Genomic DNA, 212,548 nt, shown 5'->3' with positions numbered 1-212,548 from the left:
TCATCCTTGCTCAAATTAAGGGTTTCACCCATATCTATCTATCTATCTGTGTGTATGTATATGTATATACATACACAAATATTTCAAAGTTTTGTTATCACGTTTACTGGGTATTTTAAAATATTTAAAACAATTGCTTTCAGTTTTTTGTTTATATATATATATATATATATGTCTATATATAAAGAAGATATATTTTTTAGATGGAGTCTTTAATACTTAATAGCTTTGCTATAATTACAAAAGGATCTGTTTTTTTTTTTTCCTTTTATAATATTACTTTTATTTACAAATAACAGAATTACCAATTCCTCACTCTTTTAAATTTTATTATTATTAATTTGAGAAAAATTAATTAATGGAAAATTCGTATTTACAATAAATATATAATAACTTAATTAATTATTTTTATATAAATATATTTTCAATTTGTAAATGGAAAAAAAGAAGAAAAAAAAAATACTGATCCCACAGAGCTGGTAACTAGTGGGTCATCTTCTTCCCCTGTTAAAACAACAGTCATGGCTACTCCCAGAACAATTCTTCAACTTTATAAACAACAAACGTCTTGTCTCATCTATGACCCTCTACAGTCCCACAACAATTCTTCAACTTCCTCCTTTTCCACTCTTGTTCTCCAAGCTCCAAAATGTCCGCCCCTAAACTCCTCCTCCTCCTTATCTTCTTCTTCTTCCTCCACACCTGCAACAGGGTCTCGGTTTTAGCCCTGGATTCTGTCAAAACCGGCAACATTGATGTCGTGGTCAGAAGGGCTCGTACCCAATCCATCGAAGATTGCCTGGCGAAAACCGAGCCGGAAATGGACTCCGAGACCAGCCGGAGAGTTTTGTTGATGCAGAAGAAGTACATCAGCTACGAGACGCTGAAGAGAGACATGGTTCCTTGCATTAGGCCGGGTGCCTCTTACTATGACTGTCAGGCTGGGGTAGCAAACCCTTATAACAGAGGGTGTGAGATGATTACGAGGTGTGCAAGAGGTATTAAGGACATCAAGAATTGAAATTGGATGGAAATGGGTAATGAGTCTTTTGCCTTTTATGGATTTGGTATCTTTTTGGGGGTTTATGTAAGTGTATGTAAGATCCATGTTTATACTTCCTATATATACATACATGCATGCTTATTTGGTATTTGCAGAGATCTGGATTTCTTATTTTAGGAGTATTTAGTTCCCTCATTAGAATACAAAACTTTTCTTTTTCAAAAGCGTGATAAGCACCATTGAAAAATTGTTTCCAGAAAACAAGATCTTGATGATGACATTGCCTAAAAATTGTAACTTGTTCTTAAATTTTTGTGCTTCTTTCCAAGTTGGTGTTGGTCATGACAGTTTTAGAAACTTCAAGGTGATCTCAGCTATTTCGTTTTCTTTTTCCCATTCCACTAACCAAGAATTCTATGGTGACCCGGAGGCATCATGTCTCTGTCATATTTCTAAAGTTGCAGAGTGTAGTTATCAAATCACTAGCCAAATTTTCTAAATTACTGCAAATATCCAAATCTATTAAGTTACCGTGAAATGTTGGAGAATTTCTGAAGATATATTTTGCTTTTAGGCACCCAAGTAGCCCCTCCAACTTGCAACCAAGTTTCATTTTTCTGCTTTAATGGTGCTGAAAATCTTCCTGTTAGCAAGAGATGTTTTTAAAGTGGAGAACAGAAGGATCGCATAACTGGATAAGATAATTTTACTGGCAAGTGGGATGCCTTTTTTTAATATCAACTAGACTTTAAGGATATTTCAGCAGTTCTCTGCTGTGTCAAACCTCACCTGCCTCCTGGTTTGAAGGAACTCCTCTTTAGCCAAATGCTTCAGCGGGGATCCGTTGTTCAAATCCTATTTGATGATACTAATCACTGAGTCCAATCTCAGATGATTGACAGGATATCTTCGTTTTCGGAGGGGGGTCACATCTGATTCATAATCCGAGGGGAAACTAGCATAGTTAGCAGTGTAGGTTAGTGTGTTCTGATGCATCTATCTGCTGCTATTTAGCCTTGTTATGCACTCTGCTCTTATCTTAATATCAGAGTTGCTTTTTATACAAAGGAAAACAATCCCTTTCCATAATTTGAAGAAAAAATTCATCTGAGAATAGATATATCTTGCTATCAGTCCTAGAAAAGTGATGAAGTTTCAGTTTTTTGATCTTCACATATTTTTCTTTTTCATAAGCTTAGAACTGAACTGATTCACTTTTACATGAACGGTCTCCATTTTATAGGAGGTATATTAACTATCTTACTTTTTAGGCGTTAACGTAGAAATAATACATTGAGTTGTTTCTTATCAGCTTAACGATTTAGAATAATTGGTCTTCAGTAATTATTATAATCAATTATTTCACATGGTATTAAAGTCAAAGATCTAAAGTTTAAATCTTTAACTGTTAATCTATTTTCACGAGCTAGTTTGTAAATAATATCTATTCCTTTAACTGTTAATTTAAAGTTAAAGGAAGCCCTCTAGAAGATTATCATATCTTTACTGTTGGTCACAGCTTGTCATTATCAAACCTGGTTGTCCTAGCTTGAGACTGGATCATAGATGTTTTCGCTATTATTTATCGACTCGTCTTGTTAACATAGCTCTTTATGTATATAGCTTAATCACCTTTTGGTTTGCCAACAGGTTTCTTGTCACTGACAGATTAGTAGAAAATACCTCTATAATGCATCAGGAAAGCAGGCAAACAGCTGTTTCTTTCGAGCTTGGCCTGCATCCGATTGATATCTTTCTTAAATCTTACTTGCACGGTGACAATTTGCCATTGATGAATTATGCTTTCTAAATTACTATATAAATATTGTGTTTTTGAAGTTTGATTTTAGACTGTCTGCTTTCGATGTTAAAAGGCTTAGGTTAAACAACTAGAGGCATCATACACCTATGGACTAGTGATCTTACGACTCCCGGCAAGACAATCCCCAAGTTATTCATTCTTTCGTACACCATGTCCAACTTGAAACCCATTTTGTAGGACAGCTTAAAAAAGCTCAACCTAATTTTTAAAAGCCCATATAATAGGCCCATTTAAAAAGCCCAGCCTAATTTTAAAGGCCCATTTAATTTACCAATTTAAAAAGCCCAACATAATTTTAAAAGCCCATATACTAGGCCAATTTAATAAGCCCATCCTAATTTTAAAAGCCCATATAATAGGCAAGTTGATGTAATAGGCCCATCTAAAAAACCCATTTAGTAGTCAATTTAAAAGCCCGTGTAATAGGCCCATTTAAAACGTCCAACTTGATTTTAGAAAAGCCCATTTAGTAGGCCAATTTAAAAGGCTCATATGTTAGGCCCACTTAAAGAGACACCTAATTCTTAAAAGCCCATTTGATAGGTCAGACTAAAAAGCCATGTAATAGGCTCATTTTAAAAGCCCAACATAATTTTACGAGCCCATATGATGTGCCCATTTAAAAAGGCCCGCTTAGAAAGCTCAACCTAATTTAAAAGCCCGTATAATAGGCCCATCAAAAAGCACATATAATAGGCCCATTTTAAAAGCCCATATAATAGTCGCACTTAGAAAGCCCAACCTATTTTTAAAAAATCATATAATAGCCCATGTAAAAAGCCCAACGTAATTTTGAATGGCCCATTTAGTAGGACAATTTTAAAAGCCCATGTAACAGGCATATTTTAAAAAGTTCATATAATTGGGCCCGTTTACAAAGCCCAACCTAATTTTAAAAGCCCATATAACTTGCCCGCTTAGAAAGCCCATCCTAATTTTAAAGCCATATAATAGGCCCATCAAAAGCACACATAATAGGCCCATTTTAACAGGCTCGTGTAATAGGCCCGCTTACGAAGCCCAACTTAATTTTAGAAGGCCCAATAAAGTCCATACAGAAGGCCTATTTAAAAAGCCCATTTAGTATGACAATTTTAAAAGCCCATGTAACAGGCCCCTTTGAAAAAGCCATATAATAGGCTCGTTTAAAATGGCCAACCTAATTTTAGAAGCCCGTATAATAGGCCCGTTCACCAAAGCCGAACTAATCTTAAAAGCCCATCATCAAAAAATCATATTAAAAATTGTAATGATATTAAAAATGATATCAAGTTGAGATGTTTAAAAGTACTGATATTAAAAGTGTATAACCTTTGCTCTCTTCTTCAAATTTAGGGCGGAGGAGAATTCCCAATTAAGTCGGGTAAATTGTTCAGAGAAAAATATCGGTGTACATATTGCATTTTCATGAAGATAATACGAAGAAAATAGCTTTACAAAAACTCAAGCAGAAATAAATCTAAGTTTTTTTTCTTTTTCAGTATAAATGATAAAGGCTTACGCACCAAAGGGTCCCTATTTTGATTTATATGATGTTTGGCCCAACTTTAGTCCAGTTAAAGAATCCATTGGTTGGGTTAAAGGCCCAAAAGAATGTCCAGTTAAAGAATCCATTTTTGACTATTTTTGTAAAGTGACCTCATTCTCATCTTCTTAAAATCACCAATTTATCGGTTTTTGCAGATTCTACCAAGAAAATATAATTCATTTGAGAAAATCTTTTTCTTTTTTTCCTTTTTCAAGAATTAAAATCCGATACAGACGCAGGCAATACACGCCCGCATGCATCAGTTTATAAATTATCCACACAGCCACAACCCAAACATTATTTAAAACCAACTGGTCTTCTTTCACCACATACCTTCTCTCATTTCCCCTCCTCCCCAAACTTTCCCCCCACCCAAAACACCCCTACAAGAATCATAAACCCTAATCCTCTACCAGAATAACCATTCTTGGAAATATCAAAAACAAACAATCAAGTCCTTTTTTTTTTTTTGTTCTCTCTCTCAAAATATAGCACCTTCTCTCGCCCTCAGTACCTGTAGTGAGCAGGCTTGTATGGACCCTCAACTGGCACGCTGATGTAGTCAGCTTGGTCCTTGCTGAGCTTCGTCAGCTTGGCTCCAAGCTTCCCTAGATGAAGAGCAGCAACCTTCTCATCAAGGTGCTTGGGCAGAACGTACACCTTCTTCTCGTACTTGCCAGTTGCCTTCTCCTTCCAGAGCTCCAGCTGGGCAATCACCTGGTTTGTGAATGAGCAGGACATCACAAAGCTAGGGTGTCCGGTGGCACAACCCAAGTTCATGAGCCGACCCTCAGCCAACACAATGATGCCAGTGTTGGTTTCCGGGAAAACCCATCTGTCAGTTTGGGGCTTGATGGTGATGCGCTTGACACCCGGATAGGTTTCAAGTCCGTGCATATCAATTTCATTGTCAAAGTGACCAATGTTGCAGACAATGGCATTGTTCTTCATCTTCTTCATGTGGCTAACCATTATAATGTCCTTGTTACCAGTGGTGGTGACAAAGATGTCGGCCTCGGAGACAACATCTTCCAGGGTTAAAACTTGGAGACCCTCCATCAGAGCCTGGAGAGCGCAAATGGGATCAATCTCAGTAACAATGACTCTGGCACCAGCCTGCTTCAAAGCTGCGGCACAGCCCTTGCCAACATCACCATAACCGCAAACAACAGCAACCTTTCCAGCAATCATGACATCAGTTGCCCTCATCAGACCGTCAGGGAGAGAGTGGCGGCATCCGTACAAGTTATCAAACTGTTGTCACATAGCCGGTTGTAACCATTGTTAGATGAGAAAAGAACACGAGCAAACATGTAATATCATAACATTCTAATCTGAAGGATTTCTCCTCCAATTTGAATATCATGCTTAATTTACAATCTGAATTCGTTAAGAATACCTGATTCTGTTTCATGCAAAGAAACTCTTACTCCAACTAATTAGTCAAATATTTCAAATTGTACTAGTATTTATTTCCTGCAATTCATTTCTGCTGAATATAATGTTGGTAAATGTAAAGCAATAAATCATAGTATGACAAAGCACGTAAACATCAGATCTAGGACTTGCAATTCCAACTTCAACATCAGCATCAATTTGGTTTCAATAATTAACTAACTACGAGATTTAACAAAGAAAACGGGACCATTTCGACAGATCAGATATGAAGATAAAAACCTAGATCCGACCTAAAATTAACCAGATCTAATAGATCTGGACCAATTAAAAAGGCAGAACACGATTTGAAAATGAAGATTCAGTACCTTGCTCTTAGTGACTGAGTCATTGACATTGATGGCTGGGAACAACAGAGTTCCATTAGCCTGCATCTGGTAGAGTCGCTTAACTCCGGTGGTAGTCTCCTCAGAGACACCAACCAATCTTTCCTTCATCTTGTGGTACCTCTTGGGATCAGTCTTGAGGCTGTCCTTAATGATAGTGAGCACGATCTGGAACTCGGCATTATCGGTAGAGTTTGGATCGGGCAACTGACCGGTCTTCTCGAAGATCTCCTCAGCCTTCACACCCTCGTGGATCAAGAGAGTGGCATCACCACCATCGTCAACAATAAGATCAGGGCCACCGGATGGACCCCAGTCGAGAGCGCGCTCGGTGCACCACCAGTACTCCTGCAGAGTCTCACCCTTCCATGCGAAGACAGCGGCGGAATCCCTAGCGATTGCGGCAGCGGCGTGGTCCTGAGTGGAGAAGATGTTGCAGGAGCACCAACGGACCTCGGCACCGAGAGCGGTGAGGGTCTCGATGAGGACGGCGGTTTGGATTGTCATGTGGAGAGATCCGGTGATCTTGGCGCCCTTGAAGGGTTGTGAAGGTCCGAACTCAGCACGACAGGCCATGAGACCGGGCATTTCGACCTCGGCAAGCTCGATCTCAAGACGGCCAAAGTCGGCCTGAGACATATCCTTTACCTTGTACTCGCGGCCGCTGCTGGTTTTCTCAACGAGCAAAGCCATGGCTGCAAGGAGATAGAAAGAACAAGGAGATCAAGATAAGATTAGAAGAACACACACAACTCTCTCGCTCTAGGATTTTGTAAGATGGAGAGCGAAGGAAGTGTATGGGAGCGACGATTAAGGATGGAGATGAGAGGATGTATAAATAGGGATTAGGGTTGGTGGTGGATCTGGTAAACATGTTCTTTTCCGTGAAAAATCGATTACGTAGGAAGCGGAAATGATTCAGGAAATGAACGGTGATCCAGAAAGCCATGTCATCCTGGGCCCACTTTAGCCACGTGTCTTTCTCTCCTTGGTCTAAATTACACACAGAGCTTAGACAAGGCTTGTCGCACCTAATCCACTCCCTTATTGCCCACTTGCCGCAGCCTCAAGTTTGGCCTTATACAGCCCAAAAACATCCTCCACCTAAAAATAACTTGCCATTTTTACATTACCAAATTTGGGAATTACATTCTGTATATATATTTCATAATCCTCTCTATTTATTAAATAATCGAACCCTAATTATTACTATAGTTTGTCATTTTTCAAATATTATTAACAAAATAATCAACTTAATTACCCAGTACATTTAATTTAATATTCAATGTATGTTATAATAATGTAATAGTAATAACTAATTTTCTAATTATTGATTTTTATAATTAATTATTTGTAAAAAATAATTATTAGAGACATGTTGGGCATACTGTTGACAACCGACATGGCATCACCTAAAATCCATAACGCAGCAAAAATGAATATATATTTTATTAAAAAAATAATTCGATGTTATGTTAATTTAACATAAATTTTGATTTAAAATATAAGTTACACTATAATAAAATAAAATTTAGCAAATTACTTAATTAGTCTCCAAAATTAACATTTATTATAGTTTCGTATATTTAATAACATTTTCTATTTATTTTAAACAACTAGTTTCAATTAATTTTATAATTAAACAAGTTAAAATTTTTAGTTTATATTTAAATGTTTTAAAAATAGTTTAAAAAATCATTCAAACATAATTTAATAATTTTATTTTTTTCTTTTATGAAGTAAAATAAAATAAATAAGGTCAAAAATAAATTATAAAAAGTTCTAGAGACTAATTAATAATTTATTTTAAATATTTTGTATCATAATTTGTTGTTGAGAGAAAAAATCAATTAATCAGGATGGGAAGTGCGTGGGACCTCATGTTCTGACAAAGTGAGTAGTAGTGAGCCAGATCTTTGACAACACACATGATTTAGTGGGACCCACGCCTGGGTAGGGACGGTCACGATTGCATCCGTCGGTGGCAAAAATACAAATAAATAAATAAATAAATGAGATATTTTTGTTTTAGATCTGAAAACTAATTATAACACTTTAAAAATATTCAAGTCGAGGAGGGGGAGAATTTCGCCGGGGGGAATATTAACACGTGCTTTTGTAGGGTAGTCGGTTGCACGACCACCGGAATATTAAATCTCCTTAATTATAATTTTTAATTAATCTTAATAAATTATTACATGTATATATATATATATATATATTCTTTGGTTACAAGAAATTTAAAACAACTCCATTTTGTTGACAAACATGGTTGAGAGTTGGACCAAAACTCCTCCCTAGTTGGTTGGTGTGTGGGGTTGGTGATAATTTATTTTTAATTAAAAAATTATTTATTTTCCACATGCAAAACTATGTAATTAATTTTGCAAATTAATTATTTTTTGTTTGCTAAAATGTAAATAATGTTTTTGTTTGGTAAGAAATGCATCACTTGCAAGGGGGGGTTGGTGTGGGTGAAAAGACCAAAATGCCATTCAACAACCCATAAAAGACATAAATTAATATAATAGTCCTCCAACTTTTTAGGTTACCAAATTTAAGCCACTTTTTTTTTTTTTTTAAATAACCTACCAACCCCCGAGGATGACGACATTATGCGTCATTATTAGTCCATACTCTTAACACGGTAATTCACAAAATTATTTCCTTCACAAATTAAAATTAATTTCGTAATTTTTATGATATTCTTCCTCATTTCTATAACAACGCATATTTAAATCAAACAATATTGTATGTATGTTTCTTTATAAAATTAATTCCGTTATTTTTTTATTATAAAATTAATTATATTATTATTGGCAAATTAATGGAATTTTATTATTAAAATTTATAATTTTTTATTAAATAATAAAAAAATATATTACAAAATACAAGAATTTTGTGAAAATATAATAAGGTTATGTTATTGTTTAAGTTTTTGAGTACATAATTTTTTAGAGAGAATGTATAATAAGGTTATGTACACGTATTAGTTATATAACGAAAATCATTTTAAAATAATAATAGATACAAAAATTAAAATTTATGATATTTTATAAATAAAATAATATATTAATTACTTAATTAAACAGTAATTGATGTATTTTACATTAATCAATCAACAAATTGTGGTAATTATATCCGTGACATACATACATATCATTTGTAGCATTAATACTTAATCTCATTAATTTATTTTTGACTCCATTTAATACATTGTTTAATCATGAATAATTTTGCAAATAAATTATCGAAAGAAATTTATTATTTTCGTTATTATAATTATTTTACCGATTTACCGTTGTAAAAACTATCGTAAAATTTAAAAAAAGAAAAAATGTAACTTGCGAAAAAATCCACTCTCACCCACCATACAAAAAGAAATAAAATAAAAAATGAAAAGTAAAAAGACTAAATTGGAACAACAACACACGCTTAACCAAACCAGATTATGGAGGGTAAAATCGTACTTTCAAATATCTGCAAACTCTTTTAAACCCCAACATTTTCTCCAGCATCATTCATCACGACCCTCGTGTCTCTCCCATCTGTCTCTCTGCGAACCCTCCCTCCTTCAATCGCCAGAAATGGATCCAGTCGACGTATGGGGCAATAGCTCCCTCGATACAGTGGACCCGGAAATCCATGATCTAATCGAGAAGGAGAAACGCAGGCAATGCCGTGGGATCGAGCTCATCGCCTCCGAGAACTTCACCTCCTTCGCCGTCATCGAGGCCCTCGGTAGCGCCCTCACCAACAAATACTCGGAGGGCATGCCCGGAAATCGCTACTATGGCGGAAACGAGTTCATCGATGAGATCGAGAACCTCTGCCGTTCCCGCGCTCTTCAGGCCTTCCATCTCGACCCTGCAAAGTGGGGTGTCAATGTGCAGCCTTACTCTGGTTCTCCCGCCAACTTCGCTGCCTACACCGCCGTGCTCCAGCCTCACGACCGCATCATGGGTCTGGACCTTCCTTCCGGTGGCCACCTTACGCATGGGTATTACACTTCCGGCGGGAAGAAGATATCGGCGACCTCCATTTACTTTGAGAGTTTGCCTTACAAGGTGAACTCTTCTACTGGTTACATTGACTACGACAGGTTGGAGGAGAAGGCTTTGGATTTCAGGCCAAGGCTGATTATCTGCGGTGGCAGTGCGTACCCGAGGGATTGGGATTACGCCAGGTTTCGGGCTATAGCTGATAAGTGCGGTGCGCTTTTGCTATGTGACATGGCTCATATCAGTGGCCTCGTTGCTGCTCAGGTATTTTCTTGCCTTCGTTTTCTGTAGATCTGTGCTTAATTCTGTCTGATTCTGGTTTCTTGTCGGAGATCGAATGCTGGGAGATTGGATCTGGGTTCTATGTGATTTAGCGTCTTTTTCTCGAAATCTGGATCAATGTTTTCCTGTACTCATTTATTTATTGAATATGTTGCATAGATCTGCGTATCCAGTAATGGGAATCTTTGGGCTTTTTTGTCTGTTTTTTCTTCTACTCTGTACTTATCCTTACTATGTAAAGGAAATGGTAGCTAACTTGCTTGTCATTCTCCTTCCTCCTTTTTCTTCCAGACCAAATATTGGAATCTCCCGTTAGAACAATTCTACTATCTGATTCACTATCTTTAAATGCATTATCTTCATACAAGTCATACTTTCACAAGCAGTGCGTTAATGTCTCATTGTTCCTTAGATCTTTGGTGTTGGATCTTGAATGAGCACAGGAGTACTGTAAGCAACAAACTGGAAATAGAAGCAGAGTAATAGGTTTTGTTTTACAAAATGGGGCTTCTTTCCTGGATTTAGTGGTATAATGTGACACTTTTTTTTAACATTTCTTATGGCAGGGATTTTGAATCTTGATAAGTTTAATACGATTCAATATTTGAGCATATGCTAGATCAGTACTATTCCACTTAATTCAATCAGAAGATGGTGGATTTGTATTCTCCCTTGTTATGGGAGAAATTTTGAAAAACCGAACTTTAATTGGAACTTAGAATTACAATGCTATTATCTTTCAGATATTGATTTAATTTCTTCTGTTTTCCCGTTTCTTTTAGATAGAATTACATTTTGAGCTAAACTCAAACCTTATTATTTTGTTGAAATTGTTGTATATAGGAAGCTGCAAATCCTTTTGAGTTCTGTGACATTGTCACAACAACTACCCACAAGAGCTTGAGAGGTCCGAGGGCTGGTATGATCTTCTACAGGAAGGGATCTAAACCTCCTAAAAAGGGCCAGCCAGAGGATGCAGTCTATGACTTCGAGGACAAAATCAACTTTGCCGTTTTCCCCTCCCTTCAGGGTGGCCCCCACAATCACCAGATTGGTGCTCTGGCTGTTGCCTTGAAACAGAGCATGGCCCCTGGGTTCAAAGCGTATGCTAAACAAGTCAAGGCCAATGCTGTTGCCCTCGGAAACTACTTGATGAGCAAGGGGTACAAGCTTGTTACTGGTGGAACTGAGAACCACCTTGTTCTCTGGGATCTACGGCCTCTTGGGTTGACAGGTAAACAAAAGAATACTCTTTTTCTCGCTTTTGGAGTTGGGAACATTTATGTTATGGATGCAATTCTAATATTCTTGTGGTTCTTTGCAGGTAACAAGGTTGAGAAGCTTTGTGACCTGTGCAACATTACTGTGAACAAGAATGCTGTGTTTGGTGACAGCAGTGCTCTGGCCCCCGGAGGAGTAAGAATTGGTAAGATCTGCTCATTAACAGCAAAGCAAAACTATGATTCTGGTGTAACTGTATTTAACTGAGAAAACTTGTAGATTTATGCTGAAAAGTGAAAACTTGCAGATTTATGGCTGTATTTTCCTTGATACTTCTGTTTTTAAATGCTCTATCATCATGGTGGCACCTAGTATATTGGTGTCAGACTGATATGGAATGGATTGTCGGTGGTAAATAGTATAAATATATGAATGCATATAGCCGCTGCATCCATCTCTACCTCAAAATATAGGAAAACTATGATTCCACATAAGATCATGTCTTTTTTGTTTAATAGTTCAGCATCATTTGGTTTGTTTGTCTTTTTAGATAAATTTATTAGTATTTTAATGGTACTATTTTGAATTTCTTTGTTGTGTTCTCTATAATTTTAATTTGTTTAGCAGTCTAGATGCTTATAGATATCCTTTAAAAAAAATTAACAGATTGATGTAAATGATAAAAAATCAAATTATAATGTACTGGAAAAAACAGAGTTTGAATAGTTTATCAAATAGATAGTAGAGGAAAACGAAACTGCCATATCCTTTATTGGTATTAAAGTCACGTTTTGTCGGCACAGGTACCCCTGCCATGACTTCAAGAGGTTTGGTGGAGAAGGACTTTGAGCAGATTGGAGAATTCCTCCACCGAGCAGTGACAATAACATTGAGCATCCAGAAGGAGCGCGGGAAGCTCTTGAAGGACTTCAACAAAGGGTTGGTGAACAATAAAGACATCGAGGCACTCAAAGCTGATGTCGAGAAGTTTGCTTCCTCATTCGACATGCCCGGCTTCAAAATGTCTGAAATGAAGTACAAGGATTAGTTCCAAGACAATCATATCATCTGCATTTCTCATCAACTTCTGGTTTTATGAAAAGGTTACCTCATTTTTATAGTTTATAGGATTTGCCAGCAACATTTGATTTCTGTTTTTATTTGCATCCTCCGACAAAGGGTTCTTGCAATAACTTGATGTATTCTCCTCGATTAAACATGTTCTTTACATATGAAAATTGGTTTTTCATATACAAATTTACAGTTTGCTGGCTGATTATGGAAATTGAAGTATTTTGGCAATGAGAATGCAATGAACAAAGAAAAACATAACTTTCCAACTGAAAACTGGAGAAACATATTTATTTGGGTCAGAAATTACAAAATTATTTTCATGAACTTGGACTTCAAATCCACGTTTTTGTCCAATAAGTTTGGGCTAATAATGGGCAAGTGACAACTTGCACACAAGAACTGTGCCATGGGAAGACAGGAATGCTGCTACTTGAGCGCTTCAAAGACATTCGGAGATATATATATCATTAAATTACAATACTATGTTAATTTTCAAAAAAATTAACGTGGAGACATAATGCACCCGAAGAACCATAGAATTGGCAAAATATAGCCAAACAAGGACTGCCCAGAGGCAAGGCAAATTAGAAAATAAGGCTAAATATGCATAACAACTTCTTTTACTACAAAACTTTACAGTTTATATAGAAAACATATTGAATTCTCTACAAGTGACCATCTCAAATGTGCATCCTCTGACGTGTTGTGCTGTGCTGCGATGTCTCATTTTCATCAGACACTTTGTGCATCTACTAGAACTCATTGCAGATGGATAACTTCAATCAAATATCTCCTGGGATTCAATTATACTATGCTGACTGCAACATACACCAAACACATTAGTCTGGAAAAGGAACCAAATAACAGAGGAAATTTGGATGCCTATGGGGGAAAAAGAACAAAAAAAAAGACATTGAGCCTTACTGATCATCTTTTGATACGCGATAATATCGTTCCGCATGCTGTCGTTGACCAATTAGTTGAGCAAAACGCTCGTCATGTGTAATTACTATCAGCTGAAAATTCTCCTGCCCCTTTCTATCCTCCATAATTCTACAGAAAGATTGAAAACAAGAACATGGATAATTGCAACCAACTATCCTGCAGAAACCAAGTTTAAATCTGCTCTTACCTAAGGAGAGCTGCGGCAAGACTTTCTACATTCGGGCCATCTAAGTTGGTAGTAGGCTCGTCTAGAGCTAATATTCCACAGTTAAGGCAGAATGTCTCAGCTAGAGCTAATCGTATGATTAGAGAAGCAAGGACCTAAAACAAAACCAAAAGATTTTTAAGTTTAAAAAGCTTGCAGATAATACACTTGTTTCTATATCATTTTTTTTTTTCAAAAAAAGAGTGGCCTTTCTTTATTTCCCTTCCTTTACAGGCTACTCACCTTCTGACCAGCACTACATCTTCCTCTCATCTCTAGCTCTGCATCACCAGTTTGCATCAAGACCTGTGTAAAACGCAACATGACAGTACAAATTCAAAGTTTGAAGTAAACAGCACAAAAAAGTAAAGGAGATGGAAAACAAGAAGTTCCCGCACCCTGTAGCTATAGGATCGAGTCCCGGCACCTTCAGAATCTGAATGGATACTTATGTAATCTATGTCCTGTCCTCTGTAAGTCTGCTGCCACAATTCTCTTATAATTTTATTTATCTCCTCCATTTTCATTGTGTGGAAGCGCATTAATGCTCTAACAAAAATTGAACCAAAAAAAGGAGCAAGATACCAATGACAAACTGCAGCCAAGCCAAGGATCATGAAACAGATGACTATTCCTCTCATATATATATGCAAAATGACAGACAGAAACAAACTAATAAAAAGAGAAAGTAAAATGAACAAATCATGCTATTCAGCAGAGTGAAATTTAAACTAACATCAAGTATGATAGAAACATGTTAAAAGCCTGTTGACCCAGTACGGAGACAAACAAAATAGTGACCAGAATCTCCCGGTATAGTATCTTTTATTTCCAGCAAGTGTAATAGACTTTCATTCATGAAAATCAAAATCCTATTTAACAATGCAAAGAAAAGCTTCAATCAAGAAAGAGCACAAGATCTTCAAAAGGTTGTGAGATTGTACAACCATATCTTTTCTTCATTATATCTCTTGTTAGTGAAATTTGAAATATTCACAAGACAGATGAGATTGATGCACGGTGAAGACCATGATGTTAATGGAGTAGCTTACTTGTCAAGTGCATTGTAGTATCTATCTAGGTCCTTGTTTGCCATTTCAGTCGTCTGCCACAGAAGGTTAAACTTATTAAATTAATAAAGTGATATGTATAAAAATGAGGATATCCTAAGCAGCTTAAAGATGTTTCCCACCTTGAGTTGGATTAGTTGGTCAAAGTACCGCTTATCAATGTCCTTATATTGTGCATGTTTGAGATCAATTTTGTTCTTTGAAATATTGCTCTGGTAAACAGACATAGTTCCCCGGCACTGGTTCAACTGTGGGGAAAAAATCAGGGGTTAATGTTTTGAAGTAAACAAAGATAGTGGCCTCAATACCCAAACTTGACATATAAACAAGACACCTGAACTATCAGCCTAACATGAGATCCTCTTCCATGATCAAAAGAAAACCAAAACAATTCATATCTTATAGATCTTCCAGCAGGTCAAGACATTCTAGGGCTTTTTCAGCAATTAAACTTCACTTTATACTAGATTAGACCTCACAACACCACCAACTCCTCTTGATTTCTGAAACAATTTATCCTTTTCCTACCATGCTACTTGAGACTTAAGGTAGGAAATAAATAACAGCAAAATGCATGCATTTGAAAATTCTGCAAAACTCCCATGCTAGCATGAAGTTTTAAGAATAAAAAAATGTAACAAATTGAGAAAATAACAGGAAGAAACTGACCAAAACAAGTAGACTATAGACTTCTAGACCACAAAGGTTCTGTTAGGCCCTCCCACCCAGTTTTTGACACTGTAATGTGTCACTTGTCAGAACAATTTTGAACTAAAACACTTCCAGGACAATTTTGACACTGTACATGTGTCCCTCCTTTACAATTTGGGATAAGAAAAGAGATGCAAAATAAAAGAGTTAAATGATTATTGATTAAAAGATAAGTGTATTAAACAAGCAATAATTCACTTCAATGCAAAGATAGGAATCTTGAATTATAGATAAAAGTAAGAGACAAGAGCCAGGATTTTTTTTCGGAAATAAGACGAGCAAGAAAAATATGATCAGCTGGATGAAGTTCTATCCAATAAGAAATTATACAGTACCAAATGTCATCAATATCCTCAGTTTGAAACAAAGCACTCAAGAACCTAATTAAATGAATAGTTGAAGATAGAAACCTTCTATATACCTCCGATAGAAGTCTCTCCCTTTCTTGTGATAACTTCCTCAGTTCGGCTTCAACTGTAGAAACCCCACCAATCTTCATTATTCTTTCTTCTAGTGATTCGATGTCGCGAGTCAGTTCATCTACTTCAGCCTTTGTTTTCCTGTAATTCAAATTGTCCTCAATATTTCGTCTTAATTGATCCTGATTTCGCATTAAGTCTTTACTTTTGTTTAGCTCAGCTAAAATTTCCTGCTTTCTTGTTTCACAACCCTCAAATTGAGATTCTGATACACGTTGCTTTTCTTGCAGTTCGCTTAACCTCTCTCCTTTCTTCATATCATAATACCTAAAAGGAAAAAAACATATAAATGGGCTAATGCCAGACAAGAACCTTATATATACTGTTCTTTGCTTCAGAAGAAATACTCTTTAATCTTAGCTGTTATCTTCAGTAGTGTCTCAACTTCCTGTTGATAATTTCTCTTTCCTTCAGCCTGCTCTTCATATTCATGGCTAAGTTTAACTTTCAAATCATTGTAGTCACCCAGTAATTTTTCTTTCTCCTTAGATAAGGGGCCAAGGGCCTCCTTCAAGTGCTGAAAGAACAAAGAAAAAAATAAGCATTTTTAAGGAAATGGCATGTCAGGAAAATAAATCTAGAAGTCTTGGTTAATGTTACCAGAAATGATTTAAATTTACTGTCAGTCAAGTCCTGATAACTGCTTATCAATTTTCCAAATCACCCACAAATAATAAGCCTCATGTAATTTTATCTTAATAAAATAAATTATTATATCTTAACAAAATTTCAGGCTCAAATGCCAAAGTGCTAACAGTTTAGTACAAGTCAATAACTTGGGCCGTCTTTTCTTTTAAGGTTACCGTCTTCATGACAGAAAGGAGCATTGGGACCTTCTAGAAGTTTGACTAATTACTTGTTTGTAAATGCCTGACATTATTGTCTTATGACAAATGAGCTTCATAGGCAAACTCTATTCGACAATAGGGAAATAAATTTTCTACCTAGTTCTACTTAATTGCATGAAACCAGAAAAATCTTAGGAATGCAGTTGTAAAAGAAATCTTTTCTATTCATGTTTCGCTTTACCTTTTCTTAAAAAAACAATAGAAAATTTCAGAAATAAACGACTAAAAATGCTTTCAGAGAGAAAAGATACACTAGACCAGAAAGGATGTTTATATCCTTTTAAGCGGAAAACAAGGAAAACTATTATCTTTTAGTTTATATGGAAAGCATGGAAACTTTTTCTTTCAAGTTTTTATTTTGACTTGATGGAAAACAGTTTCTAAGATCAAGTTCTGATTTTCTAACAACTAACATTGATTTACCAGGTTTTTTGTTCTTTCTGAAAATTTTCTAGAAAATTTTCACAATTTTGTCACGACTAAATGCACCCTTAAATGCTAGGCTTCTGCCTTAAGGAGAAAACAACTGACTAAGATGAATTATCCCAGGAATTAAAGAACTATGAAGTATAAAAATTTACTAACAGAAGTAATATCAACAAATCTTGGAACAATAGGCAACCTTTTCGTCTAAATCAACTTGGCTTTTCTCCTCAGCCAGACGCTCCAATTCTTCTTCTGCCTTCTTAACATCACGTAATGTGTTGGCTGCTTTAACTTTCTCCTCCCTTAATGTGTGCCACCTTATTTGAATATTTGATAAATCATTCTCCATGTATCTTTGTTCATCTCTTAATTTCTCCAGTTCATTCTGCAAAGTGTCCCTGTTTGCAAGAGGAAGATAAAACACATAGAAAAGAAAGACAAATCAAACCAAAATCAGTAAAAATCAGAATAGCAACAAGAATTCAATAATTAGATACTGAAAAAGAAAGAAACTTAGCACCCGAGCAAACTGGAAGAATACATATTAAAGGAGATTTATCCTAATCCAGGTTGCATAGATTTACTAATATCTTGAAATGCCAAGAGAACAAAGAAAAATATACTATTTACAGTTATAACCTACGGATAAGTTTCTCTAGAAAATAATCCATGGATAAGCTGAAGTAACTCACTTTGTGGTCTGTAATCCATTTAGCTCCAACTGAATTTCTTCCATGGTTCTAACACCTTGCCCTCGAAAATCAAGCTTGTACTCCAAATCATCAACTTGCTTTTGCCAAGTTTGGATTTCTTGGAAAAGCCTATCAGCTGTTTCAACAGGCAGTACCAAGGCCTCTACTGAGTCCTTGTCAGCTTTTATTTGTGCTAAAATACCTAAAACCTACATGCAAAAGTATTTTTCTCATGGTTTAACTAAATAACCAGGTTCCAAAACTGAAAGATATCTTATTCCCACATTAGAAATTAAAATTAAATGATTTTTTCTATAAAGAATAAATTTTTATTAAATGTAGTGCCAAGCAAATCTCAATTCCTGAAGCATTTTCAAGGTTTCATTGGCATTCAGAGGGACATTGCCAGCAACAGTCCATCAAATGAAAGGATACAAATAATTTGGTACACATTATCTCCTAGTCACTAAGTACATGTATGCAAGAATCTGCTAATCCAACCAATGAGCTGTGGCTCAGTGGTTATAACCTCCCCACTTACACTTGGGTAAGGGGCTGGTTTGGGTTCACTCCCCAGTTTACTCAGTGGCTTGACCACTAAATAAAAAAAAATTATCTGCTAATGCTTTATATCAAAACATTATGGGATGCCCCAAATAATCAATCCATGAAGTACTCACTCAAGAAGGCTCCTCTGTGAAATGACCTCACATATCAAGAGGATTTGCCAGTATAAAACTCTTTTTCTTTAAACACTTTCAATTTTACTTTTATTATATTTGGGTGGCACTCCCTATTCCTTCCTAAATGAAAGAAGAAACGTTATTGGAAATAGAGAGGGGGGAGAGAAAGAGAAATATTTGCCACCCTCACAAAACAAGAAAAAATGAGAAAAATAAAAGAACAGCTGAACACAAATGAAAGGTCATGTCAATACAATAATTCCTAGAAAGAAAACGAAGTTATCCTACATGACCATCAATGCTCAATAGTGGGTACCTGATTTTCTGACACCATGCAATCCACATTCGGATATCAAGTAAATAAGTCCTTTCTTATTTTAAAATCAATTGGAAGGTTTAATAATAGCGAATAGAGTTCATTCAGTCACTTTCATTTGGAAGAGGGGCATGTTGTGGAGTAAGAACAATAAATTTAGTGAACTAAAACCAAGATCTCCTAAAGCAAAATATAATATGCTTACGTCATCAAGGGCCTGAGATTTACAATCTAGTTCTTCATTAAGCTCTTGCAAATTTTTCTCAGAAAGAGGGATTGTTTCTTTGCCAAGTTTAATATATTCTTCGTAAACCATACGAAGCTTGTCCAACTGCTGGAAGAATGAGTCAGCATTCAATGATTCTGATGCTAAGACTTTCATATGCTCGGCAGAACTTGCAGCCTTAACTCTTTGCTGTTATTTACAAAAACGAAAAAAAGATCCTCGGTTAAGTGCAAGTTACCCCAGTTTGAAGGGCCTTATGCTATCTGAGTTAATGAAAGCCCAGATGGCAGGTGATATTGCCCAAATTTTCCCCCAAGCAACATATAACATCCTAAAGATTAATTACAAAATATACCAACTTTTTTAACAAATTCATCTTCCTCTTCGGCAGAGAAAGAGCGCTCACAGCAAGGGCAAATATGATGAGCGCGGGCAACTCTTTCAAAAGGATCAAACATTTGTCGCATACCATCTGCAATATTGTATTTGCTGCAAATAATGCACCAGATGCAGCATTAGGAAGTTCATAAAACCAAAATGTCATATCAATTCAACCGTAAAGGTAATCTATATCAAGCATGGGAAGAAAGAAACTACCTTTTCTGGACATCTCTTTTCTCCTTAGCAGTCTCCAACACTTTCAGATAAGTATCAATGCCTAAGGATTGCTGATCCATGGAGTGGAGTTTGGATTCAATAAATCTCTTTCTTGCTGCAGTAGAATTAATTAATCAATTATGTAGAAATTCAGAGAAAAACCATTTTACTTAGATGACTTTTTCCTCCATTCAGTCTCCACATTTGGGTCATGAATTACTTCTGGATAGTTACTAGGTCTGACTCTTCAACATAGCCAAAAGCATGAGTGTGTAACAACAATGGTAAGCACCTAAATTACATTACCTGTGCCATTTAGTATCCAAATTTGGGTTGGGTCATGAATTACTTCTGTACAGTTACTAGATCTCAGACCCTTTAACATAGCAGAACAAGAATGACATGTAACCTCAAGAATGCTAACTATGACATCAGCCCTAATTTAATTAAAACAGTGATGCAAAACATACATTCCATATCCTTCTGATGTTTGAACAGGTTATTGTTAACTTCTTGCATCTTCATCTGCAGCATATTTACCTCCTTCTCAGCTTCACGGGATTTACTGCTCAAGTCATCAAATTCCTTTTCAAGTGTCCTTTACAAAGAGCAAAATCAACTTAGAACAAAGTCCTGATGTTTATCGAAGAGAGGAAATATAGTTCTTAAAGAAAGAAGAAGATAACAAAAAGAAACAAGATACAAAATGCATTTAATTAATTTCTCTTCTGACTAACTACATGCATACACAAAGTTAACAAAAGGAAAGAAGAACCTGAGGACTTGAGCAATTTCCTTCTTCAAATCTTTGTCAGATGGAAGCCTGCCCTTCAGCACTCCCCTAATTCTATCCTTGTACTCGTCAATTCTAGGGAAACAAAAATCAAAGAGAAACCCACACTCAAATTGCTAAAAGGTTTCGTAAAAATATAAAAGAGTAATTCTGATGAAACAACAAAACTAGCCTCACATCTTTTTATGTTTCTTCTTATGATTATCCAACTCTGCCTTCTTCAAAGCCAGTTTCACTCTATCCTCAGAATCACCAGCCATGATATCTTTCTCCCGATTAAGAGCCTTAATCTTCTGCTCTAAACTATACAGCTCACTCTGTTTTTGCCGTATATTTGATTCAAATTCTCTTTCAGCAAGTTGGTTTGTCTTTCTTTCAACTTCAAGTCGCTGCCGAAGAGAGAATGAGGATTCGCATTACTTAAATATCATACTTTCCAAAAGGAAAGTAAGTTTGCAAACCTGAGCAAGGGCATAGAGAGGCCATCCTCACCATATTCTTTTCTCTTTCATCAATGTGAGAAAGATCGACGTTAGATATCTGAATTTCAAATGAATCCCGCTCTTTTTCTTTTTCTTTTATGCGTTTAATGATGCCACTCTGCATGGAATGTAACAGAAAATTAAATCTGTGGAACATTAATGAGCTGGTACTTGAGAAAGTTGCATTACACCTGTTCCTAGAGATGCACCTTAATCTCAGCCTTAGCTTGCTTCTGAGCCTCCATGCTTTTCCAACGATCACTTGCATCCATGTACTGATCCCAAGCTGTTTTAAGAGCTATTTCGTTCAATTGCTGAAATGAAATCAAATTGCCCCAGATAAATTAAGTCAATATTTAACATCCTAATAAGATGGATCGAATACAAACATAATTTATATATGGGTTGGCAACCCCTTCGTGCCAGTTATCAATGATACATTTTACTTATTTCGGAAAAAAAAAAAAAAAAAATCAACGATATTTTCTACACTTTTTATTTTTTTAAAAAAAAGACAAATTGAATACAGATCAAAATATATGATTACAAACACAATAGAAAGATAAACAGGCAATAGAAGAGGAAAAAAAATACCTTTTTATCTTGCAAATCTTTCTCAAGATCTGTTAACCTTGATTTTATTCGATTTGTGAGGTTCAAAACAACATCAGTACTGAAGGGGGCATTTGGAAGAAACCCCAAATTATGCTTTGCATATAGTTTCTGGATAGTTGAATCTCGTTCATTCTTCAAGGAAACATGAGCCTAGGGAAAAATCCAACGAGTAAATTGGAAGTCAAATTATGGAATACTAGAAAGGTTCTAATTATGAAATTCTGCACAATCATTGACATTACTTCAGCTTCAGTCTGCAGCTTGCTGATCTCCAAGATATAATCGTTTATAGTCCGCTTCAGGAAAGAACTTTTTGTTTCTGTGTCATTCATTTCTCTCTCCAACTTGCTAATTTTAATCTCCAAAATTCCAATCCTTTCTTCAAACTTGGTTTTCCATTCCTTCAACTCTTCATCAGTATCTGATTAGTATAGTATTAAAATAAAGATTAGAAGTAACATTGAGGATCCAGACGGCAGCATCCACATACTCCCTATAGCAATAAAAAGCACAAAACAAAAGGTGGACCAACTAGAGGAAAATATCAGAACCTAAAGGAACACAAGAAGTTTCTTCTTTATTTGCCAACAAACCTTCATTTTCCTCAGCAAGGGCAGCATATTGTTTCTGCTGCTCTTTAAACAAAGTGCTCCTTTGTGCAGTCTTTATTGATATCTGGTCCTGTAATTTCCGTAAATCTTTCAATGTTGCTTCAGTATGGTGAATATTACCATCCACATTCTGAATGCTGTTTTCCAAGTCCTGCATTTGACCTTTCAAAGATTCTGTTTTTTCTTGGTCCTGAGAAATGCTTTCCCGAAGCTGTAGGAGGACAACTTCAATCAATAAAAAGCAGTCCCTAGAAGTAAAAGTTAACAAGAATATAAAAACATCAATGCATAGTTCTAGTAGCAAAACCCAGTCAATAACAGAGTGCATGAACAGAACAAAGAAGAGAAGAATACAACTGGCAAGTACATCAGACAAAATACAATGGATAAGTAGCATTGCACCTACAATTCACAATATTTTATTATCCATGATGTGTTTTAAAATAAATCAACATAATAAAATCTTCATTTTTTTTTTAATTTCAAAAAAAATCTAAAGGAAAATCTTTATATTTACTTTTTGTTGTCCAAATTTTGGACAAACGTATGCGTGTGACTGTGTTTATGCATATATAGCAATTTAAGTAACGTAGACAAATATACCATGTGTTTGTACTGAACATCTGCAATGGTTGCTTATGGTTTTTAATGATATTGAAGAAAACTTATAAGCGAAATTACTGATAAGAGTAGAAGAAATAAATATCATAAAATTATTTTAATAAAAAAATTGGAAGAATATTTTCAAATAAAAATGACAATTATACTTTAAGGACATCATTAAATAATAAAATAATTTAAATTAAGTAGAGTAGAAAGTTATCATGTTTGTTTGAGCACAAAAGTCCATTGGAAAAGCCCAAACATATGTCACAGCATGACTATGGGACAAATCAACCAGGCACCCAAAATAGAAGGAAACACAAAGACCAGTAATAGGAGAAAACAAAAAGATATCAGTTTAGGTATATTCTTCTTTTTGAGGAAGGTTAGATTAGGGTAATAACATTTGCTGCCTTAAATTGATCCTAGAAAGATATTTAACTTCTTGTGTAATTCTATTACAGTTTCCATATTGGGGAAAAAAACAAAATGATGAATATTATAAAATTAGAAGTGTCTGAGAGTCTCAATTTTCTGGTGGACTTTAGATACTTCATATTTAAACAGATTCTAGACTTCTGAGTTCCAAGTGAATGCTAAATAGCACTAGATTTTTTGATTTGTGATGCATTAGGTGGTCATTGTTATTGGAATGAGGATTCATCTAAGCCTTTAGTGCTTTAATGTTTATTCACGGCGTCTAATTGAGACAGCAGCATTCGTGAAGAAAAAACTACGTGAGTAACATTTGTAATCTTGAATATTGTACATATACAAGAAATATTGCTCATTGAATATTCACCTATTCATAACTGTGGTTAATTATGCAAATTGCACTTTTCCTTTTTGAGACCCAAAACAATATATATACAATATTTTTTAACAAGTTATGAATAGGACAAATAACAAGTTAGTTAACTGTAGTTAGTTAAGCAAAGAAAAAAAAATTTGACAAGTTTTCTTCACTATTTTTTTCTGCTTCAACTAGGATAATTATCAATGAAGATTTACCAACCTTATATGCAGCATCTTTCAAGGTCTGAAGATTCTCCAACTTCAGCTTATAACTTTTTATCTCTTGAGCCTGATCCTTGTGAAGTTTCTTAATAACCTCCAATGCCTTTGTATACCTGTTCCAAATTGCAGATAAAAGTACATCAATAACTTGAACCACTAATAACTATAACTTCAGCAAAAATACCAGAGAATAATAAACTCGTGTGCAAATCCTAAATGGCTGTGAATGCATTTAAGGATAGTCAAATAGACACGAAAGAATAATAAACTTATGTGCAAATCCTAAATGGCTGTGAATAGATTTAGAGATAGTAAGACCAGACAAATGCAGATGTGCATGCAAGTGTTTGATTCCTCTAGACGAGCATATGCACACATGGACACACAGTGAGAAGGTTTAGTTCAATTAATACTTCTATCTAGGAAGATAGGTATAAATAAAGAGGTTCCTGATCTCATAAATCTAATCTGAGATCGGACATATCCATATGGCACAAATAATACTATTCATATCTAAGAAAACATGCATAAATAAAGAGGCTACATCTCATAAACTTTATCTACGACCAGATGTATCCATATGGCAAAAGCAATACAATACTTAACATTTTTAAGAACGTCCAGGTAATACAGGATAAGATTAGGATATAATCCAAGGGACATGCTAGCTAAAGTGATTAGCAATTTTCTATGAACAATTCAATTTTAAGATCTTCAAGAAGGTTTTGACTATCAAGTAATACAGAAAATAACTATCAAACAATCCAATTTCTTCATAATTCATCAAATATTCAGTTCAGTAATTGGATGGACACATTATAAGTGAGATAAGATGTATAATTGGAAAGTGAGGGAAAGTCAAAAGGATGAAAAAGAGGTAATGATATCTCATGGACAATATATCCCCTTGAAATCGGAAACCTGGAGGAAAGTAACTACTGACAAGGAAGAATGCCATTTTGCACCACTTACTGGTTCATCTTGCTTAATAGGGAAAAGGCTTTTCCTTTCTTCCATAGACTCCTTGCTAAAGTAAACAATAGATGGAGAGACATCCTCAAGCTAATTTTCATTTTCACCACCAATCTTTCTCCACCACCTATCCATCATTCTCACATAACAGTACGTTGCTGGGAAACATCTCGGCACTAACTATACCCGTCAAACAAAATCATGCGCTATCTTAAAAGTTTGGTTATACAGCAAGTGAATGAGAAGCCTAATACGCACAAGGGAACAACTAGGATCAAACTTTCCTTCCCTAAGGGTCTATGACCAGGTTATGTAGTCCACGTGACATTAAAAGCTTCCTGTCAAGTCCTTATACTGTTAACTACTGTAACTAAAAAATATCAACTTTCCTCGTAAATTTTCCAATAGATATTATGCAGCAGTGTTTGCAAGGTGAAGAGTACAGGAGTAGCAAATGCATAGTCACATAGGCAAAGAGAAAGGGAACATTAACTGTGTACATGAGATACAACAAAAAGGAAGGCAGAAAGAAATCAAACATATACCTGGTAGCCGAAAAGATATCATCAAACTTCTTTTTCAGTGTAGAAGGATCCTGCAATGGCCAGTTGGCTTCATCTTGGTGTACAAATATAACATTTTCTAAAATGGCTTTAGAAACACCCATTAAAGCAGGTATTTCCCTATCCATATCAGCGCATCTATAGCTCAGGCAAACTTTCTGCAGTTTGGAAATAGAGATAAAAAATTAGAAGCAAAGTTTGTTTCAAATTTATGCAGAATTATGTAGATATGATATATAATGCGATAACAGCCTTTTCAATTCCAACCCTAAGAGTAATAGATGGAACACATTAACAAGATGAGAAACTAAGAGGGATGCACCACTTCAATTTTAATAACTAAAAATGATAAAGATCCTCTTAAGTCCAGATGAAATCGTTTACAGATCATTCAATTTCATAATTCACTGAAAATAAATTACAATTTGAAGAGCCCTTCCATACTGTAAATCCACCTTAAATGTTTCAGTGGAACAAAACATATCCTCGAGAATAACTTTTTCATATTGTACCTTTTCGAGTTTGTTTTTCACATCTTCTTCAATCTATTTTGCAGCACCACACCTTGACGTACAACAATGAAAAATGTGGCTAAACATAATGCTATTACCAGTGCTTCAGAAATAACCATGAATCCTTATAATCTACAATTGGAATGGCCAAATTTTTAATGCAAAAAAATCAAACTGAGATAACCGAAATAAGGTCCTCAATACATGCAATGTCTTTCTGATATTAATACACAAATTAAAAGAACAAAGGTTCATAACCTCTCCAGTGTGAGGATTTATTGTTTGCAGCACACTCTCAATTGCTTTATACTCCATCTTTGATGCCTTTTGGGTCAGTTGAAAAGACCTTATGCATACAACATCCTTGCCTGCAGCTGTCTTGAACCGGAGCTTAATTTGCCCCTTTGTCTCCGTCTCTCCTGCAACCTACAAGCACAGAAGAAAAATTTGTAATTCAATTTTGCCAGAGATCCAACAAGGTTAATTAAGCTCCATGTAGTGGAAGAAAAGAAAAACTAATGAAAACTAAAATACACCAAGGTTCCATTGGTTTGATTCTCATTCCACTTCATTTCCACACTCAATTTTCATATTAATGCTGATATGTACAACATACATGTATACATATATGATAAAATTCGAGGTAAATCTTCAATTTGGGGGTACAGCTGCAGTGGACATTCATGAAGTTTTTCATATTACATGTACATAACTACTGGGCAGGGAAATTCATTTCTATAAATTTGAGAAAGCTAATAAACGGAAAGCAATATGGACGCACGCAACCCTAAGTTACTACAACATGAAAGCGACATCAGTAAATCAAGTACCGGTCAACAAAAGAAAGAGAGAAAAAAAAAAGCAGGAGGAGCAAACCTTGGGATCATGAACGAAGCTATGACCAGACCTGGCATTTGGGGGCAATTCTCCAGTACAAGAAAGCTTCAAGCACTCTATAATGGTCTGTACAATCAACCAAACAACACAAATATAACTACCAAACGTATATGAATCCAAACATAAGCACGAATGAATATCGAGCACGAGGAAATTACAGTTTTGCCGGCGCCATTTGGGCCGACGATTAAGGTTAAAGGCTTGAAGAAAGTGATGACGTGCTTGTTCTCGGGGTCGAAGCTCCGGATTCCTTTGATTAACATCTTGTCCACCGTGCTCATCTTTTCCCTTTTAAAAATTTGAAAATTACAAAAAAAAAAAAAGCAGGGAGTCTATTAACTCAGACTGATATGAAAAGTCATAAAAAAAAAAAATGGTGCGCGGAGAAAGAAGAGGTAGGCTGGTTGATTCGCAAATGGCGGGAAACAGTGTTTTTACAACCAGTTCTTCTGGTTATTGGACTCTGATTACATGAGACGAAAGAGAGGAAGTGGAGGAGGAGGGTTCTGGGTTTATTGCTGTTCCTCTTTTTTCAGTCGATGGAAAATGAGAAGAAAAAGGGCGGGTTTTATGTTAAGCTTATTTCATTTTTCGCGTTTATTATTATTTTAAAAAAAAAATCATTTTATAAAATTTATATATATATATATATATATCTATGAAATATATTTTAAATATATTATATTTTTCAATTGATATCATTATAATATTTAATTTATATGTAATATATTTGGGGGCATACGTAGTAATTGAGGAAGTCAAATATCGAGAAGCGAACTATTATTAATAGAAATCTTTGGACTACGTTTGCAATAAATTTAAATTTTTATATAATTTATGTATAAATTTATATTTAATTCAATTAAAAAACACTAAATTATTTAAAAATAATAAAGTAATCAAATGTTACATTTTATATATATATTTGGAACAGTACATTTTAAATTATTAATTTATATTGTTACACTTTAATATAAATTTATATATATGATCTTTTATCCTTATACTATGAAAAATGTTGAATCATTCATTAAAAGAAAAATTAGACAAAAAATTGAAATGTATCATGAGACAAAAAGAAAAAAACTACATTGAAGAGAAACAAACAAAAGATGTAGTAATTGAATATTAGATTTTTTAAAAAAATTATATTTATATATATGTGTGTGTGTGTTAATAATAATAAGATATAAACATAAATATAGGGTTGGGGAGAGGAGGAGGAAACAGTGTCGTTTGGAGAATAATAAGAGGGAGTGGATGGCTAGGATGAGATGAGATGGACGGGCATAATGAGGGGTAGGTAGAATATAAATAGGAAAAGAAAAAAAAAAGAAAAGAAAAACAGAGAGGAGGAGACGGGGAAGAGAAGGCTCGAGAGAGAAAGAAGCCGAAGCGGGAAGGAACGAGAAGATAGAACATGAGAAGGAAGACGGTGACGGTGCGAGCCATGGAAGTGCATAAAGATGGAGATCGAAGGTACGATAAAATTTAAGTTTCAAGCGTAGGATGAGGATGAATGTGAAGTTGTGACTGTAAGTTTTGATGAAATATATGAATCGCTTAGGAAATTGAGTAGGAAACTATGATATATGGAATAAGAGAGTGGAGAGAGACGGTGAATCATTGGAAATGTGAAATTGAACTGTGAGTAGAGGTAAATTGAGGAAGCTGCGGGATGAGAGATTGAGGAATTCGGTGAGTGAGTGAGTTACCGTTAGAGGGAGGAATATGGTGATTAAAAAAGTGTAAGGGAGATCGTAGGGAGGTGAGGTAATTTGGAGTGACTGGGGATGGGCAGAACGCGCACGGATTGAAGCTGAGGTAAACGAAGGGGAGGTAAGAGAGGTATAGAGATAGGAACGGTTAGGGGCAGAAAGAGTATAGGAGGGTAGTAGGGGAGGAGCTAGAAGAGGAGGATAGGGAGATGTAGTGTGCTGTGAGAGATTGATACCGCTAGGAGGAAAAAGACGGGAAGCCGAGATAAACAAGGAGAAGTGAAGGAAGGGATAGAGAGTGAATTGAGTACTATCAGGGAGTATAGGCATGTAGGGGTGAAGTGTGAGTATTTTAGAAATTAGGGAGCAGGAAATGTAGGCCTGTAGCGGGTGTGTGTGTGTGGGGGATTAGAATAGAGGTGTATTGGTGTAAATGTGTTGTGTGTGGGTGTGCGTTGCATGTGAATATAGGCTGGTGTAGTTGTTGTAAATTTAGGAATTGAATAGGTGAGCACTAGGTATAGGGGTATACTGGTGTATATGTGCTAAGTGTGAGTGTGTGTTGTATGGGAAGGTGTGTGTATGTTCTGTACATATGTTAAAGAATTAGAAAATTTCAGGACAATGTTGTTGGTGTAGGAACAATTTAGATTGGCATACTCGTAGTGGGGATTAAGTATGCGAGTTTATTGGACATCTTGACTAAGAACGGGGTGAAATTGTATTTGAGGTGGTTGAGATGAGGGACGACGATATTGGTTGTCGCTATCTAGAAAGAGTAAGTCGATCGCTGATAGTGGTGATATTTGGGAGTTTCCGACGAGTAAGATGTTGAGTTGCCGATGTTGGTGACAGAAGAAAACAATACTGGTGTGTGCGAGTGGCCAACTAGGGGTCGAGTGATAGGAGGGTAATTGATGATCGTCGATACTGATAATGGATGAGAATAATTGTGTGGTTGAGTGGTCTAGTCAGGGTCGAGGGGTGATGTTGGGGGGACGATCACACCTAATATGAGTAACAATTAAAATACTATGGATATGTATTAATACTCTAGAGTTAAAGAGTAGTAAGAAAGTATGACTTAGGCAACGGAAGGGAAAACATAAAAATTGGGTTTTAATTTAGTTTGTATGTTATACTTGTAACTTAATTTTTAATGTACTGAGTTATATGTACTCACTCTTTATTATTTACAGATGAAGTAGGGATGAAGTCGGGATTGGAGTTGCCGATTTCCAAATATAGCATATAGAGGGAACAGAGCAGAGATTTCTATCGGTAGAATTGAGTGTGTAAATAGTTGATAGTAATATAGATTGTGTATCAACTGAGGATGTATGAATTTGTCTCTCACTGTAATAATGCATTTATGGTTAAAGGTTCATATTTGACATTGAGCAATAGGTTGTAGTAGTTTTATTTTTGTGTGTGCGACTGATTTGGAATGAAATTTTAGTATTCAGCCCATTGAACTTTTTGAGACTACGCCGCTAGAAAAAAAAAAGGGCGTTACAAAAGGTATTCATAAAATATCGTAAAAATAAAATATAACTCTAACATTAGAATTAAGTTAATTGTATTTTATTTTGTGATATTTTAATATCATATGATTTTGTATATTACTATACAAATTAATTATTATTTTAATTATATTCTTAGGGATTTTTAGATAATCATATATAAATTAAAACTGAAAAATTAACATTAGTAAAAAGAAACTACAAGTTAATAACCTAAAAACTTAAACAATTTTATGATTAATGAAAAAAGAAAATTTGTAGAATGATTAAAAAAAATGAAGAGACTGATATTATTAAACCAAACAAATAGGGTAAAACAGTAATTATGTTATACTTTTTCATCAAAAAGAACTTGTTTCGTATTTCCTCAAATACAAACGCAATCAATCTCCAAACGATGGGAATGGAAGTTTCAAATTCTTCAGTTTCTCCCAACCAGGATGCTGGCACACCATTCGCCTGGGACGAAGACGAACCTTTCACTGAGCAGCAACTCAATGCCATTGACGCCATCGAAGCTTCATATCGATCTCCACAAACGTCGTCGTTTTCTTCTTCTTCTTCTTCTTATTCTTCGCGCTTAAACAAGCGCATGTCAAGCCCCGACAGTGCCCGGGAAGCTAAGAAATCTAAGATGCGTAGGCGATTGCCAGATTCTGTTAGTTCCCTTTCTTATTCAAAGTCACCTCTCTCTCCCTCTCAAGGTATTCTTATTATTTTCTGCTTTTATTAGTTAATGCTTACTGTTGATTATGCTTCTTGTTTTTAAAATTGTTAAGGTTCTAGTGTTCTGATCTATTGATTATTGCCAATAAGTAAAGCTTCTAATTGATCCTATTGTTAGCGAATTGGCCTTAATAAATCAAATTCTGAATGTTACCATAGACGTTACCTAGCGTTGGATTCTATCACTTGATATACTGATAAACTTCACCGATCAGCATCAGCATTTACACTTTAATACAAAAGTTTAAAAAGATAACAATGTGCGGTCTTTTTATTGTGTATAGCATATCATCAACAAAATGAAGTAAATAATTTCCGAAAACCTATTTGAGATGAAAAATCTCGATTCTGAATAACCTTTTAAATGAACCAGCTGATTTTCTGAATAACTTAAGGTGCGTAGGCGATTGCCAGATTCTGTTAGTTCCCTTTCTTATTCAAAGTCACCTGCTCTCTCTCCCTCTCAAGGTATTCTTTGTTATTTTATGCTTTTATTAGTTAATGCTTACTGTTGATTACGTTTTTTCTTTTCAAATTTGTTAAGGTTCTAGAGTTCTGATCTATTGATTTATTGTCAATAAGTAAAGCTTCTAGTTGATCCTATTGTTAGCGAATTGCCGTTAGTTACTCAAATTCCGAATGTTATCATGGACGTTACCTAGTGTTGGATTCTATCACTTGGTATACTGATAAACTCCACCGGTCAGCATCAACATTTACACTTTAACACAAAAGTTGAAAAGATAACGATGTGCAGTCTCTTTATTGTGTATAGCATATCACCAACGAAAAGAAGTTAAATAATTTCCGAAACCTATTCGAGATGGAAAATCTTGAATCCGAATAACCTTTTAAATGGACCAGCTGATTTTCTTGAGAATCTCAGATGTATCAGACGTTTTTTGTCTTTTGGAGACACTTCGTGTTGCGGCAAAAGGGGCTTTTCGTAGTATGTTGAATTCTGTTGCTGTTCCTGTTACAGGCAGTTTTAGGATGAGGTATCCTCCATTGAGGTTTGTAGGTCGAATTTTGTATAGTAGAACTGCATTGGAGGCAGAGAAAGCAGCAGCCAAGCTCCTACAGATTCTTCAAGCCAAGAAAAAACAAAGAGGGCAAGTTGCAATTGGATTTGATATTGAATGGCGACCCACTTTTAGGAAAGGTTGGTTCAGTAACTTCCCTTGGTTCTCCCCCCTTTCCGTTTGGAATATCTCCAGTTTCATTTGTTTTTTTTTTTTGGGTGTAAACTCTGCATGTTAGTGAGTCTATTTTATGAATCATAGTTCTTTAAATCATTTAGGAAGATCCTTGTTTAGCAGCATAATCAAAATGAGAAACTTGAATGATGTTGTAATCCACCCCCCCCCCAAGCCTTAAACATTCAGATTTCTTATTAGGTATTTATAATATTTTCTGGTATTCTTATTAAACTCCACATGCAGAATCCTCTACAGGAATGGGAAAATTTTCTTAATAGACGAATGTGTTAGATTAGACTTTTATGAACGAATCACTACTTTTGTCCGGAACCTAATTTAAACTTTATGGATAAATCATCAATTTTGGGTGAAATCCTTCTTTTCAGGTGCTTCGCCTCACAAGGCAGCTGTTATGCAATTATGCGCTGATAGTTTTCACTGTCATGTGATGCACATCATTCATTCTGGAATTCCTCCTAGTTTGCAGCTTCTTCTTGAGGATTCTACATTTTTAAAAGTTTGTAAAATCTCTTACATATGGTTCTTATTTCCTACACTTCCTAACTAAATGGATTATTTTATGTGTGTTATCTTTTGTCAGAAGAAGCAATATTGATATATATCTTAATACAATTACTACTCATGCACAGGTTGGAGTGGGTATTTGTGGTGATGCTAGTAAGGTTTATAGAGATTATAATGTATGTATTAAAGGCATGGACGATCTTTCTGATTTAGCAAACAAAAAAATTGGTGGAGACAAGTGGGGTCTTGCATCATTATCTGAGGCCCTTGTTTGCAAAGAGGTATCTGTCAGTTTTAGTGTGCTGGCAATTTTGAATTTTTAGCTAAATCTTATGTATCTAATCTATTAGTGGTATTGACAAACAGGTTTTCTTTTTTTGGATTTTCTTTTAAGCAAGTAATTGTTGGTCTCTCTTATTCTTATTATTTATCATAAGTTTTATCTTTGCAGTGTCATGACCTAATAAGCTCTCAACCATGTCTTACAAGTCGTTGGATTCTAATATTTCTCGTGTTTCATCAATGATAAACCTCCAGAGTATATGTTCTAGCGTAGATGCATGTTGAGATAGAATGTTCTATGACTAGTGTAATAACGTTGTTGCACGGTATATTGTAAAAGTGCAGAAGTTTGTTTCTGCTATGTGGCTTGCACAACCTTAAATTGATAACAAAAAACATCCTCTTCTCAAGGTTTAGACTCCTACAAACTTTGCTTAAAAGATAGTTTCTTGCTATTCTTTTTTTCTTTTTCTTCTGGCTTAAGCCTTTAAAGTAAAAAGGATTCAAAACCTAGGAATCCCACATGAAGATGCCACATAGAACTGCTTGGGCTTTGGGATCGAAGACCCGATTAGAAAGTTTATCATAAAAGAATAAATATTAGCAGGAGAGAGGAAAAAGATTACAAACTACAGGAGAGGAGAAGCTATTCTCAAAAAAAAAAAAGTAAAGGCTTTATTAAGACAAGGTAGCAAGCCAATCCCTTCATAGCATGGACAAAGAAGTTCCTCTGAAGAATCATGGCTTTTAGTCCAAATAGCGAAGGAAATATTCTCTCCCAGATGCCATCAAATGGTTGAGATCTTTACTTAAGGATCTTGCAGTCCTCCTCAACCAAAAGACCCATAACCCCACAAAAATAGCCCCTCTTGTCAAGCATATTATGATCCTTACTTCACCCAAAATCAGATAGAGTTGGAGATGAAGATCACCAAATTGGGAGAACACGCTCAAAAAGTGGAAAAAGTAAAGTAATCTAATTCAGTCAGATTATTGTATTCTTAACTATGGCAGCACATCAAACAAATTTTAGGTTTTTGAGGTATACAGATCTGAAGCAAGTTATTAGTGTTGGTCCTATCTAAAACCATCGTCCACACAACTCAGCTTGGAGGGAATTTTACTCTCCAAAAAGAGGAAGAGAAGTCTAAATTTTGTCTGGTAGGACTGTGGGTAAGAAGCAGAAAAGAAATGACTATCATGGTGGTTTAAGAAGAAATTGTTGTGACATTGTGTCTTGTGTCTCTGAAGCCATAGAAATCATGAAATGAGCAGTGTTTGCCCCACTTAATGATTTTTCCAAAAAGAGATGGGACTTGTCCCCAAACCTAACTGAATTAAAGAGTGAAAGGAATCATATAGATGTTCTATATATTTTCAGGGGACAGTGGTTCCAGCTTTGGTATCCAATCATTTTGGTGCAACTCTTTCTTGTTCTTCACCACCTTATGCCACAATGAACCAAGTTCTAGCAGAAACTGCCATAAGCACTTAGCTCTCATAGTAAGATTTTTGGACACTGCATTCCCAACACCTAATCCCCTTTCCTTCCTTGAAAGAAAATACACCTAGTTTATCATCATTTTAATTCCACGGGGATTGGTCTAAACTAGATGATTTTATTTTTTGGAGAGCCAGTAATACAAGAATAATCACATTAATTTATTGTCTTAGAAATTCACAGCTAATTTTGCTATTAATTTCTAATGTATTCTCCTTCATGTTATTTGAGGAAATGAGTTTTCCTCATTCTCTCAATCTTGCAGATATTCATTCTTAATCGTCTCCCATTTTTACTTTGAAAATTTTAAAATCTTTGAAGCTTCAGAAGCCTAAGAAGATCAGACTAGGAAATTGGGAGGTTAAAGTTTTATCAAAGGAGCAACTACAGTATGCTGCAACCGATGCTTTTGCTTCATGGCACGTGTATGAGGTAATGGATGACTACCAATTCTTCTTCTATTAATTATAAGAAGGGTTTCAATGGCTCATATTACTTTTGTTCAGTATTCTGATTGTCACCATTGCCATTTATGACAATAATTTGAAAATGATCTATTGCTTCATTATTCTTGCCATTGTTGTTGACAATATTGTTTTTTTTCTTCTATTTAGGTTCTAAATAACCTTCCAGATATAATCCAAGGTGTGATGGACAAAAAAAATGAAGAACTAGAAAGCATTGCAGTATAATGCCCTTTGCAGAAATAATCAAATATGGAAACTGTCCACTTTCAGAAAATGAACTTATGCATCTAAATTATCCAGTTTTGCTGACAATTCATTACTTGTATGCCGTGCAAGGTTCATTGGTACCAGTTATTTTTGCAGATGGTGCCGCTTATATATTGTTCCAATGCATACTGAGGTTGAGCATATAAAGCGTTCTTGTAAAAGTTGATAGCTTCTGGATTCAACTTAAGATTTACTTCTTTTAAAATGCAAATTTTAATGGCCTACTTTTCAAGTAACCTCACTTTACATATCAAGACTCTTCCTTTTGTCCATTATATATCAGAACTGTATTTGTTATAAATCTTGAATGCATACTCATTTTGTTGATTTGGTCCTTGGGTGTGCATCTTTCCTTTGTCTGCAGAAGCCATTTCATTTTTCATCTGTCTCATGTTTTCTTGAACATGCATATTTTTTATTGCTTGAGTTGATATTTTTCTCAGTGTCTTTCCTATTAAAAAGAGCATTGGCTTAGTGACATTTAGATGTTTGTTACCTTCTCACTTCCATATCCCAATCCTGACCGAAACTTATTATTTATTGATTGCTCTATGTAGTTTTTGATTCCTGAACTTCTTATGAGTGATTTAGTCAATGCTGGTTTCACTTTCTATCAGTTCCATGTCCTTTCAGTTGTCCCCTTCTGGTGGTGGGACGATAAGACCACTATCTGGCATCCAAGTGTGAAGGAGAGGTATTATTAATCTATATGTAATAAATTTGTGAATTGTGAGTTTTACTGCTAGTCTGCTGCTACACAATAAGTTTTATATGATATAAGAAAACTTTACTGTAAAAGAAAATGAGAATATATGGATACAGAGAGACAAAAACAAGAGATCAAAGAATAGGAGGTTAAAAGAATATACTTCTTTCCCAGTTGCCTTCTATGGTATGTGAATGGGAAAACCTGCTCACTTATTTTGCCTTTTTATTTTAGTATTAGGAGGAAAGAAAATGCTTGGAACAAGTAGAGGTTTCATTTTGTATAGTAGGTGAGGTTTAAGTATATATTCATATGAGACCTTGATCACTATCAAATTTACCATTTTGAATTTTCTGGGAATTGTTTGCAGCTGGAGAATAATTTATTATACAGGTAAATTTTTTGATTTAGTTTCTTTAATTGAGAGACATGTATGGTGGATCCCATTTGAAAGGAAAAAAAATGTAGAGCATATATGGGGAATCCCCATACTCATGTCAGATGTCATATTCTGACTGAGATGGAAAAATCATGCAAGTGCTGAGCTTCTCTGCATGTGTGTGGGCCTGCCATCAACATGTTATCTAACTCCACCTCTTATCTCTCTCCATCTCCTCCTCAGACTATGGTGACCTTGTGGTGACATCACGATTTCCCGTTTGTCTTCTGTGATTTCAAAGGCTTAAATGATTACTGCTAAGCAAATAATGGTTGTTCATGTATGTAAATTGAAATTTGTCTGTTTTAGCGAAAAGAAAAGTGTTATATGTCTTGTAGTTTTTTGTTGAATTCCAGCCAATCTCATTCCCCTATAGTTGGTGAGGGTGCCTTTTAACAAGTTGGGAGGTATCAATTCCAACTAAATCTATTTTTCCTTTTCTCTGGAGTAAATGAAGCTCATCGGATTAATTACACAACGAAAGGTAACTCTCTTTTCTCTATTTTAACTCGTGGTTTTCTTTGTTGTTTTATTTTTTCAGTTTTAACTTTTGTGCAATCTATATCTTACATATAATGAAAGTCACGGTGGTATGTTTTGCTAACTGATGCCTAGCAGGTTTCTGTATTAGTCTCCTTTGTGCAAAACATATGCCATTTTATTATCTTATGAAAATGATCATATAGAGTTGTGACTTTCTGTTGTTAACAGTTGGGTTTAATATGGTAGCGCAAATATGGTGATTCAGAGATACTATGATATTTAATGTTCATAGCATTTTGTATTAATTTAGTAATTCTGTACAATAATTAACATTATACAGATCATAGAGAAGTATTTAACATTAGATTACTATTATTTTATAAAGGTACTAGATTACTGTAAAAGTTAAAGATTATCAGGATGGCTAGGGTCAGATAAAGTTTTCATTGATATGAAACTAGTGTTTAGTGGGTTCAAGTGATTTTTCCTTCTTGACAATGGTATGATTTGAAGGGAACATTATGTGAAAACTGAAAACCACTAGGCCCATTTTTCTTCTTGGAAGATATTCGTAACACATAGATTTACTTACTGTGTTGTTCCTTTTGTCTCTCTTTCCTGTGGGGTTAAAATTCATTTCTTTAAAAGATAAACAGGACAGGACCTCAAGATGGAAATAATTTGACCTATCATTTTTATATACAAACAAGGCTCCTGCATATATCTATATTAACACATACTAAACATTTAGAGAGTTGGGTCGGAAAATTGTTCGTTGAAAAATTAGGTGATTCGTAAGCAACTAAATTTAACTGAAGTCCCAACAAAAAAAAAAAAAAAAAAAAAATGTTTATGCAAAGTGATGTGATATCATTTGCATCTGAGCCATTACTGTTACCGTTGTCATGCCACTCTCTGTCTTACGATACCAAAAATAATAACTTTCTGAAAATCATATATTATTAAACTTTTACTTTTTATATAGGTAGGTATATAAGACAATGTCAAGGTATAAATTCATGCGTGCTGCATGCACTAATCAATGCAAATCCATGTTGTTGTATTATGGCTGTGACATAACATGATTCCCTTCGGTAAAGTTTTCATTCGACTAATTTCAATCATTAATTTTCATAAAATTCTCAAATACATACATATATTATGATATATGATTATATATATGCGTGTAATGTTTGAATTCTTTTCATCTCACTTCAAAATTTTTATCAGTCCTGAAAATTTAATAGAGGGTTGAAAGCAGCTTAGATATAAAAAATTAATGTTATAAATAATACATACTAGAATATCATATAATCAAAAGGCTAACCATGCTAAAAACATTTACTTTTTTCTATAAGAAATTGTATTTTAGTTTGAAGATTATTTTTATTATGTTGTGATAAACGTATGCATTTGTTATTATTGAAAAGGACTACCTGTACTAAATACTTTTAATTTTTTCTAGTCGATGAATCATAACAAATATTTAAAGATTTAGAAAGGAATAAATTAGAAAATGCACGAGATACACAAGTTTATAACTTTATGAACGCAGACACGTGTCACATATAAATACTCTTAAGTGGACGAGAAGCCAAAATGAAGTAAATCAAAGGAGATATTATTAGTATTTTTTTTGTTTTGAAAAATAAATTAATTAAACAAGAAGACAAGGTTATTTTGTATTTAAAATGTCGATTGCAGATTTAGATGAGAAGAAGTCTTTGGACTGTTTCGTAAAACTCTTTTAACATTTGATATTTCAATCATTTAAAGCTTGAAATTTTTTTAATTCACTTCCTTTCCTTATCATGTTTGCTCAAAATATTAATTGACGACAAATTGCCCGTCTTAATTATGTTATTTAAATTGAATTCTTGTTGTATTATCATGTAATTAATTTTGTTTTAATTAAACGATAATGATAACGACAACCATAATAAACTTTTTTCATACAAAGTTGTATCGATGATGTTAGCGACTGAGACGAAGACATATCACAATAGTTATTCCATTTTCGTAATCGATAAAGCACGGAATTTTAACCCATCTAGAAAAAAAAAAAATCCAATTATTCTACATGATTTCTAAGTAATTTATTGTTCGCGATAGTTGAGTGTAATTTTCTTTTGTTTTAATGATTTTTTAAAAAATGAAATTAATTAATTACAAAAATAATTATTACGACGTTGATTAAATTTTGTTTATAAAATTAAACACGAGGGTGCCCAAAAGGCATAGGGGCAGAGGCAGAGGCAGTCTGCCGACAACACGGAGAGATAGGATTGGGAGGCGTCTCTTTCAAGGCTCTTTATTGATAGAAAACGACCTTAAAATTTAGATCAGCATGGGAAAATAGTGTAAAAGAACTGGGGCCACGTTACTCATAAGATCTCCTCCAAGCTACAGCTTCGGCTTCAAACTTATTATATAAAAGAAACCATTTGCAAAATACACAATTCAATTACTCCCCTTTCGTTTTATTATAAATTTTGTATCGTAGAGAATTTAGATGGAAAATATTTTTTTATTGTGACAATTAAGTACTGATGTTGGGTATCCTTTACATATTCTTAAGAGTTTTGTGAAGTAATCCATATCCAAGCTGGTGCGTTAAATTCAGGCTGTGTCACCATCCAATTTGCCACCTCCCATGTGTCCCCGCGCATTAGTTTATATATTCTTTTTAAGAACATAAATTACCGAAAGCCTAAACAAAATCAGTCAGTCGGACTGCTAGTTTCTCTACTCATGTACGAGGCTGCTATTTTGAAGGCTGTGTATTTCTGGTTTGGGAACAAATGTGGTATAGCTTGGCCACCTAGATTAAGCCTGAATTCATTTTTATTTTTATTTTTTTAATAAAATCAATCGATCAATCAATTTTTATAGAAAAACAAGAAGAAAAATTAAAATTGACATATTATATGGTACAATATTTATAGGTGAAATTATCTCAAAAGTCATTGTAGAGCATGTGCATGAAACCCATTTCTTGGACTCTATTTACTCTTCTATGGTTTCCCCACCACCCACTACCGTGTATTTTGGCCTCATTGTACTCCTTTTTCCCATTCCCCTCGCTAATTTTCTAAATTTATGTTATAATTGATTCACAATTAATAAAATACATTAATTTTCATAATAAAATAATGTGGGATAGTAATAAATACTCATTTTAGTATTTTATAAACTCATTTATTAGTGAAAACTTGTTAATTAAATTTGGGATGGGATGAAATAATTTACTCTATCGAGAGAGAGAGAGATGGAGTGATAATTAAGCTTATTAAATTAACTAATACATATCTAATCTCCATAAAGTGGGGGAGGAGGTTGGGCCACCATAGGCTAAAAATCATACACAATTATTGGTTCATTTCAATTAATTCAATAAAATTATATCAAACATTTAAGCATTTATTGGTGGCCTAAATTCCATCTTACACCTAGTAATTATTGCTTTAGCCTTGTTTAGATTTACAAATTAAGTCACCACCCTCTTATGCATACATATATATAATGAATATAATCTATTTTATTTTATAACCCATAAATTAAAATAATTAATTTTATTTTTATTAGAAAGTACAAAAAAAAAAACAATTGAGCATTTGAAATAAATATAAATTTTGGTAAATAAATTGTAATAAAAAAAAATTATGGATCAAAATATAACAAGTGATAATTATAATAACTAATTTGATAATTTATCTAAGACTTTTAAAATATGTATTTAAATAATAATTACTAATTTTCAAATATTATGTATCTAAAAAATTGTGGTCACTCATTTAATTTTCAATTTAAAAATGGCCCACTTTTGTTTAGAATAATTAAATACACATGGGCCCTAACATAGACCAAATAAATACAAACACCCAATAAAAATAGTACAAGTATTTCTAACTTACCATAATCATTCTAGTACAAAATGATATATATATATATATTGACTTTATCTTTTGGATGTCACACTTTCCTATTTTACATCCATGTAAAACAAATTCTATAGTACATATTATGTGGGATTTTATGAATTTAAAAGGACAATATATATATATATATATGAAAAAAAAATACTAGTCCAAATATAAAATATTTGAATGTATTAAATATGTTCATATACGTTATGTGTATATATATATTAAAAAAAAAATAGAAAAATTGAAGGCTACTTAAAACAAAATTACAAGTACAAAAGTAGTTGTAATATTTAATGTTATAATTCTTTTTTTAAGTACTAAAATTAGGCTTCCCTTACCATATCCACTTTGTTCTATCCATTATAAGACATACTACTAAATATGGACTCCTATATATATATGTGTATATAAACTTAATAAATTTTGGTCATGTAATTATTTGACTAATAATTTAAGATAAAAAATTTTAATTTCGACTATTACTTGCTTGAAGTAAAATCAATATATATTACCATGTACTAAAAACATATACATATAAGTATACGTACACATGTAAGTATGCGAGTATATTTTTTTTTATCAATCTACTTCTTCCCATGTGAACGTGATAAAGAAACGTACTTGAAGTTCTCGTGGAAATTAATGGTGGAAAAATTAGGGTTTGCCTCCCTAAAGAGCCTTCCTTTTTATATTTCCCCCACATCGAGTATAAATATATACATATACATACGTACATACATACATACATACATATGTAAAAGGCTAAAGCGACGGATGAGGACCCATTGCGGCCAAAACCTCTCCGTCACAGTCATTGTTTTCACATTTCTTTTTTTGTCGTCAAATCATAAAATCCCATGAACTTATCCAAACCTACATTTTTTTTTTTTTTAACCGCACGTTGATTCTAAGATTTTTTCCATTTAAAATGTAAATTATGTGTTTAATCATCATACTTGTATTAATTCATTAAATTTATATTTAATTATATATTTTCTATTATTTTTTGAAAAATTAATTAATGATAGATGACTAATAATACATATATTTTTTAAAATTTCCTGAAATTGGAATTTTATTATATGTCCAATTACTCAAAGTATTTGTTTATATATATATATATATAATAAACCAACAAATTTGAGAAATAAAATGGCAGTAGAAATTAGAGATCTGCCAAATTAATGACGACAAATTTTAATTAATGTAGCATATTTATTTTTGGTAATTAATTTTCATAATAAAAAAAAAGCCCAAATAAAACAAAAAAATAAAAGTAAAAGTCGATCAGAAATAGAGGCTTCTTCGTATTACTTATAGCACTCAATCCAGACAACAAGAATTACAAAATTCCAACTCACAGCTCATGCTTTTGACTGACCATTCGGATCACCGACGCGGCAATTGCATATGTACCCACCCACACACATACATATATTTATATATATATATATAATAATACATATTTAATAAGTAAATGTTTAAAACTTAAATTAATAATCAAATAAACAGCACGAGTCAAAGCCGGTTGATTATATTATGCACTGGAGGGTACATTAACCACGGGACGTGAAATATACTCGCATTAAATCTTGTTTGAAGAAATTAATTTTGTTATATAATAATGTTTTTATAAGCCTAACTAACCTCCACTGGGTAATAGAGTTCATTAATTACAGTTAAAAAAATGTATACATATAGATTTAGTTTTACAGGGTCAACTGTATGGGAAATGTAGTGGACTGCCCACAACTTTCAAACGAGTTGTATTTTTAGAATAATAATAATTTGAATCTTAATTTGTTTATAATGGGTGGAAGACTTTGAATCTTAATTTTTTAAAATAAGTTTGAAGAATTTTATGGTGTTAAATTATAATATGTTTTCTTATCAATTATAATTTTGAGCGTGTTTGTATAGTTCTTTTTTTTTTTTTTTTTTTTTTTTTTGAAGAGAGGAAAAAAGCTGGCAATTTCCCACTAGATAATGTAAGGATAAAATTGTAATTATAGTGAAAATTAAGGGCATTTTATGAATTTAACTCCTCCCAATATTGATTACCCCAACTTTACATCTGGAAGCTAGTGAAGAAGAAGCGAATTAAAAAGAGCAAATAAGGAAAAGTGGCCTCCAACCAACACCTACCTTCTTCTCCTTCTGCTTCCTCCCTCCTTTATATTTCTCATTCCCTTCTCATTTCAGCTTCAGGGCTCAAGAGTACCTCAAGTACCCACATTGAGTCCTTCATCGTACTCTCCTTCTTCTTCCTCTCCCGTTTTCCTCTTTTATTGGCTCGATCTGACTGTCGATACCCAGAACTGTACAGAAATCGACAAGTAAAGCAAAATTAAACGATGCCGCCGCCGCCGGACACTAGCAAAACCTTAAAGCTTGAGCGGTATAACAGTTACATCCGCAGGATTCACAGTACCAAGCTCTTAAATGCTTCGTCGAAGCTTCTATTTCGTGTTACTCTGCTCATTGCTCTTGTATTGATCTTATTCTTCACTATTAACTACCCGCCGCTCTCCGATAATCCCGGCCATCACCACCACCATGCCCACCCTCACAGCTTCTTATCCACCGCTCTTTTTTCTTCATCCCTCGGTGGTGCCGCTTGGGAGAAGCGGGTCCGTCACTCGTCTACACCTCGCCGGCCCAACGGGTTCTCGGTTTTAGTCACCGGCGCCGGCGGATTCGTCGGGTCTCACTGCTCCTTGGCGCTGAAGAAGCGTGGGGATGGTGTTTTGGGGCTTGATAACTTCAACGACTACTATGACCCGTCGCTGAAACGGGCTAGACAGAAGCTTCTCGCCAAGCACCAAATCTTCATCGTTGAAGGGGACTTAAACGACGCCGCTTTGCTCACAAAACTTTTCGACGTGGTGCCTTTCACCCACGTGCTCCACCTGGCGGCGCAGGCCGGCGTTCGTTACGCCATGCAGAACCCACAGTCGTACGTGAGCTCCAACGTGGCGGGATTCGTCAGTCTGCTTGAAGTAGCGAAATCGGCTAATCCTCAGCCGTCGATCGTGTGGGCCTCTTCCAGCTCCGTTTACGGCCTAAACACAGAGAATCCTTTCTCCGAGCTTCACAGAACCGATCAACCGGCGAGCCTCTACGCCGCCACGAAGAAAGCTGGCGAAGAAATCGCCCATACTTACAACCATATTTACGGGCTTGCCCTAACCGGACTCAGATTCTTCACCGTCTACGGCCCTTGGGGTAGACCCGACATGGCTTACTTCTTCTTCACCAAAGATATCCTACAAGGCAAATCGATTGATGTCTACCAGACCCATGACCAGAAGGAGGTGGCGCGTGACTTCACCTACATTGACGACGTCGTGAAAGGGTGCCTCGGAGCGCTGGACACGGCGGAGAAAAGCACCGGAAGCGGCGGCAAGAAAAGAGGACCCGCTCAGCTCAGAATCTACAATCTCGGCAACACTGCGCCGGTTCCGGTGGGAAGACTGGTATCTATCCTCGAAGGTTTGTTGAACACGAAGGCGAAGCGCCACGTAATCACCATGCCCCGAAACGGCGACGTTCCGTACACGCACGCCAATGTGAGCTTGGCGTTCAGAGATTTCGGATACAAACCGACCACCGATTTGGCGTCCGGGTTAAGAAAATTCGTCAAGTGGTACGTTAGTTATTACGGGATTCATCCGAGGGTAAAAAAGGAAATTGACAACACCGACGATTCCGCCTAGATGCCAGAACATCACCACAACCATTCACCACCATCATCACATGCTGGTTTTTATTTTTATTTCCTTTTTTTTTTTTTTTTCTTTTTTCTCTTCGATATAATTTTAATTTTAATTTCTCTTGAATTTGATTGGGTATCTAATACTAGAGTTGTTGATGGCCGTTGGATCAAATTGTATCAGCAGCTGTTATTTGAAGATTGTAGCATATAGAAATAGATTTGGGTATAGAAGATAAAACTGTGAAGAGAGAAGTGTTAAGGGAAGATGAAAAGTGAAAGTGTAGATCTGTGAGATTGGAGGCCTAATAATGTGGTGGGGTCTGCCGGAAAGGATGTAGATCTCTGCCGTTGGATTAATGTCAAAATGAAAAAAAAATAAAAATAAAAATAAAAAGTAAAACATTGTGATTTGATCATCAATCATGGCATCAAGAATCTTCTTTCCCCTTTGTCTTTATTTAATTATTTTTCCTTATTTTATAATTTGTTATTTTGTTTCCTTTCGCACTCCCTGCTTAATCATAATTAGTCATTAATTATTTAATTTTTCTCAAGCCATTTAATTATGACTTCTATGATGATATATACATATACATATATATATATATCTTGTATATAATTAAAAGATTTATCTCTTCAAATAGTGATTTGGGCATGAAGTAAAAAAAGGAAAATCATTATTGATATATAATCACTACAAGTTATATATATATTTTTTAATTTTATTTTTAAAAATGGGAAAAAGATTACACAGACGTTTACCTAAATAAATACTTCTGAAATACTTTTCATTGGATTCCTTGGATATATGAAATTTTTTCTTTTAAAATATATAGTAATTAGAATAAATACACCATCAATAATGAAATTATAATTTACACTTAAATACACTACAAATTAATAATATGTTACAACCCTAATCCCGTTTTAATCTAATTTAAATCTTAAAATAATTAAACATTAATCACTTTAATTAATTAAATTATTGGCACTACAATATGCCAATAGATATCTGCCTTTTAACTTCTAATATGTTTTTCTACGTTTAAAATTATCGTCCTTCATTACTCTCATCCATTTCTATTTTTTACTTCCCCATATATAAATTATATGTTATTACGAGCATACGCTATTTATAGTATTAATTTTTTATTAAATATTTAGCAAAAATTAACGGGCAGATAATATTCATAAAATAAAATTTTCTTAATATAAATAAACAAAAAATCAGTAACATAAATAAAATAATACATCAACACGCACATACATATAAAATATTTTTATATCTATTTAGAATATGGAGTTTGGATGATCCTAAAGTAACTTAATGTGGTTTCAAAGATCATGCTATAATTATATAATTTTGTATCAAAATATTTTTTATCAGAGAGTTCGAATTGAATGGATTATGCAATCTCACCATAGCCTTGTGTGTATTGTGTATGCCTACATGCATGGATTATTATTTTTCATGATATAGAGAAAAATTCATGTATATATATAAATATATACCGAGTCTTTGTCCATTTATATAAATTTTTTTTCTATTAATAAAGTAAGTTCGAGATAGAAAAGAAAACCCTATTAGGGTTTCTCGAATCGGGACATTTCTCCATATTTTTTGCTTTGTTTTAGCAAAATTTTGCATTTTATACAATAATTTTTGTAAGTATTATATTTTTTTATCAATAGATTAAAGAGATTTCGAAATCCAGCTTCCTAATTTATATAAATTGGATTAGGTTTTTTATGAGTAAAAAATTAAAATTCAAAATTGATTAAAAAATAACAATAATGTCGGGTAAAATAGGGAAAAACATAATGCCTTCCTATCAAATCAAAAGAAAAAAAAAAAAAAAAAAGACCAGTTTAATTGATGAATGTCTTGTTGTTTCATGCAATTGTGCATGATAATGTGTATATTATACATACATATATACGTAGATGTATATGTACATGTTCTATGAATGTACACCATCACATGGGTGGCAACATGTTGTGTAGTACGTTTTTTGGTAGAAAATTTAATTCAGTATTATTTAATTTTTTTAAAAAAATATATACTTTGATTTATAAATAATATTAAATTACTAATTTATCAGTTTTTCTTTTGATTTTCTTCCATTTATTTCCAAAAAATAAAAGCCGGTGCAATGAATATTCCAATATTCAACTTACATAATGGGGTTCACATTCATTCAAATTAATTATACATGTATATATATATATATCAGTAGTGCCATTCTGTTTGTTGACTTTTAAAAAAAATAAATAAAAAATATTAAGTTATATTTTTAAATCGTCATGATTATTATAAATAATGTAATCTAATTACTATAAAACATTATTTTTGTTTAAAAATATAATAAAATAAATTATTAATTTTATTAAATTAAACATTGTGTAACCCTACTAATCTGGGTGTTGACTTAACAACGGAGTTACATATGCCTTTGATATATCATACACACAGTATATATAATATTATCATGCGTGAATGCATGCATGTCGTAGCATTAACTGTTGACTTATAGAAGTCAGAGCTTTTATTCTTAAAATGTTAATACCTTATTATTTTTAAATAAAGGCCGATAATTAATTTATTTTTATCCCAATAACCAACCAGAATAATCCATTCTAACATATGTTTCATAATCAATGGTAAAATAATATATTATATAAATCAAATTATCTTAAATTTCTTTGTAAATTCATATATAATATAATTATTTTTAATAATTTTTTCATTTGAGGATTTACCCTATATACGTATATGTTTAAGTGTGTTTGTGTGTGTATATATATATTTAGAGGGAGAGCTCTACAAATGCTAAAGTGAGGGGTCATATAGTCTCACAACTATACATAAAGTATATGCATATAGTGTGTGTGTGTGTGTGTGTATATATATATATATATGTAGACTATATGTAATGCAATATTAAAGTAGGAGCACAATTATTAAGTAGAACGTGATGTGTTGTTAGTAGAGGATTAGCGCAAACTTTAACGAGACATAAACCTTTTGAGTATCACTCAAGAAAATGACACTACAAAAAACCTATGCTATTCTTCTACCCACCCACCTCTTTGAAGAGACTCCTTGCCTCTTTTTTTTTTAAAGAGACAATTATATGCAAGCAATATATACAGACATACATACACGGAGATCCCGGTCCTATATGTATATACTCCAGTCATACTTCTTTTATAGTTTAGTTGTTAATTTTAATTACACTAATATTCAATCATTCTTAAAATTAGGTAGTTGATTTATTATTAATAATTAACAGTTAATGTGGTTTAGAGTTAAGACGTGTGCTTTGATGTATTATTATTGATAAATAAATGTAATATAATTTTTTATTTAGAAAAATATTGTAATACCATGGTCAAAAAGACGAACGGGATTTGGTCCAATTCTTATTATATTTACTTCCTCGGCACGCAAAACTTTGTGCTGCTTCTTTTAGCGACAAATCTTAGGTGAAGGGACGTGGAATCTGCTAGAGATAACCATCCCAAGTTTGAAACTACAACAATCTAAGTTGGTACTACTGATTTATAATTAGACAGGCCAATTAATATAGATGTTTTGTAGTTAATATTCTATTATTATTAAAAAATAAAATCATGGTATTTAGAGGAAGGTATTATCGAAACAGGGAAAAACAAAATTAAACTTCAATTACCGTAATACATTGATTGATTCGTTGAACTTCATGAAATAAACCATCAATTCCAATCTTTGAACGTTTTGATTCAAAAATTCCATGTTAGCTAGATGATATATTTGAAACAAACTTCATTGATAAATTTATTTAGAAAATCTTTCCGGACACAAAAATTTCTTAATCGTATAAATTAAGTTTTTTTAAGTAATTTCTGCAAAACTGAATCAATAAATTATAAACTTACTAACTTCGGCGTGAATGTAATTCTAATGTTGACCCAAAATGTGGCCTGCAAAGTAAGCCTCTGAACTCAGTATTTAAACAGAAACTCTATCAAACTTTTAATAAAAGATGCTTTTTATCATCCAAAGACACTGTTACGCGATGGGCTGAGTTTATTTCTAACTCATACTGGATTTCGCTTTGAATTGAGCGTTTGCCCAACCAATCACTATCGCTCATCCGCCTGGGCATTATCTATTTTGAGAGTGCCATAAATCATGACATGGTCAGCGGAAGAAAAAACTTCAGCTACACAACATCTTCAAAACCAAAATGCTTAAGCAACTACACCTCATATCAAGCAGCACCTGGATTTTCGGAATCAAGAACCAAAAATACCAAAAAGGATTCCAATTTGGGAACGTCAAGGTTCCAGTTGCTATCAAGTTCCGTAACCCAAATGCAGTTTTCCTTTCGGAACTGCCTGATTACTAAAGAAATAATGGGGGAATGAAGAGAACTGACTCTCACATAAGACAGAAAGCATACGAAAATAAAAATAGATGACCTAGATAACAAACCTAGTTTGCCAAAACAATTATAAGTTTACCCAACACAAACCAAAAAAAAAAGAAAGGCCACCAGAATAAAAGTGTGTTTTCTGGACAGAATCTACCCCTCATATAAGTCGTACAGGAGCAGAAATAGCCTGCATGCACCTCAATATGACATGACTTTTAAGGAATGAATAACCCATTTACAGTCAACAGCCATTATCATACAGCTTGGCCACACAACCCGCTGTTTACCTGCAGTAAATCATACCAGTCAATACATTTGATTATGGTTCGATGTCACAACAATGGGAAATGCAAAACTTAGTTATAACCAGCTAAAGACTTAACCCTGCAAGCCAAACATATACATAAATTATTAACTGGCTCAAACACTAACCAAAAAGGGCATTGCATATAGTTCTCCTTAGGTTCAGCAACCAATTTGAGATTTAGTAAACAGAGAAAATTGAATTAAAATTGCTGAGACCAAGCTATGGGGAAACATAAGATAATAGGGAAAGAAAACAACTTCTTAATAACCAAAGCCTCTGTCTCCATTACGATCATCACTGAAAGTTCGAGGCCCACTACGACTAGTTCTTTCAGTAGCATAACTCACGCGTATATTCCGCCCATTTAGCTCCTGAAATTTCAGTAGGCAACAGTCAATAAAAATCACGGCACATGGATAGCAAATTCCAAAAATTAAATCTCATGCAAACCTGGCCATCCATGGCTGACAGGGCTGAGCTTGCAGAATCCTGACTATCAAAGGTGACAAATCCGAAACCCCTGGACCTTCCAGTGTCTCTATCAAGAATAACCTTTGCTGCAGATAGAAATATCCATAAAGAATAAGTATGCTAGCCACTAGCAGCCATGGAAAATAATAATAACGAGTTATTGGACGACTTAGAAGAGTAATTGATATAAACTTCTTCAAACATATACATCCTACATTGAGGAACAAAAAAGGTGACCGATGAGAAGATAAATGAGCTCAAGTTAGGAAGCAATAGTATCATTTCCAGCTTATGTATTGCATACTCGGACATCAACCAAATTATAGATAAACTAACTTCATCATGAAATCCTGGTACAGTTGCCTGTGGCCTAAACTTGGCAATGTATTAATGTAATGAAAAGGTGATAGTGACTTCAAAATTACAAGCTTCAAAAACATGAAGATTGATTCAGCAGGCATGCTAATAATGTCATAAATTCCAGCAGCTAATATACAGACCCACCTTCAGTCACATCACCAAAACCAGAAAATGCATCCTTTAGAGAGTGGTCGTCAGTTCCATATGAAAGACCTGATATGACACGTATAACATGAATCAAAGACCAAAAAATGGTACGAGTATCATAAGCAGCGTTCAGTCTTTAAACAATATAAGTAAATACCTCCAATAAAAAGTTTTGAGGATGAAAAACAACGAATGGAGTTAAGTAATGATGCCACTGGAACTTGCCCATTCTGGGAAATGCTCTGCTTCACAAGATTTCCAAGTTTGTTGCAGAAGGCCATCTGATTCCTGCAGACATACTCTCATGTTATCCACCACAGACAAAAGGGGGGGGGGGGAGTTGAAACCAATCCATGATGGCAAGATGAAGAAAAAAGGATTTTTCAGGGAAAAAAAAAGAGAACCAAAAGGGGCAATTAGTTACAAACATACAACTATTCACCCAAAAAAAAATCAATTTATTGTGCCAGTTGCAGTTAAAAATTCCAAAAAAAAAAATATGAGCAAAAGAGATAACAAGCAGTAAGGAAAGACACAGTCGGAAACCTACAGATCAAGCATGCCTGATTTTCTGGTAATCATTTTATCCTAGTACCACAACATATGTCCTCCCACACACTTAACTCAATCATAGGAAAACGTTCCAGTCTCAAACAGCAAAAACAACTACTCAGAAAATTAGAAAGCGGTTATTGTTTAAATTGGTCAAGACACTTTACAACAGACATATAATAAATCAGACCATCTCAGCGAGAGAATAGGTCTACAAGTAGCATGGAGTTTATACATCTAAACTCACCAAGACTATACTACAATTATAAATGATCAACAACCGCTAAAAATAACCTTTAACACCAAAAACAATACTCTAATATCAGATAAAAAAATTTGTAAACACGCAAAATTTAAAACATTAAACTCTAACATAGTTAAAAAGAGACAATAATATCCAAAAAACAGGGTTCAAATTTTAACTAATCAAGAAAACTTACTGAAATATTACCGATTTGACATAAAATTTATGTCGAAGAAAGGCCAAAATTCCAACAGAGAGCAATTATCCGTTCTTAAACTAGATAACATAACTCGTGTATAATGTTAACGTTTCAACAAGCCGTTGCTGAAAATGTAAAGGTAAGAAAACAAGCTTTCACACTTGATACTACTCTCTATTTCATATTCATCATCGCTATAATACGTTAACCCTGCGGAGCCAAACGGATCGCCAGAAAACACAGTAGACATAACGATGAGAACAGCATATGAACACATTTAACCTGTGAACCACGCGCAAGATACACAGTACGTATGGACTTCAACAACACTGTACATTATGTATAAAAGCACAGCATATGTAAACAACCGTATAACTTAAGGAGAGCCATGGGAATACCTCTGTGTTAAGAAGTGTGTATTAGGGTTTAGCGAGTGAACTAGACGACCAACGAAGAAGAGAGAGCACGGAGGCTGCTAGGGTTTAAAGTTCGCTTTGATGAGTGCGGAGGAAAATATCTTCGCTCTTATAAGCGTGGAAATGTGTAAATGGGGGCCCACGTAACTTGCCAAGTTCCGAATTTGTGCAGCTCTAGGTTGTACATTTGAGATTTGGTTGACTTTGGCTTTAAGTACTGTATGACCTGCATGAGTACTTTGAGTTTACCATAGATTTGGTTGTAGAGGAATTTATTTCGATTAAAGTGGCAATAGGCTACTGGATTCTGACGTCAGAAAAGAATCTTCGTAGACGATATGCTGTTCGGTTAGCTGGTGGTCCAAAGGCCCATTACTTGTTGGGCTGGGGCCTTATGCTGGCCGATAATAAAAAAAAATTATTATTTTTAAATTAATTTAATTTATATTAAACACGTATTTAATTAATATAATTTAATAGATTTAATGATATATTATTAATTTAATTATTCATGTATACCAAATTAATTAGTTAGTATATACGTTAAATATTTTATATATATATTTGATTAATATAATATTAATTTAATTTTTTTATGTGCACTAATTGAATTAACATATACATAGTGTATTACATATATTTAATTAATATATAATCAACTTACTTACTATATTGTACATTATTATTTTAATTATTATAAGATTAGCAATTATTAAAATAAATTGTTTCATTGAATAAATATATATTTTAAGAATTTAAAATAAAATAAAATTATATTTAATATAATTATATTAGTTATAAATTAGTAAACAAACAAAAGTAGTATGCATATACATATATATATCTATATATTAGTGTATGTTATAAGATTGTTGTCATGATTAACACAATGTTATTACGGATGAAACACATTCAATTATACAATAAAGTTAAATTAGGAATTTGAGTCAAATAATTAACTTTTAGCTTGACCAAAAATAACAGGGAGACTAAATTTACGATTATACCCCGGATGGACAAAATATTCCCATGCATGTACAAGAAGCTTTAAGTACGTCACAAAGTCAATAATCGGTTTGGGAGGAGTATTGGAGAGACACGTGTAAGGACAGAAGGTAAGAGTGATTGGTCGGGGGGAATGCCACGTGGCGACGACAGAATGGCGGGGAACCTAATCGCATGTGCTTCGGCCATATGGCTTCCTGTTGAGTTTGAGTGTTGTTTACTTTTTTTCTAACAAGACTGGTGAGTACCCTCGAGTCGTTCACTCAATTATTTTATTATTTTATAATAATATTTCTATAAAAAATATTAATAATAAAAATAATAAATAATGTAATTTTTAACCGAGAAGCTGTCTTTTCAGTATGGGTTTGTAAAATATTTATTTCCCAATTTAATTTATATTTTTACCAAAACTTTAATTACATAATATATTCTCATTTTTATTATATTAAATTGGAATTTAACCAAACTCAACATTTCGTTGACTTGAGAATATCTTAATTACGGATATAAATACGAAAAGTACCATAATTTTATTAATTTTTATTTTAGATTTACATTTAAAAAATATTTATTTTTTATTAACAATTTATCACAAAAAAAATGTTTAACATAAAATAATTAGATTCAAAACCTAAAAAACGATCAAAAATTAAATTATATAAAAAAAAAAGATATTCAAACTATCATCATGAATTATCATATATAAATTCTATAATCATAATTTTAACTTTTATAATTGTACGATATTAGCTCGCTGTAATAAGTATTTTATTTTAATAAAAAATTATTTATATTTTGTACGATAAATAATAAATTATAAAATTAAAAATATTGTTTGATATTTTAATTAGTCATATGACTTAGGTAGTTATATATATTTTAGTTATTTACTAATTTATAAATATTTTGTATTACTACTATGTATATTAAATGACTGGATAGTAAAAATAATATTGCAACACGATAATTATTTTATTATTTTTGTTAGTTTGTATTGATTATTTATTGTAATAGTAGTAAAAATTGTGACAGTGTTAACAATAATTGTAATGACAAATAATAATAATAGAGATTACGATAAATGCAACAATAATAATGACGACAACAATAATAATAAACACGAGTTAGTGATAATAGCAATCGTAACACTAACGACAATAACGAAAATCATAGTAATATAACAAATACGAGTATGAATGTTATAAAGTTGTAGTAAAATAATTGCAACAACACATAGACAATTGATGTTGATAGGAAAATAAGGTGACAACTATGGTGGGAGAATGTGTATAGTGACGGTGGAATAGTAACAATGCACGAGTGAAATAATAATAGAGTAGCAATGAAAATAGTAATAATAACAATTGTAGTAAACGTTAGTTTAAATATAATATTAATGAGTTAGTGATATAGTAACAATAGTCGTGAACACGATAATAATAAAATGACAAGATCAATTGGTGATAACAAATATTTAATAACACAACTAATGGCGGCGATATTTATAACGATGATAAAAATTTAACAATATACATGTGATAATTATAGTATTATTTGTGTGATTTCAAACAATTTATTTAAGGTACATTTATTTTTACTATATATGTGGATTTCAATAGTATAAATAATTAAGTTCGGTGAGTTAACTGTGTATCAACTTTACTAGATTATCAATTTGTGTATCAATAATATTACTAAAATTTTTATAATTATACAATATAAGATTTAATGTCTCATAGTACTTTAAATAAATCGGCAAATCTATCGTAAAAAAGATAAATAAGACTAAAAAATAAATAACATTCTTATATTATAATAAATACGTTGTTACTACGTGCAATTTTACTACTAGGCAAGTGACTGGATAAAAACGATTCACACACGGAATACAAAGTGGTTACAAAATGCAATTCCGAAGTGTGTGACTTTGAGAAGAATCAAATCGAGGGTTTTGAGACTCTATCGACTCACTCACTCATTCACTCGGGACGAGACGAGAAAACGAGACTTCAGGTCCTCATTTTCTCATATCCTCAGCTAGCCAGGCCCAGCGTCTCACAAATTGGGCTTCTTTTTCTAATTTTATTTAAAAACATTTTATCGCGTGCAAACTCCGAACAAAAAAAAAAAGAAAAAAAAGAAAAGAAAGAAAGAAGTACTAATAGAGCACAAGCGCTCTCCTTTCTCTCTCTCTGTTTATACACTCGCAAACATCTGCGCATAGAGACCACAACAAAGAGAGAGAGAGAGAGAGAGAGAGAGAGAGAGAGAGAGAGAGAGAGAGAGAGAGAGAGAAACAAAGAGACCAGAATCAGAGGGGGAAAAAAAAAACCTAAGACGAAGAGTTTATGCAGAGAAAAAAACTTTCAATTTTCCTATTCATCTAACGAGAGAGATCTTGTCTTGTCCATCTACAATGCCCTCTTTGTAGCGGACAAGGTAATCTCACTCCCAGGATTATCTCCTTTTTGTTTTCTATGGGTTTGAGTTTTTCTCTCCAAATTTCCTGAAAATTAATGGTTTTTCTTTTTAATTTTCACCTTGTGCTTTGAATCGAACTTATTTTTATCGCTTTTCATCGATACCCATTTAAAATGGGTTACTGAAGAAAGTGTTATTCCTCCTGATCTACAAGTTGTTTCTTTTTTTGGATTTTTTTCTGTGGCTCAGAATTACGTACTTGTTTGTTTGATTTTTGACGACTGGAATTAAGGGTTTTTCTTTAATGGGTATTGGATATTTGCTTAGCAAGCTTCTGGATATTTTTTTGTGCTTTCTAGGGTTTCATCGGATCGTAAGTGGGTGCTGCTCAAATTTGGAAATCTTTGGACTGGTTAGGGTTTGATCAGAGGCGTAGTCTGCTGAAGATCATGTAGAATGGCCCCAGCTTTGGTATTGGAGTTGTGAAATTTTAACTGGCTTTGGAATTTGAGTTTCTGAGCTTCGAGATTGCAGAGTGTGATGGTGATTGGACATTTTTGGTTTGGGCATGGAAGAGGACTGCACTTACTGAATTTGGTAGACACTGATCGGATTTTGGATAAAGGTTTTCTGGTTTCGTTGTCTTTCTGTGCTTGATTCGATGATTTTGTTATTGGCATTTGGTTACAAGCAGGAGGTGATGATTCTTTACTGGCCCAGGAATTGTAGTGGACCATTTTCATTTCTCAAGAAACCTTTTGGATTGACATAGGCTGAGTGGAATTCTTGAGCAAAGTGGTTTTCTTTCAGTTTTAAGTTAATCTTCGATCTGACTGTGACTGTAGGGTGTTTTGAGTTATTTAGTCTAAGACTGCTATAGATTTGATTAAGAGGAGAAGTTCTGGACTTCTATTTCTGAATTTATTTTCTCCACTAACATCTGCCTGACCTTAGTATAGACTTGCAGAGAGGATAAGTAAGATTGGTGTTCTTGGAGTTTTTGACTAGTGGATTGACAAAACCATTAATGGAATACTGAAACTGGAAATGAATGTGCAGATATGGTGCATGGCATAGTTTCTGGTCATTTCCCTTTTTGGAACAGTGACTCAAGCACTTTGTTTTGTGGAAGGCATTTTTGAGTTGTATTCTGAGATTCCGTGCAATGTCGCGTTGCTTTCCGTTCCCACCTCCAGGATATGAAAAGAAGGCTAGGACGGACGACGTGGACTTGCTGAAAAAGGTTGATATACTTTCCCTGCAATCTTATAATAATTACAGCTTCAATTAGGTTCATGCAGAAATGGACTCTTGCAGACTGAAAGATGTGAAAATTATGCATCCTTATTGTTGCTTTATTGTTTTTATCTGTTTACCTTTAGTGCCAGGAGTTGTAGGAATTTGTTTTGGCTTTAGGTATGTGAACTATGAAGATATTAATGATCATTGTCATTCTAATATGGGAAAGTAGATCTTTAAACCATTAGGCACGTAGTCCTGTTGATTCACTGTCCATATTCGGTAAAAGAATATCTGCAAGATGTGTATGACTTAATAGTCTTGGAACATTAAGAGACATTCCTTTTTAGTCGGTGTGCTCTGATATGTCAACTAAATCACTTTGCTGGGTGGAGATTGAGAATTAAATTACTGGGATTTTGAAATAAACTATGGTCACCAACGCCATGCTGACTTTTTTGTACCTTTACAGATAAAAGTTCCTCTAACGAATTTTCTATTGTAGGGGATATTTAAAACTCTTCACCTTTTCAGTTACATGTTTTATCGAGCTCTTATTTGTTCTTGTTTCGCTTTCATATAATTATTATTAGAGGTAAAATATAAGCTAACTTTTTAGTAAGGAAACACCAGCTAAGATGAACTTAAAAAACAATATATGATTGCAATGGACGTATGTGTTTCAAAGACTAAAGGGAAACAGGCAGATATATATTCCTATCTTGGGCGTAAAATTAGTCGATGTTTATTTACTTTTTATTAATTCATAAATGAAAACAGTATGAGCTTCAAACAGGTAGTTGATGAATATAATGAACTTGAAATATTTGTTAAGATCCCTTTATTTTAATTTTTTTTTCAGTGGAAGATCCATTTAATTTAGGTAGTTAACAAAGACGAAAGAGCAAGTTCATTGTTTCTAAAACCTGCTTGAACTAGTCTCCTGTTCATTTTGCTTCTAGAGGGTGAGGGGTCTTTAAAGAGATTTTGTGGCCATAATTTGTGATATGACTGAAAGCTGGGGAGCCTCTTTTTTTATCCTTACGGATTTTCTTTTTCTCTTTGATGTCCTTTTTTTCCCTTCTTAATTTAGTGTGGTTGCCGAGTAAAAAGTAGAACAAGAATTTGTCAAAATTTGTGATGGTCAAAATATGAGTAAAGAGTAACTTAATGGAGAATGTTTGATATGCAGTTGGTGTTTACTTCTTCATTTCTTATAAGGTTACAGGAAGTTTAAGTGATAGAAACTTTTCACGCTTCCACCTTCTTTTGGATTTAGGGTCTTATAACACGGGATGGTTTATAACCATGTTGTATCTCACTAGTTTCGCATTAAAAGACTGCCTTTTGGTTTTCTTCTATAGGAGAAGAAAAATTTTGCAAGAGAGATGTCATTCAAGATGGGTGATGTGGTAACCTTTCCCCTCTTTACTAGGAAAACTGAACATAAAACCAATAGAGCTAGCTATTGGTTGCTTTTTTAGATGAGTGTTTATGGTTTTGGTGTATGTCTAGCTTGGTAATAGTATGAAGAATTTTATTAGATTGAGTTATTGTTCTCATTGTAGTCATGACAATCACTCAACCACCCTGGAATTTGCATACTAAATATTTTGAACTGGTTTGTGGTATTGGTTTGCTTGGGTTTATTTGGTTCTCTACCTGGATATGTGAGAACTACAGACCCTTAATTAAGAAGTGTTGGGACAAGTTGGTAGAGTAGGAACTAAAGATAGTGAGAGGAAAAGGTACGGACAAAGAGAGCCAAGAGTTTATGGTCTGACAAACTTTCTATCAAAGCTGAGATTTTATTGCTCAAATTGAAGAGCTAGGTGTCCAAATAAAGAGCAAATCTGTTGAACAACGTTTTTTTGTTGGAACTTAAAATATATTAAATATCTTCTTTAAAAATCTGTAATACACTAACTCAGTTTTTTAGAAATTTGTACTGATATTCTTGCTGTCGCTACAAAAAGGACTTGAATCTAGATCTCTTCTCATATAAAAAGAACAAGAATTATTAGAGCAAAATGGGCTATTAAACCGTTTCATAGGATATAGATCATGAATTTAAGGTGGTTTTGTGTTCTGATGCATTCGACATTCCTTGGATGTCTCCTCAGAATGTGGAGGTGGAGGTTTTCTTTGTGGGGCATTGATGTGCCCAAGGATGAGGAAGGAGTGTAAGCTCCTTGATGTTGGGCTGTCTTTGTTGGTTTGTGACTGATTTGGCTAGAGCAGAATGTTAGAATCTTTCAGAATGATGATTTACCTTTTTTTTTTTAATTTAAAAAAGAATTATGATTCACCTTTTTTCATCCTTCAGGATGAAGTTTGCTTTTTGGCTTCTGTTTTGGCCAAGGATAATGTTCACTTTACGGATATTTTTTTACCTGTTACACGTAGAGATTGGCCAGCTATTCTTTCTCATGATTAATTAATCTCTCTCTCTTTCTCTCTTTTTGTTGTGATTTTTAAGGAGGATGCGTAATCATCCCTATTTGTATCTTATTCCTTCCATTAATATATCTTCTTTTTCTATAGAAAATGTTCAGACTAGGCCTGAACCCCCCAAAACCTAAATTTAGCAACTATTGTATTTCGTACCCACACTTATTTGCAAGTAAAACAATCAAAATATGCCATGTCTTAGGTAACTACAGTCTCCACTAAGATTTTCTTGGAAAACAAAAAGAATTACCTGGGGAAAGGTATATCTCCTCCGTATTAGTAAGAAACTCCCATAAATGATTTATCTGGAAAGTCATCACCTTGTTATAGAGCGACAGCAGGCAAATTTTGGGAGCAAAGTAACTACTGATATACTGATATTATTGGGAATAATCTTTCGAGTTTTCTTTTATACAGTTTGATATTTGAGCTTATGGATAAATACCCTGTTAGTTTGTGCAATGCCATCATACTGGTAACTAAAATTTCAAATGCTACCTGTTAGAGTATCTGACATTTTGGCTAATTTTTTGTGATTGGCTTTTCTAGGCTCTATCCAACTCTCCCCCTTGTTGCAGTAAGCTAAATAGGTCTTTTTTATTGCTATTGTCTCCCCAAGGTGTTGTATGAGATTCTGTTTCTTTTTTTTTTGTTCACTACTTTGTGATGCCAAATTCTTGGGTGAACCATTTTGAAACCTTCTCTTAAAGGGACCCTTGGTTGTGTCGTATTGACCCTTTTATGTGTGTGTTTTTCTTGTGTTCTATATCTAAGTGGATCTTATTAAACACATTCTTTTCTTGGACATGGTTGATTCATTATGTAGTGTTGTTTCAAGATTCTTCACCAACCATGTAGAGCCACACCTAGTTATGAAAGTACAAGGACTCTAAGTTCTTCCCACCCTTCCCATTCAGTATTAAATGTTGCATGGATATGGATCCCTAGATGATGTTGTGGGTAAGTGCATACATCTGAATCATGGAAAATTGAGAACTGTGGGAGAAGGTGAGTGGTGCATATTTAGTTTCTTTGAAACATGTTGTTCACTAGTAAAGAAATGGTTTTGGTATTCCATATTTGTTGCTTAGTCTAATATTCAGTCTTGTAAAGAGCTGACAGGGGGATATTTAGTTTCCCTCTTTATGCAGCTAATGGATAGGATCTTTCTCTTGTTTTTTGTTTTCAATCTGTTTGATTGTGTATGTTGTTGTCTTCTGGAGTTCTAATTTGAATTGCTAGTTGTTTGAGCTGCAGTGGTCATCTATCTGACAATTTCCCAAGCTTCATCTATGGTGTGTGGTTTTAGATGTCTCTGGTGGCTGTAGGGCTCCTGTGCTATTTACTCTTGTATTCCTGGTTTTAGAAGTTGGCCACGATTATCAAGTGCTTCATCACTTCTTTTCTTTGTTCTTAGTTTTGGTCTGTACTTACCATGATAATTTGGGAGGGGGCAATCAGGAGGTTTTACTTGATGGTTTTGGTTCATTTCTGGGATTCTTTGCTGTAATCATTTTGTTTTTGGTTTTTCCCCTTGTTAGGAGTTTTTGAGTTATTAATATGGCAAAGAGTTTGCCAGGATGGTAATACAAGGAGAAGTTCTTGGAAAAAAAAAAGAAGATGGATAGTCTTATAGGACCCAGTTTCTATGAAGATGCTCAGATTGAAACCTTATGGTTGAGACTTTGAGGCCAGTTGGATCAGCCTTTTAAAAATAAATTTTCTAAAAATCTCTTATGCTGGTTTAGGGAGAAGTGACCTTGTAAAAGAGGCCTGTTGATTGACAGAATATAATGGTTCTTTGGTTAAGTTGGCTTATGATTTAGAATGTACGAGCTATAGAAAAGCTACCATGAAGAGCTTAACATGAGGCTTAATAAAACATTTACATGGTCTGTTTTGTCTCAAAAATGCTGTAAGCTAAAACCAAAAAGCTAATCCAAATGACATTTTCATGGTTACTTCAATTAGTTGCTTTTCTTTTTTTTTTTTTTTGTGAATTTTAATCTGGTGGTCCTTCTTCCTGTTTGGCTGTGGAAGTTCAGTAGATAGCCCATCCTTGTCTTTGCCTCTTATTCATCTTCTAGAGCATTAGACGTGCTAGTTTTGTTACTGGATGGTATATATGAACCGTATTTTTCCATATAGTTGGCATTCGAGCATGTGTGATAGGCAGGGCATTTGTTTTAGTCTTGTTCTTGGAGAGATTGCTCTGCAAACTCATGATTTTTGTGATTTTCAGGAGAAGCACAAGGAGAAGAAACATAAAAAAGAAAAGAAGGACAGAGAGAAGAAAGAAAGCAAGGAAAGAAGAGAGAAAGATAGAGGTGATGGAAAACATAGGGAAAAGAAGGACAAGAAGGAAAAACAAAGAGACAAAAAGAAAGAGAAGGACAGGGAGAAAGATAAAGATAAAAATAATAAATTGGAGGAGAAGAGGATTCCAATGCAATTTGAAGGGTACAATGGAGACAAGGTCTCAGATGAGAAAAGACTTCCTGGGAAACATGAGGGTCACACAGTGGAGAAGTTCATCCAGAAGGAGAAGGAAAGGGACAAAGATAGGAGTGGTATGTCTGGTGAAAAGAAGTATACTGGGCAATTTTCTGGTTACAATGGAGAGAGGGTCAGTCAGAATAACCATCTGGCCGAGGAATCCAAAGATTATAGATTTGTGCAGGAATTGGAAAAGAGGGTAAGAGATGAAGGCGCTGGTAGTCAGTTGGTTGACAACTTTACCATCACAGATCGGACACGGAATGAGGGGATGGTTAAATTGGTGCCGAAGACTGCTGGAACTTCTATTGGAGCAAAGGAAAAGACCAAAGATAAAACAGTTGATGATAGGAAGTTAGAGGGGCAAGGGATCAGAGATGAAGCAAGAGTTATTGGAAATTCTGTGGTTCAGAACCTTGTTGGAATTGCCCAGCCTAAGGTTGAAGGAATTGCCAGAAAATTGGAGAAAGATTTCCAGAAGATGGTGGAAGGAAAAGAAAAGATCAAAGAGAAAGAGGGTGATAGCCACGGGGATAAGCATGGTAAGGAGAAGAAAAAAAGCCATGGCAAGGATAAAGACAGGGATATAGAGAAGAAAAAGGACGACAAAACCAAAGAGAGATCTGAACAGAAGAATGGGGAACCGGGTAAGCTAAGGGAAAACAAGGACGGTATTGTTGGTGGCAATAACATAAATAATTTCCATCTACCTAAGGAGCGCAGCAAAAGTGCTCTTACTAATGAAAGTATCAGGAAACGGAAAGACGTTGAAACAAATGGGTTTTTGCACGGTGAGTACCATTTCAATAGTAACATTTATATTGCAGTAAATATGTTGCTATTTGTGTCGTCTCCTCTGATGCTTCTGTAAAACACCCAATTGAATGCTCTTGAAACCAAAAGAGAAAGAGGGAAGGTGGTGTTATATTGGCTTAGCAAAAGAAGTAAAAAAAGAGATCTTTGATTTAACACTGGATGCCTGTATCTTCATAGTGCTTAGGAAGGTTTAATGCGAGGAACCTCCTGATAATTCGATAGAATTATGAGCATTATCTCAGAAATAAAAATTTGTTGTGCAGACCATGAGTCTATATAACCTTTTTTCTAGCTAACAGTTGTACTTTGAATTCTTTCTTGTTACAGCTAATAATGTGAAGCCCAATAAGTTGCCCAAACTCCCTTCTTCTCATCCATTTCCTGAGAATGGAAGGTTATTGGAATTGGGCCAAGCTTCGTCCTTATCTACTTCAGATAGACCAGGGAGTGCGAGTAATAAAGTAGATAGCAAAGAACGGAAAGTAAATGGCATGATTGAAGGTCAACCGTTGACTGTGTCCTCATTAAAACCACCTCTGGCTACATCCACTGCACGAGCTGAAGGTCAATCGTTGTCTGTCTCCTCGTTAAAACCTCACGCCATGGTAACTCCAAAAACTGTTCAAAATGCTGAGGTGCCTAAGAAGCCTCCCCATCCAGATTTGAAGTATTTAAACGAGATTCTTACAGTACCTAAAATGGAAGAATGGTCTGATTTTGACGACCAAGAATGGCTCTTCCGCAAGAGTGAACTCCAACCAAGGAGGCAAAGGATGGAATACTCTGAGGTTGATGAGACACCAAAAGTTTGGGCAGAATCTATGCAGATTGACTCAGTTGACATAGTTGCTCTGCCATACGTCATACCTTACTGATTTGATTTGATATAACACAGGCCGGGTTCACCCTACTACATCTGTCTCGGACGATCTTCTCTGAAGAACCACACTGGAGAAGAGTTCACAGGTTGGAATGTCTATTTGGCATTCATACTGCAAGCACACAGTCACCTGCAATGGTAATTTTATTTTTTCTGATTGATTGTCTTGGTGTGAGTGCGTGCATGCCTGGAACGGGGATGCTATTGAATCGTGGGATTTGGAGCCACCACAACCACGACTGCCGATTCATCATCAAAGGCGGTGGAACACAGACACAGACAGAGTTGATCCCCATGAGAGGGGGGGAACATGATGAGGTTGCTTAGAGAGGACTGAGAAAGGATATTTTGTAAGCTTGTGAAAAGTTAGAGATGCTGGTGTTTCTGATGATGAGAGTGTAAGAGAAACTAGCTGTGGTCTTGTTGCAACCCCACCACAATTTTGATTTGTAACATAAAACACATCTTATTTACGAGAAGAAGAAGAAGAAGAAGAAGGAAGAAAAAAAAAAAAAGTATAAGATAGAGGGAAAGGGAAAGTATTCTCATTCATTTATTCACGCCTTCTGGTAACTCTTGTTTATAGTTTTGGTTTTTCTTCTTCTTCCCACATGATTCTCTTGTTTTCATCTCAATCTACTTTTTATAAAATTTGGAGAGAATTTATACATTTAAAACAGAGGTTTTTAAGCTCTAAAATTAAATTAAATTAAAATAAAATAAACTATAATCAATATTAAAAATTATAAAATAAGAACATAAAAGTTGATAAATTCAGAGAAAATAACAATCGGAAGTCACAGAAGGTTTATTGATTTTTAATATTTAACAAAATGAAGTCATAAAAAAATGTAAAATTATAATTAAAAAAGTCCAAATGACTGATTTGCCCTTACTGAGAAAATTACGGAAGGCGGCGTCTCTTTTCTGGGCCATTTACCCCAACCCCCAGACACCGCCACTCTTTCCCATATCAAAATCCTCCCTACCGGATCTTTCTTTCCTTTGTTTCTGAGTCTCGTCTGCTCCGGAGAAAGGAACTTTGTGACGCTTTCTGAGCAACCAAACACTAGAAATGGCTACGATAAGCTTGCGTAAGGGCAACACTCGTCTTCCACCGGAGGTGAACCGCGTGCTGTACGTGAGGAATCTGCCGTTCAACATCTCGAGCGAGGAGATGTATGATATCTTCGGCAAGTACGGGGCGATTCGCCAGATCCGAATCGGCACCAACAAGGACACGCGTGGTACCGCCTTCGTGGTTTACGAGGACATTTACGATGCAAAGACCGCCGTCGATCACCTCTCTGGTTTCAACGTCGCCAACAGGTATCTTATTGTTCTCTATTACCAGCAAGCGAAGATGAGCAAAAAGTTTGATCAGAAGAAGAAGGAAGACGAGCTGGCAAAGATGCAGGAGAAATACGGAGTTTCTACCAAAGACAAGTAAACAACCTCTTCTAATCTCTCGAATTCTCCGGTGTCTGCTGTGTACTTGTATTGAGCTTTATGACTGCTGTATACTGTGTATGCAGTGACTAGAGGTTTTATTGTCTACAGTTATTGCTTATCGACGGATTTATCTGTTCTACATGCCTAGCCTTGGGTTTCATACGGCGATGTTTAATTTGCTGACACAGAAATTTGCTAATCCTTTATGCAGACTCTTGGTCTAGGGTTTATATCAGATTGTGGATTATATATGCCTTTATGTTTAATTGAGCATCTCAAGCCATAAATATTGTGGATAGTCTATGTGTTTCAACCAGTTTGCTTTAAAATTGGGAGTTTTGCTGTGTTATTTGTGAATTTAATTCAATGACATAACCAGGTTGAGTGAAAAATAATCTGATATATCAATTATCTGGATTTGTAATCCCTGAGTTTTGGGATTACCATTTTCCTTTTTCATATTTGTATGAGTTTTATATTAAATATTTATTCTGATGGTAGAAGAAAAAAATATAATTGAAAAAGAAGAGATAAGAATTAAGAGGGTCAGTGCCTCACATAAATCAAGAGGATTAGGTCTCCTCCAGCAGAGAAAGAAAAAAAAAAAAAGAGAAAAGAAAAAGACTAACTTGAACGTTGGGAACAATAGTCAGCCAATCTCTGCGCAAAACTGATACAGACATATCCTTAGATCATCTATTGGCCTTAGCCCAAGCATCTGCCCCCCAACAAAAGAAATCTTTACCCAAGATAATCATGAAAAGTGACTTGTAGTTCTGAAAGATTCTTGCATTCTTATCCAGCCGACTCACCAACAATCTGGAAACGATTGCCCCAACCCACAGAGAGCTGAACTTTCTCTTTCACTGCCAGACCTATCAGAACTGAAGGCAGGAAGGACTAAATAAATAATCAGAGGGATAACCCGAGAAAAGGCAGAAATCTTGAAAACGCGATTCCAAACTGTCTAAGGCATAGAACGATGCAGGAAGAGGTGGTTGTGAGTCTTGCCAGTTCTGTAGCACTAAACGAACCCCGCAAGCCACGATTCGGTTTGAATTGTGCAATATTTGTTTTATCTTAGATGTGTTTTTGCAATATAAGATTTTTCTAAAGAATACGCGGGAGAATAGATGAAGGATGGCGAACGCATTTTTCTCGGGCTTGTTGGGTCTAAAGCTATATGAAGGTTCAAATTTTGTCTGCTTGGTTGACGTGGATGCAAAGAGGAGGGCTTCAATTTTTCTCTTATCTCAAAAAAAAGAAGGGGTGGGCTTCAGTATTTTTCCTATTAAGGCTAGGGGATGTTGGAGGTACAATTCTAAAGAAATTCTTGAGTAATGTAATTTGAATTTCTTTGATTTGTAACCGGTGTTCAGTTTGCCGCATTTCAATCCTTTAGAAAATTAGTCTGATGGAACGATAGGATCCTTTTCTCACTGAAACTCTACATGAGGGAGTATGTGCTACATGTGTTACCGGAGATTGGTGAACTGATCAATGTCCTCTCTTTGATTCATTTGTTTGAGAAGCAATATTTTGTTATCATTTTGATGGTTATTTTTATTATTGTAGCTATTGTTTGTTGCAATCGACTTTATACAACGTGTTGATGGTCAAAATGATAATCAAAATGGTAATGAAGTACAAAAGTTTACAAGGTTGGTATCAGTTGTAGTAGAAAAATCCTTGGTTGAGGGGATAACTAGAGGTTTTTGGTCTTCTCCAGATTTGCAAGTATAGACAAGAATGTATAACTGGAGCATGGATGGATTATGTGCTGGGTATTCATTGGCATCACTTCTAAGTTGGTTATTTTTTAGCTTATGGTATTTATAACTTTTAACATGCCTTTGCTAGCCTTTGTTACGTTAGCTTGTCTTCACGAGCCTTGAACCGGACAAGAATGCATTCGAAAATACAGGCCCCATGAAAGTGCTCCTTTCAGGAGTGGTAAAATAACTCTTGCTGTTTTTGACTTTCTTTTCGGTTCCCCATTTGTTCCTAGCTTGTATGCTATTAGATGTTCCGAGTTGTAAGTTGTTGATGGTATTTGTCTGGTGCATCCAGTGGTGGTTCTCATGGGATTAAGAATTCATGTCATGATTTTGGTAGCATAGTCATTATCACAGGAGTTGCCATGATGAGTTATGGATTTTGTGAACAAACTAGATGTTAGGACTTGGAAATTATTTTGCCTTGCCTTCGTTTGAAGCCTCGCACTTGTGGTTTGATTCAAACATCGGTTGTCCTGAGGAATTTTGGTGCTTAGGCTATATCTAGAACAAATAAACTGTGTTTGCAGAATTCGTCTTAAACGATTTGGAACTGTGGAATTCATTGGAAATCTACATTTATTTGAACTAAGAAGATCCATGTATGCTAATGATTATTCCCAAAGTCATTGGATTTGTGTTTGACCACATGAGGAATTATTTATAAATCCTAAATCTATTTTAATTAGAAAAAAATACAAATTTTATTTTGGAGTTTGGCAATTAGATATGGAATTCTACATGACTTAATCTAGCTGAAAAGTTGGGATCAATTGTCAAATGCTCGTAGCGAAAAATAAGAGTAGATTTTACAAATGAGTTTGGACAGAAATTTTTAGCTAAAAAATTAAAGTTCTTAAATTGATTTCAAATTCAATTGTGATAATATGATTGTTTCGATTTTATTAAGAGTTTAATTTTTACGAGAAATTTCATTCTCTCTTATAGTAAAAAAAAAAATAAGCATAGGCTTTTAACTAAGATTTTCAAATAAAATACATTTATTGCTAGCACAGTTATGGTTGCATAATTTAGGCCACAAGTACTTTTTAGATGTATCACACTTCGTTTTCACATGGTATGTGCATATAGTTTATTGATTAATTAACAAAATTCAGGTCAAGAATAAAAATAATTGAAGGTAGCTTTTATATCGACATATATATAGTATGATGATACTACTAAATCATATAATTAAAAGAGCCCACATGGTTTGTTTTAGTAAAGTCTCTCAAAACTCTTGAAGGCATGAATACGAAATATCATATGTGAATTTACATCCTCTTAAAATTAGAAACCCATTATAGGAATTTTTGTTTTCTGTTTAATAAAGTCTTCTATTTAAGATTGAATCCTATTGAAAATTCAACAGTTTAGGCATGCTACTAAATATTCAATTCTTAATTAGAATGTTGTAAACTGTTGATACACACACACACAATATTATACTGCTAATTTTCTATAAGTTAAAAAGTCTCATATGAACTCTGTATTTTAATAAAATTTTTGATTTATTGGACATATGGATGGATCCATTAATTAAGATAATTACAAATTAGAGATCTTAATTAATCTGATTGATATTTATTATCCCTTGAATGATTTGAAGTCCTTGTGCTTCAACCACCGTGGAATAGCAGTATTTGTACGTACACATATAACGGTAACATTAATTTAATTAATTACTCAATTAAAGTATTCTGTACTTAAAAAAAAAAGAAAATTACAAAAATAAATAATAAATCAAACGCATTGTATTTATTAAATACGGTTTAATGATGTAGAAGTTTCCGCATTCAAGCTTAATTAATTTATCAGCTTTAGATGACTAATCTCTATTGTTATTATTATATCAAATTTAAGCTTTAACACACGACTTAAAATTTGTGTATTAGTTACAAATTTTAACCGATAATTCTCTCTTAATTTTCCATTATTTTTATAGAATTTGGGTTAATTAAAAAGTAAATTACACCGTGTAACATTTTTGGGGGTTGCAACGGGAAGACTTCACCTACATATCACGTGCTTCGATCTAACCCCCGGGTTGCTAAACTATCTAATCAGTATTAATTACTCATAAAATAAATGATTAATTTACTTTTTGTTTGTAGATATGTGTGTGTATACGTATATTTTTATAGTATATAGTTACATCTTTCGTTACGACTTACACCAACCCATTAATGGCTGCACTGAATGTGTTCCTTCTTCGGGAGATTGCCATTGCCGTTCTTCTCTTCTTCATCACCCGTTATTGTTTCCGTAAGATATTAAACCATCCGTCCCATGGCCGGCGTCTGCCGCCCGGACCCAAAGGGTGGCCCGTGATCGGCGCGCTTCCCCACCTCGGCTCCATGCCTCACGTGTCCTTGGCCAAGATGGCCAAGACATACGGCCCAATCATGCACCTCAAAATAGGCACGTTCGACATGGTGGTGGCTTCAACGCCGGACGCCGCCCGAACATTCCTCAAAACTCTCGACGCCAACTTCTCGAACCGACCGCCTAATGCCGGCGCCACCCACTTGGCTTACGACTCTCAAGACATGGTGTTCGCCGACTACGGCGCCAAGTGGCGGCTACTGCGCAAACTGAGTAACCTCCATATGATGGGTGGCAAAGCGCTTGATGACTGGTCGAAGGTCCGGTCGGTGGAGCTCGGTTACATGCTCGCCGCCATGGTTGAGTCGAGCCAGAAGAACGAGCCGGTTGTTGTGGCTGAGTTGTTGACGTACGGCTTGGCTAACATGATAGGTCAGGTCATACTAGGCCGGCGCGTGTTTGTGACAAAAGGGTCGGAATCTAACGAGTTTAAAGACATGGTGGTGGAGCTGATGACGACTGCTGGGTATTTCAATATCGGTGATTTCATTCCTTCTATAGCTTGGATGGATTTGCAGGGGATCGTTCGAGGAATGAAGAAGTTGCATAAGAGATTCGATGCACTGTTGACGAGGATGATAGAGGAGCATACGACTTCGTCTCATGAACGTAAAGAGAAGCCTGATTTCCTCGATGTTCTCATGGCTTACAGAGACAACTCAGAGGGGGAGTCACTAACCATCACCAACATCAAAGCCCTTCTCTTGGTTCCCTACTTCTCTCAAGCTTTGTCTCTCTGGTTAATTTTTATTAAAAAATTAATTAATTACTAACCAGTACATTTATTAATCTGGTTTTTCCAGAACTTGTTTACAGCCGGGACAGACACATCGTCGAGCATAATGGAATGGGCATTAGCCGAAATGTTGAAAAACAAAAGCATTATGAAACGAGCACATGACGAAATGGACAAAGTCATCGGCCGGAGCCGTCGGCTGGAAGAACACGACATACAGAAACTTCCATACTTTCAGGCCATATGCAAAGAAACGTTTCGAAAGCACCCATCAACACCTCTGAACCTGCCGCGAGTCTCGTCGGAGCCATGCGTGGTGAACGGCTACTACATTCCCAAAAATTCCCGGCTAAGCGTCAACATCTGGGCAATCGGTCGCGACCCAGATGTATGGGAGAACCCGGAGGAGTTCAACCCAGATAGGTTTATGGACCCGAAGAACGCGAAGATGGAGCCAAGAGGGAACGATTTCGAGCTGATCCCGTTTGGGGCAGGAAGAAGAATATGCGCAGGGACGAGAATGGGGATTGTGTTGGTTGAGTACGTGTTGGGGACTCTGGTTCATTCGTTTGAGTGGGAATTGGAGGACGAAGGTGAGGAGGTGAACATGGAGGAAGTTTTTGGTCTGGCTCTGCAGAAGAAGGTGGCGCTTTCAGCTAAGGTTCGGCCACGCCTTCATCCTTCTGTTTACGTTTCTTAATTAGCCATGCATGGCAATTCTGTGTGTTTCAAATTCATGCATGTTAAATTAGTTTGTAATAGATTGTTGGTCTTCTTGTATTTTTTCTTTTTGGAGTGAGTTGGACTTGTTAAACTTTTCTCTTGTATTATAATATATATATATATACATATATTGAAGAAAAAATTTCAACGGGTCCAGATTAATTAATGTATAGTTGGGTTGATTTATATATGCTTTATTCAAATTATAAAATTATATATATGAATAAATATTAACTTTAATATGTCTAGATTATTACTATAAAATTTAATATATATGTCTATGTACATTGGAATATATTAAAGTTTTAGACCTTCTAATTTTTTTTTTAAAGGTAATATATGAATATTTCATAAATAATTCAAACCAGTGATAGTTATTATAAAAATAAATTAGAAGCGACTATTTTAATAATTATTTAATTGAATAATTCCCACATTATTACCGATATTATATATATATATATATATATATATATATATGGATGTGACCGTCAAAAAAGTATCTCCATACATTAATTTTACATGACCATTAGTGGTGAAACATCAATTAAATTATTTGTAAGTTGGAAATTTCTTTTTAAAGTTACTTTAATTTATGGTAATATTAATTATAGTTTCGTGTTAAATATTGCAACTATAAATTAAACAAGAATAGTATAAATAATAATGATAATTCATACCTAATTAGCACAAAATTACGAATCAATGTTTATACCCAAATTTAAATTTTAAAAAATATGGCAACAACCAAAATGCTTAATTTTTTACCTTCTAAAATAATTTGTATACTTTTTACTATTCAAAAAATTAAAATTTCTATCAATACTAATTTTAACATGATTCTAATTTTTAAATCTTAACTTATAAAAGATTTAAATATCAAAATACAATATGTTTACTAACTACTTAATAAATTAAGATTTACCGAATATTATAAGAGAGAATTTCATTAGAGTATTTCTCCGTGCGATTGCGCTTGTTTCTTCCCCTTTGTAACAAAAAGAAAAAAAGATTGAAATTTGGATTTTATTACCATAAATATGGTAAACATATTAATCCTATGAACAATTAATATTATAACTATATATATACACACACTTTCCCAAAGAAACTCTGTGTGTGTGTGTGTATATATATATATATATATAAACGGGTTAATCCCAGATCAGATTGACACTGTGATAAAATCCAAATTGACAATATTTGTTTTTGTTATATTTGGTAATTAAAGATCGCCGCGTTTTTCCCTTTACGAAATATTATTCTTCCCCTCTCCTTTTTCTATTATATATATATATATATACACTCTTTGTTTTTGCTATCCCCAATCTACAATGTCGGAAGGGTTTTTCTCCTCCAACGTCTCTGCAACCACCACGTCAAACCGCAACGTGCTACAGCAACAACAACAGCAAACGGTGAAGCTATTCGGATCCGTCTTAGGCCATTATCAGAACCCTAAAACGAACATGACCCTTAACGGCGGCAGGAGGCCTCTGTTGCTCAATGAACCGTCGGGTTTATGGGCTAATCGGACGATGTCTTTGACGGGTGCAGCCACAGGCGGCTATGGCTATAGACATGGACAGAACTTCCATGGCGGGAGTCAAACCGGTCATGTGCCTGTATTCCTAGTGGGTAATGAGAGAGTGATGACGGTGCACGGAGGTGTCTTTATCCCTGCACGGCAAAACTTTGGAAATACCGGCAGTGTCCCCGGTAGTCAAAGAGAAGCTATTGACTTTTTTCCATGCCAGTTTACTCAAAGAGGAGATGATAATCGCTGTAACTCTTCTGCAACTGATCTCGTAAAAGAACTTTCTGGGGATGAAGGAAGAGGGAAATGTGAAACTCATGAAGAGCTTGATTTAACACTCAGGCTTTGATTATTGCTGCCATTGTTGTTAGAATTTGTTTGTTATTTATGTGAAGTTGTTCTTCAAGTAAAGTGGTTTGCATGTAGAATTTAGGGTTAATTCAAATGAGAACGAGGATCTGATATCTAGCTTTGATCATTTGTATTTAATTGTTGTAATTAGCGTTTGAGAAATAAAATTTTGAATTTATTACAAAATTTAGTCCTTGGTTTGGCCACATATTATTTCATTATTAAATCTTGACCTAAAAGATTGATTTTTTTTTTTGTAAATTATTATTTAAACTATGAAAAAAATAACCTAATTTGAAAATATAATAGAAATTAAAGATAAATTGTTATTTTAATTTTTGAAGTATTATTTGGTTTAAAAAATTTAATTCAAAATGGTTTATTATTATTTTTTTAAAAACAATAAAACGTAAATATGTATAGACACGTAAAATAAAAAGATTAAAGAAACGAAATCTAATGAATCGTCTTTTGTTTTTAGAATAGTTCCGGGTCAAGTAGCAATGATCCGAAGAAATTTTAAGAATAATAAGATCTCATAATTTGTTTAAATTTAAGCAAATCAAACATAAATATGGAATAAAATATTTACATCTTATTTTGAGTTCATTTAATTCTTATTTTATAAGCAATATTCATTATATATAGAAACCCAATATTCGATCTTTTCTTTTTTTTTTAAAAAAAAATAAGGTATTGAGAAACATTTTGTATTATATATATATATATATATATTCATTTTCATTATTAATATGATCAACCCAATTTTTTTTTTCTCTTTCCACTAATAATAATAATAAAAAATACTATATCAACTTATAATATTGCAAAAAAAAAAAAAAAAATCTTGAAATAATATTAAGTTTGAAAAATTTGTTACTCAAATAAGTTAATAATTTAATTGTATGAATAAAACATTAATGTCATGAATTGTCCAAACTTACAATTCTATTCATATATAATTTTTAAATATATGATATTCTTGGCGCATGATACACACATATATACACTATAGCACCTTGATTAGAAGCACACATGCATATATATATATATATATATATATATATATATATACATACCAAAAAACTTAAAATTAAAGAAATGCAGATACAAGAACAAAGTCTTCTGTACTGTCAGTTAATTATAAAAGAATAGTAATTAGCACATACCTAAAATTGGGAAGATCACTCAATAAATACAACAAGAAACACCCAATTCACAATCCTAAATCATTAGTGAGCCAAACCAACTCTTAATTCTGTACTGATTTTTTACCATTTCAAATGGGAGAAGAGAGAAAACTTGCCCAAGAAAAAGGTAAAAAAAAAAAAAAAACCAAGAAAAAAAAAAAGTCAATCATCAAATTTTCACAACCCTCAATTCTCACGTTAGTAATTTTTCTGATCATAATTCTTGAGCAAAGATCTCTTCGTGATGCATCCCAAATATACTCTCATCCCCAATCTGCACTTCTCTCTTATGTATATATATATATATGTGCATGTGTGTGTGTAATGTACATGTGATCATAAGATGCTCCTGACATCTGCACAAACATTGGAGCTAATGCATTTATCAGACCATACCAGGGTCATATTAGATGATGATTTTCTTCCTTTCTTTCTTTCTGTTTTCTTTTTTTTTTTTCCCTTTCAATATATTTTCCCGTCCTTTGATCATTGAAAACAATTCTTCATCGTTAAACAAATACATCACGCCGCTTCTTCGGATTAGCTTCTGGATTCCCTTTTTTCATCATTGCCACGAACTCATCGTAGTTGATCCTACCGTCCTGCAAATTTTTTCATATGAAAAGCTTGTTTTAGTAAGGCCTGATTCTTTTTAGTGTTTTGAAAAAAAAAAAAATATATCAAAGTTGGTTTCTGGTTTCATTTACATTATCAGAATCAACTTCAGAGATGATTTCCTTGATGTTCCCATCTTGCATTCCGAATTCACGAAGAGCTTGCTCTAACTCTTCAGTCGTGATATATCTACGTACATAGTACAACAATAATAATAATAACAAATAAGATCATGGGTTTAAAATGATTGATAGGGTAATCGAGGATTGTTAATTACCCGCTATTGTCTTTGTCGAAGTGTTGGAAGGCAGTGTATAGATGCTCTTCTCTATCCATTCTGTTCATATGCATTGTGGCTGTGATGAATTCGTCATAATCTATTGTCCCATTGCCATCTGCATCAGCCTGTAAGTTTTATAGCAGAAGATATTCATATTCATTTGCTGTTCACCATGATTACGAATTGTTTATGAAGATTGTAGAGATGAAATTAAAGAAATTGACTTACAGCTTCCATTAATTGTTTGACTTCATATTCAGATAGTCTTGTTCCTTGTTTGGCAAGTCCTTGCTTCAGCTCCTCAAGGGTTATGGTTCCACTATTGTCAGTATCCATGCCTTTGAACATCTCCTTTAATCCCATGATTTCTTCTTCGGATAGGCACCCTGCAATAACCTGTCGAACTCGAAAAAGAATGTCGATTAAAAGATGGGATTAATCAAATTTAACTTAGTTTTGGAAAGGGGAAAAATGATCAATTACACGGAGTGCAACTTTCTTGAAATTGTTCATGGCCTTGAACTGCTTGAGCCGTGTCAATACTGCATTGTCAAGAGGAGTGTCAGGTGCTTCTCCATCCTCCTTGATCCACGGATGCCCTGGTAATGATCATATACAACATTGATTCAAAAATCTTCATATGGGTTTGCTGTAGAAAGAAGGAAAACAAAATCTGAATTGAGTGTATAAAAGCTTACATACCAAGAACTTGGACGGCTGTCAACCTCTGTTTGGGGTCTGAATTTAGCATCTTTCTGACAAGATCCTTGGCTTGAGGTGAGATTGAAGGCCATGGATCGCTTGTAAAGTCGATGTGACCACGTAGGATCGCGTTGAATATTCCATGTTCCGATTCTGTCAAGAATAATCATCTTCCTTAAAAACACATTTGTTAAACCAAGAATTTCTCTATTTCATCTTCATATTGCTTTAAAAAGAAGAGCTCTAAAATATAATAATTATGTAAATATTCTGTGTATATCTTGAAGAATATTTTAGAGAAAAACTCTGGTATTATATAGACATTATTGATGTGTACTTTCATTTTAATATAATGAATTTTTTTTTTTTTGTAATTTTATCTGTGAATATAAGCATATATATATTGAACCACTTTAAATTTTGTATTTTTTCTTATTTTACTCTTTACTTGTATTTTTTTTTTTTATTTACTCTTTGCTTTATGTGATCGTGTGCATATTGAGAATTTATTTTTTCAACAGAATCCTTATGCGAAATGAAAAAAAAAAAATAAAAGGAAGGAAGAGAAGAAGAAGAAATGGAAGTATACCCGCCCAAAACGGTGGAACACCAGATAAGAGAATATACAACATGACTCCAATACTCCAAATATCAGCCTCCGGTCCATATCTCCTCTTCAAGACTTCTGGCGCGATGTAATACGCGCTGCCGACAATGTCTTTGAACACTTCTCCTGTTAGAAAGCAAAAACCAAGTATGTTAAAGAAATCAACAATGGCGGAAGCGGACAAACATAAATACAGAAGAAAAGATGAGACAGGAAACCTGGCTTGTAAAACACAGAGAGGCCAAAGTCTGTAGCCTTGAGAGGAGAATTCTCATCTTTGTTAAGGAGAAGGAAATTTTCAGGCTTGAGATCTCTATGAATAACACCCATGGAATGACAGGTATGAACAATCTGCACAATGGTTCTCAACAAGGAAGCAGCAGCTCGCTCTGTGTAATGTCCCTTGGCGATGATCCTGTCAAAAAGCTCTCCTCCGGCACATAACTCCATAACCAAATGGACAGAATGCTTGTCCTCGTAAGCTCCCTTGAGCTCCACAATATTGGGTTGACCAGTCAAATGGTGCATGATCTGAACCTCCCTTCTCACATCTTCAATATCCTCCTTGTTCACCAGTTTCCGTTTGGCAATGGTCTTACAGGCGAACTGTTCGCCGGTGGATTTAAGGGTGCAGAGATGAGTTATGCCAAACTGGCCTCTACCAAGTTCTTTTCCAATGGTGTAGAGGGACTTGACATCCTCCATGGGACGGCCAAGGACATTGCCGATTGGAGCAGCCTTGGATGGTTTTGAGGAGGCGCCGGGGGAAGTGGAAGGTTGTTTGGGAGGAGTGGTGGAGCTGTCAGGGGCTGAATGGGGATTGTCGGTGCCATTTTCAGGTGTGGTTTCTCCCTTTTCACTGTTGGGGGCATCCGCAGAGTTGCCCTGTGAGCAACAATTGCCCATTTGACAGAAGGGAGAGACACACAAGGGAGGGGGAAAAGAGAGCCCTTGGGAGAAGAAGACCAGAAAAGGAAAAGTACGAAATTTTCTTGGGAGATATTTTTTGAAGAAGAAGGTGGGTGATTTAGGCAGAGAAAGACATGTGAGAAAAGAAAGGAGGGAGGAATGGAAGGATGGTAGCGAACAAGGTTTGGTGTTCTTTTTTTTTTTTTTTTTTTTTTGGGTTTGGAAAAACTAAGGGGATTGATAGTGAGAAATTTTAGGTGGTTTCTCTGGTTGTCTTTGAATCTGTTTAGGGGTAATCAGGGCTGAGAGAATTTTCCGGGAAAATTCTCTCATTTTCTCTCTGTTCTTTTACGTAGTTTACAGCTACTCACTTTTCTTTTACTTTCTTCCTCTTCCATCTAGTTGAGAGGAGCTGTTAACAACTCAACAAGAAATCAAATCCTATCTATACCAACAGTTTTCAATTCGCCCTTTTTTTCTTTTTTCTGGTTTTGAAACTTCTTTTTAACCAAACCCTTGAATTTGTCTCATTTAGCTGCAAGGTACACGTACATTTTCTGTTCTGTTATTTGATCCTACTGTAATTTTTATGATAACTCATTTTTTGTTATTCTTCTATTTGAATTGCGCAGTAAATGATAAATTTTTTTTTTTTTTTTGACTGATTGAATTGTCTGGAGAAAATCCCAGAAAATTTGAATTGTAATAAAGTCGATCAAGAAATAATTTATCTTGTAAAATACGTTTTAGTAGTTAAAATAATATAACTTTTGTATCTGTAATATTGATTTGGCAAACACAATGACTTAAATCAAATCAACCATTATAAAGAAGCTCAGATTGGAACTTAGTGGGAACCATGCTTTGCTACCAGTTGACATAATAGAGTTCTGATTTAGTGCACATCACATACCAAGAAATATTCTATTCAGCTTGACAGAATAAAAGTAATAAGAAAACAAAATTTCACTGACCGTCCGAAAATACTTATAATAAATGAAATAAAATATAGTTTCAATATTCAAATACTTCTATTCTCTTACTTGATTATAGTTGAATAAACAAAAATAATGATAATGGTCCCATTTGGGGGAAGAAAAAAATCCTCTCAGTAAGTAGGGATTGATGGATCAGCCTTCAGAGCGTATGCATGTATTCCCCCAGCTACATTAAACACTCTCTTAAACCCCTGGACAGTCGTTAAGCCAATCAGCAAAGGAACAACAGTCTCAAGATCATGGAAGAAGAAACCAAATGATAATGACGACGACGACGATGATGATGGTGAAGGGTTAAGCGAAAATAAGGGGATATAGCATTTCGTTATAAAAGAGGAAAATACGATTTATAGGAAATGTATACAGTACAAATATCAAAGTATGCAGTAAGAGATAATAGAGAAAGACTAACACAGACGAGAACAAGTTTACTTCCACCCACCAACTCTGACCTTCCTGCAGCTCAAAGCCAACAATAAATTTTTTTTTTTTTTTTAATTTTGACAGTTTAATGCTCTATAGTTTAATTTATTAATATTTTATGTAATATATAGTTAGTCTTTTAGAGAATATGCACTTGCCTGAATTCTTAAACAAGAACCAGGAAAAATTTGAAGTCAGAAAAAATTACAAGTGAAGAAAAAAACTACTGATATAATATTTAAGTAGAATGACAAAAACTCAAACCGTACGTATAAGCTATGGGCAGTATATTGCAATAAATCCAAACCAATATATATAACTACTATGCCCTAATATAAATTCAGCAAGAGGTGTAAACTAAAAATGTTTGATAAAAATATTTAGCTTCATGATGATGCTGAGGAAACAGCAAGGAAGTTCATTACAAACTGAAACAACTCTGCACAGCACTAGCTGCTTTTTATCTCCCTGTTTGTTCAATTCAATAATTATTCTTAAATGCTATATAGGTATGGTTTAACTATACTTATAACTAGATTCTGTTTATAATTAAATTGCAGCATACCACCTTGCAGTCGTTACAATATGAACCTTTCTGTTTTTTTTTCTTTTCCTTCTCAAGTACCAGAAAAGTTCTATCAAAGTAACAAGTTATCTGCCTTCATCCATACTACATTGAAGATATGAATATGTTTCATGCATCTAGATATTTTACACTGGTTAATGTCAATGGACAGTCTACCCCAAAAATCATCTATTAGGTTAAAGCATCTTTATCTTCTGTAAGCATTTTTCCACCTGAATCTGTTTTCCTCCAAGCATTAGAATGCCAGCAAATCACTCGTGTACATAAATTTTTTATATGTTGGCCAAAATTTCCTAACCAGAAACTGTTTTTCATTAACGTGTTCATATATACTCAAAGCAAATCATTCAGATCAATAAATGAACAAAATGCAATATATATATATATATATATAAAGAGACTTGTACAGAGAAAGGATTTACCTGACTCTGCAACCACTTGGCAACCTGTAATGACCGAACACCATGATGACACTGCAAAGCAACTCTTATTACTTTTTAAGAAAAAAAAGGACTGATTTAATGAAGAAAAGAAGATGAGGACATAGACTCTAAAAGCACTGTTGAGAACATGGAAGAACCATCTATAGGACACCTCTTCATTGTTACCGATGCACTTGTCAACATGAACAAGAACCATCGAATTGACAGATGAAACAATTTAGTATCAAATGAAAAGGAAAAATATAGAGGGAAAATGAAAAAAAAAAAAAAACAAACCTCAGAATATGGACAGGTGAAATTAAAGCAATGGGGAGAGATGAACAAATTGATAATTAACATTCTTTTTACACTAAAACCGATAGTTAAGACTTCCTGATAACATTTTTTTCATTCCAAAGACAAAAAGAGAAATAGACCATACAAATGTAGAGATCATTAGTACCATCAAAATCCCCACTTTAATCAGGAAAATGCATCCAATGGACCATTAAAACTAAAATGCAGTCAAACACAGAACAGAAATTATCAAATGTATGCTAATAGAACAGCTCCAGATCTTCAATAGATGTTATTCCATTCTCATTGCTGTTAAAAAGGGGAGAGGCGGGAAGCATTTATCACCAGTTGAGGAATTACATACCATGACATATATATCCTTCTCAGGATCAAACTTCCCTGGCATTTCTGGTCCCCAGGTTCCAAATTGGCGAAGGGGAAACACTTGGAAAGCCGGCAGGGAAGCTAAGGCTCTGGGAGCAAAAATACAAGTGAAAAAATAAAAATAAAATGCAGCAAATTTTTCTGGCATGCAAAAAGCTGTATTGATGTACTCACAAATCATTCACAAGTTAAAACACCATTCCCAAATACCGCAGAGGTGAAGACCTTAAAATTTTAAGCTGATTAACTTATATAGTTTACAGATAAGCAAAAAGAAACATGAGCAATGCATCTTCCATCCTAGAAATACCATTGCTGTTGGGCACAATCATTGTGCAAAAATTACAATTCAAAGACGTAACAAATCATTAAAATAAGCATTCTGCTCTAGCTTTGCTTTATCCTCAGCCAATATAAATCTTTGACATTTCTCGAGTTATTCCACTATTTTATGTGGACCATAATTGTCACCAAAGGCTCTCTAGCTTTTCATTTACCAGTTGATTCGCTGATTCTCAATGTATATTTCATCTCATTTTACAGTTCTTGTATCTAGTAATATTGATAATGTGTAATATTTTTATTTTGTAGAAATTTTACAGAGTTTCTCAGTTGGTTTAGTTTTTTTTTAATCTAAAACAGATGCTTTTACAGGCTCTTAAAATTATTTTTAAGAAACCAAAAAAAAAAGAAAGCATACATTTCATCAGGTTCTCGAACATCAATCAACTGAGCCTCTTCAAGGAATTTAGGGTCCTGCATTTTCACATGAAGCTCATCAACCTGAATCTCTTGAAGTCCTTCCCTGGTAATATAATTGCAGATCCAGAACAATGGAAAGAGTTAGAACCAGTATTCTTTTATCAAGTCTTATACTCAGTTGTACATAGGTTTCTAAAACATACCTCTCAGACAGAACCTGCAATAAATGCCAACCAGATTTACTTTTGCACCTTATAACTTTGGTTAAAGGTGCACTAAATGCAGCCTCCTCAAATTCTGGTACCTGCAATATGTTCATAAAGAGAAAACTATTAAAAGCATACTACTTCTAGGAATAATTTAGCCTTGCATCTTGTTCAACTAATACGGCTTAAAGCATATAGTGACTTCTTAATATTTAATTATACTTGTTGAACAAAAAGAAACTATCACATTTTCACCTTTTCTTTCAATGAACCAGTAGTAAGTTACAGTACCATAAAAAGGATAAGGCCGAGCCAGCAGAAAAGATGTTGGCAATTATAGACATTCTAAATTACATTACTACTACCACTAATAATAATAAGAACAAAATGATTTGCATGATAAATGTAACAGTGACCGTGTTGTAAATACCAATTGCCCCTGTTTCACCCACCCAAGCATTCCTCCCCTTTCCTTGGATTGACAGATTGAATACTCCACAGCAAGATCACTCATATCCTCTCCTACGCGAAACAATGTAGAAAAAGAATAGTTTATTAACACAAGATTTACCGTTAGAATCAATAAATTTTCACGTGAAACCACGGTATTTACAGTTAAATACAAACAGAAAACATGATTTCGGATAATATGATAACAAAACCCGATATCTACATTATTAAATACAGCAATTTTCCGAAAAGATTATAAAGAAAAAAAAAAATCTATAAAACTGGCCGACCATCTGCAATTCTCTTCTCAAGCTCCAGCAAAAGCTTAAGATCGTCTTCCTTAACAAGCAAGTGCTGCACCATTATCTCTCTGATACTACCGGAGTCACTCCCGCCACTAAGCGAAACTGAAGACACCAAAGCAAAACACTCGTCAGGCAAGCAATATTTGACAATCGCAATCAGATTAACGACCCTTTTCGCAGTATCATTTCTTATTCTCTCTCTAAGACGAGGTGAAAATACATGAAGATTGAGTTGAAACAAGCAATTCCCACCATAACACATTTGAAAATCAATTCAAAGGAGAGTGGAAAACAAGAGTCAATCACTAACCCGTTGCTCTGGGGAAATGGCGAGCACCGAGCAGAGAAGGAACCCGCCGGAAGGTCGAGGAAGGAAGGTGAGCATGTGGAGCGGGTCGGAGGGAACTGGGAAGAGATGAGAGAGACGAAGAAACAAACGGGGAGAGGGTGTAAAGGCGGGAAAGGGAAGAGAGGATGGGAGCAGGAAGCAAAGGCTGTCTAATAACAGAGAGCTTTGGTGATGCTACTGGGAAAAGATGATGAGTAGCTCTCAACATCGTTCGTTCGTCTTCTTCTCTCGGTTTCTTTGAATCAATCTGCAATTTCGAAATCTTAGGGCTCTTTCTTTTGAATTTTAAGCAGTGTTGACGAATAAGTAACAGAGAGGCAGGCTGGATAGCGATAATCCAAACATTACATACAAATTTTGAAATTCCTTCTTTAGGAAATTTCTGGTTTTCTAGGGAAAATATTTGGAATATATCTCTTGTTTAAAAAATAATATAATAAATGTATAAATGAAATAGAATGATTAACTTTATACTTTCTTTGAGAGAAAAATAAATGCCAACTTTTTAATTGAGTAATAGTTAATAAATTTATTGTAGATACAAAAACATTTAACTTAAGAAAATAATTAAAAAATTTTAAAATAATGATGTATTTTTTACTTTAATTTTTTAAATAAATTTTATTTGTGATTAATTATTTTATAAATATACATTTAATTTTTAAGTTTAATGTTATTTAGTGGTATCTTAATTATTTTAAAAAAAATAAAATAAACTGGCCGCAGACCAGTTGAATCGACAAATTATTTGGTGTAATCTAAATTTATTCAAATTTTATCTATATCTAGAAGGATCATAGTTCGACTAAATTTAAAATATAATTAAAATTTTAAGAAAATAATTTAAAATAACAAAATAATGACAAGTGAAATTCAAACTTAAAATTCTTTTAAAGCCAATTTTTATTTTAGTCATTTTCCAAAACTTCAGATTTATTTCATGTTTGAAATAAATGAATTTTATTTGTGAAGTTTACATTTACTTTATTGTTTTGGTACACTATAAATTTCTTCACAGGAACAAAATTCCAATTTCCTAGCAACACAGCTATTTCCAATAGGAAAAAATGATTCTCTAAACAGCCAAGTTTCCACACCCTGGGAACCATGGAGAAGGCTAGTGGCTACCAAGGGAGTAGCCATCTTGCCCTTTCAATGTTGGAACAAGAAAGACATACAAACTGCCTCAGAAAAGAAACAGATAAACGAACTACGAAATGATACAATATTCTTCATCTTCCTTCTTCTCTTCACTCAAAATACTCTGTGCAGCGCCAGCTTTTGATGACCACATGCACATGGTGATGAAAAGCTTCGTCGGAGTTCAGGGGAGAAAATGGCAAAGCCAACTGCGAGATGAGGATTTTCTACTTAGGTGGCGACGACAGTGAGGGGCAAGCAGGAGTAGTTGACGGTGTCCAAGCATATAAAAGCAATCCTAGAACAAGGATGATTGCCCCTGCAACAAAGCCGGTGGGTAGAGAGGATCCAGCGCCAAGGTATGGTAGCGGAAATGTGAAGACATATACAGCTATTGGCACTGCCAATGTGGTATTTCATTACAAGAGGAGATCAAATGAGAAAACAGTAAAAATGTAGGCTCAAGTTCGCTAGAGTTCAATTAATTTTCTACAAAGGTAACAACCTATAATTTGTTAGCAACTGAATTCTTTTAATGTTTAAACAATAACACATCGGTGATCATTAGCTACAATCAATTATTTTACATGGTATCAAAATTAAAGGCATAGAGTTCAGACTTTGGTTATCGTAATCTGTTAATTGAATTTTAAAATATACAGGTATATGCTCGATTCATGCTTTCAATTTAATGAATTAACACATGAAAAGTTGTGTTAATCTATAAATAATAGAACTGCTCATTTCCTATTAGTTTTAAATTTTCGAATTAATATGTTCATCTTTCTTTATGCTATTGTTTCCTTGTTTGACTTGAGTAAAAAAGTCTAGTTAGTTGTTGAAATGATGCTAAGAGCCCTAGACACAACCCCATCAAGGTAGCAACTCTTGTGGGCTACCCATGCTTGATGAGCAACGACTGCTTTATGTCATATGATTTATTTTGGTGGAAATCCCTTTAAAGCAAGGCAAACATTTTATGAAAGAAGTGAATACCTGAAAATGTGGATGCCAGTGAAGATACCACAGCAGAAGAGATCTTGATGAGATGTAGCAATGATATGTTAAAGCCCATGTTTACAATTACAAACAACAAAGGAAGAAGGGGTGCACCATCACATCCTGTTGCAAGCCAAATCCCAAAACCAAATCAAACACTTGATTCATTCAGAAGGATTTCATCAAAGTGGCATGTTATTAGAGCAGAAACAGAAAGCTTAATCTTGACAGTTAGCCAATTCTACAATTAACACTATGAATTCTTTAGGTAATTCTACAATTAACACTATGAATTCTACTATTCTTTTCCTCTATATGACAATGATATCTTTTCTTTTTTGTAGAACACCGGGTGTTTGTATCTGGTTTCCAAGTGTTCAGTTTTTTTCAGCCTGCTTCGGAAAAATAGTTTACTGCAAATCGGCTATGATTGCTATTATCAACAAACAATTATCTGGATATTCGCGTCATCCTTAAACTTTATGTATCTTCTTACTTGGTATTTCTATCAGACATGTGTCTTCCCTTACTGCAGCTTGCTTTATACCCAAATTTAATCTAGAAGTTGACTTATAATTGGACACTTTAAAGCTCTTTCTCGTGGGAGAAAAAAAAAAGGAAAAAACAAGAAAAATCCAAGTTCTTAAAGATGATTTTAACTAATATCCTTTTAACCTGCTAAATGTGAAGATAGCTGGGTTTCCAACTTTAGTTCAAATTGAGATTGCATCGTGCCAAAACAAGCTTCAACAAAGCATCTCCTTTACTAGCATGAAGGAAAACCAATTATTGAAACAAGAAACCAATGTAGAATATGAGGTATACGTGTTTGTTTGCACCAACTTGCAACAGACAATGGCTTTGCTTGACTTTAATGGGATAAAAGGCATTCTTGATCCCATTGCATAAAATAAAATTAACAAAAATGAAAACCTACCACTTGATAAACTACCAATGTTCAGGAAGCAAGCCGCTCCATCTCTAAGATAGTTAGGGAGTTGACTAAATGGAATGCCCCATAATTTTGACAGAAAAGGTAGAAGCACGCAAATAAACAGTGCCTGCATTCAACAGACACAGAAGCACATAAGCATCCAATTCAACTTCATATATCAAACTGTAAAAAGGTAAAACAAAAGTTGGGTCATGATATATTGAGAAGAATATTACATACTTGGAAAGCAGAGCCGTATGAATTTACAACAAAAAGATCAATGGATCCTCCCTGTAACAGATGCAACAGGATCACCTCAACAAAGAAGTAAGATTTTCAACTGTGACTTCATCCAATCAAAAATAAATAAATAAACAATGAGAATGATAATAAGCAGAAAAGAAGGAAAAAAAAGAAATATTGAGGGAAACTAAAGCAACTCAATTTTCGAAGGATGCACATTCCATATATTGAGTCCCCAATGACAATGTTATTCCTTTTTTTTTAATGGAAAATATAAAATATGTCCATCTTATTTCACACTCAAGCATGCAAATGTCACACAAGATATTATATTACTCTCTTTTAATCACCATTTCTTGGCCATTTTATTATTCTAGCAATCTTTTCCCCAATGAACTCCCAGCTAAAAAATGGGAAGGCTAGAATTCCAGAAAAAATTTACTAAGTTGCTTCCATATAAATATTACAGCTAAATAAAAGATTAGATTTTAGAAAGTGGCTTCCCTGCCTGACTCATTCAACAAGGGTAAAAACCCAAACTTAAAAGATAAATTGAACTTGATTATAAGTTCATGCAGCTAGTGAACCAACCTGGGTAACGCATCACATATTTCATATATCTCAAATGAAGTATCTAAGTGTCTAATTTAGTGTTCTATTTTTAAATAAAACTTGCTAGATAAATACTTCATTTTAATTCAATATCGGATCAATTCTTCACAAGTTGGATTAGACCAAACATTTAGTTCTGAATTAATTGTCAAGCCAAAATCAAGCACCCGTTTTGTTTAAGCTTAGCCAATAACACAAGTGCTGAACTCATTTTGGGGATTGTTTCTAGCTTTAAATACCAACTAGAACACGACCTTCATAAATAAGAAATTCATTGTCAATAGAAACCATTAAGCGTACCTTTAACCTCTGAGCAGCATTCAAAAAGATTGTTTCCTACAATTTAAAATTTCCCTGTTATACGAAGTAACATGAGGAAAAAAATGGAAAAACTATAGTTTTACTTGGGGATTTGACAACCTTCAGAACTGTATCAGCAGCTTGGAAAAGAAAGGAAACTATCATTAAAAGACTCCAAAATATACCAGCTTCCTTAAATGAATGACCAGCACCACTTCCACTGCAGGTTTATAGATGTGACAAGAATCCAGATGTTAATGTCACAGTTGAATTTTTTCCACATAAATGTAATATGAATTATCTTAAAAAAATGAATATGTAATATGAAATCAGCAGATATATTTTGATCAGAAATAAGATAAATCATACTTGTTCACATTATCACATAACAGGAGAGATTTACTCCCAATCATGTCTGCAGAATAGCTCTGACAGAAGGTTCCACAATCCACTATGGAACGCCCAGAAAACAGATTACAAATGCCTCGTATTATCTATTAGCAAAAGAAAGACCAAATATGACCCACTGACATCCAATGGCCACAGAGACCCATGAAGGAAAAGAATAAGCTAATCAATGAGTTCAATTGCATTTCGATCCATCCATCTGCGTTTAGTGGTTATTATGGGCAAAGGACTAAAATATTAATGTTGAGCCACTGAGTAAAGTTTTCAGTTTGCTCAACCATGCAAGAGACAATGAGGGTCTACAGTAAAGAGATTTTGAATTATTGATTAGAAACTGAGCTAATTAATATAAGCTACAGATTTAAGAATAACTAACCTTGCAACAGTTATGATTACACCAATTGCTACAAGAGAGCAACCTAGTAGTTGATTTAATCTATATCTCCTCCCAAGAAAAATAGTAGACAGGAGAATTTGCCAGACAAGAAAAGTCTGCGAAAGTAAAAAAATGACCAATCAACTTTTCAAGTTCCAGATTTGATGTCAACCATCAAACAGTAACAAATAATGAGCTAGAGGACATATCTACAAGCAAGACAAAACACTAGAAAAACATGCACTGAATTTATTTCACATTGGATGAACTAAAATCGTGTTCTTAGTTATATAGTTTATACTGCTTGCCAATTACCTTCTATTTAAGATTCTGAATTGTATTATGCTTGGGCCAGTCCAGTTATTGTCCTTTATAAAGTCCTCAAGTTGTGATAAATGACCTGACCAATCAACCTCATAGGAGATCAAAATAGCAAATTCCCTAGTTTACAGTCGGCCTGGCACATCTTACTTCTTTGTATGACCTATTATATGTTAAAGTAATGATTGTATTATGTTTATGTATGCACCTCAAATTATTAGCTCAATGTGATATTAGTGTGGACATTATACATCTCCTTAGAAATCTTTCAACCCTTTCAATTTTGTTTTCATTTTAAAAAATGCTTTTCAAAGGAAAAACAGAATACCGGAAGTGCAAAGTAACCAGAGTGCTATTTTGACCAAAGTTCTACTGTTTAAATGATAAATGCATCTACCTGAGATAAAATCGGAATTGATGCTCCAGAAAGAATTGCTGAACCAATGAAAGGGAAAATAAACAAACAAAGTGAGAATTTGGAGTAGTCATATATTAAAGTATCATAATTATTTAATAGTAAGGGACTATACAACTCGGGAGGAAAAAGTGTTTGCATTTCAAAATAAATCTCTAATCCATGAAGAATTGTGAAGCAACTATATGATTTAAATGGAAATTATAAAAAAAAAACCAATCACTAAACTGTATAGAAACAACCTTAAGTCCAGCAATTAATACATTTTGCAGCAAGCATTTGAAAAATGAGAAAATAACATCTCAAATTATTCAGATAAGAAACAAGGATACAAAAGAGTCGCTTAAGAAAATGAGAGACCCAAATATAACAAATTAAAAGTCCCAGAGCATACTCATTACAAAATAAATATTTCATTACAGAATAAATATTGTCCTTTTGAACAACTTTCTGTTTTGTTTAAGAGTCAACTATTGGGGAGAATGTGATTCTTATTTCTAATCTTTAATTATTCAGAAGAAAGAATCGTTTATTTTTCATCATTTGAATTGATTTCAAATAACATTTACTTGTAATCCGGGCAAGATCGGAAACATAGAATAATGAGCCAAAAAAATTAGGAAGTTCAATGCAATTGGCCTCAGATGCGTATCGGCAGAGCAAATACTAAAACTCCAGAAGCTGGATTGAAAAATTAGATTTAACAAATAATAGTTGAAAAAGGGGCGAAGATTTTAAGAATACAGGAGAAATAATTTAAGAGAAACATTAAAAAAATTAAGCAAATCAGGTAAAATATGAGAAAATAATGAGAAAACATTACTTGCTGCAGCCATCCCAGTTGCAGCACCAAGAGCCTCCAAAAGGCCAACAGCCAGAAATGGTGCTTTTGGCACCGAAAGCATCTCACTCGTAACAATTCCAGCATGATGGCGCAGATATAAGATCGAAAAGTAAACAACTATATACCTACGAAATAAAGAGGAAAAAGTCTCTGAGTCAGCACTCAGATCTAGAGTTGCAGATGTGTGTCTTCGTTAAAAAATGTGGAGTGTTCAATGGTAAAACTGCCGAAGTGATAGTAGTAGGCAACGGAGGTCTAAAATAAAAGGAAATAGAAGACAAAGAAGTGGAGAAAATTTACATAGGTTTAAATGTGTATGACCTATAAAAGTGTGCAAACGAGTGATTTCTATTACATTGAATTGTCATCATGACTCGACAGGCCCTGCAATGCACATATTAATGCTCTATCCATAATATTTGTTTGTTATCAACAAAACCGACGATCTGGTAGAAGTTTGACTTTCAAACTAGAACTTTTGAGTCTTTGCGTACTGATAGATATCTGATTACAGAGAGCACAACGAGTTTATACTGCATGCATGAACTTCGAGAAATCAACAGAAAGGAGTCAATGCCAATGGGGGCAGAAAGAAAGGTCACAACACCTTCTAAAAACTATAAAATTCACTGCTGATGCACAAAAGAAAAAGATGATTATAGACAAACTTAGCCTGTAATATGGTCTGTAAGGTTCATGTTCATCCTTAACCGACGGACAAATGCAGTTGCTAATTGCTACCAATGTCCAATAAACCAATTGGCTTTTAACTTCCTTCGTTGTCAAACAACTCAGAATTTATCATCATAATGCAAGTGATATTGCCCTACATGGCTAGAAAACAAATCAAGCCCCAGGGTTAACGGTCTTTATGCACCAGAAGTGGAAGTAAAATTCTTGAAGGGGGACCGCTAGTATCATAGAAACTTTACGAAAGTGAATAATATATATGCAATAGAGCAGTTTCCAAAAGCAAAGTCAAAGGCATCAATTCATCTCCGTTGCAGACCACAAACGAGGAAAAGAGAAAAAAAACAAAAGATTGGCTGAGACGACAAACGACCACATAATGATGAAAGCACCCACTTAGCCCACAACAATCATAGTGGTAATCTCACTGCTATCGTTGATATCAAATTGTTTCTTCAAGAACATGATGACAACCTAAGTGGTGTTGGAAAAAGGTTCAGAATAACTTTCTTTTTCAATGAACTTTAGAACCTGAATAGCTGCTTTTGCTACATAATCTTCATATTTATGGATATCATTCAACTTTAGGCCCACCCCTGGATATCACCGTTCCTGTCTCATTCTTCTTAGGTGACAAAAAAAAATCTCTGCCACTACTCGTTTTTAACCCAAAATATCTATTTCGTATAGTTTACCAATAAGAATATTTTTAAGAGCCCAATAGATAACCAAATATTACAATGCAACTAAAGTTTCCATAAGGATAGTGATAACATCCGAAATTTTTTTTTAATAACCTAGATTTGATATTTTAATCAGTTCAGAAAGCATCTCTTCATCAACCACCTAGCAAGAAATTACTATTGGACATCAATGTAAAAGATGTATCAAATCCCTCAAAACAGAAGAGTGTGAAAATTTTAAATCCAGGTCCTAAAACGAACCGGCAAAAAAAAAATCAGCTTTCAGCATATCAATAAGTATATTAACCCATGAAAAAATAGTAAGTACATATTCTATTTAATATTTGAATCAGTAAGTTAATAGATACTGAATTAATTTTAGTTTCCTAACTCGATCAATCCCATAAATGATAGTTAATTTTTTTCCATCAAAACTGGAATAGGTTAACATGGCAGAAATCTGGTGAAATATTAAAGTTTACACTATATAAATATGAAAACAAAGAGAGAGAAATAATTTATGGAATAATTCAATGAATACTAAATTCATTTATAACATCAATCACTCACAAATAAATCGACTAACTCGAAAATCAACATACCCTGTTATCTTCCAAAAAATAAAAGAAGAGTTCCAATTGACATTTCTAACCCGGAGGGAGAGAAGCAGGGATCCAACCGGTGAAAGAACAATTAAGACGTGCGACACATTATTCTAACATTTTCTGCCACTTGGTAGGTGGACAAAGCAAAACTCCCATCTACCATATATAAAATATAAATTCCCATCTACCATATATAAAATATTCTTTCTCTATCTTACGAAATTCTCCTCGTGTTTCAAATCATTAGCTCGAAAAATTTTTTAAAATAGGAGAACTCCGAACAGAAAAAAAAATATCATAAGATCAAAAACGCCAAACAGAGAAAAAAAAAATTAACTCAAAAAAATTGCGCAATAAGCATCCGGAAATTACTCGAGGAATCAGAAAATTAAAATTTCACGAATTGGACAGTAAATTATTTTTTTGTAGAAGACACAAAGACATTTTACTAAATTGTTAAGAAAAATAAATTACTATATTAACGCATACAGTTGGGCCGGAAATCGTGTAAAACTGAAATTAAAGCCTTATTTTAATTTTTTAATGCGCTCGGTTAAATCAATGTTATGGTAAAGTCTATTATTGAGAAGACAGTAATCAGATACGTGCATTAACTAATGTATGACTTGTGAGACTGTGACTGGGAAGGCGCTGAATATGACCTAGAATAAAAAACGCTTTCGTTTCGCTGGGCGCGGGGAGTGGAAGTAGAAAAACAGAGACTGGCAGCAGTGAAAACTGAAAAATGCACACATAACGATGACATAGATAGTTCAGAGAGGGAGAGAGAGAGAGAGAGTGAGACAGTATGTACCCGAAAGTGGCGAGCTGAGCGAGGAAGAATGGATAGCGGTTGAGGGGAACGAGAGCTAGCTTATAGAGCACTCGGTTGCCTACACCTAACACTACAGTAGCCGCAAATGCAACCATGACATCCACCGTTCGATAGCTGCTCCTCCTCTCAACCGCGACCGTCCGATCGCCGCCGCAACCACTCCCGCTCTTCTCCACCAAATCACCGAATCTTACGTCATCCACGGCGTAAGAGCAGGGGCCTGCATTCTCCACCGCATCTCCGCCGTCTGGCGTTGAATCCCAGGCTCCACCTCGCACCACCGTCCTGACTACCACCGATCTTGGCTGGTCTAGAGATCGTGGACCGATCCTCAGCCGTTGATTCGCGTGATTTCGAGCGATCAGAGACACCAGAATCGTCGGTTTTGGATTGTTCGATCGAATCATTCTGTGCGGTGACATGACGCCGAGGTTTGACCGATGGAAACGTGACGTCATATTTAGATTTTTGTATTAGAATATGAACAGGTAATGGAGAAATCTAAAGCTCCAATGTTAGGCAGTGGGTGGGAGTACAGAGGAAAGAGATTTCCGGAGGGAGGGAAGGCGAAGCAGTCAAGGCTTAATTTATATATAAACATACTTGAATGTATATATATATATGTATATATGTATAGTGATGGTGATGTTTGTCACCAGCCTGGCCTACCATTTTCGAATTAAGACTGCGTTTGGAATAAATTTTATAACGCTTTTTGGATGAATATTCCAAAATTAGCTTAAGTATATTTTAGAGAAAACAATATACTTTTATGAAATCACCATAACTATCCTTGCATTTGTTACTCATCCATTTTTTTTTCACAATTTTTCAAATTAATCCTCAAAATTTTCTACTTATTTCAATTTAACTATGTAACACCCCATTTTTTATTTTTTCAGCGATGTTGTTTCAAATATATTAGTATATCGAACACCCGTATTTCATTTCAAATCAATCATGTACATAAGAAAAAGTAGTACAACCAATTACTTAATTTCTATTATAAATTCTCGACCGTAGACGTATCAATATAATAACTTACGAATTTCATAAATTCATATTTTTACATATGATTTATATTATTACAAAATACATAATTATCTCGTTCTACTAATAGTAAATTATGCTCTATTTCCTCTATACGCTAGTTTCTAAAAGCTGCAACTCCGATCCAATCTTCAGTCCTACTTCATTTGTAATTAATAGAGAATGAACACATACAACTCAGTATACTTAATTTAAATCACAAATATAGCATGAAAACCCAATTAAAAGCATATTCTTATATATTTTCCCTTTTCGTTACCTTGGTCATACTTTTTTTCCTACCCACAACCCCCACTACTATTCATCTAACTCTACTGTAATTATCACGTCTCTTCGATAATCAGTTGTCAATAATACTAGGTGTGGTCACCCCCTGATATCATCCCCTCGGTCACTCACCCACACTGTTATCCCCATCCGTCACCAGTATCGGCGATCACTCTTTCATTTTCCATCACTCGACCCCTAACTAGCCACCTACACACACATCGTTACTATTTTCTTTTGTCACCAACATCGACGACTCAACTTGTTACCAATCTATTAACCCCCATACATTACCAATATCGGCGATCAACTTACATTTTATAAGTAACGACAACCAATATCGGCGTCCCCACCTCAACCACCACTAATGCAACCTCACCCGTCCCTACTCAATATGCCCCACATACATGCATACTTGACCCACACACCAGTCATTCCAACTTCAGTTATTACCAAACAACCAATATTGTCATGCAGTTCTTAATTTTACAAGCATATTTACATAATATATACCAATAACACACCCACACAAACACACATCCACACAAAATACTCACACACATAACCCCTACATGTATATGCTCACTGTTCCCTAACCTTCATCTCAATCCCCTTTCTCTTCCACTCACTTCACCCCTCATCACACTTGCCACTGTCACTCTTTCCAACCGTTCCCACTCTCAGTCCCTCTCTTCCCTCCTTTTTGTGTTTTTTTTTTCGGCTTCCAGCACTATTCTCTCTCATTATCAATCTCTCTAAGCATTTCACCTATCTCTCACTTAGCATTTTGCCTCCCATTCTCCCGTACGTGTTATGCTTCTCCCAACTCACCCTTATTGTACCAGTTCACCTCTTATCCCCACGGATTCTCTTGCACCTATTCACTCGCTGTCCTCATTCCTCTAACCGTAACCGAAACCTTTCCTTCACTCTCCCATTCCTTACTTCCTCTACTTCCTTTTCTAGATCCTCACACTGTCTAGACAACACATTTCTGTACCTATCGACCTCTCATCCCACGGCTTCCTCCACTTCTCTTCATTCATAACCCCAACCGAACTGTTCTGCTAGTCACGGTCTCTCTCTGCTCTCCTATTCCATCAATCAACCATTTCCTATTTCCATTTCTTTTACTGTTTATACATTCTTTCAACATTTGCAGAAACAAAGCTACAGTTTATCATCATCCTACATTCAAATTTTAAATTCACCATATCTCCAGTCTTCATCTTTTTTTCGCACCTCCGTAGCTCGCACCATCACCTTTCTCATTCTCCCGTTCTCTCTTCCCGTTCCTTCCCTCTTCGACTTCTCTCTCACTCGAATCTTTTATCACCCATTTCCTCATTCCCTTTCCCATTATCCATTTTTCTTTCCTCTTCAGATTTTTCCCTTTTCTCTTTTTTTTTTCTTTTTCTTCTTACTATTTATACTCCACCTACTACATATCCTGGCCGTCCATCCCATCTTCCCATCTACACGCATCCATCCCATCTCACCATCTACACTCCTCCGTCCATCCCATCTCACCATCTACACTCCTCTTAAACGACACCATTCACTCATCTCCCTCTCCCATATATATATTTATATATTATTACTATTATTATTATTATTATCATGTATATATATATAAAGACATTTTTTTCACCCAATAGTTGCTACAAACTTATAATATTTTTATAATTTATTTATTTATATTTATTTATTAATTTTAAATATTTAAATATTTTTATAATTTTAACTAAATAAATATATAATACTTGAATGTTTCAAAAAAAAATAGTTAAATATACATTATGATTTTCCAAGCATAAAACTATTCAATTTCATAAGATATTTTTGATTGAATAATAGTACTATTTAAAATTAAATCATCGATGATCAATTATGAAAATTGTGTAATTTAATTTAATATGTATTTTTTAAATAAAAATTTAAATTCAAATCATCAACTTTTTAATTTTAATAAAAATTATTAGTTAAATTTGTACATTATAATATGCAATAACTAAATAAATAGTATATTTTAAATTTAATTCGGGAACATCTTAGTTTAAGCACGTGGCATGTTCTAATTACCAAAACTACTTAAATTGTTGAAAGAGTCGAATGAAGCTTGTCCACCCAATGGGCTATATGTGACGAATAAGTGGCAATTATGTATGTATACATGTATACATGTGTGTATGTATAGGTGTATTAGATTAATAATAATGATTGTTGTGAAGTAAATATGGTTATTTTATGAGATATATAAATATTTTGTTTTAATTCTCTCAAATTATTTTTTATTTTCAAACTCCACGAGTCATCTCTGCTAATTATTGCTCTACGTGTTTTTTTAGTGTCTCATTAATATTTTTCTTAATTATTTATATATATATATTATGTCAATATAAGAATATTTGACGTAAATATTATTTTTTATTAAATTTAACATGTTTTAAGATAATAAAAAATAATATATACATTCTCTTTATTTAATTATTATACATAAAATTTTTAAAATTTTAATCGATGAAAAACTAACATAAAAAGAAAATGTATATATTTTTTTTATATATAGATAAAATAAGAAGTTAAAACACATTGTTAGTAATTAAATATGTTGATAATAATTTATGTTATTATGTTTTAATTTTTATAAAATATAATAATTATATAATTTATTTTAAAATTATCAATTTAATCAATATTTTTTTTTCTTTATAACGATTTTATCTGTTATTTTATATATCATTTCAGTTGACTTTTACCATTATAATAAGATTAGTAAATCATTTATTTAATTACTGTAATTAACACACAAATATTTATCGAAATAAAGTTACTTCATTTCATGCGAAGATGTGAAAACCACAATCATAAAATTAATAATATATTAAATTGGATTTTTTAATTTAACAGAGAAAGTGAATGTTCCATTTTCCTCTTACATTTAAGCCCATTTGTAATATTCAGTCCAGTCCAACATTTATTAATGTGGTGGCTTAATGCAATTTTGACTTTGACTTTTTTTTTTTGTTGGATTTAAAATACACTTTTATAATCATTAATAACAATATATTTATAATAAATAATTATTTTTAAATTTATGGTAAAAATTACATATCATCTCAAAATAAATCTCCCTAAATCTAGTCAATAAGTAAAATTAATTGTTGTCGGTGATTCATTTTTATTGGTTTTGGTAAATCTTAAAACGATTTAATTGGCTTTTCACCATTTTTTAACAAAATTTGTCAGAACTTCTAATTTACAATGTTATGATAAATCCAAACCCACTCCCAACAAAAAATTAATGTTGTCATGTGTGTTAAATGAAACTATATAAGTTATATTTTTATACTATCATTTTTCAATATCTATTGAAATGAAAAATAAAAACTTTATAGTAAATGGTAAAATCCGTTTATTAATAAATGAAATTAAATATTTATTACAAATGAGAAAAAAAAAACCCAATAATTTTGTTAGGGTAAAATGAAATAGAAACTTTTCTTCTATTGGAATATAAATATTTGTTTTAGATTCCGTATAAATCAAATTAATTGTAATTTTTTGATACTTCATTATGTTTGTAAAAAATTGTGACGAGATTAAAGAATCTCCAGTTATAATGTATTATAAAATTTATTATTATCAATTCACTTATTTTAATACGAAAAATATTTATATTTAATAAAAACATATATAATAAATATATATTTTAAATTTTTAAAACTACTATACTAAAATTTATAACATATAGATAATATGATTGGTTTATTTCTAAAGTTTTAAGTTATTTAAAAAAAAATAATAAAACTTAATTCGTTGCAAATTAAATTTGTAAGTAATATTATTATTTTGAATTTTACAAGTAATTTAATTATTTTATGAGTTACAACATTAATTATAGTATGTTATTTTCTACATAAAAAGATAGTTAGATGAATACAAATTATATTCTTATATGGCATATAAATAACCAAAAAATTATTTGATTAATTATAATCTAAGTAGATAACACAAAATTATAATAGTAATAAGGCCTTTTTCCTGTTTTGGTGAATGTGTTAATTGCAAATCAAGCATGTTTTGTCGCCGTCGTGGCACGTTTTCACTGGCTAAAGACGAGGAATTGACTAGACCTGACTGCACGTGACTCTTACTCTTCTCCTTCACTGGTTAAACATCCGCTGTCTCTCTACAGCAACAGGTGAAGTAGGTGAAAAGCAAAGTCTATCTTTCTCTCTCGCTGTCCCTTTGTCTCTCTGTCTCTCTCTCTCTCTCTCTGAGATTACCAAATTACCACGATAATCACTGCTGCTCTCTCTCTACCTAATCCATTAACAAAGACAACAAATTCAAAGAGAGAAAAAAAAATTTCGAGAATGTAAATCATCTAGCCGAGAAAGAGCGAGAAAATAAGCTAGAAAGTGAGAGAAAATATATCACCATTACTCTTTATGCATTTTATTTAAATATATTGACGGAGTGGTAGCATCGGTTGGTGATTCTTATTTACATCCATCAAACCAAAAAGCAAACCCTAAGAGAGTTCCTCCCCCGGATATTAGCTGTCTCAACTTGTAGATCTCACCGAGTATTTTTTTCAAGTGTTACTCTCCGATCTGCCGCGTGCCGCCGGATTAACTCGATGGAGGAGCTTGGGCCGATTCACGGGGTCGAAAGGTGTAGCGGTTTCAACAAATTTTCTCGGTTCGTCAGTTGCTTTTAATGTTAGTTATCTCCGCAAATGTCGGCTTCATTAGCAGCTTTTGAGCGGCCACGAGGTGGAGTTTCGAATACGGTACGGGAGACTTTTTTTGGTTGCTGAGAAAATTGAACGGAGTGGAGAGAGAAAACGTTGGATCTTCTGTTTATACATTGTAGTGTTTTAGTTTTGAGTAGGAAGGAATTGAAAGCAAGGATGAAAATCTTTATCTCCTCTATACTAGATGAGACCGTTAGCTTTTGGTTTTGCTTATTTAGAAAAATCATTGACAATGATAGTCACGAATGCTTGGAAATTTTGATGATAAATTACCATTGTTAGTGCGAGTGGAGTTAGAAAATTTAATGTTTTAGAGATTTGGTTTCTCAGTGTTAGTTTAGAAACATTTCCAGTTCAAAGATGAAACTTCAACTGGTGGCTCTGGTGTTTATTGGGTCTCAAGTAGAATTTATGAAAATTCTAGGAGTGTGGTTTTACTTCTCATATTTCCCCTTTTGATGACCTTAGTATCTTTCTTCAGCAAGCAATTTGATTTGTAATCAAACAAAGTATTTAATTATCCTTGTAATTTGAGGCTTAAGCTGAACAGTTAGGGTTTCGTGATTCAGTGTTGGAATTAGTGATAATGATTTAATTGGAACCTAAACTTTGCCGAAGTTTTTATCCCATTGGAATGCTTAATCTAGACACAAAGTTCCCAAAAATTATATATTTTTAGCTATTTAGGACTTATATTTATGAATGATTGAATGACAAATCAATATTTGATTTTATCTATTCTACATACAAGTAAAATTCACATACATAGAAAACAATATAAAAGTAGCACCCCTCCATCCCTATTTTTTATTACTCTAAATTATTATTATTCTCTGTCGATTATTTTTGGATATTTCATTTCAAGAATAGAAAGAACTATCAAAGTACTCTAGGGCCCTTCTACTCTTAGCAGACTCCATTGAAGTTTTGGGATTTTGCCTTCCATAACTTTTTGAAGATGAATGATAAAATTTTCTCAAGCTCATCATCAAGCAGGCATCTATATATCTACAAACATCAATAGTGAGAAGGAAAACTTTTGTAGTTCAGTGTAATTATTATAAGGAAGATCTTAAGGTTTCAAAAATTGCACAATACATTTTAGCTCTGAATTAGATTATTGTAATAAGAGTTGCTGGCTAGGTTTAACTGCATATGTGCTAACATCTGCCATACTAGAGGTGTTTAAGAGTTTGATGCACTTGTCCTTGGATTTTGGGCTTTATGTTTGACTAATTGGAGAAATTTGGTTGCTGGAGTTCTACAAAGAAATTAGACAATTTGACGTGACGTAGGACTTGTTTTATAAAGGACTTCATTGACAATTTTATGCTTGTAGCTCATCCTGTTTTTATTCCATGGTTATTATGGTCCTTTTGGTCAATTCTTATTATATATCTTTATTTAAGTTCTATAATATTCTTGATATGTAGAACTAGATCATAATTTTTGTATTGAATTAATTCTACTCTTGCCTTGATTTCTTGATTCCTGCTTGGCTAGGTAGGGGGAATTGATTAAAACCCAAAGATTGTTATTCAATTTTACATCTAAAAATATATTGGAACTAAGAAAAGGAATAATGTAGAAACTGAATATCAATTGATCCAAATGGACTGTTAGTGCATGAAGTTATGAATTACTTTCTCATCTGCTCTTGGCAGATGGCAACCAAGTTGTGGCTTATGAAAATGCAATAATTTTGACAGGTTTTCAAGAGTGGCCCGCTTTTCATATCCTCGAAAGGTTAGTGAGAGTTTCTTTTTTCCTGCTAAATTTGTCCCACTCCATGGATTTATGTAATTTTCCTCATGTATAGTTCAATTAATAGACATGATTGTCATGGGAATTGCTTCCTAATATGGTCACATCTTTGAAAATCTTTCTTGCTTTCCCGAGTATATTATGTGTGGTTCATTTAATTTAAAACCTTTGATGTGTGATTCGTTTCCTTGTGAGATGGTGGTAACACCAATTTGAGAATCCTGACATGTCTAGATTTTTTTGAATTTATTGTGAGGAAGAAAATCTTAATTTGTTATTCCATTTGATCCATGTTGAAATTGAGAGAAATATGACTTTTTCTCCTTTTTTTCCTTCTTCACTAAACAATTTCGAAAACCTCTATTTATGCTGTACCCACGTACAATGATGTTGAATTTGCTGCAGGAATAGGTTGGAAATCGTGGAAGAAGCGTTGGTTTATTCTGACACGCACTTCGTTGGTTTTCTTTAAAAATGATCCTGTTAGTATTAGTTCTCTTCTTCTCTTTTTTTTTTTTACCATGCAATAGTTTATTCATTCTTATTTTTAATATTCCACTTCATTTTTTCCATATAATAGTTTATTTACTTACAAGTTGCAAATGGTCTTTGTTGAGGTTCCTGGTCTACTAAAATGACAATGAGTGTCCTTATCTGTATTGGCAACTGGACTGGGCATCACAAAGCTTGTTAGAGGAGGGTGCCATTGAACTTGAATTAATGCCTGCTTCAATTTTTTTCTTGTATTGCAGAGAAAAAAAAAGTTAAATAGAACAGTCAATTACAGCTAAATGTAGAATCTATGTAGTGAAATTTCTCATATTGCATGTCACTCTAACATGCACAAACAGAGGCATAGATACACACACACAGAAGTATATTTTTCACTTCCAAGCCTCAGCAGAAATTACTTTTTATTATGAGTTCTTGTCTTTCCAAACATTTCCGTCAGATTTATAAATAGTTGGAGGAAAGAACTTTGTTCTTTCAAGTTTGCGTTACTTTTCTTCTCATTATATGATGGATCTTTAGTCTCCTCGCACGGTGTGAGCTTGCAAATTCAACTAGGAATGATGTTTGTTCGTTATGCCTGGTGCCTTGTTGGGACTATTGTGTCTTGATGATCTTACTTATCATTTCTCCATGTCAAGTAAAGAAGTTGAACCTTATCTAATTTGTTAGATATAATTTATTGAATTAAATGCTTATTAATTTGGTGATCATGCAGAGTGCGCTACCGCAAAAAGGTGGTGAAGTTAATCTTACTTTGGGTGGCATTGACTTGAACAACTCTGGGAGGTATTAAAGTGTGATTGGGTCTTGCTTACAACAATGTTCCAAGTAATCTGGCTTATAATTGACCAACTCTTTTTGCAGCGTGGTTGTTAGAGAAGATAAAAAATTGTTGACTGTGTTGTTTCCTGATGGACGTGATGGGCGAGCTTTCACCCTTAAGGTGCTTCATTTGATAATTGAATATTTTTAAAATTGTTCTCTTTCTGGTGTTGATTTTGCTTTTTTGGAGGGTCTGTATTGTAGACAATGGTTTTTGTTATCTCTGCTCCTGGTGGTCCTGTATGACAAACTAATTATTGATAAGGGTCTTTTTTGCTTCTCGCTATGTTTTACTTTTGAGTCAACCAGGCTGAGACATCAGATGATTTGTATGAGTGGAAGACAGCCCTTGAACATGCCCTTGCCCAAGCACCTAGTGCTGCTCTTGTCATGGGCCACAATGGGATTTTTCGGAATGATACCAATGATGCAATTGAAGGATCTTTCCATCACTGTTTGTTCTTGTTCATTTCTACTACTTCAATGTTCATTCTAGAGCTTCATTCAATTACTGCCAATTCCTCACCTTTTCTCCATAATTAATACCCGCTAGAACTTTCTCACTCAGGGAGGGATAAGCGTCCTGTTAAATCTTTGGTTGTTGGAAGACCAATTTTGCTTGCTCTTGAAGATATTGACGGAGGTCCATCATTCCTTGAGAAAGCTCTTCGATTTCTTGAGAAATTTGGTAAGCAATGATTTAAAATTGTTGCTGAGCTGCTTAGCTCTTCTGATGTATACACCTGCACATATGTGATATATCTTTTTTTTTTGATATTGTGGAAACTAGAGCCTTTTTCCAATATAATTCCTATTCACTTCATGGTTTGTTGAGCTCTTGAATCTCTTATCAAAAGGAACAGGTAATTTCAATAGGAAAACGACCCAGTTTTTCTTTGTTTTATCATCCTTCGATCTCGTTTCATGTCAGATTTGGATATTACATGAAGTTCATGATGATTTATAAAATTAAACCAAATTATTATCAATTGACACATTATTATGGTTTTGTAAAAAATGCTTACATTTAACTTATTAAATATAATTGGTTTAAATACATTTAATAGTCTAAAATTTATATTATGCTAATTTGAGCGCTATCCCTTATGGTTTTAAGTTATATAGAATGAAAAGAAAGCATTGTGTTCTTTTGGAACTAAAGCTTTTACCCTCCCATTTCTATAGTAGTGTTTTCAAGTTATCAACTAAAGACTTTGTTTTTCTTTTCTTTTTTTTTTTGGAACAGAAGTTAGGAAGTTGAACTGACTATATGAGGATAGATACAAGGGAAAATGAAATTTAATTAATAATTTTTTTGGGCTAATTGAACTTAAATTCCCAATAGGAACAAAGGTTGAAGGGATTTTACGACAGTCGGCGGGTGTTGAGGAAGTTGAGCGCAGAGTTCAAGAATATGAGCAAGGTATCTATCCTATTAAATTGCTTTGTTCTTTTTGAATTCCCTCTCTGGGTAATGGGGAACTTAATTAAGGATAATGCGGTTTCTTTATATATTCACCTGTCTTTAGAATTTGATGTGTAAACTTCGCCTAACTGAGGCTATAGGCAATAGCTTATGTATCTTTCCTTCTGATTATTCTAGGCAAGATTGAATTTGAGTCTGATGAGGATGCTCATGTTGTTGGAGATTGTGTTAAGGTATTTGGCTATCCAACTGTTGCATTTATGGTTTTCAGTTCAACAAATTACTTCAATATTTAGCTAATAAGTTAGAACTGCAGCATGTTCTGAGGGAATTACCCTCATCTCCTGTACCAGCATCCTGCTGCACTGCTCTGTTGGAGGCTTACAGTAAGTTCAACCTTGTCTTAAATTTGTTTTTTCCAGGTAGACTTTTCCCAGATGTACTTTCTATTTCTTAAGATATAAAACAGTAGACATGTTTTCAGAATCCAGTTTTGTTTTGTTGGATCCAGTATCACATATTTTAGTACCATTATGATCTTTATATTCTGGTTCATGATTTTAAATGTGTTGGCGTCCTTTGAGTTCCCAATCTCCTCAACTGTTGTCATTGCTCGGTTGTTTTGGAATTGATTTAAGATGGATGCTCTACCAGGTTTTATGTAGATAATACATCCCAAATAAATAAGAAGCATTTTGGATAAATGAATTTTAAATTTTTGTTTCAGTTTCAACTTATGTTCATTTTCATAGGTTTCTGTTGGAGTTACAGCCTTCTTTTCTCTATTTATGGGGCCAAGTTCACTCCTAAAGTGTTATGTCCAGTCAGCTGTGATAAGTAACCAATATTCATAATGTATGAAACATGGATTCTTGTATTTGAGAAGTTTTTCGCTCCAAACTATTTTTTTAGTATTCAAGATTTGTGCCATTTCCATTTGTGGATTATTCTGTGCATGCATGGTTTAAGGTTGATCCTTTTTATTTTCTAATTTCTTTGGTAAGAAATTGATCGGATGGAAGCTCGGATAAGTGCAATGCGCTCAGCAATACTGGAAACATTTCCTGAACCAAACAGGCGTTTGTTACAGAGGTAATTGTCTTCCATATTTCTCTTTCCTGATAGTAGATATCCTGCTTGTCTGTTATAAAGAGACATGTCATTAAGGAATATTGTATGCTTGGCATGAATAATCAGTTAAATTGACTGGTGCTTTTGCACTTGGTAGTAGTTTTTTGTTTGTAACAAGTTTGAATGTCACTGCAATCTGCTTATTTCATGAATCAAAATTGTTTAAAATCTTTTAGCAAGTTTGATCCAGATCCATTCTAGGCATGGTTAAGCCTAATAATTTTACTTGGCTTCCAATTTTGCAGAATTCTGAAGATGATGCATACTATCTCATCACATGCTCATGAAAATCGAATGACTCCATCTGCTGTAGCTGTTTGCATGGCACCTTTACTTTTACGCCCGCTGTTAGCTGGGGAATGTGAATTGGAAGATGACTTTGATGTTAATGGAGACAATTCTGCTCAGCTTCTTGCTGCTGCAAATGCTGCTAATAATGCTCAAGCCATTATAACAATTCTTTTGGAGGAGTATGACAATATTTTCGATGTGAGAGACGGTGTTTTACCTTTGATTAAATATATTCTGGCTTCATATCTTTGATAATATTTTTCAATCCTGGAGATAATATACTCCATTCCTTATGAACATATAAAATGATGTCTTTAACTTGAACTTCATACCTGGGTTGGTTAGTCTAATAGCCTAACGAGGAATCAGTTATGTCCCATATAGAAAGAAGTTATTCAGATATTCCTTTTCGTTTGAAGTATGAGCCTAAATATAGTTGAATTATCTAAACAGATAAATACAAAGTCCCGTTTTTAGGATCAGGTTATGGTTGGGATATGTGGAATTAAGATTTATGGTTCATTAGAAAGAACCCGCTGATGTTTAGAGTTAACATACGGTACAACGATTCTCTGATTCTTTTATTTTTGCAGTCTGATTGCATGTTTATAGGAGAGCTCTGGACTAGGTTTACCTATTTTAACAGATGTAAAAACTTCCTAAATATATAAAAGTTTCCTAATCATAGGAATTTTTAGTTTATCATTTTGACATCCTAATTAATAAAATTATTAAGCTTCTAAACTGTAAATTTCTGACCTGTATAAAATTTGTTTCAAACTTCTGTCCTAAGTATTGTTTTTCCCTAATTAAAAATAACTAAAAAAAGCTTAATGGAGATCAGCCATGATTTCCTATCTCTTTTGTGAGGCCTTTACTGCCATTTCTTTTCCTTCTGCTTTCTTTTTTTTCTTAGCCAATTATCGGGGCATGACAGTGTAACTTTAGGATTCAGATCTTGTAAAATCTGTCGGTGTTTGTATCTTAGGGAGATTATTATATTTCTTTCTATAGTTATAGTTGTGGGCTTAGCTGTTCTGTATGTAATTTCAGGATGAAAATCTACATAGATGCTCTATTTCAGCAGATTCTCACATTGAAAATAGTGAGAGTGAAGAGTCAACTGATGATGAAAATTTGGATGTGAAAGACAATGGCTACCATGATGCTGAAAATGAAGTAGATCCAGAAACAGATGATGATCCTGAGCGTGTACTTAGTGGCAAATTGAGTGAAAGTAGTGGTTATGCTGGCAGCGATCTGTATGACTATAAGGTTCCTCTTCTTTATCTTTATCCATGGACATCCAGATAACTGTTCATGAAAATATACTTCAAAATTATGTATAATATCTACTATGTCAAAATAACATGATAATGATTAATGGTTAGATAGACTCTTCCTAGAATCTCTTCAAGAATTGAATCTTAATCAGTTACATGTGCAGAGGGTATCACATATTGGTCTTAGATGTGCTGCAGAGGGCAGGAGATTAGCTTCTATTTATTGCTATGTTCCTAATCTCTTCATACATGTGGCTAAGACAAACAGTGATATAGTGACATATAACTAACTTATTTAAACTTTAGAAGAGAATGGGACCTTTTATACATTATGAAGTCATAAGTTTATTATTAAATAAATGACAGATAATATTAATGACTTAAGTTTGTACTGATTTAATTTTCTCGTCCTTCACTTTTGTTTGATATGAATACTTGGTCTTTGTTCAGGCATTTGGGATTGATGATTCAGATGTTGGATCCAGAGACAATCCTGCTCTTGCGGAGAGTTCAAACTTGTCTGTTGATACTCTACATGCTGCAGATCCTAGTATTCAGATGATGGAGCAGCATGGCAAACAAAAGAAAGCAAATGAAAATTCAACTAACGACATAGAAGTTTCAAATGTCTTACCTGCTGGTGAGTCGTATAGGTCAATGGGGGAGATTCTGTCATCAATGGATCGTGGTAATCCACCACCTGGATCCATAGTTGAATCTTCTGCTGAGAAGCCAGCGGGTAAAGTCACAGGCTCCACTCTTAATGTGAAGCGATCAACATTCTGGGGAAGAAGCAATGTGAGTTATTAATTTTTTATGCATTGTTATCTTAGATGTTGGAAACTGTATACTACTACCAGCAGATTATAGGATACAAAAATTTGAGAACGGCAGTTTGGGGTCTTTTAATGTGCCTAATAGTTTCATGTAAGATCCATTTCTTAGTCAGCACTCCGTTCCTAAAGCCATGAAAAATTGCTTATAAAGCATTTACGTAATTCTTTTAGCAGACCTCTTTGTGCTTCTTTCTTGCTGTCGTGTGAGTTATTAGTTTTGGGTGCTTCTTTCTCAAACTTTGATTATATAGATAATGAAATCTTATTGTTTCAACCATTTAAAGCCACCCTCTGCTGAGTTATATGTCACGAACGAACTGTTGACCACTATTCTCAAAAAAAAAAGAAAGAAAGAAAAAAGAACTGTTGGACATGAAATTTGCAATAATCAATGGCATGGGCACCCAGGTGGTTTCTGAAACTATTGATATACTTAAAATCCATGCACCTTAAATTTACTGTTTATTGGTTAGTGCAATTTTGTTTCGGTTCTTATGATATGGAAGTAAATGTTAGATGTCATAGTCAAATTCTGCAGTTTTGTGCCTCTTCAAATGATAAGCACTTGATAATCTTGTTTTTTTTTTCCGGTATAGGCAAGGAAGACACCCTCACTTGACTCAATTGATTCTTCTGGGGAAGAAGAGTAAGATACTACACGCATTAGCTTTTTGCTCTACCATATATTCCTATGGAACACACAAGTGCTTGCATGAATGCTTCATCACATGAGCATGTTATTTCTTTTGTGCTTATTTACTGATGGTGTTCATTTGAAAATTTCGTTAAGTCTCTTATATCTGAAACATGAGCATGTTATTTCTTTTGAGCTTATTAACTGATGGTGTTCATTTGAAAATTTCGTTAAGTCTCTTATATCTGAAACAGCATTGCTTTATTTTCAGAAGCTGATTTTTGTAAATTTATTCATTGGTAATGGTTTCAGAATTGATGTTGTTAGTGAGACAGTTCTCCCCCATTCAGTTCTTTTTTTCCATTTTAAAATTGTCTAATCTTAAAGAGAAAATGTTAGGAAAATGGAGTTGAAGTAGATTTCTGAAGCTGAACAATTTTTACCATCAAGTTGCATTATCTAAAGCTAAGAGATGCTCTATAATTGAACATTGCAGACCATAAATTGCATCATTAAAACACAGAGGTAACTGTGCTAATCTTGACATCTATTTGAGTGGCAGAAGTACTATTGTTTGCTCATTTGAAATAGGTGCTCGGTTTCCAAAACTCTTCTCATGAGTTATATTTGAATAAAAATAGAAAAAGAAATCTTTCAATTGTTTTTTTCTGTTAGGGGGTCACTTCCTTGGTGCCTGTTAATGATATTCCTTTTTGTCTCAGAAGTACGAAAAAAATCTTTAGTGATCATTTCTTTTGTCCTCTGAAATGAAACAAGCTATTCAAAGAGAGGATAAGCTATCCTTTAGTAAAAAGAAAAATAGAAGTAACAGTGAAATAAGATCTAGACAAAATTGTAATCTGATCTTTTGCATCGGAGATAAGGGAACGCCCTTAAAAAACTGTGTGCCTTCACCCAGACAGAAGCTAATTTCCATTACCATCACTTGGACATGTTGCTGTTTGAATGTTCATTTGCCCTAAGATCAACACAGGTTGCTTCAAACATCTGTTGACCTTCTATGATTTGATGCACTGAGATTTCCTTCCAGGAAAATCTTTTTGTGACAATACTAGCCTGTACTTAGTGCTTTCATGATATTCAGACTTGAGTATCAGGTGTTGGTAACTGTTTTATCTTCAAATTCATCTAGTTCATAGGTTTTCTATAAATTCGGAGTATCTGGTGGGCATACCTTGCCTGTGTCATGTCATGCTGGTCTGAGTAATTAAAGTTTAGAGTTTGAATAACACAGGCTTAAAAGAAAAGATATTGTAGAAGTAAAGACATGAAAGTTGGAGGTAGTATGATGTTCAGTTTTCTTGCCAGTTATTTAACAGTGAACCCTTAGCCCATATAATATTTAAATGTATGCAATTTCTTGTCAACTCATTGTCTTATGTTGGAAAAAATTCTGAGTTTTCTCATATTTTGATGTTATGAATGCTAAAAGCTCAGAAAAAGAGGTGGTTGACAAACTTCTTTTATTTCAGCTTTATTTCCTTTATAAGAAACTTTCATGAAGTTGCTCTATACTGGTATCTAGCATATCTAACAGATTAGTTAATTGAAATGCGTGTAGGCTTGCTATACAGAGGCTTGAGATTACAAAAAATGACTTGCGACATCGAATTGCAAAGGAGGTAAACTATTTCTGAAACCATTCTATACAAAGTTCATTAGTTGGTGTTGTTGCTGACAGGACAGAACCACATCTGTTGTAGGCTCGAGGAAATGCAATTCTGCAAGCTAGCTTGGAGAGAAGGAAGCAAGCATTGCATGAACGTCGTTTGGCACTTGAACAAGATGTATGTTTTTCTTCCTCATTAGATAGAGCTTGTTACTTTTTCATATTTAGGAGTTTGATGTGGAGTTTAACCTTTGAAATTCTCTTTTAATTTGTTCATGCCCTTGTAGATATGTTTCGCTCTATTTCTTCCTCTCTCTTGGTTCATGTAGTTTAACTTACATATCTCTTTAACATACAGTTCATACTTTAGGACTTGTTGCTAATTTTATTCGTGCTCTTTGGTAGACTTGCTACTTTCTCTTTCGTGAAATAATCAAGAATTAATAGATGGAACTAGTTGCTTACTTTTAACGAAGCTTGCATTATCTTTGTAAAGGAGCTTGAAACTTTTACATTGCCTTCACAAAACCTGCACTTAGCTCCTCAAGTTCCAGTTACCAAAATTAAGGTTCTTTATTTCTCATCTATGTTGGAAAAGTAAACACCAATTACCCTCTCATACCAAGCAAGTTCCAAAAGTTTACTTGTTTTTTCACATCTTGGCACAGTTTTAGGTAGTTACATGACAGCTGTACATAGTAAATATCTCATTATCTTGCGGAGAAAATAGAGTGCTGTATCCTTCTAGTGCATCTAATTTGACGTGTTAAATTATTGTGCATAGGTCTCAAGACTTCAAGAGCAGCTGCAAGCTGAGAGAGATCTTAGAGCTGCACTAGAAGTTGGTTTAAGCATGTCTTCTGGACAATTCGTCAGTTCACGTGGAATGGATTCAAAGGTTTGTATAAACTTTAGAGACTATCCTATTTTTCTTCTCCTTTTAAAGAAGAAAATTAATTGTGATTGTTACCTGGTCTTATGGCTTAACTAATATGAAGACAAGGGCTGAGCTCGAGGAGATTGCTCTTGCTGAAGCAGATGTTGCACGATTAAAGCAGAAAGTTGCAGAACTTCACCATCAGCTTAATCAGCAACGTCAACATCACTATGGTGTCCTCTCAGATGCATGCGACCGCTATCAACATGTCCAAAATCATAATTCTCAACAGTGAGTATGCAAAATCATATTATAATCTTTATTTCTCAGCTTACTGTACCGACATATTGCATGCAGCATTTACTTGATGCAATGACATGCTTCCTCAAAAGCATCTATAATTCATGTTCCTGGTTTATGCTTCAAATTGGATGTTCACGTAAACCTCTTCTAAATTTGCTTCTCGAAAAGAAAAGAGGTTATCTATTTCAGAAAAAGAAAAGAAAAGAGCTCATCTCCATGTTTTGAGTAAATCTGTTAATTCACTTTTGGTTGGTGCACAGGCGATCAAGTTTATCTCTAGGATTCTGAAAATCCAACCATGTTATATTAGTTTAACAAATGAATGCATGTTGGGCAACCACCAGCACGTACCTTCCGAAAGGTGTACCGAGAATGGCCTTAGTATGATTAAGATATTTGGTGAAAGCTTCCTTTCTACTAAAAAAAATCCAAAATTACTTTATATAGTTCATAGAGTTTCTACTTGCTATAATGCTTCTACCTTGATGGTACCCCCTGGGTGCCTTATGATGAATGTTTTTCTTTTCTCTTTTTCTTTAAAAATTTTATAGCCTTATAAATGTACTTGATGTCTCCAGGAAGTTTCTTCAGCAAGACTTTGATACAACTCTTGCTTTCTGTAATAATGAGAGGAAACAAAGAACTGAGGTATGTCGTAAAAACTTATTGGCCTTTTCCATCTCATTTTGTTGAAACATATTTCTGGATATCGACTCAAAGTGATTCGTTTTTTGCTTGGTCATCATTCACTTTCCTCTTTTTCACAATCATTTCATTATTAACCGTCTCCAACTTCAAGTCCGGGCGATGCCATTAGTTTGGATAATTTATATTCAAAATCTGTTTTTATTTCAAAAAGATATTTCATTGTTAACCATTCATTCGGTCCCCACATTCTTGTTCTTCCTTTTTTTTTTTGAAAGAAAAAATATAATATTTGTATTAGCAAGGTACCAAAGAAGAGGAAGTACCACCTTTTTACAAAACATTTACAAATTTGTTAGTGAGTCAATGAGATCCCCAAAATCCTTAACCTTAATGATATCATACCCCAACACAAAACAATCGAAGTAGTTAAACCATCTCTCTCTTACTTTACTAGTATTATTCATAATCCCGTTAAACGCTTTTAAATTTCTTTCCTTCCAAATAACCCAAAAAACAGACAAGGGAATGAGTCTTGCAATTTCAGTTTTCAGCCCTGGCCCACCCCAGGCCCAAATCTCCTTCTCAATCGAACCAGCCTGTACCCAGCAGATTCCTACCAAGCCATACACCAAGCTCCAGAGTTCATAGGCAGTAGGGCACCTAAGCAGAAGATGACGACAGTCTTCCTCATTTCTCAGAAGGTGACGTTCTTGTTCTTCTTACCTCCTGTTATGAGCTAAATGCTCTTTGTTTGGTCATCATTCATTTTCCTCTTTTTCACAATCAGCTCATTGTTAACCATTTTTATTTAGTATTCACTTTCTTGTTCTTCCCACCTTTTGTTATAAGCTACATGCCTACCGGCAATTAATGACAAATAGCTGCTAGAGTGAGTGATACATGACTGTAGGGATGCCACATGGCTGATAGAATGGAATTTTATTATTTGATTTAAAGTTTTATTTTATGATATAATTAGTTATTAGGATTAGTGTGAAGGTAGTCAACCCTTGGTGCCTTTCCTAAACAACTCGATTTCTCTTCACTGTTTCTTATGGCAACAAGTTGTTGGCTTCCCTCCTTTTCTAAGGAGTGCCTTGCCATGTCATCCATTGTTAAAATATTGGCGTTCTAAATAGATTATGACTTTGTTTTGCTGTTGTACATTTCTTGAAAGCAATGTATCGGTTATGTATTTAGAGCACCTTGTTACCCTTCTAGATGCCACGTTACCAAGTGGCAGCTATCTAGTTGTGGCCTGGTTTGTTTCTGGATAGAGACCTCATTTTACTAGAAAACTCTGTGGTAGCCACCATATGAATTCCAAGTTATATAACTTTCTGGGGTGTCGTAAAAGGATCACTTTCCTTAACAAGCATGTGGAATATCACTCTACTCCATGATCTCTGTTCGGCCAGAAAGTCTTTTTTGCCTCTATATAAATGTGTATGTATATTTTTTAAATAGCCAATATATAAATATATAAGTCAAACTATGGTGCTGCAGGAGAATTTGCTTGGGACAGATTGGAGGAATATTAGAGGACAGGGATTGGCAGCTGGCAGTAGTAGCAGGCAGCCGACTCGAAAGCAATCTGCGGACCCAACAAGCTTGAGTGACGCTAAAAGCACGGAGGCATCCGTAAGTATGTATATGGATGACCTCTGTGCTGCTGAATCTGCTTCTGTTCCATCCACTTCAAGAGCAGTAGAGGTAGAACCTTGTGTGTTACATTATGCCTGTCCTTAACATATAATTGTCTCTGTTATATTCTTTGCATGATTCTAAAATGCAACAGGATAAGTGAAGTTGATATACTATCAACTTACAGATGTTTGGGTAATTTGCATATTTTATGTAAATTTATGAACCTTTTTGGTTGTCTTTTTTCTTGCATGACTTTGCATTTAAGTTTTGTTCCTTGTTGCAGATGAGTGATTATCCAAGACACCAATCAGCAGCATCTTCTGCATTGGTCGAGTTAACCACACGGCTGGATTTCTTTAAGGAAAGACGTTCTCAGCTAATGGAACAGCTCCACAACCTGGATCTAAACTACGGAACATCTTCACAAGATTTCATCTACAGACCGTCATCTCCCCCATGGAACTAATCAATGACAATGCTCACAACTCAAGGAGAAGAATGGCGGTGTTGTTCTTGTACATTCAAGAAGAATGTTGTTCTTGTGCATATAGTTGTATTTCTTTAGCCCTTGTCACTCCCCAATGTTTTTCCATTTTATTGAATTTTCTCTTTTCTTTTCTTCTCTGTCTTTTCCTTAGTGAGAATGTGATTGAATTCGCCATGGTGGTGTGCCCTTCCTCCCTGACTCTGATCCATTTTTGTCACCGAACCTGTAAGCAAAGTGCTATTATTGTGTCTATAGTAGTTGTTGGATGGAGGTATGTGTTGTACAATCATCTTTCGAGGGACATAATAACCTCAATTCTTTCTGACGAGTCAATCTTGTAAGTAATTTGTGCTGGTCAGCTTGCATGAACTTTTTGTATCCATTTGTTTGCCTGCTAATATTTCAACACAAATCAGACATGAGTTTATGGGTTTTGTAAATATGATTTCTGAATTCTGATTAGGTATTTGATTCTGGCATTGATCCTTTAGGCCCTTTTTTGGAGATCTTATTCGTAAATTTATATTAAGATTTTAATCAAAAAAATGTTCAAATTTTTATATTTAAGATCTTAAATATAAATTTTTATGTTGAAATCTATCACGATTTTCTTAAAAAATATATTTTATTTTATTCGTTTGATTATAAAGTTACTTTTAAAACATACAAATGAAATTCAAAATTTATTCCCTAAATTTTATACAAAATTAACGGAGATGAATACCGAGACAACTTATGTAAAAATATTAAAGAAGATAAATTTTATATATTTGATTGAAAAATATAATTTACAAAAATAGTTGTAGATTGATTAATTATAAGATATCATTTAGAATTTTTATTTTATAGCAAGAAAATAAGAAGAAAAAAGAACATCATATAATTTTTAATTTATTTGTAGCAGCTAAGTACTACTCTTATAAATAATGAAATATGCACATTCCATATATGTTTTATCTTTTATTGAGATTACGTTCTCAAAATTTTATGGTTATATTTTAAATAAATTCAAAATTTGTGCGAAATTTACTCGAAAATTTATTATTATCAATAATTTTATAAAAATTCCTATTCAAATTTTATTAATAAATAATCAAATTTTTTAACAGTAATATTGCATACGTATATTTATAACATTTTAAATTATATATTAGTTATTTACTTTTTATAAAACTGTAAAGTAGGAGGATTGTTTGCCAGTTGTTACAAGAAGACGGATTCTCAAGTTTCCTTTTTTGTGTGGAGAGATGGATTCTCAAGTTTCCTAAATAGAGATAAACACTCGGCTAAGATGAGCCACTGGCTCAAGCCCTGGACGGGAAGAGCGTGGTGTCTACATCACCCAAAACGCGTGAATTAGGGCACGGAAAATTAGAGAAAAAAGGTAATTGGAGGTTGGAATACAAAACGGCGTCACTTCATTCCAGAGTCGCCGCCTGAAACCAAAAACCAAAAGAAAAGGAGAAAGGAGAAAACACGTTGAACTTTCGCAAGCCTATCTCATATCGGAATAAAACTCCTCTCCTTCTCTCTTTATATTTCCTTCTCTCACCCCTACCAAACAAACCCTAATTTTCCTACTCTTTCCATTCTTTGTTTCTCCGATGATCTGATCCGACGATTCCTTTGTAGATCTGCTTAGACAGGTGAGTCTCCTTCAAATTCCTTTGATTCTTGATCTTTGCTTATTGTTCCACAAGTCTGCCGGCCTTCGTTAATTTTTCGGTCCTTTTCTTTTCGTTGTTAAAAATTGGCTGGGGCTGTTTTGGTTTGGTTGATCTAATGATCGAATCTATTATTTTTATTTCGTGTTTGTCCTTCAGTTCTTTTAAACTATAAATAACTGTATATGTGATTTTTTTTATTTATTTAAATTTCATCATGTTTAATTTTCCCGAATTTTGTTGCCTTGTTAGTTTTTGGTTAATTGGCAAGAATGATGTTAGAAGGAATTAAAGAATGTTTTATTTGGGTTTTGACGAAACCAAGTTGAGCTGAATACGCGTTTTATCGGATTGCCGCTGTCGGGGGAAAAAAAGATAAGATTAGTGCTTTTTTCTGATAGTAGCAAGAGGGTTTTTGTATGATCGGCTGGATTCGGAGGTGCTTTTTGTTTCGTGTGTTTGTTTCCAATTTTTTCATGATAAAAGTATTTACCTTTTATAAATTGTTAAGGTATTTTTCAGTATGTTCTTCTGGTTTCTGCTTGTCCAAAATGTCATATTACAGTTCTGTTAATTCTATAAGCTTTCTGATTTTATTGGATTGTTAGATTTAGCATCAAACCCGTATAAATAAGTAATAAATGCATATCTTTTGTCTGAAATTTACAAAATTTGTTTTTATTTTTATTTTTAATTTTGTTAAATGTTGTTTCCGTGTCTTTTCTTGTGGTGGTTTGTGCTTATGCTGTAATGACGATGGGATACGTAAGTTCTGAAAAAGGTTTTCCGTTTGTATTTGAAGCATGCATTATGGGGTGATGGTTCTTTAATTCGAGGAATCATGTTGCAGAAAAAATTTATTAAGTGATCACTATAAAACTTAGCATGGTTATGCCATAACAAGATTATGGTTTTGAGTGGGAAGAACTGACATTTCTCAGGTAGGTAACATTTGGCTTGTAAAATATATTGTAAGGTTTCTCTTAAAATAAAGGTGACCTTGTGCAAGTGGTATTGATTAAAATGTGCAAGTGTGAGTTTAATTAGCGCAAGTGTGAGTTTAATTAGCTTTCTATATATTTTTACTTGGATAATCTTGGGCATCCTTAAACTAATGAGCAGTTACATCTCATTTTGATGGTAGTTTTTGACAGATTAGGAGTGGCTTAGAACTTGTTCAGTTTGGAGTACTTAGTGGACTCCTTTGCTATTGTCTTGCAGATTTCTGTGTTTCTTATTTGTTTTCTGATAATAATTTAGTGCCACTTTTTTGGGAAGATTGATGAAACTTGAAGCTTGTCCAATATATTGGATGGATGATGATTGTGCAGATGGATAAGATGTCTGCTCCTTCTTTACAGGAGCGCGTGCAACGTCTCTATAAGAAGGTATCTCCTTTTTCTGTTATTTGGAGATTCTCGTATCTGAAGTGATATAAGACAAACATCGTTTGGTTGAAAATGCTTTTATCTCCTTTTTCTGTTATTTGGAGATTCTCGTATCTGAAGTGATAAAGACAAACATCGTTTGGTTGAAAATGCTTTTATCTCCTTTTTCTGTTATTTGGAGATTATCGTATCTGAAGTGATAAAGACAAACATCATTTGGTTGAAAATGCTTTCTTAGAACTAAGTTTAAGATAATTTTCCCATGCCCTTTTTGACACTTGACCTTTATATAGGCTATTGAGTTGGAAAATAAGCGTCGGAAGTCGGCCCAGGCACGCATTCCATCAGATCCTAGTGCCTGGCAACAAATACGTGAGAATTATGAAGCAATAATTCTTGAAGATCATGCTTTTTCTGAGCAGCACAACATTGAATATGCTTTGTGGCAGTTGCATTACAAGCGAATTGAGGAATTTCGAACACACTATAGTGCTGCTTTATCTTCCACTGGCTCAACTGCAACTCAGAGTGCGAAAGGCCCTGCACGACCTGAGCAAGTTACTAAAATACGAATGCAGTTTAAAACCTTCCTCTCGGAAGCTACTGGATTTTATCATGATCTGATTCTGAAAATCAGGGCGAAGTATGGCCTTCCTCTGGGCTATTTTTCTGAGGACTCAGAGACTCAAATTGTCATGGACAAAGATGGGAAGAAATCCACTGAGGTGAAGAAAGGTTTGGTATCTTGTCATCGCTGCTTGATATACTTGGGTGATCTAGCACGGTATAAAGGATTATACGGGGAGGGGGATTCCAAAACCCGTGAATATGCTGCAGCCTCAAGCTACTATTTGCAAGCAGCCTCACTTTGGCCATCAAGTGGCAACCCTCATCACCAGGTTTGTTGTTCTTGTCCTTTTTCTCACCCTCCCTTAGTGACATTCAAATCCCATCATTATGTACATTTGCATGTTTTGCCTTCGGTTTGAAGAGATTTTCTTGTTTCAGCTTGCAATACTGGCTTCATATTCGGGGGATGAACTGGTGGCTGTCTATCGCTACTTTCGAAGTTTGGCAGTGGAGAGCCCATTCTCAACTGCTCGCGATAATCTAATTGTCGCATTTGAAAAGGTTCCGTTTCTCTGATTACCTTCCCTTACCTGCATGGCTTATGCTGAAATTTACTTTTTCTTATGTTCTACTGGCTGTGCTACTAATTTGTTGTTTTTTTTTTTTTGGGCTTTTTATTAGACTTGTTTTGCTCTTCATGACACCCAAGAGTAATTTTTTTCATGTTTACTAGAGATTGGCAGATGTAACTGCTTTTAATTACAAGTTTTCTCTTTTCATTAAAAAAAGAAAAAAGAAAAACAAGTTTAAGGCAGTAGTCATGTGGAGAGAGCATGTCTGTTAATATATCTATCTTTTGTTACTCCATTCAAATAACTGACATCTTTTAGCTTCATCCAGGTGTATTCTAGAAGTAATTATGAGTATATAATGACTGCCTTTTCCTCAGAATAATGAGCATATAATTGAAGTGAATTGAGCTATTTGGAAACAAAAAATCTATGAGTGCCTGGTTGTCTATGTCCAATATTAGTGTTTATTATACTACAGGAGTCATTTTCTTCTAGCTTTGAGAACATGTTCGGTTAATCTTTTGCTTTTTTTTTTTCCCCCGCAGAACCGTCAGAGTTACTCTCAGCTGCCTGGGGAAAGTAAGGCTTCTATAATTAAGGAGTCACCTGTGAGATTCACTAGTAAAGGAAGGGGGAAAGGGGAAGTAAAACTTGTATCAAAAGATGCCAACAAGGAAACTGGTCTTGAGAAGGAAACAGCATCTAATGCACCTGAGATGTACAAAACGTTTTGCATTAGATTTGTCAGACTAAATGGCATTCTTTTTACACGTACAAGGTATCTTATTGATTTTATGAACTAAATTTGTTAGATCATATGGATGACATCGTGTGACGCAACTAACATAAAATTTCTTTTTCAGCCTAGAGACATTTTCTGAAGTTCTTACTTCAGTTAGCAGTGGCTTGAGTGAGTTTCTTTCTTCAGGGCCAGAGGAAGAGCTGAATTTTGGTGCTGATACTGTTGAGAGTTCAGTTGCAATTGTTAGGCTTGTGTCCATACTTATATTTACAGTTCATAATTCAAAAAGGGAGACTGAAGGTCAGACATATGCAGAAATTGTGCAGCGTGCCGTTCTTCTTCAGAATGCATTCACTGCAATTTTTGAGTTGATGGGGCATATAATAAACAGATGTGTTCAGCTGCATGATCCTTCTTCAAGTTATCTGCTACCTGGAATTCTAGTTTTTGTCGAATGGTTGGCTTGTTGTCCAGATGTTGTAGCAGGCAGTGATGCTGATGAGAAACAAGCTGCTGTTAGATCAAGTTTTTGGAATTATTGCATAGCTTTCTTGAACAAGATTTTATCAACTGGACATGGATTTGTTGAAGATGATGAAGATGAGAGTTGCTTTTTCCACATGAGCAGGTATGAAGAGGGGGAAACAGAAAATCGTCTTGCATTATCAGAAGACTTTGAATTAAGAGGGTTTTTGCCGCTCCTTCCTGCGCAGACCATATTGGATTTCTCAAGGAAGCATTCCTTTGGCAATGATGGAAACAAGGAAAAGAAGGCTCGTATCAAAAGGATTCTCGCAGCAGGGAAAGCTTTAGCCAATGTGATAAAGATTGATTGTAAAACTGTGTGTTTTGATTCGAGGTTAAAGAAATTCGTAGTTGGTGTTGAGTCTCTGGAGGACATCGAGGTTAATGCCCATTCGAGTCGATTAGAAGCAAATGGCACAATGCAGGAGACCCAGACCAAGAAGACCATGAATTTGGGACTTGTACAACAAAATCTACTGCCTTACTTGGATGGGGAAGATGAGGACGAGGTGATTGTTTTTAAGCCAATAGTGACTGAGAAGAGAAACGAAGCATTTAGTCCAAAACATGCACCTTATGACAGCTTGAAGAAGCTTGACCATAGTATTTCTGCAGGCGATCCACAATGTTATAGTAGCTCTCTGCCAGCTCCTCTTGAAAATCTCCATCAGCACCCACAGGTTTCTTTGGATGTAAGTCATGCAACTACGCAAATACCTTTATCAGTTGGCAATGTTCTTCCCCAGAATTTGCATCCAGTTAAATCACCACATCCTTTAAAATGGTTACCGGAAGAAGAAATTTCTCTTTCAACTAGTTTGACAGGTCTAAAGCTCATGGAGAATGGACATGTAGCTAAGCACGAGATGCCAGGAAACATGGGCATTTCCCATCTTCCTGCACGCTCAATCTCCACCCACCAATCCTTCAGTACTAATACTAGTGGCTTGTTATATGGTCATTCAAGAGTTCCTGAAGCTGTGATACCATCTAAAATTGATGCAGTTGCCTCTTTGGGAGTTATTGCAGAGAACTTGGCTGTAAAGAATTCATCAGCATTGTCAACAGGCTCCCGAAAAAGTCCAGTTAGTCGACCCGGTAGACACCTTGGTCCTCCTCCTGGTTTCAACCCTGTTCCGCCAAAACAAGTTACTGAGCCTATTTCTGGTTCAGATCTGATGAGTGATAATCCACTTATGGATGATTATAGTTGGTTGGATGGGTATCAGCCCTCATCAATGAAGGGCTCTGGGTTCACTACTTCCCTCGGTTATCCATATATTGCCAATCCTCAGTTTGTTGGTAATAACAATGGCTTAAATGGGACAGTCAACTTTCCCTTTCCTGGGAAACAAGTTCCACCCATGCAGCTTCAAGCAGAAATGCAGAAAGGATGGCAGGATTATCAGAATCTTGAGCATCTAAAACTACAGCGTGAGCAGCAGCAGCTGCAGCAAAAGCAAAAGCAACTCATCAATGAAAACCAGCAGTTTGCGACAATGCCAGAGCAATATCAGGGACAGTCTATTTGGACTGGTCGGTATTTCGTGTGAGGTCAGTGAAAGAATGGAAGGTATGATAATTATTTGGGTCTATGAAATTTTAATGGTTCTGATTTCTTTCCTTGGAAAAAGTCTGAAATTAGCCTTTTCTGTTCATTTAGGTTCTTGAGAATGATCTGGTGAATGTACTGATCCTTTTGCTACCTAATTCAAACTCCAACTATGAAGCCTTATTCTTTGTTGAGTCTTTGTTGGAGCATGGGTGGCACTGGCTTCCTGCAGGCACTTGCTACTGAACGAGTATCTTTCGACTCTCTTTCTTGTGTGTATTAGTATATATATTTGCCCATGCATCTGTGTCTGCATTCATTCACATGTCAATTTATATATATATGTATTATTTTTATATTTATCCTTCAGCCTTTCCCTTTACCAACAAAAGGCAGTGATCTCTGTAGTCATAGAACAACTATGCTGCAAAGTATTAATCTAATCAGTTTGTTTTCCTTGGTGCTTGTGTGATTGTTGGATCAATTGACTGATCATTGATGGTCAGATTGAGGTTTATACAGTGATGGACGTTCTTAATATTGTGGTAATTTCTTTGGCTATTTTGATTTGTAGGGTTGATGTAGGATCAGTTCGTCTTTTTGTGAGAAAATATTTTAATTGGAATTGGGATGTCTTCCTAAAGTAAGTGTTATAAAACTTATTAGTATAGGGTTGTTTTGTTTTATTATTTTATTGTTTTGGCAAGAGTCTTATATTGTTATTGTTTTGGTATATAAGAATAATGGTCATATTAGGCCTATTTTAGACGCCCTATAAATACTTTTTTGTTTTATCATTACTAATTAGGCTGCTTATAAATAAAATTATTGATTTTCTCTCATCAATTTGAGTGTCCAACAATCTTGTGATTGTGATTATGAAAATCTTATCATTGTGGTTGTTGCTGATCTTTGTGATTGTGGACTAGATTTATCTTTTATTTTCTCTGTTTTTCTTATCTCCCTAAACTATAACATGCTGTGCTACATCAGTTTGTCTGTATCTCCTAGTTGAAATTGGTTGATATTATTGTAGCTGATATTTCTTCTTTCATTGTGAATCTTATGTGTGAAAGGGATGCTATCTCAAGGCTGTAGATGACAAATTTATGAAATTATATAGATGACAAGGTGATATGAAAAATATTTTATCAGGGGTCCTATATTGCTTCAGTTACATGCATTTCATGTTTTTTTATTGTTTATTTAACTGTTAGATGCATTTGTAGTGAACAGTACTTATGTTGGGTCTCATCTTATATAGATTTTGCTGAGGTGGCCTGCCAGTGGAAAGGATGTTGCCACAATGTCTGAAGTGAAATTTGTGAGGGAGTAATGCCTTATCTGCTTACTTGAATGGAGATAGAAGTTGTTAATAAGATCATCAGTTGGTCTTTGAGGCTTATGTCTCGAGGAATTGGTGGAATAAAGGGTGGTGTACTCGCTGTGCTACTTAAAAAAAAAACTTCACATAATCTAGCTGTTGGAATTGCTGTTACCTGGTATCAGTTAGGAGCTGATAAAAAAAATATTTGGTGTTCTCAGCCAGTTCTCTGCCACAGCTTCAGGGCTCGGGAGGAAGGTTGATAGGCGTTGTCCGGTTTACCTGATTATTATATAGAAATGGTGGGTTCTAGTGTCATTTCGGAGTCACAAGTTTGTGTATGGTTTTGTTGTCTGGGTCTAAAGGCTGGTTATGTTAATCTTTTCTTATTCAGTATGTTGGGTGATGTTATTGGACATGAAAACTAATCGTATTTCCAAGTGTTGTAAGTCTGGATAGACTTAAAAACCTTAGACAAAGTGTCATGAAATAATTTGGAAATACAGTTTTTCTATTGGAAATGTCATCTTTTGGATAATTACACCATTGCAATTATCTATCTGGGTTGGGTATATTGTTATTTCTGATTTAGTTGGACAGGTTTATTCTCATTGTGTTTCTGGTATGTTACAAAAAAGGAATTGATTGCGGAAGGATAATCCAAATAAATGAAGCTTACATATTGTGGTGTTCTATCTTGCGTCAAGGACCACGGATTTAGGGTTTGGATTCTTTTACGGGTCTCGATCGATAGAGTAGATGGTTTTCGAGGTACCCTGATCTTTTGGCTCTGAATGTTGATTTGTATAATAAAGGGAAAAGAATTTCACAGCAACATTCAAGAGTTGGGATGTCAATTTATTCTGATGGGTGAATTCCTACTCTGGTCTGGATTTAATAACATTGGTTATTGATGTCGTAGTTTTACCGATAAAAATTCTTTAAGTACTTACTAAATTACTCGATAAACGTCACCGTTTCGTTCTGTCGACGTTTAAAGTCATAATCTCAGCAAGTGATTTTCAGATTAAGAAAGAAAAATTCCAGTTTTGTAAAAGAAAGGGATCCCTCAGTTGTCTCTTCAAATCTTAAATTATTTATTTCTTTTCTAATCCATTCAGATTTGGGATTAAATGGAGAAAAATTAGGATCCTAATGGAATATTCTACCCGATTGCATCACAACTTTGTTATCAGAAGATCATCTCCAATCATTGTTTTCTTTCTTTTCCTTCTTCTCCTCTCCTTTCTTCATTTACAAGCATTCATTCATCCATACATATAGAATTATCCGTAATTATATACGCACGCACATTCACACCCCTATACGTATGCGTGTGTGTATATATATATATATATATATATTTGTAACTTCACTCAAAAAAAAAAAAAAAAAAAAGGGTAATATAAATTTATAACGAACCCACTTGCTAATCCAATAATTGATTGGCAACTTCGACTACGCGTGTACACAACCAACCACACACTAACTTGGCGTCACTAGCCAAAATATATGGCTACAATTACGTATAACACCAACAGTATAAGCAAAGCTATTTCCCATAGTAATGATTTTATTTTCCAAACTAAAGAGATAATTAGGTCAAAAGAAAAAGCGGGGGAGTGCATATCAAAAGCCTTCTAAATGGTTTGTAAAAATTAATTTAAGTTGATTTTTAATTAATTAAATTTGCTGTAATGGTTTGATTGCAATTGATAGTTTAGTTTGTAACTGATAAAATTGAGCAACAACTCACTTCTCCTTAATGATTTTAATTATATATCTTTTATTTTATTTTTTTAAACTGGTTATACATATGTATGTATATGTATGTATGTGTGTGTGTATATATATATTGAATTAGCGAGCAAGCTGAGGGTGTGAAATGAAGAAATGAAGAAATGGGTCTCCCAGTCAACAGAAACTGACTTTGCCACTAATCATACATTCATTTAATTATCACCGGAGACATTGTTAAATAATTGAGTTAAATTAAAAATTATATAAAAATTCATAATATATAATTTATTATGTATTTTTAATAGAAATAAATTATAATTAATTGTCGAAAAATATATTTAAAGGATACAGAAAAAGTTATGGGTGGTCCATAAATGTAAGTGGCAGAAAAAGACGAGTCGCACCCGGTTTTGCAAGTAATGGTGTATGCCTCTATATATATATATATATATATATATATCACATACATGTATATACACATATAACACGCAGATATCTTTTTATATATATCCATATATATACATGCTCTAAAAGAGCAAGAAAACGCAGCAGAAGAGCACACGAGCAAAACCCCCCCCCGGCACAAACCAATGCGTCGTCACCAGCAGCTCACCGCCACCATTTTCTTCCTCCTCCTGGTTCTCCTCCACCACTACGACGGAGCCAATGCAAGTCCGATCAAAACCGTGGTGGTTCTGGTGATGGAAAACCGGTCGTTCGATCACATGTTGGGGTGGATGAAAAAGCTAAACCCGGAAATCAACGGCGTCGATGGCTCCGAATTCAACACGTTGTCGGCAGGGGATCCTTCCTCCCGAAAGTTCTTCTTCAAGGACCAGTCACACTATGTAGACCCGGATCCGGGTCACTCGTTCCAGGCAATCAGAGAGCAGATATTCGGATCCAACGACACCTCTGCTGATCCTCCGCCCATGAACGGGTTCGCCCAACAGGCTTACTCAATGGACCCTTCGTTTAACATGTCGGAGGACGTCATGAATGGCTTCCATCCTCAAATGGTCCCTGTCTATCAGACTCTTGTCTCTGAATTCGCTGTCTTTGATAGGTACTCCCTTCTTCTTCTTCTTCTTCTTCTTCGTTCTTTTATTTTTTATTTTTCTCATATAAAATAATTTTATTTTCATTTAATTATAAATATAAATATATAATTTTCTTTATTAATTAAATCATTTTTTTTTTTATAAATATATAGCTCTAAAAATATATTTTTCTGTTAATATCAAGATAGTCATTGTACATCTTTTTGTTGGATATTTTTCTAATAATTGAATCCAATTATTTTTTTCCATTTATATATATATATATAAGACATTGTGTGTCTGTCAATTGAAAAGACTATAAAATATCTATATACTTTTTTTTTTTAATTTTCATTATTAACTATGTGATTTATTATTTTATATTATTTCCCAAAAAATATCTTTAATAGTGAAATTCACATGAAAAATTAAAAAAATAATAATAATAATTTTACTCAAGTAAAATGTTAATTTTTTTTTTACGTGTGAGTTTCTATTATTTTCCGAGTAATAAAATAATTACTGCCATGCATTTCTAGATGGTTTGCTTCTGTGCCGTCGTCCACCCAACCGAATCGTCTCTTTGTACACTCGGGAACATCCGCCGGAGCGACGAGCAACATTCCCGCACTGCTGGCCAAGGGATATCCTCAGAGAACGATCTTCGATAACCTCTACGATGCCGGAATCTCCTTCGGAATATACTGGCAGAATATTCCGGCGACTCTGTTTTACAGGAACCTAAGGAAGCTCAAGTACTTCAACAAATTCCATTTCTATAGTACGTTTAAGAAGCACGCGGAACAGGGGAAGCTGCCGGGCTATGTTGTGGTGGAGCAGCGGTACACGGACTCCAAACAGGAGCCGGCGAACGACGATCACCCGTCGCACGATGTGTACCAGGGACAGATGTTCGTGAAGGAGGTGTACGAGACGCTGAGAGCGAGTCCGCAATGGAACCAGACGTTGTTCATTATCACGTACGACGAGCACGGCGGATTCTACGATCACGTGCCGACACCGGTCCATGAGGTTCCCAGCCCGGATGGAATTGTCGGACCGGAACCGTTCCTGTTCAAGTTTGATCGATTGGGGGTTAGGGTTCCTACCATCGCGGTTTCCCCTTGGATTGAGAAAGGAACAGGTAAGTAACTAAATTAATTTAAATTTTTTTAAATTAAACTTATTGAATCAGCTCCACCATCTCCATTGAAGTATGCATATGCTATTGCATGTGCATTCTGGATCAACATGAAACACTACTGAAAGAAGATAGCAATACAATTTTTTTGATAATTGATTTACATTTTAAAAAATATCTATTTTTTTTTTTGTCAAATTAAGAATTTTTATAAAATTTATTTATTTATCTTAGTTTAAATTTTGAGATCTGTGATAATCTGCTAAGAGTTTTTCATGGATTTTTTAATTAAATTAAGTTTAATTTTCAGAACAAAATTCTTTCTAGTTTATTCCAACTTGGGTTTTAGATTGATTGAAATATGGTTGCCATTTCATTTATTTGGAAATTAATAGATTCATTAATGGCAAGGATGGAGAAGTCATCTCTTCCTCTACCCAAAAGGGTGAAGGAGAAGAAGACAAGACCGACAAAAACCCCACCTCCCCTCCACAAAATTTTGTCTGGTTTCTCGATTTTCAAAAGGAAAGGAAAGGAAGCCAATGGTACTTACTTTAATGGACAAGGAAGTCAGCAAGAGGTGGCAATATGCCTCTTGAGTTATTATTTTTCTCAACCGACATTTGAGAAAATTAAAAGAGTCTGGTTGGGGATATGGTAATTTACATGGCTCACTGTCCTTCCAAAGGGTCATCATGTGCCATTAAAAGTTCAGCTTACCTGGTGTCTTATGAATGGTTACAAGATAACCAGAAAAGTGAGTTCTGGGGAGTCTATCAAAAAGTTGAAACAGAAATAAAGAGATAGGACAAAAAAAAAAAAAAACTTTCTTTCCAACTTCCCTTAACACAAGTCACAAAATACTAGAATTGAAATGTGGGAACTTTTTCTCTTTTTCAAAAATTAACCTGCACTTTTTATTCACTTAATTTGATAAAGTTTAGATTTCTGTTATGGACAAAGAAAAGGGATCTCTTCTACTTTCCCCTTTCTGACAAAAATGATGGTCACTAAGTCAATATCTTTGAAGTTCTGAACTACAGTTGGTCTTCTTTCTTTCTTCCAGGAAAAACTTCTTTGAATATAATGCATGTATTTACCATATGATTCCTTCCCTTTTATTGTAAAATCCACAAACAGAACCTCACAGTGTGTTGTAATGTTGCAGTTGTCCATGGAACTAATGGGTCGCCATTTCCAACATCGGAATATGAGCACTCATCAATTCCGGCAACAGTGAAAAAGCTCTACAACCTGCCAACCTTCCTCACAAAGAGAGATGAATGGGCTGGCACATTCGAAGGCATTGTGCAAACCAGGACTGAACCCAGAACTGATTGTCCAGGTCGCTTCCCTTAAACTTAATTCATTTATCAGGAAAGATCTGTCTAAAATTTCATTTTCCAGAAAATCTATATACAGGGTTTCTTTCATCGCTGAGTTAACTTGGATATGTTTATAATGAACAGTGCAACTTCCAGAGCCTGTAAGGATCAGGAAGACAGAGGCCAATGAAGATGCCAAGCTCACAGAATTTCAGCAGGAGCTACTGCAGCTGGCAGCGGTAATGAAAGGAGAAAATATCCTGACGACTTATGCGGCAAACTTGGGGAAGGATATGACTGTCAGGGAAGGGAAAGCTTACATGAAAGATGCAGTGAAACGCTTCTTTGATGCTGCACTTTATGCTCAGAGAATGGGAGTTGACGGAGAACAGATTGTTCAAATGAGACCTTCTCTGACTACAAGACCCTCGAAAACTACAACTATCCATCCATGAGAAGGAAGATACCTAATGGATTAGTTAATTGGTGCATGTTTTAGAGACATACGAGGTGTATATGTTGCAACTAGTAAGGTTTCGATGGAAATCAAAGAAAGAAATAGAAAGTTGAATGAAAATCAAAGAAAGAAATAGAAAGTTGAATGAAAATTATTATGACGTAAACATATTAAGCTGCAGGGCTATATTGATTAAGCAAATATAATAGTCATATGGTTGATTTTAAAACTTCAAAAGGTTTGGACTTCCTTTGGACATATTGCAATACCGATTAAGATGAATGTTACTCAAACTCATCATCACAATATTACTTGTAAGCATTGGTTACTAAAACATTTCATCTTTTTACTTGACCCAAAATCAAGCATAGCATAAAAGAATATTCATATAAGAGTTTTACACTTCCAAGCATAGCATAAAAGAATTATTCATATAAGAGTTGTGTGCTCTTAGATATCAAACAATCACTTCATCAAAAGCATATATGGGAAAATTTGTTTACTTCCTGAGTTGTGATCTCAGATAGGGAAAAAATCATATATAGCAAAGGCGAACGGCGTCAAATGCTTACATTTGGCAACTCAAGTAGGTCAACAATACAAGGAAGCTTTTGGCAAAAATTATTTCCTGATCAGAAAGAATACTTAAAAGCCGTGGCAACAATGGATTTTGATTTACAGGTCCAAAATATGAACCAGAAAATCTTTAACTATATACTCCAAATGTAAGAGATAGATATACATGTAAAAAAATTTAGAGAAACTCAATACTTTATGAAGTTATGAAAATCGAAGCATCTCTTATCTGACCTGTGAAGAAGACCTTTGATTCTATATCTATACCGCTCTTTGATTACATGTGACAATTATTGGTAACACTCCATGAATGAGGCTGCTGGAGCAGCATTCCAATTAACAAAAGCATCTGTGACTAATATTCTTACTTCCAATCTCAGCCATGGTTCAGCGTGTCCCACCTGGGTATATTAGCTGTCGCTTCGTTCACCATTGTCACAAGTCTCACCTATAAGCAATTTCAGTGCAGTTACCAACTTGAAAGAAGACTCCACTAAATTTCTTTCTCAACCATAGCCATAACAAATTGAAAAGACCGGTAACAGTAAGAATGACACGTAATGAAGACATTAATAATCTTCCCATTCATTTACACGCACAGTCCCCATCACATTGACAAGTTATGAAGTAGTTGAAGATGACTCAAGTACTTTAATCAAGTATACTAACAATGAATCCAGTGGGAGAAGTCAAGACTCTGAACTGATTTTGATATGCCTTGAGAGGAGACAAGCCACAATAACTTAGGATACTATATACAACTCGCACTAATCAATACAAAATCATAGGATCCACAGTTGCAGAATAAATATAACTTTGAAGAGCTCATTCAAAAGTAATATGACTTTCAAGAGAATTTCCAACTCAGCACCCTATATATGCACATCAAATCCATGGCCACAAAGGTTAAACGATTCTATGCGAAATTCAATCTTGTAGAGACATTTCCTACTAAAATGTTAGAGATGACATGAACTGAACTGGTATACAGAACCAATGAATATGCCAAAAAGACTGTTTCTATGTTAGACTGAAAACCAAGTAATTTAATATCCCCAAGTGAGGAAGATGACCAGAATAATGCAATCAAGCCTTTCAATGCATGAAGAATTACATGAAATTTCATTTCATTTGTAAATAATTGAAATTCAAAATATGTTACGGAATTCAATTGAATCAGTCCTCTGTATTCAGAAAGACAGAGACAATAGTGGAAACAAAAGCCTATTTACTGACTAGAGACAAACCCTGAAGTTCATTTTCAAATTCTGTGAAATTCCACAGGGCTGAAATAAAGCTACTCACTTCCATATGAAATTCAGTTCAAGATCAGTTCTTTACCTTGGAACAATTTAGAAATAAGAGAATGTTGATTTGCAAATGAATTTAACATTTCTTTTGTGAAACTATTTACTTCAAGCATAGTGTTAGCATCTTTCTCAAACGAAAAAACATAGTGTTACTTCAAGTTCACTCCCATCAATGCTTTCATAATGGACTCTGGACAAATGAAGCCAAATCAATGGACATACCACACTTTCAGGAACTCCTGGTGGAGGTAGAGAGAGGTTTCTTGGTGGAGGTCCACTAAGATAAGATCTCTTATCAAAACGCCATTCTCCAATCTTCCCATATGTCAATTCTGCCTGTGTTATCATAATTTAAGAACATAAAAGCTGTTAATACAACTTATTCAAGAAACACACTTCTGAGTAAATCATATCATATAAACTATATTTTTTTCAGGATAATAAAAAACCAAATTAATAACATAAAATTAGATCATTAAAAGAGAAACTTTACCTTGACAAATAAAATAAACATTGAAATGAGAGAGAGAGAGAGAGAGAGAGAGAGAGAGAGAGAGAGAGAGAGAGAGAGAGAGAGAGAGAGAGAGAGAGAGAGAGAGAGGAGAAAGATCATTTTACCTTTAAATTGTAATCACATCCATATGTGTAATGGATGATAAACTTTTTCCCTACTTCTAGATCCCATGGTGGCTGAAACATGGAAAAAGATGCATAGAATATATCAATTTGCAAACGAAGTTCACTGTAAAGGTTAGAAAAGATCCATCATTGCGGAAACCTGTAACATGAAGTCTTTACGAAGTGTATGCTGCACCCCGTGTAATGCTGATGCTACAGCATATGCATACCTGAGTTGAACAGACATTTTAGAAAAGTTAAAAGCACACATCAGCCAGCTGAAAATCCAAAGTAATTAGCCAAAACCAAAGTAATTAACCATTCCTTCTTACATTTCTAGCACCCATCCAAATGCCTTGTCAGTTGCTGGGTCATCTTTCATTCTTAAAGAAATATTCAACCATGTAGGTGAAATGTCCATCAGAATGGACTGAAATAGAGAACAATTATGAGAGCTCAGCCAAAGAGTGAACACTAAAATCATTGCAAAGACAAGAAGAGAGGAGGTTACAAAGAACTAAAAACCTCTTAGGTTCCATTTTCTAATAGAGATTATATTTTCAACTGGATTGGTTTATGCATGCTACCATAAGAACACATTAGTACCTTTTTTATAATTACAGGAGAATTTCCAATAGGGTCTATGTCTGTGACAGGACCCCTCTCCTCAGGATAAAACTTCCTAATAATTTGCTCATGTTCAGCTGGTTTAATGTAGAAAAATGGAAATCCTGCTGGACGATTCCCCTGTGCCAAGTTAGGCAATGGGTTTACAAATATGTGGTCAGGCTCTGCCATTAGAATGTATCTGCATCAGCCATTAGCAATAAGTTTCAGACTGCATGACAGAAAGAGTGTAAACAAGTTAGATCTGGTAGAAAGAACTCACTCTTCCTCAATGGTTGCTTTTTCCAACCACTGCACAAAAGCCCATGGTCTGTTTAACACAATATAGCCCTGATAACACAAAAAAAATCTGAATGATAAATGTCAAGGTTCTGGAAAACAATAAACTTCAGTATAAATGAGCAAAAACTGAAGTGATTTTATACAGCAACACCTGTCTGTTATCAATTACAAAGATTCAATATAAGAATATGGATAAATAGTTGTTAGCGGGTTGTGATTCAGCTTAAGTGAGCAGAGAACTAGTTTACAAAAGTATTTAAGGTGGCCCAAGCGTGCAGATCAGTTTCACCGTACTCCTTGTAAGTGGATAACACATTTCAGAAATCAAATAAATGTAATGAAACGATGTTTCTCATTTTTTTCCCAAATCCTTCAAAAGTCAAAACTATAGCTTATTAACTTCAAATTCAGCATGGAAAATTCCCCCTACTGAAAATGGTATCATTTGCTTCCCCAAGCTCTTTGCTTGTGTCCTTCCTATTCAAACTAGTAACAAGTAAACAAACCGCTTTGTACAAGTCATCTATCATATTCTATACAAACACAACAGTTCCTTAATGATGCTTTTTTTGGATCCTTAATAGACTTTTCAACACAAGCTCTACAGAGTATGGCCGAAATCGTTACCAAAAAAGTCTAATACAATATATGAACGTACAAATAAACTCAAGACTGAAAGCAACAACAGATTAACATGAATAGAAAACTCATCAACAACTAATAACGCAATAGCCATTTTTACGAGGTTAAAGTCTTATAAAAACACCACCTAGCTTTAAATTGAGAAACACGCATGTGAGAACTGGAACAAAAAACTTAATAGGTAAAGGAAGAGGATGTTTACCCGATCTAGACCTTCAGGAAGCGGATCGACAACAAAGGTTGGAATCTCCTCCATTAAATTGTCAGGATTTCCTGAATGTAGAACTCGTGTAAACTTTCCCATCTCTGACCCGGGCATATCTCTTACCTTCTTATACCAATAGTACATAATCCTACACTGCCACTGGCTATAAGGAGCATCAGTAGCAGTAAGAGCAACATGAAACTTTGAATTTGAGTTCCCAAGTGTCCTCTCCCCAGCCATTTGGTCAGATAATTCTGCATCATCTACTGCCCACCTTGCCGAATTGAATGCCTTGTTGTGCATTATCATGGTCAACAAATTATATGTTGCAAAGGAAAATCCAAGTGCCAGAAGCACCAAAAGTAGCGGCGAAACCCGCCCCATGTTTTTCCTCCCAATCATGTTCTCAGTCCCAATAACATAAGCCAAAGTGAATTTCAAGTCCTTACAGTCATAGCAGACGATCAACTGTATCTATACTCTATATAACAGCATTACCATAAAACAATAACGAATAGAGATGAAAAGAACACTCCCACCACCTTAAACCCCCAAAGTGTACAGCTCCAACACAGAGTTCTTCAGATAACACTGAACCACCCTCGCTGAAAATTCACGGTCAAATCACAAAATTCCGGAAACTCAAAACAGAAATCTGCATTTCAAGCACAGGGAAGCATTGATTAAGTCAGTCTCGTATTAACATAACCCACAAACAACGATGTAACCAAGCGTCATTGAGTCAATTCAAGATGAGATTAAAAGTGAAAAAAATGATTTTCATCAGAAATAAGAATTCATCTTCACACGACATGCACAGATCTGAGCTTCTACCCCAAAAATAACGAGATGAATACTGGTGAAAGGTCATAATGCGGAGACAATAATCCGAGAAAATGTCAAACAAAAGGGACCGAGAGAGAAGTTCGAATAAAAAAATTAAAAAAAAAAAAAAAAACACAGATCAGAAAATAAGCTGACATGAAGGTGGAAGCAGAGTGTCTTATAGATTGCAGGAAGAAATGAGAAAAGCAAAGTACCTGGAAAGAGTGGGATGAAAGGAATTAGTCGAGAGAGATTTAGAAGAGACTTTGAGTGTTCTTTATTTATTTAGTTTTTTGGGCAAGAAACAGAGGTTTGACCATGGCAATGAAGAGTATCATCAACGTGTGACTTGGTGGAGGCAGCTGATGTGTTCACTCTTGTTCCCGTACGAATTGAAATATTCTTTTTTTTCCGTTTCTGTGAAGTAATTTGCCTGATCAATTTATGTTAATTTATTTAATTTTTATGATGGTACGAACGCAGTAATTAAATTAAGTTTAAATGTATTAATTAAAAATAATTATAACGAATTAAAAAGACTTAATTACAAAACACCAAGTAAATCTTTTGAATTTTAATTTTTCTTTGACTAAGCCGGAACATCAGTTTCAATAATTTTAGACTGTGAATTTAATTTATTTAATAAGGAAGTCACATTTTGAGTTCGAATTTAGAGACGTTTAAATTATATAAAATCAAACTCATTTAGCACACTATTAACTAATTTAATTTACATTTTTATAAATATATATATATAATTACTTACTTATATTGTTTTCAAAATAATGAATATTTTCTATTAAAAAAAAAAAAAAATTATACACATTCTATCTAGTGTTGTTGACATGTTTACTTTCAACTGGTATATGGTTATTGGAATTAATTTAAAATATTTTCGTTTTTACTGTTATAATCTATCTTTTCTCTACTACCGTTGTTGCCGACTCGGGTACCGCCATTGTATCATTGCTACTACTATGATCGGCATCTCCCACAGTTGCCACCAATACTCTAATATTAGTATGAATTTCTTAAAAGTATATATAATTTGTATTGTGTCACTAATTTCTTTATCTAATCATCACAAAATATAGACTAGAATAAAAACTGTACCCAGAAGAAATCATTCTCGTAATGAACTGAAAAAACCCAGGAAACCATGAGTTGCAAGAATTTCGACCTGCACCGAAAAGATGATCACTATCAAAACATAGTAATTCAATCTTCAAATAATATTACTTGCTTTTGACTGTACCGAGATCTCCATGCTCTATCTCGATGACCAAAAAACTTGTGAACGACGGGACTATTTCAAGACTTACAACAAACAATTGACCATATGTAAACACTATTTGCATGAAAATAAAGGAGGAAAAATCTCTGCAGTGAGTGACTTACAAGATTTTTCACCAACCACTGACTTAAAATAATCATATCAAGCTTCACCGCAGAGAAGACAAGCAAGATGAGAAGAGGATTTTTATGTGATGGTAGTGTTACCGCCTTCCACTACAGATAAGAAAAAAAGAAGATAGTTTTTACCAAATCATGGGTGTGAACATTTTAATTTTATACTATCATACAACCTCATTTCTCTGAAACCATTTGCATAATAATTGTCCAAATCCCCCCCAGCTCCCCACAAGCTACGATCCCATCCATCTTCCCTGCTAGATGCTCCATTGCCACCATTAGCAGCAGGCTCACTAGGGGAAGGGCCTGCTGTTTTCTAAGATTATGTTTGGAACAAACAGTTTTAGAAAATTCACTAGAAATTCATACGTAATTAAAATATGAAAATTCTAATAAAAATGACCTTGCAAATGAACTTAAATCAGTAGAAGCAATGGAGCAAAAATGAAGTGTATATATATATCTGTATTATGTATATAAATATATATATATATATATAGAGAGAGAGAGAGAGAGAGAGAGAGAGAAAAGAGTATTACTTTTAGCAGAGTTAGAGACAGAACTGAGAGCAGTATAGCCTTCTCATTCCACAGAAAATACTTAAGAATAAACATAAGTGAGTTCAGCTTCTCATCTCATCTGCTTCATCAACATGCGAGGCCAATACAACTTTCTATTACTCGGTGAATTGAAAGCTGCTCCTGTAAAAGTTCGCATAACCCTTAACTAGGTCACAGATACATCAATGCAATATGCATATGACTAGATATCTTTCTTACTCTGTTAAGTTCAGGAACTGGAACATAAAGGAATACCTGTAAGCCACTTCCAATAGTCAGTTGGCAAATAGCTCTTCCAACCCTCAAGATGAAAATTTATACCGAAACATTATTGTGCTGGTTATATTTGTATGTTCAGTTTTCTTTCAAAGAGGGAAATAGTTATAATTTCAGTATAAAGTAATTCCCAAAGGGGAATCAAGTAGACTGCGAAATGGAGATTTTCAGAAATAACAAAGACAAGAGCAACACAGGTAATCCCAATGACCCCATTGAGGGACAATCCATCTACCTTCTGAAACAAGACAAACACCTCCAGGTCGCAGAGAATGGCAAGAAGGGAAAAAAACAAGAAATCTAGTTTGATGAACTTCAATGCTAAACATAAGGGCACATTCTTTGCTGTGATAGTACTGGTGAATGAAAGGGTGCATCCATGGATCAAATCAATCATATATGAAATGTTTGGTTGTTCTAAGTTGTCACTCAATTGAAATGTCACATTTTTGGACTATTATATAAGCATCATAATTGATGGATCGTCAAGGATTCAAAAGTTTAGTATTTCTTGTCAAGATAATTGCAATGAAAGACCAGATTCCATAAATATAAACAGTCAGCAGAGTCCTCAGATATATAATTATGAAACCAATGCTAAACACTCATACTGAGGCAGTACCTATTTACATCTGATGACTTCTGGAGAGATATTAGATAAGCATTTAGATACATTTCTATGGAGCAACCACTATCCTAAACAGCTTCAAAATTGTGGCAGGAAAGCTTCAGCAGAAATGGAACATAAAGTGAGAGAAAGAATACTCCTTCAAGAACCATCTCTTCCAATTCCAAATTGGGGTACACAAGAAACACTGTCCTTCACTCTTTCCAGAACTCATCTTCCACTTTTAAGTTTTCTGAAAATTCCAAGTTCTCCTTTTCACAGTACTCAGCCATGCAAAATCCATTAAAGGTTGCCCAGATTGCAACTTCAGAAGGTGCCTTCTATATGGTATTAATACGTTCTTGAGACCTGCCATTCGGAAAAATAAACAAAGAGACAAAACTTATAACAATCCTCATTTCACCTAGGAACAGAAATGATTGGAAAAAGAAAAAAAAATCTACTAAGGTAGTGAATTATAGGCATACCTGCTATGCACATTGTCTTATAAACATGAGCAACATGAGTATCTCCTTTTGTGCTCATATGTGGCCGCTCCAAGCACTCAAGAAATGCCAAGTCAGCTTTGAGCAGCTCCGCCTGATCATGAGTGTCATAACCAATATCATGACAATAACAGCAAAAGTCTAACCAGTCAGTTGGTCTCCTGTCCCAAAGTAGAGACCCACGATCCTTCCCACTAGACCAATTAGGTCCACAATAGTGCCCATATCGTGGAAATAACTGAGAAAGAACAGCTCTTGCGCCAGTATGCCATGGGACCTTCGACACATATGGTCTAAAGCGCACTGAGGAGCCCATATCACCAGACTCTGCTATATACTGTGACTGGGCATGCCTTTTCAACCGTCTGTTTATGGTGGTTGGCCTTCGAATTTTATCTTTAGCATTGATGGCCCAAGGAACAAGTGAAAGGAGGGACCATGTCCATATCTTGATGCCAAAACCACCTTTTTGCACTTCTGGTTGTTCGATAACAGTTCCACTGGATACAATGGTTGCTCCCATTGCTAAATTCTTCCTTGAATGACTACCGAACCATGGACAGCTGAGAAGCCCAAAGTTCATATTTAAGCAATACAAGATGTAAACATATTTAAAGAGGCTAGCCACCCAAGAATCACTTGTTTAAACCTGCCATCATCAATGTGACATAACTACTTCATTCTTCACATATGACGAATACAAGCTGCAGTTATCCACATCCAATAACAACTAGCTTGACAAGTTCCCCAGTGATCATCCATTAGTATCCCCAATAAATTGGATGTTAAAACTTAAGGCAAATAATAAATTTATTTGAACGAAACGAAAGTTAATTCATGTAACCATTAAAAGCATAATATCCTTACAAAGTTTATATTTCCCTAAATTTTTTTATTTTAAACCACAGGCTTCAGCATCATAGGTAATAACCCCAACTGGATACAATACTGAATTAAAAAAAAAATGCTGATATAGCTTAAAACCTAGTTAGGTTTCTGAGAAATAGCTATAATACTTCCAGAGAAATTAAAATTACAATAAAATTTTAGTAAGTATAAGGTTCAAAACATGTAAAATATATAAATCCCCTTCCAGTTCCATAGGAAATTTGAAATCCAGGATTCGCGAACACAGTGGAAAAACTTGCAATGCTTTGTTAATCTCCTCTTTCAGATATCAGCCTTAATTTGCTCCATGAAGGACCAATCAAGATCGGAAAAGCTCATAATAAAGAGAAGCGTATAAATAAAAAGACAGTAGACAAATGCTTACTTCTTGCCGTCAATCAACACACCAGCTGCAACACGAATCGACGATACAAGAAGGAAATTTCCGAGAAAATTTTTCTCGATAAAATTTATGCTGACACTTTTGGGCTCTCACGCTGTGCGTGTTGGGTCTTTAATCCAGCGATTGAGCCTGCGCTGATTGTAGCAACAATCTCCGTTCTCTAATCAAAAACGACGGGACCACTTTTGTCTCAAAATTTTGCTTCCACCTGTCCCAATTCTAATGGATGATGTATTACCAAAGTTCTAATAAACAGATCAAAGGATTGCGTCACAAAATATATATATACATACACACACACACACACACGTGCGTGTGTATATATATATATATATATAGATGAGGGAATTGAGTCATTTTAGCATTATTTTTCTCATAAAAATTAAAAAATATGTACTTTGGATTTTTGTAGCTGTGTTTTCCCGGTTAATAATGGTGTTAAAATTCTTTTATAGTACTAATAATTACTAGTTAAAATAATTATATTTTAATTTAAAGTTATAAATTTTAATTCTTTAATTTATGAATGTATTATAAATTAATAATATTTAATAAATAATATATTTATGTATTATATGTGTCATTTAAATTATTTTTTAATATTATCTTATTATGAACTACGATTTAAAAATAGATAATATATTTATGTTTTTCACATCCAATAATAACTCAACCCAACAAATAACCTAAGCCCAAAATTTCAAAATTTGTTCAAATTATAATTCTATTCACCGATGTAATATTTTTTTTTATAAAAAATAATTTGTTTGATTATATTTTTATTTAAAAATTATTTATATTTATTATGATTGATGTATATATATATTACATAATTAATAAATTTAATAATTTTATCGTAAAAATTAAATTTATTGACCCATTCTGACGTCAATATCTTCTCAGCAGGCTGTCATTTTGCATGTAATTTACATTCTTGTGAATACGAACATAAGATTTTTATAAGGTTGTGGATGGGTAATCTACATACATAATTCCGTACTGTTATATTGTTGTTCTCGAAACGTTTCGAGCAAGAATGACCCAACAGAGAACCCGGTAGAACACGAAGAAACCAAACATGATCCCAACATTCATCCACCTATTATCCCTGTCTAATCCTCTGCTCTTCAAAACGTCGTTTCCCGTCAGCAAACACCTCGAATCCCGCCATGAAAAGCACTCATCTTTCAAGCTCCAGTACTCATTGGTGATCAAACACTCCAATGGGTACCTGTAAAGCGAGACGTAGTACATGAAAAGCCAGTGCTTGGGTATGTTCTCCTTGGGGATGAAGTAGCCGGAGAAGAGGAAGAAGGCGCCGAGAACTGTGCATATAAGAGAATTTCCAGAAATGAAGTCTGGAGATACTGCACTCAAGAAGAGGACAACAGAGCTTGCCATCATCACGATGAGCCAGACGACGAAGGTGAAAAAGAGGAAAGCGGAGATTGAAGGGTTGAGCCCGACGATCCAGTAGACTGGAAGGGCGAAGAGGACGGCAACGACGAAGAGGAAGGGGAGGAAGATGAGGGTGTTGGCGATTATGTAAGATGATATTCTGTAGGCTCCTCTTGAGGCTTCTTTCATTAAGACACGACGCTCTTGGAGGTAGATTGGTAGAGCTTCGACTGTGGAAGAGAGGAGGAAGCTGAGACTGAATGCGAACAGACCTAATCTCTCTGCAACTCCTGCTTCGTCTTTCTTTACTTTTATGTAAACGCTTCCTAACCCGAAGCCGCCGACGAGTGCTTGCATCGTTCTTGCCAGGAAAAGCTGCTTTGTTCGGTAAATTATCTTCCAAAATCTTGAACAGAGGAATATTATCTCAACTAGGCTTAAAATCCATGAACTGCACACCAGGTGTTTATTAATATTACTCTGTTCTTTTTCTCGTTGAAGTTGTAGTCCATGGAATCCTTCTTCTGGCCAAGTCAATGAGGAATCTTCTTCTTTTATGCTAGAGATGTGATTTTGGGGTTTTGAATTATCCAGTGAGCCTATAATTTCCATGGCGAACTCTAGTGCATTCAGTTGCTGTGGAATCTGAAAACCCAGATTACAAATAGTTTCTTCAAGCAACTCAAGGCTACCATTAAAGACAACTGACCCGCCAGACAGAATCAAGAATTCAGAGATATAACCAAGAATTCTATAGCTTGGTTGGTGAATAGATAACACTACAGTTGTTTGCTTTGTTTTTGCCATTGAAGCTAATAGCTCAATCACCTGAAGTGCAGAGGTGCTGTCAAGGCCTGAAGTTGGTTCATCCAAGACTAACAATGGAGGTTCCTGAATCATATCAATGGCAATGGAAACCCTTTTCTTTTCTCCACCTGAGATGCCTCTGTTCTCTTCATCTCCAACAAAGCTATCAGCAACATGGGTAAGGCCAAGCTCTTGTATCAATCTCTCTACTCTCTCTTCTTTCTCTTTTGAGCTGATTTCTTTGAGCCTGAACTTTGCACCATACATCAGAGTTTCCTTCACAGTGAGCAAAGGAAGTAAGTCATCTTCTTGTGCTACAAATCCACATATCTTTCTCAAATGAGCAGGACTTGTCACCTTATGACGATTGATGGAGATAGCACTGGCATCGAATTCGCTGTCTTTTACTCTGCCGGAGATTATCCTGAGAAGACTTGATTTTCCTGTGCCACTCGGGCCAACAACGGCCAAGATTTCAGAGCTTCTGGCAACGAAAGAGACTGATCTGAGAACGTTGACAGGCTTAGGCTTGCGCGGCAACTGAAAAAATGATGTGGGAGGAGGGTGAATTGTGTAGGAGAGACCTGTAACAGTGAGCACGTAAGATGGTTTTGAAGGGTTATTTGAATGTCGTGGGGAGTGGCGGAAGGAAGAAGAAGAAGAAGAAGAAAAAGAAGAAGAAGAATGAGTGGCGGATTCTTGATCAGGGGAATTGGAGTTGGAGAAGAGAAGTACAGTGTCATCTTCCATTTTTGTTTGAGCTTAATTTGATCTCTTGTTAACCCAGTGGATATTCTGCAGAGGTGGGATTGATTAATACCATGGAAGAAACGGAGGTTGGAACAACCCAGTTGATTGTACGAGAAAGTTGTGCAATGCCGGTAAGGGTGGTGAAGGGTTGGTGTACTGACTGACAAAGTATGATTATTTAGATGCATAATCTGTAGATTAAAATAAAAACATCTTAATCTCTATATATAATCTATAATTTATTGCATTAATCATCTCCACCCTTCAATTTCTCTCAGTAGTGAAAAAAAATTCAATCACAATTTCAAAAATTAGAAATTAAATTATCACTGTTAAGGAGTTTAAGGTGTAATAACTACAGTCTTATATAATGTATGATAAGATTAGAATTTACTATATATTTTTTTTTAAAAAAAAAAAAAACAATTTCCAAATAACATAAATTTAATTATTTTATTTAAACATTACCGATTATGGTCTATGGAAGGCAGCAAAAGTATTGTTTGGTATATAATTTTGAAAATTGGATGAAGAAAATCAATAAAGATTTTGTGCTTTCATTTTCTAGCTTTTTGACTCTTAATTCATTAGGTAACCAAACAGCGGGCAAGAGAGAAAAGAAAAACATTAATTTTTTTATATATATTATTAATAATTACTAAATTATAATTAAAAATTAATTATTATCATTAAGTTCTTTTAATTATGAGTCGACATAATTTTTTTTACTATATAAAAAAAAAAAAAGCATCAATAATGCATTATGGAAATATCAACAAATTAATTCGTCAATAAAATATTATATACATGCAGAAAGCAACCTCTGCTTATAAATGTCAGTCAAATATCAATAATTAAGCACGCACACACACACACTATATATATATATATATATATATGCATATATTTGTATATGAGGTGTTTAATTTGTGTCTAAGAAAAATATATTGGTAATTAACAAATATAATCTAAAAATATACATACATGTTTAAATGTTTTATCTTAAGTATATTATGTGGTCGACTTCTAACTTTAATTGCAAATAGATTCATTTCAAAGATAGATTTATTTTCAATGACAAAAATTAAAATAAATTCCATAATATTATACGGAATTTATTTTTTAAAATATAAGTATTTTATTATTATCTATTACAAATTTAAAAAAATAAAAAAAAAGAATTATAATGATTAAATTCGAATAATTTTTTATTTTATTGATAATTTTTTATAAATTTATGTACATAAAATTATATTTTTATTATCATTTTAAAATTACGGGTTGAAATATATATATATATTTAAAATAATTAAAATAAAATTAACTGTACTTTCATGTCAACCTAAACCACTAATTTTGAAGTTTATTATTTAACATAAATGAAATAATATGGACTTGGTCGCACGCTTTAAAAATGGGCATACAATCTACATATATATATATATATTATATATGTATATGTGTGTGTGTGTGTATGTACATATATGTTTACAGGTAGAGCAGTAGGTAGATATTGGTAGGTAGTAGCCATGTCTCGCCACAGACGCCAAGCCTCCCGAGTCCTGCCGCCGGACCTACTGGGGTTGGAGGATCCGCCGCCACCGAGACCACCGGCAGAGAGCAGCCAAGAAACAGCCGGTGGGGCTGGTGCAGCGTCCACCTCGGCCGCTCTCAGAACTCATCAGCCACCAGCTAGCAATCCAGGCGGCAGCAGCACCACCCAGCCGTTGGCTCCTCATTTTGGGGCAGCTCCTCCGGAGAAGTTGCCTCCTGCAAGCAAAGCTTCTTGACGATGAAATCAGAAGACCGATTAGATCTCGTCATGGGAGATTATTTCATGGTCCGTCCGGCGTCGTTTTGTCTTGAAGTAGTTGCCGGAAGTTTTAGTTTAGTTGCAGGTTGGCGTAATTTCCTCCAAGTAATTCCAGTACTTCACTTTTTCTAATTCTACTATGCGTTTTGTTCAGTTTTTTGGTTCAGTTTTTGCGTTTTGTTGCAGTAGTCGTCTTCTTCCTCAATAAATTAACGTTTGATCTCTTTCTACAAATTAACACCGGTAGAACTCCGTCATTATTATTATTGTTTTTATACACACACACACGATTACATTCATAACAAAGTTTCTCTTTCCGTGGAGCATGTATATTATTTATACATACAAACATAGAATTTATGTTCAAGGCTCCATTCTTTTTACATTCAAGGTTACAGGCGATCTGGAATCCCATACATATGTACACACATACATATACAAATATATATATATATGTATGTATGTGTGTAAGAAACATACATGAAAAAAGTGACTCGATTGATGGGATTTGAAAGACTGCGATGATATGTTCATCCGTCTTAATATTTTTTTATTTTTAAATGAAATTTTATTAATTAGGTTAATTTTTTAAATGAATTTTAATAATAATTTTCTTCCCTTGTTATTTTTAAGTACTTTTTTTTAGGCATAATGTTAAAGACATATTTTTTATATAAAAGTTCAAATTTTATATGTTTAAATTATTATTTACAACAATAAAAAACCTAAATATTTATCAAATATGATTAATTTAATTTTTTTAAAAATAAATTCCCATAATTCCATATAAAAATAATTAATCGAAAATGATTTTTTTTTTTTTAAAAAAAAGAAAAATTTATGGAAATTGATGTGAAAGAAACCCAATTTTCGTCCTGAGAAAATGAAAATAAATAGTGTAGATATAATATAATATAATATAAATATATATATAATTGTGTGGTGGGTGCATGTTTCATATGAGATATTAGGTTGTTTGACTGGTCGGGTCGTGGGATGTTATTTGCCCACTTGAACCACGACATTTGTCCTATGGAACCAAAATTCTGACTACATGACGTGACCTTCTTATTTATTACTGAAATCGACTTCTCTCTAGCCACTACATGTATTTTCGGACACATCATTACTTTTTTTTTTTTTACCCCATAAGTAAATGTTTTTAACCCAATTAAGTAAAAAATATATTTCAATTTTACCATGTCGCATTTGGGATTTCTTAATTTAAAATTTTGTGGGTTTTTTCTTTATAATAAAATTATATATTATACATTTGTACGTACAAATTTAATATATGTTATTTGATCCCTCGTGAATTTTTGACGTAATAAATAAATGTACAAATTTATGTATTTATTTATTGAATTCCTACTCGGTCCAAAGTATATAGCGGCCCGGCTCCTAGTGGGTCCTTTTGGGCCGTGTCTAAGACTATGAAATTGTAATGTAATTCATTGGGTAAATTAATCTAAAGCCTAAATTGCATGGCCTACTTATGGCACCCCTTTAAAACCTAAGTTATAAAATAGTTGAATTTTATTTCATTTTCATTTTTTAATACGAAAAAAATATAAATATAATAAAATTTTAAATAAAAATAGTTGTTATAATTTTAACTCGGTTTATCATCTAATTTGAATTAATTTTTATTGATATATTACAATATAAACTTATCTTTGTGAAATTAAAACTATAAATTTATTTGATTTATTGTACATTCAAATGTACAAATTATGATTAATTCTTATATATTGAATAATTAAGATTGATAAATTGAATTAGAATATAAAAGATTTAAATTAGACCTAGAAACTGTATGGACTATATGACTAAGTTAAAATTATATAGAACGAAATATATTTAATTGAAAAATTAATTGATCGTAACTAAACATTACACTTAAAATTAACATTAATTAAGCAGAAATATCATATTAAAATTTTTATCTTATAATTAATAAAAAAAAAATTATGAAAATTATAATCTACATATATGAGGATAAAAATCTAATTTCCTGCCAATCTTGGAAAAAAAATTCTTATAGGGGAAGTCGTAGGAGGTCGCGGGGCCCATATTCCGGTAAACTGACTTCTACAAGGAGGAGAGTTTCTGTTCCACACCTATTTCTCCTGCACACGTTCATCGTCCACTGTAGTGATACGAGACGGTGGGTCCACACGTGGGACCCACCGGTCAAAACTCAGACTTATAATGGAAAAACCCTTAAAAAAACAACTTCTTACTGTTACTCTTTGTTATCTCCCTCTCCTTCTCTGCGGCAGATTATAGAGTTGAATAAATCGTGCTTGTCTTCTAGGCCTTTGAAGCTACTGTACGCTCCCAGCAATGGCGGATTTTGGTACGTCTATCTCCCTCTACAAACTTCAACAAACCTCCGATGACTCCTCGTCTGAACACAGTCCACCGACTCTTCCCACCCTCTCCACTGGCTGCGCCAGCGGCAGTGGTTCGTCGTTTTCCCGGCCAGGCGACCTCACCCTCACCGTCCCTGACCACCCACTGCCACCGCAAATTCAGCCGGCCACAACCGACGCTGCTCGCAAACCGAGAGGAAGGCCACCCGGGTCGAAAAATAAACCCAAGCTACCCGTCATCATAACCCGTGACGGTGACGTGGCTCTCAGCCCCATCGTGCTCGAGATCTCTGTCGGTTCCGACATCATCGAGACCATCACATCCTTCGCTCGCAGACATCAAATCGCGGGCTTTAGCGTACTGAGCGCGTCCGGGTCCGTCTCCAACATCACGATTCGCCACCCAGTGTCTCACGCGCCAACAATTTCTCTCCGTGGACCATTCAGCATCCTCTCGCTCACTGGATCAGTTCTCGGTTCTGTTGTCACTTCGTCGGAGTCCGGAAGTACTGCGATGATGCCAATGGCTTCTTCTTCCCAGCCTTCCGAGTCGTCGTTTGGGTTAACAATCGCTGGTGCTCAAGGTCAGGTATTCGGCGGAATAGTGGTCGGCAACCTCACTGCTGCTAGTAAGGTAACGGTTGTTGCCGCCACCTTCCAATCCTGTCCTTACCAGAAGCTGCAATTGGAGACAGCAACTTCCGGGCGGGGTGATTATATTGAAGCCAATCATTATTATCATCAAGACGCTAACCCTAGTAGCGGTGTTCATCATGGCGGCGGCGGTCTTGCTGGGGTTGGCGGTGAGTCGAGCTCGCATACTGGATCGGCTTATGGTGCGGCGGCGAGCCCTAGCACGTTAAACTGCCAGCTGCCGGCTCTGGATGTTATGTCTTGGTGCCCAACATCCCGTTCTCCTTACTAAGATCGATAAGGAAAGAATATTACGTGTGCAGATTATCCATACCTAATCACCTTCACTTTTTCCCTTTTAATTAGGTTCATATTATCGGATCGTTTTTTTAGTGAGAATGGAGTTTTAGAAAGCAAAAATCATTATGCGTTTTTAATTTTTTCTTTCTTGTGTTCTCTTTTCAATATTATAAAGAATACTTCCCTTCTGATATCTATATATATAAATTTATATATATATATGCGTATAATTGCTTTTTCCTTCGCCAATGGCTGAATCATGAATGGTTGGGTAGATTAAAACTTGTTCAATTCAAAAGCTTTTTCTTGGTTCTTCGTCAATGAAAAGACGAGAGGAGTGCCAGTTATTTTGTTCAGATGAGATTGAATGTCAGGGTGAGCTACCCTCGGGAAGGACCCATTACCATCTCCGATGCAATGGTGGTCTGACTGATTGAAACTGTCTATCGATCATGGAAGACTAGAGCCTCTGCTAGCTGTCTGCTGTTTCGTGTACTGGCTACTGACCTATCTTGTCCGTGTTCAACACAGATAGCTTCTCTTGCCTTGTTTGAACTCACTAGTGGCTTCCAATCTGTTCTTGAACTTCCAAGTAAAAGTCAGCGCGCATGCAGTGATTGAGGATGCTTTTTTTTTTTTTTTTCTTTTTCTTGTAAATATATATATGTATGTATCTGCACATACTGCAATCATAAGTACCATTAAAAACACATTGTTATTCCACAATTTTTTGAAAGTACAAAAATTGAAGATTTATAACAAAATATTTTTTAAAATTAAAAAAAAAACATAGGTGGGTTTTAAGATATGTTATGCCCTGTAGGAATAAATAATTAATTTCTGAATTCCTCTTAATCAAGTATAATATATCCTTACTGTTCTTTTAGAACAATAAATTGTGGCATTTCAAAAATTATACGAATCGAGAATGTTCAAACTTGTAATCCTTTAAGCGAAATGAGAATTTAACCACTAAACTGGTGGTGATGAATTCTCTCCTACTGCTTGCTTCATGTATGATATAACATTGAAACTGGGATTATACGTGTATATATATATATATAAAACCTTGCTTGATTTAGAACCTGGAATGTTATACAATGTTGTGAGGGATAGATAGAGTAATATTTTATTGATATGGAATGCCATGTCGAACTATATATAGATACTTAGCGGGGGGAGAGGACACATGACGTGATCATAATCCAGTAAACAGATGAGTATTATAGATATATATATATATATTATATATATGAACTAATAAATGAAAAGAAAATCTTTCAAGAAAGAAACAGTTAAGTACTAGGGTTTATTCGAAAGATATTGCGGAGAGTATTTTTTTATTTTTAATTAGTCAAGAACACGTAGAAGTTCGCCCAAGATTCAGTCAAAGAACTCTGCTCAGGTTGTAAAATGATGAGTTTTACTGTGGGGGGAAAAAAAAAAGGAGACCTGCAAGAGAAGAAAAAAGAAACACCGTTCATGGTGTTTGAGAATCGAGGGTGTATGATCTACTACGAGTCTGCAATCTGCAACAATAACTGAGTAGGTGTGAGGCAAGTGGACGCACGCGCGTCAGGGACAGGGACGACTGACCAGGTCTGGAAGTGGAGACGTGTCGTCTTCTCATTGGCTATCCTATCTCACGATATTTAGTGCGAGTCTTATTTTCTTTATTTTTTGGGTAAAGCACATTTTTTTTGTTTTTTGCATTTGTACGTGGTCAATTTTTAGAGATAAAATCATCCGGTAATTTTTTTTTTTTTACCGCAATTAATAATATAATAATCTTCAAAATGTGTGGATAAATTCCAATTTATCTTTTGGACATCAAGTTTTAATTACTACATGCAACTAAATGTTAGAATCAAATTAAAGCAAAATAAATAGTAAATAAATTTAAGTAACGAAAATAATACTTAAATTAACATAAAATAAATATTTTAAATTAATACGTAATATTTTTAAGTTTTTACACTCTCTCAATTTTTGATAATAAAATATCATAATTAAAAAATCTTATATGTAATTTTAGAATCATAACCATCTATTTATAAATAAATTCTGCTTTAAATTTTTTTTATAATTTTAATTTAATCATTCACAAAATTAAAAATTACGAATTTAATTTTTACACATAAAATAAGTATTAGAATTTAATATATCGTTAACCGTATTGGATTCGATTAATTTTATAATTTTTTTTATGTAGAGTAATTTATAGATATAAATTTATATAATAAATTTAAAATCAAACACTAAATTCGATTAATCCAGATAAATAATAGTAATTAATTTGAGAGGGTTAAAACTGTACAGTAATTTGGGGTTTGGTCAAAGGTAAAAAAAAAAAAAAGAACACAAGAATTTACCGTGTCTGACTGAAAGGGCATGTTTTGCTCATGCAGCAGTCTTTCTTGGCAAAGTCAGAGAGATGCGTTGGGAAATGGCATGGTTATTAATTTAGTTGGGCGTTTAATTCGGTTGTGTAAAAGGTTAAAATTTTTGAACTGAATTAAAACCTAAACATTAATAAAGTAATTAAAGGAAGGCTGGACCAAAAATAAAATATGTTTTATATAATGTGAAAATATTTGTAAATAAATTCTTATATTTAGAAAAAATTGTGAGTTTTAATTTTCAGAATTAAATTAATTTCTGATGTTATTAAATATTTAAATTACTTTTCAATGTATGCATTCCTTAAACTGTCATAATTTATTTTTAAATTTAATAACTTAAACTTTTACATGAAATTCATAATTTAAATTAATAATAAATTTCAAATTAGTGTAATATAAAATGTGAAGATAAAGAGCGGGAAACCCAAATAAAAATTAATGAACGGTACCGAATCCACAGGGACGGGAGACGGGAGATGGTCAAAGAGAGAGCTTGGGAGAGTTAATGGTGCGGGAAGAGGAGCTGACTCGTGCTTAGCAGTTCAAAATATATGGATTCTTTTGCTCGGAATTACAGGTGAGTCTCACCATGGATAGGATTCTATCGCGATGATTCTTTTACTCGGGAGTCTCACCGTGGATAGAATTCTCTTTCTCCTGTGTTCTCTAAGTTGTTTAGGATTAGGTTTTAGTCAAAAGATTTCAGTTCTTTTTGGATATGGAAACGTCCTTTCTCTTCGGGTTTTCCAATTGGCTCGTAACTGTCTTCTTTCAATCGGAATCTGTGGTGAAATTTAGTGTTTAAAACCTAGCTTTGTGTTTCGTATCGTTATTCTTTTGGGTTTTTGATGGAAAATTGCGCCGTTGGTTCTTGTTTAAGGTAACTTTGGGTATGATCCTGAACCTTTTCCTTGGAAACTTCATTGCTTGTTGAAGTTTCTAATAGGACTCTGGGCAACTTGTTTAGCTGGCACGATAAGGTCGGAAAAGAAAACCAGACAGAGATGTGCAAGAATTCTTGTAGTACAATAACGTATTGAGACAAATACAAATGAATTATTGAGATTTCAGTTAGAGTTGCCATTTCAAGTTTTGAAATGGTTGGGGAAAAGGAGAAGGAGAGCAGAGAGAGTCATGGAGAGAAAATGCTGTGGGTGAGGTAAGGGAAACTTGGAAAATATTGCTTCCTCCTAGACATATAAATCGTTTCTGTTTACTTTCTGGGAGAATAAAACAGTTCAGTCTCAAAAAGATACAATTGAAAATAAATATTCACGAGACACTAGCTAAAATACAAGTTACTTTCGTGTAATTTTCCCGGAAAATATTATGAGTTCAATATGGTAGAGTTCATCATGTTTTTATTCTTAAAGAGTTGTTTAAACATAGATGATGGTCTCAGCAGCCTACTCACTTTGAAAGCTCTTTCTTCTTCAATGCTTTGAACACTTCCTGATACCATCAAAAAAGAGATTCATGCTTCTATTGAATGTCTATCTATTCGTAAAGATCTATAATTTAAGAGTACGTACCACTAATCAACTGGTTCAATACCAGCTCTCTGATCAGTCACTGAAACCATCTAATTCTCTTCACTCCCTAATAATGCTAGAAGGAATGCTTTGTAGTCCCCTGAAGTGTCTCTGGCCACTGCTTGCTCAAGACTTATATTGTTTCTCTTCAAGTACAGCTCCATGATGTCCTTCAGATCTTTCTCAGCACGTGTGACAATCACGCGACTGAGAGCATCCTCATCGGTCCCCACTGTATTAATTGCATTGCGCAAAACCTATGAAAAAGATAGCATATTCATGTTTCTAGTAAAAATGATGCTGATTATTATATTAACTGATCAAATATTCAGGTTATATTATGAAATAAATCTAGAAATTTAGGAGAAATGTAGTTATAAATTTGCACTTAATTCAACTAAGGATGTTGAACATGTTCATAAAGTCATAAAAATTGATTTCGTATACAATATCTTACCTATTTGGAAAAGTTCTTATGGAATTTCATATGTAGTGTCTGAATTCCCATTTGAATTTTGTAAGGTTATTTTTTTGTCTTGTAATAGAATTTACCTATTCTTTTAACTAAGTTAAGTGCAATTTTTAAATCATTGATAATTTCTAGATGACCATCTTCATACGCATGATGTTTAGAATTAGACATGCTAGTCGAGTGTGGGACAAAAATCATAAAATAACATTAATGTCATGTTGTGTCTGAAACAGGGTATATAACGCTAAAAATAAGGAGTTCCAGCAACATAGATCATACCTTTGCGAAATATTTCTTTGAATTTTTAATGCATCTGATAACAGTACGTAACACAGCTAGATATTCATTGCCAGGATCACCCAACAAATTCTACAAGTGATCCAACATGTGAAGGGATCAATGACAAGAATTGTAATATAATTTTGTGTGTTGTAATTCTAGATTAGATGTTTCTTTTATATATATATATATACCTTAGTGATGGAAGTGCCATAGATATCTTTATAAATGTTGAAAGTTGCATTAAGCTGGGCTTTGCTTCTTGTGCCTAGGACTCTGATAATCTCTTCATGTTTCAAGGGGTTCCTCTGGATTTCATCATGAAGCGTAATAGCTTCTGCATGGGCCACAGCTTCATCAACTTCACTGCCATCATACCTGTAAGCACTTGTTACTGCAACCAAAAGCTGCATCCAAACACGAGAATTGCAGCACCGGTATGAGCTCATGAACCATAGACTTCATAATGTTTGGTTAGTGTACTATTCCAATTTTGCTATAATCCTGTTCAGTACTGAAAAAGTTTAACTACTGGATAAATGTTTGTGCTGAAACCAGCAAAAATAAATTTTAACCATTAGAAGTTGGGATAGAATTTTATAATCTGGCAAAATAAAACTTATATCTTGTACTTTGTGCATTAAACGAAATAGAATGTAATATTTACTTCTACATCATTCTCTTGTTGTACGAATCCTATACTGTAATGTTGCTACAGGCTGCATTCATATATTAACAGGTTGTTGCCTGCGGGTGCTAATTAGATTGGCTATTAGTTGATACGTTTAATACATTTAGTGTATTGGAATTGGGCTTAAGTCTCATTGTCACCTGTATTAGAAAACTAGGAAAGAAATACATACTGTTCGAATATCAGCTGTGGTGTAAGAGGCCACATCTTCTTCCAGGGAGCGCTTGTAGCGAGATCTGTAAGCTCGTTTCACTGCCAGGAGATCATCCGGTGATGCAATACAAGTAATTTCGACGATCACCTTATAATCAGGGACTGGTTTCTGTAATGCCAGATTGGCTAATACTGCATCTCGATCAGCAGGATCCAAGGTCCAGTGGCATATTGCTCTCTGTTTTTTTCCCTCAATTGAATAAATAGCTGATCAAGTTTATTCCTTTTTTTTTTCTTTTCCTTACATGTATTATTATTTCTTATTTCAAAGAAATATCAAACCAAATTTAACCTTAACGTACCTCAAAATCACCAGAAAGTTCTGACTTGAGTTGCTGGATCAGATCCTCTTGATAAATCTCTTGATAAGCTAGCCTAAGAAGCTTCCTCTGGAATACATTTCGATGTCCTAGTATTGAGATTATAGCCCTTTCGTCGGTTCCCCATCCTGAAATATATGTACAATGCATAAGATTTGGATAGACACGCGCGCACACACACACACACACACGTCCTGCTGAATGATTTGGACAGACAAAATTAAGCATGATAAGGAAGAAGTGAAACCTAGACAAGCTTTCTTGATGTTTTCTGCATCTTCAACAGGAGAAAACTGCTTGGGAGCAACGAGAGAAGCCATAACTTCGATTTGCAGTATGTTTTTTTTGTTTTAAATTCAATTTTATATGCACCGTGAACTGTTTCAGGAGCAAATCAAAAGAGCAAGGAGAATCTGAGTCAAAACTCTTGTGATCGTAATAGTTTATTAATGAAGTTATAAATTGAATAGATATTAAACGGAAGTGGAATTAAATTTAAGTTCGTAACATTAAAATTTTTCATTTCGAGGAGTTTTCATTTCATTTATGGATGTCTGAAAGCCTAGAGATCAAAAGAATTATAAATGGGTAATTTTTGGAGTGTCATTAATATATTTATGACATAAATTATCGTTAGATGGATGATTAAATACGTTCTTTCATATCTCTTTTCTTAAAGTTTTGAGTTTCGAATTGCAGAATATATAATTTATGAGAAAAATTTGTTTATTGCGATAAGATGGGATGTTGTAGAATATATTTTACAAATTATTAGGAGAAACTTTAATTTACAATCTAAATTGAATGAAATACTCTTTCCATTGTGGGTGCAGTAGGTATATAATGTTATATTTTTATTAGTTTTGAATAAAAGTTTAAATTCATCAATAAAATTAATTAATCAAATAATTTTACTATTATTTCTAGAAAGAAAAAAAGGATTAAAAATTTTAATTACGCAAAGCCTATATTAATTACCTCTTAAACAAAATGTTACCCTTTTTATTGTTTAAGTTATTCTCTCTCTCCATGAAATTTATAAAGCAAAAAATAAAATTAAAATAACAAAACGACGCAGTTTTGTTCAAAATTTTATACAAACTCTGAAACTGGAAGCGAAGCCGCCTCTTCCTTCCTCCCTCCCTCCCTCCCTCCCTCCCTTCCATATGCCTCTCAACGGCGTATTGTTTTTGGACTATGTACAGTCTACTCTGTAGCCTGGGAGCAGCTCAACGTTTCTCGTCTCCGATTCTCAAGAGGTGAAACAGAAACAATCGACTTTCATCGACTTATCAATTGTCATGATTGTATTTCTGCGATTTCATCTTTTACTCTTTTCTAGATTAAATACTTATGATATCAATGTACATGGTATATTTCTTCGATCTTTTCTGCCGTTCGTTGTAGGATCTCTAGATGAAGGTATCTTACCGAAATTTAGGTTGAACGGTGCATTAATCTGCTTTTCTGTTTAATTAATTGGGTCTTTAGTAAGATTGCACGCGCTGGTTTTTTTGCTTTAGGGTTTAAAAATTTCATAAAAACTAGTTAGATATCTTGTATTCGGATTTTATTTGTGTACGGGTCTTTTCTCGTTGTTAAATTGCCCGAGGATAGTGTTGTTTACTCTGATTCCTGCTGATAGGAAACGATATCACCATTTTCTGTGATTAACCATTCTTGGAGTTAGAATTAAGTTAATAATAATGCCAGTATTTAGCCTGATAGCCATGATTATGGGGATGAAAATGGCTCTTTGCTCTCCATGTAATGGAGACTTGTGGTAATTGGTTATTGTGAGATTTTTCTCTATGTTTACCTGCGTCTGAACTGGTGGTTTTTTGTTGTTGCTGGGAAATTTTTATGGCTTTGAGCAGCTTTCTTTTGCTATATCAGTTTTACTGATTGTTATGTGAATTCTTTAGATGGTCAATGATCGTGCAATTCTTGATTGTTTTTGACAGATGGATAATTAATAACTGAAGTTACTTGTTTTTTTTTATTGGAATTGCAGTGAAGCCTTTTTCTTCAGTAAATAATTATTTGCAGACAATAATCTTGCTGCTGCAAGTTTTAGCACTCGGTGTCTCTGGAACAAGAGAAGGCAACAATGGCAAACCTGGTCCCTCAGGGGCAGATGATTTCTCAAAATGAAAATTTCGGTGTTCCTCCCAAAAGTATTGTCCTTTGCCTCTTTTATAAGGCCTAATTTTCCTCAAGGGAGTGTGGGGTATGGTTATAAGTAGTCACTGTAAAGGGCAGTTAGTGAGGAAAAGACTTTCAAAGTGAAAACACTGGTGTCCATGGATTGCAATGTACAAAATGAAATGAACAGTTTGAAGCTGTTTTCTTACTTGCACATTCAACTAATAAACTGTTGGTAAATTTGGTAATTTCTCTTTTGCAGAGATTGGTTTGGACGGGACCAACAGAAGCTCTAAAGCAGCCACAAAGAAAGACGGACAGAGTCTTCGAAATCGTAAAGCTCTCAATGATATTACAAACAAATCATGCCTTGGTCATGAAACAGGAAATGTTTCAAGAAAACAGAAGTCTACAAAGGAAAAGTTTAATGCAGCTGAGGAAGTATTTTTACATGATCACAGAAAGTGCACTGAGGAACGTCAAATTTCTAAGAATGCCTTCTTGGACATTGTTCTTCCAGGACATGGTAATACATATACACACTTGGAACTAAACGTCAAATTATGCTTACATGGGCACACACACAGATACATACACGTCTTTCCTATATGAGTAATATTTAACCCAATACACGTACACATCCCTGTGCGTGCATGCGTGGAAGAAACTCTTACTTTTCCCACTTAATTAATTTTGCTCAAGGATTGTCATTTCTTTTAAAAATCAAGTTTGTCATTGGCTGAAAGGGAGAAATTCAGTCTATATCTCTAGGTTCCAGAATTGGGAACATTCTTTGACCTTTTCTATGAGGTTTACTGCTCTTTTTATTTTATGTCTTTTTCATCAGAATTTCATTTGTTCATCTAAGAGGAACCGCAAAAGCTGGAAAGATATTTTCCTGTTTAACATGGATAGAAGGGAACTGTTATAGGAACAAACCCTTACCTTGACAGCCTTCTCACTCCTCAATACTCAAATCACCTTTGGAGCTTGAAGGATTCATTTTCACTGGCTATGTTCTTAAGGTTTCCTTAAGAAATGCAAAAGAAAAGTAAATAGAAATTCCTTGGATCTGTCTAAAGAAAACATGCAAGATTTTGCTAGTTAAAGAAAACATGAGGTTGCTGGAATTTTAGTTATGGGAGATGGATAGGTAAAGATCAGTTACAAAATCCCATTTGTCAAAATGTTTCAGAAGCTACTTCTTAATCTTATATTTTGATGCATCTTTCTCATGTGTGATTAACTGCTGCTAATTTGTTTGATTCTGCAACTTCTATCACATGCCCTATTTGTTGGATCAGTTTTTATGCGTTCTTTTTTTTTTTCTTCTGCACAGATTCACATCCCAAGCCTGTGGAGGAAAAGGTAGTTCCTTGCTCTCTCATTCTGCTGAAATAGTTTAACTGAGTGGAAACCTTTGTTGGAAGAAAGCTGATCATTGTCCAAGTCTGATGGTTTAATTTAAATGTTTCGACTGAATGGAAAATCTTGTTGAACAAAACTGATAATTATAAACTTGTATCACTACGGTTTACTTTTCTCTTGGACGAAAAAAGGTAGCTTCAGAGCCTGAACATTTTTCATTGAAATAATATATCGGTTCCCTTTATGCAGTATGACTACATTGTTGATGAACCAGAAGAACTTTCCATGTCTGAGTTTTCTGATTGGCTTTGCTCAACTCGGTGGAGTTCTCCGCCACATTCTCCATTACATTGGGATCTGTCATTCTCTCCTTCCGCAATGCAGCTAGAGACAGTTGAATTCAAACTAAAGGATGAAGGTTACTCTTGATGGTGACTTGTAGCCTTCTGCATTTCTTCTTCCATGAAAAATTACATTTCTTAGATGTTCATTTTGACTCGTGAGCTGCAAGACTGATTTAGATAGGATGTGATTTTCTCATGTATGAACTTGTGACCTCTTAGAATTGCCACTTATTCATAAGTACGAGTTGTTGAGTTGGTTTGCCACGGCTTTAGATTTTTATTGCGGTATATAGATATGATATAAACAATTAATTTTAACTTTCAAAATTAAGCCAATGAAAAAAATTGAAAATTTAAGTTTTTAATTGCATATTCTCAGAAGTGGTTGATGAAACTTTTTGTTTATGGTTATCGCCGAAGATCTGAAATGTAATTAAGCTGATTATTTTACATCAATCAATAAATCATGTAAACGTATAAAGCAACCCTTATGAGCATAGGCAAGATTGTAGATTGAGCAAGACAAATTTATTTATCTCTTCAATTTTTTTTCTTCAAAAATACAATTTCCTTATTTTCCCCAAACTAAGATTGTTACCAATACATATATATATGTGTGTATATAATTAAAAATATCACAGTTGCAAGATTTGTCACTTGAAATCCCTGTGGATCCCGTGATAAATAATACTCTCCCTTCAATTTATCAAATATTCACCACATAAAATCAAGATATCCGCACTATTACCTTATTCTTCTTGCCTGCGGATAGTAGTAGAACTTTTCCATCTACAATGTCTTCCGCATCTATTTTCTTACTTTCATTATCCACTCTGCTATTGTTCAAGTATATGCCCCCTTGTTTTAACATCCGCCGAGCAGCTGATTTGCTCGTAAACAAACCAGCAGAAACCGAAAGATCAACCACCAAAGCATTCAACACCTGATCGTAAGACAAAGAGCAGGAAGGGATGTCCTCAGCTATCCCCTCGATAGTACTCCAATCCAACTTCGTCTCAGAACCAGGCCTCAATGCTTCTGTTGCCTTGAGAGCTTCGTTAAGCCCATCTTCCCCGTGGACAAAACGAGTAACTTCTTCAGCAAGTCTTCGCTGGGCAGTATTTGGTACATATACAGGACTTTTCATTTTATTCTCCAACTCATTTATTTCTTCCATGTCCAGAAACGTAAGGATTTTGAGAAATCTCACTACATCTGCATCTGGAACAGAGAAGAAATACTGATAGAACTTGTAAGGGGATAACATAGAAGGAGAAAGCCAAATTGCACCATCTTCTGATTTCCCAAACTTTGTACCGTCACTTTTCAGGAGAAGACGGAATGTCAAGCCATACACACCTTCCGCTTGTAAAATTTTTCTAATTAATTCAGTTCCAGCAGTAATATTACCCCATTGATCGCTCCCACCAATTTGAACATTAACCCCTTGATTCTGAAACAAGTGTAGAAAGTCATAGCCTTGGAGTAGCTGGTAAGTAAACTCAGTATAGCTCATTCCTTGCTCTGATTCCAACCTCTTTTTCACACTCTCCTTTGCAATCATGGTCCCCACCCTTGCAAACCGACCGACATCTTTTAGGAAATCCAGCAAACGAACTTCTTTCCACCAGTCATAATTGTTCAAAATTGCAAAAGAATCATTAGAAGAACCCGCATTCTGATCTAAACTCGCGTTTTGACTAAGAATTTTAGTTATGATACTTTTAATCCCAACAATATTCTTCTCCAGTGTACTGGCATCAAGCTCAGGCCTTTCCTGGCTCTTCCCAGATGGATCTCCTATACGACCAGTGGCTCCACCAATTAAAGCAACTGCTTTGTGGCCACATCTTTGAAACCAAGATAGTACAATGATGCCAAGAAGATTGCCCAAATGTAGGCTCTCTGCGGTAGGATCAAAACCACAATAAACCTTGAGTTGGCCTAAGTTAGGGTCAGAACATGCAGACCTAAGATTCTCATTAGTGACAGAATCAAGCAATCCCCTTTCTTCAAGAATTTCAACCACGTTTGGTTGGACAGCCACGTGGTATTGTTGTTGAAGAGTTGGCTGAGCAGATTGTACAGAACACCTGATGGAAGAGAAAAATAGATTTGTATGGGAGTTGGTGAAAGCGGAGGCAGATTTCTTCGGAAAAGTAAAAGAAAAATTTTGGGGAAACAAGAAGAGCTTTTTGTGGTGGAAACAGAAGAAGGTCCTTGAAGCAATTGACATGCCTGCTACGTATGCCATGAATTGATGCAGTTGAAGCCTTGTTCTGGCTTTTTCCGGTTGCCAATATTGCTGCGGTTGTATTTATAGTTATCCTGCTACCATGGGAGGGGAAAAATCTATTGACTAACTAATATATAACCAGGCATTTTGATTGATAACTAATATGATAGCTCAACACTGCAAAATTAAGAAATACTAAACCTTGATCCAGAAAATATGATATGATTCTCAGTTCCAACTAAAGTTGACTCAACATCAATGAAGACTAAGAATCTCAAAAGGGTTGTCAAGATTAAAACAAAAAGCACTTTATATATAGTGTATATATGGGTAAAAAAAAATTGTACATGGGCGGTATCCCCTTAGTACCTTTATGAATAACATTTCTCATCTGATATTTCAAAAAAATATATATGCGTAAAAAAATTAGCATGATCAAACACTGTAATAATCAAAATATGCAAAATTTTTACAATTTTGCCTCTCTAATAATGCAAACTTAACCAGAAACATTCATAAAATGATGAAATGTAGGAGATAGATCCATTCTTTCTATTACAACTCAGCTCTATTTGTTTAATCTAGTGAAGGAGGCACAGATATTCAACATCATTTCTTCCTAGCACTATTTTCGAGATTCATGCTTGGTAGGCATGCTGTAAAGACAATCAGCATAGTGAATTGTCAACCAGCATTCACCATTCCTACTTAACAGGATGGAAGTTACTAAACCCTATCTACTACTTCACAGCCTAGCTTCAATGATCTCCTCTATTACCACCATTGACAGATTACTGCCTCTTCTACAAAAGGGAAATGCACCTATTACCTTGCTCCTCCATTCAATAAGATTATATGCAAAACCAATAGAAAAGATCCATCAACTAAAGAACCTTAACTTCCTTCAAGGTCAAGACGAAGGTCCTTTTGGCGTCATTGGACCACCGAACCACTAACCAGGCACCAGAAGACTAATCAAAAGCTGCTACTTCACCAGTTACTACACCAACCTTTTTTTTAACTAGACACTCAACGAGTCGTGAATCGGGCAGCATAGAACAACTAAGTAAGCTAAGGAAGGAGGAAAACAAAAGGGCGTAGGGTGGGCAAGATACATCAAGTATGGTGTCAAATAAAGCCTACTAGAGATAAAAACAGTAGACATAGAAGCCTAAAACCAAGTTTGGGATCGAGAAAGTCAGCCAAAACCGTCAATTTGTTTAGGCTACAAGAAAATTAGAAGCAAATTATCTACTGTAGTAAAATGCTCGAAGGTTGAAAGGTTCAATTACAGGATTTGAAAAACAAAATACGTAAAACACATCAAGGATTGTCTCCATAGAAATGTGTATACAAAGCTATGAAGTGGAGAAAAATAGAGAAAGAGAGAGAGAGAGGGCTTACCTGTATCTTCGATACCAGAGAAGAGGACGTCAAGAAGCATAGACAAAGATGGAGGAGAAGCAGTTTAAACTTTTAATCAAGAGACGAGACCTTCAGTCTGCTCCAGGTAATAGTGATAGGGTTTTTTTTTTGTTTTTTGGGTTTCAATATTTTGTAATATTTGCAATTGCATTCCTAACGGTAAGATAATTGGTCGTTGCTTTTGTTTTTTTTTTTTTTGAAGGTATTTTTTTCTTAAACAAAAAAAATAAAAAGTTTTCTTTTTACAGAAATGCCCGAACTGAAAATTAAATGCAGGATGATTCTTTTAATCTGATTATTTGAAGTTCTACATTCTTTAGAATTATGTTTTAGCGTAGACAGGGCTTGCGTCATATTTAGATAACTTATTATTATATAGTAAAATATTTATTCAGATACTAACTACCTTAAATTTTTCAAAGACCTAAATCCAATTAACGTTTTTTAAATTGAACATAACTTAGCCAATTTTTTGTTGGCACTGGAGATTAATTTCCTAATGGGTGCACTCACCCACTCTTCCTACACTCTTCTATATCTACTTGGTACTAATTAACATTAATTAACAAGAAATTGAGTTCAAATAATAGGGTAGATATATCACTCTTACCAAATGAACTAAACCTAGTGAATTTCTCATAACTGGAAAACAGACCACTTTACCTTGCACGTTAGTAAATCTACATCTACCAACAACAAAAAAAACTCAAAAAAAAAAAAGACATGCCAACAAATAATTATAAGGATTTACAGACCAAATAGCCTTTTTTCAATAGGAATGAGACTAGGTGGCCTTCAGACAACATATGAAGAAGAAACTCATTCTCCTCTGTGCACAACATAAATGGTTTTCTTGGAACCTTTTTCTTGAGGAGCAACACAACAGCTACTTTCAACATGGCTGAACTGGACTTGTATGAACCAGAGGAAAAAGCAAAATTCAGTAGAGGCATTCATTTATGAGTTTACGTGGCAGCTGCTCCCTGAAAGGAGAAAAGAAGAAAGAGTAGAAAATTCTGCAGATGCATTCATTTATGAATTTACATGGCAGCTGCATCCAACATGAACCAGCAACCTACTATGAATTTACATTTCCAACCTTCAATCTCCCACCACACAAGGTACATATAGGGAAAAAAATGGAAGGTAAAATCAAGGTTAAAAAAAATTTACCAAAGAGGGCCAAGAACCAAAAAGCACAACAACAATCAAACCCCCTAATTCTCCCTCTTTCTCTCTCTCTCTCTCCTCTTATACCAATTTTTCCACCCTAAATCCTTTTATATAAAGAAAAAAAAAAGATGGAAGCCAACGCTAGTTGATTAATAAAACCTCCTATATCTGGAAAAGGCAATCGCATATGTCATTTACAAATGGTTCCTTTCAAATGTTAATGAGCCAAGTCTTCACTTCCAACACCCACACTTGACTTGTCAATTGTTCGAACATTGTATTGTTCATATACTCTTGCTCTATTCTCTGCCCACCATTGCTCTGCTTGTTTCTCACTAAACCGCTTTCGACTGCAATCAAAAAGGGGAGAAAATTCGTTATATCAATTTCCAGATATCACCGATTATTGCTTACTAGTCCAAATTAATTCTTACAGGCAGACAGGGTCGATTTAGTTGAGCAATGACAAACCAAATTTTTTCGGGTGCAATATATTTATTGACATTTAAAAATCCTAAGAGGCCAAGTCAGTAGATAGTCAAACATTTTCATAACTCTCGACCATGTAGAATATCATATGTTTGTCAATCTCTAACTTTAAATGGATTTAAGACTGCTTCTCGGTCTGGCTATGATAAAACTTATGTTTTTCTAGACCATGATCAAACCTCAGAAACACCAAGATAACATCTGAAAACAAGTTCCCAGACCGAGAGGTTGGCACAACTTGACATAAGCATTATGATCAAAAGATATTTTGACTATAACTATGAATTTGCAGTCAACCTTAACTCACTTGCATATGGATTCTACATAAACCATAAAATATGAAGTATTATTTCAATGAATGTTGGCCAAAGACAACAAACCTGAAGCGAACTCGCTTGAGATCCTTGGCACCTCCAGGCAAGGATGTAAGCGTAATATATACACCAGGCTCATCTTGCTCAACCCATTCATTATCATTACGAGATTCACCTTCTTTTGTTCTACTCCCATTTCTAGTTGTTGCTTCTGTATGTCCTTGTTTGCTCTGAACTGAACGGTTACCGCCATTGACGGTTCCATTAGGGAGTGAATGGTTGTTTGATCCATTTGACACTGGTTCTTGGCATGCTGTTTGGTTTTGGTCATTTAGCCGGTCCAGAGTGGCAAGAGGAACATCGTTGGAACCGGGACTGGAGCCAAATGAAGTGAAGGAAGGAGACTTGATATTCCGTGCTGCTCCAACGGGCAACCTTTCAGCCATATCCTTCAACTACAAAGCACCAGAAAGAAAAGGAGAAAGTATTTGTTCAGCACAAATAACTGATCCGAGCATGGGAAATTCAGTCACTGAAATATTAGTTGTCCAATAATTCTACTAATTGAATTCTATGATTGACAACAATTTCTTCAACACACGGATGAAATAAAAAATAATTCATCCCTACCCAGATTAGAACCATGTGTTTATCTTGGAATAGAAAAAAAGAAAAGCAAAATCTCTATCCAAAGTAACAGAGTTATTATGTTCACTCACAATGCCAAGACAACTCCAAAATGGATAAAATCTTTTCTTCAAGAGGATCTACGTACATGAACAAGACTGAAGAAGTGGAAGAAGGATTCAAAAAGCAAGGCATAGCTATACAGAACAGAGTGGAGAAACTTCATCCCATGGCATTGAAAAAGTCAAGCAGTATCAAAGTAACATAAACGTCCATCTTACTTGGGCAGTAAGTGATTTGATAACTTCCTTTGCTGCTTTGCATTTTGCAGTCTCTTCTCCAGCAATTGCTATTGCCTCTTTTAGCTGTTTAGTTGTTCTTTCAAGTTCAACTTCTTGAAGCTGGGCTTTACGGGTAAGATTCTCCACCTGAGAGAGAACATTGATCATCAACGATGAAAAAGATAAACAAGCATGCAGAATACATACAACCTTAGGCCTTTAGGACCAGAATCAAACAATATACCTGCACAACATTCAAAAGAAATCAAATATTAACCATTTCCAATTTGAGTAAGTACAACCAAATATGAGTTTGTTGAGGACGATCCAGGGAAGCTTATAGATATTTTTTTTTATAGTGCAAATTGCAAAAGCTTTATTTGGTTGGCATTCGTTTGGTGCCTTCTCAATATTATTACTTCTTTTTCCACTCCAAAGAAAAAATTGTTGAAAGTATTTGAATTTTCAAATATCTAACATGATATATAAAATATTCAGTTCAGCATGCTAATCCATTTCCACAAACTCAAATCTGCAATATCAATCAAGGAATTTCCTAGAAACAGTAAAATTTATTTGTGCTCGAGACTGTTTAAATAGTCCTTATAGCAATGTTTTAACTAATGCATATCATCCTCCTTTTCATCAAATTAAGTAACAGGAGAACAGAATAGAGAACATCATGATTCAGCATTTGCAACTCCAAATTTTTCAGCAAGTTAGCCTGCTGATTGATGTTCATTGCTTAATCTGCAGAGATGGGGACTTGCAATGCATAAATCCGCAATCACAAGTGCCCTACCCCAGTCTGATTGACCATATAGCAAATAACCTAATCATCTTTCCATCATTTTAAATCAACCTCTAGAAAATTCTTCAGAAATTGTGAGGACTTCAAGTTTACAACTTCCTTGTTGAATTTCCTTGAGGGCATTTGATCAAGTCATAACAAAAAAGTATGGTTTTTGCAATAAGGAGTTTCTAGCTTGACTCTAACTCACATTTCATCCTCACTTCAACTAAAGTAATAGAAATGTGCTGAATATATTATCAAGTCTTTCACAATTCTCATGCAGCCAAGTCAAGAATTTTGGATATTACAGAAATAGCCAGATATTCTAATATAGGCTAAGATATCATAGAAGTTGTAGATTATGTGCACAGAATTCATTTGAATACTAAAAAGCCAATTGAACATATTCTGACTGATTTGGGCTTAGAGAAAAGGAGATAAGTTCCAAATGCATCCTTATGTTCATTGCAACTAAGTTAAAAAGAGGTCATAGATGCTTAACATTTCAATGTCAATGAAATTCTGTCACAAAAAGTTTACAAGAAAACTTAGTGACTATGCTGCCTTCACCTTGGTGTCCTAGTTCAACAAACCTACTCACATTTACTTCTGCAGAGAACTGAAAATGAAAATAATGCATACCTGAAATAAATTGGCCAAAGTAAGGACATACCTGTGCTCTTAATTTAATAACCTCTTGACTAAGGTTATCATTGGTTCTCTTGGCATCATCCACAACAACCTTCGGTGATGTTAGTCCTCCCAGAGTTGGAGTTGGAGTCGTTGAACGAGGTGGGCTTGGCCGCCTTGATATTGGTGATGTTGCTCGAGAAACAATTCTAGATCCAGGAACAGAAGCTGAGAAAAATTTCTTGGATGATCCAAAAACTGGATTAAAAGATTTAGATATGTTCAGTGCACCCCATTGGGAACCTCCATTTGGTACCGGAGAGACACGACTGCTATTAAATTCTAGTTTCTTATTTCTCTTAGACCGGCCTTCTACTTGCTTCAAGGATTCCCTTGAAGAAAATCTGGCAAGCTGTCCTTGAGATCTGGAATCAAACTTCTCATCTTTCTCAATAAAGTCATTAGCCCCCTGATTGATGCTTCCTCTTCTACTCACAGAAGCATGGGATGAGGCATCAATTTCAATGGCTTTTCTGAGTTTATTGAAACAATTATCACAGACGCGATAAGGTTTGTTGGGATTTGGTGCCATAGAAGCCTTAAGAGACTTTTTACTGCTGCATGAATGGCAAAAAACTAGCCCACAATTGTAGCAATTATGACGCTTTCTTTTAAAATTAAATGGCAGGCGGCAACCAGAACACATGGATTGATCAACTCCAGAAACCCACTTGTGAAGACAGATAGCTGCTGTAAAGTTGGTACCGCAAGCAATACTCTTGACTTGCTTGTCTTTTAGAGCTTCGACTAGTGTTGGGGAATTTCTATCATCTATATCCCCATGACCTAAACGACCATTTGCTCCCTTTCCCCAAGTGTATACTTCGGTTCTTGAAGTTAGAACTGCAACATGATAAGCACCACAAGCTATCTCCTCCACGAAACTCTTGGAAAGCTTACCTTCAACTTGGGCAGGAAGCTTTCCATCTGCATGTGGGTTTCCAAGTTGGCCATAAACGGGACTGCCCATTGTATAGACATGGCCTGCTGTAGTAAGTGCAACTGTCAGGCTATGACCACAGGCAACTTGACAAAAATTGGGCTCAACAAGAGCAGCAACACAAGTAGGCACAAGTTTTGCTTCCTTGTCACCATGGCCTAGTCGACCCTTATCTCCATCACCCCATGTAAACAATTTCCCTGAAGAGCAGTTACTGGAACTGGAATTCCCAACCATGACTTCTACAACTGCAGCAGTATGCCACACACCACAAGCAGCTCGGACAGTGCGGAGCCCCCTTAAGGATTCCACTTCCCTTGGCAGTGAAACACTTTTCCGATCTCCATGGCCCAGAACACCAAAGGTTCCATCCCCAAAAGTAAATAACTGCCCAGAAGAGGTTACAACAGCTGTATGCCAAGGTCCACAAGAGATAGATGAGACATGTATGCCTTCCAAGGGCCCATTTACTCTTTTTGAGACCCAATGACTTACATCATTTCCATGCCCAAGAAGTCCAAAATTATAGGTGCCATCACCCCATGTGTATAGATCACCAGAAAGTGTAACAGCACAAGTATGGTACTCACCACATGCGACAAGTTCAATATTGGTGTTACTTAGTGCATCAATAAGTTTTGGATGCTGAACATCAGAGTCAACACCATGACCAAGCCTGCCTCCAGATTCCTCACCCCAGGAAAAAATCTCACCTTGCTTTGTCACCAAGGCAGCATGCCGTCCCCCACAGGCAATATTTTGGACATCAAGTACCACAGCAGATTCCAAAGCTTTTGGTAGTAAGGAGTCCATTTTGATGCCAAAATAATTTCCAACTTTATGAGTTCCACCACCCAAAACACCATCCCCTGTGCCTTCTCCCCAGATGAAAACATCCCCCAAGGCATCACCATCATCATGACCAGAACCTTGGCTTGAGGAGCTAACAGCACTGGATAGACTGACTCTAAAAGCATCCATAGGCATACCCTTCATGTGACCATGCACACTATCAGAGCCCCCTGATGACAAAGAATGCACTGATGCACTGGCAGAATCAGAAGGGAAAAATCCCTTGGGAGGAACAGCATATGATATTACATCTGAAAATGCCTTATCCAGGCCATTCTTTGGGGGACTTTCATATGGACTATGAATGCGAAGGTGATCAGCACTGTCCTGAATTGCAGTTAGAAGACCTGTTAATTTACAATCATCCTCTAGGAGTAGATAGGTAAGGTAAATACTGGTACCTTTTGCAAGCTATCATTACTACCAAATGGAGAATTTAAAGGAGAGCTCCTCCGTGTATATGTCCTAGGGCTATTTGCTTCAGATGGAATCCCATCACTTCTCGATTCTGTTCTCCCTTTCTGATGATGACTACGGGAAATCAATGCTTTTAAGCCACTAAACCACACCTCAGCTTCATCTTTGTCCTTGCAGATCTAACAATTCAAAGTCTTGCTATCAGACAAACAATTTCTAATTTTCATGCATAAGAGAGCAAAATATATAACAGAGAGATTATGCCAGCATACAAAACCATACAAAAAAAAAGCAGTAGAAAAGACTGACTACTACCAGCAATTCTTACCAAATCAAGTGATCTGTCATTATAGATAAGTGAGAATGACTGATACTCCTTTTCAGGTCGTGGATACCTTTGAAAGATAGGCTGGAAAGAAAAATTTATCACTGCCTTCAATGAGAGCATAGAAAGTAAATGTAACACTATCAAGTCATCAGACACTGCAAGACATAAGGAAGTATCAAACTTATTTATTCTAGAACTTATAAATGTATACATGTGAACATGCAGACAGACAAAAATAACAGACCAAATTCTGAATGGATGAAACAAGCAAGCTAGGTGGAAAATACATCAAGAGGTACGAGTGCCAGAATAAGATCAATGGCTGCTGGAGACAGCCTAAAGGTTTTGAGAGTTGATATAGGTCCATCATATGCAAATCTGATAAAGGTTATAACCACATCTCAGATCATGCCACAAGGATCCTTGTTCTGCAGGATAGCAATATAGCCATTTCAGGCCTAACAGTCAAGAAGGTGAGATGCAGTTTTAGGTAGGGATAAAGAAAATTGATAACAGAGACAGTCATTTAAGATAAAGAAGATTTTAGGTTTGAGTAAACCAACATTTATAGACATTCCTTGTCATCTCAGGCAAGATTTAGATAATAACCCTGAAGCCACAGAATAGAAAGAAAGAACGGAAGAAACAAATAAAACAGATATTTTGTCAAGGATAGCAATGAAAGCACCACCACAATCATATATTAGCTGGGTAAGATGTGCTTGACCCACATGTAGATACTTACAGTTCGTTGCCCAGATATGATCCTAGATACATGGCTCAGTTTAAGATGTTTCTCTTCTTTCCCCGAGAACCATATCAAAACAGATTCATCCTGAAAGAGAAAAAAAACACAATCATTTTGTAGAAATTCTATTGGGAAACTCATTTAATGTCCAGCTACATGAGATTAAACAATAACAATTCGAATACCATAAATAAGTGAAAACTGGAACACGTCTTAATGCATGAAATGGTTAAAGTGAAACAATCATATGCATGTGAATTTTTCTAAAAGAAAATGAGAAAAAATTCATCACATATTTATAGATGAGAGATTTACAATATAAAGATCCATCAAATAAGTGAAAATGGTATTCGTGGAGACTTCATTGAACCAAGTGTTAAAATATCAGAAATATTTACTTCCAATTTTAAATATACAGTATCAGAGCAAGATTCAAGTCTACATTCTCAACCCTCAGTTTTTGCATTATTTCCACAAAATTATGGTATTATGAATTCTTGTGTTCACAATCAGGAAGCAGAAACCACTTCAAGCACACAAATAGCTTAGCCATAAAAGAAGCATCCACATAGGAAGCAAGAAGCCAAATTATGGACTTCAGAACAGTGGAATTATTTTCATCAACTTCTTGCATTATTCTACAAACTGATGCCCTTATAAATTCTCCTGTCACAATCAGGAAGCATAAACCACTTCAGGCACACTAATCGGTTAGCCATAAAAGAAACATCCACTTAGGTAGCAAGAAGGCAAAAGTACAGAGTTCAGAAAATAGAATCATTTTCTATAAACTAGAAAGGGTTTATGGTGGTTGTTTATGCTATTGGAATGTTGCTGCATCAGTTCAATTTTCCTCGTTTACACACTTCACTGAGTCCAATAGTTTATAATGTTTTCTATATTCATAAAACAGCTTGTATTCTGGTGTGTGGACCCTGTTTCCTCAGTATACAAATATTGGTATCTTATATCTTTTGTTTGTGGTCTCCTTCCAGACTCCCAATTTCACTAAATTCCTATTTAAGATAAGTATTGTAATAAAAGAACCTAAAAGCCTTTTTACTTATGGAATTAGAGTTGACAATTTAAGTTCTCTGCTTGATTTTATTGAGAACTTCGATTGTGTTGATCTAGTATCTCTGTTCTACTTCTCTTTCTTCCTCTCTAAGTGCACACATTTCTCAGGTTAGTCCACAACCAATATGGATAACCTTTATACTTCTCTTTCCCAACCCTGCTGATATAATTATACAACTCTCCTCTATTTCACCCCATCATAAACTGTAATCTCTATATAAATTCCTGTCTTACCTCACAAATCCACCTTCTATTGCTGCTTGGATTTCTAGCAAGCTGTCTTCTCAGTTCCAGCGTCTTTCTTTGGCGTCAAAGCACCAATAATCTGAATCTAAGGGTTCTACAAACTTCTTAAGTCTTTCATATAAGTAACTCATCGTAAAGCCATTTAGACAGACAGCCTAAGGCAAAGTACACACTGATTTGGATCCGCTAAATGCCACTCAATCAACTTCCAACCTAGTTTGAAGTCTAGAATTTCTTTATATAATTTGAATTATATTATCTGGAGAACTTCGATGATGAGAAGCTACTCTAACATGCTTTAGAGATTATCATTGAAATGTCAAATCATATGTTACACATATATCCACATATCTAATGCGTGTTCGTTACTAGCTTTTTTCAGAAAAAAGAAAAAAAAGGACCCTAGATTATACATAAAGCATAAATGCTGAAAGGCACACTCCCTATACATTTCTTTAGCAACGAAAGAAAACCAGTATGTATGTGTATGTGTACATGTGTGTGTTGTCTGTATATATCATGCTTCATGCAATTGATGTATTAGGCAGTCAGGTTCATATAAACAATATTTATTAGTCTATCTCTCGAGCCATAGACATACATACACACACCCACATATTTGAGCCATAGACATACATACACACACCCACATATACTGATACTTAGAAGCCAAAGCCATAAGCTAAGATAAGCTAGATATGCAAAAGAAAATTACAACTCTGTGGGACACAATTGAACTTACATTTGAAAGGCGGAATGGACAAAACTTGGGTTTTCCCCTTCTTCCATATTTGAGCAGGTAAGCCCCTTTCTTTAGAGCGGTAATGGCCTGTCCCAAAAAAAAAAAACCAACAACCTAACTGAAAATTTACCAATCAGAAGATGCCCATGGAGAGTAATGTCACATGCCCAAACAGCAAGAGAGTCAACACTCCCTTAATACCGTGATTAACAATACAGTTTTTTCTTTCAAAACAATCTAGTAGGCTAGAACACTTTGAACCAAAAAAAAATTAGCTGTGTGTCAACAAGAAGTTGAATCCTATGCATCTAGCAAAAAGCCAAGAAGAACATAAAGTGGTTCTAGAGATTTCAGACAAAGGAACAACTCTAATGACTGCAATTCCAGAGTTTAAATATCATACCAACAAATAGAAAGCAGGTAAGATTCACTGCCAGAAACTCAAGAAAAGATTGGTTAAGTCTCTCTGAACAAAGCCTACAGATCATCAACCTTTGGGATTGATAAGAAAGTGGTACCTACAAATACTAGAGAGACATATACAGACAGACTCCAACCTAATCTTTGAGAGGTTTAGATCAGTCGCACTTCCTCACACTCGGTACAAAATTTTCTGCCAAGATCAATTCCATATACATAATCAGGCCTTCTCTCCCCTTATAAAGATAATAATGATAATAACAAAGTCACTCAATAAATAATAACGACAACAACAAATGAAAAGAATTAAAATATTAAAATAAGGAAGCCAATATTTTCAGTATGTTCTACGACTTAGACTAAAAATAAAAAAATGCTAAATCATATATATCACTTTGTCTACTTGTGTAGCTACCCAGTGGTACCTATCACTTTAGTTAATACAGCAATTCTAACCATCCGACCGACCTGAAGTTAGCAATGAAATACATTAAACCAGCATCTCATGATAAAATCAGATTTTCAATTCACTTTAGACACTGTACTATCCACACAATTTATCTAACACTGAATCTGATACACTCATTATAGCAAACAAACCGTTCAAAAACTAAATTAAAAGCAATAAACAGAAATTTCAAGAGCAATGCAAGTGAATACGAATCTAAGTACCTGCTCAATATCCCTCTCAACGGGGCCCGTTCGGCTAAGATCCGAAGCCATCCTATCGGTCCTCAACATTACGAAGATACAAAAACCCCACCTTAAATTCTGAAAACTACGAAATCTTTACCTCATCCATTCTCAAAACCAAAACCTTCCATTCACTAACTCATCCAAGAACCTAACACGGCAACTAAACCCTAAAGCCACGCAATGAAGCAACCGCGAATCTCCGCGAAACCTCAATTCTACCATCACGATCACAAAGTTATACTCCAATTCCTTCGGATGCAGCACTTCAATTACACTGTTCCCCTCCCACAGCTCAAGCTTTCACTCAATCGAGAAGAGCTCCTCTAGTGAAGTAAACTTCAAGAAGAGTAGCTACCGGATTTTGTGGAGGAGAAATCGTAGGAAAATGAAGTGAAACGCGACTGATTTGGATGATCGAAGCAATTCTAGGCTAGCGAAGTTCGGGTTGGGATAAAAATATGAAGCGAGAAAGTGAGAGAAACTCCAGGAAAATAGCACGATCTTGTAATCAGTTGGCAGCGGAGAGAGAAACAGAAAGAGCTTTTAGAGAGGGAGGGAGAGAGAACTACTGAAATTGCAAAATAAAAAAATAAATATTTATATAAATTTGCCGTCGTCTGTGGCCTGAGAAGAAGAGTGGAATAAAGAGCAGGAAAAAAAAAAAAGAGAGAGAAAAAGCGGAGGTGTGTAGGATAATACCCCTGCATTTGTTCATAATTACCGTTTTGACACTCTCACTCGTTCTTCCTGCGCTGTTTTCTTTTTTTTTTTTTTTTTTCAATATTCTCTTTCTTTTTACCCGGTAGAATTTCCGTTATTTGACGAATGTGAAATAAAGGAGGTAAAACCCGGTAAATAACTGAAATGAAGTAGTTAAATTTTAACTCCGTTGACTTCGTTCACAACAGCGATAAATAATATACTTTTTCATATTATTTACATTTCTTAAATGAGCAAAGAAATACATTAAGCCAATTGGAATTTATAATTATACAACAAGGAAATTGAATTTTTATTAATTCACCTACATTTTTTTATTATTTATTATTTTATAAAATTTTATTGAGAATTTCAATAAAAAAATTACTTATTATATTTATAAATAAAATGTTGTATTTTTTTTATTAATGTCAGATATAATTCAAATACAAAATTATGTTAAACAATTTTAAAAAAAAAATTGATTTTATTGGATCAAGTCACTAATTACACGTTATTTTTATTTTAATTTCTAATAAGTAATCAATCTTTTAAATATATGGTGCATGAATATTATTTATACGTAGGGATCTTATGTGGGTAAGATTATGGCTAGTGAAAAGGAGAATAATTTGTGTGCCAGATAACGGAATAATGATGAGAGTTGGCCAGTTAAATCAAATTACGTGACAAAGAACTAATGTAGTATTTGTGAAATTGTGAACTGTTAAAAATCCTAAGGGCCCATTTGGTTTATTTCTTCCTTTTTTTTTTTTTTTGGTATTGTTTATAACATAATATTTTAATAATTAAAATTTACGTGTTTTATTTAAAAATTACGAATTTAAATTTAAATAAAGACGTGTAACTCACTCTTTTGTAGATGAATATGAATCAACAATAATCATCTTATAATATTTAAACATTAAAATCAAAAACTAAGTTTACAAGTGTGTTAACAGTATTATAACGATCAAATTATGTTAAATCTCAAAGAAATTTATTATGTTTTTGGCCGAAATGAACATCCTTTAATAATTTAATTAAAATTTGATTAAATTTTTTTGTTACGTACATTTAAAAAAAGTACATTATGTTATAATAATTTAATAAAAATTAGATTAAAATTATTATTTTATATATTTAAAAGGAATTTCATAGCCAATTATATTTGATATAATCTCGTAGAATTTCATCTATTCATTTTTTTTTTTTTCGAGTTAATATCGAAATTTAATGATTAAAAAGTGGAAGTGTGAGATATGATGGAGAAGTAACCATGCGCAAAAGTATGAAAACGAAGGTGAGAAGAGGGCACTTTAAAATAGTCTTTCCAGCCCCAATTGATGGGATGGGATGGGGTGGGGTGCACTTTTTGTTTTTGGGCAAAAGCAAAACCCTAATTCTGGTCCCCCTCCCCACACAAAATTGCAAATCATATGATCTAAATGTACGTTTTGTAGGAACCCACCTTGCCCAACCTTTGAACCACCATCACATGTGCCAAACCCTCTCCATTTATCAACTAATGGGTCACCACTTAAATAATAATGTATTTTATGTAACCTCAAACTCGCAATAAATGTTATCCATCAAAATATTCGTATACTTATTCTGATTATATAACTATCTTAGTTAAAAAAATGTAATCGCTATAAAATGTTTTTTTTTTCTCAAAATCATAATACTTTATTAGACGATATTTAATTTGATTATCGTGTTGTAGACTGATAAATTAAATTTTAAAATTATAAAAATTAAATCAGTCACAATCTGACCACAATAGTATACTTATAGAGTGAAAACATTATACTTTTAATAATGTTTAAATTTGTGATTTTCAATTAAATATTATGATTTTAATCATTAGAACACTACGTTAGTGATAAATTTATAATAAGAATTTAATTTATAAAATTAAATAATTCTAGGATTTTTTTTAAAAAAAAATATATATGCTATATGTATGTATTTTTATTATTAAAGAAAATTATGTAACTTAGCCAACCCATTAGGTTCCAAACAACCCAAACCAAAATGCTACTTTAAGACAACTAAACAAAGATGAATCTAAAGCCAAACTAATTATTCATTCTAAATTCAACTATAGACAAATTCGGATTAGAAATTTTTCTTTCTGCTAGTTACAACTAAATTATACTTAAGAACAATATAAAATACTTAAAAAATTAAAATGAAAATTTTAAATTAATTTTATAAATTTTCCAATTTGAGAGTTCTTGCGTGAAATACTCAAATCCTAATCAACTAGAAGCTATGTTGTTGCCCAAACCTTTTTCCATTAATGAGAAGACCAAACCCAAAGCCAATTTTCCTGAAAGATAAGTTGTCAACTTTGGAAGATTGAGATAGATTTGTGATGTTTCAAAGTGATGACCACATATGCATTTTACTTTCCTTCTTAGCTTCATTAACTTCTTGAGTGGTGGAACCCTCACTAGAAAGAGACGGTGACTTAATTTTAGGTCTAAAGAATTTCATCCAATACCTAAATTTTTCATTCACAAGTTATACATTTGAAAAATTATAATAAAAACACGCATAACATGCATAATCTAAATGAAACCAACGTATTTATATAAATTAATGTAAGTATTGACCAAATAATCAGTAGATAATTGAGAGTCACAAATTACGCTTTAATTTTCATGAATAATTATATATATATATTTATAACATTGATAGCATTTTTGAGTCAATAAACTTAAATAAGTTATTTTTTAAATGAGCTTAAGGGTTTATTTTTTTTTTCATATCGAAATAATATATTTAAAATTATAATACTAAACTTAATATTAATATTTCATTCATTAAATTTTAATATTTAAATAATATTAATTTTTAAAATTTACAATCTAGCAATAAAAATAATAATTTTCATGATTAATATTGCTGGTCCGGACCTACAGTAATAATACTCTTATTTATTTCGTTACTTGAAACATTAGAATGTTATATGTTTAACTTTTGTCTCAATTGAAAAAAAATTATTTTTATTTTTTAATATAAATAATTAATGATTTGTACGTAATATAACATCTCACGTGAAACAAATAAAATCTTCAAAATCTTAACAAAATTTTTGAACTATTCGTTTTTATGAAGATCTTATCGTAATAATTGAATTGAGTCAATAACAAATCTCTTGAAGCTAAAATATTATGTTTTTTTTTTCTCGTATTAATGATAAATCAAACTTCGACATCTCACATGATATACACAAATTTTTTTTAATCTAATAAATAAAATTATGAGATATTATTTGGGTTGTATTTTGTAATAATTTAATTAGATTAATTTATTTATTATCAATATTGTTGAAATAAAAATTATAATTTTTAATATAATTTAGTATATATATATATATATAAATCTTATGTCAAACAAAAGTCTAATTGTAAATTAAAATTTTCAATAATATTTAATTACTATATATACATAAACTTTAGATCACGTGGGATTAAGCGCGAGTATTATTATTACAGTATTACTTCTTTCCACGTATCCGGTGGGCGGTGATAGTTTCACCAGGCTTGTTGACCGAGTCAAATGAGCCACCAACCGCCATGGAAATTTCCACACCACATCCTTCTCGAAGTCGGAATCCCATGACCTCTCACTTAAAATCGCCCAAACTTGATCAAACCTATATAATCATCTCTGGTTTTCGCAAAACAAAGAGTTGCAGAGAAGAGAAGAGAAGAGAAGAAAACGAAACACAGTAATTTCGATTTTGAATTTTTCCGATCAGTAAAGTTATGGAGGCTTCCGATATAGCGAGGTTGAAGGCGGACTGGCTCGATCGGAGCGTCAACTGGAGCAAATACTCCACCTACGACGGCTCCTACGATCCCCGGACTTTCAGCGGGAAGCTCGACGATCACGAGATGGAACTAGTGAAGATCGACATGATGACATACAGGCTAGCCAGGTTGCGCGCGGAGACCACGAATCGTGACTTCTGTGAGGTTCGACTGGAGGTGGAGATGGAAGTGATGGTCGAGCTCGCAAGGATTCTGGCGGACACTATCGAGCCGGCGTACAGCGGGTCGCTGGCGACGGTGGTGGAGGAAGAAGCGGTGGTGTGCGCGGTGTGTCAGGATGAGATGAAGAAGGGGGAAGAAGCGAGAGCGATGGGATGCAAGCACTTTTTTCATCCGCTCTGTATTATCGAGTGGCTGAGAAGGAAGGAGACTTGTCCTCTGTGCAGGTACCAGATGAAGCCTAAAGAATTTGATGTGACAAAGATGCGAGATTGATTGAAGATTTGAAACCGTGGAGAATTAGGGTTTTCCCTTCATTAGTTTTAGACCGATAGATTGAGAGAAGCGATACATACGCGCAGAGACGGAGGTCAACAATCATAGTCCTTGGCGGTTGACTTTCTTGACAAATTTTCTTGCATGCATGGCGGTAAACTTACAACACAAAAACTCACAGTCAATAATATCCGTATTAGTCCTTATTTCTTAAAATACAAACACTGTAAATGTGTTATACATGACATGATGTCTAAAAAATAAAATATCTTTACATGTTAAATATTACATAATACTTAATATTCTGATGATGATGATGATGATATTTAATGGCCATGAACTAATACAAATTTTTAAAAGTTCAGAGATAAAAAAATAAGACCAAAATCAAAACTCAGGGAAATAAAACTATAGTTTTAAGTCCTTCAGTAATACATCCAGGATAGCAACCTGTGAATTCACAATCAAAATTCAACAGTTTGTTTTTCCTCTATAAACATCTTCAACACCATTAAAATAGAATTTTTACACCTGGGCACATCAATGGCAAAGGAAATCCATTGCCACAACTAACACAAAACAAAAACTCTTCTCACAAACTTACACCTTTCTACCAGCACTGAAATTTTGTTCACTCCAACAGGTTCCTATTATCAACTGTACAACCCCATGACACCCAGTTGGTTCCTATCATCAACTGTACAACCCCATGAACCTGGCTAGGCCACTATGGTGTCTGATCCCCTTCCTGCCCGCCTCTCAAGGATGTGATTGTGAGGATTATACTGGATTCCTCAATCCAGGGAAGAACTAGTCTCTGCAGTTTCATCCTCGCTGAAACTAGATGGCATTTCCGCAGCAGATCTGACCAGTAAAAAATGCAGTCAGAAAGTTGATAGACCTTTTGGATAACTGGGCAACAATATTTGAAATAAGATTAAGGATTAGCGAATGATGCAATGATAATTGGAAAACCAAAATAAGAAGGAAAGATTTCAGTTATGCTAATGATTTGGTGAAGGGGAGTCACCAAACCTTTAATAGAGATGGATCTCTGACTTGAACACAGCACACATCTCTAATGATTGAATCAAACTAAGTAACCCGAGTAAAGTTAGAACCTGCTTCTTATATATGCAATGCACTCAAAAGTCTAATGATTGAAGCAAACATTTAGTTGCAGAAAACTGTTTTGATCCTTATTTCCTCCTTCCTTCCCAGTGGATGGATCTTAGTCGGGCATTTGCCCCCCTACTGTTAGTGTTTTTTGGATCTTCGTGATAGTAGGAGAACCACTACAAACTTAATAATATAAAACTACCAATGAAAACTTTATTTGGCAAGTCTTAATGATAAAAAACGCAAAAGCCAGATAGGTATCTGAAAGATGAGACTAAATTGTCAGTTCAATTCTATGTAGGAAAAGGAAATTAAAAAAAAATCCATACAACTTGATGTAGGAGACTAAATTGTCAGTTGAATTTTGAAGAAATACATGTTTCCATATGCACGGCACAGAGAACACAATTGAGAGGGAAAAGATATACTGACCCCTTAATATGATGTTTTGGTGGCGAAATATCACCATATGATAATTCTGTCACTTGATCTTGCCCAGAGAACTCAATTCCGCCTCGTTTTACAGCCTTGTAAAGTTAAAGTATTAGAAAAAACAAAGCAGAACTTGTTATCAAAACATGTCTGTTTATGCATGCGCATGTGTGTGAGCATGTGGTATATGTGCATATCAGCATATCTGTCCTGTGTCCCTATTATGTATATATGCCTGATGTATATAAATACATATTTTTCAAAAATAGAATAGCAGCTCAAACACACCCTCATTCCATTCGTTGGATGCATTTTTAATAAATTTCGATCTCCACATTCCTTTATCGATTTCCTTCCTCCATACAGTTTCTCCATCTGTAACCATGCAAGAAACAGTTTCAAATTTCTGTAGGACAACAGGGCATAAACTGAAAAGGGTTGAGCTAGTACAGAAACCTTTTCTATTCCAGTAGATATTCCTCTCTCCTTTATGTCTGGAGATTTGCTAAATCCAAGTACCAAATTTGAAGGTCTAGAGAAATATTCACCTTTCTGAACAAACTTAGAGCAAACTTTATCAACATCATGAAGCAATGGCCTACTTTGCTCACCAGAAACAATTCCACCATATGGACTATGATGTCTAGACAAAGGATCTGATCTCATTACTTCAGGGTCATGCTTGGATCTTATCCTATTCCTACTTCTCTTGCTATTACAAAGAGTAGTTTCCTGAGCAGATTCTTCATACAAATCCAAAGAAGTCTTCTGGCCAGCATAAGAACTGGAATAGATAAGAGGAGACCTTGGTTTCAATTGCCGATGAGATTTCCTGTCTTGAAAACCAGATCCAGGCATGGTGTTATGATTTGCACCCTCAAGATCTGGATCCTGAGAACTCATTTTGGAATTATATGCTTCAAATCTCTACAAGGGCATTAAACATAGAGCGTTAGTCACAAAAATAGGTTTGATATAGACAGTATTAGCAGTGTATAAAATGTGATTTGAAACTAGGGATATTTTTTGAACACTTATCAACAATGTTCTCATGAGTCATATATTGGAATAGAAATTCTTTATTTCTTTTCACTGGATTTACTCTCTCCTACACTCCATGCACTCCCCATTGCAGTGTGACAAAAGTAGGTTTAGGGCAAAAGCCTAACAGCAGAACTTAAAGCAACAGCCATGAACCAAGTAATATATCCCCCAAAAGTTCTTCTATGAAGCAAAAGCAAAGGAAGTTGATCCACAAAAGCTTTTAGAAAACCATTGACTTTCACACCCCAGCTATGACCAATCATTATATTCCAGTTGAACCACAAGATCCATATGCAAGCCTAATGAATTGGAAAAATTACCTTCTTTAATTTATATCTATTCCAATTTGACTGGAGATTACCTTCAAAATTACTTTAACAAAGACATAACGTATTTCCCTTCGTTTCTAAGATGTGTGTTCGAATTGGACTGTTCGAGCCCTGTATTATGATTGATTTGTATGTGTTTTCTACTGAATATAATATATGTATTTTCACTGAAAGAAAAAGTTAAATGCAGACTACAGAGCAAAATAATAGGATTTTTCAATTTATCAATATGAAGATGAGATGACTCTACTGGATGTACAAAAATCTACATATCTAGTTTTTACCCTTGTTTCTAGTTCAGCTATCTTTTTTATATTAATCCTTTTCACCTTCTCTTTAAAATATATACTTTGTTATATACATTTCTCTCATGTGCCAGTTTACACCTTGGCAGGAAGATTGTTATTGCACTTCGGGTGCTAAATGGTGGTACTAATCCCAAACTTTAGGGGAGTAATAAGGTAAAAGTGCCTTAGCAATAACAGCAGCAAATAGTTATAGTGAGGCAAAGGAAATCCAGTTGCCACTCTTTATTGTTGGAACAGGGCAGCAGCACCAAAAAATTCTAGCCAAAAACTTCTTGTCACATTGTCTCAACTCAACTTTTGAAGCAGCAATGAAAAGCTTCACATCTGACTATCAATGACATCTTGAAAGAAAAGTATAAAAGACCTTAACCCCCTTGCAATATGCAGAGGGTGCCTTCCTGTTTTGGAGATCAGAAAAAGTTTCTAACATCCATCAATGGTCATGACTAGTTTTATCTCTTTTGAATTAGAGAAAGCTCAGTAACTTCGGATTTGATTAACAATTCTACATCATCTCCTAAAGTTACCATATTTGATCAAGCCCCTTTGAGCTTCCAATGAATCCACCATTATGTTAGAATAATGCATAAAAAATTCCACTTACTGGGTCCAAACTGGGATACTTTGTAAATCCAGAAACGTCAGGAGACTGGGTTCGTCTTGAGTTCCTGTTATAAATTGCTGCTGCCAAAGCATTTAATGGAGTATATGATTGTTACTACTTGAAATATGGGAAAGAAATTCAAAACAAAAACAATTAGATTCATGTGAACAAACACACACCATTGTACACCGAACAAAAAAATGCAACATCTGCAAAATTAACCAAAGTAACCACAGACAAAAAGACACACAAATTTATCAATGGGCAACAAAACAAAAAACAAACCCTGACTAAATATAAAGTCAAAATAAAACTGATGATCAATATACACTAACATGAACTCAAAGAGATCCAAAATATGAATAATATGCTGTACAAGACAAAGCATGGTAGACCATCTAGAGAAATGTATATGATGTAAGTTTTGCATCATTGTGAACAGATTTAAGAAGTGAACTGGCCATTTGTGATGCTCACTATGTGTTTAGCACTATTTTGCACATGCAACTTAAAAGAATCAAATAAAAATAAATTCACAGGAGCCCAAACAGCAAAAATATATCAGTTCAAAGTAGGTAATTTCACATGGCAAAAGAGGTTATGCAGAAAAATAGAAATGTGTACTGAGATTTACAATTGACTGGATCAGTATTTAGGGATTCAAATGCACCACGAGGAAGTGGATCAAATTCAACACCCAAAAGTGGACCATCCTCTTGATAATGTCTTCCCAGTTGTCTCTTAACAGCAGTGATAGCAGCATTCTCAATCTCACCCTTCACTTTTAAATACCCTGATGGCTTGTATCCCGTACTATTCGTACGTGTCATATCCATAATAGCTTTATTCTCTTTTACATATCCAGAATCATAAGGACCCTCCTTTTGATAAAGAAATCTATCTTGTAATGATGAGCTACTTTCTGAAGATGTACTATCCATGCCACCAACATTTCCTGTACATGGACTCCTATGCTCATAGCTGACATCTCCAGCGAAAATATCATGGCCATAAAGTCTACGACTCTCCACCTCCCTTAGATCAGCATTTCTGTAATCCCCCTGCTTAGTGCTACCACAGGAATCCTGCCAGAGGCCGCTTCCACGATCCTGAATCACACCACTTGAACGGTCTTGTCGTCCGAAGGCATATGCTTCATCTCTCAACAACCTTTTGTCTTTTAACCTTCTGTGGCAAAACCATCCGGAGACTTGCTTTTCAGTCAATCCTATTTGCTCCGCAAGTTTTAATTTCATTTCCTCTGTGGGATATTTGTGCTCTGGGGCAGAGCAAAAAATTTTCAGTTGACAATATGTATCTTAGGTTTGAGGAAGGATCCAAACAAAATGAGTATGCAAACATAAATACCATTATAGAAGTTCTCCAGTGCAGTGACCTGGGCTGGTGTCTTGAGCCTTCTTTTCTTATTATTTTCTTGAGAAACTTTATTTCCTTCAGATTGTGCTTCACCAGAATCTACAAATTTATGATAAAAAAGTTAAAAAGATAAAATAAATTAGATTGAAAAGTGCATAATTTGAAATGTGGGTCCATCATTCTTCAAACTTAAATTAAAAAGATAATTGGTTAGTACATGGCCTTAGGCACAAAGTGCTGGAAAATAAGTAAACAAGCCAACCAAACCCACAACAGTTTTTGAGACCTTCAAACAAGGGGTATTGACCTGTTGTACTAGATTAGAACAGAGAGTATGTTCACCCTCATAATCAACCTTTTCCTTTTCCAGCTATCTTATTTCAATATCTTCTCAATTACAAAACGGACAATCTGACAATGAGATCATTCCTCAAAATATCGTCCTTGAGCGAACATATCCTTCAAAATGTTATATTTCCTACGGTTACAGCAAATATAGGTTCCACAACCAGAATTCAAAGCCATGTACTACTGGGTGAATTATCATTACTGATACTGTACTGTCATTGATGCAGTTTAACAACACATTCCACAAGAATCAGACAATATTTCTTGTGGAATTACCATATAAGTTTTGTCATTGAACATCGCAAAATAATTGGCCAAACTTAGACTGAGGAAACCAGCTCACCAACAAAACCTTTCAATCCAAAACATATACCCATTTATGGCAGGGCCTGCACGACCATCATAAGGCGATCCACAAGAGAAGCCAAATGAACACCACAAGAGAAAGATATTACAGTAGTTCACCATGGAAACAGCACATAATTCAGCCTACAAAATCTAAGAACACTGTTGATACTGATCTATATATTGACTATATAAGCAACATTCATCCAACCAATGCTTAATAATCCCACTCTATAAACTTCCAGATAACAATGAGAGACAAGAAAACCTGTGACTCAGCAATCTCAAACTGAAACACCATCCTTGTTGCCACCCATAAAAGCACAAAATCAAAAACCAAAAAAGAGAGCAAGAACCAAATTTTTTTTAAGACAATGTAGGATAATAATATTTAACAATTAAATAAATAAAAAGAGAAGAATTCAACCACAACTCTTTCTATTTTTCATATTTGGGCCCTTGCACCTCACTCCTCAGAAACCCTTCATATTCTTTTCAGATAAAGTACTTTAAATTCCAACTGCAGAGGATTTTCCCCAGTTTTTGCAGCAGATCTCCTCCTCCACTCTCCTCCACCCAAAACAAAATAAATAAATCAGACCAAAGATAATCCCAAATGCTTCCTTTTCCTTACTAATTCACACATGCAAACAAAAACCAATTGCAAAACAAGACAACTATCAAAGGCCAACCTAACTTCAAATCAAACGTACATTTCAACGCGAGAGAAGGGAATTACAGACAAATCGAACCAACATAAACCGAACAAATTTTTTTTTTTTTTTTTTAAAAACAATATCCAGAATGATCTGAGTTTAGGAGAAAGAATATGTCTATTCACCTTCCATCTTGATAATGCTAATTTCTTCTGAGAATGCCCCTTCTTTCTTCTTCTCTTTATCTGGGTAGCTTCAGAAGGGGACCCCAGTGGACCATGGAGATTGAACCAAATCACAAAATGTAATATCAGGTTGCATCATGGGCGTCGATCAAAGTTATTTTTTTTTTTGTAAAATTGTTGTCTCTGTTTACATCTTAATTAGCTGAAAATTGCAGAGAAAGAGAGAGAAAGGAAGGAATTAATTAAGGAAGAAGGTAGACAGACACGCAAGAAGGAATTGTTTTTGTCTTTGTAGTCCATTTGCTTTGTTGGTTTCATCAGCTTTTTTAACAGTCGGGTTTCTGGTTTTGTTTAATTAAAATCCAATTTTTGGCTCTTTGCTTCGTATTTATCCCTTTTTATTTATTTTTTGTAAAATCCAATTTTTTATCACTTTATATAATATTTTTATTTCTCATTTTTAGAATAAATGTGTAAGGAAATAATTTTATTGCAAAACTAATTATGATATTTTATGTTTTAAATTTCTGCAACTTTTTTTGTCTTATTACAATTAAATTACCCAATTAATTTTTACCTATTAAAATAAATAGATTTAAACATGCTATCATTACATAATAGCTATGTCATAAAAACTTAATCGCAATATTTAAAAATTTAATAAACAAATTAAAAAAATAAATGGGTAGGAAATCATTCTTGCAATTATAATTCCCACAAAGAAATTTGATTTTTATTCTAAATATCCTGTCCTTAATATTAATGTGGCAAATTAGATTAAATTTAAAATCAAATGAAGTAGTTTTTTTTATAATAAAAAATGCAACAATTTAATTTTTTTTCTATTTTAATTGTAAATAAAGTAAAAAGTGTGGGAAAGCCAAGTAGATTATTTGTTTTATTGTATTTATTTGGAGATGAACCATAGGCAGAGAATTGGTTCGGCTTGAAAAAGGAAACCCATAAATAGTACTAAACTTCAAAAACACGGCATAGTAGAGATACATCAATATGTATAAATATATATATATATATATGTACGTACGTATATAAAACTTGGGGAAGTGAATTAGCAAAATGGGTAAAAATTAAACAAAGCATTTTTTGCTTTTCCGCAAAACCCTTTTGATAAAATTTAACTTTTAAATCTTTTAGCAAATACACAAGATATCTTTTAAGCATTTGTTGGTTTGCTTCCACAGATGCCTCAGATATCGGGCTACCAAATATAATTACAAGGTTCTAAATTGAAAACAAATAAATAAATACTTCGAAATGAAAACAAGAATATGTCTAACACAATCTCATTATAAGGGGGAGGCTAAATAATATTCCTTGCTAAATTCAAAAAATCTGTTACAATGGTGCATGAGTTTGCACTTGCCTTGAGTGAGCCAATGTTGTAATCCAGAAAACCAAAAAGAGAAAAAAAAAAAAAAAAGAAAAGAAATTTCTGGCTCCACATTTAAAACAACAGTTTCTGCTTCAGCTAAATAGATTGGTGTTTGAAAAGGTAAGTTTAACAAATAGATTCAGTATGCCAGCCTATTCTTTTTCTGACTTTGTTTTCAATCACTCTGTTTTCTTGTCTGATGTTTTCTCGTCTGATGTTTTCTCGCTACCATCTTGAGATGAAATTGAAGTCTTGGACTCATCAAACTCCATTAACTGCAGACAGTGTTAATAGAGAAACCATATTAGTAAACCAAGTAATGGATATATGATAGAGAATCTGCCAAGGTTTCATCATATTGCACTACACCAGAGTCTCCAACATAAGACTGAGAAAGGCATCCAATAGTAAGTCATTAGTAATGGAGGGTTTAGGCCATATCTAACGGAGGACAAACCTTCAGGACAAAGGAGAATTACGGGTTTGAACCTGCCTAATTTGGCTCTTTCAAGAACACATGGATTAAGTTGAACACTACACACGAGTCCAATATATGTGCTGTTTGGCAATGATACCAAAGCCATTTGCCCATTTTTTCGCTCGCTTTTGGCTAACTCAGGGAGTCAAAAACAATCTCATAAACATACATGCTCTGGCATCCCATTATGAGGGCCAAACACTGGAAGTAGCATATATCACATTAACTATATGTATAATGGAGTGCAGGTCATGTTTGTCCTTCCAAAAAGAGTGAGAATCATGCAAAAGCATAAGCAAATATTCCATAAGGTTATTAAACCAACCGGTTTAACGTCTCCATTCAATAGGCAATGAGCGGCCAAAAAGCCTATAACAGCCGGTACAATATACAAAAGTGCAGGCTGAAAAGGAGACAGCACAAATAATTAGATTAACTAGTACAATATGACTACTAAGGAAAAAAGTCTGAAGCAAAATCCTTAAAATACTTAGACTAACCTGTGCAGCTTGGAACCAATTCATAACAACAATAGTAAGGACAACGCCGAATGCATAGCCAAAAAATGCACTCTTAAAATACTGGCTGTCTTTGCCTCTGGAAACATCAAACCGTAATGCCAATGCCACAAAAATACCTGGAAACAGAAAAGAAGCAACAACCAATCTTAGAAACAAGGAATGGATATACTTTTAACTTTTCTTTTGCACGCATATTAATATCTCGTGAACTAGTCAGGCATGACTACCACTTACAAGTTTTTTTTTCCTGAACGCAAACCACTTGCAGGTTTTAACCAAATAAATTCGCTACCAACAAGTGGACCCAGAAAATTTTGATATAAATGACTGAAAGATTCATATGCAGTCCTTAAAAAAGGTTTCGTATTTGCTGCCAAAGAATATTAGCTCAAAATAATATGATACTATTTGGAAAATAGTTTTCATGATATCCATAATATCAGCAGATGTTCTTTTGGTAAATACATCAAAGATAATAGTTTTCATGATACAAACCCGGTGTCACAATATCTTTTCCAAACCATAAGGGATCTTACCATAATCACTTAAGCTGTAGCCAAACTGATAATGATTGCAAAGTAAGATTTATAACCTAATCCTTACGAGATTAAAAGAACATGCATTACTGCTGATCAATAAGCTCATTTGAATAACTCAAGAAAAAAAAACAATAAACTATGATACCCCACATTGCACCAGTGTTTCCTGTTATTTTGCTTGGCAATATTTCATTATATTAAAGAATAATAGAAATAGTAATGGAAAGGACCTATTAAAACACAAAGCATAATCTTTCAATAAATCAAAATAATTGCAGTCTACTCCAGCAAAACCCAGGAAAACCAAAAAAAAAAAAAGCAGATGCTTGATTAACAGCATACCAGGGATTACAATGTCCCCAAGTCCAAGCATAGAAAATGGGCGTGCAGAATCTGCTGTTGGGAACAACAGCTGCAACAAAATATACAATGATTCCACTTAGAATAATAAACTGTTCAGGTTTTTTAATTTTACCATATGAATATTTCAATCAAGCTGGAGCGCTTACCTTTATAGGAGCATCAAAAGACTTTGCAACACTAACCATCACAGGAGTGAAGAAAACCCAGAAAATGTCGTATACAAATAAACCAGCCTGCGTTATGCAAAAGAAGAAAATGTTGCTACACAGAGGACATAACTAAAATAACACAAATCTCAAAGAATTGTCAATCTGTTAAGAGCCCTGATGCCAGAAAATTACTCGCCAAATTGAAAACAAAATGACTAAAAGGTAATAGCTTAAGAACCATATTTACATTAAACCAAGCTACATTAAACCAAGCCACTTTTAGTAGCAGTTAGTTTGTTTGTCTACAAAACACAGTGATCTTCAGAAAACTCATGTTAAAAGAAATGCACCCCCCAACACTTAGACCAGTGTGAATCAATTATCTGAAAGGAATGACTATTCTGGAACTCCGAAAAAATTGTAATAAACTTTAGACAATTAGTAGAGGCCCAAGATACATTAACAAATGGAGAGAGAGAAACCATGACAGATTTCATATCTCGATCAAATATGTTCTTGGTATATTGAGAAGCACAGAACCTGATCTTAAGGCCATAATCCTTTAAGCATAAGACCTCTAGGGCCCAGTTAGAAAAGTAGCAACCCAGATTCATTGCACACTGGAGATATGGAGATATGAGTCCTATTGTGATGCAGCAATCAGATCGATTGGGGCTGCAATTCTGATGGTTTGACGCTTCCAAGAAAGCTTGGGTTGATTGGTACAAGGTTCTGACCCTTTACATGCGCAAAATGAGGCGATGTTTTGGGTTAAAAAATGGCCGTCTTTCAGTAGTATTAAGCATTTCATGGTGAAGAGTGATTCTCAATTGACAATACATCCCCTTTGTCATTAGGCTGTAATTCAACTGTGACATTGAAAAGATTGTAGAAAAATGCAAGATTCTCTCCTCTTTTGGCTCTCATAAATTTTAGTGAGTCAAAAGAGCAAGTAAAACAGAATCCCTATTTTCATTCTGAACGGGCTTCCAGGACTCATTTTTCTCGTCTCATCACTGAAGGAAACTTCTCATTTATTGTATCTCATTATATTGCTACATAATAAATCTACTTTTGTACATTTAAAAAAAATGCATAGAAATACCTAAATTCTCCTACGAGTAACAAAAAGAAAAAAAAAATGCCTTCAGATCAATAACCATATGCCCACAACTTACCAAAAGAATGGCACCAGTCTTAAAAGATCCAAGAGACAGCATCTCAATTCCCTGCCAGTGACAAAAAATATGTGCTCTATTCAATAAGGAGAAAGATCTTTTTTTTAATTAAATCAACAGGGAGAAAATAACCACACCTTACATCTCAGAAGACAATAATTCACACACATATAGGAACAACAAAGGCAATATGCATTATCAATAGAAATAAAGATGATATTTTTTCCAGAATCAAGAACCAAAAAAGGAGCTAGCACCATTCAGAAACAAATAAAAGGATAACAAAAATGAGAGCAACCAACTACGCACAAGAGAGAAAGAGGGGGAGAAGACAATGGAGAACATAAAACTTTGAATTACTTTGTGGTTAAACTTTCACTTGATTGATGCTAAAGATTGATGAAAATACAAGATGGAGAAGAAAATTGTAGCATCGAGTTAATGCATTTCCAGAAGTTACAGGTAATCCAAATATCATATAAAGAACAAAATAGCACATTTTAAAAAATGCCTGCAGACTCGTTGCTTAAAATGACAAATGGATATCTGATAAGCATTGTTTGGATGAAATGAATTATTTCCCATGCACTAGCAATTAACAAGTAGAATACCTCACCTAAATAATTCAGAATGCCGGACAAAAATGGGTAGGGGAAATTTTGGCATATTCTTCTTTTATGGAACAACAAATTGCAGTGTACAGTTTTATTTGGCTAAGACAAAAAAGAAAACGTATTTTTTAAAATAGGGCTAACAAACCTGAATGCAGAATGCAAGGCCCAAAATGTTATTAGCCAACCAATGCTTTTTCCATGCATACCATGCACAGAAAAAGGTTCCAGGGATTGCTGCAATGACCTGCGACCTTGTGAACTCTATCTCCAAAGCTGTGTAAGAAAGGTGTAAGGAAAAACATCATTCTGCATAATAAAAGCCAGATAATGTCAACTAGATCAAATGAAAGTCCTAAGATTCAGTAAGTAGCATATATCAGATGACAAAAGCCACTTAAGATTCAATATTTGGTGTCTCACTAAAAGATCAGCTCAAAAAGGAAGTTCATATTAGTTTTAGCAGCAGAAACTTATTTGATTTTCAAGGTTGAGACGTATTCCTATGGTGAACAAATTTTTTCATCGAAACACAAATTTTCCAGAACCCATCATGACAGATATCAATGCCATTGTTCTTTCACAAATATCCAAGTGTATAAACAGCAGATAGTTTTACTTTACCCCGTCTTGAATCTTGAAAAGCCTGCAGTCCCAATAATAAAAATAATGGAAGTGGAGAAGTTGGGAAGGGAGAAAGAAAAATCAGGATTGGGAAAAAATTCAGGCAAGCTAACTATGTGAATATTTTGAGCTAAATTTAATTGAATAGTATAAGGCTTCATTTCAACTTGACTAAAATTCCTGTGATGTTTGTAATTGAATGATATGAAAATTTATAAGGTTATAATCCCGCTCGTCTACGCTTTGTAAGATATCATGTGTACGTGTGTATGTGTTAACACATGTACATATATGTACGTAAAAATATTTATAAAAACTAACATATAAATATGCATCAATATGATTAAATTTGTTCGCAAGCTCTCAAACTAAATACTTATGTATTAGTTGTCAGCTAATTAGATTGAACAAGTCTAAATACAACCTTGAATCCAGTTCTAATCTCTGTCAAATCAAGATCCAACTGAGCCTTGAAAAAACCAAACCGATGAACTTGGTTAAATGCCAATCCTAGGAAATAAGGAAAGTAATTTCTTTTTTGCATGAAGAAAGAATTTTCACATGTTCACCAAGAAAAACTCAAAGAACATAAATGGGAATGGCAATAAAAGCTCTTACGATAACAATCAAATGCAAAGAGCTTGCATATACAAGGTAAAACTCCCAAGACAAAAGAATGTTTTTTTTGTCTTCCAATCCAAAATGAGTGATGATTATGTTATTAGAAGTAGTAAAACACTTATTTCAAAAACAAAAAAAATTAGTAGTAAAACACAACATAGACAAAGAACTGATAGAGATTGCACTTAGGAAACATCTGCATCAAATCATCAACTAAAACAAGAATTGTGCAACTGGTCATGCCATCAACTATGGACTCCACAGATACAAACCCAAAAAATAAAAGATAGATGGGATTCAAAAGGGAAAAGACGTGGAAGATGTTAGAGAAAACCACATACAACGGAAGTATGGAAAACGCCAAACAATAGCATCATCATTCCAATGTTTCGGCAAGAATCGTTTGATAGCAGGTAACAAGGTTGCCCTGCAAAGATGGGTAGAATACATGAGACAGTGATACCAACATACTGATATTACTTCAGTTGTAGTCACACAAGTATATCTCATCTAATAATAAATCCACATGGAAGGAACTTTAAGAAAGCTATATTCCAAGAAACATACGAAAGGGCTACGATTCCCAGAACAAAGAAATAGCAGGTTAACACAGCATTAACCAAATCTTTGGATAGGAACTTGAACAGTAAGAAAAGTGATAACAACATTGCGCTTCCAACAAACGGAAAGCGCATAGCATGTTCATTAGACATTGTTTCCTGCACAGTGCAAACAAGTATGTTTTAGTCAAATTTATTTTTGGATTGAGAAACAAAACAAGAAGGTGCTACACATGAAGGGTTTGGGTACTTACTGAAGGGGGAGTTGGCTTCACAGAACGATAACAACCCACATAAACTGTTAGGCATGCAGTCAAAATAACATTTAAGTTTGGATCTACCTTGACGACAAGCGGCGCCAACGATAAACCTGCAACCAAAATTGCATTCACATGGCTAAAGATGACTAAGGCCCTCAAACCCGTGCACAGACAAGAAGTGATGCAATATCAGTATGTTATGCATTAATTGAGTAATTGTTACAAGATCACTACTATGTCAAAAATCATGCATGCTTTAAATGGTTTCATGGTTTCTTGGTTTCAAGTTGCTTCAGAGCTAATCATCATACCGAAGTCAGAATGTTCCAATATTTGCTATTCAACCAAAAAAAAAAAAGGAAAATAACTAATTTTTTTTTTGGTTTACATCCAATCACCCCTACAAAGTGTATAAAAAGAGGGGTAACACAAACATAGAAAATGCAGAAAACTAAGGGAATAATATGAAAGTAAAACACAAGTTAACAAGTTTAACAGAGTAGAGCGAGATTTCTACTTTCTAGAAGATTTTGACATACCTAGAACTGATATTTCACATTTCCTATCAGCATAAACAGAGGGGAAAAAACCGAAAACATACCGAGAAAAAAGTGGAACATTAACATATCAGAAGAGAATTTACTAGATCAATCTCATTCCCATGCCCATTTATGGCAAATTTATGTCTCTTTTACTAAATCTGATCATGAAAAAAATTCAGAGTTAATTTCTTCACAAATTAACTAACTAGACTTAAACACAAGTTAATATATCAGAAGAGAATTTACTATATCAATCTCATTCCCATGCCCATTTATGGCAAATTTTATGTCTCTTTTACTAAATTTGATCATGAAAAAAATTCAGAGTTAATTTCTCCACAGATTAACTAGCTAGACTTAAAAATTAACACAAGTTAAGTCTATTATAAGAGATATGGGATAATCTCATTCATGCCTTACTAAAACAAGCAACTGAAATACCCCCACATCATATTGTTAACACTGCCGCTGTAAGTACACTTCCATCAGAACGAACCTCGAATAACTTTTGAGGCATTCAGTACATTATAAAACCTTAATGAATGCTCAAGAAGGAAAATGTAAAGCCAGTTCCTGCAGTCTGAAAGATACTATTGGATCACTCTTCTGCACAAATGAAAACATAAGAAACTTATGCACTTGTGCTTACTCAGCAGTAGAACTTTATGGAGGCACCCAATGAAATCATCAACATAACACATGGGCTGCATTTGAAATCTCACCCTTAGCCAATATGAAATATAAGGTTTTGTTCTAAACCTTGCCTTATCAGAGGGAGAGTTAGAAAACGGTTTCACACTTTCATCATTCGTGAGGAGAAACAAGTAATGGATAATCATGCAGGAAACATATTCAAGAAACTCATGGATGGAGATGATCACATTCATTCAATATGCATTAAGCTTTGAGGAATTGAAAGGAAAGTAATACATTTGAATGTGCGTGTGGGGCAGCACAAAGGTAAGCCAAGTATCTAGATATTCTTAGATAAGGAAACCAAACCTGCTAAGGCAAAATTTGCGATCCTCTCACAGTTCTTCATTATTATATATTCCAGACAAACACTCCGCAGCAATTGCAGTGCCTGAGTAGCGGCCAAGTTGAAGTGAGATCCCCAATGGTAAATCAAATATACTTCAAAATGGCCTAGTTTGCAATCAGAAACCTATTATAAAGCAAATCCAAACATCTTCAGTAACCACACCGAAATTCAAAATGAAAAAGAGAAAATAACGTAACCGAAGTTTCATTTCTTTAAACTCCAAATTAAACTGAAAGACAAATAATTATAGCAGCACACGACTTAATTCCAAAACAAATTAACCATCAGCACACTATCGTTAGGAGACCCACTCAAAGTGCTCTTGATTTCGGTTTAATTTCTTCAAATAATAGCGAAGCAACAAATTCCAACTTCAAGTTCGTTTTATTTCACTCAATTTTCTTCCCTACCAAACACGATTAGGGTTTCCAAAATCCAACATAAATAACGAACAGATCAAAAATTAACCCGTCCACACAACAAACGCAAACCTATACATACACGTGTACATTACCAAACATATGAATACCTAAACGTACACGCCCAGAGAGAGGCGGTACCTTAACGAAGAGAGAGAGAGCAGAGGATTGTTCTCTCTTTCTCTCTCTAAAAAGCGCTAGACATACGGATCCGGGAGCCCCAAGAAGACGAGAAATAGAGAGAGAAGTATTAGATATTTTTTCTTGAGAAATAAAATTCAAGATTTTGATATTTCAGAAATAGATAGGGTTTTTGCCAAGCAGGTCAAGGTGGGGGTAGAATTAAATTTTCAGATTTTTGACCGCTCTCCGCATCACGCACCTGTCACCTATCTTTCTGTCACCGCCAATAATAAAGCAAATACATTTTAGAATGAGTTGCGTGGCAAAATCTTACTGGTTTGTCATTTAAATTTTATGCTACAACACTAGTCGTGCATGCACATTTCAATCAATTAATTTTGGTAAGTGTATCCGGGAAAATGAACAGCATCAGATCCCATGGAAGGTCGCATATTTAGCTCTTAGTAAGTAAGCCACGTATAGCGAGGTATTTAAACCAATTAGATTATGACATGTCAGCATCTAAAAATATCTGTCTCCTCTTACTCAAATGAATTGAAAATATAACGCATCATGCAAAATGTTACAAGACAACACCTCTTAATTCATCCGCTACATATGAAATGAATATTACCATTAAAGTTAAAATACATTATTAAACTCGTTATTATTTTAAAATATTTAAATATCAATCCGGAAATTTTTTAAATTGATAATATATTTCTAAAATTCTACGATGTTATGGAGTATTTGTATAATCTTATGTGGCTGTTGATGTGGTTATGTAAATTTTTTTAATAGACATTAATACAATATTATGTAACTATTACGAGATATATAATATATAAAATATAATTTTTTTATAAATAATATTTAAATTATATAAAGTAATATATATATATAATATCAATATTTATATTTTATAAATAAAAATAAAAATTATTTAATCATATTAATAACATTGTAATATTAATATAAATAATATTTAATTTTACTTATTAATATAGATTAATTTCAATAGATTTGAAAACGAAAATCAATTATTATTATTTAATGATCATATTCTTTAATAATATTTAAAATAATTTATTTAATTAATAATATATTAATTCAAATTATATATTTATTAATTTTTATAAAAAATTAATTTTATAGTAATTAATATATATCGTATATCATATTTTAATCTATTTACATTATAATTGATACTATTTTAATTTATAATAATTAATACTCAATAAACATAATTTTTTTAAAATTTTTTTATATAATATATTTCTGAAATAAAAGAATAGAAAAATAAATATATTTATTTTATATTTATTTTAAATTTCAACCAACCAAACACAATTTTAGTTTTTGTCAAAATTTTCAAACATGTTTATTAGCAGCATGTAATAAGTTTTCCCGGCTCCAGCGTCCCTCCGCCCCGCCCCGTCCCGTCCCGTCGATCCCTCCCTCGTCTCTACTCTCAGTCTTATTTCTCCCACAACCTCCAACTGGTATACTCTCCGTCAGGAGAAAAGTGCCGCCGCCACCGGCGAGCAGCAACAGCTCGTTATCTTCCATCTCTTTCGCGCCTGTCGTCTGATTTGCTTCTCCTCTCGGTTTTCAACAAAGCAGACGGCAACCAAGCAGCCACTGAGGCTGAACTCGATCAGGGCTCGGAAGCAGCCTTTCTCCGTTTATTTTTTGCGGGCTTCCTCCGTGTATTTCTTTCACGGTCACAGTCCAGTCGGCTTTCACGAGTCATACATAGTTAGGTTTTTGTTCTAAAAGTTCAGCCGTAGGCTTTGAGCAATAGAACTTTGTTTTTATCAGTCAATGATAATCAGGACGATTTTAAAATTTATTTTTTGAATTGTTTGCTGAAATTAGAGCATATTGAGAAAACTGAATTTTGTTTTCTAATGTTACGGTCGTCGCCACCCGAAACTTAGAAGAAGAAGGAGATACAAATTTGAACCAGCCACGAACTATTTGCACCGAAAATTCATTGAGAATCGTGGCTCCTACTAGTAACCGGAGCAATCGCTGTTCGTAAAAGCCTCTGCGCTGCGGCTGTATATTCGGGATGACGATTCAACGGCTAGTGCCTCAAAAGCAAACTCTCAGAATCTTCACCGCGCGCATAACGCCGATTTCTCTCGTTCCTCTCGCACTTACCCCTAACCATTTCCTCACTGCTGTGAAAACTATAGCAACTTCTTCATATCAGATCGAGGAAGAGGTGCTATCGCCAACTCCAGCATCGGATACTTTCTTCGTAGAGAAGATTGTATTGAGTTTAAAGCAAGGTAAACCGACTTCTTTGCAAAAATATCAGTTTCTCTTAAACTCAACGACTGTAGTTGAGGTTCTTTATCGATGTCGTGATAATTTGCATTTGGGCCAGAGATTTATTGACTATATTATGTTAAATTGTTCAAATTTTAAGCATTCATTGATGTCTTTGAGTGCAATGATTCACATTTTGGTGAGGAGTAGGAGATTATCTGATGCACAAGCTTTGATGCTTAGGATGATCAGGAAGAGAGGCGTCTCACGGGCCGGGATTGTTGAATCCTTGCTTTTGACTTATACTAGTTGTAATTCGAATATTTTGGTTTTTGATTTGTTGGTTAGGACGTATGTGCAAGCTAGGAAGTTAAGAGAAGGATGTGAGGTGTTTCAGGTGTTAAGAAGTAAAGGATGTTGTCTTTCAATCAATTCTTGCAACAGTCTTCTTGGTGGGTTGGTGAAGATTGGATGGGTGGATTTGGCCTGGAAAGTCTATGAGGAGGTTGTAAAAAGTGGGATTGAGGTGAATGTTTATACTCTAAATATTATGGTTAATGCATTGTGTAAAGATGGCAAAGTTGGTGTTGTTAGCTTGTTTTTATCAGAGATGAAAGACAAGGGTGTTTATGCAGATATGGTAACATATAATACCTTAATAAATGCATATTGTCGTGAAGGGTTAATGCAAAAAGCTTTTGAGGTAATGAATTCAATGTCAGGTAAGGGGTTGAAACCGGGAATCTTTACTTATAACGCGATTATAAATGGCTTGTGTAAGAAGGGAGAATACGAGACGGCTAAGAAAGTTTTGGAGGAGATGTTGAGGATTGGGTTGATTCCTGATACTACTACTTATAACACGCTGCTTGTTGAGGTTTGCAGAAATGATAACTTTTTGGAGGCCAAGCGGATTTTCAATGAGATGTCATGTCATAGAGTCCTTCCTGATTTAATTAGCTTTAGTGCAATAATAGGGGCATTCTCCAGGAATGGGCTTCTGGATCAGGCATTAGAATATTTTAGAAGTATGAAGAATATTGGCTTGTATCCAGACACTGTTGTTTATACTATTCTCATTGATGGATATTGCAGACATCGCATGATGTTGGAGGCGTTGAAGATCCGAGATGAAATGCTAGAGCAGGGTCTTGTTATGGATGTGGTTACATACAATGCTATTTTGAATGGGTTATGTAAACAGAAGATGTTCCATGAGGTGGATAATCTATTCAAGGAGATGGTTGAAAGGGGCGTGTTGCCTGATTTTTACACTTTCACAACAATCATTAACGCCCATTGTAAGGATGGGAAGATCAACAAAGCACTAAACTTACTTGAGACAATGACTCAAAGGGGTATTAAGCCGGATGTTGTGACATACAACACATTAATTGATGGGTTTTGCAAAGTACATGAAATGGAGAAAGCTAATGAGTTATGGAACGGTATGATATCTAGAATGATTTTTCCAAATCACATTTCATATGGCATTCTAATAAATGGATGTTGCAGTATGGGACATGTTTCTGAGGGATTGAGGTTGTGGGATGAGATGGTAGAAAAAAATATTAAGCCCAATCTTGTAACTTGTAATACCATTATAAAGGGTTATTGTCGGTCAGGTGATGCATCAAAGGCAGATGATTTTTTTAGCAAGATGACTTCAAAAGGAATTGTTCCCGATAGCTTCACTTATAATACTCTCATTAATGGTTTTGTTAGAGAAGAAAATATGGATAAAGCTTTTGTTTTAGTTAACAAGATGGAGAATCAGGGGCTCTTGGCTGACATTATTACATACAATGTAATTGTTGATGGGTTCTGTAAACAAGGTAGAATGCATGAAGCTGAGTTAATGTTAAGGAAGATGATTGAGAAAGGTGTACATCCTGATAGGGCTACATACACATCATTGATAAATGGACATGTCACTTTGGACAACTTAAAGGAGGCATTTCGTTTCCATGATGAAATGCTACAGATGGGGTTTATTCCAGATGATAAATTCTGATGTCTTGTTTTCTTGGCAAATTGGATTCCTTTTGCTGCATATCCTCACTATATGTTTAAGGTTGTATATTGACTCTGCAAATTCTTAATTTTAACTTTATGATTTCATATTCGATAAGCTGTGTAATTAAACTATTTTGATATTGGGAGCATATTTCCTCCTAGAAGCACATGGAGATGAGTAAAGCAGAGATATTATCTATTATTTTAAGGCCTGATGAATGATGATGAGGCGAGAAGCATCCGGGGATAATGAAGCAGAGACTTAAATTTTTTATATTGGGGCCTGAAAATGAAGGTGAATTTGTTCGTATGCTAAATAAGTTCTTATGATTTTTTTGATACTCCTCTTTGAACTAGTGAAGTATGAAACTTGTTATTTTGCATTCAGGTATTTTCCTATCTGGTATGGTGAACCATTGAGGTTCTTACTCATGCTCAGTTCAAGCAGAAATTAAAGATTACAGGAGAACCCATAGGTAAGATTTTGATGCACGATGCCAGTTCTTCTACTGATATGGGGTTTTTATATTTAAAAGATCTACTCCCATTTTATTCATTTTGATCCATAATGCAGTTAATGCCATGGTTTTAAATTGATAAATTTATAGGCTCCTCCTATAGATTAATTGTTTGAATTTAATTGCAAGTATTTGGCAATTGGCAGTATGGCTTCTTCTGCTAAATGCTGCTTGGTGGATCTTGACAGATCTTTTTTCTCTCTTTTTATGTGTCCATATTATATACTTAATTTTCATTCTTGTTCAGGAGCTTTGTTTTAGCCTTGTAAAATGTTCATAAAAAATACTCAGTTAGTTTCACCTGTTTCTCGTTGTCCTGCTTCACTGAGTACATGATTATAATTCTGGGGAAGTAAAAGTTCTGGTGTGGATTTGATTGGACTGATAATTTTTTTGTTAGAAAATATGACTATTATTACTTTAGTAGGAAGCTCATTGTTCCCATTCTGCTGTCTATCTTTCCTTTTGTTGTTTGTTTAAGACTCTGCTCTTTCTTTTGGGAGGATGATTTTACGGCAGTCGCCAGACATTTGATTAACTTGTAACTCCTTTTGTGCGCAAGTACCTCCTCCTTGCAACCTTCCATGTAACATACAAATGTTTCTTCTACGTCTTTCTGTATGTGTTCTGATTCTGGTTATTAGGGATACCCAGAGTTTTATGAGACATTATAAAACTTCTTCGTGCAGAAGCAGTTGATAATACTTTATTTTAATTCAAATTATCTATTTTTCAGATGTATATTAATTGAGGAAGGATACTTTTCTTGTATGTAATTTGTAAGCTTCTCTTAGTAAGCTGAATCATTGGTTCTCTTCTTTCATACTGAAATTTGAGAAGAAGAATTCTCTCTCTCCCTCTCTTCTCTCTCTCATATGTATATAGTCTGTGTGCCTAATTATGATGGAAAATGAGGTTAGACCTGATTCACGAATTTCAAGAATTGTGGCCGTGGGTAAATTCTTGGCCACCCTTTGCATTTTCCCGTTCTATATATTTGAGTTTTGTTATGTGCCTGATGGTGAAAATGGAAATGATGATGAACCTGATGCATATTTGTGGGAGTTAGGATCCAGGCTGAGTTCATGGCTTCTTTTCGTCAGATGATTATCATATCTGGTAACCTTTTCATGCTTTGAGAAATATGTTAACATCATGGTGAGGTGATTATAGATAATAAAACATGCTTTGAAACTATACACTCAGTAACTTTGCACCTACATCCTATGTAAGGGTTTTGCTTGGACAGAGTTAAAGTTGGTTTTCAACTGATTTTCTTCCTCAAACAGGTTATGTAATTTGCTTCCGTATTTGAGTACTCCGGTCCCTGATTCTAGTCTTCCTTCTCTTGATTATTTTTTCTTTTCTTCCCAAGTGGAAGGTAAGCCGAAAAGAATGGCCCACGTGCCTGTCGATAACCAAAGATCTCTGGAGTCTTGCAGTCTGTTAAGCATAGATGCTCGTGGTTGCATTGCTACCAGTGATTGCTGAATCTGACGGCTGAGTAGATAGTGAACATTGGTTTTGTTTCTGGGAACATTCCAGACCGTAGGAAAATACGAGATAGATGGAAGTGCAGGTAACTCTTTGGTTCTTTCTTTCTTTCTCTTTCTATTTTCTTTTCTCTGTTAAATGATTGCTCTTAAAGAGCATGTTCTATTGCTAGATCTGAGCCCAGGGAAGGACACTGTGGTGAACAGGCCAATTGATTATTGCACCTCCATTTCTTGGTTCTATATGTTGGCATAGGCCATAAGGTACTCAAGTACCAAATTAAGTTTTTATGGCTGAATATTGATTGCATATTTTTTATATCGCTTTAATAATAGAATTATGCATGAATTATTGAATAAAATTTTTTCAGAAAGGGAAAAACTGTAATGTGCAACGGCATAGTATTGTTTTGGTGCTCCGGGGCACATAACTATACTTTTTATTTAAAATAATAATAATCAATCAAAGCAACTATAGAAAAATAATACAAATTATGAATGTCTTTTTTAAAAAAAATATACAAATGGAGAAACATTAAAAGGAGCTCATTAGTTGCCGAGCCCAGACCATGTTACATGTCTTGAGATACAAGTGAAATTTTAAGTTCTTTGGCAGCCAATGGAGCTTGACCGTACACATTGGGTAATGATAGGGCCAACTTGCCATCTGCACGTGTATCTCCCAATCTCTTTGTGGATTTGTGCAATGTGTATCTCCCAATCTCCATGAAGTTAATCGCATATCTTGAAATTCAATGCGAGTGACTCTCAAGTTGAGATAAAAGTGTATTTACCATTTGGAATCAATTTCAGCTATGAGCATTTTAATTCTTTCTTCTCAAGCAATTCTCAGACCTTATAGAACACCTACCCTGGATATGTATTTCTATGGGTTTCATCGGACTGAAATTGGACAGGATTCTCGTGGGCCGCTGTCCCCGGTTATCTTTAATTGCATTGCTAGAATCATCTTTTACTAAACTATTTGTGTTGAATTTGAACCGTGACAGGGCTCTCCAATCAATCCACGGCTATTGACTTGCATCATCTAAATTCATCGTTGGATTGGAGGTCTTGGAACATCAAGGTGGTCGATATTATGGCGTTGCTCCATGGGACGAGTGCACTCTCAGGTTTGTTATGAATGAACTCGTTTGTTTTCTCCGATAAGCTTCCGGCCGGCCCTCTAGCTTGCAATTCTATGGCCACTCACATTGAATTAGAGATTACAGAGGCATTTGATTTTTCCTCTAGAAATAATTAACACCATGATATGAAGCACTAGGATGTATGGACACTTATTTATGAGCCAAAGCTCAAAATTATTGAAGATTTTTAAACCAAGCAAAAAAAATAAAGTAGAAATAAAAATAGAAATGAAAATATTCTTTAAATATCTTTTTTTTAAATAAAATTTTAATATTCTCTATGAATTAAAGGATGTGTGTATAGTTATTGTTTACCAATGTTTTGCATAATATTTAATTTAAATTATAATTTTTATTCCCGAGCAATTATGTTAGTATGATTTTAATAAACTATTAGCAAAAAAAAAATTAATTAGTTTTCATTATTAGAATTTTGTAACTTAATATTTAAAATATTGGTTATACATAATATTTTATTTCATTTGTCTTAAAATTCTATTAACTTCAACTGAAAACATTCTGTAACTTGAAAGCAAATAAATTTATAAATTTAATGCGAAAGTGTATAATAACGGGAATGTTTACCAATGTTTACCAATGTTTTGCATAATATTTAATTTAAATTATAATTTTTATTCCCGAGCAATTATGTTAGTATGATTTTAATAAACTATTAGCAAAAAAAAAATTAATTAGTTTTCATTATTAGAATTTTGTAACTTAATATTTAAAATATTGGTTATACATAATATTTTATTTCATTTGTCTTAAAATTCTATTAACTTCAACTGAAAACATTCTGTAACTTGAAAGCAAATAAATTTATAAATTTAATGCGAAAGTGTATAATAACGGGAATGTTTACATTCTTTATATATAAATGTAAATATTTAATAGGAGTACGGAATGTACTTTTTATAACAGTGCATAAAAAAACGAAATAAACATATGAAAATAGTAGATAAATGTTGTGAGGATATTAACCTTTACCAGTTCTTGATAGTATCTGGAGGGGGGGGGGGGGGGGCTCAATCTTTGATTTTCTTGATCTGAAATGGTTAATAGGGGCGAACTATATTAATTCAATAAAAATATCACATTATTTATCGATTCAAAAACTGAAAATTGTTAAAAAAAAATCATAAAACAATTAATACAGTTTTTAATTTAAGTAAATTTATTTATCACTATAAAAAATTCATTTATTGCATACTTATTGTTATGAAATTTTTAAAATCACACTACAGAATTAACGCATTATATTAAAAAAAAAATTACCCAAAAAAATAGTTTAATAGTTTGTGATGAAAATAACACTTCTAGGTGGTTACAATGAAATTATATTTAAATATAGTAACGATAAATCTATGCAGCCAAACTTTGAAAATGTAGTAGTTGAAAGCTGACACAATTTATATTTGGGCTGTTCAACTAATTGCCACAACGTTCTAAATATCCCGACCTAATGGTTCTAACATTCTAGGCTATTTGAAAACCAACCTGGTTGAATTATTTAAGCAAAACCAAGGGGACAGAAATCTTATTAAATCAATCAAGGGGATATTATTTCGGCTCAAATCATATAATTTTTTTATAAAAAAAAGAAAAATAATTTACTGGGAATATAAGACGGCGGGATAAGATTTACATTATTTTCCTACTCCTGCAACTTGTTTCCCGTGACCAATTCTAATGGTCCTTTGTTTCAATTTTATGATATGTGACCAATTGATATTATACTATATGTTTATTTATTATGTCTTGATGTTAATATATGTAAAAAGGTATGGATAAGGATTGTTTTTGTCGACACTGATGATGCCGAAAGAAGATTTGGACTCTGAGTTCTCACGTCATTGATTTAATCTTCCAACTTTACTTTTGTAACAAATTTATGTAAGCTTATATATATATATATATATATTTATAGATGATGATATGAATTTATTTGATAGAATATTTATTTATTAATTATTTCATGATCATACGAGATGAGATCAATTAAATGAGTCATAAAATACGATAAATTCATTTATACACGATGATAACAACAAAAAATAAATTTTTGTAATACGATAAATTAATTATATGTACATAGTATAAGCGCATGTATATTTTTTAGGTATTCACCGGTCTAATAACATAGAACCATATACATGTAAGTATATGGATAAAGAAATTCCAATATTGGAAGCCCCCACAAATGGAATATATATATATATATATATATGTATATGAAGTCGTATGGTAATGACGATTGTTGTAACACCCATATGCATATCTATTAAAAAAACTAAAAAGCACGTTTTTGTCATGCTAAATAACTATATTTTTTTTTAAATTATGTTTTGATATGTATTTCCATTAGATGCATACAGCCTATATACGCACCTCGAGTATTTTAAAAAGTCAATATTATGTTCGTTGGCATAATATAATATATACATATATATGATATAAAAAATAAACTGATGACCCTTATAATCCCCAGAAATAAAATTAGAAGCAAGAATTAAAATAATATGTCAAAACCAGGAAATGATATTTCGTACACACCAGCCCGCTGCTTTTTTTATATTTGCAAAACCAAGCACTGGGTCCTATATATATATATATATATATATGTGCGTTACAATTTTGGCTGCTCTATGTTATTCTAATCGTAATGATTAGGTTACATACATGTCCCTAGAAATATGGTCATATTATATGTATGTATAGGCGAAGAATAGGAAAGAAGAAAACATATATAATTAGGTCAAGTAAGCACAAACTACCATAATAACTTTATGTATGATCCCATTTACAAAATAATTAATAACATTTTTTAACACGTCATTTAGCAACTTTAGGGTGTTAGATTTTGTCTTTCCCCATTTCTCTCCCCCTTTAGAAAAAAAGAAATATATATATATACATATATTTATATGATGAAGAAGGAGACAAAGAAAGAAGAAGATTTGGATCTGTCTCCTCAAATTTTTTTTTTTTTTTTTTTCCAATTGGGTCTAAACAAATTTTTTATCTTTAATTAATAAACAAATATATATATATATATATTTATATGTATATAACCAATATAGTACCAAGAGGGATTGGCTGATAGAATTAATTTTTTAACAATTTATTTACTAAAAATTTACTTAAGTAGTATAATAGTGAGATCATAATCATTAAATTGAATTAAGTTTTAGTAAATTTATTATATTTATAAAATATATATTTTGTATTGATTAAATTATTTTAATCAAAATAATTATAATAAATTAAAATTTTAAATTAATTTTTTTTAAAGATATATATATATATTTATAATTATTCAAAATGGTCAATGTTCATAACTTGGTATGCGGAGACTGCATGGCCACAGCCAAATTGAAATTGAGATTATTAGTAACCACCCACTTAATTTATTTTTTCAGAGAGAGGTTAGTGCCCTAATAATTATAAGATTTGACCCACCAAAAGTTCAAAATGTAATAAATTGAGTGGCCAAAATGTGATAATATATATATATATATATGTATAATATAGTATTTGATGAATGATCATAATATTTTATTTTTTATTTTCTAATAATTAGCATATTAGAAGTAGGATTTTTCTTGGCTTTTTGGTGATAGATATATAAAATTAAGTGTAACAAACCATAACTTAAAATAAATTAAATTACAAATTAAGTGCGGAAGCAAAATAATAGCGTTAAAATTTATATTTTTTACATAATAATTAAGAATGATCATTCTAAAAGAACAACTAATAATCAAAAAAATAAATGAAAAGTAAATAAACTAAACATGCTATTCGTAACCCTCTTGTGAATAAGGATGTAGATCTTGGTTCTCTTAATCTGAAATGATTAATTAAAGAGTAAGTCACATTAATATAGTAAGAATGTCACACCATTCACCGATACAGAAATAAATGTTTGTAAAAATTATGAAAATAACTAATGAATTTTTTATTTTAAGTAAATTCATTTATCATGAATAAAATCATTTATTGTACACTTATCGTAGTGAAAATTTTAAAACTGATATATAGAGGCAATAGCACAAACAATCTCATAATCTCATGTACAATTAACCAGAACAACATCCTTTCTTTTTTATCTACCTACTGGTATCCATGGGGGATCATAAGGATGTCTCCACTACACGTGAACCTTTATTCCACATTTTCAATTAACTGGTCGTCCCTATACTCCGTTCGGCATAAGTGCCAAAAGTATCATCCTTCAATACCCCGTTCAGTATGAGGGTGAAACGAGTCGTCCTCATACCTCGTCCGGTATGAGTGTCAAAGTACCAATCTTTCATATCCCGTCCGATATGAGGCAACATTCACAGTAGGGTTCCCAATGTATTCGGTCCGTCCACCATCTTTCAGAATATTCAGTAAAGTTATCATTCATTCACTCACTTAATCAAACAATTTTTCGTTTATATTTAATTTTTGATTTCATAATTTAACTGTAAATCATGCAAAACAAGCAATACATGCATCAAGGAAACACAACTGAATTATCTTACAAATTCCAACGCATTATCATGCATTTAAAATTGTAAAATCAATCGAACAAGATAAATGGTGAATAATAATCGATTTCGACTCCATTAGTAATCTATAATTAATTATCGAGATTTTCTAAATTATATAAAATATCGCATTATTTATAATTAAACTTCAATTCCATAACAGGGAATAAGGTGAAGCATTCTTACTCGAATTAATATCCGAACACTAAACTTTTGGCTATGCCTACTGGCGGTCCCCCGAGTTCCCTAAATTCTTCTTCGGAGATTAAAACATGAATCAAGTACATAAAAATACCACAGAAAATATAAAATCGGTGTTAAAACCCTTTTCGGCCAATTTTGAAATTCCGACAACGGCACAGCCCGCGCTAGGTTTATTATTTGGTGTGAAATCAGGTATTTATATCTGTCTCCTTTTAATATAGGTCGTCCATCGTTTTTAATTTGCACCGTCCGATCGAGTTTAAATAGGAAGTAAATTTAAACTGTTCATCGTGATTTGATCTGAACCGTTCGATCGCATTTAAATAGGAAGTGAAGCTGAACCATTCATCGCGATTTGATTTGGATCGTACGATCGCGTTTAAATAGAGAACGGATTTGGACCGTCAACACACACGAGAACAAATCTGGACCGTCCGATTGCGGCCACGCGAATTGCCAGCGTGGCCTTCCGCGTGGCACTGTGGCAGCGTGCCTTACCACGCAGCGCGCTCCGATTCGTCGGAGCTGCTGACTGGGTGTACTACATGGCATATTTTTCTTAAATTGCGTTTTGACTCTAGGTTCTGATTTTTTTTTCAAAAATACATCCAGAACCCAAATTTTCACCTTTTTTTTCAAAAATTATTTTCAATTTTATTCTCTACCTATTTTTCTTTATTTTTACATTAAATAAAAATTTTAAAATTATATTTATATATTAATTTTAAATATATCAAAATTAATTATGAGTATTACATTAAGTACCAGAATGATTTAAAAGTGCTCATTATTATGCCTAACTATATTGTTGTCAATTGGTCATGGTGCATTTATTTACATATACACAAACTTGATTGTGACTGATTCATTAGTTATACCTAAAAGAGAAAATTCAAACGATATTCTATTAATACATTGATAATATACCTTTTCAAACGCAAAAAACACAATACATACACGCATATTATTAATGTCGAAGAATATTAATCAATTTTTACATATTATTATTATTATTATAGTAACTACAATTATCTATTAAATAGTTGATATTCATCTACTAATCATAATATAATATAAATAAAAATATAATAAACATTTGAATTTATGATTTCGTATAGAGCAAATAACATATTAATTTATCAATATTATTATTCAATTTTTAAATATATATTATAATTTTCATGCTAGCTAATTATATTTTGTTTAATAGTGTACATATTCTTCTTAAAATTATTTATTTTCTTTTTAAAAAATTTTTCATGGTAAGAGATACCTAAATGATAACTACTTTACATGTATAATTTGATCCATATTTGTAATCATCTTAATTTATACGTGTGTAATATTTACGTAGTTAAATATTAAATTCTATCAAATTATACTTGTAAATATATATAATTAAACTAACCGATTTTGACTTAACAGTTATTTACGTTGTTATTTAAATTTAATATTTCAGTTACGATTTTTATTTAATACTATATAAATATATATTGCATTGTGTTAAGAAAAAGAACCCTCTAAATTTATTTTACAAATTAATTCTTTTTCAATAAATAAATATTATGTATATATATTACTATATTATAATAGAAAGAGAGAGAGAGAGGGAGTACTATATATTGATTATGTGAGTTGACTAGCCAACTAGGAAATTATATAATTAAAAACATTATTACTGTCTTATATAGTGTATTCTTAAAGTGCAAAATTTTTCCATTAATATTATATTCAAATACACTGTATGAGTTCATATATATATATATGTCTAATAATATATTATGAATGTCATGTACATATATAAGTAATCAAATGCATGTACGTATATTTACAATAACATTAGCAGGCCAGTTGTAAGTTTATAATCATCACGAGTGTCATGAGCTTTTTAAAGCCGGACACACCTCTCTTCTTTTCTTTTTAAGAGAAATTCAAACCTCGCTAGCCGGCATGGCTGACCACCGACCCTTTTATCAGATTTACAAGAAAATAAATTAACGGCTAAAGACTTTTTCTCTAAGTCAATCTCTCTCCTTAATTTCTTCTATATAATCCAACCACTCTCTTTGGCTCCTTCTTTCTCTTTCAGCTCCATTAACAAACACCGAAAACCTCTGCGAATAATTCTCTCCGCAACTTCTCTACCTTCAATGGGCAATGCCGTGTCTCCTTGTTGGAAACGGACCGGCTGTTGCGGCCGCCGGTCCGTCAAGCTCGTCTTCTGGGGGGGAACCACAAGGGTAATCCATGGTAAGCACATAGCCGGGGAGATCATGTTTGAATCGCCTGATAAAATAGTTTGTCATGCGGATTCTTTCTTCATCGGCCACCCTATCCCGGCACTTTCACTCGACGATGAACTCCTTCCCGGCCAAACCTACTTCGTCCTCCCCATCGACCGCTTTGCGTGCAGCGTGTTAACGGCTTCTTCCCTCGCTGGCTTAAGCTCCTCCGGTCCTAAACCTGCCGCCCCGATCAAGTTCGGCGACAGCCCGTTTCAGTATTTAAAGGGTTCGAATGGTAGGATTTTGATAAAGGTGGCGCCTGAGTTTATAGCCAGGCTCATTAATGCCGGTGAAGAAGAAGACGAGGCAGGTGGGTCGGGTTCTAATAGTCCGAGTTTTCTTTGTAGCACGCCGGAATTGAAGAAGCATTACGAGCAACTTGTTGGGTCGAAAGAACAGGTGTGGTCGCCGAAGCTGGAGACCATTTCTGAGCATAAAATTAGGTTTTCACCTTGCAGGTTTATAGGATTGGAGTGGAAGCAGAAAGAGAAGGAAGGGTGATTTTTAATTTTTTTGGATTAAAATTAAAGTTCATCTCTTCATCTTTTCTTTTTCTTCTCTCCTTTAATTTTGATTCGATGTAGATTATAAATGTTAATGATCACTAGTGTCAATCTTGTTGGTGAAGAAAGGAAGGAATTGATGTACAAATCACATGAGATCACCAAGTAGGTAGGTTTATATATGTTAATTAGGGTTTGTCACAATTGTGTTGTACAAATTAATTGTAATCTAGAAAAGGTTTTTGATGAAATTAAGAGATTCTGCTGCTCCAATGAAAAAATTGCACCAGTACAAAATCGAAACGGAGAATATTTGTATTACAAAATATTAAAAGTAATCATTGGATAAGTCAGAGAGTCTTTCTTGAAGACTTATTCAAATTTAATATTAATAATTTTATTCATGTTAATTCTAGGATAAAATTTATTATGTTATTTACAATTATCTTGTTAAGCGGATTATTGATTTGATAATTATTAAAATATCTATCTCTTCATTTCTTTAAATTATAAGAAATTATAGAGATTAACGAATCTAAATAATTGTCACTACTTACGAACATTAACCTGGAAGATTCAAACGAACATTATCTACTCGTGAACTATCTAATTACAAATTGATTTAATTACGTAATTGAAGCACATGTAATGAAATTAAATTATTAAACAAAAGTGTAATAAGTTTTTGAACAAAACAAAGCATTATAATATGTATACGCATATGATTTATACATAGTATATAGCATGGACTTGGTTTTACATGAGAAAGTCACGTAAGTAGAAGTGGCCTAAACTCCAAACCTTGATTTTATTTTTTATGTTAGTCTTTATCTTCTTGAACGATATGTTAGTGTATATACACTTGGAGTAAATGAAATTGATTTATGAAATTTATTAAATTATATTCGAAATTCAATTATTTTTTAATTTATTTTAAATTATTTAAGATATTATTTTTATAATTTTTAAAATTAATTTTATTTTTCTCAAACATAGCCTTAATATATATATATATATATATATATATATACACCTTCTATAATTGATAAGCCATACCTAGTCATATATAGAGTCATTTATTACAATCAATCAATTTCAATAGGTGACATGATTTTTTTAACTATTTAAATAAAGTTATTAGCTTTTTTAGGCTACTATTTTTGTAATCTAATAATTATTTTTTTTGTTAAGCAATATTAATTTTCAAAGAAAGTATAATTAAATTTTGAAATAGTATTTATGGCATTAAATTATAAGAAAAAGTACACCCAAATAATTTAAAGGGCAATAAATCAAATTCTAGAAAAAGATAATATAATTTCGTGTTGTATGATATCATTTATTGGTGCTTAGACTCTTGGGTACCCTTTTAATTAGTTTCAAAATATTTAATTACATTAATTAGGTCAACAAATCAACTAAGACTAGAAACTTATTTTTTAATATATATATGTGTGTGTGTAGAGTATTATAATTAGAATTACAAATGACCTCGTAATTAATTAATTAATTAATTAGTAATTACTTTGAATTAAAACTAATAATTTTTTTAGGAGAAAAAGTAAACGTTCTTTAGTGGGAAGTGTATTAATTGGAGTATTAGATGATAAAATTACACAATTGTGGCAACATCATTAGAACTTGGATAACAAAATCTAGAATATTTAATATAATCAAAATGATTAATGCAATATTATTGAAATTTCAAACACTAATTAATTAGTGTTTTAAAACTATTACCCAACATATATTTGAAGTTTAAATTTGCCTTTTTTAAAAAAATGATAATTTTATATAAAACTATTTTTTAAAAAATTTGCGAAAGCCATAAAGAAAATTGAAGTTATACGAATAATGGGCTTTACCAAGTGAGTACGAACAAAGATTGATTTTGCTAATGGGCTGGCTGATGCCATTGCTTTTCTTATATAAAAAAAAAAAATGTGTTACGGTAAATAACACGTATCATAATCCTTAATTAATCGGGTTTAAAATTTAAGTAATTCGTGTATTAGAGATATATTTTCTATTTATTCCTAGATTAATACTTTGATTTTTTTAATATTCTATTATTTAATTAATTAATGCTTAAACGAAAATTTGATTTAAAAAAATGGGACCATTCCACGACATTAAAAACAAGAGCTTTCGCTGAGTACATTTTGTTATTTTCCCTCCCGAGATTAACCCAAGATTACAAATCACTAATCAGGCCGAGCCCATTAAAATAATTTATAGTACTTTTACCAAAATTTGGTATAATTAAGATTAATTAATTTCTGAATACTTAATAATTATTAATTATTTTTTATAAAGTAAGGTTTGGTACAAAGCTTTAATGGGCCCAGATAGTGCAGCATAAGGGCCTAATGAGGTAAGCTACACAAGTCTATTAATAAGAGGCTGACTTTTGACCTTTTTTAGGCTTCCCTAATTATAGCCATATGGACCTTCCTACACCCGAACACCACCTTAACTTTTTCCTCCACATTTTTAGTAACACGTGGAACTACCCCCCAATTTTTTATTATTGTTATTTTTTATTTTTTGAAGGAAATTAAATTAAATTATTAATTAATTATTGAATTAATTTTTTTTTTGGTGTGGACTTTAAGGAGAAAGCAGTTTCGATCATGCAATGCAGAGAGAGAGAGAGAAGGAGACGAGGCCAAAAGCTTTTCTTCTTCTTCTTCTTCTTCTTCGTTAGTAATTTTACTAATTCCAAAAAGTAAAATCACCGTCCGTCACTCACCGTCTGCCCACACAACCTACTGAAGAAGGACACGTGTGGTTTTCTGCACATTCGAACGTGACAGACTTGGGTACTGGGATTTTCCTAGGCTTCTCTTTTTCGCAGTGTTGTTTTAGCTCCCGCAACCCAACACCAGACGGATTTACTCTTTAAAAACAAACTCTAACGCCCACGCGCCCAGAACAATTTCGATAATCACGCGAATCGTAAATGTATAAATCTTTTATAATTTAATAATTAAAATATCGAACGATTAATTATTTTATATTTTTAAATATACGTTAAAAACTCATAAGAGCGCGTGGTGTACGTAGGTGGGGGGGAGTCTGGAGAAGATAAAGACAAAAAGGAGGGAGATGTCGCGGGGTTATATTGAGCCGGTGGTCACGTACGCAGGGCTCGAGACGACGCAAAGTAAAAAGCACAAAAGGAAAAAGTAGTCTCGGCATGTGCGTCACACACCCCTCTCGCCCTACACCCTACTAGATCTGCGCTGTATTACAATATCCAATCCCCCTCCCCCCAGTCCCACCCACTCCCGCGTGTACCGCACACTCTGACGATTTAAGAGACGTGACGGAAGTGAAAATAAGAGCAAGTGGTGGGAGCAGCCGCGCCGCTTTCTTTCTTTCTTTTTTTGAGACGGTGGATTGGAATTAACCACAAGTTTGATTCCTTCCGATTTTTCAAAAAAAATTTAAAATTTTAAATAATAAAAATTAAATTATTCACTTATTTTTATTAAAAAAAAAAAGGAAATTCTCTTCGTGTCTTAACTTTCTGGTTCCGTTCCCTTCGAATTGTTGTTACTTCCTACTTGGTTAACGTCGCTATCAAAGTATCCCCTTCCCCACACCCCCTCTCCCGGTGGGGCCCTCCTTAGTATGAGATGTGAGGGGTATTTACGTAATTACAACCACGACACTAAACAGTTCACGCAGTATCCAGCCGTTGCTTCATTTCCACTTTCTCGCTTTCAATAAAACCCTCCGGCTTTTCATTAATTGCTCTTATTTCCCCTCCCATTTATAAATAAATTTAATAAATAGTATAAGAAATAAATTAATTTAATTATATAAATTATAAATTAAAGACTTCTAAGTCGATGAGATGAGTCATCCCTCATTCACGATGATGATGATGAACGTTGATTGAGATGACGTGGTGAGATGACCTTCGACGATGGTCGGTGATTCATTAATTAGTTGTGGACGGTCCAAAACAAGTCACTCTGCACGTGACGCAGGAAAAAAAAAAAAACAAAAATTCAAAATTAACGAAATTAGACAAACTACTAATTACAATTTCTAAATATAATTATTAATAATGGAGGATTATAAGGAAGAGGAGTAAATAAGAGCAGAAGGAGATTGATAAAAGCAGGAGAGGGACAGAGGGCACGGTGCTCGAAGGAGGAAAAATGAGGCATAAAATAATTAAATAAATAAATAAAATAATAATTGAGAGCGACAGGCCTACCTAAATTTGCGGAGGTGGCGTGCTGTCTCAACTCCGCCGTACGATTGCGGGTCCCATCCAATTATCTTCTTTTTTCGTCACTTCTGATTTTGTTCTTTTCTTATTTATTTATTTATTTAATATCCAAATTTAAAATTAAATAGGGTCTACACTCAATATAGAATTATATTTATTTTTTAAAATAGTGAGTATGAATTATATTATTTGAATCAAACATTTTTAGCATTTAATTAATAATCTACGTACTAAATACTCGTTAATTTACTTAATTAATTGTATAATTAATAAACAAGGTATTGATTAATATTTTAGTTTTCAATCTAAATCTAAATTAATGGTATCATCAACCTTAATCTAAATTTATTTATATATTAAATTCGATTTGGACCCACCTTACAAAAATTGTTCTCATATATATTATATATAAAAAAATTAACAAAATAGATAAATATTTTAAATTCAAATCTTGACTTATCTAGATCTAACATGATATAACTTTTTTTAACATATAAATTCATATTAGATCGGTTTCGTGGATAATAAAAAAAAAAAAATTAGTAATTACAAGTTCATACTTAATTTTTTAAAATTTATTCAAATACCATTCATTAATTATGTATATATACTTTTTAATTTTTCATTATTTTAATAAATAATATTATTTTTATATTAATAAATAAAATAAATATATCAAATTCAGATTATATAAACTTAATTTTGATACAATATAATTAATAAAAAAATATAAGCCATTCAAATTTATTTTTTATAAACACGAATCGAGTTTAATTATGTAAAACTAAACGTAAACAATAAGAAATACAAAAATATATATATCTTATACGTATATGACATGAATATTTAAAGCTATCATATGTATTGTACTTAACGGTAGATTAACTAATTGCATTGACCCTAATCTTTTTAATAATTAAATTACTAAACGAATTACTTCATTATTTTATATAATTCAACACGAAGATAATTATAATATAATACGGATATAGAGATATATATATAATTCCATACCCGCTTTATATGCTATTTTCATGTGCAACCATTAATTCTCATTCGATAAAAGATTTTGTACCATCAGTCTATGAGCCTACAAATAATATGTAGCCACCTAATAAAAAACAAACCAAAGAAAAAACCAAATTTATTTAATTACTTAAATAATAAATATCTTGTATTTTTTTGTCTTAATTATTTAAAATTTATTAATAATTTACATATATATTTTTTATGTAATCAAACTAAATGAGGGGCTATAAAATGATTTAGTAGTTAGGTTAAGTAAATCCCAAGGGAGAATAGTATTATCCTATCCTGTCACAGCATAGCATAGCATATCCCAAGAGGGAATATTTGCCTTGATGTATTCTTGTTGGTTTCTGCAATGGCAGGATCTGCTTCTAATTGCTCAAATTCAATTAAATTCCACTTTAAATTTTCCTTTTTATTTTCATTATGAATTCTGTCACGTTGATGGGAAACCCAAAAGAAATTTAAAAATAAAAATAAAAAACCCACCAAAATTAGAAATTAAAAGAGTATAAAATATGAAAAGGGTATTATGAAACGGTCTTATATATATATATATATATATATATATATATATATATACATACGTGTGATCTGGTGCAGCAGTAACAGAGCATGATCCATGATTCCATGCACATTCACCCAAAAATGGTAAAGAGTTATATATATCTCTATATATATATATATATATCTAATATATGAAATAAAGATTAATTCGGATATAACCCGTAATTATTACCTTAATTAAAAATTTTAATTATTAGAAATATTTATTAAGTATAATTTGATCGTACCAATATATTTCAAATAAATTAATATATTTATTTGAAAATTTACGTTCGCGAGGGCTTAGTTTTGGATGTATTTGGGGTAAAATTGTAATTGTACACGACTGTCGAAAGGAGAGGAATGATGTGGTGTGGTGGCAACTGTTTGGTGGTCAACGGTGAATAGAAGATGGAACCGTCTGATTAGATTTGTGTGTTTGACATTTTTGGAGTTTAATGTTTGACGTGATCGGCGATAGAATAGGGGGAGGGGGCTCCAAGCTGGCTGACTGGCTGGCCGGCCCCGCTTATTCTTGTCAGGATCAATCTCTGGGACTTGTTTGGTTACAGTTGTTACTTTATTTCAAATCATATATTCTTTTTGGGAAAGAATCAAAAATCAAAATCAAGCAACCTTTGAATTCTTTATTTTTTAAAAAAAATATATATTTAAATATTTAGATTAAAAATTACAATTATTTTCCCTTTACTCTTATAAATACCCATTTGATTTATTATATCAATTTTAATTTTATATTTAATACTACAATCGTATATATATATACATATAAATTCATATATTACAAAATTAATTTATTCAATTAAAAAAAAAATAAAAGAAGGGACTCCAAATTCATGTGGGTTTGTGGAGGGAGGAGTGATTGGTTACCATTTTCAAGAACATTACAATGTGGGACTTCATACTAATTAGTGGCCTTCTTCCAAAATCTATCAAACACTTTTCCAATGAGTTCGTGACCCCAAAAAAAAAAAAAAAAAAAACAAAAAAAAACAATTAAAATTTATTTTTTAAATATTTATTAAAAATAAAATATTAAAAACTAAATTATAATAATTAATTTGTTAAATTAACATAAATAGAGACATGTGACCGGAAACCGAAGAGCAAGAGAATGGAGGAGGGGTAGGGGAGCCACCGCCCTTTTGTAACTGGCTTCCACGTGTCATCATACCCGTCAACCGGTTAATCGAGCTCTCGTGGCTAGCTTCCACGTGTCCGAAACCCATTAACCCGTTTGAGCCTAAGCCATGAGGGTCACACCCTCTAGTATCTCCAACACCCTACACACACGCCTACTCCCTAACCCTATCCCACCATCATCACATACTTACATGTACGTTTCTAGCCATGCACCACTTTTTTGTATTTATCATGCTCTTTACTTGTTTTTTTCTAAAAAATATTTTATTTTAAATAATTACTAAAAAAAATTATATATTTTTAAATTAAAATTAAATTTTACGAATTTAAATAATAAAAAAATACAACTTGTTATTTTGAATGTGTAAGATAGGCTTTATTCAAAATTACAAATCATTACATAAATAAAAGCTTCACTTTTTTATAGTTTTTACGGTTGAGTTTTAAAATGTGAATTCAAGTAATATGTTATTTAAATAATAATAATAATAATAATAAAATGCACATTATTTTATTATATAAAAAAAAGCTTGATTAAAATATAGTAATTAATATAGTTTAAGATCACGTTTTAATAGACACTTTTAAAGACAACTCCTAACTAACAATGACTATTTGAATTTAAAATTAAAAATTGACTGTTTAAATAATTTATAGAAAATTAAGAACATGTGACATCTTTTTTGTCTTAAAAGTATAACTAGCCTTTTCTCCATGTATACATTATTAATAAAACTAGCACATGTGAATTTTATAATCACCAATATTTAAATTTTAGATTTTTATCATAAACTAAAATCTAGATAATGGCTGGGTTAAAATACATTGACTAGTATACCTGTAACGACTTACTTTTTCCGTTGATAAATGAGTGTTATTTCACACGTATAACCTAATAAATTCACGCAGCGTTAAGCGAAAAAACTTAAGATTCAATCATTCCTTATACAGAATTACAAGCTATGAGACTTACAAAATTCTTTACATTTCATAAGTATAATATAATCAAACTGACTTTACAAAACAAACTCTTACTGACATTAAACGTTCTTCAAAGTCTTTATTCGATCTTAAACTTACTCTTCATCTGCACTGATCTGCATTTGGGGGGTGTGAATTGATGTGAGCTTCACGGACTCAATAAGTAAAAGGATAAGTGCCTACAACAAAAACATACACACACTCAATCACCAAATATTCTAAATCAATTTACTCCGTAAATATTCATAATTTTTTATCTCAGTATTATGACTCATGACATAAACAGTCCCGCAAATATCATAATTCAAAATTCAATATCACAATTTAAATAGTAAGTAGTTCAATACTTATTAATTCAGTAATTCAGTATTGTAACTTCACTCATGATTTATTCATATCAGTTTATATTTTATTAAAAATACATTCACCGTGCGATGCTATTTTCGTCGGCATCAATTAGGGTAGTAAGGATCATCTCTACCACATGAATGTGTTACAATTTAGTTCACAGTTCACAATCAATTTGTAGTTCTTATCGCTTCGTCACGTCGAGCTGAAGCCATATCAATAGGTAAGGTTCAGCACAGTCACATGTCGAAAGGCTACACACACACCCACACCCCTTTGTGATACCAGTTAAATGAATTTTTTCTTATTTTAAAATTTTTTATATTATTCTTTTTAATAATTAGGTTCATCACTATATGACTTACTTAGACATGCTGCAAATGCCAACAACTTAAAAGATAATAAGATCATAAATTAAATACAAAAGTGAAATAATAAAGTTTAGGGTTTACATTCCCTACACAATAATTTAAAATACCCAATAGGGTTATAAGAATATCTCAACTAAAAGAACAAATAAAAATCAAAGAAATAAACAAAAGGTATATAACTGAGCATTATAGGATGACCCTCACTAGCTTTTGAAGTGAGTCCGGATTGTGAACTATTCACAACACTCTTATTGATCGGGATTTGGGTATTAGTCAGCTGAATATGAAATAGTTAATGAAATAGTGAACTACACTAACTTAATAAGAATATCACACCACTTACTGATATAAAGACTAAATGTTGGTAAAAATAATAAAATAACAAATGTAACTCTTGATCTAAGTAAATTCATTATTATAATGAAAATCATTTATTGCATATATTTATCGTTGCGAGATTTTTAAAATCGACCTATAGAGACAATAACTCAAATAACATTCTAATCTCATATTTAAGTGAGCAAAACCAATAACTTTTCCTTTTTATTTATCTATTGGTATGTCCGGGGGTTCATAGGAAT

General features: G+C 34.0%; 28 protein-coding genes and 1 long non-coding RNA gene across 70 annotated transcripts; 14 read left to right on the top strand and 15 right to left on the bottom strand.

Moving 5' to 3' along the window:
• Positions 1–393: 393 nt before the first annotated feature.
• LOC148266598 (uncharacterized) lies at positions 394–2,490 on the bottom strand. The gene is made up of 2 exons (XR_015817575.1): positions 1,793–2,490; positions 394–1,646 (listed from the first exon to the last, which is right to left on the bottom strand). It is a non-coding gene; the product is annotated as an uncharacterized LOC148266598 (long non-coding RNA).
• A 2,042-nt stretch (positions 2,491–4,532) lies between these two features.
• Positions 4,533–6,968, bottom strand: LOC110807929 (adenosylhomocysteinase). The gene is made up of 2 exons (XM_022033236.2): positions 6,117–6,968; positions 4,533–5,607 (listed from the first exon to the last, which is right to left on the bottom strand). The coding sequence occupies exons 1-2, from the start codon at positions 6,825–6,827 to the stop codon at positions 4,861–4,863; spliced, it is 1,458 nt and encodes a 485-aa protein (XP_021888928.1). The 5' UTR covers positions 6,828–6,968; the 3' UTR covers positions 4,533–4,860.
• Positions 6,969–9,643: 2,675 nt separating this feature from the next.
• Positions 9,644–12,895, top strand: SHM4 (serine hydroxymethyltransferase 4). The gene is made up of 4 exons (XM_022033268.2): positions 9,644–10,399; positions 11,261–11,651; positions 11,742–11,843; positions 12,442–12,895. The coding sequence occupies exons 1-4, from the start codon at positions 9,722–9,724 to the stop codon at positions 12,684–12,686; spliced, it is 1,416 nt and encodes a 471-aa protein (XP_021888960.1). The 5' UTR covers positions 9,644–9,721; the 3' UTR covers positions 12,687–12,895.
• A 247-nt stretch (positions 12,896–13,142) lies between these two features.
• On the bottom strand, positions 13,143–27,531 carry RAD50 (DNA repair-recombination protein (RAD50)). 4 transcript variants are annotated; one of them, XM_022033265.2, is made up of 27 exons: positions 27,134–27,529; positions 26,955–27,041; positions 26,337–26,504; positions 25,549–25,724; positions 24,030–24,144; positions 22,394–22,622; positions 22,043–22,221; positions 21,780–21,950; positions 21,395–21,499; positions 21,196–21,303; positions 20,881–21,092; positions 20,686–20,778; positions 20,381–20,508; positions 19,911–20,025; positions 19,673–19,802; positions 19,293–19,502; positions 18,089–18,297; positions 17,593–17,794; positions 16,470–16,639; positions 16,065–16,389; positions 15,055–15,180; positions 14,915–14,967; positions 14,261–14,411; positions 14,106–14,168; positions 13,845–13,978; positions 13,637–13,765; positions 13,143–13,530 (listed from the first exon to the last, which is right to left on the bottom strand). In XM_022033265.2, the coding sequence occupies exons 1-27, from the start codon at positions 27,254–27,256 to the stop codon at positions 13,491–13,493; spliced, it is 3,951 nt and encodes a 1,316-aa protein (XP_021888957.1). In that variant the 5' UTR covers positions 27,257–27,529; the 3' UTR covers positions 13,143–13,490. The 4 variants fall into 4 exon arrangements, 3 of the variants coding, with proteins under 3 accessions (XP_021888957.1, XP_021888959.1, XP_021888958.1); XR_002538565.2 differs by lacking the exons at positions 13,143–13,530; positions 13,637–13,765 and having other exon boundaries at positions 13,901–13,978; positions 14,261–14,341; positions 27,134–27,531; XM_022033267.2 differs by lacking the exons at positions 26,337–26,504; positions 26,955–27,041; positions 27,134–27,529 and having other exon boundaries at positions 22,394–22,659; positions 25,549–25,685.
• A 3,040-nt stretch (positions 27,532–30,571) lies between these two features.
• On the top strand, positions 30,572–37,195 carry WRNEXO (Werner syndrome-like exonuclease). Of its 7 annotated transcripts, none has more exons than XR_015817573.1 (8): positions 30,573–30,920; positions 31,925–32,104; positions 32,528–32,658; positions 32,792–32,947; positions 34,771–34,881; positions 35,064–35,877; positions 36,260–36,282; positions 36,512–37,195. XR_015817573.1 is itself a non-coding variant. In XM_088215071.1 (6 exons), the coding sequence occupies exons 1-6, from the start codon at positions 30,614–30,616 to the stop codon at positions 35,139–35,141; spliced, it is 957 nt and encodes a 318-aa protein (XP_088071197.1). In that variant the 5' UTR covers positions 30,572–30,613; the 3' UTR covers positions 35,142–37,195. The 7 variants fall into 7 exon arrangements, 2 of the variants coding, with proteins under 2 accessions (XP_088071197.1, XP_088071195.1); XR_015817574.1 differs by having other exon boundaries at positions 35,064–36,282; positions 36,512–36,608; positions 36,685–37,195; XR_015817571.1 differs by having other exon boundaries at positions 36,260–37,195.
• A 5,651-nt stretch (positions 37,196–42,846) lies between these two features.
• Positions 42,847–44,872, top strand: GAE6 (UDP-D-glucuronate 4-epimerase 6). The gene has a single exon (XM_022033270.2). The coding sequence runs from the start codon at positions 43,092–43,094 to the stop codon at positions 44,451–44,453; it is 1,362 nt and encodes a 453-aa protein (XP_021888962.1). The 5' UTR covers positions 42,847–43,091; the 3' UTR covers positions 44,454–44,872.
• A 3,872-nt stretch (positions 44,873–48,744) lies between these two features.
• Positions 48,745–51,672, bottom strand: LOC110807956 (glycine-rich RNA-binding protein 2, mitochondrial-like). The gene is made up of 6 exons (XM_022033271.2): positions 51,549–51,672; positions 50,313–50,443; positions 50,153–50,221; positions 49,628–49,734; positions 49,435–49,548; positions 48,745–49,157 (listed from the first exon to the last, which is right to left on the bottom strand). The coding sequence occupies exons 2-5, from the start codon at positions 50,434–50,436 to the stop codon at positions 49,438–49,440; spliced, it is 411 nt and encodes a 136-aa protein (XP_021888963.1). The 5' UTR covers positions 50,437–50,443; positions 51,549–51,672; the 3' UTR covers positions 48,745–49,157; positions 49,435–49,437.
• Positions 51,673–54,872: 3,200 nt separating this feature from the next.
• On the top strand, positions 54,873–63,460 carry LOC110807933 (myb-like protein X). Of its 2 annotated transcripts, none has more exons than XM_088215068.1 (5): positions 54,873–55,013; positions 55,355–55,592; positions 56,055–56,238; positions 60,928–61,972; positions 62,325–63,460. In XM_088215068.1, the coding sequence occupies exons 3-5, from the start codon at positions 56,161–56,163 to the stop codon at positions 62,870–62,872; spliced, it is 1,671 nt and encodes a 556-aa protein (XP_088071194.1). In that variant the 5' UTR covers positions 54,873–55,013; positions 55,355–55,592; positions 56,055–56,160; the 3' UTR covers positions 62,873–63,460. The 2 variants fall into 2 exon arrangements, with proteins under 2 accessions (XP_088071194.1, XP_088071192.1); XM_088215066.1 differs by having other exon boundaries at positions 55,355–55,620.
• A 348-nt stretch (positions 63,461–63,808) lies between these two features.
• On the top strand, positions 63,809–64,627 carry LOC110807971 (RNA-binding (RRM/RBD/RNP motifs) family protein). The gene has a single exon (XM_022033293.2). The coding sequence runs from the start codon at positions 63,953–63,955 to the stop codon at positions 64,325–64,327; it is 375 nt and encodes a 124-aa protein (XP_021888985.1). The 5' UTR covers positions 63,809–63,952; the 3' UTR covers positions 64,328–64,627.
• Positions 64,628–68,102: 3,475 nt separating this feature from the next.
• Positions 68,103–70,039, top strand: LOC110807940 (flavonoid 3',5'-hydroxylase 2-like). Its single transcript, XM_022033247.2, has 2 exons — positions 68,103–69,196; positions 69,293–70,039. Exons 1-2 carry the CDS (start codon positions 68,291–68,293, stop codon positions 69,923–69,925), a joined length of 1,539 nt encoding a protein of 512 aa, XP_021888939.1. The 5' UTR covers positions 68,103–68,290; the 3' UTR covers positions 69,926–70,039.
• A 3,161-nt stretch (positions 70,040–73,200) lies between these two features.
• On the bottom strand, positions 73,201–76,566 carry CPK34 (calcium-dependent protein kinase 34). Its single transcript, XM_022033277.2, has 8 exons — positions 75,449–76,566; positions 75,213–75,356; positions 74,624–74,776; positions 74,405–74,520; positions 74,150–74,317; positions 73,919–74,046; positions 73,734–73,830; positions 73,201–73,628 (listed from the first exon to the last, which is right to left on the bottom strand). The coding sequence occupies exons 1-8, from the start codon at positions 76,134–76,136 to the stop codon at positions 73,536–73,538; spliced, it is 1,587 nt and encodes a 528-aa protein (XP_021888969.1). The 5' UTR covers positions 76,137–76,566; the 3' UTR covers positions 73,201–73,535.
• Positions 76,567–77,109: 543 nt separating this feature from the next.
• On the bottom strand, positions 77,110–81,667 carry LOC110807967 (rhodanese-like domain-containing protein / PPIC-type PPIASE domain-containing protein). The gene is made up of 8 exons (XM_022033290.2): positions 81,223–81,667; positions 80,898–81,014; positions 80,588–80,679; positions 80,155–80,255; positions 79,950–80,054; positions 79,230–79,338; positions 78,569–78,619; positions 77,110–77,328 (listed from the first exon to the last, which is right to left on the bottom strand). The coding sequence occupies exons 1-8, from the start codon at positions 81,467–81,469 to the stop codon at positions 77,248–77,250; spliced, it is 903 nt and encodes a 300-aa protein (XP_021888982.1). The 5' UTR covers positions 81,470–81,667; the 3' UTR covers positions 77,110–77,247.
• Positions 81,668–82,268: 601 nt separating this feature from the next.
• Positions 82,269–91,256, bottom strand: CLT1 (CRT (chloroquine-resistance transporter)-like transporter 1). 5 transcript variants are annotated; one of them, XM_022033244.2, is made up of 10 exons: positions 90,646–91,256; positions 87,833–87,978; positions 86,992–87,029; positions 86,274–86,389; positions 85,610–85,709; positions 85,490–85,525; positions 84,575–84,625; positions 84,338–84,461; positions 83,398–83,523; positions 82,269–82,801 (listed from the first exon to the last, which is right to left on the bottom strand). In XM_022033244.2, the coding sequence occupies exons 1-10, from the start codon at positions 91,122–91,124 to the stop codon at positions 82,629–82,631; spliced, it is 1,389 nt and encodes a 462-aa protein (XP_021888936.2). In that variant the 5' UTR covers positions 91,125–91,256; the 3' UTR covers positions 82,269–82,628. The 5 variants fall into 5 exon arrangements, with proteins under 5 accessions (XP_021888936.2, XP_088071191.1, XP_088071188.1 ...); XM_088215065.1 differs by lacking the exon at positions 90,646–91,256 and adding an exon at positions 89,829–90,587; XM_088215062.1 differs by lacking the exon at positions 90,646–91,256 and adding an exon at positions 88,154–89,782.
• A 4,926-nt stretch (positions 91,257–96,182) lies between these two features.
• LOC110807934 (Rho GTPase activation protein (RhoGAP) with PH domain-containing protein) lies at positions 96,183–111,503 on the top strand. Of its 2 annotated transcripts, none has more exons than XM_088215059.1 (22): positions 96,183–96,781; positions 98,455–98,491; positions 98,915–98,991; positions 99,738–99,808; positions 99,887–99,965; positions 100,154–100,298; positions 100,413–100,532; positions 101,190–101,267; positions 101,448–101,503; positions 101,587–101,656; positions 102,275–102,362; positions 102,647–102,890; positions 103,746–103,967; positions 104,426–104,773; positions 105,408–105,457; positions 107,028–107,088; positions 107,170–107,253; positions 107,860–107,973; positions 108,074–108,243; positions 108,834–108,903; positions 109,448–109,604; positions 110,410–110,492. In XM_088215059.1, the coding sequence occupies exons 1-21, from the start codon at positions 96,728–96,730 to the stop codon at positions 109,556–109,558; spliced, it is 2,349 nt and encodes a 782-aa protein (XP_088071185.1). In that variant the 5' UTR covers positions 96,183–96,727; the 3' UTR covers positions 109,559–109,604; positions 110,410–110,492. The 2 variants fall into 2 exon arrangements, with proteins under 2 accessions (XP_088071185.1, XP_088071184.1); XM_088215058.1 differs by lacking the exon at positions 109,448–109,604 and adding an exon at positions 110,834–111,503 and having other exon boundaries at positions 96,184–96,781; positions 110,410–110,616.
• A 952-nt stretch (positions 111,504–112,455) lies between these two features.
• Positions 112,456–119,912, top strand: SMG7 (Telomerase activating protein Est1). 8 transcript variants are annotated; one of them, XM_088215057.1, is made up of 10 exons: positions 112,457–112,683; positions 113,962–114,089; positions 114,383–114,988; positions 115,098–115,220; positions 115,777–116,009; positions 116,095–118,071; positions 118,162–118,300; positions 118,625–118,693; positions 119,127–119,181; positions 119,315–119,912. In XM_088215057.1, exons 2-6 carry the CDS (start codon positions 114,018–114,020, stop codon positions 118,049–118,051), a joined length of 2,991 nt encoding a protein of 996 aa, XP_088071183.1. In that variant the 5' UTR covers positions 112,457–112,683; positions 113,962–114,017; the 3' UTR covers positions 118,052–118,071; positions 118,162–118,300; positions 118,625–118,693; positions 119,127–119,181; positions 119,315–119,912. The 8 variants fall into 8 exon arrangements, with proteins under 8 accessions (XP_021888978.1, XP_088071183.1, XP_021888975.1 ...); XM_022033283.2 differs by lacking the exon at positions 118,625–118,693; XM_022033285.2 differs by lacking the exons at positions 118,625–118,693; positions 119,127–119,181 and adding an exon at positions 113,504–113,642 and having other exon boundaries at positions 113,980–114,089.
• Positions 119,913–121,578: 1,666 nt separating this feature from the next.
• NPC2 (non-specific phospholipase C2) lies at positions 121,579–125,243 on the top strand. Its single transcript, XM_022033276.2, has 4 exons — positions 121,579–122,180; positions 122,694–123,298; positions 124,464–124,640; positions 124,765–125,243. The coding sequence occupies exons 1-4, from the start codon at positions 121,705–121,707 to the stop codon at positions 125,073–125,075; spliced, it is 1,569 nt and encodes a 522-aa protein (XP_021888968.1). The 5' UTR covers positions 121,579–121,704; the 3' UTR covers positions 125,076–125,243.
• Positions 125,244–125,596: 353 nt separating this feature from the next.
• LOC110807925 (hydroxyproline O-arabinosyltransferase NOD3-like) lies at positions 125,597–131,633 on the bottom strand. 3 transcript variants are annotated; one of them, XM_022033230.2, is made up of 10 exons: positions 131,561–131,633; positions 131,276–131,342; positions 129,335–129,992; positions 128,471–128,538; positions 128,188–128,389; positions 127,914–128,011; positions 127,742–127,811; positions 127,582–127,653; positions 127,186–127,299; positions 125,597–126,101 (listed from the first exon to the last, which is right to left on the bottom strand). In XM_022033230.2, exons 3-10 carry the CDS (start codon positions 129,737–129,739, stop codon positions 126,030–126,032), a joined length of 1,101 nt encoding a protein of 366 aa, XP_021888922.1. In that variant the 5' UTR covers positions 129,740–129,992; positions 131,276–131,342; positions 131,561–131,633; the 3' UTR covers positions 125,597–126,029. The 3 variants fall into 3 exon arrangements, with proteins under 3 accessions (XP_021888922.1, XP_021888921.1, XP_021888923.1); XM_022033229.2 differs by lacking the exons at positions 131,276–131,342; positions 131,561–131,633 and adding an exon at positions 130,378–130,521; XM_022033231.2 differs by lacking the exons at positions 131,276–131,342; positions 131,561–131,633 and having other exon boundaries at positions 129,335–130,336.
• Positions 131,634–132,934: 1,301 nt separating this feature from the next.
• On the bottom strand, positions 132,935–135,012 carry LOC110807926 (Phospholipase A2 family protein). Of its 3 annotated transcripts, none has more exons than XM_022033232.2 (3): positions 134,798–135,010; positions 133,507–134,173; positions 132,935–133,387 (listed from the first exon to the last, which is right to left on the bottom strand). In XM_022033232.2, the coding sequence occupies exons 2-3, from the start codon at positions 134,105–134,107 to the stop codon at positions 133,263–133,265; spliced, it is 726 nt and encodes a 241-aa protein (XP_021888924.1). In that variant the 5' UTR covers positions 134,108–134,173; positions 134,798–135,010; the 3' UTR covers positions 132,935–133,262. The 3 variants fall into 3 exon arrangements, with proteins under 3 accessions (XP_021888924.1, XP_021888925.1, XP_021888926.1); XM_022033233.2 differs by having other exon boundaries at positions 133,251–133,387; positions 133,507–134,258; positions 134,798–135,012; XM_022033234.2 differs by having other exon boundaries at positions 133,251–133,387; positions 133,507–134,254; positions 134,798–135,012.
• A 716-nt stretch (positions 135,013–135,728) lies between these two features.
• Positions 135,729–137,855, bottom strand: ABCG23 (ABC-2 type transporter family protein). The gene has a single exon (XM_022033210.2). The coding sequence runs from the start codon at positions 137,768–137,770 to the stop codon at positions 135,818–135,820; it is 1,953 nt and encodes a 650-aa protein (XP_021888902.1). The 5' UTR covers positions 137,771–137,855; the 3' UTR covers positions 135,729–135,817.
• Positions 137,856–141,634: 3,779 nt separating this feature from the next.
• Positions 141,635–143,088, top strand: LOC110807965 (AT-hook motif nuclear-localized protein 17-like). The gene has a single exon (XM_022033288.2). The coding sequence runs from the start codon at positions 141,930–141,932 to the stop codon at positions 142,881–142,883; it is 954 nt and encodes a 317-aa protein (XP_021888980.1). The 5' UTR covers positions 141,635–141,929; the 3' UTR covers positions 142,884–143,088.
• A 3,508-nt stretch (positions 143,089–146,596) lies between these two features.
• On the bottom strand, positions 146,597–149,607 carry ANNAT8 (annexin 8). Of its 2 annotated transcripts, XR_015817569.1 has the most exons (7): positions 149,048–149,607; positions 148,783–148,928; positions 148,440–148,658; positions 147,771–147,983; positions 147,577–147,666; positions 146,826–147,082; positions 146,597–146,745 (listed from the first exon to the last, which is right to left on the bottom strand). XR_015817569.1 is itself a non-coding variant. In XM_022033251.2 (6 exons), exons 1-6 carry the CDS (start codon positions 149,118–149,120, stop codon positions 146,876–146,878), a joined length of 948 nt encoding a protein of 315 aa, XP_021888943.1. In that variant the 5' UTR covers positions 149,121–149,607; the 3' UTR covers positions 146,597–146,875. The 2 variants fall into 2 exon arrangements, 1 of the variants encoding a protein (XP_021888943.1); XM_022033251.2 differs by having other exon boundaries at positions 146,597–147,082.
• On the top strand, positions 147,879–152,921 carry LOC110807944 (protein PATRONUS 2). Of its 4 annotated transcripts, none has more exons than XM_088215054.1 (5): positions 147,879–148,013; positions 150,815–150,977; positions 151,208–151,471; positions 152,285–152,313; positions 152,563–152,921. In XM_088215054.1, the coding sequence occupies exons 2-5, from the start codon at positions 150,911–150,913 to the stop codon at positions 152,740–152,742; spliced, it is 540 nt and encodes a 179-aa protein (XP_088071180.1). In that variant the 5' UTR covers positions 147,879–148,013; positions 150,815–150,910; the 3' UTR covers positions 152,743–152,921. The 4 variants fall into 4 exon arrangements, with proteins under 4 accessions (XP_088071180.1, XP_021888944.1, XP_021888945.1 ...); XM_022033252.1 differs by lacking the exon at positions 147,879–148,013 and adding an exon at positions 149,899–150,059; XM_022033253.2 differs by lacking the exons at positions 147,879–148,013; positions 152,285–152,313.
• A 249-nt stretch (positions 152,922–153,170) lies between these two features.
• Positions 153,171–156,326, bottom strand: EMB2768 (Tyrosyl-tRNA synthetase, class Ib, bacterial/mitochondrial; the record flags this gene model as incomplete). The annotated part of the gene is made up of 3 exons (XM_088214677.1): positions 153,171–154,750; positions 154,896–154,988; positions 156,298–156,326. Coding segments are annotated over 3 exons (1,488 nt in total), but the record flags the coding sequence as incomplete, so codon positions are not given.
• A 999-nt stretch (positions 156,327–157,325) lies between these two features.
• LOC110807911 (PH, RCC1 and FYVE domains-containing protein 1) lies at positions 157,326–167,776 on the bottom strand. Of its 3 annotated transcripts, none has more exons than XM_088215051.1 (9): positions 167,128–167,773; positions 166,036–166,122; positions 163,968–164,057; positions 163,223–163,303; positions 162,879–163,073; positions 160,669–162,804; positions 159,203–159,349; positions 158,361–158,749; positions 157,326–157,841 (listed from the first exon to the last, which is right to left on the bottom strand). In XM_088215051.1, the coding sequence occupies exons 1-9, from the start codon at positions 167,194–167,196 to the stop codon at positions 157,709–157,711; spliced, it is 3,327 nt and encodes a 1,108-aa protein (XP_088071177.1). In that variant the 5' UTR covers positions 167,197–167,773; the 3' UTR covers positions 157,326–157,708. The 3 variants fall into 3 exon arrangements, with proteins under 3 accessions (XP_088071177.1, XP_088071178.1, XP_088071179.1); XM_088215053.1 differs by lacking the exon at positions 157,326–157,841 and adding an exon at positions 159,014–159,079 and having other exon boundaries at positions 158,611–158,749; positions 167,128–167,776; XM_088215052.1 differs by lacking the exons at positions 166,036–166,122; positions 167,128–167,773 and having other exon boundaries at positions 163,223–163,377.
• Positions 167,777–171,367: 3,591 nt separating this feature from the next.
• On the top strand, positions 171,368–172,423 carry LOC110824435 (uncharacterized). The gene has a single exon (XM_022055022.2). The coding sequence runs from the start codon at positions 171,630–171,632 to the stop codon at positions 172,128–172,130; it is 501 nt and encodes a 166-aa protein (XP_021910714.1). The 5' UTR covers positions 171,368–171,629; the 3' UTR covers positions 172,131–172,423.
• A 101-nt stretch (positions 172,424–172,524) lies between these two features.
• On the bottom strand, positions 172,525–179,231 carry LOC110807939 (Homeodomain-like superfamily protein). Of its 4 annotated transcripts, none has more exons than XM_088215047.1 (9): positions 178,878–179,231; positions 178,464–178,606; positions 177,335–177,442; positions 176,601–177,245; positions 175,967–176,046; positions 174,138–174,608; positions 173,970–174,056; positions 173,682–173,776; positions 172,525–172,994 (listed from the first exon to the last, which is right to left on the bottom strand). In XM_088215047.1, exons 2-9 carry the CDS (start codon positions 178,483–178,485, stop codon positions 172,925–172,927), a joined length of 1,578 nt encoding a protein of 525 aa, XP_088071173.1. In that variant the 5' UTR covers positions 178,486–178,606; positions 178,878–179,231; the 3' UTR covers positions 172,525–172,924. The 4 variants fall into 4 exon arrangements, with proteins under 4 accessions (XP_088071173.1, XP_088071172.1, XP_088071174.1 ...); XM_088215046.1 differs by having other exon boundaries at positions 178,464–178,603; XM_088215048.1 differs by having other exon boundaries at positions 175,967–176,043; positions 178,464–178,603.
• Positions 179,232–180,167: 936 nt separating this feature from the next.
• On the bottom strand, positions 180,168–188,485 carry LOC110811883 (signal peptide peptidase). 5 transcript variants are annotated; one of them, XM_088215044.1, is made up of 12 exons: positions 188,288–188,484; positions 187,719–187,800; positions 186,169–186,284; positions 185,922–186,073; positions 185,696–185,781; positions 184,258–184,385; positions 183,499–183,549; positions 182,318–182,404; positions 182,151–182,220; positions 181,249–181,385; positions 181,074–181,151; positions 180,168–180,545 (listed from the first exon to the last, which is right to left on the bottom strand). In XM_088215044.1, the coding sequence occupies exons 2-12, from the start codon at positions 187,756–187,758 to the stop codon at positions 180,450–180,452; spliced, it is 1,041 nt and encodes a 346-aa protein (XP_088071170.1). In that variant the 5' UTR covers positions 187,759–187,800; positions 188,288–188,484; the 3' UTR covers positions 180,168–180,449. The 5 variants fall into 5 exon arrangements, with proteins under 5 accessions (XP_088071170.1, XP_088071168.1, XP_088071167.1 ...); XM_088215042.1 differs by having other exon boundaries at positions 187,719–187,881; positions 188,288–188,483; XM_088215041.1 differs by having other exon boundaries at positions 187,719–187,881; positions 188,319–188,483.
• Positions 188,486–189,657: 1,172 nt separating this feature from the next.
• On the top strand, positions 189,658–195,998 carry LOC110811847 (Tetratricopeptide repeat (TPR)-like superfamily protein). Of its 3 annotated transcripts, none has more exons than XM_088215039.1 (6): positions 189,658–192,651; positions 192,759–192,888; positions 192,982–193,069; positions 194,487–194,690; positions 194,778–194,868; positions 195,615–195,998. In XM_088215039.1, exon 1 carries the CDS (start codon positions 190,375–190,377, stop codon positions 192,589–192,591), a length of 2,217 nt encoding a protein of 738 aa, XP_088071165.1. In that variant the 5' UTR covers positions 189,658–190,374; the 3' UTR covers positions 192,592–192,651; positions 192,759–192,888; positions 192,982–193,069; positions 194,487–194,690; positions 194,778–194,868; positions 195,615–195,998. The 3 variants fall into 3 exon arrangements, with proteins under 3 accessions (XP_088071165.1, XP_088071166.1, XP_088071164.1); XM_088215040.1 differs by having other exon boundaries at positions 192,756–192,888; XM_088215038.1 differs by having other exon boundaries at positions 189,658–192,888.
• A 6,411-nt stretch (positions 195,999–202,409) lies between these two features.
• LOC110822113 (DUF4228 domain protein) lies at positions 202,410–203,692 on the top strand. Its single transcript, XM_022052125.2, has one exon. The coding sequence runs from the start codon at positions 202,645–202,647 to the stop codon at positions 203,278–203,280; it is 636 nt and encodes a 211-aa protein (XP_021907817.1). The 5' UTR covers positions 202,410–202,644; the 3' UTR covers positions 203,281–203,692.
• The last annotated feature ends 8,856 nt before the right edge of the window (positions 203,693–212,548 follow it).

Source organism: Carica papaya, chromosome 3 (assembly GCF_054855325.1).
Source record: "Carica papaya isolate Zhongbai chromosome 3, ASM5485532v1, whole genome shotgun sequence".
NCBI lineage: Eukaryota > Viridiplantae > Streptophyta > Magnoliopsida > Brassicales > Caricaceae > Carica > Carica papaya.
Note: the sequence above shows the minus strand (reverse complement) of the source record. Positions and strands in the feature narration are given on the sequence as shown.

Excerpts from the sequence above, each read along its gene's own strand:
- LOC110807971 (XM_022033293.2), top strand. The coding sequence starts at position 63,953 with ATGGCTACGATAAGCTTGCGTAAGGGCAACACTCGTCTTCCACCGGAG.
- LOC110807926 (XM_022033233.2), bottom strand. The coding sequence starts at position 134,107 with ATGAACTTTGGGCTTCTCAGCTGTCCATGGTTCGGTAGTCATTCAAGG. Across the intron at positions 133,388-133,506 it reads TAAGACAATGTGCATAGCAG|GTCTCAAGAACGTATTAATA; the intron begins GTATGCCTATAA and ends TCCGAATGGCAG.
- LOC110807940 (XM_022033247.2), top strand. The coding sequence starts at position 68,291 with ATGGCTGCACTGAATGTGTTCCTTCTTCGGGAGATTGCCATTGCCGTT. Across the intron at positions 69,197-69,292 it reads ACATCAAAGCCCTTCTCTTG|AACTTGTTTACAGCCGGGAC; the intron begins GTTCCCTACTTC and ends TGGTTTTTCCAG.
- SHM4 (XM_022033268.2), top strand. The coding sequence starts at position 9,722 with ATGGATCCAGTCGACGTATGGGGCAATAGCTCCCTCGATACAGTGGAC. Across the intron at positions 10,400-11,260 it reads GTGGCCTCGTTGCTGCTCAG|GAAGCTGCAAATCCTTTTGA; the intron begins GTATTTTCTTGC and ends TGTTGTATATAG. Across the intron at positions 11,652-11,741 it reads ACGGCCTCTTGGGTTGACAG|GTAACAAGGTTGAGAAGCTT; the intron begins GTAAACAAAAGA and ends GGTTCTTTGCAG.
- LOC110807939 (XM_088215047.1), bottom strand. The coding sequence starts at position 178,485 with ATGAAAAATAGAAAGAGTTGTG. Across the intron at positions 174,057-174,137 it reads TATCTACTGGAATAGAAAAG|ATGGAGAAACTGTATGGAGG; the intron begins GTTTCTGTACTA and ends GCATGGTTACAG. Across the intron at positions 172,995-173,681 it reads CCAAAACATCATATTAAGGG|ATCTGCTGCGGAAATGCCAT; the intron begins GTCAGTATATCT and ends TTTACTGGTCAG.
- SMG7 (XM_022033286.2), top strand. The coding sequence starts at position 114,018 with ATGATGATTGTGCAGATGGATAAGATGTCTGCTCCTTCTTTACAGGAG. Across the intron at positions 114,090-114,382 it reads TGCAACGTCTCTATAAGAAG|GCTATTGAGTTGGAAAATAA; the intron begins GTATCTCCTTTT and ends ACCTTTATATAG. Across the intron at positions 116,010-116,094 it reads ATTCTTTTTACACGTACAAG|CCTAGAGACATTTTCTGAAG; the intron begins GTATCTTATTGA and ends TTTCTTTTTCAG.
- ABCG23 (XM_022033210.2), bottom strand. The coding sequence starts at position 137,770 with ATGGAAGATGACACTGTACTTCTCTTCTCCAACTCCAATTCCCCTGAT.
- WRNEXO (XM_088215069.1), top strand. The coding sequence starts at position 30,614 with ATGGGAATGGAAGTTTCAAATTCTTCAGTTTCTCCCAACCAGGATGCT. Across the intron at positions 32,105-32,527 it reads GCGACCCACTTTTAGGAAAG|GTGCTTCGCCTCACAAGGCA; the intron begins GTTGGTTCAGTA and ends CCTTCTTTTCAG. Across the intron at positions 32,659-32,791 it reads AGGATTCTACATTTTTAAAA|GTTGGAGTGGGTATTTGTGG; the intron begins GTTTGTAAAATC and ends ACTCATGCACAG.
- LOC110811883 (XM_088215044.1), bottom strand. The coding sequence starts at position 187,758 with ATGAAGAACTGTGAGAGGATCGCAAATTTTGCCTTAGCAG. Across the intron at positions 186,074-186,168 it reads TGAAGCCAACTCCCCCTTCA|GAAACAATGTCTAATGAACA; the intron begins GTAAGTACCCAA and ends TGCACTGTGCAG. Across the intron at positions 180,546-181,073 it reads TGAATGGAGACGTTAAACCG|TTAATGGAGTTTGATGAGTC; the intron begins GTTGGTTTAATA and ends CACTGTCTGCAG.
- LOC110807934 (XM_088215058.1), top strand. The coding sequence starts at position 96,728 with ATGTCGGCTTCATTAGCAGCTTTTGAGCGGCCACGAGGTGGAGTTTCG. Across the intron at positions 98,492-98,914 it reads GCTTTTCATATCCTCGAAAG|GAATAGGTTGGAAATCGTGG; the intron begins GTTAGTGAGAGT and ends AATTTGCTGCAG. Across the intron at positions 105,458-107,027 it reads GATTCTTCTGGGGAAGAAGA|GCTTGCTATACAGAGGCTTG; the intron begins GTAAGATACTAC and ends AAATGCGTGTAG.
- LOC110807967 (XM_022033290.2), bottom strand. The coding sequence starts at position 81,469 with ATGTTGAGAGCTACTCATCATCTTTTCCCAGTAGCATCACCAAAGCTC. Across the intron at positions 81,015-81,222 it reads CCATTTCCCCAGAGCAACGG|TTTCGCTTAGTGGCGGGAGT; the intron begins GTTAGTGATTGA and ends TGGTGTCTTCAG. Across the intron at positions 78,620-79,229 it reads AGAAGGATATATATGTCATG|TGTCATCATGGTGTTCGGTC; the intron begins GTATGTAATTCC and ends GTTGCTTTGCAG.
- CPK34 (XM_022033277.2), bottom strand. The coding sequence starts at position 76,136 with ATGGGCAATTGTTGCTCACAGGGCAACTCTGCGGATGCCCCCAACAGT. Across the intron at positions 74,318-74,404 it reads TCAAGAAAGTTGCACTCCGT|GTTATTGCAGGGTGCCTATC; the intron begins GTAATTGATCAT and ends CGAGTTCGACAG. Across the intron at positions 73,629-73,733 it reads CTGAAGTTGATTCTGATAAT|GACGGTAGGATCAACTACGA; the intron begins GTAAATGAAACC and ends AAAAATTTGCAG.
- LOC110807933 (XM_088215068.1), top strand. The coding sequence starts at position 56,161 with ATGTCGCGTTGCTTTCCGTTCCCACCTCCAGGATATGAAAAGAAGGCT. Across the intron at positions 56,239-60,927 it reads ACGTGGACTTGCTGAAAAAG|GAGAAGCACAAGGAGAAGAA; the intron begins GTTGATATACTT and ends TGTGATTTTCAG. Across the intron at positions 61,973-62,324 it reads AACAAATGGGTTTTTGCACG|CTAATAATGTGAAGCCCAAT; the intron begins GTGAGTACCATT and ends TTCTTGTTACAG.
- LOC110811847 (XM_088215039.1), top strand. The coding sequence starts at position 190,375 with ATGACGATTCAACGGCTAGTGCCTCAAAAGCAAACTCTCAGAATCTTC.
- LOC110807911 (XM_088215051.1), bottom strand. The coding sequence starts at position 167,196 with ATGTTGAGGACCGATAGGATGGCTTCGGATCTTAGCCGAACGGGCCCC. Across the intron at positions 162,805-162,878 it reads GTAATGATAGCTTGCAAAAG|GACAGTGCTGATCACCTTCG; the intron begins GTACCAGTATTT and ends ACTGCAATTCAG. Across the intron at positions 158,750-159,202 it reads TCAAATCACTTACTGCCCAA|TTGAAGGATATGGCTGAAAG; the intron begins GTAAGATGGACG and ends GGTGCTTTGTAG.
- LOC110807925 (XM_022033230.2), bottom strand. The coding sequence starts at position 129,739 with ATGATTGGGAGGAAAAACATGGGGCGGGTTTCGCCGCTACTTTTGGTG. Across the intron at positions 127,654-127,741 it reads GTAAAGACTTCATGTTACAG|CCACCATGGGATCTAGAAGT; the intron begins GTTTCCGCAATG and ends TCCATGTTTCAG. Across the intron at positions 127,300-127,581 it reads GATGTGATTACAATTTAAAG|GCAGAATTGACATATGGGAA; the intron begins GTAAAATGATCT and ends ATGATAACACAG.
- LOC110807956 (XM_022033271.2), bottom strand. The coding sequence starts at position 50,436 with ATGGCCTTCTGCAACAAACTTGGAAATCTTGTGAAGCAGAGCATTTCC. Across the intron at positions 49,735-50,152 it reads TTTTGGTGATGTGACTGAAG|CAAAGGTTATTCTTGATAGA; the intron begins GTGGGTCTGTAT and ends TTCTATCTGCAG. Across the intron at positions 49,549-49,627 it reads TGTCAGCCATGGATGGCCAG|GAGCTAAATGGGCGGAATAT; the intron begins GTTTGCATGAGA and ends CTGAAATTTCAG.
- RAD50 (XM_022033265.2), bottom strand. The coding sequence starts at position 27,256 with ATGAGCACGGTGGACAAGATGTTAATCAAAGGAATCCGGAGCTTCGAC. Across the intron at positions 21,093-21,195 it reads ATGAAAGAGAAAAGAATATG|CGACTTGAAGTTGAAAGAAA; the intron begins GTGAGGATGGCC and ends TCTCTTCGGCAG. Across the intron at positions 20,026-20,380 it reads ACATCAGAAGGATATGGAAT|CAAGAAAGAGATTTATTGAA; the intron begins GTATGTTTTGCA and ends ATTCTACTGCAG.
- ANNAT8 (XM_022033251.2), bottom strand. The coding sequence starts at position 149,120 with ATGGCTTCTCTCGTTGCTCCCAAGCAGTTTTCTCCTGTTGAAGATGCA. Across the intron at positions 148,659-148,782 it reads AACTTTCTGGTGATTTTGAG|AGAGCAATATGCCACTGGAC; the intron begins GTACGTTAAGGT and ends GGAAAAAAACAG. Across the intron at positions 147,984-148,439 it reads CCACAGCTGATATTCGAACA|CTTTTGGTTGCAGTAACAAG; the intron begins GTATGTATTTCT and ends GTTTGGATGCAG.
- CLT1 (XM_022033244.2), bottom strand. The coding sequence starts at position 91,124 with ATGACGTCACGTTTCCATCGGTCAAACCTCGGCGTCATGTCACCGCAC. Across the intron at positions 85,710-86,273 it reads GTAATCATAACTGTTGCAAG|TGGAAGTGGTGCTGGTCATT; the intron begins GTTAGTTATTCT and ends ATAAACCTGCAG. Across the intron at positions 82,802-83,397 it reads ACTGGCATCCACATTTTCAG|TGCCAATAGCTGTATATGTC; the intron begins GTATTCACTTCT and ends CCACATTGGCAG.
- LOC110807965 (XM_022033288.2), top strand. The coding sequence starts at position 141,930 with ATGGCGGATTTTGGTACGTCTATCTCCCTCTACAAACTTCAACAAACC.
- LOC110807929 (XM_022033236.2), bottom strand. The coding sequence starts at position 6,827 with ATGGCTTTGCTCGTTGAGAAAACCAGCAGCGGCCGCGAGTACAAGGTA. Across the intron at positions 5,608-6,116 it reads ACTCAGTCACTAAGAGCAAG|TTTGATAACTTGTACGGATG; the intron begins GTACTGAATCTT and ends ATGTGACAACAG.
- NPC2 (XM_022033276.2), top strand. The coding sequence starts at position 121,705 with ATGCGTCGTCACCAGCAGCTCACCGCCACCATTTTCTTCCTCCTCCTG. Across the intron at positions 122,181-122,693 it reads GAATTCGCTGTCTTTGATAG|ATGGTTTGCTTCTGTGCCGT; the intron begins GTACTCCCTTCT and ends ATGCATTTCTAG. Across the intron at positions 123,299-124,463 it reads TTGGATTGAGAAAGGAACAG|TTGTCCATGGAACTAATGGG; the intron begins GTAAGTAACTAA and ends GTAATGTTGCAG.
- GAE6 (XM_022033270.2), top strand. The coding sequence starts at position 43,092 with ATGCCGCCGCCGCCGGACACTAGCAAAACCTTAAAGCTTGAGCGGTAT.
- LOC110807944 (XM_088215054.1), top strand. The coding sequence starts at position 150,911 with ATGGCAAACCTGGTCCCTCAGGGGCAGATGATTTCTCAAAATGAAAAT. Across the intron at positions 150,978-151,207 it reads TTTCGGTGTTCCTCCCAAAA|AGATTGGTTTGGACGGGACC; the intron begins GTATTGTCCTTT and ends TCTCTTTTGCAG. Across the intron at positions 152,314-152,562 it reads CCAAGCCTGTGGAGGAAAAG|TATGACTACATTGTTGATGA; the intron begins GTAGTTCCTTGC and ends CCCTTTATGCAG.
- LOC110822113 (XM_022052125.2), top strand. The coding sequence starts at position 202,645 with ATGGGCAATGCCGTGTCTCCTTGTTGGAAACGGACCGGCTGTTGCGGC.
- LOC110824435 (XM_022055022.2), top strand. The coding sequence starts at position 171,630 with ATGGAGGCTTCCGATATAGCGAGGTTGAAGGCGGACTGGCTCGATCGG.